Raw genomic sequence first — 288,358 nt, 5'->3', positions numbered from 1 at the left:
GTCTAGTGCTCAAGGAGATAAAAAAAAAAATTTTTTTTTTTAAGAAGAGCCTGATGCTAAATGGGATAAAGGAAATGACCTCAGGGTAAGAGCCCACCCAGCTAAGCTTCCAATTTATGAAAAGGGATTAAAGAAAAGCTTAAGAAGTGAATAAAATTATCAAAAACAGAAAGTCGGTGAAAATGTATTTGAACAAGAAAGCCAAGTCTAGTCCCAGCAAGGAGAAGAACTGGGCAGCTTCAGACATGTGGTTCTGGCTTTAGAGTGAAGGATACAGGAGAGGGTTATGGAATCTCCCTTTGTGGATAAGGAAAGCAGCTGAAGCCAAAGACTGTCAGGGCAGTCCCTGTGTGGAGGCCCACAGAGGCCATTGCAGGAGGCTGTGAAAATAAAGCCTGAATTGCCTTGAAGACCTCAAGATGTTGGAGATGACAGAGTCATGGGATACCTGCCTGGAGAGCTGCTAACAGGGAGCAATCCAAGAGAAATAAGTGTGTTGCAGTCAACAAAGCTGAAAGGAATTGGAGATATGAAAAGTGTTTTGACATCAGACATGGAGATGGAGAGTTTAGAGTTTACCCTACTTGCTTTTGGTATTGTTTTTAATCTTGTATTTCCTTACCATGCTTCCTTTCCTCCCTACTAGAATGATAATGTATATTCTGTGCCATTGTGTGTCGAAAGTACTTGGTATATGTTTTGATTTTGGTTTTACAGGAGGTTACAGTTAAGAGATTTCCTCGAGTCTCAGAAGAGACTTTGGAATTTGAAGCAGTCTTGAGAGTGAAAGACTTTGGGGACTTTTAAAGTTAGATTGAATGCACTTTTTTTTTTTCATTATGACATGGCTACAAGCCTATGGGGTCCAGGGAGTGGAATGTGGTGGTATGAATAGGAATGGCCCCAACTGGCTCATATATTCGAATGCTTGGTCATCAGGTAGTAGCACTACTTGAAAGGAATTAGGAGACATGGCCTTGACTGAGAAACTGTGTCACTAGGGTTGGGCTTTGGGGTTCCAAAAACCCAAGCCAGTCCCAGTGGCTCTCTCTTCCTAGCTGTCTATGGATCCAGATGTAGAATTCTCCGCTACTTCTTCAGCACCAGGTCTGCCTGCGTGCTGCCATGTCCCTGACATGATAAAAATGGACTAAACTTCTAAAACTGTAAACAAGCCCCAGTTAAACACTGTCTTTTATAAAAGTTGCCATGGTTATGGTGTTTCTTCATAGTAATAAAAGACTAAGAAAGCTAGGGTCACCTAGAGGTGACAGGAGCTCCACAAGATGGTGAATAGAGCCACCTAACCAGAGCCCAGAGAGACTTGCAGAGACTGAAGCACCAACCAAGGACCATGCATAGACTGGACCTTAGCCCTACACAGATGTAACTGATGGGCAGCTCAAGCTTCATGTGGGTTCCCTAGTAATAGGAGCAGGGTCTGTCTCTGACATGGACTCTGTTGCCTGGTTTTGATCACTTCTCCCCTGGCGGGCTGCCTCACCAGGCCACAAGGAAAGAGGACATGCTCAGTCCTGATTTGATGTGATGAGCTGAGGTAGATGGGGGTCTCCCTTTTTCTGAGGAATAGTGAAAGTCAGTGGGGAAAAGTGAGGGTAGGGCTGAGAGGAAAGAAAGAAGCAAGCTATGATCAAGATATAAAGTGAATAAATAAATGTTTTTTTAAAGGAAAGCTAGAATCTTAATCATGAATGGAATTTAAGCTTCTAGAATTGTGGCAAAATGAATTTCTGATGTTTAAATCACCATCTTTTCAGTACTTTGCAATGGCAACCAGGGAAAATTAATAAATAGGAAGTAACAGTTACTTACGAGAGAAAATGATAGAACATTTAAAAAAAAAAAAACTAATGCAATTTCCACTGCACTGAAAGAAGAATTAAGTATTTTCAATGAATAGTAGTAGTTGCTTTCTCTTCATTTCTTTCTTTCCTTTCTTTCTTTCTTTCTTTCTTTCTTTCTTTCTTTCTTTCTTTCTTTCCTTTCTTTCTTTCTTCTTTCTCATTTTTTAAATGTTTTTTTTTTTTTTTTTTCAAAACAGGGTTTCTCTGTATAGCCTTGGCTGTCCTGGCCTTACTTTTGTAGACCAGGCTGGCCTTGAACTCAGGCCAGAGATCTGCCTGCCTCTGCCTCACCAAGTGCTGGGATTACAGGTATGTGCCACTGCGCCTGGTTATGTTTTATTTCTTCACACATAAGACACAGTGAACACACCAACCATGTGATGAGTCTGTAAGTATTTAGAAACCTGCTTCTGGGTTGCCTAGCAACCTATGATATCATAGTGTGTCACCGGCCAGGTGGCCACACCTGGAAGGCATGGTTACCGTGCTCCTTAAAAGAGAACAATCTGCCATGTGGTCTCTTCTTGCTCTTGGTCTCTTGCCTTCTGGCCCTCTCCCCTTTCTCTGTCAGGGCGCCCCCCTCTTCCCCCCATCATATCCTGCTCTCTCTTCTCTCTCTTCATCTCCATCTGATAAACCTCTTTCATATAAAGTCTGTTGTGCACCTAATCATCATTATTTAATTTGTCCCCAACAGAGTCACCACTGCCAGAAAGTAGAGTTGCTGGCTCAGAACAACAGTGTCAAGATTTGATTACAAAATATCTCCAAAGATGGAGAGATGGCTCAGCCATTAAGACTAGGATCACTACCAAGATGTCCTCAACGGCTCATTTTTTAAAAGGTTGCATGGCAACTGCTGGGCTTTGGGAAAATGACTAAACCATGAAGGCTTATGTATCGTCAGTTAATCTTCCAACAGATTCATAATTTGACGGCACTCTTGGGAAGTGGTAAAAAACTAGGGAGTGGAGCCTGCTTGGAAGAAGCAAATCCCTGGGGGTATGCCTTTAACAGCTCTCCCTTTCTCTGCTTCCGGCCACCATGAGGAGAGCAGCTTAGGTTCAATACATGCTGCCACGTTTTAATTTGGATTTCAAAAGGCTGGCATGAGAGGAAGACAGTGCAGGCAGTCCTGATGAGACCTGATAGGCTAGGGTCAGATAGAAGGGGAGGAGGAACTCCCCTATCAGTGGACTGTGTAACGGGCATGGGAAGAGAAGAGGCAGGGAGAGTGGGATTGGGAGGGAATGGTGGAGGGGGCTACAGCTGGGATACAAACTGAATAAATCATAATAAATAAATAAATAATTTAAATACATTGAAAAAAATACTGACTGAGCCATCTCCCCAACCCCACTTCTTCTATTTACTCTACTGGGTCATGGTCATAGAAAGTTAACATAATCCAAATCAGAGAGAAAGGCAAGATAGAGAAAACCTAGGGATGAACATTAGTTATCTTTGAGTCATAAACCTGAGTCCATCAAGAAATCAGAGGCCAGTATGAGTTGATTCCAAAATTTAAAGGCCCTTTTATTTTTTACAGAATAAAGAATTTGGGCTGTAAGTTGTATACTCATGTTGGTAAACGCATAGGATTAATCGGAAGAAAAACTTCACACCAATGGGCTGGGCAGAACAATATGGAAATGTGTGTTTGCAATGATCTTCCATTAATATATTATACATGTTTTAAGTATTTGAACTTTGCATGAAAACAATTTTATTGGGAAATAAATTCTCCTAACACACATACACACACACACACACACACACACACACACACACACACACAAAGCCTGGCATGCTGAGGAGGAAGCTTAGGTTGCTCTGTGTACCTCAAAACCAGAAGACCAATAGCAAAGGAAAAGGTAAAAGTGGTGTTCCAGTTACCACAAGAGTTGCCTCACTGGCCCAGTGGGCACCCCTATTATTGAGGTAGACAAGTAGATGCTGAATAAACTTTTTTTTTTAAAAAAATATCAAACAAGTTATTTCCACAGCAGGCATAAGGTTGCACTCTAAAACTTACATTCCTTCTCTCGAATGAGAGGAATGATGATAGGAATCGGCTTACTGGTTTCAAATCCCAGCTCTGTCCTTACAAGCTGTGACTATGAGCATATTACTTGCTACCTCTTTGTCTGGCCTTCCTCATCTGTAAATGTAAGAGTATGTTCTTTACCATCTGGTAGCTGGGTTAACGGTTGTACATAAACAATCTTTGAGGCACAGGACCCTGGACTATCACAAGCCCTCAGGAAAGTATTAACTATTATTAGTAAGCAAATGTGTATCCCTTCTCATTATAACTAAATAGTATGCCAAAATATGCATGGGCCTGGTCTTCAAAACTAATAGATGAAAATGGGAACAAACAATGATAGATGTCAAATTGTGATTTCATACTAGGAGTTGAACACTTCGTTTCTTCATCTATAATCACTCTGCAAACCACCCACCATCATTCACACCTGTACTTCTTTTCTCTCTGCTGTGACCAAATGCCTCAGAAGAAGCAACTAAAATAAAGGATTTCTTTTGGCTTATGGTTTGAGGGAAAGGGATGATAAAGGCATCTTTCTCTGGTTGGAATAGAGAGCACAGAAAGAAGAATGCAGATGTTTTCTCCTTTTTCACTCAGTCCTGGACCCCAGCCAATGGGGAATATGCTGTCCATATTCCAGGTAGATCTTGCCTCCTTCATTAAACCTCTGTACAAACACTGTTATAGACACATCCACATGGGCAACTCAGTAACCCCTGGCTTATTTCTTAGTGCAATCAAATTGACCATCAAAATTCACCATCACTTATTAAAGGTTTCAAAGTTGTTCATTAGTTGTCATTATTATACCTAATCCTGATCATTAATTCCCTTCATTACCATATTTGTTAAAGTTTAATGTCATATGCTAACATACTGAAAATATGGGTTTATTTTTAAAAGTTAGCAGAAAATAAATGCTACTTAAGAATGTTATTTTGGAGCCAAAGGTGATGGTACAGGCCTTTGATACAGGCCTTCACTCACAACACACAGAAGGCAGAGGCACATGGATCTCTGTGCGCTGAGAAAATCTGCAGATTGGTTTCCAGGCTACTCAGGCCAATATAGTGAGAAACAAACAAACAAACAAACAAAAGACTGAATTGATTTACTAGGAAAAGAAAATACTGTCAGTCTTCCTGCTTCAGTGTTTTTACCGGGGCTTTGTCTTAGAATGTACTCGCTCCTCGGTCTTTGACTTACAGGCTCCTTGCTCTGCAAGTTTTTACTTATTAATACATCATTGAGTCAATCTGATAAAATTCAAAAACTTCACAACCACCCATTTTAAAAAATGATTTTTAGAGGTAAGCTAGTTATAAGGCAATGATAGAGGCTCAAGCCCACCTTTGCCAGGTTTTCTTCATCCTAGCAAGTCATTTCAAAAGCGCTCTGCTCCTTTCCAGAACCTCATTTGATCCTTGCCACGTTTTTGAGATAAACAGAGTGGATACTATCCTGAGAATTTTGGAAATATAGGCTCAAAGTTAGTCAATCTAGAGTCAGATGACAGCCTTGTCCTTTACTACTTGAATCATGTTAGATAAGTTACTTAAGCTAGGTCTCAGCTCTTTCACGTTGTAAAGTAAAGAGGGCGACAGTGGTGCCCAGGGTTTCTTGATGACTAGCGAGCAAACCCATGGAAAGTATCTGGCTCACAGCTACCCCTAATGAGGGGTTAGTTGTTATCATCCTCGCTGATGGTTGAAGAAACCAGGGCAACTTACAGAAAGAACCAAGACGACCAATCAGGCTTCATGTTTCTCAGCCATTTTTCTACTGAGTCACCTATAGTCACACATCACATAACGATGGTGATACATTCTGAGAAATATATTGGTAAGGTATTTCCTTGCTCAAACATCACAGAACACATGTATACAAGCCCAGGTGCTCAGCCTATGTCCTATTCCAACTATATAGTAGTATGTAGATATGGCTTGTAGGACCATGGTAAATAGAGTAACATGAGACTAAATTAAGTGCAAGAGAAAACAGTGCAATCTAGAGATACAGTAAACACACATATATATGGCTGTGTCTGGGGAGCATAGCTCCTGGAGTAGCTGTATAGAAAGAGGTTTTTGTTAAGTTGGAGTATACTCTAAATCAACTACAAAAACATAGTATAATAAATACATAAGCCAGCAACAGAGTCATTTATTATCAAGTATTATAGACTGTGTATAATCGAATGTGCTTTATTTTACTGAAAGCACAGTAGATTTTATGAACTAGCATTATCACACTGTACTTGGAGTTATAACAGCTAAAGCAACACCAGGACTACTAAGCTTTCTCTCCTAAAACAAGGTACTACATGGCTCTTTGAACTTGGATGTTCTCAATACTGAGCCCCTAATACGAGTGTCTTGACCCCTAGCCACTGAAACTGAGATCTGCTCTTTCATGCTTTCCTTCTTCATCTCACACATTAAGCAAACTCATAAGAAAGGCATTTTCAGATCCTTGTGGCCCAATGGCAGCCTCCATAGCCAATGACACTCCAGGGGCCAATGAGATGGCTCAGCAGATAAAAGAACTGGTCATCAGGAGTGACAGCCTATACCACAAACACACATGATAGACAGACAGACAGACAGACAGATAGATAAATAGGTAGATAAATTTTAATGATTAAAAACAATGACCTCCAGGCCCAAGCTTTTGCTTCCTGCCTGGCTATCAGTCTGGGTATGCTACTGTCATAGAAATGTCTTTTGCTTTACTTTCTTTCATTTTTCTTATTAAATTCTTTAAACAGGCATTTTATTAAAACTTCATTATAAAAAAAAACTTGCAAATAAAATAACCACATAGTGAAATTAACCAGACCCAACATCGATACATCCCAGTGAACTTCCGTATAGTTAGAATAGCCTTTTTGAAGCTGTGGAGCTTCATATGAAGTTTTGCACTTTCACTTTTAGATATATTGTTATGCACTTACATGCCATGATAGTTAAAACTAGAAAAACAATTAGTCTTTTATCTTTTCGTAGCTCCAGTGCCCACTATCTGCATTGAGTCCTCTGTCATCACCTTTGTTTTCTTCTTTCTGCATACTATGTCCACATGCACATTTGTTTACATGTATACACATATACATGAATTATATGTTTGATCCACATGAAGGAGAATACAGGGTTTTTCTTTTTAATTTTAATTTTATTTTTATTAATTACAGTTTATTCACTTTGCATCCCAGCTGTAGCCCCCTCCCCATCCCCTCCCAATCCAACCCTCCCTCCCTCTTCTCCACCCATGTCCCATCCCCAGTCCACTGATAAGGGAGGTCCTCCTCCCCTGCCATCTGACCCTAGTCTATCAGGTCTCATCAGGACTGGCTGCATTGTCTTCCTCTGGACTGGTAAGGCTGCTTCCCCATCATGGGGAGGGGATTAAACAGCCAGCCCCTGAGTTCATGTCAGAAGCAGTCCCTGTTCCCATTACTAAGGAACCCTCTTGGACACTGAGCTGCCTTGGCCTACATCTGTGCAGGGGTTCTAGGTTATCTCCATGCATGGTCCTTGTTTGGAGTATCAGTCTCACAAACAAAACAAAACAAAACAAAACAAAACAAAACAAAACAAAACCTGTGCCCAGATTTTTTTGTTTTGTTGCTCTCCTTGTGGAGCTCCTGTCCCCTCCAGGTCTTTTTATCTCCCCATTCTTTTATAAGATTCCCTGCACTCTGCCCAAAGCTTGACTATGAGTCTCAGTATCTGCTTTGATACCCTGCAGGGTAGAGCCTTTCAGAGCCCCTCTGTGGTAGGTTCCTGTCCTGTTCCCTGTTTTCTCCCTCTTCCAATGTCTATCCCATTTGCCTTTCTGAATGAGGATTGAGCAACTTACCCAGGGTCCTCCTTCTTGCTTAGCTTCTTTAGGTGTGCAGATTTTACTATGTTTATCCTATATTATATGTGTAATATCCACATATAAGTGAGTGTATACCATGTGTGTCTTTCTGCATCTGGGATACCTCACTCAGGACGGTCTTTTCTAGATCCTACCATTTGCAAATTTCATGACTTCCTTGTTTTTAATTGTGATTCCTGAGATTGTGTGACCTTGCTTAATATTATACATTCTAAGTCCACCCATTTTCTTGCAAGGTTTTTTATTTTGTTTTTTTATAGATAAATATATGAAGCTATATATGTACCAGATTTCCTTTATGTACCCATCTGTTTAAGGACAACTAGGTTGGTTCCATTTCCTTGCTGTAGTGAATAAAACAGCAATAAATATGTAGGTAAAGTGTTTCTGTGGTAGAGTATGGGATTCTCTGGGTCCAAATGATGTTTTTATTTTGTATTCCCACTAATTCTTGATGAAGTCCTGAACAAAGCCACCACAATTGAGCATTTTCTCCTGGTAAAAACCCCTACCAACCCCCTACTGATCACTGCGACCCCTGATGATGAAAAGTAATGCTTGCTCTCCTCTCCTGTGGCTCATGGACAACATAATAGTCCTTGCCTTAAAATTTTTAAAAAGAAGCAAATGAGGACTGATATAAATATTCTTTTCATTGTTTAACCAAACCAGGCCTCTAACCTATACTTTTCCATAAATGATGGGGCCTAAGGATCTGAATTTCATGACAAATCTTACTCCCCCATATGGCAGAAAGGGCTGTTGCCACACAGGACAGCTGTTAAACTGTGGCTCAAGCCGACACAGAGCACTGACTGCCCACAGGGTGTCACCTCCAAGATGTTCAGGCCTCCATCTCTCCCTTCCTGCCCGCCCATTAGGCTTGGAAGCAGGCGTGCAGCATGATCGCCCTGCCTCTCCATCCCAGAGGACAGCCCCTCCCCAGCCTGCAGCGTCTGTCATATGGCTACCGGGCATCTGGTTTTAAGCAGGTTTTTGTTGAGGAGTGAAATGGTGCCAGTATTGTGCTGTGTTCTCTCCCTGCGGACTTTTATCATAGTAAATGATGAGAGAATATTAAGCCAGCAAAAACCTGAATCATACTTGGCTAAAGTAGAAGCCAGAATTTTAAACCTCAGACACGAGAGATCTCCTTCAGTGCTGAAGTATAAGGGGAGAGACTGGGTTGTCCTTTAGAGTTTATGTCCTTATCCACTTATCTTTTGCCACACATATTCATATTTTTGCAATATTTATCTGCTTTAATTTGTTTCTCATTTACTTTCTTCGTGTCCTTGTAGTTATATGGAAACATCCCATATTTCACACTCAGGTGGATTAATGCCAAGGTTTTCAACTATCTTAGAATAGGCTCAACAATACCATGGTCAAAACAGCTACTTTCTCCCTTAGCCCCAGAAAAGACTACAGCTAGAGATGCTGGAAGACTGACAGAACAGTAGAAATCTGGATGAGAATATTATTAAATAAATAAGCCAAAAAGGAAAGAGAAAATATAGAAAGGCATCAAAATTCAGGGATATGAACATTAATTAAGCTTCTGCTGTGAACTAAGCCTTACAAAATAATTCCACATATATTTAATCCATATAAGTGCCCTATGGGGAGATAGTCCTCCATTTCAAGACAGCAACTTGCTTAGCATTATGTAGTTATTAGTAAGTATGACACAAGGCCCATGTTTACATTTATTCTGTTTAACTTCTCTCCCTCTTTTGAAAGCATTGTTCTACCTCTCTCAAATCTAAATGAGTGTGTTCAAGCCCAGTCATTAAGAAGTGCGTATAATTATGGAAGCAATATACTTCCACGTAAGAAAAAGCTGGGAAAGGGATCTGTAGAAAAACTATACCACCTCTGTAGCTCTGCAATGCTAAATCTGTTTCTGAATAAACAGTTTTTAAAAAGGAATGTAACTGCATTTCACAGGGCACACATAACCCAGATTAGGCATCATTAAAGTGGTGGACTAAGAGCCTAGGGATTCAAGGATCAATAAGATACACTTAATACGATTTACTCACTGACCTTTGACCTCAGATGCTAATAAGCTCAGATATTCCTTCTCACTAAAACAAAATACTTTAAAAACTGCTGCCAGTCTTAAGATAGTTCCCGGAAAAATCTGCTAATGAGACTAATTTAAGCATGGTATCAAAAACTACAATTATTCTTAAGGCCACACACATTTAATGATTGTCTTATCTATGGGAATTGTGCCCAGGAATTCCATTCCTATTATGAGCAACTAGATACATTAAAATATTTTAAGGTTTTTTAGACAATTCTATGGCTTGAATGTATATGTTACCCCAAGACTCGTGTATTGGAACCTAGGACTCAGTAGGACAGTATTACTGATGGTAAGGTTGAAAGAGGGATGGATAAGCAGTGAACAGAGCCAGCATTCTGAGGCTGCTGTCACTTTCCATGACACTTTGCATGAATTCTTCCAACTGGAGTCCTTGAAGCTCACAGGTTTTGTCCTTGTGAGATCTTTTCTGTTTTTGTTAGTCAGCTTCTCCTAGAGGATCAGAACATTGTACCTGGAAGGCACCTTGGAAATTATTTAATAACAGTGTACTATACCCCCAACCATTATGTTGAAGTCAAAGAAAGTTACTTTAATTTGTGTTTAGTCTTGCTAAGTGAAAAGCCAATTTTTTTTGTCCTTGAGATTAATAGCACACTACTATGAACAGTCTCTGAGGGCTTTCCTATAAATATTTCACAGTGCTGCTACTCAGGAGGAGGGGAAATTAACCTTAAAGAGTTATGCCATGAACTTGTGTTCTCCCTAAGTGGAGACCTAACCACATAGAATATTAATATTTTCCCAACATTTTCCATTACTGGAATGAGTTAAAGTGTGCAGAAAGCCTCTCTGAACTTTAACTTAAAGTAGATCATTTTAATATATTAGAAGAAACTGTTTTAAGAACTCACAAGTTTCAGTGGCTTTGCACATTAAATGTATTTCTTGTCCAGATCAAAGATCAGTGACTATTATCCAAAGGCTACTCACAAAGGTACTCAGTCCCCAGGCACCTTCAGCTGTGACCTCGTTTCAGTCTTTGACTCTTCTGTTCACAAATGTGGAAGAGTAGGGCTTGTCCGTAGGATATTTCTACAGGCCAGGCGGCGCCGGAGACATCACCCTCTCACATTCCACTCAACAGTTGAGTCACCAGGCAGCACCTAGGAAGAGGTGTGCCACGGGGACTACAGTGAGGTCCAACTGTGTGCCCATGAAGGCATGCACACAGATGCTGACTGCAGCTCTGCTGTATACAGAAAGTTCTTTGACTTAGAAAAAGGCAAAGTCTGAGATGTTTATCCAAGCTCAAGTTTTATGGTAGAATTATCACACTGGAATACAGAAACTTCCCTACTTGAATAAGCCACACACACACACACACATACATACATACACACACACATGCATTTATTTTAATGGCTTTATAATAATATAAAAAACACTAAAATTAAGCAATCAAGATACACAAAATTTGCTTATTAAATAATCAAAGTGAAAAATGTATTAGAAGATAAAGAAAATCAAATGATTAGGTTTCATACAGAGAAAAGTATCTTCAGATACCCACTTTGATCTTTCGGCCCCTCTCTTTCAATGTCAGTATAATCACTGTGAGTGAAAAGTAGGGGGCAGAGAATCAGGCCCATGGCAACTAGTGTAGTGGGCGGAAAACAGCTGTTCCAACTCTGATGTAACATGAGCTAAGGGAGCCAATGTGGTATTGGGAGCCAAGAGGGATTTTTCCGGAACTTCCTGTCTTCCGTGGGCAATGTGCTCTCCTGCCACTGACTCTGCTGTCAGCGCTGCCACCACACAAGAACCAGATCCCAGCATTCCCTGTCATTACCTGCCCTGTCATCATCCTGCTATGCCACCTTCACATTAATAAAGTCTTTGTTCTCTGTCCTGTCTCCTCCTTTGGGAACCTCCTGGAGCATTCCCACTATAAGGGGGCTTCAGGTTTACAGGAAGAGCAGCAAACAGCAATTCCCTTTCATGATACAAACATCCAGGAGCACAGAATGGTTGCCAGAAAGAACATGTTTCTTACCCAAATAAAGCCATTGGCTCTGGTGGTCACTAACATTGCAGGTCTGGGATTGTCCCTAATAAGGCCGGCTCTCTCCTGGCACACCACACTCTAGAAAATAAAGCCTCTTAGTTCCTGGTGTTTCCTAATCATTACCCAGAGCACAATGGCTAGGAAAGATGGAGAGGGGAGGCCAAGAGTGGGCGGGCCAGGAGGCCAGCTTGGAAGCAGTCAACCAGCTAGGCTGGCAGGTTCAGAGCCTGCTGTTTTGCAACAGGGGTTTTACTGACCTGATGAGAATGACACATGAGAAGGCAGCAGCTGGGGCTGCAGACAATCTTTCTAACTCCCCCTTAGCTAATGCACTGGAAAAAGCCAGAGGAGTCAGGACAGAATGAGTCCCCAGGGGCGTGTGCGAAGGCTTCTCCACCTATGGATTTTCCATTTTTAATTAGACTTGATGGTTTAGTAAAGATAATACTTTAGGTAAAATATAGTCAGTGTCTGCTTCAGCGGCTCTCCCTGGATCTCAAATGCAATGCCCCCTTGTTCATGGTGCCTGACATAGTTTGATGGAGTAGAGAGAAAAGAAACAAGATATTTTAAGTACTTCTATAATAAAAGAAATATATTATAATTTTTGAAAATCAAAACACTTAAAATAAACAGATAAGGAAAACCTGCCTTACATATACATCTCTGTTAAGAGTTGTTTTATTTAACTCATTTTTAGGTATTCAAAAACACATGGCCTATTTATACACTTACGTAGATTGTTGAGACAAAACTGCTATATTAGATACTTTTTATAATTTGTGTTCCTCTAGTTCTTATCGTTGCTTGATAAATATACTTCATTTACTCTAAAAGCTAAAATTAGCATTTTGTTCTGTGTGTTTATCTAACCTGTCTGGTCTTACTAGTATCATACATATTTCTTAAACTACATTAGTGAAATGTAACTCCTGACAGGATTACTAGATCAAGGGATTATATATTAGTATGTATTTATGTCCTCTTTTAATGGGCATTTCTAAATTATACTTTATATGTTTGTTAATTATAAATATGCTTCCAAAACAAGTCAAGTACAAGTTATTTAAAAGATATGGTCATTTTCTCACAAAATTGGGAATAGTTCTACCTCAAGACCCCATTATACCACTCCTGGCATATAACCAAAAGATGCTCCACCATACAACAAGGACACTTGCTCAACTATGTTCATAGCAGCTTTATTCATAATAGCCAGAAACTAGAAACAACTAGATGTCCCTCAACCAAAGAATGTATAAAGAAACTGTGGTACAGCTGCACAATGGAATACTATTCATGTATTGAAAACAATGACATCATGAAATTTGCAGGCAAATAGATGGATTTGAAAAAGATCATCCTGAGTGAGGTAACAGACACCCCGAAAGACAAGCATGGTATATACTCATTTGTAAGCAGATATTAGTCATATAATACAGGATAACCATACTACAATCCACAGACCTAAAGAAGCTAAGTAACAAGGAGCACCCTAGAGAGGATGCCTAATTGTCATTCAAAAGGGCAAATAGAATAGACATGGAAAGCAGTTGAAGAGAGAGAACAGGACAGGAGCCTACCACAGGTGTCCTCTGGAAGACTCCATCCAGCAAGGGATCAAAGCAAATGCTGAGACTCACAGCCAAACTCTGGGCAGAGTACAGGGAGTCTTGTAGAAAAGGGGTTGGATAAAAGGACTTGGAGGGGACAGGAGCTCCACAAGGAGACCAACAGAGTGAACAAATCTGGGCCCAGAGGCCCTGCAGAGACTGATGTACCAACCAAGGACCATGCATGGAGAGAACCTATGCCCCCTGCTTAGATGTAGCAGCTCAGTCTCCATGTGGGTCCCCTACAAAGGGGAGCAGGGGCTGTCTCTGACATGGACTCTGTTGCCTGCTCCTGATCACTTCCTGCTGGTGGGGTGGCCTTGCCAGGCCATAGAGGAAGAGAATGCAGGCAGTCCTGATGAGACTTGATAGGCTGGGGTCAGTTAGTAGGGGAGGAGGACTGAGGGTGGGACCAGGATGAAATGAGGGAGGGGGCTATGATCAGGATATAAAATGAATAAATTTTAAAAAAAATAATGATTTTTTTAAGAGAAAAAAGATATGGCCATTAAATAAAGCCATCAGAAGAATTTTTTTCCTGTACAAGTTTCAAAATTCATGTATGTGGCTAAAGAAATAGTTGGTATGACTAAATCAGAGAATCCATCCAAAATAGACAAAGTGTAAATGCCTATATGGACATACAATTTTGTAAATTGTTTTATATTTAATTTCACATTCTGAAGATTACTCGAAAATTGTACAATATTGAATTATTTAAAAGTAAAAGATATTTATGTTTTTATTAAAAAATATAAATACTAGGTAAAAACAGAAATGGGAGTCAGGGAGATAGGGGACTGGAGAGGTCACTCAGTTGGTAAAGTGCCCACTGTGTGTGCGTGAGAACCAGAGTTCAGTACCCAGCACCCACGAGGGCAGTGGGTGAAGCCAGGCATGGTAGCCCACCCCTCAACACCAGCGCTTGGTTGATAGACACAGATACATCTCTGAAGCTCACTGGCCAGCCAGCATAACCAAACCAATGACTTCGGGGTTCAGTGGAGACCCTGTCTCAAAAACAAATAAATAAACGCAGACTGTTAAAGAGGTTGAAACCTCTAATATCCACATGCACATGTACACACTGGCTCTCTCTCTCTCTCTCTCTCTCTCTCTCTCTCTCTCTCAAACACACACACACACACATACACGCACATGCACACACATGTATGCATCTACACACATTGCCCACACAAATTCATACATACACTGCACACATACACCAACAAACAAAGCAAAACTTAAGAGATGGGACTAAATACACAAGGAAAGAAGGCAATATTTACTGCTCCAGCTCTTATGCACAAGTAAGGACTGAGGACGGCCCATCGCTCAACACACTTCCTTTGTGTGGGGTGGGTAGATGTCCCTGGCCTGCACTGAATGAGGATGTTAAGAATGGTTCTGTCTTTGCCCTATTACAGATGGGAAAAAGAAATGAAGAGAGCTGGTCCAAGTTGCTGTTTCTCCATGAAACCACAGTCCTTTGGCTTATTGCCTGCCTAAGTTTCCCTAGCAATGGGGAACTCCCCAGGACCGTTAAAAGACTGTGCATGAGTGCTGCTCCCTAAAGTCAGAAAAAGAAGTTCAAGACAGTGTTTATAAATCACCAAGGAAAAAGGAAGCAAAAGAAACCACCTGATAAAAACCTGGGAATCTGCGATTCAGCCCTTTCTTTTTCTCTATTCTGATGCCAGAAATGAAATCTCACAGTACTTAATAAGTGTGCATTGCCAATTCTAATGCTAAATCTGTAATCTCGTGTGTTCACATGGTCCAGCAGAATAGTTCGGCAGGTAAAGACACCTGCTGCCATGCCTGACAACCTGAATTCAATCCCTAGAACCCACATGACTCTACATCTGAGCTGTGGGAAACATGCATGTGTACACACATTAATAACTAATAATGTAAATAATTTTAGGCACAAATATAGAGAAGAAATTCCAGAAATAGCTTAGACTCCAAGTTCATCAATTACTGGACTCTAAGCAAGATTCACCTGACTATAAAGAAAGATCAGAGACAGCAAAACTCTCAATAAATTCAGCTTATCCTTGATGGATTCAGGTTAGTTTTACATCACTGTGATAAAATGCCTGAGGCAAATCGAGTTCAGAAAAAAAAGGAAAGAATTCTCTTAGTTCAGCGTTTGGGACGTTCCAGCCCCTGGTTACTTGGCCTGGTTGCTTTTAGGCCTAAACAAAGACAATGCATCATGGTGAAAATGCACAGCAGATAAAAGTTGTTCAGACATGGCAGCCAGGAAGCAAAGAAAAAAGGAAGTGGCCAGGACCTAACGTAATCCTCAAAGGTATGTCCCCAATGACCTATTTTCTCCTATTAGACCCCACCTATACATTACAGGATTGTGAATATACAAACACATATGTGTATAAAGGAATTTGTTACAAGAATTGATCTTGGAGCCACCATAGGATGCCATGTCTACATATTTCTCTAACAAAACCCTGATTGAGAAAACAAGGATAGACTTAAAGTCTGTTTCCTTTCCTTTAATATCTCAAACACCTTCTTTAACCTGAAGAAGCATAGTGGACAAAAGTTAATTAAACAGCGGCCTGTGGGTGTGGCTCAGTTGGTAAGGTGCCTGTTGTAACACATGAGGACCTGAGTTTAAATATCCAGCACCCATAGAAATCGTCAGGCCTGGCGGGAAACTTGTGTGATCCCAGTGCTGAGGAGGCAGGAGCAGGCGGGTTCCTGACCAGCCTACCACATCTCAAAATAGAAGTTGCAGAGCAACAGAGGAAGACACTCAGTATCAGCCTCTGGCATCCAAATGCATTTACACACATGTGGACATTGACACGAACACATATACCATACATAGATTCACTCCTAAAAATAAACATTAGCACATGAGATCATAATCAGCACCCACATAGAGGATTAGTAAATAAAATACACCCGAAAGGTATTTTCTACAACATGATTCGGCTATCAGAGGCCTACTGGTCTCAGGAGAGGTTGTGCCTGACTCAGTCCTAGAAGATAGATCTCCTTTCTTGATTTCACAGTTGTAATTACACATATTTATGAGGTACCATGTGACATTCAGTACCTGCACACAAAATGATGATGAGATTAGGAAGCTGGTGTGTCAATTACCTTAACCATTCACTGTTGAAAACACTGGCAGTTTCCTCTCGTAACTATTTTGAAATATCCTGTTTTTCAACTATAGTTATCCTAAACCGTGCAAGAGAAGATTAGAAGTTATTCTATCCTGTCTCCGTTCACCCCTCCCCTCAGACTTAGAACCAATATTTTATTCTCTACTTCTCTGAGATCAACTTTTAAGCTTTCACATATAAGTGAGTACACAGAGTGTTACTTTTCCGCACCTGACCTGTTTTACTCCAGTTCCATCCTATTCTAAAACTGACATAACTCCATTCTTCTATAGACTAATAGTATCTCACTGCATATGTACACACATTCATATATGCATGTATCATATTTTCTTTAGATTCTGTTGAGACAATGAGTTTGATTCCATAGCTTAGCTGTTAATGTGCTGCAATAAACAGGTAAGTACAGTGCCTCTCCACACATTACCTTCAGTTCCCTTGACTGGCTACCCAGTAGAGAGGCTGCTGGCATAGAGTACAAAACGCAATTTCCAGTTTTTTGAGGAAGCTTCATATTTCTTCCACAGCAAATGTATTATCTCACATTCCCCTCAAGAAACAGACTATGAACAGCCCAAGCCAGTCTTAGTTACTTAGATTGATGGCTGACAGTGATTGGGTGAGGAATGGCATGTGATGTAATTCTGGAAAGCACTAAAAAAGCATAAAGAAAAAGTCCCCACTTCTTTAATGAATACCCCCCCCAATGGCTCCTATTCCTAGTCTTTATATGCTGTCAAGGGAAAAGATGATGCCTGAAGTCCTTGTGTCAGGTAGAATAACACCCCCAAAACCTCCTCCTAATCCTCAGAACCTGCAAATATATTAGGTCTGGGGGATGTAGAGATGGGCCTGTGGGTGAGAGTGCTTGCTATGCAAGTCTGAGGACCTGATTTCAAATCTCTAGCACTCATGTAGGGAGCCAGACATGGCCCTGTGCACATACATAACTCCAGCATTGAGTGGCGACAGGAGAATCACTGAGACTTGGTGGCTGCCAACCTAGCTCCAGATCCAGTGAGAGACCTGACTCAAAGGAGTGAGGTGGAGACAGCCTGCATATGCACATGACCCACACACCCACATCTACCTATCTAAACATGTGTTAGTCACAGGAAATGGAATTAAGATTGAAAACAAGGAGCAGGAAGGAGATGAGGGAGGGAATAAGGGAGCGGGATACAGCTGGGATACAGAGTTAATAAAATGTAACTAATAATAAAAATTTAAATTAAATTTAAAAAAGATGGAAAACAGAACATCTGCTGTCAACTATATGACTTTAAGACAAAAGATGATGCAGGTACACCCAACTTAATTACTAAGTTTCTTAAACGAGGAAGCAGTGAGATGGCTCAGAGGGTAAAAATCAATCAAGCTACTTGTCATTAAGCCTAACAACCTGAGATCAATCCCCAGAACCACAGAGTGGGAGAATCTACTTCAGTGAGCTATCCTCTGACCTCCACATACATGCCTTGTCACACATCACATACATGCGCGCACACACACGTGCGCGCGCACACACACACACACACACACACACACACACGAATGCATTTTTTAGACTTTGGGTCAGCAAAGGTCAAAAGAAGACATGAGATTCCCCTGGAGTCACAGATGGTTGTGTTCCACCATGTGGGTTCTGGGAACCAAACCCTGGTCTTGCGCAAAACCAGACAGTGCTCTTAACTGTTGAGTCATGTCTGCTTGCCCCTAAATGTAATTGTTTAAAAAAAAATGTCAAGAGGGAAGCAGAAGTGAGTCAAATAAGACATGACCTCAGAAGAGAGGCATAGAGAAATGCAATCCTGCTGGCCTGGAAGATGGAGTGAGGGACTACAAACCGAGGTATGTGGATGGCTGTGCAATCTGGAGCAATGTTCCTCTAGGACAAGGGGTTGCCAGCCTTCCTAACGCTGTGACCCTTACTAGAGTTCTTCATGTTGTGGTGACCCCAACCATGAAATTTTTTCATTGCTGCTTCACAACTGTCACTTGCTACTGTTATGAGTTCGTAAATATCTGATATGAAGGACATCTGACCACCCCCACCAAAGGGGTCATGACCCATAGGTTGAGAACCACTGTTCTTGGGCTTCTACATAGAAATGGAGCCTTTCCACCACCTTGGTTTTAGCCAGGTGAGACATATGTTTTAATTTGACCTCCAGAGCAAGAGGATAATGATCTGTTGTCTTGAGCCACTATATTTATTCAAAGTTTTTTCAATAACAACAGGGAACCATTGATACCTTCTTTTGACTTCAGTGCTGACATAGTCAAAATTTAGAAGAAAAAAAAAAGCTAACAGCAGTGTGTAAGAACCTAGAGTTTTTAGTTGACCCAAACCCATATGTTTGAACCAATTATTACAGCAAATTCAGATGCATCCATAGAAGTGTAACTCTGAATACAATCCTGTTTGGACACATTTGCTTTGTCCACTTCTGATATCTCAGCAACATGCTCCTGGTATCACATGAACAGGATCCCCTGTGAGGAGCCTGGAAAAGAGAACTAGCTCCTGGAAGCATTATGAGTCACTATGTGAAAGCAAAGCTGAGATGGTGCTTTTCATAGAACAAGCCAGAACCCATGGGAACAGACAGAAGAGACAAGTTCAGTCACAACATGCAAAAGGTTTTTGATCGTACAGAAATTACTGGAGGAGATTATCTCTTCTAAATGTAAAGGCCTTATTGTTTTTTAAAGAATATTTTCAGATAGTAGCTAAGGCCAAGTACAGAATACACAGTCAGTAAATATTTGCTGAATAGTGAATGAAGAGGATGCTGTGGTCTGGATGTTTATGCCTTCCTAAAATTCATAAGCTGTTATTGTGACCCCAAGGACAATAGCATTAGGAGGTAGAGCCTTGGAAAGATGATTAAGTTATGGTGGCTTCAGAAAACAGGCACATGGGAGCTTGCGTAGACCACAGTGGAAGGTACCATCTATGAATCCTAAAGCTAGATCCCCAGACATCAAAAATGCTTAATCGTGAACCTCTCAACTTCTACAACTGTGAGGAATACATTTCTTAGACTCTCAGCTTATAGTATTTTATTACAATAGCCACAAGGATAGAAAATAGGCTTGTAACAGTAGATTCCAGACTGTAGAAGTCACCTGCATTACAGCTTGCCTATACTCTGATTGGCACGATTGGCCTTTAAAAATGACTTTGATGAAACTAGCAGCCCAATTATCATCAGTGGGTGCCTAGTGTCCAGACATCACAATATCTTACTCCGGTCATTTTACAACTCACAGAGAGCTAGAAAATTCATTTTATTACTTTTCAGGTAGTTTGAGACCAGTGGGTATCTATTATATTCATCATTCTGTGCAATCCTCAAAGAAAAGCAAATTAATGACTTCTATATTTGGTGAAGTAATATTTGGTGGCAATGATATTAAACAGTATCTTTTTATTGGTCCTGATTTAGTACTTCTTTCCAAATTACCATGTGGGACTAAACAAATGAAAATGCTGACTTCTCGTCTGTTCTACTTCTCTCACCTGGTTAGGTTCTTCTGGTTTCTCTAACATCTAAGTCTGGTCAAAAGGAAACAGTGGAGCCAAAAATCAGAGGTTGCCTTCTGCAAGGTCTGGGGAACTTTGTTGTTTTCCTTTTGCTGAGAGACAATTACCCTTTTATTCCCTGGGGCTAAATATTGTATTGCCCTTTCCTATTTCTTTGGGATACTATGGACAGGTCCAGTTCTGAGTGGACGTGAGAAGATAAGATGGTCATTGCTTTCCTGGGCCTGAAGGGACTGGGCAAAAGAGCTGCATGTGCTGAAAGCAGGAAGGACTGAAGAGTAGAAAAACACAACCTGCTGTAATATCTGGAACCACGCTGAGTTCTGAACAAGCCCTATGATGTTACAATTTGCTAAAGAATGAATATGAATGCACAACTTCCAGAAAGTCCCAAGTGAACTCTCCTTAGCCATGTGCCTCCCTTATAATGGTTGGTGTTGTTCTGGGCATCTAAGAGTATGACTCTTCTCTTGATATGCTCAGGAATTAGAATGAATTATAAACTAGGCCAATCAGAATCCACTTACTAATATTGCAATAGAAATAGCGCAGAAGTGGGGCTGGGGCAATAGCTTAGCACAGTAAGCACATGTCTGCGTTTAACCCAAAATTCCATGTGAAAAGAAGGCCCAGCATGGCAGGGTGCAATCATAATCCTAGGGCTAGAAGGTGGCAGACACCATAGGGATCACTGGACAGACAGCTCTTAGTCTTCTCTGTGGGTTCCAGGTCAGTGAAAAACTGTGTGTGTGTGTGTGTGTGTGTGTGTGTGTGTGTGTGTGTGTATACAACACCCAAGGCATTATACCAAAAGTTGTCCTTTGACCTCCCTGTGTAGCTGCACATAGCTGTATACCTCTCCTTCCTCCCAACACACAGACAAGGAAACAGCAGAGAAGGGGTAAACAGACACAGATTAGCTTGGTGTCCTCATGGGTCTCATTCAGTTCCACAAGTACAGTCTCGGACAGCTTCTACTTGCCATGTAGATCACAAACATAGAAGAAAAAGGCCTGCAGAAAGCATGAAGCAGCTATGCCAAGGTACGGTAAAGAACCAACATGCCATGCCATGCCATACCTTACTCCACATTCCATGGAAGCCTGGCAGTGCTCTGGCTCAGCGTTAATGTGAGTCACCCTTGCATCATCAACGTTATTTTCTCCTTGGCTAGGATTTCCATAGTATTGAATGTTGAGCCTAGCACCCTGAGCATGCTAGGCAGGTAAGCATATCCCAACCCTTCCTTAGCTGATTTAAACTGCTATCCCTACCCGCCTGAAAAGAGTGTGCAGTCACTGCACTGTACACTGTGGTGGCTCTGAGACATGCCAACATGGCTGAACCACGCTGCTTTCCTGCAGATTTCAGCAAAGGCTGGGCACAGTATCCTCTCGACGGGAGACTTAATGGGCAGGAATGATGTGGACAGCCATTTTGTTCCTCAGGACAGACTGTAACACCTACAACTTACTCTACTTCTTCCTAAATCTGCCTTCAGCTGCTCCGTTTCTGTGTCACATGTGTGTTTAGCTGTGAGATAAAGAACCCCAGAAGCTACCTATCATTTCATCCGGTGGCTGTTAGGTTTATCTCAGCCACTTAGAACCATTTTGCTCTTCTGTTGCTGAGCACATTCACTTCAATATAGCCACAAACTGAGCCCCAGCTGCCTTCCCCAGATTCTTAATCCTTAATTCTTACTTCTTAATCTTCTAGACGTGTATTAAATGCACTGAGCAAGAATGGAATGAGACCAACGATTTCAATGTACAGCCCCTTCCTTATTTATTTGAACAGCTGTTTCTGAAGATAAGAGCAGACCAAAACAATGACTTTTACAAAAATGGAAATATCAGTTAGTTCGCCTTGGTAGTAAAAAGAGTCCCAAGTTAAATGTCGTCGTCGTTCTGACTACTCTCATGAGCTTGAACCACCATGCCAGCCTCCCGCATCATCCCTGGGATCACAGAGTGCCTGACTTCCAGCCTCACCTCCTCCCACTGCCATCTGCCTGGGACAAGCAGGCATTCACTGGACTTCTGCCTGTGCGGCATGAGCTTGCACAGGCTACTTCGCCTCAGGAAATGCTAGCCGTCCCTGAAGGTTTGCAGTGCAACCAGCACGTCCAAAGTCCACGCAGCAGACACATTCCAGCCTCTACCTGTGGCGCATGGGAGTGGGAAGCGGAGAAAAAGGAGGAAAAACGGTGATGACTTATTATCGAGCCCACAATTCCAACTCAAACTACACTTGCTGCCACAGAGGACCTTGCTTCCGTCCATGTCACCCACGTGGTGGCTCCCAGCCACCTGTAAATGAAACTCCGAGAGCTCTGAATTCTTCTGGCTTCTGTGGGCACACATGGTGCACATGCAGGCAAGCATTCATACACACAAAATAAAAACAAATAAGCCCTTTGAAAAGGCCCTACAAACAGCCGTTTAAATGTAAAGCCAGCCCCATCAGTCCTGTGATAGCAAATCACTAGGCTTCTTAAATGGAGATGGGAAAATGAGTGATCGTTTTGACGTTAAGAACGTATTCCCATGTTGAAAAAAGGAGAGGGAAATGTAAGATCATTTAGGATCTGGAAGAATGACTAAGCTCTTCCAGAAGATACAGGTTCAATTCCAGCACCCACATGGCAACTCACAACTGTAGCTCTAGTTCCAGGAGATCTTATGTCCTCCTCTGGCCCTGCTGGGGCACTAGATATGCACACGGTTCACAGACATACATGTATGCAAAACACTCATACACATAGAATAAATTTTTTTCAATTTTAAAAGATCAATTATCAATAGATCAATAAAACTCATCATTTTATAACCAAAAGTATCGCTATGAATTTGTATTTTTATTATAAATTTTTCTTTATCTGTCTACTGAAAAAAAGAACACTAGAAATAATGTCAAACAAAAAGCAATAAGCACCTGTAGTCCCCAATAATGTGGCTTCTAAAATACTTCAGGTTTTCTAGAGACATGTGAGCCTGTTACAAAGTAGAAAGTTTTCAAAAACTGTTAGTGTTGTCCCTGGAGAATTCAAAAGCCAACCTGAGTGCTCCAACTGACCAAATATGAAAAAATTTAAATAACGTTTGTATCTACAATGGTTGCAATGGATTAGAACATGTCAATGTGTTTAGATATATAAATTTATAACAGTCCTGTAAGAAGCATTGGTTGGCTGGGTATGGTAGCAATCCCAGCACCTGAGTCTGAGGCCAACCTGGGCTACAGAGTGAGTTCTAGTCCAGCCTGAGGAACAGAGATATAATAAATATAAACAAGCAAGCAAACAAAAGGAGCACCAGCCATCACAAGCACCTTGTAGATCTTACTTCTCAGCTTTACACTGGTGAGTAGAGGGAAGGAATGAAGCAGTTCACCCCCCTTTCCCCTATCAAGTGAACCTCAGAGAGAGGATGAGAGCTGAAGGGAAGCGTTCCTTTAGCTGGAAATACTGCAACTAAGAAAGGAAGAAGTGAAAACAGAACAATTCTCTCCAGAATTCCTTAGGAATGAATAGGCCTAGAAAATACTCATTAGTAGCTGTTAACATCCTTAAAGGGTGAGAGGGAGAGAGGGAGAGAAGGAGAGAGGGAGAGAGGGAGAGAGAGATAGAGAGAAAGCGCTTCATATCCCCTGCTGACACTGCACCTTGGGAAGTATCTAGTCTGACCTGCCACTACATTTACCTATCAATTAGACAGAAATCGCTAACACCATGGAAACGCAATAAGCAAAATACAGGTATGAGACATTTTACAAGGCTGGAACAACAAACCTGCAGAGGGAAGGGAGGTAGAAGTAGAGCCACAGAAATTTAAGAAATGCAATCTCAATGGTTGACCTTTCTAGATCCTGCCTATAACAAACTCTAAAATAACCAAAAAGGAAATATGTGATCGTTGGAATATTACAGTTATAGGGCCTTGGTTTGATTTGGCTTTTCTTACAGTGCTGTGAATAGCAAGCACTCTACCACTGAGTTACATCCTTAACTACTTCTGACTTTGTCTTTTGAAAGGGGACCTAAGGGGATCAAGGCCAAGGCTGGCCTAACTGAGTTCACACTGCAGCAATCCTTAAGTTTAATATCCTCATGTTTCAGTCTCCCCGGTGTCTGGGCTTACAGACCTGCACCACTGTTAGGCCTGGCTTTTATGTTTTAATTATTGTTAATAACAATACACCTTAGGTAAAATCAGATAAAATGTTATAGAACAACTTTAGGTATTTAGTTCCCTTTTAAGTATACTAATAGTTTGCAGTTATGGTTACTTAAAGTTCATTTTTCACTGTGGAAACCTCTATAGATAAAAATCAATGAGTTTATTCAAAAGAATTTTGAGAAACAGAGGAGAAAAGAAATGGGATATGACCTAGATGAAACACTTTTTTTATTAATTGAGAATTACTGAAGCTAGATTTGACACTGAAGAAGCTTACAGAGTGAAAACTTTTATTCCTGAGAACTGATGTTTCAATAAAATGGTGTCAGAATAAGCTTTAACTCCTAACCCTGACATCAAAAACAGAAGGGTGGACAGTAGGTGACTGGTCAGAATGGCAGGGAGCATTTGTGGTTTGAAACAGCTGTGACCAGCGTGGACAGAAGGGCCTGAGACTGGACACCACTCAAACCCTCGGTTTCAGCACAAAGCAGAACCCCTAAACACAGCACCACCTTGGCATGCCAAAACACTGAAAAAGGTCTGAGAAAACATAAACTTTCTGGAGAAGCCAATGAGATTTAGTAGGGAAAAAAAATGAGTTGTTTAATTCACACAAATTAGTGGGACAAAAGCAAATAATACAACATCACTAGTTTTGACATTTTGAATACAGTACTTAACAATAGAACATGAAATAGACTATTTGTTGATCCTCCCCCAAAGAAGGATAGGCTGATAAATTAGTCTTCAATAGCAACTATTTACATGTTCTTAAAGAAAAATTAGAAAACAGACTTAGCAACACCTAGAAAACATGTTGGGACCATTCTTCTAGAACAAGAGAAGAAATGTCTGATATTGTGTCTTGAAATCACTGTGACAGGATAAGGATTTCTTATACACCCCAACCGCACCTGTCCAGAGATGGTACCACACACTGTGGGCTGGGTTCTCCTATACCAATCAGCAATTTAGAAATGCCCCTACAGACACAACCACAGGACAATTAGCTGGAAGCAATTTCTCAGTTAAGTTTCTCTCTTCGCAGATGTTTCAAGCTGACAACTGAAGTCAACTGACACAAGGCCTTTTGAAGAAAGTGTAGAAATTAGTTTAAATGGGGAATCTGATGTTAGACGTGGGGATGTCTCAATTTTTAAGCTAAATGTTTATTTTTCCTCAAGTATATGCAAATCTTTTTTTCTGTAGAGAAAATTATTTTCAACAAGCTGTTAAAGCTTTCAAGTCTGCAGTCACACCTGCAAAAGGAAAAATAGTGCATGACTTAGCTTACATGAGGAATCTGAACTACTCAACTCAACTCAGGGAGCACAGGGTCTGAGGGGAGAGGAATATGGATCTTGCTGTTGAAAAGGCATAAAACTTTAGTTACACCTGACGAGCAAGTCCCTAGGACTCTGCCTCCCAGCATTGCTTACAGTTAGAGGTACTGAACGGCACTTAGAAACTTTTAAAGAGCATGAGTTATTTTGTCACGTGAGAGCACACCTTTCTGAAACAACTTAGGGAAGAGAGAATTTGGGTTCACGTCTTAAGAGAAGAGAGCCGAGCATGGTGGCAGACATGAAAGAATGCATGGTGGCGGAGCATGTGGCTGGACTCCTCACATCTTGGTGGACCAGGAAGCCAAAACCTCTGGCTGGAACCAGAGTTGGTCAATAGTCCTTAGGCTCTATGCACAACAGGCCCCGTGTCCACAAGGATCTACAAGCTCCTAAAACAGAACCATACACTGGGACCACGTGTTCACACAGATGAGCCATGGAGGACAGTAGACATTCAAATCTCTGGGAGTAGGTTTCATATTGTGTTCTTAGCACAATTTAAAAGGAGAATCACTGTGTATAAACAGAGGTGGAAACTGTTCCCCTCCAAAGTCCCGATAATCGAAGCTGGAGAGCTAGTTCAGTGCTCACAAGCTTGGATGCTCTGTCATGAAGACTAGATTTCAGTTCCCAGGACCCACTTAGTGCAGCTCACAAAACACCTGAAACTCTAGCTCCAGGAGATCCAACACCCTCTTCCAGATTCTGCAGCAACCACACACTCACACAAACACGCACATTCATAAAAATATTAAAATTTTAAAAAGTAAAGTTTCAATAATGCATACAAAAGAAGCAATTCTTTCTATGTCTGCCCTGTTTAGAGAAGTCTGAGGACTGTGATTTCCAAGCCTATAATGATTATGCTATTAAAAAAAAAAAAGAATCATATGGAAGGGGAAGAGGACCTCCCCTATCAGTGGACTGGGGGAGAGGCATGGATGGAAAAGAGGGAGGGAGGGTAAGATTGGGAGGGGATGATGGAGGGGGCTACAGCTGGAATACAAAGTGAATAAACTTTAATTAATAAAAAATAAATTCTCTGTGTTCAATGAGTTGTGTAGGTATTGTCTTCAGAAAGAGGGCATTGCTGTCCATTTGTACAGAACAACCAACAGCCTTGTTAATAGCCTGGGTTGTTTGGAGGTTTCCATAGGGCCCCTACGGCCAACATCTCAGTTAAATAATACCCATCCCTGGTACTAGGAGCTTCCTTTGGTCATGAGAGATAATCGTTTAGGTTCTGTCTCACCCATTATTTGCAATTTCATTTTGATCAATTCATAAATGTATATATTTTAGGAAGCTTCTATTGTATTAGGTTTCTAACAACCCCTCATTTGGCCCTTAGTTTTAGTTGTTTTTCCCTGTATTCCCTACCTCACCTTCTATCCCAGATTTTCTGTTATTTTTCAAATTCATTTAAGATTTTATAACTTATTTTTAAGAGAAATGCATATTGCTCTAGGAATTGCATTAGGTATGATTTTAAGTGATACCACTGAAAACATAATGGTGGAGCAGATGAAGTGGTATGTGAAATGTTTGTAAAACTAGATGGAAAACTGTCAGAGTGGGATTAATATGAAAAGACTGGTTACCTGACTTCAGTTTCCAAGATCCAAATGGTGGAGAAAACCATGGTGCATATACACACTCTCACACACCCACACAGTCACACACACCCACACAGTCACATACACACACTCTCACACACCCACATAATCACACACATACACTCTCACACACCCACACAGCCACACACATATACTCTCATGCACACAATGAATGCAATAAAAAGTTTAAGTAAAAAAAAAAAAAAAAAAAAAAAAAAACACAGAGCAATTTCTATTAGTGAAAAGTTATAATCATTACACCAGCTTCTGACTAATTCATTTCACCCCTAGGCCAATTTCAGAAGTTTGTAAATAAAAAGAGAATACATATCCTTACCATACACAGTGTTGTATAAGAGCCATTCAACAGTGAACAAATAAGGAATAAGTGGGAAAACAGGCATGCACCGAAAACACTACATCTTCCCTGAAACACCACTCAAAATGCCCAAGTCATATCAAAGAATGCTGAGTGGTAGTTTTAACTCAAGCAAAGAAAATCAATTCAATATGAAATACAACATGGATCCTCTTTTTTTGTTTTTTTGTTTTTGTTTGTTTGTTTGTTTTTTGGGTTTTTTTTATTAATTACAGTTTATTCACTTTGTATCCCCCCATAAGCCTCTCCCTCCTCCCCTCCTGGCCCCACCCTTCCTCCCCCTTCTTCGCGCATGCCCCTCCCCAAGTCCACTGATAGAGGAGGTCCTCCTCTCCTTCCTTCTGATCTTAGTCTATCAGATCACATCAGGAGTGGGTGCATTATCATCTTCTGTGGCCTGGTAAGGCTGCTCCCCCTCAGAGGGAGGTGATCAAAGAGCAGGCCAATCAGATTATGTCAGAGGCAGTCCCTCTTCCCATTACTATGGAACCCACTTGGACACTATACTGCTATGGACTACATCTGTGCAGGGGTTCTAGGTTATCTCCATGCTTGGTACTTGGTTGGAGTATGAGTCTCTGGGAAGACCCTTGTGTTCAAATTTTCTGGTTCTGTTGCTCTCCTTGTGTGGTTCCTGTCCTCTCTAGATCTTACTATTTCCCACTTCTTTCATAAGATTCCCTGCACTTTGCCCAACAGTTGGCCATAAGTCTCAGTGTCTGCTTTGATAGTCTGCAGGGCAGAGGCTTTCAGAGGCCCTCTGTGGCAGGTTCCTAGGTTGTTTCCTGTTTTCTTCTTCTTCTGATGTCCATCCTCTTTGCCTTTCCAGATGGGAATTGAGCGTTTTAGTCAGGGTCCTCATGGATCCTCTTTTTAAAGATTTATTTCTATTTTGAATTGTGTGTCAAATGTGGGTTTGTGCACTTTTGTGTGGAGCCTAGGAAGGCAGGAAGAGGCTGTCTGATCCCTTGAAGCTGTGAACTACCCAGTGTGGGAGCTGGGAACCAAACATGGGTCCTCTTGAAAAACATACATACTCTTAACCACTGAGATACCTCTCTAGGCTCTAGATCCACTTTTTAAAACATTCTCTTTTGATAGATTGTGAGTAGAAACTTTGGAATTAAATCCCTTGCTAACACTTAACAGAACAAATCCCTGTTTTCTTGCCTGAGAGTGACCAGGTTATCACTCATTTGTTTTTATTTTTCTCTGTGTTCTCTAACCTTGGCTGTAACCTGCGTAAAGGCTTCTTTTGCATGATGCTACAGCAGAATTTTTTATTTAAAAGTTATAGTGAAATTGGCTTAAAGATAATTAGAATTAGAAGCTTGCATGACTGCATATTTTCATTAATAAATATTTTTGCATTTTAGAAAGTTAATCATCATTTTCCAGACGATGATTCTTTTTATCCCAAATCTACATTCTTTGATTAGAGACAAGGTAGAAAAGGTAAGACTTTAGTTCTAAGTAAAATACAATTCAACTTTGCATCAAAGAAAGTCTGTTTGCACTAAATGAAAGAACATAAATTTACATGGCCCTGCATTGCTCATATGCCTCCCTTGCCTTTCCTCTGCCAATTAAAGGGCCAGTATAAAAGGGGGAAAGAGTTACAAGGAGATAGTCAGTGGTGCATGTTTGCTTTCCTCCATCCCAAAGACCTTGATTCCTTGAAGATACTGAGTAAATGTGATTCCCTTTTGATCCTGTGTCTGACATAAGATGTTTTCTTATTAATCATGGGAAAATAAAAATTTGTCTCTTCTGAGTATAAAATTCAAATAAGATATTAAATTATAGGTGACTTGCTATGTTACCAGGCTATGAGCTTTATGTGTCATTCAAATTTCTAGCTTGGAGAGTCTATTCCTTTACCTAGCAAATTTGAAGCACCTTCCAGAACAAGGCACTATTTGACTACTTTGAGGAGAGAGATGAAAACAAAAATTCCTGCCCCCATGATCTGCATTCTAGTAAAGAGCAATGAGTGATCAGAAATAAGTATAATAATTTATATCAAACTAAGTGCTATGCAAAAATATAATACAGCTGGCTAATGAGAATCTACCATCTACCATGGGAGAAACAATCAAATGTACAGTGGGGAATGACTTTGATTTGAAACAGAGAAGTCGGAGTAAACTTCCTTACAAGGGTAAGAGCTAAACAAAGACAGAAAAAAAAAATGTGAGAGAATGAGCCAGGTAAACACTGAAGAAAGGGTGCTGAGACAAAACAGCTATGCAAAAGTTCTTACATGGGAAAGATCTGGCTTGCTTGAAAGCTAATGGGGAGCACCCAAAACAGGTTGGGTAGAGATGGGTTGAATGTTTTATAAAGTCTGGTTTTTAAAATAGAAATAGTCTCTGATTTTATGGTGAAAAGGAAAAAAAAATCATTTTACTGCTCAGTTGGAAGAGACTGAATCAGAGATTAGTAGGAAAGATCTTGTGATATATTAATTAGAGATGGTTTTTGTGCCCAGTTCTCAGAGCTAATATAACAAATCATCACAGCCTGGGGACTTAAGCAACAGTATTCTCATATTTCTGGAGGTTAAAAGTTAAAAACAAAAATGTTAGCAAGCCATGCTCCCTCCCTTCTGTCTCATTCCTGTCTCCTAGGTTCTGGTATCATCAAGCACATAGATGATATAGGCTTATAGATGACCATCCTCTTTCTTCCTGTGTCTCTGATAGTGAAGGTGATGAGCGCTGTGCTAGAAAGGACTTGAAAGTTTGGCCACAATTATTTTGACACATTTGAAAGTGAGAAATATCTTAAAAGTTAAAATGTGATTCTGATTTTTACCCTATGCAATAGGAAATGTAGCCATTTATAAGTGATGGTCAACTGTGGGGGTACCATTTGGTCTCCCTGCTCTGGGATGTGTAGCTACCTGGTAGTAGCCAATAGATTGCAGGCTCAGGCTTAAGGCAGCATCCAGGCCAAGTCTTCCTGGATTGCTCTCAGCCAATGGCTGACTATCGCAGGAGTTCAAGGATGCTCCCAAAAGTGCTCTCTTTTCTGTCTCCTTATTTGTCAGGTAAGATTTCTTCAAAGCTACAATCAGTCTGTGTTTCTCCACACCCTCTCCACAAACTTCCTTTTCAGAGATATCAAACAGACATGTGATACATTCTATGCTTTCCCTTTCTTCCCTTTCTCCTATCTACATCTTTGAAACTTGGAACAGACGTACTTGTAGCAGGAGTAGCCTGAGAAAGCAGATAGTGAGAAGGGATTTTTAGGCTAGATCATCTAGCAAACAAGATTTTAAAATCAAGTGGTTTTTAGGTCATCAATGTTCCTGGCACAAGGTAGACCAGCTGCCCCAGTTTTTACTGGTGGTGATGTGGGAACATGTCCCATTAAAGAGAATTCTCCTCCTATTTAGACTCAAGCATTTCAAAGAGATAAAGACAGCAAGGTTGACTGATCATCACTGTTACACTACCCTATCCAAGAATAACAAGGAACCCGAGGATACTTGCAAACTGTTAAAGTACCACAACCTAGCAACCTTTTTAGTAATTTATAAAGAGGCTCTTAATGGCCCATGGTGGAAATGGAAACATTGGACTTGCCCTATATGTATTTATTACATTTATGTGTGTGTGTAAGAAAGAGAGAGAGACAGAGACAGACATAAAGACACAGAAACACAGAGAGGCAGAGAGCCACAGGCGAGCATTTGTCTCCTACACTACCAACCTTTATTTTTTGGCACAGGGGCTCTCCCTGATCCTGGAGCTCACTGATTGTTTAGGCTGGCTGGCCAGTATGCCTTTCGATCCTCCTGTCTCTGCCTTCCTGGTGCTGCGTTTACAGGTGAGCACAATCCACACTTGTCTCTTTTACATGTGTGTTGATGATCCGAACTCGGGTCCTCGTGTTTGTATAGAAACCCATCCCAGTCTATCCAGTAAGCATTTAAATGCTTAGCAAGGCAGGTATATTTTATAAAAGTCCTATTCTAGAAACCCTTGAAACCCAGGTGGGGCATCTGATCAGAACATACAAAGGTAGCCTACCACCGTTTATTAGGAGCTAGAATATCTCTCACACAGGATTGGTCAGAGTCTTCTATGCTACATGGCAAACATGCCATCTTTAGGCGTTGCCCCACACTGATCCCTGCCAAGCTGCAAACTGAAGATAAATTCCAGCAAAATCTGTGATAACATGTTAGCACTGATAGAGAAGAAAGAGATTACACCCCAAAGGAGATGCAGAAATCTACACACATGCCCCAACTGGTCCAGGGAAGGACTTCCATAGCTGGATTTTGAGGTTGCCTGATCAAGGAAAATAAAACTAAGATTCATATGAAGAGTAAAGTGACTTGAGGATGGAGAATTTAACATCCAAGCAGAGACTTCAGGATCTGGTAAGCTTGCTAAGGTTCTGCCAACCTGCTGGCTTATTGGTAAAAAAAAAAAAAAAAACCCAAAAAACAAAAAACAACCACACACACAACTGATGCTCAGCAAAGTGGATGTGCTTAAATACTGACATGTAATAGAGGAAGAGATAACAAGGCTGGGAGAAGTGGACATGGTGTACTAGATCCATTAAGTGATGCTGAACGCTTGGTAGGATTGCAATTTATAGAAGATCCAACAAGATGCTTAATTTTTTAAGACCACAAGAAGTTTTCTGGTAAAGGTGAATCACAGAAAACTTCAGTCCTTCAGAATCTATAGTAGGTGAGGCAGCCATGAAGCTTGATAACGATGGGATAAAACCTTATACCAATAAAAGCCAGGTGGCAGTACAGACTCCAAGTGGCCAAAATTATTTCAATGACTATCAAGGTTAAACATATAACTATGTAGTCTAAGACCTGAAAAGAAAATGGATTAAAAGACAAAAGATAAAAAGATCCATGTAAACAGGTAGACAGTTGAGTGTGTGAAGGTGGAAAGTTTTTCTGTGTTGCATCCAATAGGCACTGGGCAATCAAATGGGCAAAATGATATGCCCAGTAGACATAATTCAGTGTTTGTCATCAATCACTTGAAAATAACCTAGGACTTTAATATATGACTCTTACCAATCCTGTAACTATTTTATCTTCTTTAAAGTTCTTCATTCTGGACTTTGAATTAACTATAATATGTCCTGGTGAGGACGTCTGGATGTTTTACCGGTTTGTACTTTAGGCATCAATGGCCAGGCATGTGCATCCCACATCCTCATTTAGAAAGTTTTAGAGTTCGCAGGTAACAGAAGCCTAACTGAGAGCGGGTCACTGTGGGACATCCCTACTGATTATTCCTGTGCTCTTGGTTCAATAGGACAGTGTCATGAACTCATAGGAATGAGAGGGAAGAGAATAGGCAGTTTGAAAAGTAGATGGAAATGATTCTTTGATAAAAATTAGATGAATAACAGGCAATTAGCTTTCTCTGTGTGCCTCTTTCAGCAGTCTTGCACATGAGGAATTTTCTATTTTACATGAATATTCAGAATAGATTGTTCATCTGAGACCCCATCCGATAGGGTCTAGAAACAATCTGACCTAAGCAATCTCACTGCTGCTACAAAAGAGCTTACTAGAAGACAAACAAAACCGTTATCCAATTAACATAGAGCACGAGGTCCCTCTTTTCCTGCTCTTCTTGTTGCATTGTGAAGTCCTCTTGGGGCATCAAGTTAGTGATGATGGTAATTGTTGATATCTAGCATATGAAGTTCTAAAAGTAGGTGTGTGTGTGTGTGTGTGTGTGTGTGTGTGTGTGTGTGTATGTGTTTACATCGATGCTCAACTACAAGAGGGACCAGTATTTATTACTGTCTTACAGTTCACCTGGTCAACAGCATGCTGTCTGCAGGGTCTATGGAGTAATTGAAACCATAACCTCCTTCAAGGTTATGATTTAACCTTCAAGAGATAGCAAATGGTAAAAAGAAAAAATAAAATAGTCATAATTCTTAATATAAGCTTCTATACATGTGATGCCTCTTTGTGATTACAGTCTAGGCCCTAGTGTCGACTACCTAAACAGCTCCACAGAAATGGCTGCATAACCCCCGCAGGTGTTACCCATCTTGATTCTGCTCAATTTCAACCCTCCTCTCCTGTGTGTCTTTTGTTTTTGCAGTGCTGTAGAATATGAATGCCAGGCGTATGTTCTACAGCCCTCATTTATTCATTCTATGACACAACACTAACAGCTTTCCTTAGTATCATATGTACATGTTAAATATAAATGGTCTTATTCCCCTTCTTCAACTTGGGGTTTAAGATATAGACAAGATATCACCAACTATACTTCCATGGCTTCTCCTCAGACAATGTACACAAAGTAAAAGTCTCATTTTAGGGTCCCTACTGTATCTGGCCCCACTACTACTTTATAATGTTTGGTACATGAAAAGACTATCTTCCGGTTTACATATAAGTTGCCTATAAAACTGTCAACATACTCAAATTCCTGCTCCATAGCTGTTTCCTATAAAATGTCGAGTTTAGTGAGAGATCAAAAGAACCACCTGTTGCCTGAGGCCTGGGGTGAGCTGGTGATGAGTCACAGCTTGACTACTCAACTCGTCTCCTTGCCAGCTGTGAGTGATACTACCTGTTCTTCAGAAAGAGAGGAAAGAGCATTCTAATGAGCATCTGAGACCAGGTGTTTAAAATCGGCTTTCTTCCCATCTGCTGCAGAAGGGGGCTTCTCTGATGACGGCACGGAGATTGAGCCCCATGTGGTTAGTGTGCTCCAAACAGCACTGCTTGTGTACAGAGACCCACAGCCAGACATTATGCAGAGAAAAAGACCTTGGGACAGACACACAGTTCTAAATGAGGTGTCTCCATCAAATCCCTTTCCTCAGAGCTCAGGGAATCCTAGAAGAGGAGATAGACTGAGTTTACGAGCCAGAGGGGATGGAGGACACCAATAGAACAAAGCCCTCTAAATCAGCTGAGCAAAGCTCATATGAATGCACAGAAACTGAAACCACAAGCACAAGACCTGCATGGGTCTGGGCCACACCCTCTGGGTATGTATCGTAGCTTTCAGTTTAGTATTTTTATGCAACTCCTAAGTGTGTGAACGAGTGAGCCTCTGATTCTTGTACCTTCTCTTGGGGCTCTTTTCCTTTTGTCTAACTTTGATATGATAGGTTTGTGTTTTATCTTATTATATTTCATTTTTTTATTATCTATTAGAAGCCTGCCCTTAACTAATGAGAGACAGGAGTAGAGGAAGGGGAAACAATAATCAGGATATATTGTATGAGAAAAGAAAATAATTATTGTCTTAGTTTGGGTTTTATTGCTGTGAAAAGACACCATGACCACAGAAACTCTTATAAAGAAAAACACTTCATTGGGGCTGGCTTACAGCTTAGTCCATTACCATCATGGCGAGCATAGAGAAGTGCAGGCAGACATGATGCAGGAGCAGGAGATGAGCACTCTACATTTTGATGCACAGGCAGCAAGGAGGAGACTGTGTTCCACACTGGGCAAAGCTTGAACATAGGAGACTTCAAAGCCCACCCCCACAGTGACACACTTCCAACAAAACCACACCTGCTTCAACGAGGCCACACCTCCTAACAGTGCCATTCCCCCATGGGCCAAGCACTCAAACACATGAGTCTATGTGGGCCATACCTAATCAAACATCACCATTATATAAAAATAAAATAATAGGCTTTAGCTGTAATGAAACATTACAAATCAAGTCCATAAGATCCGGAAGCCTTTATTTTCTGAGAAGAATAGAAAATAAGCAGCTGCTTCTTGACTGACAGGGGGGAAAGACAGAACCTTCATCACACCTCTTCTTCTAAAACTTTTTAATACAATATTTTATTAATTCTTTGAGAATTCCATTCTGCAAATTTTTCAATATTTTTGTTTAATTTTGAGATTGTAATTTAATTAGAATATCTCCCCCTTGTCATTCCTCCCTTCAAACCCTCTCAAACGTCCCTCCTCACTCGCCTTATAATTCATGGCTTCTTTTATCATTAATGTTATTGTATGCATATATGTATTTGTATATTCACATATATTCCTAAATATAACCTGTTGAGTCCAAACAATGTTACATGTTTGTATGCTTTCAGGACTGACTGTTTGGCACTGATAGTCAATTGTTGTCCCCTGCCCTGGGCAGGAACATCTTTCCTGCTCTCCAGCTTACTTACTTCTATAGTTCTTTTTCTAGTATTGAAGCCCTCTGGGCTTTTCCCCACTCAGTTTGGCATGTTTGTTGGCATATTTGTTGTTTAGCTCATGTTTGGGTGGTTGTTGGTGATATCTTACAGGTATAGCTTCTGACATACAATATATTTTGATCAGATTCACTCTCAGCCTTCTAAAACTCTGAAGGCATTTGTGATATTTTCTTGTGAAAAGTAGACATTTAGATTTTTGAGACATTCAAAGAAGTCATGGTGTGCATAAAGCCTATCAGATGATGCCTGTCTTTATGAAGAGAGGATATCTCATAGGTTTGCACATCTGAGAAGGAAAATGGAAAACTTAAATGTCTCTCTTCTTCTAACAGTGAGACATTTAAAGTGCCTTCCTTTAAAGTAAAATTTTCACAATCAGGGTCCAGAATATAAATGTTCTATAAACCATTCCTTCTAGATAATTCATAATCAACAAAATCAGACAGCTATTATTCCTCTAAAACAGAATGTACCTTCCTTGTAGGATAAGCTTTATATCCAAATATAATTTCACTGATAAAAACATACGGCCAAAAGAGAAGGGAGAGTTTTTCAAACACAAACTAGGAAGTCTGGATGGCATCCCCCAGGCATCCTCTGCTTGACATCAGGTACATATAGGGTTGGTTTGGTTGGTTGATTTGTTTGGGTTTGTTTCCTTGCTTATTTCTTTAAAACAGTCTCACTGTGTGGCTGGTCTTGAAGTCAATCCACCCTGCCTCATCCTCTCCAGTGAGGTTTGAAAAGACAGCTGTTGGTTTTAAGGTTCTACTATGGAGTTTTAATTTCCTGGAATGCCAAGAGAGGAAGGTCCAGGACAGCTTTGCCTGTCTTTTCTGGGGGACAGCCAAACATTACTGATGATGTGATTTGGGTAGCCAAAAAGTTTTAGTGTTTGTCTTTTGTAAAGAAAAGTTGAGACTTTGCCCAAGTCAACAGAAAAAGGAAGAGATGGTGGTGGGAATAAAGCCTAGGGGATAACATCTTCCTATATTCTGGGCAGATGTGTTCATTTTGAGGCTTCCTGCTTGCCTGCTTAGGCAGTGGACAATTACTGAACTCTTCTTTTCTGTACCTTTATATAGAAAGTATATTTATTTACTGAATCATGTGATTCCAAGACATTTTAGAGAAGGGTCTTACAGACAGCCAACAATCCTGAGATAGAGAATGAGACCATGTGGCTATCCTGGTACTCTTTCCTGAGACCTCTAAATTAGCTCCTTACTTCTCTCCGTGCTGGACATGGAGGAGGGTAATGGGACTGAGCACCTGCGTGTGGGCAGTGACTCCAGCAGCCTAGGAAAGCTGCTTTCTCTGCAGCATACTGCTATCAGGCTACATGGTCTCAAACCTAAATCAGGACATCAGAAATTTATCAGTTCCAAGATCAACTCACTTGCTTTGTAAACTCCAAGTTTTTATAATATCTGTGTGTTAATACTCCAGAATATCTGACTGAAACAATTTATGGGAGTAAAGTTTGTTTTGGCTCACCATTTCAGAAGTTTTATTCTATCATCATAAGGACACACGGCAGAGTTCATAGTGGCAGAAGTGTGTAGCAGACATTTGTTCATATGGCAGTAGGTCATGAGAGTAGGACTAGACTAGAACCAGGGGTGGGTTTGATCTATAACCATCAGAGGCCTGCCACTGGACCAATATGCACTAGCCAGGCCCTAACTCCTAAAAACTCCACAGCCTTTAAAATAAAACAATGAGCTGGAGGCCACATGCTTGAAATGTGAGCCTGTGGGAGGCATATCAGATTCAGACTGTCACAACACTCTATTCACCGCTCTTTCCTTACCTGGAAATAAAAGAACAAACAAATCAACCCGAAGAATAAATTATACACATGATACATTTAACATAGAGAGAGTTGTTGACATTTATGTCAGAGACTTGAAGTCCTAGCTAGAGCAATAAGACAACTAAAGGAGATCAAAGGGGTACACATTGGAAAGGAAGTAGTCAAAGTATCACTATTTGCAGATGATATGATAGTACACATGAGTGACCCCAAAAATTCTACCAGGGAACTCCTTCCACTGATAAACACCTCAGCAAAGTGGCTGAATACAACATTAACTTAAAAAATCAGAAGCCCTCCTGTATACCAAAGACAAAAGGGCCGAGAAATTACAGAAACCACACTCTTCACAATAGCCACAAAGGACATAAAGTACCTTGGTGTAACTCTAACCAAGCAAGTAAAAGACCTGACTGAAAAAAAACTTCAAGTCTCTGAAGAAAGAAATTGAAGAAGAAATCAAAGATGGAAAGATCTCCTGTGCTCATGGATCGCTAGGATTAACATAGTGAAAATGGCCATCCTACCAAAAGTAATCTACAGATTCAATGCAATTCCCATCAAAATACCAACACAATTCTTTACAGACCTTGAAAGAAAAAAAATCTCAATTTCATATGGAAAAACAAAAAACTCAGAATTGCTAAAACAACTCTATACAATAAAAGATCTTCTTGAGTTATCGCCATCCCTGATCTTAGGCTGTACTATAGAGCGAAAGTAGTAAAAACAGCACGGTACTGGTATAGAAACAGACTAGTGGATCAATGGAATCAAATAGAAAACCCAGAAATACACCCACACACCTACAGATATTTGATTTTTGACAAAGAAGCCAAAACCAAACAATGGAAAAAATGACATCATCTTCAACAAGTAGTGCTAGTCTAACTGGTTATCTGCATGTAGAAAAATGCAAATAGATCCATACTTATCACCCTGCACAAAATTAAAGTCTAAGTGAATCAAGGACCTCAACATAAAACCAGACGCTAAATCTGTTAGAAGAAAAACTGAGGAAGAGCCTTGAACTCATTGGCACAGGAGATGACTTCCTGAACAGTGCACCAACAGCTCAGGCTCTATGATCAATAATCAATAAATGGGACCTCATGAAACTGAAAAGCTTCTGTAAAGCAAAGGACACTGTCATCAAAACAAACGACAGCCTACACCAACCCTATATCTGACAGAGGGCTAATATCCAGAATATATAAAGAACTCAAGAAGTTAAACACTGAGAAACCAAGTGATACAATTAAAAAATGGAGTACAGTGATAAACAGAGAATTCTCAACAGAAGAATATCAAATGGCAGAGAAACACTTAAAGTCATCCAGGAAATGCAAATCAAAACAACCCTGAGATTTCATCTTACACCCATCAGAATGGCTACGATCAAAAACTCAAGTGACAACACAATCTGGAGAGGATGTGGAGAAAGGGGAACCCTCCTCCACTGATAGTGGGAATGCAAACTTGTACAACCACTTTGGAAATCAGTCTGGCACATTCTCAGACAATTAGGAATAGTGCTACCTCAAGATCCAGCTATACCACTCCTAGGCACGCATATATCTGAAAGATGCTAAACCATACAACAAGGACATTTGCTCAACTATGTTCATAGCACTTTTTTCATAATAGCCAGACTCTGGAAACAACCTGTCCTTCAACCGAGGAGTGAATTTAAAAAAAAAAAAAATGTGGTATATTTACACAATGAAATACTACTCAGCAATTAAAAACAAGGAATTCATGAAATTTGGAGGCAAATGTTGGGATCCAGAAAAGATCATCCTGAGTGAGATATCCCAGAAGCAGAAAGATACAACGAGTATACTCACTTATAAGTGGATGTTAGGCATATAATATAGGATAAACATACTAAAATCTATAGTCCTAGAGAAGCTGAACAATAAGGAGGACCTTAGGGAAGAGGCTTAATCCTCATTCAGGGGGGCAAACAGGAACTAGGAGATGACAGGGAACAGGACAGGAGCCTACCACAGAGGGCCTCTCCCAGCAGGGTATCAAAGCAGATGCTGAGACTCATAGCCAAACTTTGGGCAGAGTGCAGGGAAAATTATGGAAGAAGGGGGAGAAAGAAAGACCTGGTGGGGACAGGAGCTCCACAAGGAGACAAACAGAGCCAAAGAATCTGGGCACAGAGATCTTTGCAAAGACTGATACTCCAACCAAAGACCATGTACAGAGAGGACCTAGACCCCCTGCTCAGATGTGGCCCATGGGCAGCTAGTAAGGGGATCAGGAACAGTCACTGGCATGGATTTGGTTGCCTGCTCTTTCATCACCTCACCCTGGTGAGGTGGCCTTAATAGGCCACAGAGAAAGAGGATCCAGACAGTCCTGGTGAGACATGATAGGCTAGGATCAGATAGTAGGGGAAGAGGACTTCACCCATAATTGGACTAGGAGTATAGAGGAGGGAGAAGAGGTTGGGAGGATGGGAGCAGGAGAAGATAAGGGAGAGGGCTACAGATAGGATACAAAGTGAATAAATTGTAATTAATAAATAATAATAATAATAAAAATTCAAAAAAAGTCTAAAATATTTACCAGATGATACAGATCTGCCAAGTTTTCAGCAAAGTTTTAAAAGTGTTATGAAATCACTTCTTGAACATAATTCTAATGTGACCCATGTAGAATAAAGCTGGGTGTCTTTTTCTACCATCTTCATGTGGCCTTAAGGATACAAATTCTGTATGTGTTCATAATAAACCTATAGCCTGAGGTCATGATGATTCCCAGTTGTTCAGAAGCTCTTGTTATCAATCCATAAATATACACACACATACACACAAGGCCTTCATTCCTGGGGAGCATCCATTTACAATGAAGTCACCATGTGTTCTGGCTTCAGTACTAATTTATTTTCCCAATCTCCACCTACTCAGATCACAGCTTTCTACCCTCTTTAACTAAATGTCTTCTCAAAGTAAGTGTTAATTCAGGTTTTCTCTATGAAATTTTAATTCTGACTACATGAAGCCACCTACTAAACCTGTCTCAATCAGGTAGCTCTACTTTTTCCCTTTAAATTGTCACAAGATTGCTTGAATTAAGGCTTCATAACATTTGGGGGAAATTCATAATCATATCCCTTATTAATAATAAAGTCAGTTTTATCCATTTAGTCATAGTATTTTTTCAGCTAATCATAGATATTAAAATGTTGTACTCCTGTGTGAAAATATTTCAAAAGTAATGTGTGTTTGAGAAATTTCAATATGCAGGGAAGCTGGGCCTCCACATCCTGTCCCAGTTGCCTTAAGAAATTGGCTGCCAAAAATCTAAGTTTCCCCATGGGAGTACCATCTGCATATCCATCCAGGAAGGTCACGGTCCAGCCAGAACTCCCGAGAAAGGGCGTGATCCAAAGGGCTGTGAAATCAGGCCAAGCATTTACTACAGAGCAAAATTCATCTACGACGCGGTGACCCAGTTAGTGAAGGAACACTATTCTCAGTCCACCACACTATTATTTTTGTGTCCCTATGTGGGTCACAGCACAGAAAATTCTATGGAGAATTTTCCAGGGAAAATATGGAAGTCACATCTGAGAATTGTTGACCCTACTTTTTTTTTGTTCAAGTTGTCACATGAAAGAAAAGGTGAGGCCATAGGGTTTTAAAAACTGTGCTTGCCCAAATTTGGGGATTTCATGGATGGGAATCATTTTTAAGGATTGGGAGACTGATTTATTGCTGTTAACATTTTCTTTTGCCAAGAAAATGACATTCTTAACTCTTGTCACCAAAATTCCTTCCCTGAGGGAAATGTAAATGTCTACCCCTACATACATACCCCAAGTCTCAATGACAAACCAAAGTTCTGATTTCACTAAATTTTACCTTGGGGAACCAAAAAATTTCTTGGACTGATGTATACATCATGAGTAAAGGGGCAATGACAGGCGTGTCTGTGAGCCCAAAGCAGCCACACTGGAAAGTCTTCACCCACCATGAATGACGGCTTTCTTATAGCCACACAGATGGACACCCCTTCGTAATCTTCCCAACTTATACACTCCAGCCCTTCCCAAAGACTCTGCGGCCATGTGCAATCAGAGCAGAACTGTAGCATGTGGCTGGGGGAGGTGGCCAAATACACAATGAGGGTAATGACTCCCACACCCTCCTTCTAGGAGGAGATGGCAACAGTTCACTGGCACCACCTTGACATGCTCTAGAAGTAGGTAGAGCTTGTCTCATGAAGGTGGCAGTAGTTTGGCTCAGAGGGTGGCACTCTACACCTCTGGTCTGAGTCATTTAATAAAGAGTTAATTTGACACTAAATAGGAGGAAGACTATAATCACAGAGAGAAGGGGGTATTGCTTTCCTCCATAGGTCAGTTGGCCCTCATGCTGATATAGGCACCTAACCTGGATTAAATACTTTGTTTTGTGTTTACTTTAAAGCCATACAAAGTGGTTTAGGGCAACATAGTGGATACCCAGAGTTAAGAGGCTTAAAGATGATATGAGGCAACTTCCTGAAGCAGCCTGGGCCTGAACAGGGATAGAGACCTCAACAGGTCAGAGAGGAAATCCCTGTGGGATAACCAGCTCCCAGCTTGTGAGATCCAATAGCAAACCAAACACTGACAGTCTGGGGCTTTGCTTTCCTCCGCCCAGCCTTGGGAGAGGACAGGAGGACCACAACAGCACCCAGCTCTTTCTGTGCTATTCAGCTCTCCGAGCTTGCTGATCCCTTTCCAGCAGGTGGCAGGACACACACATAGAAAATTCCAAAAGCACCCGCATTTTTTATCTGTTTACTCGTCTCTCAGTTGGCCCTGGTATTAGTTCTTTTCAAGTCAGCAGGGCTGGGATGTGCCTAGCAAGCTCAGGACTCTGAATTCGGTCCCCAACACCAGGAACACTTTTGTAAATGGCCCATGTGTTGGAAGAGGTTCTACAAGTTTTAAAATCACTCATACTCCATCCTACAATCCTGTTTGCAAGACAGTTTGACTGTCACAGAGAAGCTAACCCTGAAAAAAGAAGAAGCACAACATAACACTGGGCAATAGAAGACCAGGATCAACACATCAAAACCCAGCAGGCACTTCTGAAGTTAAGACATCACTACCCCAGGGAAAGCTTTGACTGGCCTTGCAGCACCTGTGTTTGTAAAGGAAGAAGTATAGCTTTTTGTTTAAAAAAAAAAAAAAAAGCAGTCCATTCCATGGATTTGGCATTGCTCCTTTTTAAGGAGAAAAGTTGTGCTGATGTCAAAGTTCCACAGGAGAACAACCGTGATCCAGTGAGAGTCTCTGTACTGGAACTCATATTTGAAGCTGAAAAGCCATTTCCGAGGCCACATTCTAGCTGGACATTTCAGGTACAACACAAAGTAGATGGCTGGCATTCTGGACTTAGAGTCTCAGTGTGCAGCTCTCCGCCCTGAACAAGAAAGCTAAAGGGAAGCACCCTCACAAGAAGGCCCACGCCACGAGTTCTTTCAGCAGCCACCGCAAGCTGGGAATCAGTTTAGAAGTAATTTAGAAAAGTAACTTGAACTTCAAGGGTAAAACTAATTGTGCTTTCCCTAAGCTTACAGCAGTCATGTTCCCATCACTGCTCTCACATCTAAAGCAATTTCCCATCAGAAATTGAACCTGGGAATAAAGGTTCTAGAGACATTTTTAAGCAGCTTAAATTAGATGATCAGAGTCATACTCCTTTTTCCTGTTTAGTCTAGTCTTACTCTCATCCCCAACCAACGGGTCCCCAAGATGTCCTATGCTCTGTACCTCTCAGATGGTATCTACCTCATGAGACAGAATATCTCTAGAAGTAAAAAGGAGCTGGTAGGAATTGCTGCAGCTATTTCTATGGGCAAGTCACACTTGGCCCTGAGCGGGGAGGGGGAGCCACAGTTCAACACAGTTAGGGTCAGGATTTAGCTACCCCCCGTTGTCACCACCCTGTCACCTCAAGTTTTTCTTTCACCAAGGTAACTGGCTCCATGATTACTTCTTTAGAAGACAGCTCTTTGGTGGACAAGGCATTTGGGATTCAGTTTTTCAGAAGAGACAGAGAGGGCAAACAGGACAAAGTCTTGAGAAATCATGTTCTGCCTGTACATGACTCATGCTTGAAACACACATACACCAAGGTCTAAGCTGTGGCATCCTGATCCCTGGCAACCAAACAAACTGTGAGCTTCATGACCGCTGTTTCTTCTCTCTCCTCACCACCACCCCCATCTCTATTCCCTGTCCTACTTAGGTCTAGTCTTTTTAACAAAACTCTGCTATTAGTCAGCCACCCACACTTTGATAGCCTTTAGGTTATTGCTGGGTGTCTCAAGAATTGCAGTTCAAACACCTTAGTGGGAAAAAGACTTTTGCCCCATCCTTAGCCTCCAGTCTCAGTGATCAGCTGCAAGACCTTTGTGACTAGCCCTAACCACTCTCTCTGTGCACAGCCAAGTTTTTCAGTCTTTGCAAGAATAGCAAATTGTTCCCAAGAACAGCTCCTTTCTCCAGTGACCTCCTGATTCCCGCCTGCTCTCTGACTCTTCTTGGCTATGCATTTTTCTTTTTTCTAAGGTGATCTAAAACCTATCCTCCTGCTGTCTTTCTTCTTTCCCAGCTGTCAGGAACTAGAAAACACGATGATATTGCATATTTAGATCTACCTAGTGGGCCGGGTACAGTGGTGCACGCCTATAATCCCAGTGCTCAGGAGGCAGAGACAAAATGGATCTCTGTGATTTCGAAAACAGCCTTGTCTACAAAGCAAGTCCAAGACAGCCAAGGCTACACAGAGAAACCCTGTCTCAAAAAAAAAAATCCGTCATAGATCTACCTATTACTGATAAACATGCTTGAAGCAGCAACATGAGCTAATGCAAGACAAGATAGTGCAGTACAAAGTATATAGGGCATACACTGCAGGCTTATTAGAATCACCTTTCAGCTACCATGCAAGGGGAGGGAGGAGAGCAGGAATGCAGAAAGAAGGAAGAAAGAGTAATGGAGAGAAGAAAGAGGGGGAACAAAAATGTCTGGATTATACAGTGAAAGAGGGAAGGGACGCCCCTGCTCCTGGACTGGAAAGTTCAAGGGGGAAGGCAGGGTATATGCCAGCCATGCCCTACAGCAGGTGGTGGGGGAGGCTGGAGCTGCTTGTCCCGGGTCTGAAGCACAGCACCTATGTTGTTTGATAAACATCAAGATGCCTGTTTCCCACATCCTGCTCCATCTCACCTTATTAGCTAGAATCCTTTTTCACCCTGTAACACACTAGGAGTTGCTGTTACAGTAACCAGGTCCAAGGAGCTTAGAGACACCCAAGAGAATCAGCAGAGCCTTCTGAGCTCTGGAAATCATTCTAGCTACACCTCTGTCTTCACAAGGCCTCTGCAGCATATAATCTCAGCTCAAAGCTCTCAAAAAGTGCAGCGTAAGAGGAGGGCTGAAGATCTCCAAGCTGAAGGGTTTAGTGTAAAGCCCAATGGCATAACCATTCATCTTGATAACTGCTGGATATGATCATTAATCCTTACTTGCCACCACGAAGTTCTGCTCAGACAACTCTGTGGTAAACACTGTCAGGCAGAACTACACATACCAAATGTACCCACAACAGCTGGGCAACACTTGAGTTTGTTCCTGCAATCATCTTTCTTGGTATGTGATATCTAAGACTTTGAGAATGAATTCTTTATAAACAAAGGATGATCACCAGCCTCTGTCAGTCCCAACTTAGCTACAGCAAAATACTTACAGATGGTCAGTTCCTGGCTTCAGTTGACTGTTCTTCAATGGTAGACAAATATGGCAGAGAAAGTTATACCTCATATCAAATGTCTTTTCAAGTTTCTAACCAAGTTATCATGACAAAGGAAGCATTCTGATAAATTTATGAATTGTTTAAGGCTTTAAAAAGTGTGGTGTGAGTGTATGTTTGTGTGTTTGTGTGTGTGTTTGTGTGTGTGTGTTGGGGGGGTACTCTGAGAACAATTTACAGGGACCAGTTTCTTCTATCATGTGGGTTTCAGCTATCAAGTTCAGGTGGCAGGTTTGACAGCAAATGTCTTTACCAACTGAGCCACCTTGTAGATGCAAGGTAAGTTTTCTTTTTTTCAAGTACAAAATTCTAAAAATTCATTAAAAATCCATTAATGACAAGTACTGAGTTGGCATTTCCACAAGAGCTTTACTATAGACAAGGATAAATATGCCACACTTATTAAAGCATGCAGAAAATGTTAGGCAAATGGTTCTCAGTATAATTTCTGCTTTCACATATTCCAAAGACAATAAACATCCCCAAGTAGAGAATATATCTACACCAGGAGAAGTAATTCTGGTATTAACAAGATCCCTATGACCACTGCCCCTCCAAAGCCTTGTGTATGGTACCCTGAGGTATGACCTGGGGTGCTCCTCACAAGTGCTAATGGCAACTTTCCAGCCAAGCCCCAAGCTTGAAGTATCTCAAAATGACTCAAGAAGAGCTCCTATGCAGATGCCATTCCACAGAATGCTTTCCTTTTTGCCCTGATCTCCACCCCAAGAAGAGAATTCCAGTTGTGGCTATGTCATACTTTCAGATAAAATAGACGGGCGTTTGCAAGTATTGAGTTGGCATTTCCACAAGAGCCTCACTATAGACAACGATAAATATGCCACACTTATTAAAGCATGCAGAAAATGTTAGGTAAATGGTTCTCAGTATAATTTCTGCTTTTACATATTCCAAAGATATCCTTCATCAGTTTCCAAGGCTATGACTATATGACTGAAACCCAGGACAGAAGAGGGTGATGACTGTGCTGGAGAATGTACTTTGAGAAAGCTGTTGTACTGACTAGTTTTATGTCAACTTAACACAAGCTGGAGTCATCTGAGAGGAGGAAGCCTCAACGGAGAAATTGTCTCCACTCTATCTGGCTGTAGCCAAGCTCAAAGGGTATTTTCTTAATTAGTGATTAGGGGAACGGCCCATCCCACTGTGGGTGGTGCCATCGCTGGTGGTCCTGGGTTCTATGAGAAAGCAGGCTAAGCAGCCATGAGGAACAAGCCATTAAGCACAACCCCTCAATGGCCTCTGCATCAAGCCCTGCCTCCAGATTCCTGCCCTGCTTGAGTTCCTGCCCTGACTTCCTTTAATGATGAACTGTGGTATAGAAGCATACGCTGAACAAACCTTTTCCTCTCCCAAGTGTCTTTGGTCACAGTTTCATCACAACAATAGTAACCCTAACTAAGACAGCTGTACTCTAAAGAAAGCAACCTCGACCAGGCCTCCAGGAGTATTCTGCCTACGCTATGGGAAGATCTTCACAGTTAACACAATCACACACCAGAGAGAATGCACAGATGGTACCACCAATGTATCCATGCTCTAAGGTCCTGATACAAGGCTACTGTGCATTTCCAATCCTAGAACCCTAAAGCTCTAACTCCTTTAAATAAAAATCCAGAGACAAAGCCTTGTTATAGTTATCACTGCCCAAAAACTTCCATCTGCAAAATGCTGACTGAAAAGTAACAGCAGAAAACAAATTTCAATTTAAAGTATTATAGCTACATTTTAAAACTTCTTTTACACTAGCAGGGCATAGAGGTGCTGCAACCAGAAAAGCCACAAGATTCTGACAAGATAGTGAGATCGTATAAGCAAATATGCAACAGATCTGTAATTCTGCTGTGTAAATATGTGAAATCTCCTTATCAAAGAGCCTATTTCACTGTCCAACTTAATGTTACCTTCAAACAAAAAGTAATTAAGATTCAAAGATAAGATAATAAAGTAATTAAGGTACAAAGAGAAGCTTGGACCATTAACGATGCTAAATGAAGATCTAGAGTATTGTGGAAGACAGGATCAGGCCTCCAGTTTTACTATGGGAACATAGCAAAATCATTTTGGGAAGAAGTCATTGTTGTCAAGGCCTGCCTGCCTCTCTTTGCTTTCTCTTCCCCTGTTAATTTTCCTGTAAGACTGACAGACTTAGAGAGCTCCTGACTGAGACGAGACTACCCTCTCAAATATCTCTTTCTACAAGAGTAGAAAGTACTGGTCCTCTCACTGATGACAAAGCAGAGAGGGATCACTCCACAGACCTAAAATACCACTAAGTCAGATTTCAGAGTCTGAACCCAGAAACTAGGTCTCTATAAACTTCGGTGTGTATTTAAACTCCCCTAGCTTAAGATAATAAGCCAAGTATACCCTTCAGACACACAGGTCTACCTTGGCAAAGTTCCCCTTCTCTGAGAATGAGATTCACACAGCCACTTGGCTGCAGGGGGTGTCAGATCTCATCCACACCTGATGTATCACCATGACACTAATCAGCTAACTACATAAGGACAAACATGACAAATGCCTTCCATAAGACAGACATGCTGAGGTGCGGCAGGCATGGGCCTGTGCTGGCGTTTCCCATGGGCAAAGTCTCCAGCCCTTCCAAAGGCAACATTTTAATGACTTAATTTGGTCAAGACATTGATGACACAGCTTAGCCACTGACTCAAAGCGGCTTCGGCATCTTCCCCTGCAGTTTACCCTCAGCCACTCTGACTCAACTCTTCTCTCACTCCTCTCCTGTTAGGTAAGAGCCAGGTCTTCAGTTCGTAAACATGGACTCCGTTTCTGCAATAATTCCCTAGGTAGTCACCAACAAACTCTTGAAGGTTTTAAAAGCCAACGGTTACGAAACACATGCAAGTTTTGGATCCTTATCTCAATTTCACCCTGAAAATTGATGAAAGAGTATTGTGTTATTTGTCCCCTTTTGAATCAGAAGTAGAGTGCAGTGTAGAGAAACTGAGTCATTTCTGTTCAAGGGTATATAAGATAAGCCATAGAACAGGCTTTGAACTCAGCTTTGTCTGATCCTAAGTCCATGTTCTTTAAAATAATAATAATGGGTTCTCTCCAGCATCAGTCAAAACATTCTTCAACATTATTTAATCATCATAAAATCCCTGGGAAAGAGCTTTTATTTTTACCACAGCCATTATACAGATGAACAAACCAAGGAACAGAGAGGTCCAGCAGCTCCCTAAACTTGCACAGCTCTGCACTGGCAGCATTAACATTCAAACCTAGGTAAGCTGGTTTAAGCATCCACTGAGGATTTTACTACTGCACAGAATGTCTCCTTCCTCTCTCTCTGCAATTTAGTGTTTTCTGTGTTCATTCGTGTGCACCTAAGACTTGGTCAGCTATGGTAGAAGGACGGGCAGTGCTTCCTTGGAGACCAGTAACACTGGAATAAGCCATCACCGGAATATAAGGCCACGCGATGTACATGGAGCACCAGGAGGACCTAAGCCCTGGGAAACAATGGCAGACTTCCCTCTGCACCAAAGAGGAGATCAGATAGGGGAGTGAAGGGACTGGTGGTGCAGAAGGTGACCTCCCAACACTCCAGGATGCAGTATGTCAGCTCATTAGTCTCCCTGTGAGGCATCAGCATTAACAGGGAAAGACAACATAGTATGTAAAGCCCAACAAACTGATCCAAGGTCACACAACAGCCTCGTGTCAGAGCTAGGTTTGTTGCATCTGCCTCCTCCTGACACCCTTTCTTTAAAGCTGGAAGCTTTTCACAGGGGTAAACAAACCGAGCAGGCCAGGGAACTGGGCAAGCACTGACAGAGCCGGACAGAACTTAACCATTCTCCTTCTAGGCTCCTTAGAAACCAGCAGCATTCTTTGTCTTATCCCACAGGGATAAGTTCATTTCCAACCTAGAAGATTCTTCCCTATTGGGTTTCTACAGCAAACAAGATTGTTCTCTGCAAATTGACATATTATCACTGTGTTGTTCAAGTACAGAACAGCACTCATGAGGCAATTGAGCTCATCACGGAAGGACCAGGCCAAGGACAGACTCTGTTGGCACCAGGTTGTAGGGGCACAGGGAAGGGGCCACAGAAGACCCCTTAAGGCACAACTCTTTGTTAAAGGGAGAAAATCCCAGAGGTGAGTGAGAGGTCACTCAGTACTCCAACCCCTCAGAAATTCTGAGCTCCATAAAAATGCTTTGGCAAGCAGAGATCTGAAGTTCCTACAACAGCCTGGGCAGGAGGTAACTGAGGATCTGTCTTCCCACGGAGTCTGCCTTTAGACTCCAATGTTGCTAAGACTAAAAAAGAGCAATTCTGTTTTGTTAGCAAGGTTCAGGATTGAGTCAGGTTTTGTGTTGTTAGAAAGGGGTAGGAGTGGAAGGGCATCTCAGCATGAATCATCAGCTCTTCATCAGCACACGGGAGAGTGGGATGTTTGGGGAAGGTATACCTTCTTGAGACCTCAGGCTTGCTCACTACAGAGGGGGAAAAGGCCTTGATGTTACAGCACCCATTTGCAGCCTCTTATAGCCTGCCTTTCACAGTACCCACTGCTTATAACAGACAAATATAAATGCTTTGATGCTTTTGCCACTGTGCCCTTAGGTAGCCCTCTAGGTAGAGTCAACATAATAGATCTAATTACTCAAACAAGAATCTGCTACAGTAGAACACTCAAACAGTAACTTCTTCATTGTCAGAATGTTTAAAAAGAGTATCAAGGTCATGTCTCATCAAGCCTCCCTCTGGGAACAGATTTAGTCCATTGTCCTTTGTAAGGCCAAAGGAGTCTATGTCATGTTCCGTTAATATTTCCTGCCACTCTGCAGTTCCATTGCCACCAATCATCATATTAGGCAGTAGTCAAAAGACATAACCTTTCATAAAATGTACTTACCTTAATGCTCTCAGAGTATTTATAGGTCACTTTCCCTGTTGGATTGTATTTGTGAACTTATACAATAATTTAAAAAAAAGAATTTCTTCTTTTCATTACCATTAGTAAAAATCATTGGCAATCAGAATCAAGACAAATGTAAATAAGACATATCAATGACCTTTAGGCTGTGTCACTCACATAGTACTAGTCAGACTGGTTTTCTTACCCACTAGCCCAATATCAGACACTTTGATCATGAGTAATCTAAAATGTTTGGGAACATAGAAACTAGATGCTTTTAAAAAGAAGAAGCTGTGGCATTCTCCTTTTCTTTAATATTTTCCCAAGCTCATTCCCTGTGTACAGATTAGCTCTCTGAGCACTCTTGGTGAGTGTTTCTATTGGTGTGCACGCATCCTCCCTCTCTCTCCCCTCCCCATCTATAAAGTGCCTTACAAGCTTCTCAAACTCATTATGTAAGAAACGGCACTCATCATCTCCCTCTATCACCTCCCACATCCTCTCTTTCTTTTTTTTTTTTTTTATAGCACTACCTACTATCATTGTTCAAATAAATCTGCAAGTCACACTTTACTCCTCTTCACTCAAGGTCCCTCACATCCAATGTCAAAGACTTCCCTCTTAGACACATCTATGGGTCTCCATTCTCATGGCTACTTTCCTAGCTCAAACCAAAATGATAATTCCCCCAAATTTCCCTAACATCTTTAGCGCTGGTTTGTCTGCCCCTATTTATATTCTTCTAACTGAAGAATTTCATCTGGGGATCTTTCTACAGTTTATTTAATCATGTTACACTGCTCACTAAATTCCATTCTATGGTTCCACATTAAGATGAACCCCGAATTCTGTAGCTGAAGGATACCTGCCATTTACCTTTCTCCAAACTCACCTGACGGCAGAATTTCTTCACATCCATGCTGTAGCAACACGAAATGCCTTTCAGAATCCTAAACCTGCTGTTTTAGCACCTGCTTCTTGGCTCTTCTAGCATCACAAAATTGCACAGGAGAAAAGGACTGGAACATCAAAATGGTTTTCTACCAAGATCATTCTTATCATCAGAAAACTCGATGCAAGTGATAAATGAGTGTTCACTGGTGGCAAAACACTACTTTAGTAGCCACAAAGACACTTAACTTGTGGCCACCATAATATATTCATTATATTTGAGTTCAGTTGTTTAAGTCCTGAGCAATGTGTGGCAGTACACACTTGAGAGGCTGAGACAAGAAAATTGCAAGTTTAAGGCCAGCCTGGGCTACTAAATGAAACCCTGTCTGAGGGAGAAAAAGTTTAACATTCCAGAATAGCTCAAAACACACTAAGAAACTATCCATCCCCGACACAGTTGGCTTGCTCCTCTATGTAGGTTTAACAGGATATTTCCTCTTCGTTAATCCAGATCCCACAGGCATCCTCCCAATCTCTGTAACTTTAAGTAAGAATTCTGCCACAGCCCACATGACTGCTTATACCCAACTTAGAAGGCTTCTTTTTCTCTGTTGGCTTCCTCAGCTGTTCTCTAAGGCACAGGAGCTTGATCAGAAAACAGAAACTTTGTGTTTAGTAGCTATCAATGTGTGTGGCATGGTATCAATCAGGGCTGGATAAGATTTTTTTAACAAATAATTTTAAATTTTATTTTACTATATATTACCTTTATGTTGGGGGACATACATGTGCCATGGCATGTGTGTGGAGGCCAGGTGACCACCGGCAGGAGTTAGGTCTTTTCTTACAGCATGTGGGCCCTAGGAACCTTCACCCACTGGTCCATCTAGACAGACAGGGATTTTTTATTTTAAAGTCATGAAGCTCAATAAAGGGGACAGATAGAAGAGCTATACAGCAGAATTTTGATAGCATTTCTAAATTGCTCTTGGTCATAAACAGAGCAAAGTAAAGAAGGTAATAGGCAAAGACCATGAACCTGGAATCAAAAGGCTATATCCCACATCTACACTGTTTCAGAAGTATGGCTTCATTAAGGGAGACAGATTTTCGTCAGTGCCGGGGGTTGACTCTGTGCATACACATACTAGTGAGTGCTTACGCTCCTAGTTACATCTCTAGCCCTGGATATGGGTCTTAGTATTATTAGAATTAGACACTTAGTATTATTGGAATTGCAAAACAACATCTGTATGAAGAAAATTACAAAGCCTCCTACCTTCTGACTAAGGGCAGGCATGCATATCAGTTGGAAGATGGTTTTGTAAGAGTTTCATACCCATGCACAGAAGGGTCCTAAATGATATTGCTCTACCTATCAAAATCATGACTTTTACCACATAAATGCAGGCACTATGTCAAATTTCTCATTATTCAGTGCTAAATAAAAGAAAGTTTACTTTTAGGAAAGAGAAAGTGGACATAATACATCTTTTTCTTTTTTATCTTTTCATAATAGACAATTTGTATAATATCACCCACCACCACACCACAACAGTGAAGCAGACACTTTTACTATTATCAATAGGAATAGAAATTCTCACAAACAGAGTTTGTCCAGGCATTGCAATGAAGTATAATAATCCCTGGCTAACCCAGTGACTTTTAATTGAAAGAAGCAACGTGAAAGTGTCAAAGAGACAGACAGCAGGGTTGACTATTACCTTATAAGGAATAGGACACAGAAGAAAGTCAGTGGCCATTTCTTTGTTTTATTCCTTTTGAATTTCTTTTAAGTATGACTCATTCAAGTTCACGTCAAGATGGAGCATACACTAGTCTCACTGAAGCAGTTAGGGATCCAGCTGATACTCCCCACCCCAGCCCTAGTTTAACAAAGCCTTGCTACACTTAATGGATCTTTTCTAGCCCCCACTGCAAAGAGGATCTGTATGCGTAGCTTAGATTGCAACTGCAGTAAACAAGAAAATGAGATGCTTGGCGTGACATCAATGACATATTTTACCTGCATCCCATAGAGGACTGGGGATTTTTACATTTAGAGTAGCCTGGTTTGTTTGTTTGGTTGATTGGTTTTTGTTGTGTTTGTCAGGTTGACACAAATTAGAGTTATCTGGGGAGAGGAACCCAGCTGAGAAAATGTCTCCACCACATTGGCAAGCCTGTAGGAACTTTCTTGATTAGCTACTTGATGTACTCCCACCTCTGGACAAGTGCTCCTGGCATGTGCAAGAAAGCAAACTGAGAGCACCAGGGAAGAGGCAACAAGAATTAGTCTTCCATGGCTCTGGCTTCAACTCCTGAGTTCAGGCTCCTTCCATAGGTTCCTGCCCTCACTTCCCTTAGTGATGACTGTGACCTGGAAGTACAAGACAAATAAATCTTTCCCCCCAAGGCTGCCTTTAGTCATGGTTTTACCACAGCAATAGGAATGTAACTAAGAAATAGGGTACCAAAATCCCTCCATATTACTGCAGATAGGGTGATCTTAATATTGTCTACATCCTCACGATGGCCTTACTTCTCAAAAGAAATTCAAGTAGCAATATGTGAGTGGTTTAACATATTTTATATATATATAAGAAACTTTCAGTGTGCCTTTCTGAATAGAAGATGGATCAGTTGATAGAACTACTTATTTATAAGAGTTTAGAAATACTGATATTAGAAATATCAATTATTTTTCTCTTTGGAAAGCAATAGGTTTTTATACTGGAGTGAGGAGAGGTTTGAAAGCTGATGGACACATCAACCCTCTCCCCAGGAAACCTTACAGAGGACATCAACAGACAGTAGAGCTAATAAATAATGCCTAAGAGGGAGGGACAGAATCTAAGCATCTGGCATTGTAATTGCTGAAATGGCACCAAATCTGGAACTTTCCACACTAACAATACTTCAAAAGTATTTTTCATTTTTCTAGAGTAAAACCTTATACTTGCCAAGACTGAAAACTATAATAAACAGAAATAGTTAGCTTGAGGAAGATTGTATTCCTTTGCTATTCCCTAGACAGAAATACTGAGATCTATTTTCAAATTCTGTTGGTTTTGATATCAATGATATATTAGTTAGCAAGAAACTAACCTAGCCAACAAACAAAAGGCGGAGAAGCCCACTGTGGTAAAATCATGATCCCTCTCTCCATTGGGTACCAAGGTCCTGTAGCAGGTTAGGAGAAACACAGACCTGCTGATCCAAAAGAATGCTGTTATAACCACGTGTCTGGGCTCTATCAGGACCTTAGATCCCGAAGAAGCCATGGCCGTGATCCTGGCAGGGAGGACTTGGAATAACTGCAGAGCTTCTGAGAGCACTACACTAAACACCAGGAGGTTCTGCTGAGAAGCGAGGCTTTAGAAAAAGCCATGTGGAATGCTGGGAACCCTCAGCCAAACACGCCTCAACCTGATTACAATTCTTGACTCCAGTCCTAGCTCTGAAACATACCAGATACAGAAAAAGGGGAAAAAAAAAAACAGAAAAAAAAATAAACACCTTAGTTTATGCCATATTGGATATAAAGACTAAGACATGTAACAGATGGAACAGGCAAGGGCAAAGGGCTTAATGAGATCCATTATAGAGTGATACCGGCCTGGGCAGGGCAAAACCAGAAGGAAGCCATGCTGCTCTGACGTCTCATGCTTCAGCGTGTACAGCGCTATCACGCCGGCAAAACCTGGTGGAACCCTCCATGCACATGCTACAAAAGAAGCATCAAAAGAAGCATCCTGATGGGCAAACTGAACTGTGAAGGTTGTGAAGGTATTACCAAAGCCAAAGGCTAAGAAAGAACTGACAGATGTAATACTACAAAGTTTAAAAAGATCCTGCAGGGGATGGATCCAACATATACTTTCAGTTCAGTGATTTTAACCTTTTCAATCCCTATTTCTCCCTGGCAAAGAACATTACATCATTATACTTATTAGAAAGGTACCAATATTCCCTGACTTGCAACCAACATTCATTGATTCAAGTCTGACTCCAAGACGTATTTGTTCATTTAAAAGAGACTTAAGAAAGTCATATGTTCATTTTTCATTTGTAAGAGAAAATCTTCAGAGACCCTTAAACCTGTTCTACAAATGGTGGTCACAACTTGCTAGCTTTCTGTTCTTATGAGATGAAAATCTCCTTATATGCTCAGGACCAGGAACATTAAATACAACTTTGAGATTTTTATTTGAAAGATTTCATAATAATCCCACCCTCGTTGGCCAACTCATAGGATTGCTAGCACCATGGAATAGGGTACTGCAAACTGTTCCCCCAGTGAAAAAGAAAGATGCCAAAGGAGGAAGTCAATTGTAGAAGCTTTTGTAATGATAGTAAGAGATAAATGTGAGCAGTTGAAAAAATGATAGAGATTTAAGAGACGAAATGTTTAAAAGTGAGAATCAGAAACATTGTGTATGAGATAAACACAATACAGTAATTCGTGCTCTGGATTTTCAACACTCCAAATGGAGACTATCATGAAACCCTTATTTTCTGGTGGGTCTTCTGCAGGCATTGCATACCAGATGGTGTGATACACACAGGCAGAACATTCATAAACGATGATCTGGACACAGCGGATCAGATGAACTCACAGCAGATGCAAGAGCACGCACAGAACCTGTACAAGCCCAAGCCAGAGTAAGTCCCAGCAAGAAGAGAGGAGGTCTCACACTCTCCCACCCCAAGCCAGGGAGTTTATGGACAATTAGTAGCTGCTCGGAGACAAGACAGTTTTCTGTGTGAGTACAGTCTCTAGTAAGGCAATCTCTTGTCAAAGGAAGAGCACATATCCAAAAGTATTTGGGCAGCACTTTAAGGGTTTTGGATTGTTTGTTTGTTTGTTTTTGGTTTTTTGTTACATGAAGTTTGGTGGGTAGAAAAGCAGTGACAAGTTGGGGAAGACCTGGGGAGGGGCGATTAAAACTCTCAAAGAATTAATTTGTTTGTTTGTTTCATGTAGAACAGACTAGCTTCAAATTTGTATGTAGGATGACTTTGAACTTTTTTTTTTTTTTTTTTTTTTTTTTTTTGGCCATCCTTTGTAGACCAGGCTGTCCTGAAACTCATAGAGATACACCTACTTCTGCCTCCCCAAGCCCTCGGATTAAAGGTATGTGCCACCGCACTGGCTAAGAATTATTTTTTTTTAAAAAAAATAGTTCACTTCTAGTCTACACATACTCAAAAAATGTATTGGAAAACTGTTCTAAGAACATATTCTGGGAAGAACAAAAGAATATAACAGGCAGTTCAGAGACATGAAAAATACATTGAGAAGTTTCAAAATACACCTAATCAATCCAATAAAAATAGGGCTAATGGAAAAGGAACAATATTTGAAGGAGTGTGGGTAATAATTTTAAGAACTGGAGCTACAAAGTTCAAAGATGGAAGAAACATTCTGAGGAGCAAGGTTTAGAATCAATAAAATAAATCCATAAACACAGTATGGTTAAACTACAAAGCATTGTAAAAGCTACCAGACAGAAAAGACAGTCTTGTCCGAGGAAAAGACAGCAGTAGTAACAATCGATATTAAGAGGAAGTGGAGCAACATCATCCTCACGCTGAAGGGAATTTTTGCCACAGGAATTCCATACTTACCTACCTATGCGGGTATAATGAGTAAGGGATACGCCTGCCACGGAGTCTCACCTGGGAAAAAACATGAAGAACATATTTGACAATGATGTTAGTGTGACCAAAGTCTAGGTACTTGGCTTCATCAATAAAGATTTCAGAAAAGACTAAGCACAGAAATTTAAAATACTGTGTATTTATTTCATATTCATAACAATTTTATTAGTTTCTTTAACGTTAGAATAAAGCCACACACTGCTAATAGAAGGACAGGTGGTGCATTAGTTGTGAGGGAAGAGGAATGAGGAGATTCTTTTCTTACTTGTAGAGATGTACTAATAAACAAACTTAAGGAAATCTCAGATGTTAAATGTGTTAGAACTATAAGGACAACCCCTAAACTGAGAAAGTGTGCATGCGTGTTCCAGCCCAACAAAGAGAACACAAATTGATGGGAGAGGACCAGCCTGCTGAATACAGGAGTGGAGGAGAAGGGAGGCAGAGCAGGAGGGAAGAAGGACAAGAGAGAGGAAGGCAGGACAAGGCAGAGGGATGCCGTGGTTGAGCTAGCAACATGTCTTCTCAAGATTTGTTCTACTCAATGAGGAAGCACTGCTGGGAAGTAGCTGTTTCCCAAGCTCACCCTGCATCCAGGTAGGACAGTGTGACTAGGTCTCATCAGAGAAAGGTGAGCAAAAAGTATATAAATGGCTATTGTCAGATGTGTTAAGAAGCAGGTGTGCCTTCTCCACTCTCGCTTTCAGTGCTGAAGGGAGAACTTAGAGCAGCACAGCTACTAGACAGAAATAGTCCGGACTCTGGAATGACTGCAAGAGGCCATCCCTCTGTGTTTAAGTCATTCCCAACCAAAGCAGCTACATGCCTACCAGGAACACCAAAAGCACTGCAACAAGAATGAAACATTTATTTTATAAGGATTGGCTATGAGAGTACGTGGAAAAATCTAAATTTCAAGACATGTCTAAATTAAGTTTTAACTTCATTATTACAAGTTAATAATAATGAAGCCTAACTTCAAACTTCCTATGTAGCAGAGAATGACCTTGAACTTCTGATCCTCCTGCCTCCACCTGCCCAGTACTGTGACAACAGACAGGCTGCCAGTAATCACATATAGAACATGTATTTTATCAAGTAATTGTTATCTCAAGGCCAGGAAATGCTTTCTTAAGTTACTCCCTATATACGTGTATGTGTGTGTGTGTGTGTGTGCGTGTGTAAGCATATATGTATAAAAATTTCTACCAGGAGCTGGAGAGATGACTCAGTGGTTAATAACACTTGCAGCTCTTCCACAGGACCTGAGTTCCCAGCACTCACATGAGGCAGCTCATAACTGTGTGCAACTCCAGCTTTAGGGAAATATGTCGTCTCTGAGGGAAGCTGAACTCATGCACACATCACACATGCCCACATGCACACACACACATACCTACACACAACTAAACAAAAATGAAAATAAATCTTTAAAAAACAAATATCTTTTGCTCTTGTAGAGGACCCAGGTTCAGTGCCCAGCACCCACATGGCAGCTCATAGCCATCTATGAACTCCAGTTCCAGGTAATACAGCATCCTCTTCAACCTCTGTGGGCACCAGGTACACATGTGATATATACATACATATGTGCAGGCAATCTTCATACACACAAAATAACATAAATAAATTCTAAATTTTTGTATCATCAAGAATTAGGAAAATTTTATTCATAAAGAATTGCAATTTTGAAGTTTATAAAGCAAGATGAATCTGACTTATTCTATGGGAAAGTAAGTTTAAATGCAATAAAATAAAAAGAAAATACGAAGTCTCCCTCCAATCAACCTATTAAGTCCCTTGTTCTCCTCTCTGGACCTTGCTGACAGTATTCTTTGAGAATCAAAAACAGAAAATATATTAGCTGAATATAAGTAATGGGTTCAGGCAATATTTTGGAGTTGTTATGAGCACAGTTGACAGAAAACAAAATTGCAATGGGGAAGGCAGATAAATATAGATGCTTACTTATGAAATGGAGCACAGAAAGTAACAACCATTTATTAAAACTTGTATTTGTACAAATAATAGTCGACTATGTGAAGATGAAATAGAGAAGCAAAAAAAAAAAAAAAAAAAAAAAAACAAAAACAAAACAAAAACAAAAAACCCTAGACCTTCAATTAGCCCAAATATGAGATAGAACAATAGAGGCCCATTAGAATTAAACGTAATGTGAATAAAGAGAAAAAGCCAAATGGACTTGGTGAATGCCTGGGTAATAGAGAGAATGAAAAGGTAGGAGGGGGAAGAGAACATGCCATCATAAAACTTTGATCTAGGCGTGACGACAAGGAAGATAATCCTGTATTTTTTTGTGAATGGTTGGTTAGTTTTAGGTCCCTCATATATAAAATAAAAAGTAAAGGCTAACATTCAGACTAGCAGTTAGAGATGTGAGTAATCCAAGGTCTGCAGCTGGGGTTTGAACTCTGGCCATTGGATCCTAGTAGTTTTCTAAGACACACAAAATGCATAGTTGATTAAGAACATATCACTATTCCCTCTTTAAAAATAAAGCAAGAACTGGGCTTCCTGGTACACACCTTTAATCCCAGCATCTAGGTTACAGAGAGGCAGATCTCTGTGTGTTCAAGGCCAGTGTCGTATGTAAAGTAAGTTCCAAGCAAGCCAGGGCTACATAATGAGACTCTACCTATAAAAGAAAATAGTATAAATAAATAAATATTATTTTTAGATGGAAATATAATAAGCCAGAAAGGAAAACTTAATTTATGAATAATGTAGTTGTAGTTAACATTCTCAAATACTGCAGTCAATGTTGATGATTACAATGAGGACAACAATCATCTGATAATGAGTGTTAGGTAGTTGGCTCATTTGGCTAAATGTCTGCCTGCAAGTATAAGGACCTGAGTGGGATCCCCAGCACCCATCTACAAAGCCCTATGCTGGGGAGACAGACAGATCCTCAGGCAGCCAGCCTATCCTAAGAAGCAAGCTCCAAGTCCTTGTAAGAGTCAAGGTGAAGGTTGGAGAGATACCTCATGGGTTAGAGAAGTGGCTGCTCTTTCAGAGGACCCAGATTTGATTCTCAGCACACACAGGAAGCTCAGAGGCAAGCCTCACCATCAAAATACAAGAGATGGAAAAGAGAACCAGAGGCACTGAAGACACAGTAGAAGTAATGAATACTTCAGTCAAAGGAAATATTAAATTAGAAAAAAAATACCCTAAAACATCTAGGCCAGGAAATGTGAGACACTATTAAAAGACAAAATCTAATTTTAATAAGAATAGAGGAAGGAGAAGAAACCCATGTCAAAAGCCTAGAAAATATTTGCAACAAAATCATAGAAGAAAATTTCACTAATCTAAAAGAGATGCATATCAAAGTAAAAGAAGCATACAGAACATTGAATAGACTAGCCCAGAAAAGAAATTCCTATCAGTACATAACAATCAAAACGCTAATGTACAGAATAAACAAAGAATATTAAAAGGGTGAAATCAGAGTAACACCTAACTTCTCAATGAAGACTAAAAAGGCCAGAAGAGCCTAGACTTAATTAAGTTCTACAAACTCTAGGAGATGACAGATGCCAGCCCAGACTTCTATACCCATTAAAACTCTCAGTCACAAAAGATAGATAAAATAAGACATTGCATGATAAAGCCAAATTTAAGCAATATCTATTTACAAATCCAGCCCTATAGAGGGCACACACATGCATACATACACCACAAAAACAATAGGAAGTAACAAGTAACAAATACTTTTCATTCATATCTCTCAGTATCAATGGTCTCAATTTTCCCCTTCCCCACAAAAAGACACAGACTAACAGAATGGATTCAAAAACAGCATTCATCCTTCTACTGCATCCAAAAAACAAACCTTAACATCAAGAATAGACATTACCTTAGGATAAAAGGATGAAAAAATACATTTCCAGCAAATGGACCAAAAAAGCATGCTTTTATAACCATTTTAATTTCTAACAAAATACACTTCAAACCAAAAATAATTAGAAGATATTAGGGATGGACACTACATATAGAAAGGAAAAATTCCACCAGTAGGACACTGCAATGCTTAACATCTATGCCCCAGACACAAGCATGCCTAACTTTGTAAAAGAAACGGTATTACAGTGTAAATCACATATTTATTCCTCACACACCAACACTGGGAGACTTCAATACCCCACTCTTATCAATAGTCAGGACATCCAGAGACATGATAGTGCCAACTGAGGTTATAAACCTAGTGCACCTAACAGATATTTCACCAAACACAAAAGAACATACCTTCTTCTCAGCACCTCATACAACTTTCTCCCAGAACTGACCACATGCTCAGACACAAAGCAAGTCTCAACAGATTAAACTGAAATTTTCTAATAAATGGAAAATTGAAATGACACCCTACATCCTATCTGACCTCAGATTAAAGCTGGATATCAACAAAAAGCTTACAAACTTACAGAAACTGAACAACTCGCTACTGGATGAAAAATGGGCCAAGACAGAAATGAAGAAAGAATTTAGAAACACTGGACTTTCTGGAATCGAATGAAAGTGAATGCACAGCATACTCAAGCTTAAACAAGGCCCTCTAAGTCAACATGATCAGAGCTTAGAAACTCACAGAGACTGAGGCAGCAGGCACAGGGCCTGCTCGGGCCTGTAGTAGATGGGGTCCTAGAGCCGAAAGAGGAGTGGACCCAAGCCCCAAGCTCAACCCAGACACTGAAATTTAGTTTTCTCCAAGGGAGCCTCGCTGCGGAAAGAAGCCACTCTTACGGGTAGGCTGCATGTCTGGCAGAAGATAGACAACAGAGAATGAACTTACAGAGTCTTTGGAGGCTTTCTGTTTCATAAGGTTGTGTCAAGGCTTTCTTTTATTTTAATTTCATCTTACTTTATTTTTGTTTTATTTATTTTTATTGTCTCATTTTATTCTACAGGTCCTTTGTATAAATATTATGGCTTCCAGTTTAGTGTTTTTACGGATTTCCAAGTACATGCTTCTTGTGCCTTCTCTTGGACTATTATCCTTCTATTTGTTTATCTAATCCTGATGTATTGGTTTTTGTTTTATCATATCACATTATTCTCTCTCAGAACCCTGTTTTTTTTCTAATAAGAGATCAGAATGGAGTTGATCTAGATGAGAGAGAAGGTGGGGACAAGCTGGGAGGAGTATAGGAGAGGAAACCACAGTCAGGACATATCAGATGAGGAAAAATATATTTTCAAAAAAGGGGGGATAAAGGATACTCTCAAAACCAGAACAGCTTTTGAAAATTTCCACATTCTTGTTTTCAAGGATGTGCTGGCTACTTATATGTCAACTTGTCATAAGCCACAGTCATCAGAAAGGCGGAAGCTTCCATTGAGAAAATGTTTCCATAAGGTAGGGCTCTAGGCAAGCCTGTAGGCCTTTTCTTAATTTGTGATTGATGGGGGAGGGCTCAGCCTACTGTGGGAGAGGACATTGATGGGCTAGTGATCTTGGGTTCTATAAGAAAGCAGGCTGAGCAAGCCATGGAGAGCAAGCCAGTAAGCAGCACCCCTCCACAGCCTCTGCATCAGCTTCTGCATCTAGGTTCCTGCCCTGTTTGAGTTCCTGCCCTCATTACTTTTGATTATGTTTATATGGAACTGTGAATGAAATAAACCTTTCCTCTCTACCTTGCTTTAGGTCATGATGCTTCATCACAGCAATAGTAATTCTAACCAAGACAAAGGAATTGTAGGAGTGTTTTACTTATATATCTCATAAACTGAGAAGAGATCTTAAATCTGGAGATTTAGAATCTAAATAATTAGAATTATCTTAAATCAGTGAGAATGGGGTTCCTTTGATTTAGGATATTTCAGTCTAAACTAGTACCATTACCTGGAGTTTGGAAAATATTGCACATAACTAATAGGCTAAAATACAGACACACAGAGAATCCCCAAAACTTACCAACTCTGGAATCTGGTATTAGAGCCTTTTGCTAGTGACTACAACATCCCTACATGATTGAGTCTAAAGAAGATAAAGTCATAGAAAAATAAGTTTTTCTGAAGGTTTTCACCCAACAAAGACTATATCTCTAAAAATGATTAGTAATAGAGTTTACTCAATAAATATTAATGCTAAATGCCCAACTATTGCTATCAACAGTACACACTGACTCATCAGTCACAAGACAAAGAAACTGCAAAATTAACAGAATATTCTAGGGAGAAAAAAAGTCATCTAATGAGAAAAACGTTTTTATTGTCATTTAGAAATGAAGGAAAATATATCTGAGTTTTAATTAAAACTCAAATTGTACTTTCTCTGATTAAAACTATACTCTATTCTATCAGGTGAATCCACTGGAAAATTCAGTGGAAGAACTCCAAGCTTATAAAACTATTGTTTAATTAAAAACACGCCTCTTCTGTGGATTAAAAACCCATATATCAGAGATTGAATCAATGAGGACACATGACAGGTGTCACAGCCAATTCAAAGGAGAAATTTTTAAATTATGTAGAATAGTAAAATAAAGGAATGTTAAGATGAAGGTGCAGGTGGAAACAAAACTAGCTTCTTAAGGAGAGGTCAACCGAAGGCCAAGCCAGCATCTGCAGCAATATAAACAAAGACTGCTTCTCACTGCTATCATTTACCTACAACTTACATCATTGTAAAATGGCTTCCACGAACTTAGAATTAGCTAGTAGACTTCAGACAATGAAGCTTTCCACCCACACATTTTCCATACACAAGGGTCCCTTTCCTTTGAAACAAGACAGAGTGGGGAAAGATGAGTATATTCACAGGTTAATTCATAGCAAGAAATTTAGGATGTTCCTCTTTGACAGCTTCCCCCAAACTCTGGCATGTTCAATGAAACATGTGCTAAAAATTAAGGGAACTCCTTACTGTGAGAAAACTCTATGCATAAACAAATAGCTCATACTAGTGTCAAAGCAAAACCACAGCTCTCACCTCAAGGGGATTAAGAGACATTCTAGAGCCAAATATGACTGGCCATGGCCCAGAAGCAGATTCCGGTCACCCACTTCTCATGTTCCAAAATGGCCATGGTTTTATGAAGTTTTTACACTAACAGAATAAAAGAAGGCTGTAAGTCAAAACATTTAAAAACCTCTTTATTTTTTTTCCTTGTATACGTTTACAGTTGATTGTAGCTGCCATACTGGGAGCTGACTCAGGTCCTCTGCAAGGGCAGCAAGTGCTCATAACTGCTCAGCCATCCCCCTGGACCCTAAAAGGAGCTTTATAAAAATTCAGATCATCTGGGAGATATTCTGGATCATTCTTTGAATGACGAGATCAAACCTCTAGAAGCTGTTAGAAGTTGAGTCAGGTACTCTAACACTCTCACTAGGCAAGTTTGGGAAGTGGTGCTTTGGAATGTTTTAGTTTGTGGAGTTGGATGCCAGAAATAAGATAGACTTGTACATCTTTAAGGGCCTATAGTTCTTTACAGGAGTCCTGTAGGGCCACTGGATTCATCCTGAATATAGCCATAAAGAGGTAGGGGATGGGGAGAGAGAGGGAAATGGGCTTGGTAGAGAATTCAAAATAAGCTTCACCTGCTACACCTGTATCTGATAGGGGGAAAAGAAGAGAGAAAAGAAAGATAATGACTAATGCAAAGCAAATCTTACAAAGACTGAGAGTTCAAAGGGAAAACTCCAGCTACGCCAAAAGATCTCACAGAAACCTGAACCTATTCAGGACAGCCTAACCAGAAACTCCATAGGAGGGCTCCTGCACTGGTGGTTTTGAAAGTTCTTATGATGGTGGCAACCTGGAATGCAGGCTGATCACCTCAGCCTCCTAGCTTGAGCTCATCAGTTTCACAGGTGATGGAACAGGGCATAGGTTCAGTGGTTTCAAGTGACTCAACTCTTCCTGCTAAAGAGGATGTGAGAATTTGGGTTGAGTTTCTTCTCTTTTAAATGAAAGCAAAATCACTAAACAGGAAATAATTTGTGGTAGATGTTGGATTTTTGTTATTGTTTTAAAGAGAATCAGACAGACTATTCCTTTTCTGTGAATAAAAAAGAACACCAGCAAAGTTGACTTTCTACTGATCAGTGTATACTATCCTGCCTTGGTTGAATGACATCTCAGAAGTATGGCTGAAAAATGATAAGCTTAAATTTTTCCCCTTTGTAACCTATTGAAAAAAAGTATTGACTTAGGGTTAGGTTACTCAGTGGTGCAAAGGAAATAGACATGGAGCTGGCCTCAAACACTAATAGAATCAGTGTCAATATCATTCAGGGGCACTTAGTCTCAATTTCATGTCTCTGAAAAAATATATCTCATTATATCTAAAATGCCGTTGATTATAAGATGTACCATGATATGATAAATATGTTCAGTAAATATGTTCAGGTAATAATGTATGCAGTGTAGACGGGAGTAGTTCAGGATAAGAAAACAGAAACGTGAAAAGACTAAGAAAAAAACAAGAGTCTGAAGGAGAAAAAAACCTTTGCTCCACAAGAGTAAGGAAATCCAAGATGTTAACTTTAAACAACCCTGGCAGATTCATTTAACAGATGAGTCTTTCAGTAACTGTGGTTTGAATAAAAATGCCCCCCATAGGTCCATAGGGAGTGGTGCTACTAGGAGGTATGGCTTTGTTGAAGGAAATACATCATTAGGGTTGGGCTTTAAGTTTCAGAAGCTCAAGCCAGGCCTAGTGGTGCACTGTCTCTTCCTGCTGCTTGCAGATCCAGATGTAGAACTCTCAGCTACCTCTCCAGGACCATGTCTAGTTGCATGCAATCATACTTCTGGACGTGACCATAATGGACTACACCTCTGAACTGTAAGCCAGCCCCAGTTAAATGTTTTCCTTTATAAGAGTTGCCGTGGTCATGGTATATCTTCACAGCAATAGAATCCTAACTAAAACACTGACTGACAATGTGTAGAAAATATCCAGACCAGAATCATGCCAATGGAGGAGGAGCAGGGAGAAGAAGAGAAGCTGTTTCTGCTCTCTACTGGATTCTACAAAATTCTACAGCGCTTTCAGACAGCATCTATAGAAACCAGGGCTCAGAACTAGCACTGCAGTGTCCCAGGACCATTCTGTAGTAAGGACACATTCACCATCAACCTTGCCTGAGGAAGGTAATTTGTTGGCTCAAACTTTGGAAAGCACCTGATTAAGGAATCCCAGAGACTCAGAATCAAAGCTCCTTTCTTTGCCTTTTCTTTCTCTCTCCTCGCTAGCATGAAGCACAGACGCTGGCTACCAGAGACTAGCCTTACTAACTCAAGAACCAAGGGTTAAATACAAACATACCGGGACAATGTTCATTAGTGTTGTCTACATCCATCGGGTGGGAGATTTGCAAAGCTTTGTAAAGGAGGTGTCAGGATGCTGACCGCCTCAGACTTCATTATTCACGCGTCAACACCGCAAGCTCCCGATGACATGTGCATGCCTTCCCATCACTACCCCGTCCAAATTGGCTTTTTAAAAACCTCATCAAAACCTCAGCCGCTGTGCGTAACTACACATTTTCAAAGAAGAGGGTGAACGAGCGAACGAGGCAACATTGAGGACCAACCCAGCAACACAGCGGACCGCCTCTAAGGCACAGCCAAACAAGAAATCTCATTTCCTCAATAAACCTGAAGAGAAACGAATACTGGTCGTTGGGGACTATTCAGCCTTTTGTGACAATTTTTAAGTGGCACTTTCGAGACCGCCGAGTAACTTTGGGCGCGAGCTGGGCGTCAGGCGACGTAGAGGACTTACATTACTGTTTCCACACTCACTAGAGGTCGTTAGGGGGGTGTGTGCCCGTTTTCTGGTTTCTGTTGCGGAAGTGCCTACCGCGGGAACTTTGAAGTGGCGACCGCACGCTCTGGGGCTGTGCGCGCCGGGCTGCCCTGGCCCGGCCTCAGCGCCTGGCCCGGCTCCCCCCGCGGGCAGTCCCGGCATGCCCCGCGGCCGAGAACCCGGCGCTCGCCGCCCGACCTCGGCGCCGGCGAGGCCTCCTACCCGACATGCACAGCGCGCTCATTTGCATGCACGTCCACCCAGGTAAACCACACGTGTTCACGCAGGCGGCAACACTTCCAATCAGCGCCAAGCTCGCGAGGTCTAGCCACACCACTTCTGTGAGAGAAAACCTTTTCCCTTTGTTTACGGAGCGCGCAGAGCGCGTGCTCAAAGTCACCCTAAGTGAAAGATTCTCGGCCTCTGGGACCTTATATAGCGCGCACAAGGATCAGGTGTTCGTGCTCGCTTCGGCAGCACATATACTAAAATTGGAACGATACAGAGAAGATTAGCATGGCCCCTGCGCAAGGATGACACGCAAATTCGTGAAGCGTTCCATATTTTTGCAGGACGTAGACGCGAAATGCGACGCTCGTGCGCGGCCAGGGCGACCCTGCGTGCCCCTTTTCAGCAGCTAAAAAGTGGTCCGTAGAGAGCGGCATCGGGAGCGTGCTCTCCTTCGAGCAAAAATATGGAACGCTTCACGAATTTGCGTGTCATCCTTGCGCAGGGGCCATGCTAATCTTCTCTGTATCGTTCCAATTTTAGTATATGTGCTGCCGAAGCGAGCACGCTCCACACCCCGGTTCACCGCCTATATAAGGGCCGAGGGCTCGGGAACTTCTCAGTTACGGTGAGTTTACCGGTGGGTATGGCCCCGCACGTCCCGGGAACCGCAAGACAGACTTCCTGACTGACATCCCGTGCTCACACCCGCGACCTCGCGAGGTCGCGCTCCGGGCCGTGCCGCGTGGCCTCTGCGGTATGCAGATGAGCGCCCGGTGCACGTCGGGTAAGAGGCGCCCCGTGGCCTGCGGGGTCGGGCTCTGGGTCCACTCTGCGGGCGCGCGGGGCTGCGGCGTTCCCGCGCCTGTGCGGGGCCCGGGAGGTGCGGGGCTGCTAGGCGACCCCGACCGTCCCCCAGCGCGGGCGGCCATGCCCTTCCCCGCTCCGGGGCGCCCCGCACAGGTACCGCCGCGCGGTGCACGTCTGCGCAGGCGCCGGCTCCGTCCAGGCCCGGCCGGGCCGCGCCCGTCGCAGGTGCCTGGCAGGCCCGTTGCCTGGTAACCAAACATCCGGAACGCAGACGGAGGGGCGGAAGCCCACCTCCTCGGCCTGAGAGCGCAGCTGAGGGCCGCTGCTCGCTTCGGAGTAGGACTGCAGGGTCACGCCTGTGGCTCCCTCTCCTCCTGCACGTTACACGACGCCTAGGCCCAGTGTAGGTTAGCCCCGCTCCGATACAAACATGTGGAAAACACACCGGCTTGCAGGATGTACGTGTCAAGCCGTGTGAGCCGTCAGACAGGGACAAAGGTCAGAAACTCGGCTGCTCGGCGTGGTCTCAGCTTTTCTCAGAATGAAGTCGGGGCGCCGTTGGTCAGGTGTGGGAGGTGAAGCACGACTCCTCCAGACTCTGGGGTCGAGCTTCCTCCTTCTGCGTAAACGAGGAGTCGCCCCCGGGGCCGTGGGTGCGCGCTCCAGACGTTGCACCCAGATCGCCCTTGCCCAGCGGGGATGGAGACCTCCCCGCAGCCAAACAGGTGAACCCCACGCCCTCAGCCTTCCCAGGGTGCAGATGCTAGGCCCTCCTCTTGGCAGGCCTCTGGTAGTTCTGGATACAACTGCGTACAAGGGTAGGTAGGATCTTGTGAGCTCCCCACTGCTTTAGGAGAGGTGTGAACAGTCAACAGACCCAGGCAGGCCCTGAGTGTGGTAAGATGGGTTTTCTTTGGTTCATAGGAGAGTTCTGGGCAAACCCTACACACGCTCTGTCGCGATCAATCAATCAACACTAAAGTATTAAGGAATAAGGCATAGTATTTAATGTGACTGGAGTTTCACCTTTTTCCCTCCTTGTCATCCCACCTTTCCTCCAACTTGGCACATGAAGTAATTTTGAGAATTGTTTAACTGGCACCCAGTTTTCTGATATACAAATAGGATATATTGGGAAGTCAGATAGACAGTCTGCACTGCTGAGACAAAAGCAGAGAACAGAAATCCCACGTGCATTCCTGGTGAGCATAGCTTTCTTTCTGCGTTTAGAGCTGTGAGTGTTTTCTTTCACAACTTTTGAAAAGTAATAAAAACACTGTTCTTTCACCAAGTAAAAAAGGAGTGAAAATGACATGTCTATTGAATTAAATTATCAAATTAGGAGCTGGGTTGTTGTTATTGTTGTTTTAACTCTTTGATATAATTCTGCTACTAGCCTGTCTTTCCAATAAGCTATTTCTGTTTTCAAAACTGTTATGTAGTAAACTGATGTTCAATTTTATGACTTGAATAAATGTATCAAAACCCTTTCATGTTCTCACACTCCTAAAAACTTGACAACTAAATGGTCTCTGACACAGAATTACAGAACAGTTGGAAGACTGGCCAGTTACTCTGATGCTCCTCCAAGTTGCTTGCTCCTTCAGAGTCAAGCTGCAGTCCCCAAAGATCACTTATAAGCCCTTATGTTCTGAAAAGACCAGAAATGTTTATTGGATACAGAAAGAAAAAAATTAGGTTTACATTAAATTTACTGAGTAGAAAGTCTTTTCAAACATGTGTAAAGGAATTTTAATCCAGCAACATGGCTGCTCTGGCAAGGGATCACATCCAAAAACCTAGTTCTGTGTGATCCGGCTGGAATGTAGAGACACTGGATTACAATGTGATCTGGCTGGAATATAGACACGCCCTCAGTATACACCTTTAATCCCAAACAATGAAGATAATTAGTTTCCAGAAGGAAGCAGCCATGTTTAAAAATGACCCCTAACTGAGGGGCAGACAAAGTTATGAAGCTTAGAGGAGTGCAGGAGTCCCAACATTAAATTATTGCAGTACATGATGTTTAGGAAACTCACTCTTTGAGTCTCCTAGTTAAGAGACAAAGCCTGAGGACATAGCATACAACAATGGGATTTGAAGTGTATGAAATCACTTAAGAAAATCAAACCTCTGACTTTAAGACTGGCAGTGAAGAATCCGGGCGTAAGACCAATGTGCTGCTTGAGAAATCCTTAAAGCTATACTGCTGAAGCAAAGGAGGAGTCTGTCTCAGTCCTGCCACTGTTTCAAGAGAAATACAGACTGCCTACCTGTATACTCAGAAATTCCCTCTTTCCCCCTAAAACAAGGCAGACAGTTCTGTACAGTGAAACCAGTCAAATGATGTCATCTCTCTTGTGATTTTTGTTTTTTGTTATTTTGGGCCTTTGCGGGGGAGGCAGGTTAACTTGGTTTTATTTTATTTTATTTATTTTTAATTTTTTTATGGATAGACTCAGCACTGTGTCTGCTATGGATAAAGGTTGAGAATGTAGAACTTCACAGAGGCATTTAGTAGATAGTGAAAGTTACTCTTTTACAACATTTCAAAAGTAATCATAGACTAAATTTTATGATTATTGCTTCCGTTCTGTTTCGATTTGGGTTATTCAAACTAAGGTTAAACTTTCGTTTGTGCAGCCTGTCCTGAAAGAATTTGGCTTTTGCTTGCTGCACAGGCATTATTTGCAGTATTTTAACTGCCTGTGTTTGTTTTCCATGAGCTCCCACAAAGGGGCACATCTCTCAGAGACATATCATTTTCATGATGTGGTTTATTAAAAGCATAAGAAAATAAGTGTTGGTCAATGGAAATGTTATTTATGTGTATACTATAACTAGGAAAAAGACGTTTTGCCTCTATAGACAAATAGTTCAGGGTAAGTGTAGCAGCAGACACCGGCCATGGCCCTGCCTGCATGCCAGCCAAAGAGCAGCCAGTTAAAAACACAGCCACTTGAAATAGGATTCTTCAAGTTAATATTAAAATGAAAATCTTTATGTGCTATTTTGAAGTTCTTACACCATCAATATATAAAACATTGTAGGAATAAAGCCTCCAGTCAAGATTAGTTGTTTAAATTCTAGTTCATGAGGAAAAAATTTTAATCTCACACTAGATTATTTTAGTTCTTCAAATTGCTTTTGGGCTACCTTATTTAGAGTATTTATGTTTACGAATGAAACAACGTAATATTACTATTACCATATTATTATATCATATTATATTATATATCACGATTAAGAAAAAACACAGGAAAAACTCAAAGCTATAAAAAATAATAAAATGGCCAAAATCAGGTCATTTATCCCTGTGTTATGGTACACATGATTCAGATTTACCTTGATGTTCAATTTTTGCTTAAATTAAGTAACATTTCAGTTGTCTGAATGAATGCTTAAGCCATCTTTATGTTTGGTCAGTAAACTTGCATTAATCTTTTGTGTTTTATTGCAACATCCCCATGGGGTTACATGGAGCTTTGGAACTGCTTTTAATATTTTTATTGCATTATTTATTTATTCTGTGTGCATGTGTGTGTGTGGATATGTCATGGCCTGTGTGTGGAGGTCAGAGGACAATTTGCTAGAGTTAGATTCCTCTTCCCACCAAGCAGGTTCAAGGGATCAAACTCAGACCAATACACTTGACAGCAAGCACTTTCACCCAGGGAGCCATCTCACTGGTCCTGGTTTTCAGTGCTTCTGTGAACTCCAAAATATGTGGGTAAAATATAGTTATCTTTTCTTTTAAGTAAAAAATTAACTTGAAATAGGGATTATAGAAGAACACATAGGGAAATATTTTTGCAACCTTGAGAAAGAGTTCTAAGATAGAATGCAGAAAATAGAAACTCTGAAAAACTTGCTAAACTGGTCTTTATCATACTATAAAACCCTGTTCACTACAGAGACAAACTGTAATACAAGACAAAAACTGAAAAAAAAAAAATCAGAACTTTATCAAGAACAACTCAAGGTGAAGCTGGGAAAAGGCGCAGCAGTTAGAGCCCTGGCTGCTCTCCCAAAGGACCCAGGTTCATTCCCAGCACCCCCACGGCAGCTCACAATGTCTGCAACCCTAGTTCCAGACCTCCTCTTTTGACATCTGAAGGCACCAGACACATGGTAGGCAGACATGCAGACAAAACACTCATATACATAAAAGAAGTCCAACATATGCTAAATAATAAATTGAGAGATGTTTTTACATTCTGACATTAAAAATATGCCAGAATATGGGCAAAAAGTTTAAGCAGACACTTCACAAAAATACAACAAATGAAAATTAAAATAAGACAAAAATAAAAAAATGAAGAAGGATATATAAATGGCTAATGGTTAACAAGCAAGTGAAAACAACCCCATTAATCATCAGAAAATTGCTAATGTCCATTGAATACTATTTCACAGAACTAAAATGGCAGGAACTAAGAATAAACAAAGCGGACAGGTGTCCTGGGGAGCAGCTAGAGCAGTAGGTGACTGCGTCAGGGAGGGAGAAAGGAGTAAGTGTTACATTGTGAAGAACTGTTTAGCTTTTCCTGTGTGATGATTTGTGCTCATTGTCAGTCTGGCGGAATCAGGAGTCAGTGGAAGAGGGGCCTCTGCCATTCACGTGGAGTGTCTGGATGGCACGTGTTGGTGTGCGATGCATTTTAACTGTGGGTGCAAGCATCCTCTGAGCGGGAGCTTCTGGGCTGTGTAGAATGGAGAAAGTGAAACGAGCAATTGCAAGCTAGCACCCACCCCTCTTTCCTCACTGTGGACGTGATGTGACCAGCGCCTTCAAGCTCTGCTGCCTGGACTTCCTTCCATGATGAACTGTATACCTTGAACTATGAGTTAAAATTACTCCTTAATTTGCTTTTGTCAGAGTATTTTATCACAGCAATAAGAAACTGAGAAGTCTTACGAAAGAAAAGCATATTGTGACCCACCCATTTCTAAATATTTATACAGGAGAAATTAAGTCATAAGTCCGAAGTCCGAAGCCTTGTATAACAAGGGAAAGACTGACATATTGATAAAATTACAAACAACACAATATTGATGCAGTGGAATTCTGTTCAGCAATAAGAAGAAACACATTGCTGATGTGTTGGAAGCCTTTCACAGATGTGGTGCACAAAAGAAGGCAACTGAAAGAGGTTTGCACTGTGTCTATCCACAAAAATCTGTGGCCACTCAGCAGTGAGGAGAAGGTGCATGCTCGCCACTGAGGCTGATGGCCTGCACTCTTTCTCTGGGACCTACGTGGTGGGAGGAGACACCAACTCCTGACTCTCCCACATGCACATGCACTCCCCTCTTCCCACAATCATAAACAAATAAATGCAATTAACTGTTTAAGCTAATTAGGCTAAAATCCATTAATAAGCAAAGCTGACCTAATAGTGATAGAAAAATGGCATACCAGTGGAGTGAAGGAGATACGGTGTATGGAATACAGAGTGTTACAGGGAACAGAACTTTCTGGAATGAGGTGAAGTTCTTCATCTCAGTCAGCATGAAGATACTCATCTGTCAGAGCTAGAGCTGTACACTTGAAATCTAAAATCACCATTGTCACTCACACTACAACAAAACTATGCTTAAATAAAAAGATTTTGAATTGCTGATATCTATGACCAAAGGGTTCACTGTTCCAAAGAGTGAAACCACAGTTTCTGGAACTTCATCTGTATCCTCCTACTACATATGTATTGATTCCACACAGTCGGTAGACATCATGACTGAGAAGCTTCAGTCAAGCTGAGTTGAAATATCTTTGTAACTTTGTACTTATGTGCCAGACAGCATTCTTGGTACCAGTGTGCAGCCATGATCAAGTCCCTGTACCTCTTGCTTCACCGAGTTTGTGTGTGTAGAAGAGATAAACAGTGAAAAGCCATGCAAATGAAGGGTAGAAAACTTCAGGTGTCCTTGAATATAGTAAAGATAAAATATTTATAGAAGGGAAGAACATGACCATATTTTACTTATTGCTGAGACAAATTGAGCCATACGTGTTTGCATGTCAAATTATCCTATGTTTAGTTCCCTCGTGGTCGCAGATACCAGCTTCTACCTCTTTTATTCTCATTGTGCAGTGAAAATCTTTTTAAAACATACAACATGAAGCGATGTTTCACTTGTGTGTATTTATTTCCTCAGAGCCTTTCAGAAAAGACAAATTGGCAGTCCATCAGATCATTATCTTAAACAAAAATTCAGAGCACAGGAGTGTGTTTAAAGAAAAGCACAGGACCTTATGCACACCCACACATCCATTCTCTGGAACTCCACTTCTCCTCAGGACTTCAATATCTAAGGAGTTACCCAGTCAAAACCCTGGGCATTTCTAAGTCTCTAAGTTCAAAGCACCTCGTAAAAATATGACTACATACCAACCCCTTCATCACACCAGGTATCGTACAGAGAGCTAATGCCCATGCTCTAAAACTCTGGCTAGCTCCTGCCACACCAGAATGGATTCAGTCATTCCGATGATGTACATGACCACCGATTTTTTTATTTTTTTTAATTCTTTATTTTACACTTTATTCACTTTGTATCCCCCCTATGGTTCCCTCCCTCTTCCCGTCCCAATCCCTCCCTTCGTCTCCCCTCTGCACACATGCCACTCCCCAAGACCACTGATAGGGGAGGGCTTCTTTTCCTTTCTTCTGATCCTAGTCAATTAGGTCTCATCAGGAGTGGCTGCACTGTGTTCTTCTGTGGCCTGGTAATGCTGCTTCCCCCTCAGGGGGAGGTAATTAAAGAGCAGGCCAATCAGTTTATATCAGAGACAGTCCCTGTTCTTATTACTATAGAACCCACTTGGACCCTGAACTGCCATGGGCTACAACTGTGCCGGGGTTTTAGGTTATCTCCATGCATGGTCCTTGGTTGGAGTATCAGTCTTAGGAAAGACCCCTGTGCTCAGATATTTTGGTTCTGTTGTTCTCCTTGTGGAGTTCCTGTTCTCTCCAGATCTTACTGTTTCCCAATTCTTTCATAAGGTTTCCTACACTCTGGCCATAAGTCTCAGCATCTGCTTTGATAGTCTGCAGGGCAGAGCTTTTCAGAGGTCCTCTGTGTCAGGTTCCTGACTTATTCCCTCTTTTCTCCTCCTTCTGATGTCCATCCTCTTTGCCTTTCTGGATGGTGATTGAGCATGTTAGCAAGAGTCCTCCCTCTTGATTAGTTTCTTTAGGTATACAGATTTTAGTAGGTTTATCCTATATTATATTTCTATATGAGTGAATTTATACCATGTGTGTCTTTCTGCTTCTGGGATAGCTCACTCAGGATGACCTTTTCCAGATCCCACCATTTACCTGCAAATTTCATGATTTCCCTGTTTTTTATTGCTGAGTAATATTCCATTGTGTAGATGTACCACAATTTCTGTATCCATTCCTTCACTGAGGGGCGTCTGGGTTGTTTCCAGCTTCTGGCTATTACAAATAAAGCTGCTACAAGCATGGTTGAGCAAATATCCTTATTGTGTACTTGAGCCTCTTGGGTATATGCCTAGGAGTGGTATAACTGGATCTTGAGGAAGCGCTATTCCTAGTTGTCTGAGAAAGTGCCAGATTGATTTCCAGAGTGGTTGTACATTCCCACCAGCAGGGGAGGAGGGTTCTCCTTTCTCCATAACCTCTCCAGCATGTGTTGTCACTTGAGTTTTTGATCTTAGACATTCTGATGGGTGTAAGGTGAAATGTTAGGGTCATTTTGATTTGCATTTCCCTTATGACTAAGGACGTTGAACATTTCTTTAAGTGTTTCTCTGCCATTCAATATTCCTCTATTGAGAATTCTCTGTTTAGCTCTGTACTCCATTTTTAAATTGGATTACTTGATTTGTTGCTGTTTAACGTCTTGAGTTCTTTATATATACTGGAAATTAGCCCTCTGTCAGATATAGGATTGGTGAAGACCATTTCCCAGTCTGTAGGCTGTCATTTTGTTCATTTTGACAGTGACCTTTGCTTTGAAGCTTTTCAGTTTCATGAGGTCCCATTTATTGATTGTTGCTCTTAGAGCCTGTGCTGTTGGTGTTCTGTTTAGGAAGTTGTCTCCTGTGCCAATGAGGTCAAGGCTCTTCCCCATTTTTTTTTTCTAAGCAGTTTAGTGTTTCTGGTTTTATATTGAGGTTTTTGATCCACTTGGACTTTAGTTTTGTGCATGGTGATAGCTATGGATCCGTTTGCATTTTTCTACATGTAGCTATCCAGTTAGACCAGCACCATTTGTTGAAGATGCTGTCTTTTTTCCATTGAATGGTTTTGGCATCTTTGTCAAAAATCAGATGTCCATAAGTGTGTGGATTTATTTCAGGGTCTCCTATTTGATTCGATTGATCCACCAGTCTGTTTCTATGCCAGTACCATGCAGTTTTTAGTATTGTTGCTCTATAGTACAGCTTGAGATCAGGGATGGAGATACCTGCTGAAGATCTTTTACTGTAGAGAATTGTTTTAGCAATTCTGGGTTTCTTGTTGTTCCATATGAAGGTGAGAATTTTTCTTTCAAGGTCTGTAAAGAATTGTGTTGGTAATTTGATGGGAATTGCATTGAATCTGTAGATTGCTTTTGGTAAGATGGCCATTTTTACTGTATTAATCCTGCCAAGCCATGAGCATGGGAGATCTTTCCATCTTCTGATATCTTCTAATTCTTTCTTCAGAGACTGGAAATTTTTTTTCATACAAGTCTTTGACTTGCTTGGTTAATGACCACCAATTTTTAAGCATTTATTATGTACTGTTACAATAGTATTACTGTTATTAATGTCTTTATTTATTTTGGTCTTTATCAGTAAAGGGGCAGAGAACTCAGCCCCTAAGAGTTTTAGCTATCTTTGACTTGCTTGGTTAATGACCACCAATTTTTAAGCATCTATTATGTACTGTTACAATAGTATTACTGTTATTAATGTCTTTATTTATTTTGGTCTTTATCAGTAAAGGGGCAGAGAACTCAGCCCCTAAGAGTTTTAGCTATGTTTGACAACAGTGAAAAGCCAAGAACTGCAGTACTCTCAGTTACGATCATAAATCTTATAGAAACCCAGTTTTTGTTTTTATTCAAAGCCACCTGCTCTACCAGCTTAAACAGGTGAAGCCATCCGTGCACATCCAGTTCCTACGTAGACTTAGTACTACCCTAAAACCTGCCATCTCTCTTCCTTCGAGAACTCTTCAGCCGCTCCGGAAGGACAGCTCGCACCATTAGTCACTGCCTGCTTGGAAGCAGAGACGAGCAGAGGACAAACGTGATCTGCCCGTGGCTTGCACTGTAAGAATGGAATTGAAACCAGGAAACCCAAGTTGTCCTTTCTAAGCCCATCGTCTAGTATCTCCTCTGTACCGAGCAATCCACGTGGGAGAGAAACCGACAGCTGACTCCTCCTAGACAGATGAAAGACTATGCTTGTGTTTATATTTTGCCTCAGGAAATGGTGACAACAGTGATGCTAACTCTTGAGAAACCATGAGTCAGGAATGTAAATGAAGGCAAGAAATTAACCTGAGGCATACAACTGTGCATTCTTAACACTTGAACAGAACAGAAACTGGGGGTCAAACGTTTATTTATATAAATACTAATAGTTAATAGGAAAAGAGTGGACAGGGGTTATACAGATACACAAGCAGAAGCGGAGGAGGAAGAGGAGGACTCTTGCTTTCACATTCTGATGCAAGATTAAAGAGAATCCTCTGGGCTAAAGCTTTGTGGTGGAATGTCTGCCTAAAACAAGGCATGTGGGAGGCCTTGTTTTCAGTCCTCAAAACTACAAAGGCATAAAAAGTTTTCTGTAGATGACAGGATTCTCAGTCTGTAGGGCTGTTAGAAACACAGGCTGGACATGTCAGAATTTGAGTCTTAGCTCTGCCGTTAGATGGCGCTATGCAGAGTTCTTTGTACTTGTTCACATTCCTTGAGAATAAACCAACTTTTAAGATTAAAGTAAGATGGTGCACTCAGTATGCCTGGCTCGCAAAAGACACTCAGAGCACTGTTGCTTCATTTTCTCTCTTCTTTCTATGTAGTTCTTCTCACATAATGCTTTGTATAACTAGTTACCTGGGTGTGTCTTATCTTTTCCCTTCATTAGACTTTAACCTCTGTAATGATGGAAATGGCAGCCTATCATTTTTCTTTCTCTGAACATTGTCCTTAAACAAAAAGGTTCTTGAAAAACTATGCACTGAATGCTACATTTTGTAATCCAGCAAACAGTCAAGCATTTTAATAAATAAAACCATCCCCAAATTCCAAGTGATTTTTCATCTTCACTGGGTAGGGCACTTTGCCTGTCTTTCTTTCTTTCTTTCTTTCTTTCTTTCTTTCTCTCTCTCTCTCTCTCTCTCTCTCTCTCTCTCTCCCTTTCTCTCTCTCTTCCCTTCCTTCCTTCCTTCCTTCCTTCTTTCCTTCCTTCCTTCCTTCTTTTCTGTCTCTGTCTCTGTCTCTCTGTCTCTGTCTCTCTCTCTCTCTCTCTCTCTCTCTCTCTCTCTCTCTCTCTCCTCTCTCTCTGGACTTGCTTTGTAGACCAAGCAGGCCTCAAACTCAGAGATCCGCCTGCCTCTGCCTCCCTGAGGCCTGGGATTACAGGTGTGCATCCCCATTCCCAGCTTCACTTTTTATTTCTTAAGCAGTCTTTCTGGACCGTTTGATTAAGTCTGTAGCCTTTCTACTGCAGACAAGCCGTCTTCTGAGGACCGAATGTGCTTACCATTCACCTGAGGCTTGTTCTTGCCCTAATTGGCTTGTGCTATGCATGCCTACGCTATCCCAAGCACCAGTGCTTCCTTCCCTTTGTCAGCAGAACTCTCAGGATCTGCAGCATGGCTTCCTACAAGTGCTGTTCCTTCACATGCCACATAACATTCCCAAGAGAGACCCCATACACAGCAAGGGTCTCACACAATTATAATAAATCTGGGCCAGGAACTAGATGAAGAAAAACCAAGAGAAAAGGGAATTAGCAGAAAAAATATCTTGAGAAAATTCACAGTTAATAGGGTTAGAAGAAGCTTTTGCAGACCTCAATGGGCCCTTTTAAAAGTGGAAAACGCGACTGGCAAGATTGCCCAGTGGGTACTGAAGCTTGCTGCCAATCCTGAACACCTGAGTTGAACCCCCAGGCTGGGGAAGAAAAGAACTCACTCCCACAGGTTTCTCTCTGACTGCCACATGTGAATGCATGAACAACAACAACAACACACATGCACACACACATAAATGAAAATATAATTTTGTAAAAATGTGGAAAACATTAAACCAACCCTGAAACATTTTCATTAGTAGAACACTCACACTTCAGTACCTACTGAGAAGCAAACCTGGAATGAAAAGAAATATGGTCCCATAAAAAAGACAAAAGACACGTTTCTGAAGTGTCACCTACTCACAAGAAGCCCCAGTCTCATCCTTCAGGGAATGTTACAGGAGATCTTGTTGTCCAGGAAATGATATTCGTGTTACAGCCCGAACCTTCCAATAGGATAAGATGTGAAGGTGGAAGTCAGTGGTATAAATAAGCCTGGGATAATTTGTGTGTTTGCTTCTTTAAAAAAAAAATAGTTTTTAAAATTATAATAGGAAAGCATTTATAGAGTCATGATACACTGAAACATGTGTACCCTGTACAATATGTATATGTGTGTTAGGATTTATTATTTTTAAGTGTATTTGTGTGCAGCTCTGTGTGTTAATGTGCACACAAGTGCACGCTGATGCCTGCAGAGCCAAGCCCCGACAATGCATACACTGTAAGCTGAGCATTTGCCCAAGAGTCCAAAGCTTTCTAAAAATGCAAAAGTTTATAAAGCAAAAGTAAAAATTATAAAAATTTATAAAGTAAAAATAAAAATTATAAAAGCAGGCCTAGAGAAATGGCTCAGCCATCAAGAGTAGACTGCCCTTGCAGAGGATCTGCGTTTGGTTCCCAACACCCACATCAGACAAGTTCACAATCACCTGTGCTGCTAATAAACTCAGCGGCAGGGGATCCGATGCCCTCGTCTGGCCTCCTCAGGCACCTGCACTCATGTTCCCCCCCTCCTCCCACACACACAAGTACAAATAATCATTTTTTTTAATTTTTAAAACATTTTTCAAATTTAATTAGAAAGCAAGACTTATCTTGCTATTAAGGAAAACTGTAAATAAATGTAGTGAAGCCTAAACGGTAAAGGTGACACGAGCACAGGGAGCACAGGGCTATCCTCGGCCCTCACACTCACTAGCATCTGCTCAGTGAGTCCTTCAAGCTCCATTTACGGTAAGCGGCCTCCACAAGGAAGCCATGTTTTATCTTTTACACTACGTTTTAACTGTACCTTCCCTGTGTGCACATGTACACACAGGCAGGTCTGTAGCATTGTGTTTTACTTACCTACGGTGTTTAGAAGAAGGGCACGCAGCACAGATTGTAGCACAGGCACAGTAGGCCATGCAGTATAGCCCAGATGTTAACGAGGCTCCACCGTCCGGGTTTATATCGTGAAGTACACAGTTCAATGTTTGCATAGCTATGACGTGACAGTTGCACTGTTTCTAGAAAAGAAAAATCCCAGTGTTTTGGACAGGTGACTAGGACTCTGTCTTCCATCTCATTCCGCATGAGTGTGTAGGTTTGTGCCGTGACTGTGAAGACCGTCAGAATCTGTTGCAGAGGAACAAACACACTGTTTGGTGTAGCAACACCACTCTGGTATCCTCACAGTCAGATACTGCAGTGTCAGGATCGAGGCGCAAACACTATACTCAAAGGAGGCAAAGCAGAAATGGATTGTGTTAAACAGTCTGTCCTGCCTTTGTGAAGTCTCTTTAAAGAAGAAACATGGAAAATGACAAGGCACAGCAAGACTGTGGAACCACTCAATTCTGTTGACTGATGCTGCTCACTCTGGCATGTGCATTTTCCAGTAAAGATACCACATACTTCTCGTTTGTGTACTTTCATATATGTTGTACTTCAGCAAAAAAAAAAAAAAAGAAAAACAGCTTTTTTTTTTTATTAATAACATTTCATCTTGAAGCCCTTTTAATCCACACAAACACTTTCTATTTTTCTATTTATTTCATCCACATTTTCAGGCACTTCTCCACTCGTTTTCCTGGTTGGAAGTCTGAGGTTAAAAGCTGAGTGTTATTTGTCCTTTGTTTCCTAAAAATCTTTGCATACTGTATGCACTTAATAAATACTACATTGAAATAAAAATAGGGTATTAAATAGAGTATATTGAAATGCTTTATAAGAAATTTCAAGCAGACATACTATCAAACAATTACTTCTAACTCACCTTTCCCTTTCCCTACCAACTTTACTCTCTTCATCATGTATTTGTTTTATATTCATGAGATAAACATTCAAAAACTGCAAGGAGTCCATCACTGTGGCTCTAGCAAGTATTTTTATAATATTTATTTATTTATTTTTGTATTTCAAGATATTGTTTTTAAGTGTAACCCTGGATGTCCTAGAACTTGCTCTATAGATCAGGCTGGCCTCAAACTCACCTGTCTCTGCCTCCCAAAAGAATGCCCCTCCCTGACTCCAGCCTGCCTCAGAGGCTCCTCTCTAAGCCTTCATAACCCATGGAGTTCCATAACACTGAGCTGAAACAGTCTCTTCAATGTTCTGCCTCCTAAATTCTGAGGACCTTGAGAGCCAAGTCTCTTTCTTTTTTGTTGTTTGTTTTTTTTTTAAATTCTAATGTATTACCTGCAATAAAGTTAACACTGAAATAAAGTTACATATTTGAATAAAGGAATTAATTATAGACTTTGCCCATCAAATTCCTAATTAAATGAGGCTTTGTGCCTGGAGATGCATTACGAATATACACATCTGAATTTGTGGTGAAAGTCTAACAGTGCAATTAAACTGGGCATCTCAGAAGTGTAGAGTATTAACTATGAGAGTATTAACTATGCCTCACAAGACCCAGCTCTGTTTCTGGTAATGTGAGACTAAGATGCCCCAAGGACTTCTATCAGTGCAAAGGACTGAAAAAGAAAGAGATAGAGAACTATTCTAAAATCTCTATAAATGAACAGCTTGGAGATGGCAAACAACTAAATAACTAAGCTCCCCAGAGATAATGAGCCTCACGCACGACGGCTGCCAGCGGCATCTGAGAGGGTTTGGAAACCCAGACCTGTTGCTTTTAACTGACAGCAGCATGTCAGAGTTGGGACAGAAAACCTGGGCTTGTATGAGATGAGAAAGCCGAGTGATACAGTACATTGTGCCATAGCTGGGACTCTGACAGGAGGTTGAGCCCAGCAGAAACTCCTGCACAGAGAGCACCGTGCTCAGCTCGGTCTTTCTTGGAATAAAGCTGGAAAAGATTTCTCACAAGATGGAGTGTGGAAAATGTTCACTGTAGCATTCTCCCCTTGGACATTCACAGCCTGAGGACTGCTCTCCTGCAGAGACTGCTACAGCCAAGGTTAGCTAAGCCTGCCTCCTTGATCCGCCTGTATGCCAGGACTGTGTGTTCAGCTGCATGCAATAACCCCAGCTGTTCCACTGCAAACACCGAACACAATGAGCTTCCTGGGTGCAGGCAGCAGTTTCTTCATCAGAGAGTGCAGTCCACCTGACCTCAGCTCTTCTGTTTTCTCTTCATCCCATTAGCTCCCTAGTCAGGTCCATGCAAGAACTCAACACAATTATTTAAAAATCAAGGATATACTCAAGGGATGAAGGAGTCTAAAAAAATTATGACCAGAAAACTAGAATCAAATCTAACAATAGAAACAAAAAGTACAACTAAGATTAAAAATTCAAAGATTGAAAAAAAATTCAAAGATCAAACTAAGTATCAGATTTCTCATAAAAAAAGAATTACTAAAATGGAAAATAAAATAATAGAAAACACATATAACATAATGCAAAGTTATTAGAATCTAGATGAAGAGAATAAGAGAGTTGGAAATAAGAGGTCCATAATGTACTTTTTTCCAAATATAGACATATTATTCTGCTAAGACTATCAGGACAAAACACCAAAGGCTTTGTGTCTTTTTGACAGAAGTTTATGTTCTCTTTGTTCGCGAATGAGAAGGCCAAGAATAAGGTTCTGCCTAAGACTGGCTCCAAGTGAGGCTTCCCCTTTTGACTTGCAGACAGCCGCCTTCTTGTCCACTTTCTTCTAGCCTTTCCTCTGTGCGTGTAGGTGGTGGATGCAGAGACGGAGCTCTGGTCTGTCTTGGAAGGACACCAGTTGTACTGAATGATGCCCTCCATATGTCCCCATTTGACCTCAGTAAACCACCAAATGTCCTTGTCACCAAATACAGTTACACCCGGGGTAGAACTTCACACGTGAATTTCGGTGGAACTCAATTCTGTCCGTTACAATAGGCAAGACTAATAACATAAGAGAGAATATTTCAGGACATAGTAACAGAAAACTTTAAATTTCCAAGGCAATATAGGTGAAAATAAATTCAAGCTTTGACTCAGGACACTGAAATAACAGGATATCAATGACAAAATATTAAGGTCAAATAAAGGGACAGATTATCTACAAAAGAACCATGATTAGACTGATAGCCAGCTTCTCACAGTGAACTAAGAGATAATGGAATCTTAAATCAATAAAAAGACGAAAGCACCAGGATATACAAATATTACTTAAAGCGTGTTACTGAACACCCAGGAACCACAAACGTTACATTCTTTACAAATTCCGATGGCAGTACATTCAGCCACAAACTCTCTATGAACTTAACAACAAGTTTCAGAGGAGTAAGGTCAGAAAGCATGGGATCTCTAAACTTTAACTAAATTGGTAAACATACTGAAATAAGTACTTTTATGTGCAAAAAAAAATACTAGAACATTTCTTACAAGACATAAAAAGTATGAACTATTTAAAATGATATAAAACACTATCACATTTTATGGTAATAGGTTACTCGCAGAGAGGCACATTCATAGTTTTTTGTTTTCCCCCTTTGCTTTTTGTTTTTGTTTTAGGCAGTTCCTCACTGTTGCTCAGGCTAGTCTTGAACTAGACTCAAAAACAATGCTCCTGTCTCAGTCTTCAGAGACGCTGGAACTGCCTCCTTCCCCAGCAGGAGACTCACTACTTTAAATGCATATTAAAGAAATGAGAGAGCGTTGGGTGTGGTGGCAGCAGCCTGTAATCCCAGCACCATAACACAGAAGGGTTCAGGGTTTGACTACAGAGGAAAATTTTGTCCCAACGTGGGAAAAACAAAACAGACAAACAAAAAAATCCTAACACCAACAAAATTGGTCAACATCCAGCAAAACAAAAATCAAGACAAAAAGAGACGTAATCAATAAAAGAAGGCATCACAGAGCCACAATTAAAAGGATAATAAAAATGACTGAAACACTCTCAATAAACATAAACACTTAAAAGAAACAATTTCATAGGAAAGTATCAGCAATCATAGCAGAGTCATGTGTCGCTAGGGGGGGAGACACGGAAGATGGTATCTCCTTCTGTACTTCAGGAACGGGTTTGAATTGCTTCCCGATCAGTCCCAGCTTTCGCGCTGAGCCTCGAGGGCCCGGTGGAGCGCGCCAGCGCCCGCAGTGGAGGCTGCACAGACCGTGGGATCATCTTGGAGCTTTGTGAGAGCATTTCCACTGCTCGTTTGTGCAGCCCCAGAAATTCAGAACTCAGCCTTGGCTCTGGAGTTGGACATGCTCCAGCTTGATCAAAACGGGGCACAATCAACGCTCAGGCTGCCTGCCTCTTGCCGGGTGCTGCAGGAATTCATGATACTGTGGACACCCTCTTCCAGCTCTCCACAATCGGCACGTCAGATAACAGAAGCCGAAGAGACGGTGCAGGAACACGGTGCAGAGAAACAGGGATCCCATCGTGTTTTTAAACTCAGCTCGGCGAGCGGTTGCGTCCTGTATAATAAATGCTACGCTCCTATCTCTGCTCCTTGTCCCTGGCGGTGGAGACGTGTGCTCAAGGGAATCCTACTCAGGCGTCATGAGAATGATTCTCCAGGGATCTGATTTCGGAAATTCAGAGCATCATATACTTACTCTTATTTTTTCTAAGCCAAAGTTGTTTAAGACGTTTGGTGGTGGCCATTTTGTCCGCGGAGACCTGGGAACCCTGGAAGATGGACAGGACATGGGGGGCAGTGGCCCCCTATCTATCCCAGCAGTGTCCTCTTCCTGTACGCGTGTGCCGTGCATGTCACACGCAGACACTTTTAGGAGTTGACTGGCTTTGTACCTGCTGAGTGGAAAATGTAATTTTAGTTTAGGCAACTACCTGAGTCTGTCGTGTGTGCGCGGCATCTGAGTACTGGGTCACAGCGGTAGAGTACTTCTTAGTCTGCGTCCTGATCATACAAGAACGAAGGTTGCTTGTTTAAAAAACAAAAAAAACTGTTCTGTTTTACCAATAAAGACTCAGGAGCCAGATGCTGGGGTGAAAACCTGCTAGCTCAGTGAGGCAGAGAAAGCACCCAGTTCAGGTCTGGATGGAAGAAACTCAAAAGGCTCCCTAGGACAACTGACAGCCCAGGAGGAAATGGCCAGGAAAAACAACCCCAGGCCAAAAGCTTGTAGCTCAAAGCCCCAAAAGCCAGGGAGCTGAGGAGCTGGAACCTAAGCTAAAGCCAGAGCTTGAGCTAGAACCTCTTTCTTCTCCACGCTGTCTTAAATACCCCTAAATTCAAAGTCCCCGCTACTCTTTAATCCTGGTCAGCGGTTTTCTTGCTCTGCCTCTTGAGCTAGAGCTAACTTTATTAGATTAGATACAGCGAACTCCTAGGTAAAAGGTGTGTGCTAGGGCTGGGTGAACCACACCATAATCCCCTGCTTACAATAAACAGTTCTTGGATTAAAGGTATGTGATAGGACTCAACCCCGCCAAACAAGAAGCAGGGTTTTACAGTCCACAGTTCTGGGGTTCACAATGGGATCAAATACCCTGCAAGAGCTGCCACTCATGGGACTGGTGTGAGCGACCATTCCGCCAATTGTTCTCTAACCCGGGGGCCTGCACAGCAGACATTCCTCACATACGCCACCCCACAGAGTACAGGCTCCTCAGTGGTCCGTGTGTAAGCTGCTTTCGAGGGGCTCAAAATACACTATGTAAGAAAAAAAAACTCACCAAGCAACCCACGAAAGCCTCTTTATCTTCTGATGTTCTTCGCAACAGTCTCTGGACCCCGTGTGACAGTGCTCCACGGAGGCAGTTTAGGAGGTGAGACCCTCGCTAATCTGGTGATGTCTGGCTCAAGCGGTCAACCCTCTGGAATTGGATGCCTCATTAGTGAGATCAAGAGGATTTATAAGATTTCTTCTCTCTCCATAATATGGCCCCCATATGTTTGTCTGCGCAGGCTTCCTCCACGCACGGGGACAGCAGCAGTGGGTGGAGGGACGAGCACAAATACTGCACTAGTTACAAGCAATCCAGTGCCAACAGTTCTCGTCACTCCTCGCTGTTCCAGAGAGACACATAATTCTTTTGTGACAAGGATAAAATAAATTTCTAAGTCAAAAAACTACTGCCTAATGCAGGAGATTATAAATTTATACATACCATAAAACACCATCACATAATGATAGTTATAAATATACTTGTTTGACTAAAATTATTCTAGACTGACAAAATAAAAATAAAAGATTTGAAATATCTTTTTGCCAGGGATTATGAAGGTTAGAAAATGATAAAAACAAAGATAAGAACCTGGCAAGCCTCCGGTCTGGCTCTCATTAGAAAGCATGTGGCTTAAAGAGATAGCATGCCTTATGATTTCTCACAAGATGGAGGATTCATTTTTATTTGGAACAGCCTCACTGTGATTGATAGAACGGGCTTTGAACCATCCTTATAAATTTGAGTGTTAGAATCCAGAATTTATTACCTAAGATAGGGTCTCAGCTTCCACTCACAGCTCTGGGCATACGCAGAAGGAGCCGTGTTAGTGCTTGCTATGTGGGCTAAACCTACAGCCAGCTCTGTGGCCCTAAGCTCCGCTCCTCCCTCCGGGGTGTCCAGGCACCACTTCGGAAGGAAGAAGTGGAACAGGTGGGTCTGTAGGATCGCGGTCTGACTGGGAGTGCGGGGCCAGGGAATAGAAGGCCTTCTCCGAGGATTTTAGTGTTACATCTTAGACAATATCCAAAGAAACGGCTCTCTTAGATGATATTCAGTGAAACAGCTTGTGCCCTTTATTCGGGTGGACAAATGTTATAATGAACCTTTGGGAGTGGGAAGGGGTTTTCAGGGTAGGAGTATATTGTTGGCTGGGCTGAGGTACCGGCGGCATGCACAGTCCACGTGTCTCACACAGGTCATTAGGCTTCTCCTGCATGTTCAGTGTTGCTTGCAACTGAAGGATGGGTGAATTGAAGAATGCACAGTGGTTCAAAATCAGGCAAGTTTAAGAAGCTGTCCTGCCCGAAATTTTCTACATTTTCTAAAAGACCCTGGTGTAGCTATTGTGATTAGTTCTAGGACCTAAACTGTTTTGTTTCCTTCATTGCTTGCTCAATTATTTCATTTTGGGGGCCTACCGTAGCCTCAATAATACACTGAAGGTTCTTGAGTCATCCTCATGAATTCCAGCCCCATCACTGTGTCCTTTGTTGAGGTCGGCACACAGTTCACAACACTCTCGAAGCATCGCAAATGGTTTTCATGTCTCATATGTTCACTGTGGGCATTAGTTTGCTCAACTCACCTCAGGTTCCACACCTGAGGCCTACCCTTCTCTCCTTTAGGCTGGGTATTTGACCACTAGAATAACCCACTTTTCTGACCTTCCATGGATTGAAGAGCTTCTTGGGTTGCAAACCTTTCAATGCTAAAACCAAAAGCCCTGAACAAATCAAGAAAAGCTTACTCTATTCCATTTAGGTTCTTATATGAATTTGTATTATCATTCTAGAACTACATCTTGTACCTCATTTTGATGTAAGAGTTAATAGATAAATATTAATGACCTATTTTAATTACCTAAATAGGTGTCTAGGAAATCATATTATCTGAAAAATAAAAACAAACACAAACAAACAGAAAAACAAAACAAAACAACAACAACAACAAAAACAAAACTGACTCAGGCTCAGATACACAAAATATGGTCTTAATGGAAGATTGGATATTCAGAGTAGGTAATAAGCCTGACTCCATAGACTAGCCTTTTTAAGTGAAAGTTACATTGTCAACATATATATATAGCTTCCATCTCTATTGTAGAAAATTTATTAATGTGGGAGCTTTTTTAGTCACCTGTTCTAGCTCTAAATTAAAGACACAGAAACTCACTGGATTTATTAGTAAGCTTTAGGCTCTGGGCAGATACAATCGATTTATACTAAACCTCTAAGCTAGTCTGGCCACTTTCCAGCCACAGGCCCCAAGTTCCTTGCCATGTATTCTGTCTAGGCTGTCTCTTGTCCACCAGGTGAATTCTTCATGATGATGTCCTCTCTCTATCTCTCCTTCCTTCTCCTCTACTTTGTGGTCCCTACTTGAGACCTCAAGCCTGTGAACAGAAGCTCTCTTTTGCCTAGTCCAGCTTTTTAAATTAACCAACCAGAGATAACTGGGGAGCAAAGTTTACACAACATAGATTGGTGTATGTGAGAATGCATTCATCTGGACTGCAACCCTACCTTGGGGGCCCAAATTCAACATTTGTATGCATGGAGTACCAGACAACACCCAACACACCTCTGCCTCAGTAACCGCTGTGCTCACAAGTTCATCAGCTGCTTGGATGATTGATATGTTAGACAGTGACAAGTAAATGATACATCCTGTCTATTTGCCTTGTGTTGATGCTTTCTATGGATATTACTAAATAATAATAAAAATACTTTATACACATTCCAATATGTTCATCTCCATGCTTTCAAATAGGCAGACCTCCTGATTTTCTTTTATTTTTATAAATTATTCATTTTATATCCTAATTGTAGTCCTCTCCCTCACCTCCTCCTGGTCTCATCCTTGCTCTCTCTCCCCCACCTCTCTTGGTCTACAGAAACAGGGAGCCCTCCTCCCCTACTATCTGACCCTAGCTTATCAAGTCTCATCAGACCTCCTAAATCCTCTTCCTCTGTGGCCTGGTAAGGCCACTCCGCCAGGGGGGAATTGATCAAAGAGCAGTCAACAAAGTCCTGTTGTCTGTCAGAGTTTCTGCTCCTCTCACTAGGGAACCCACATGGAGACTGAGCTGCCTATGGGCTACATCTGAGCCGGGGTTCTAGGTCCTCTCCATGCATGCAACAAACGCAACCCTTGGTTGATGCATTTGTCTCTGCAGTGACCCCCTGGGCCAGATTTGTTGGCTTTGTTGGTCTCTTTGTGGAGCTCCTGTCCCTGCTGGTCCTTCTATCCCTCCACTCTCCCGTAAGACTCTCTGCACTCTGTCCAAAGGTTGGCTGAGTCTCATTGCTTTGATCCCCTATTGGTAGAGTCTTCCAGAGGACATTTATGGTAAGCTCCCATCCTGTTCCCTCTCTTCCACCACCTCTGGTGTCTATTCTATTTACCCTTCTGAATGAGAATTAAGCATCCTACCTAGAGTCCTCATTGTTATTTAGTTTCTTTAGGTCTGTGGATTGTAGTATGGTTATCGTGTATTATACGGCTAATATCAGCTTATAAGTGAATATATGTCATGCCTGTCTTTCTGGTTCTGGGTTACCTCACTCAGACTGATCTGGTCGATCAATGGGATCTAATTAAAAGACTCATAAATAGATCCAGACACCTACAGACACTTGGTTTTTGACAAAGAAGCCAAAACCATACAATGGAAAAAATATAGCATCTTTAACAAATGGTCTAACTGGATGTCTAGATGTAGAGAAATACAAATAGACCCATATTTATCACCTTGCTCAGAATTAAAGTCCAAGTGGCTCAAAGACCTTGACATAAACCAGAAACACTAAATCTGTTAGAAGAAAAAAGTGGAGAAGAGCCTTGAACTCATTTTTTTTTTTTTAAAGTTTATTGGTTATGATTCAGAAAAGGGTGTGGAGTGGGAAGGCTGGAGCCAGGGCTACGTGGGCTGACTCTCATCTTCCTGCTGCATTTGGGCGAACAGCTGCTGGAGGTCAGCTTCCTGGCACATGCACATCATGAGAGACTCTCAAAGTTGCTTTCTGACAGCACTGAGCCCTTTGACGGTCCGGGTTGGCTGGGGTCCACCTTGCCCTGGGACTGCCCCTCCAACCAAAAAATCTTCAGAGGGTTGTCCACTAGGTTCACGTCATTTCTGACAGTCAGCTCTGCAGCCCTGACAGTTGCAAACTCCACTATGGCGTTGCCCGCTTTCTTTCTGGACAGCAGCAGGTTGAGAATCTCCCCATGCTTTTGTAAGAGCCTCAGGGAGGACATCTCTGGAGTAGCCACTTTGGGACTTATCCTCCTTCTTGCACTTTTACTTTAGCTTTAGTTGGGGGTTCCTTTGCTTTCATATTTTCTGTACTTCCTCTCAGCCTCTGTTCTTGGTCCTGGCAGATCTGCTCCTGGACTAGCCTTTGCTGCTCCTCCAACTGACAGAAACCCTCTTTTCGAAGGTGTGCAATCTGCTGCTCTAGTGTTGTGGTGTTCCAGCTCTTCCTCACTCTCCTGGGCCTGGGCCTGCCACTCTCAGGCCTCCAGGTCAAGCTTCACTTTTTTCTTTTCTTGTCTGGTCTCTTGGTCCTCTCTGCTGCCTGCTTCTTGGCTTTACTCCCCTTATCACAAAGCAGCCTTGGATGCGGCATCAGTCAGTACCTCCAATGCCTGGGAAAGCTGGTGGAAGAGTTCAGCTGCTCTGGGGTTATCTAGATTTTTGTTTGAGTGGCAGGAAAGCACTTTCTATCTGTTTGTTTTCATCACCTCTTTGCTACCTTCTCCTCAAAGCCTACAAGCACATACAGGTGCATCTGTAAGAGCTCTCTGGTCATTGCCATGGTTCTGGCCTAGGCTGAATTCAACTCCCAGGAGTCTGAGCGTACAGGCAGTTTTTTTTTTTAATTTTTTAAATGTATTCAGTTTACATCTGATCATATGCATAGACCCCTCCCTCATCTTGTCCCATTCCCACCCTCCCTCTCTCCTCCCCTCTGTACACCTAGTCTTCAGAAAAGGAGGGGCTCTCCCCTATCAACTGACCCCAGCCTACCAAGTCTCATCAGGACTGGATCAGGTTGTGGCAGATTCCTAGAGATGCAGTGTGGAGCATTCAGGGGAGGCTCGACAGGGCAGGGTCACTGGCTATAGGGCCTGAGCAGGTTGGGGAGGTGTGCATAGGGAGGTCAGACTCACAGGGCTAAACTCTGGAATAGATCTGGCTGTGTGGAGGTTGGATGCAGTACAGAAGGAATCTGTTGGGTTGTAGGGCAGATCCTGGCACAAGCCCATAGGTTGGCTTGAGATCAAACAGGAAGTGGCCAGTCTAGGCAGGGACACTGGGTGTGATACCAAAGCTAGAATCTGGCACGTTGAGAAGCAGCTTATCGCTGTTTTAAAGAACATCTGAGGGCTTTTGTTGTTTTTCTGTTCTTTATATGATCATTGCGGGGCAACTACAAGAGGAAAGGCAGAAGCTTGGGAAGACAAGAGTCCATTGTACCGACAGATCCTATGGATAGGAGACACATACCACAGGGGAAAAAGAACATTAAGATGGCCAGGAGACAAAAAACAGGAGCAAGGGGAAAATAAAGCTTTTCTCAGTGTTTAAGGAAACACAAGACACAGTTTAGGATTAGCTCTTTGTTCACTTCTGGAGGCCTCTAAGCTACTTGTCTAATAACTGGGCCCTGGCAAATGCCTATTGAATGCATGATTCAACCAGAGGCAGTATGACTCTGGATTAAGATATAGAAAACTTGCTACTAGTTTATAAATCAAACTTAAAAAAAAAAAAATCTCTGATCATACAGGGCCTTTCACAAAACCATAGATAAAAGTTGAGGGATGGAAAAGGTACAACCAGGGTAGGTGAGACCACCAACACACACCCCAACACAAGTGATATGTGTGTTGCTTAGTTCTGCTCAGGTGCAACCCCAGATGGACTATCCTCATTTCACAATGGGTTGCTGCTAGGCTTGCCTCTGTTTGCCTGAGGTCTTCAAAACTCAATTGTTTTATTGAGAGTTCAACATACATGGTTGTTAGGCATTCCTTTGCATCTAGAAACATGCCAGTAATTCTTTCAGATTATGTGGCCCAGTTCCAACATCTTATTACACGTTTCTATGGGACTTTTCATAAAGTATTACATCTTCTCTGCTACTTCTTTCTCCGATATGGTTAGCTACATGGTATAGCTCAAGAGTTTCATGTACACAAACTTGAGTTTTCAAATGTTTTCCTGGACTGCTTTGGACCAGGCAACCTCTTTACTTGGGAGTATTGGTCATAGCAGCATTCAAAAGCAGATGTGGTCTAGCTCCAAACCATGGTCATTTTTGTTCTGTAAAGAACACTAGAAAAAGTCTGGAGCCATTTTGAATCTTTCTCTTGAGTAGAGTGCTAACGGTTATCGATGCTAGCAAAGGGTAGGAATGTTGTTAAAGATCTTATAGTGCACAACAGCAACTCTCTATACAAATAACCATCTGTTCCAAATGCCAACAATGCCAAAGCATAGAGGCCCTGTGTACAATGTTTTGGCCTCAAAGGCTAAAAAAAGCCTACCAGATACTATACTGTGCTTGTCTGTAGTAGAGGACAAAGATGTAGCACACTTCAAAAGATCTGTTCATTAGGTCATAGTAATTTACAACTGCATTATGCTGCTGAACTGAACCTTGTATGACTGAACCATAGCCAGTTACACTTTTCACCTTATATTTGACTGTGTGCAAACAGCACGGCAACATCAACTGATAGTGTAATTATATAAAATAAATTACTTTTTACATCTATTGACATAATCACATAAATTTTCCTTTATTCTGCATTGTAGTTTCAAAATTGTCAGCTTAATTAGAAATTTCATTAAATACAAATATTTAAAATATTTGCATCTATATTCATAATGTTTGCCTTCTACTATATTCTTGCTGAATTTTGCCAGGAACTTTATGCTGGCCTTATCAATCTTTAAAGATTTAGTAAAATTCACCTGCAAAGCCATATGGATGCATGTAAATAATTTCAACTTAATGTGGCTCAGACTACTTGGCATTTTCTTTTCCACCAGAGTAACTTGTGAAGTTTTTTTTCTTGTATGTTCTTCAAACTCTGAAAAATATATCGATACAGAAAAACTGCTTAATCCACAAGGCCTATGAATTGCATGTATGCAGGTGTGTGCTTGATGGCACGTGCTGGAGGTCGGATGATACCTGTAGCAGGTGGTGTTTCCCTCCACCAAATGCATTCTAGGATCCAACTCGAGCTACTAGACTGGCAGCCAGCTCCTTCACTGGCAGAGGCATCTCACTGGCCTGCAAAGTGTTGTATTTGAAGTGCCATTTTTTTTTTCCTGTTGGACCTTAAATTCTAAAAAGATATCATTTTACTGTTTTGGTCCTTGGATTTTGATTGAGAAAACAAACATGTTTATCCAGTTCTAGCTTAATCTCCACAGTCAACAGGTGCTCTATGTTCACAGAAGACACTTGCAACCACACAGAACAGCCTCAGAACAAAGCAGGGAACATGGACAATGTGAATTCCAACAACTGTGATCACTGGAGCTTATTTAGAGGCTGGTTATAAGAAGTCTGATTTGTAGTTAACACCATTTTCATTCAGTATGTAACAGTTTTTCTTCACCATAAAATTATGGCATATGATTTATGGGTAAAGACTTTTTTTCATGGTTGACTCATTCATTCTGCAAAAGCAAGTTCTCTGATCTGCCATCAAGTTTATTTTATTATGACCAGTGAAGACATGGTTGGGAAGCACATGTAAGATCTGGTGACTTTTTCCTCTTTATGCAAAATAATTTCTCTACTGATTAGAGATACCAAGGCACAACTTCAGTTTCCTATGATTACTTACATTCTTCTCCATTTTGAACTCTCTAATGTTCAGTAAACACACATCTTCTGAATGTCCTGCTCAACTGTCTCCCATATGATTTCCCAGAGGAAATCACTGCCTGGTGAGTGAGGCACACCTGCTGGAGACTACTCATTAATCCCCACATACCTTTGCAATCATCAGGTATGATGTTTCTCAAAATCTCTACGACAGTGTAATATTACTGTTGTCATGATTAGCAAATACGATGTGGGTATGTAATTATCCTCCTCAAAACTTTTTTCCAACCCTCAGAATATAACTAAGAACCTTTACAGCTCTCCTAATTTATTTCCTACAACTGAAAAAATTTCCCTAAAGGAAATTGTCACCTGTAAAATTTTACTTCTATCTGTATTAATCAATTATTTCATACAGATCCAGAAACAGATTGGAGGCTTTAATTTTACTAACAATCTATGCCAGTGATCAGCCAACTAAATTCTACTGGCCTAATAATTTACTTAGAACACATATTCATTTCTGTTTTGCTAATGGCTACTTACATACTAGAGTAGTAGAGGGGAGTTGTGCTACAGTGATCATTTGGCCTGCACTTTAATATATTTAGTATCTATTTCTGAAAGGGGAAAAATTGTTAATTCCTGATCTATACCAGAAAATAGTAACTTTAAGGTAACCCAGCAGTTATTTTGTAACTCAAGTACTAGATAAAACAATTTGCATTTTAAAAGTAAACTCCTAGAAAGTCTCAGCTAAAATATTGTAATTAAAAAAATATTCCACAGGCATGCACAACTGTCAGCAAACGGCAAGTTTAGAAATGAAATTTTTAAAAAGTAAACCTAGGAAGATACAGCCAGCTTTCTCTCTCCCCACGCCCCCTCAATTATTATTTTACAAATAATTTCATCTACACACTTAATTGGAGTGCTTCACAAATGATAGTAATACATACTGTTTCTGACTTAACACCTAAATTTATCTGTACAAAATGAAATAACAAGAATCAGAAAAAAGGAAACTAAGAGTTTCAAATATTTAAAATATAAAATATTTTAGACTTAGGCAATATTCACCGAATTCACAATTCAAGTACGCAAGGATCTAGAGAGGAAATACAGATAACGAAAAAGACTCGGCAAATCTGTATCACTTATGTTGAAATAAAACAATGTAAATTAAAAAAAAAAAAGTTAAAACAGTAAATTTTAAGCCAAACACCAAACTGCTTGGAGAGGCCATTACTAAATTACTCACAGTGACTTTACTATTTCCATAAAATAAAACTGAACAGGAAAATATGTACTAAGGAGATGAAGAAGTTTGGGTTTTCAACCATAGATTCTTTAACACTTCTAACAACTGGGAAACAAGAATGGTTAACATTGTTAACTTTTACTGTCATTCACTGGCTTTCCAAAATCACTCTTGCTACCATGGAAATTCTTATAAAAACTAATTTTACACCATCCATCTAAGTTGTGAATATGAAATTATGTGGCTCTTAATATCCCCATCCTCCAGAAAAAAAATGTGTATTGTGTCTATGATATAATCATGTATAGTTTGATAAGATTCAACTTAATAGTGAAAATTTCTCCACATTCACTAAAGTTAGATTTTAACTGTTTTATAAAAACAATGGTACCTGTATCACAGCAAATCATTGGCTATAAGAATATGTGGCAAAAACATACAGATGCTATTATAAAAAATGATTTAGGTGCACTTTTATTTTTAAATCTAGGTATGGATATGTGCATGTGAGTGCAGTTGCCCGTGGAGGAGCTGGAGTTACAGTTGATTATGATAAGCCTCATCTGAGCGCTGGGAACTGAGCCCAGGTCCTCTGGAAAAGCAGCAAGAGTTCTTAATCACGGAGCCATCTCACCAGCCCCTAAGAAAATGATTCTGAAAAATGATATCTTCCCTATTATTATTAATGTTCAGGTATTTGGTAACTGGAAAAGACTAAGACTTCAAATCCAAGAAATGTACAAGGATTCAACTCAAAGAGAACTCACCAGATCCACAAACCCTGACAGCACATACTCATAAAGTTGAGCTTATTTTACAAGCCATGAAGAGAAAGCAAAAGCATATTTTCCAATATTAATAGCTCTGCTGTAACTAGGTTTAAAAATATTTCCAGTGGTTTGAAAGAAATATCTCTCTATATCTGAATTCATGTATACGTTTAATCTTAACATTAAACTGTACATTAATCAGTACAATCTTGTTTTCATTTTTTTTTTAAAACCCTTTTTAAAGGCAGGGTCTAATGTGTCCCAGGCTGAGCTCAAACTCAAATATAAATACAAATTCAAACTCAATATAAATCCAAATATTAATATGAAATTTTAAATGTTCCTGTTTACCTAAAGTTAGTTGATTTTTACCAGCAAAATGGCAAATATAGGCAACTTGCATGGCTTCTTAAAGTTTTACAAAAAATATTCAGCACACCAGGAAGGTTTACTGATACTTAAATTACTGCAGGAACGTCTGGATAAAGCATAAAATTATATTAACTATAAAAAGAAACAAACCATTTTTGACTTTTTAAAATTATACACTATATACAGAAATCCAGCTCACAAATAGCATCACAATTATTAATTTTTATTTCAAATGTTCCGTTTGTTTATATCTAAGAGATATCAGAAACTATATTTCAATACCTCAAAAAATGAAAATAAAATTAAAAAAAGACCAGAAAGTCTTTAATATGGAAAATAAAAACTGTATTTTTGGCTAGGTTAGATTGCTGTTGCCTACAGTATTTATACTGTAAATGTTAAGGGGAGGAAAATACTACAAAAAAGTATCACTTTAAGCAGATATACTGTGCCTGGAATTTTGTTAAGATACCTGTATACCCTGAAAAGCACATAGCAAATAGAATTTGACTTCTAAAAAAATCCACTCAAAGCCTGAAGCAAAGACCCTTTTATACTTTATATTGTTCATCTAAACACTGTTGAACCCGATATTGGAATAGTAAGTCCCGAACTTTAAATGAAACAATGGCAACATTTATAGATGGAATTTTTTAATATTGTGAAATGTCTTAATGTTGATCCATAATTAAAGACTATCTACTATTCTTTTAACCCATTAAGTCTCATATATACATGTTTATGTATGTGTCCCTAAATAGTGACATGTTCCGGTAACTTAGGAAAAAAAATGTTATTCTCTTCTTATAATTATTTTTTTTAATATTTAAAAACATCTATACCCTTGGCCAAAAACAAACACAAGTCAGTGTAAGAGACTGAGCTTTAAAGCACACTTTAATTCTTCAATGTCTATAAGCTAGCAGTAAAGTGAACCAGATGTAGAATACTCGTGTGATTCACCATGTAGCGTGTCAGATCAATGAGAGAATGCATAGAAAATTAAGAGACCAGTTTTGGGGAAGGTGTAAGGCGGCTAATGTGGAAGCTTATAAACACTAATTTTAATAACAAAAATAGTTTTAAACGTAGATGTTAAATTAATACATTATAAAAGAGAATAGCTGAAATAAACTGGGACTCACATATTACAATAGTGAAGTTAGGACAGAGTGAACCACAAATATGAACAGTTCTGAAAATTCTCTTTGAAGCCTACTTCCAGTAGAAGTTGTCAGGCTCTTTTCCTGTACATAGTTGATGCTTTGTCTATACCATTTATAGTAGAAAAATAAATTCTTTAGCAACCTAGAAACAGTTTATAAAACTCTTAGTTTAATTTTCTTTGCCAGACATGCCAATGTTAAACTGACAGCTATAAATTAAAGCTATATAGACAATAGGTATAAGTAATATAGAACAAGTTAAGGATACTACATTTACCGGATTTTTTTTTTAATTAATGTACTTTCTTAATTCCTGTGTGCTTTGCAATAGGAATAATAGGGACTTTGTTCTCTTAGAAAAGATAATAACAAATAAGATAATTTATAGTATACATGTACTTCAATAGTTGCCAAGTTCATGTTGACATCTTGGTTGAAATTGGAAGCACAATACCTAAGATATAACAATTGAGAAATATTTATTTTAAGACAAAATGGGGCAAATCAAACTCTTAGGAGCCTTGAATCTCAAAATCACCAATTTACTATAATACAAATAAGGAACCTTAAAATTGAAATATAAAGATTACAACATTGACCAAAGAATTTCTTTACTACACAAAATATGACCCAGCAGTAAAAAGCAAACCATTTTTTTTTCCTTTTCCAGTAAAACAAATGGTATGGTTTGATAATAAAATAAGTTTGAATATAGCCCAACTAAATTTACTTTATAACCCAGTCAGGAAGCTTTATCATAATTTAGTGTTCTGTTTGTATCTTCACTAACAAAATATTTAACCCCTAAAGCAGCAGTCATTTATAGCAACTCTGGTACCAACATCAAAGGAGGGAAACTGGTTTAAAAAATGGTGCAAAAGCCATTCTGGGTTGTAGAACAACACATCACAGAAAGAATATGAATACAAGTGTGTGACTTTATATATACATACTCCAAGGAGCCTGTCAGTACCCAAAGTATTTTTATTGCTGTATTAGCAATGGATTTTTTGGGATATATTCTCAAGGGCCACATAAAAATAGATTCAAGGAACAGATTAAATTGAAGTCCTAGATTAAATGTTTGGTTTAAAGAACTTTCTACAACAAATTTCATGTTTATGTATGAAAAGTTATATAACCTTATATGAAAATGTCATGAAGTATTTTTCTACACTATACTAAATGTATTCCCCAAGAGGGAAAAATTAAAATATCTAAAATATATTAGATTAAGATTACAAGACCATGATAGATCTCTTGAACATGCATCTGTTTACAGAATTAACCGTATACAAAATGTATTTTTCATTATAGATCATAAAGAAATGAGTTGGTGACAACTATCCTTTACACCACAGTATCAACTCACTTTAACCACAAGTGTGTCCTTGGTATGTGAGTAAAAGAAACAGGTTCATTCACTCCTCATCAAATCATCCACAGATTTACTTAGAAGATGAAGGTGCAGAATGTGAAATATGTCACACATATTATTTTTTTCCTTTCTTTCAAACAACACCCCAAGCATGGCATAGTAGCCTGAAATTAAAAAATACTTAACTGGGCTTTAGTTATCTATACAGACTTCTTAAATGTAAATTAAGTCCCCAAATTAGCACATCAAATAACAAAACCAGCCATAAAGCAGGCTGAAAGCATTAAACGTTTCATATATGAGTTTTTAAATCATTTAATTTCTATAGAAAAATTTTATTCACAATATAATGTGACAGAAATTGCCACAGGAATGATATACTGATTGCAATAAGGATGCATGCAGCAGCAGCTTTGCATTTTTATAACTATTTTTTATAAAAATTAAACCTCTCCAGTCATGCTTACGACATGTTTTTAGATTTGTAATTTAAGCGGATAGGGAATACCATATAGTTCAAAGAGTATGTCTCGTCATTTTGAATGTGGATTATCTGTATGAAACATGAAATATACTACTAAACCCTGAAACATGCATGTCTAGATTTGCTTTTGTCCAATTTCAGGCCATCTGCAATTACATTCTACTCATATAATACCAAGAGGATCTGTCTGCAGCTGCGGTTGGATTAGCTGCGGTTGCAATGGTGGTGGCAACTGAAGTGGTACCATCGATTCCACCAACTGTCCTGGATTCGAAGGCGGTGGAGGCGGCACAGTGTTCGCAGTTTCTACAATTTCTCCATTGTAAAAGAAAAACTGGCACTGCTGAATAAATGTTTCAACGACAGATTGATGGATTTTGGTGGTAGACAGAAACTCCCGATTCTCAAAATCAGGTCTCATCAAAGTTGGCCAAAAACAGATGGATAAGTTGTCTGCTGTCATTAGGTTGATTTTATTTTGCTGACTAACCCTGAAATTATGAAACAGGGGAAAAAAACAAATCAGATCTCATTGCAATTAGAGACTCTCAAAAACCAGTTTACCATTTATGCTAATTTTATCCTCATTAAATTTTTTCTTACCATTCTATATTCCTATTTCTTGTGAGAATGCCAGATAGTCTAAAAGATATTGCCTGCACCCTGAGTCTTTGAGGTTTACATATGGAATTCTTTCCAATTTGGAAAAAAATTCTTCCCTCTACGTTAAGAAGGCCAATTGACAAACATTAATGACTTTCCAAACAGCAAGTTCTAACTGTGTTATCCAAGTTTTTAGACTACTGCTAGAGATTAAGAAATAAATCAGGGTATGTCAACTCTTTAAACCAGCTTTGGAAAACTCAGCATAACCCATCCAACCATGGATATTTTTAACTTTCAAGTTTGTTCCTGGTAGACTATGAACAATCTCTTAAAACATTAAGCATTTTGTATACTATTAAATTTTTTTCTGAAAGACAACACTCAATAAATTCTACTTTTAATTCAGTATCAATTTATAAATGGTCATGGAATATTAAATGATTTTACCCCATTCTTCAGACATGTGAGCACCACTGTCACCATCCCCAGTGAGCAAAACGTGTAAAAAGCAAACCTCATTACAGTATGAATTATTACATTAAGAGAAACAGACAAAACCCACAAACAGTAGGAAAACTCCCAGACACAGAACTACTCATCTAAACTAAACTAGGTAGCCTAACACTGTTTTGTGAAGAAAAGGTCATTATGTCTGGCTAACGAGCTCAACTGGAACCGTCAGAATAAAGTCAACCACTTGTTAATAAGTAGTAGGTGGCACTACGCACCCACACCGTGGTGTTTCTATGTGGCAGCTGAGTGCTAGGCTCTGGAACCGCCTACCAAAGTAAGGAAACAGTGTGGCGTCTAACTTAAGTTACTGAATCAGAAATGAGGTTGATCAGGGACAGCTTCAGGGACAAGGTAAAGTTTAAGGTTAAGTGAAAGGTAAGGTGGGAAGAACGGTAGGAAGGAAGAGAAGGTGAGTTACAAAAGCGGCTACAGCACTTGTTAGAGCCTTCTGGAGGGCTTGTTAAAACAAAGTGCTGGTGACTGAAGTCTGTGATGCCTGGTGAGGTCTAATAATATATATTCCTTACAAAGTCTCAGATAGTTGTGGTTTTGGGTACCACACTCTCAAACTACTGGTAGCATATTAAGATGTGTCACAAACTGATACTCTTAGAAAACTGTTATTACTAACAGTTGTTAATTAACTGCTGTTTATGGAAAAGAAAGGAAGTAGAACAGTCAGTGTTAATCAGTTTAGGGTCTACCCTAAAGCGATAGAATACTATTTTAAACACTGAAACACCTTTGGTGCTGGAGAGGTTGCTCAGCAAGTAAGAAAACCTGTTGCTTTTGCAGAGAACCTGAGTTCAGATCCTAGGACCCACATTGTAGTCTACAACTGTCTGCAACTATAGTTCCATGGCAACATATTCCCACCACACAGCCATCAGGAACACATAAGAGTACGCAGATGCATAAGCAAAACATAAAAACATCTAAACCAATCTTTATGCAAAGGTGTTTTACAAAGATCATCTTGGCATTAGAATTAAGGGAGGGTAAAAATAAAAGTTGGCAAAGAACTACTGTTAACACTAGCAGTTCCAGTTCCCTGAATGAGAAATAGTAAATAAAGTCATGGTAAGGGAACAAAAATGGAAAAACAATTAAAAAAAGAAAAAAGAACTTGGTACTCACTGGATATGAAGAGTAAAAGAATATAATCAAAGAATCATTCCACAGGTAACTACAATCTGGTTAATCTGTCAAAAACAGAATTCTAGCCCCATGAAAGCTATGACTATTTTGTTCACTGCTATCTGTCCTCAGTACTGTGAGAGAAGGCAACGCGCGCGCACACACACACACACAGAGGCTTTATCAAGTTATATTCTAGTTCCTAGATAGCTTCAGCTGTCAACCTTACACATAGTCTAGAATCACTTAAAAGACTTAATTAAGATACTAGCACTGTCTCAAACAGACCTGCCTGTGGGTATGTCTGAAGGCTATTTCTTTGCCTGAAGATTCATGTAGTAGTCCAGCCCACTAAGCCTGTTACCAAAGTGTGCTAGGCAAAGAGTCCTGGGCTGTATAAAAAAAAGCTAGCTGAGCAAGAGTTAGGGGCAAACCAGAAAGCCGTGGTTTCCACTTCAGCTCCTATCCTGCCTTTACTTTTGATGACAGATGTGGGAAATGTAAGCCAAATAAATCCTTTCTTCCTCAAAGTTGCTTCTGGCCATGGTATTTAGCACAGCAATACAAAAGAAAACCAGAACCATGCAGTAGAGTGGTCCTTTAAAGACTGAAGTCTGAAGAGTTCATGTGCTATTCTCCAATATTTCTCAGGGCCACAAAGAATGCAAATCATATAATGCTCCTTCCATAACAAGTGTGGTCTCCTAGCAAGAAGAATAGCTTGAATAGTGAAAGAAGATTTATATATTCTGAAACAAATTTTACCATTATACAGACTAAAGGTAGTCAATGAGTCATAATCTAAACAGTACCGTCCAGTATAACCTGGAATTGTTCCTCCATCGCTTTACTTTTTCCACCTTTATTTTGGTCAGTCGAAATAAGCCTCCTCTTTGTGTTCTTAATCATCAAGCATGGTTTTGGCTGTGCTGTTTATTACTGTACATAGCCAAAGACAGTTTTAGAATACAGTACTTAAGATAACTTTGAAGGTGGGCCAGTACTGACTCTTTGAATATACTTTGCTCTGTCCCTTTTTCATAATCTTTTAAATCAAGTTCAAGTTTTAATTCAGCTTGGTATATTCAAAAAATATCACCACTGTCTACATTAAGGTCTAAAACTCCCATATATACTGTCAACAATATACTAACCATTAGTTATTTTTCATAAAAAAAATTCTGTGTACTATAATATTATCAAGTTGACAGTTTCTTTTTAAAAAGGGGACTTAGAATTAGGGTTATAAACCTAGTTTAAAAAGAAACTGTCAACTTGATAATATTATAGTACACTGACAGAATTTTATATATCGCATTAATAGCAATAACAAAACTTTAAACATTAGTGAATAGTCCCTTTTAAAAAGAATAGAAATGCACTTCATTTGGCTCTCACTATGATTATTGCAGTTTATTCCTTGTGGTGGGGATCAAACTCAAGGCTCCCCAGATGCTAGGCAAAGGTTCTACCACTGAGCCACACCACATTCCCACAGAACTCTTTAAATTGTCACTAAATTCTTTTTTAAAATAAACTTTTGGTAAAAGTGTATCTTTGTATTTGTGAAACTAATAATACACACAAATACAACCCGTCCCCCCAAATACCCATCCAATCTTAAGAACATTTCATGGAGTGCTCCTTTTCTCTTTTTCGTAACTGAGAACTGGTTAGTTTGCCTAACGTTACAATTACAACCGACAATGCAATCTGAATTCTGTTTGACTACACTGTGTGAGCAAATCTTAATCATCAACACTACAGTGCCTCTCACTTAACATAATAACTTTCCAACTGTACTATATTAAGAATTAAGAAAACAGAAATTAGTGTCCTATATTTTGGGTAACAGGACAGTTTGTGATAAATCTCCCCACATGGAATACACAAAACATACAACACAGTAGACAAAGTGATATGAACCGTGCAAGAGTTCTTACTCTACTTATCATTTCTCTCTTTAAACCCAATTCCTCCAATTCCAAATAGTTTGATTTGGTTAATTTGGCTGTCATTTTCCAACTAACACTTTAAGACTCGACACAAAAGAAAAAAAAAAAAAAAAAGAGACTCAGAGAGAAAAAATATATTGTTGGGATGGGTGTACAGCTCAGTGGTAGAATGCTTACATAGTCTGTGGAAAGACCTGGGTTTAATTCCTAGTACAATAATAAATAAATAAACAAACACTGACCATATGTGCAAAATGCTAACCATGAAGCTTTATGACTACTAATTAGATAATATCGATAGCCATTACAAAGAACCCAAACACAACCTTGTGTTTAGTCTGAATCCTCCTTAATAGAAGTTGTAACTATTCAGCTTATAAAGGTCACAGGTTTGAAACACAAAGTGCATTTTATTTGCAAGTACCTGTTCAGATGTGTTATCACATATCTGAATACATCATAGTTTACAGGATGAAATTTCTTAACAATTTCTTTCAAGGCATGAAGGCGTTCTGTTTTATCTGGGATTTCTGTAAAAGAAATTTTTTGGTGTAAAATTAATAAACTTTCAAATATCTGATACAAACATCCAGTTAATATCTACTATAAAAATTAACTGAAGTATATTATATTTACTTTATATACAACTAGAAATTTATTTAGAATTACCTAATTACCTATAAGATGCTAGTCTCTTTAATACTCCTTTTATACATGACAGAATTTCAGGCTTTATGGGCACAACTACTCAGTCCTTGAGCTGAACAACAAAAGCAGTCAGTAACAGACAACATGTAATAAAGAAATAATGAGGATCTTCCAAGGAAATTTTGAAATATGGTTAAATGTGTCATCAAGTTTTTCTTTTGATAAAAGTATGCCCCTCAGGTTCAAAAGACTTCCAAAACCAGTGACAGGCATGAGAGACCCCTGAAGCCATAGTTATCCACACCACATTTGTAATCACCTTTAGCAAAGTATTTCCTTCACAGGTAGCATACACATTTAATATAGTTACTTTCCAAGTTTATGCACTTATAAAACAGGACAAGTACTGAAGATGAGAGATTTATTTTCTATTTGCTCTCCTTCACATCATGGTAGAATTATCAAGTACTAAAAATTCTTATTTGTCACATTTTACTTCTAAACTAGGGCTTTAACATGCCCTAAGTAGGAAGTTGTAAGGCTAGTGTTTATGACTAAGAAGTAACATCTGGGAATATTTTTACTGTTTTGAAGGACTTTACTTTTAAGATTTGTATTTTTCTATAATTTATGTGTATGCATCTTTGCAGAGAGGTGTGCACAAGTGCAGGTGTTCCAGGAGAAAAAAGGTGTTGGACCACCTGGAACTAGAATCAGAGTTGGTTGTGTGCCACTTGCACAGGTACTGAAAACTCAACTCAGGTCCTCCACAAGTGCTCTTATCTGCTGAACCATCTCTCTAGGCTCCTTTTAAAATTTATTTTTCTTTTTATACTTCACTTATTTATACATCTAAAAGTGGGAGAAGGGACAGGCATATGCCACAGTGCATGTAACACTTGTTGAATTTGTTTCTCTCCTTTCACATGTGTGTCTGGGACTCGATCTCAGGTTGTTAAGCTTAGTGTTAAGCACCTTTTCCCACGGAGACAGCTTGCTGGCTCAGAGCAGTATTATAATTAAAAATCAAACAACTGAGAACTTTTAAAATAAATCTAAAGGAGTAATCTCATTTAAAACAACATGAAGCCATATATTAGAAGAAAAAAGTTAGAAATTACATTAATTTTAGCCATAAATGCAAAATAAGCACGACATTTCTTAGATTCCATTTCCAAATGATATGTACATACTAGAAACAGTGAGTGGCTGATGTCAAAGTAGTATACTCTCTGAGTCAAGTACTATATCTTTCTGCCATACTTCTCCACCCTTACTTAGCTAAAAAACCCTCATCTTCTAGGTGCATTTAAATTATCTAGGAGGTGCTATGCAAGCAAGCATGAAGACCTAAGTTCAGGTTCTACTGCCATGTAAAGTCAGATCATGGACAGTTTCTTATAACCCCAGGAGAGTGGGAAAAAGGAGGAGACAGGAGGATCCTAGTGCTTACTGGCTGTCAACCCTCATTATCTGTGAGAGTAGCTAAAAGCAAGTATCCCTAAGGCCATCCATGGGAGCCCTGACTTTATTTAAACTTGGTGGATACTGTTAAGAACGTTTCTGATAAAGTGAATTTTTAACTATAAATTCTAGTGCATAGATTCTAGTGTATAAATGATTCTGGCAAACAATATTCAAAATCCACCATTACCGCTCCCCCTCCCCCCAAGTTTATGCTTACTTGCTGCTTCCAAAAGCTCTGGGTGGAGTGAATACGGAATCAAAGGATCTGGCAGATCAGCAAAGAAAGCTTTGAGAGCTCCAGCTACAGCATTTACTGTCACTTCCATTGATACTAGATTGATATTATGATCTATAAAACAAAAGCAAAACTTAATCTAAATAATGAAATTTAAACTTAATGCAGAGGTAAACTGAATGGACACTCTTCTGCCAGAAGACATTTCCCATTAACTACTTTTCCTCACAAGCCAGCAAACTGTAAAGATCAGGAAAAGACACGACCCCATGCAAAAGAATACTTTTTAAATACTGTATCTTATACAGCATCATACAGTACATTAAAGAATTAAAATACTACTGCTCTTGTAATTTCCTGTTTATACACAGACCTAAAGACAAGAAACTAAGAAGATAAACAATTCAAATTATGCATATCAATTCTAATTTGGACCTTTAAATTCTATTTTGTAATGTATTAAATAAATAGATTAAATTAGTAAAGGGCAGATTTAAAGAACAAGAAAGGAACATGCTAAAGGTGTATCCTAAGATTTATTTGATATTAGCAAGTTACTGAAGTGTAAAAACACAGATCAAAAAAGGATCGTCCCCATGACTTAGAAATAATCATTACTTGTATTTTATACCATGCCTCTTAGAGCCTTTTATGATCTCTTAAAGAAAATATAGGCCATTTACATATCTTACTGGAAAAGCATTATCTCATCAGCCTCATATTTGCTCTTTTATCTCCACTGTATGATGGAAAAAAAAATAAAAATAAAAGATCTAGAAAGATTGACTTGCCCGAGGCAGACAGTAAGTGGCAACACTAAAAAGTAAAGGCACTTAATTGAATTCACGACCTCTAACTATTTATCCTCTGCACTCACTCAAAGTGGAATTGTACCAGCTGGACACATAAAATACAAACAGTTTCTCTTATAGTTCACATGACTATATCACTCAGTAAGTGGTGGTCTGACATTTTAACAAACGTGAATAATTACTCAACCTCATTACAATATTCAACATTCATAGATACATGGGTGGTTCCCCTCTCCTTTTAAAATTGTAAATACTGCAACAAATGCCTTTAACAAGCTCATGCAAAGGCTTCTGGAATAGAAATGCAAATTTCTTGAAGTAGAATTTCCAAATCAAAGGAATCTGAATTTTAACATTCACAAACTGTCTCTCAGAATGTGCCTATAACAGGTATACAAAATGTTTTTGCCTACATTACCAACAATCTTTTTCACTGATAATACAAACTTGAAACAAAAATCTGTCATTGGTAAAGGCTAAGTATATTTTCAAATATATTCTAATGATTTGATCTATATAAGTAACTCCATACTCTGCTGAAGATTTTGTTTTTATATTCTCATAAAACATTTTTACATTTTCAGGTAGCATTGATTGTTATTCATTTATGCTTTCTAGTTTCTTACCAAATTTTGGGCTTTTCCAGTCAAAGACTATAAAAATATTCACTTACTTCCTCCTCATACTTTTGGTTTTCATTTCTTAGTTTTGTCTTTGATCAGACATGGAATACCTTACTAGATAGGGACTCACTTCTGAATATGCTCCTAAAGATTACTTGTTTCTTACAATTAAGAAAGCACTTTTACATAGTAGCATTTCAGATATAATAGTTGCTAATCCATCATAAGTAAATTTACTGCTTTCTAATTCTGGCAACAGCTTTATAGATTATTATTATTTTATTTGTAGATAGCTTAATGAATTAGAAAAAATAAAATAGGGTAAAACAAATAGTCCCTCAATGTATCACAGCTTACGTCAAAATGTTTTTCTACCATAAAATTCTAATAATGAACACAGTAAGACAATAATTTTGTTTTGTAATTATATTACCTTGATCAAACTGCTTTTGAATGTTGTCTTGATCAGTTTTATTTCCACTAACACGGTACAGTCCTTCAGTACATAATCCTATAAAATTAAAACAAATGCTTTATAAACATATACATCCATAACAAAGAATATACTTAACTATAAACCAGTCAACATGTAATTATAGTTCACAGAAATATCAGAAAATTGATGTCTATTTCTCTGTTTGTCATGTTTTAAAGTATTATACTGGGGAAGAAATTTCAACTCTCAGAAATCTGTAAAAATGAACAAAAATTTACTGTCAGAAAATTTATGATGACAAAGTCATAGCCATGGACACAACCAACATGAATTAGCCTCATAAGTGCTCAGGTATGTAAAAGAAACTAGATAACGTCGAATGTGGTAGTACATGTCTATAGTCTTAGCCTTGGGAACTGAGGTAGGAAGAAGATTCTGAGGTTAAGGCCTGTAGAGGGATTTTAATCCATAAACATGGCTACTCTGGCTGGAATATAAAGATGCTCTTAGTACACACCTTTAATCCCAAACAATGAGGGTAAAGTTAGTTTGAAAGTGTTTGAAAGTGATGGTTTAATTGAGGGGCAGACAAAGTGACAAATCAGAGAAAGACTTGACAGAATGAGTCAGACAAGATTGTAGGATTGATAGACGCTTCCAGGACTAGGCTTAGCAGAAAAAGGCAGTAAGCCTGTAAGACAATTATATGTGGAGAATAAAAGTTAGACAACAATTAAATCAGGTGAATAAAAAGTGACTTTTACAAAGGCTAATCTGGGTGCAATGGCAAAAGCCTGTCTCTAAATAAATAAACAAATAAATGAGTGGGTGAGTGAGTGAAGGAAGCCAGAAACAAGCATATATTGAAGTTATACGACATCCTACAGCAAGAAATCCTTACGTAGAATACATGCAAACATTTTTCAAAAGCAATTGTTTCTGGTGGCTAGAAAATCAATTAGGAAGGGCAAAAAAGGTGAAGATGGTTTTATATCTTGACAGGTATATGTATGTGTCAAAAATGCATACAACTGTACTTGTAAAATCAGTGTACAACAGTACACTGTAACTCATGTTAACTCACTGTAACTCTATGTAACTCATGTCCTTAAAACTTAAAACAAAAACCATAAGCAAACAACACTCTACACTCAGGGACTGGGGAAACGGCTTGGTGGACATGTGCTTGCCATAAATCGGGAGGATCCGAGTCCCCATCTCCAGAACAAGGCAGGTGTTGCAACCACCCATAATCCTAGTATTCTGGAGGAGGACTGGAATTCCTAGGGCATGCCAGCTCGATAGCTAGATTAGACAGAAATGGCAAGGTCTGTTTCAGTGAAAGACCCTGATTCAGTAAGTAAAGCAGAGTGATTAAAAAGTCACTATACATTAACTTTGGGACTCTACATCCAAACACATGAGCTGTAAGCATGCATTCAAACACACACATCTACGCATGCGCGCGCGCACACACACAGAGAGAAACAGACCATTTGGGTAGAATCAGTTAAAAAATAGAAGAAAATGAAAGTTTCCCCAATAAAGAAATATCACATATGGATGTAGTGTTAGGGTTTGCCACCAGCTTCTACCCTGCAATTCTTGACTGCTTGCCTTCTGATACTGAACTTATTAACCAGTCTCACACAGCAGTTAAACTAATGACACACACATACACAGACAAACTTTATAACCTCCTACTGTTTTTTTCCTGTGATAGAAATCTGAAACAGGTAAGTTATAAAAGAAGAAAAACTAGCAGACTTAATATCTTTTATAATTATATAAGAGATAGCACAATAGTACAGCTAATAATGATGAAAGCAGATAAAGATTACCAAGGAAACACAAGACTTCGTAACATCATAAGCCAAACAAGCACAGAACATCAAAAACAGCACAACATACATTCTCTTAAAATGTATGATAAATGTATTAGGTCACATAACAAGCCGAAACTAACTTAAAAAGTCCGAATACAGAACTTGTTCACTAATCACAAAGGACTGAAAGTATAAATCAGCAACAAAGGAAAATTTTTAAATAAGTGGAAATTAAACTGCATACCAGTATGGATCAAAGAAATTACAAATGAAATTAGAAACTACTATTGCTCTGTAGTACAGCTTGAAATCAGGGATGGAGATGCCTCCAGATGATCTGTTGTTCTACAGGATCATTTTGGAAATTCTGTTTTTTTTTGTTTCTCCATAGGAAGTTGAGAATTTTTCTTTCAGGGTCTGTAAAGAACTGTATTAGTATTTTGATGGGCACTGAATTGAATCTGTAGATTGCTTTTGGTAGAATGGCCATTTTCACTGTTAAACCTACCAATCCATGAGCACGGGAGATCTTTCCATCTTCTGCTATCTCCTTCAATGTCTTTCTTCAGAGACTTGAAGTTTTTTTCAAACAGGTTTTTCACTTGCTTGGTTAAAGTCACCCCAAGGTACTTTATGTTATTGGTTTTTGGCTATTGTGAAGGGTGTCATTTCCATTATTTCTTTCTCAGCCCTTTTGTCTTGGGTATACTGGAGGGCTTCCGATTTTTTTGAATTAATTTTGTATCCAGCCACTTTGCTGAAGGTGTCTATCAGCTGAAGGAGTTCTCTGGTTGAATTTTTGGGGTCACTCATGTATACTATCATATCATCTGTGAATAGTGAAACTTTGACCTCTTCTGTTCCGATTTGTATCCCCTTGATCTCCTTTACTTGTCTCATTGCTCTAGCCAGGACTTCCAGTACTATGCTGAAGAGATATGGAGAGAGTGGGCAGCCACATGGTATTGGCATAGAAGCAGAAAAGTAGATCAATGGAACCGAATAGAAGACCCAGAAATAAACCCAAACATCTATGAATACTTGATTTTCGACAAAGAAGCCAAATCATTCAATGGAAAAAAGACAGCATCTTCAACAAATGGTGCCAGTCCAACTGGTTGGCTACATGCAGAAAAATGCAAATAGATCCATATTTATCACCCTGCACAAAACTAAAGTCCAAGTGGGTCAAAGACCTTAACATAAAACCAGATACACTAAATCGGTTAGAAGAAAAAGTGGGGAAGACCTTGGAACTCATTGGCCCAGGTGACAACTTCCTGAACAAAACACCAACATCACAGGCTCTTACAGTAACAATTGATAAATGGGACCTCGTGAAACTGAAAAGCTTCTGTAAAGCAAAAGACATTGTCATTAGAACAAAACGACAGCCTACAGACTGGGAAAGGATCTTTACCAACCCTATATCTGACAGAGGGCTGATATCCAGAATATATAAAGAACTAAAGAAATTAAAAAGCTATAAATCAAGCAATCCAACTAAAAAATGGGGTACGGAGCTAAATGGAGAATTCTCTGTAGAGGAAAATCGAATGTCAGAGAAACACTTAAAGAGATACTCAACTTCCTTAGCCATCAGAGAGATGCAAATCAAAACAACCCTGAGATTTCACCTTACACCCATCAGAATGGCAAAGGTTAAAAACTCAAGTGACAACACATGCTGGAGAGGTTGTGGAGAATTGGGAACCCTCCTCCACTGCTGGTGGGAATGTAAACTTGTACAACCACTGTGGAAATCAATCTGGTGCTTTCTCAGACAATTAGGAATAGTGCTTCTTCAAGATCCAGCACTCCTAGGCATATATCCAAAAGATGCTCAAGTCAACAACAAGGACATTTGTTCAACCATGTTTGTAGCAGCTTTATTCGTAATAGCCAGAACCTGGAAACAACCCAGATATCCCTCAATGGAGGAATGGATACAGAAATTGTGGTACTTTTACACAATGGAATACTACTCAGCAATTAAAAAAAGGAAATCCTGAAATGTGCAGGCAAATGGTGGGATCTAGAAAAGATCATCCTGAGTGAGGTATCCCCAGAGCAGAAAGACACACATGGTATACACTCACTTATATGGTCCTATAAGATAGGATAACTATTCTAAAATATGTGTACCTAAAGAAGATAAACAAGAAAGAGGACCCAGAGTAAGATGATCAATCCTCACTTAGAAATACAAATGGGATGGACATGGGAAGTAGGAGAAAACAAGAAACAGGACAGGAACCTACCACAGAGGGTCTCTGAAAGACTCTACCTAGCAGCGTATCAAAGCAGATACTGAGAGTCATAACCAAACCTTCAGTAGAGTGCAGGGAATCATATGATATAAGGGGGAGTTAATATGACCGGGAGAGGACAGGAGCACCACAAGGACAAAATATGTCAGGGCACGGGGGTCCTCTATGAGACTGTTTCTCCAACCAAGGACCATGTTTGGATATAACCTAGAACCCCTGCTCGATGTAGCTCATGGTAGCTCAGCATCCAAGTGTGTTTCCCTAGTAAGGGGAACAGGAACTATTTCTGACATGAACTCAAGGACTGGCTCCTTTACCTTCCGTGCCCAAGGGAGGAATAGCCTTGCTAAGCCACAGAGGAGGACATTGCAGCCAGTACTGAAGATACAAACCAAGTCTTACTAAATAATAATAATAAATCTAAATAGAATCTTGTATCTTATCCAAACATACAGCAAGTTAATTAGTAATCAATAGCAAGAAAAACTCTAGAAATTATACAAATACAGAGACTGAACAAAGACACCTGAAAGGCTAGTGAGTCACTGGCCAAAATAACCTAAAATGTCCTAGACAGATTAAAATGAAAGCATAACTTAACCAGAACCTTGGGGATATAACTAAGGAAGCTCTGAGTAATGAGAGAGTAATAGCTCTGAGAGTAATGTTTATAGCTATGAATGCTTCTTTTGAACACTCAGAAAGAGCTGTGGTGGTCTGAATGAAAAGTGTGCCCCTTTGTTCTTGGCTGGTGGCATCCCGTATTTAGGGTACAGCCTGGCTGAAGGGCATCACTAGAATCCAGCTTTCAGATGTACAGCCTTGCACCACTTCCAGCTCACCCTCTCCCCTCTGTGCTCGTGGCTCAAGAGGTGAGCGCTTCCTTCCTATACCCACTGCCTGCTGCCACACCTCCCCTCTAGGAAGGAACCTGTGAAACATTAAGCCAAAATAAACTCTCCCACAGTCACTTTTGGTCATGTGTTTATGTTGGATAGTTTTATTCAATTTGATAAAAGCTGGAGTTGTTTAAGAGGAAACCCCAGCTGAGAAAACGGTCCCACTAGACCGGCCTGTGGCAACAGCATCCCTGAGCAGGTGGTCCTGAGGGGTGGTGGTGCTGGAAACTGAACCAGAAAGAGACTGAACTGAAAAGAAAGCAGGCTGAGTAAGCCTTGGCAGCAAGTCAACAGGAGGCATTCCTACAGAGCCTCTTTCAGTTCCTGCTTATAGCTTCCTGCCTCGACTTCCCTCAGTGATGGAATGTGACCTGAGGGTTGTAAGACAAAATACAACTTTTCCTTCTCAAGTTGCTTTTTGGGTAGTGTTGTTTTAAGAAGCAATAGAAATTCTAAGTTTATCACAGCTGCAGCAAAGTGATACTAATTTAGATAGCCTAATAATCTCAAGATTTTAAAAAGAGAATCCAAATTCAGAGCCATAAAAATCAGTGTATCTGATTTCAAATTATGCTACAGACTCCTAGTACTAAAACAGCATAGTACTGGCATAAAAACAGACATGTTGATAAGTAGAAGAGAACAGAGGACTCAGAAATAAACTCACACAGTTACAAAGACATTAAAATACATAGGGAAGGGGAAAAAAGACGTCTTACAAAAAAAGAAAAAAATTCTGCCAACTACATGCATATAAAAGAAAGAAATCGGTACCATTTTAGGACATAAAATTATGATATCAGGCTAGAGAGATGACACAGCTCTCAAAGTGCTTGCAAGACAAACATGAGAACTGACTTGAATTTCCCAGAAGTCGCATTAATATAAACAAGCAAATGAATAAAGGAAAGAAGGAAGGAATATAAGGTAGCTCAGTGGTTAAAAGCATACACTACTCTTATAGAGAACTCAAGTTCAGTTTCCAGCACCCATATGGGGCGGCCCACAACCACCTGTAACTTAGCTTCAGGGAATCAAAGCCTTTCCTCTAGATTCCATGGGTACTTGTACTCATACATTCACAAAACCCACAAAGATATATACAAAATTTAAAAAAATAAAATAAATGTCAAAATAAAAGAAAATAAAGCCTGGAACAGCAGGACATGCCTATAATCTCAGTGTTTGAGAGTAGAGGCACGGGGATCCTTGGAGACTGATGACCAGCCAATATAGTTGAATGAGCTAGCTCCATGTTCAGTCAGAGACCATCTCAAAAGATAAGGCAGAAAACTATTATATACATGCTGGCGAACACATACACACAAAACTACAGAGGCACGCATGCACGCGCAAACACAGATAAACACGAGAACATATTAACATTTGTAAACAAAAAGGACACAAAAATTATCCAATCAATTAATGAGATAACACATTTAAGAAAATGATGTTCAAAAGTAAGTGTAGAGCATCTTTAGCTAACAAAGAAATACAAATTAAACTGCTTTGAGAATCCATCTTACCCTAGCCAGAGTGATTTTTATTAGAGAAATTATAGGCTGAATATGTTACTCGGTTGGTAGACTGTTTGTCTATCTTACAGGCATAAAACCCAGGATTTATTTCCCTGGGAGTGCATAAATGGGGTAGGTGGACACATCAGTATTCAGGGGTAGATGCAAGAGCATCAGAAAGTTGTGTCACCTTCAGCTACAGAGTGAGTTTGACGTCTTGGCCCAGAACTCTCCCCCATCCTCCAACAAGTAGGGAGAGTCTGGAGAAATGGCTTAGCTGTTAAAAAACATCTGTACTGCTCTTGCTGAAAACCCAAGTTCAGGCGTCAGCTGACATATGGGCAAAGAGAAGAGGAACTATATACTGCTGGCAAAAATGCTAACTTGTGTAGCCACTATGGAAACCAGTAAGGAGGTTTCTCAAGAAACTAAACATAGTCATCACATGTCACAGCTATACTACTCTTGCTTATATATCCAAAAGGTTATCTTGGTTTATTGCTGCTCTACTTATAAGAGCCCGGAAATGGAACCAGCTTACATGTCTATTATCAGATGAAGAAATACAGATACTGTGGTACATACATATATATATACAAGGGTATTCAGTCATAAAGAAAAATGAAACCATTAGCAGGGAGCTGGAAAGATGTTACACAAAATAATCTGACTCAGAAAACATTTTCTCTTGTATGTTGAACATTAAGATTGAAATTACATACGCACATATACATATACACACACAGTAAAAGGAAAGCTTCAAGTGGTATGAAATTTCAGTACTATGTGTATATACTTTTTTTTTTTTAAATTTTTGTTTAAAGACAAAAGTTGCTACAAACAGGCAAGGATTATCTGTTAATAACAGTATGGACACAAGGGAGAAAAAGTCAGACCAAGAGAAAGGCAAGAAAGAAAAGGGTAGTGGGGAATGAGGTAGATTTGCTCAACTATGCTGTATACCTGTATGAAAATGGCCTTATGTAACCCAGTATTTTTAAAAAGGTCAGATTAAGAAGATACTTCAACTTGGACAACTGGAAAAATGTTATTATTACAAACATTATTGTTACAATGTTATTGTTACAAACAGGCAAAACCAAATTTTGAGGGATTCAATTAGTTTTGTCAAGAACAAGCTCCCTAACCAGAAATGTTCAATAGGCAGCTCATAATATAGCAACACACTGAAGTAGAAAAATATCTGGAAGGTTATTCTTGTAAACGGAATGGCTCCAAACCAAAAGCAAGTATCAATCAGATGTGCATAAAGGGTATCATAAAGTTAATGACTTTATATTACTGAAGCTATGAGAATGTACTTTAATAGAAAAAAAAAAGAAATTGGTGTGTAGAAATGTTTACTTAAAACAGGACTTAATTTTTCTTAATACCCACTATGTGTGTGTAAAAAATATTCATGTGATACAAGACATAAAATATATTGTCCTGGATATTACATAGTATATAGTTCAAGAGCCTAGTTATTCGGAGTATCAGAACAATGACTGAAATAAATATAATCATGCTGGTTTTAATGGTATTACTGATAAAATTTCACTCAAACTGAGGTTCCTCCCACACTAACATAGTGACAAAGTTAATATTAATGGAAGAGTTCTTAGCAGTAGTATGTGACATTTCTGGCAGAAAAACTGTTACATGAATAAGACTAAAGGCAGTGCTTTTCCCAGTTTATCAAATACAAGTTTCTTTCTTATGTACATTTTTTTTACTTTTTTGAACTAAAATGTGCCTCTTTTTAAATTTTTTTGAAAGCTATTTAACTGAAGTTCATTAAAAGTAACAATAGCTTTCCTAAATCTGTTATTACCATCTAATAATTAAAATTTCACAAAGCTTATATTATATATATCATTTTCATTTTATCTTCAAAAAGAAAAAATAAAGACAAACAAAAACTATGGCCAGGAGTTCCAAAACTTTTGGAAGTTTTGAACCCAAAGAAGAGATATATGTGACTCTCAACTTTGGTCAGAGAAGCTTCTTTCTGCAGCCCATAATTATTAATACCAGCACTTGTAGCTGGTCAAATGCTGAGTATAACTGAGTGAGTGCTCATCTATACCAACCTCCCCTACCCAAGGCACAGGGAACATCACAGTAGAAGGCAGAAGGGAATTTAAGAGCCAGTAGATTATGGGAAGCTGTGAAAAGCTGACTTCTGGATATGACACGGTAGTTGAATATATCAACTTGCTACAGCTGTAGTTACCTGGACATAAGCAAGCCAATAAAAATTCCAGTATGCAGGAAGGTAGAGGGACTCCAAAGTCCCACCCCCAACTGCACAGCTACTGGCAAGCAATGGCTGCTAAGTATGAGTGGAGAGGGCAGGGGGAAAAGTCACTCTGGGAGATATGCTCTGGTTGGCTGCCCATGCCCCAGTAAATGGCTCCAAAACCCATATGGATATGGGAAACACTAATTGGACATAGGGGGTTATTAATAAAAAAAAAAAAACAGTAAAAGTTGGAAAACAGGACAGGAGTCACTACTGGGAATTTGGAGGGAGGTAGTATTGGATGGATATTATCAAAACGCACTGTATAGAAATATGTAAGTTGAATTCCAGGACATCCAGGGCTACGTAGTGAGAGCCTGTCTCAAAAAAAAAAAAAAAAAAATTAAGATTGCCTCCTTTTTTTATTTATCTATTTAGTTAATTACTTACTTTTTTTGAGACAAGTATCTCACTGCATTGTTCTGGAACTGGCCGTCATAGAACTCACTATGTTGAGCAAGATGGCCTCAAACTTATAGTGGGTCCATATGCCTCTGGCCTCCCAAGTGCTGGGATTAAAGGCATATGCCACCATGTCTGGCCCTCTTTGATTTGTAGGGGGGGAAAAACACCTATAATTCCAATTCTATTTTAGAAAATATTCTTTAAAAAAAGTTTTAAATTTTTAATTATACAGCACGTATACGTGACTGTGTAGTGGTATTTGCACATATGTGAAGATGCCTATTGAGGCAAGAAGAGGACATTGGATCTCCTGGATCTCCTGGATCTCACATGAGTGCTAGGAATTGAACTTGGATCTTCTTCAGGAGCATGCTCTTAATGATCCATTTTTCCAAATCTGTATGTAATGTCACAAGGGCAAACATTTGGCTATAAAACATTAAGAATTAATTATACTTATGTAACCCAGTATTTTTAAAAAGGTCAGATTAAGAAGATACTTCAACTTGGACAACATTCTCATAGCTTCAGTAATATAAAGGCAGTTTTAGGAACTATCAACCACTACTTACACAGGGAGTATAATCTAGTGGATTAAGCAAAAAGGTTTACCCTTTTATCCAGTTAAATGATCAGAAATTTCATTAAGACAATGTTGTTAGTAAAATAAAGATAAGATGGTCCAAAGCTGGGAAACTATAAAAGGTAAAATTAATATAGCAGGAGGCCTAAAGGAATTTGTTGCTGGACATAAGCAAATAAAAATAATCTGAAGAAACATTTCAAGGACTAATTTCCAATTCCTTTGTGCTAGTAAAGAAATACCCACATTGTTTTTAATGGCTTACTCTTTTTTAAAAAATTCAATTAATTTATTTTTATGCACATAGGTGTTTTGTTTAAAGACTAGAATTCTGAAAGTAATTCAAATAGGTTTTTTTAAAATAATGGTCACCTATTGTGTGATATGTTGAGGATATTTTAGCCCTACAAAAAAATTCCAGTCAAAAAATCTGAACTTGAATTTCATCACAAATTTAGGAACAGTCTACAACAAAACAAAACAAACAAAAAACTCCCTAAGAATTAAAAGCAAAACAAACAAAAGCACACATGACATGAAACCACAAACATGAAGCTATTTTAAAGAAGCATACCAAAAACTATAATGGAAGATCTCTGAATAAATTTTGGTAATTCTTGTAATGTTTTTCAGAGTTCAAAAATATAAGAAAAGACATGTAAAAGCTGCCACACTACCATGCCATGCCATCTCTGCCATGAGAAACTATGTAACTATGAACTAAAGTAAAGGCTCTGTTCCTTCAGTTGTTTTTTGGTTCACAGCAACAGAAAAGTAACATAGGGCTAAACCATAAACCCTCAAAAGATGACTCTGATTACTGCATATAATTAATCAAGATACAGCCATATAGACCATAGTTGGATGACTCTTTACTAACATAAGCAGAGAAAATGGACTGGTGAGGTGGTTCAGTGGCTGGTACACAGTTGATGGAGAGAACCAACTCCAAGTCATCTGACTTTCCTATGAGCATATGCTGACAGACACACACACACACACACACACACACAAAATAAGCACAATCATTTTTAAAATAAAAAAGAAAACAACCCCCCCAGTGAGAATGCCAAAGGACTGAAGTGACAAAACCTGTAAGCCAAGGGACCATAACCAAAAGCAAGAGCACAGGAGAATTCTACCTCAATTTTCAGACAGAGCATTCATCCTGTCGATACTATAATTTCAAAATTCTAGTCTTCAGATCTGACAAAATAACTTTGTAATTTTATTTTAGGCAGTTTCTAATAGTCTTATGGCAGCCTCAGGAAACTAACTAAAATGAAAGCTTTCTCAATAGGATAAGTAGTATTTATGAAGAATATGACAAAGATACTGCTTTCATACTGGAATTCACCAAATTCACTAGAAATCCAATAGAAAGAAACAAAGTCATATAAAATATAAAGAAGCAAAGTTGGAATTACTTAGAGAACATTTTATATATATGAATATATATTCACAAACAAATGCACACATGATAACTTTCAAAGAATACATACAAACAAAAAACTAACAGGTAATAAAATATTCAGTCAAATTACAGGATTCAAAAACACTGTGTATAGCAGGATTTCACTAAAAAAAAATATAAATAAATTCCAATTAAACATATTTGTAAAAAAGATTTGAGGAAAAAAAATATCCAGAAATTAAAAAAAAAATAGCAAGTATTCATGAATTGAAAACAACATTGCTTATGGCAGTACTATCGAAGTAATCTAGGTTAAATGTAATCCATACTAAAAGAAAAATAGTATCGGCAATTAAGACATATAAGCATATAGAACACAAGTGTTAGCAATGGTGTAAACAGTGTTGACCTCTCATACACTGTTGGTAAGATGTAAAACAGTATTCACTGTGGAAAATAGTATGACAGATCCTAAAAAATTAAACAATTATTAAACAGTACAGCAATTCCGTTCTTCTAGGAACCTTCTGAAATAATAGAAAACACCTGAACAAATCCTTGCAGATGAATACTATAACTATTCACAGTTGTCAGGAAGTAGGAGGTCTACCAAATAATAAAGGAGACAAATAATGGACGATACAAATGACACACAGGTGAATCTCAAAAACAAAAAAACCAAAAACAATAAGTCAAAGAAACTAGACAAAATCTTCATATTAAATGCTTACACTTAAATGATATATACAGAATAAATAAATCCACTGGGACAGAAAGCAGATTGGTAAGCTGAAGAAAATGGTGTACTCTTGGTTTTCTTTAGAGCTATAAAGGTATTTCGTAAGGTGTGAGGGCGCTTTATAATACAAAACACAATAGATACTACTAGTTGTACATTTTAATATGGTTAGTTTTAAGCTTATAAATTTTATCTTAAATTGTAAAAAAAATTTAATTTAAAATTATTTAATATTGATAGCCATGATTTTTTATCTCCTTCTCAGGTTTTAGAGCCTTCCTTTTGCACAGTCTTTTGTCAACAATTTGAACTTTTCTTCTCACTGTAACTGTTGATTCTGAATTCCATTTACATAAAGCTTACATTAATATTTATATACTGACAATTACCAAAACAGCATCTAAAAACCGAAACACTTTCCTGAGCTCTGTAGCCATATATGCAACAAAATCTTGGCCTTTTACCTGTATATTCCATAGGCACATTAGAGGTAACTTGTACAAAATATCTTAAGACTATGTTTTACTGTGATTCTATTTGTATTAAATAAGGACATTGCTTCTACCATGAAAATATGTCTTCTACTAAACAACTAAAAACATGAGGAAAAACTCAACATTTTAAAAGAAGCACAAAATCCCCAGCTCAAAACTGTTATTCATAGGGAAAAGCAAGTGAAATAAACTATCTGAATGGCCCAATTGAGAGAGAGTCTTCAGATGGCAGAGAAAGAAGGTGGAACCTAACAGCTGTGACCATCCAGCAGATACAGGTTAAGAGGTCAGAAAGACTCAAGTCTGATATATGGGGCACATCACTAGAAGTGGAGAGACAGAGTTAAGAGCCTCATACATGCTTGAAACATTCTCTACAAACTGGTTAATACTGCACATATATGACAAGAAAGTTCCTGTAGCCAGGAATTGAAAGTTATTCTGAGAATATCTTTTAATACATAGGGAGTTCAGTAAGTAATTATAACTAGCTATCAGACTAAACAGTAATCTGGATCCTTAACATTTTAGGAAATTTAATCCAGCAATGTATAAAAAGTATAAAACATTATGACCCAGTGGTATCTATCTCAGGAATTCAAGGTTATTTGAATTTTGAAGGCTTACTTGAAAAACCAACCAATATAATTCACTATATGAAACTGAGTAAAAACGTTACGATCATCTTTGAAGATGCAGAAATTACTTGGTCCTAAAAGTAACTCAGCCAGACTGAAGGCTTTTCATCAAAACTGGACTCTGCAGAGATAACAGAAGATGCATAAGGATGTAACTCCTTCATACAGAACATTGTCCCTTACATGGCCCTGATGCAAGGCCCTCCTACTCTTAAAGAAATTAGCATATGAAAACTGGGAGTCACATGTGGATGTAGGATGCAAAGGATCTAGTTGCAGTTTATCCTATCTGCTAGTGAACTGGCCTAAAGGTTCAAGACCTTGATTGGATAGTCATAAAAATCCTTCTTGTTAAGAACAAGTTGAGCTATGGTAACTGACCTTCACAGCTAAAATATTACATGGTTTGAGAAGTACAAAACAAACAAAAAGACACCAAAACACAAACCAAAAACTTTTGCGGTCATAGTGTGCCTTCTGCCCATATCCAGGCACTACCAATTTTGATGTAATTATAAGTAATGTTAGATTCCACTTAAAGTGTTTAACTACGTGCTGGAGAGAATGGCTCAGCAGTTAAAGAGCACTGATTGCTCTTCCAGAGGACACAGGTTCAGTTCTCAGCATCCACATGGTAGCCCACAACTTTCTATAACTCCGAGAGCTGACACCCTCACACAGACAAACATACAGGCTAAACACCAATGCACATAAAGTGTTAACTATAAGGGGACTATGACTAAAATGACACTGTCACAGCAGCCATTTCTATTTCCTTTTTTTTTTTTTTTTAACTTCTGTCCAGAGTGTTATCTGTGAAGAGTCCTTACAGTAAGTTATGTTTTTATGGAGGCAGGTATATAACTACAGGACATCTAAGCACAGGAAAATTAGTTTCTATTTTAATAAAAATACTGATGTATTTAAAAAAAAAAACACCCTTTGAGGAAAAATTCTAGGAACCTTAGAATATCTTTTTAACCTAACAGATCATTAGAAACATTTTTTAAAAGGTAATAGGACTTGGATGTAGCTCATTGGTAGATAGCTTGCCTAGCATGCACAGGACTCCAAGTTTGACCTCCAGCACCATGAGTAGGAATACAACAGCTAACAATATAAATAATTATATAATATTAGATGGTTTCTGAGGAAATAAAATTTTTCTATATGATATTTACTTCATGGAAACTCTGAGAACAAAGCTGATTCATTTTCAACCAATCATGTTTTTATCAACATTGTTTAACAGCATTTAATCTTCGAAACAAAAAGCTGATTATAATGAACGCTCATGCCTTATAACTGAGCTTAGAATCTGGAAATGGCTAAAATACAATTTTAAAATAATGGGTACCATTTATATATCTTCATTTCTTATGAACTACAAGCTGAACTTTATGATGGTTACGATACTATAGTTCACTCTGAGAGCTGTAAACAGAACTCTCTTTTTTGAGATAAGGTCTCACTATATAGCCCAGGGTGGCCTGCCACTCAGCCTCATGAGTTGCTTGGATAATGTGGTACCACCATCACCACCACATAAAGTAAATTCATAAGCAACTGACAATCTGTGCTAAAACTTATAATCAGTTTAAAAATCAGTAATAAGAAAAAGCAATATACAAGAAGATTCTAGTTTTAATACTCTATTCTAGGTCTTGTATTTTCATATACTTAAGTGCCTTTCCAGTAAAGCACTTAAACATGCACATTATCTATTATTTGACCTAGTTAAGAACTGAATTAAAATTGCAGACACTTTCCTCAAAACAGGCCACTCAGTTGAAAATACTTGAAAATACTCAAGAAACTGTTATTTTAAAAATAATTAATTTTCATTCTATTGGTAAATGAAATGTCCATTTTAATATTCTTTAAAGTTTTCACTAGTTTATCTTAGCAGTTTAATAAAACTATTATTTTAGTATTTTCCTCAGTCATATCCATAAGGCCCACTTTCCTAGTATGCATGAAGCTCTGGGTTTAACCCTTGACACCAGATAAAACAGGGTCTAGTTGTGCATGCCTGTTATGGAAGAACATGGGAAGCAGAAGTAAGAATAATGGCAGTTCACAGTCAGCCTAGGATATATGAGATTCCTTCCTTAAACAAAACCACAAATATGTCATATTTATATGGCCTAAATATATTACTGAAAATGAGAAATCATTAACTCCAAAGCAGAGAGCTAATATTAGAAAAACCTTTGCATTTTTTCCTGTCATAAAGTTGAACAAGAAATTTTTCTAAAACTCATTTCTTAAGTGTTAAGAGATAAAGTGCACATCAAATGTAGACTCTAAAAGATCAACACGCATTAGCTGAAAGGAGATCATATATCTATTTTGAATTATGATACTAGTGAGTAACAGTATTTTGCCATATTCTACCCCTTACTAAAGCTAGAAGTCACTGTTCCTCATCAAAGAGACAAACCAGTGCGTACAGAAGTAAGCTGACAATTGGATTAAAGGGTAAGGCACCCAAGAACAAAACTGAGCACGATTATTTAGATGACACAATTATACTAGTTTAAAAAAAAAAAACAAAGCAACACATGCACAAACACACAATCAAAAGTGTTACAAGCAAATAAGGCTAAAACTGATGTAGCTTATGTTTTTAAACTTTTTATAATTGTAGTTCATCCAAACACTCAGGCTCATTGTTAACAAGTTCACTTAAAATACGCTCAACAGCATGTTGGCAAATGCCTTTAATCTCAGCTCTCAGGAGGTAGAGGCAGAAGGATCTCTGTGAGTTTAAGGATAGATTGGATTACACAGAAAGTTCCACAGCTACAAAGTGAGACCCTGTCTCAAAAACAATAGATAAAATAAAACACACCCAAGTGTAACTTTTTTTTCAAATCTATTTCCCAGCTCTTACCAGGCCATTTTTTTTTTCAGTTTTAAAAATCTATATTGCAGTAAAACAAACATAAATGCAAACTTGTTTTTAAAACTGTGAGGTAACTCTACATTCCTTATAAACATAATTCAAGCCTTATGAAATGACATCAAGCTAGAACTGCTGAATAAATAGTACCAGTACACACAGAATGAACTGCCATTTTATTATGTGTAATTATGGTTTTAACTTTTAAAGAAAATTACCCATGTGTAAAGTAAGCAACATAAATAGTATTAGGTTTAAAATATTAAAAAAAATTTAATTTACTGAATCAAATCATAGTAGCAACCTCTTAGTATTATATAGTAATGAAATTGTTATAAATCCCAGAAATAGGTTAAGTTTAACATTTTAGCTTTCAACAGTTATTTATTATGTTCAAGAGAAGATATTCAGAATCATCACTGATCAACAATAAAACTTCAAATAGCAGACAGATGTCTACCGTAAGAGTGACTAAGACAACACTAATGGGAATGCTAAGGCTCAAAAATAGCTTTAACATATCACATTTAACAAACTATTATTGTAATAAAAATATAAATCAAATCTCATGTATTGATTCTTCTAGCCTACCTGTGTCTTCAATAAATTCCACACATTTTTCAACAAATAGTGGTATAGGCTTCTCAGCTGTAACCAGATCCTGGAGGGGCATCCCAAAGTAATTACTTTCCCAATTTCTACGTGTTGGTGGATTGAAGGTCTTAGTTTTCTTTTTCTGCTACAAAAAAACAAAACAAAACAAAAAACATATTCAAAATAAAACTATTAATGTTTATCTTCTCCAGAATATTACCAAACAATGTAATAAAAACTTTGGATCAAAAGAAGTATTTAAAAGCCACATGCAATGCAAATGCCTAGGAATATTAGCCCTGATAAATCCTGCTAGACGTAAACTGAACAATGAAGATAGAAATGTGCAGGAAAAAAAACCAAACAAACAAAAACTGACTAGAAGGAAATGGTCTCTTTGGAAAATAAGACTAGATAAATAAAAGGTTAGAAAAATTAAATAGCAAGAGATTGGAAAAAAAATAGTTTCTCAATGTTAACACAAAGGAGTAATAGGGAAAATTAATATCCTTTTTTATATGTGGTCTATCAACTTTACTTAGCCTTTGAGGTAAATTGTGGTTTTGTATAAACTTTTATTTTAAGAACAAATTATTCTTGATTGATTATAAATGAGGCTATCTGACTCCATAAACTGTTAATGTCATCACCCTTCTTTCCCATTTTCTTCCTATCTATTCTCTTTACATTTTAACATAATTTTCTGAAGAAAGATAAAACATTTTCAGAAAAGTTAAAATGATTAAACAAGAATTTTCAAAAACTAATATGAAAAAGAAAACGGATTCTTTACTAGGAAGTGAACATATCAAAAACACTGAGCTGAAATCCAATTATTCATGAGATTCTAACTCAACCTTTCTGTATTAGATGTTATCTCTGTAGATGACTCTGTTACAAATACCCAGCTGGGGATCTCCTTAGTACATAAAGATAAAGTTTTCAAAAGAAAAAAAAAGAGATGTTAGAGTACTTTTATTGACAACCCTACATTTTTTCAGTCTAGCTTCATCTTACAAATTTTTACTTTTCCTGATACAAAACAAACCAAACCAGACAAAAACAAGTAAGAACACCCTCCCCCAAGCAAGGACTTTTCCCCCAACTCTAAAAGGGATACTTTAATAGATGTCTGCTCTGATAATCATTACAGGGGAGAACGTTAACCTATTTGACCAGTAGCTGGTCTAATGATGCCACAAGAGAAGTTTAGTGAGAAGTACTTTGGGGCAGGATATATGGGTATATACACCTGTGATCTTGGCACTAGTGAGGCTGAGGCAGGCTGCTAGTTCACAGTCAGTCTGGGCCGCAAAATTAACTCAACCTCGGGTATGCAGAGAAAATGTTAAAAAAAAAAAAAAAAAGAAGGAAGGGAGGGAGGGAGAGAAAGAGAGAGAAAGAGAAGTTTTAGATTAGATACACCTTTAAAAATGAGTTAAAATGCACATTTTTTTGTTCTATAATTTATAGTTCTTAGCCAACAGAATCAATCCAGGGAGTTCTTCACAAATATAAGAATTTGTAGGGTCTAACTAACATTGTAGTCCTCAAAATAAGTTTTCCTCTACCTCTCAAGTACTAGAACCTTGTGCCTGACAAATGCAGGATTTTAAGCACTCCACATACTATTGTGATCCATCTAGGGTTACTGCCACTAATAAATATATAACCTAAAATTGATTGAAACTAGGTAATTACAACTTTTATAAAATGCTACCTGGTTCTCTAAAACAAGAAAAATGCAAGGATATATTTTGTTAATATAAAGTGTTTTTAAATAAACATTTAGTGAGAAATGGACTCTACAATTTCTCAAAAAAAAATCTGATTTACAACATACTGCTATTTTTATCCATTTATCCATTTATCCATTCATCCATCCATCCATCCATCCATCTGATTTTTCGACACAGGGTTTCTCTGTGTAGCCTTGGCTGCCCTAGAACTCACTCTGTAGGCCAAACTGGCCTCAAACAGAGATCCGCCTGCCTCTGCCTCTGGAGTGCTAGAATTAAAAATATGCTCCACTGCCACTGCCATCACTGGTTACTATTTTTAAATCAAATCTTACGTTTGAAAAAAAAAAACAACATACAATAAAACAAATTATTTTATTGGCAAATAATGTAAACTATGTTATCAATTAAGTGTGTAGCAGATAGTTTAAAGTGTCAGTATGAATAACAGGACCACGAAGAGAAATAGTTTTCTTTCCCACCCTTACTGGAGTAAATCAGCAACATACTTATATAAACATTATATTAAATAATTGTAAAACCATACAAACAAAAAACCTGAACAAAATTTAAGCCCAGCAAGGCTGTTGACTAGGCTTTCAAAGAACTTAGGAAAGGAAGAAAATTGAGAACTCTAGTCTCTTAGACATTGTTTTTTTGAGATAAAGATCAAAAAAGAAAGGAAATAATGAAGAAATGTAAAGACACGATCTTTTGGCAGCAACAACAAAAAAGACTCACTATGACAAAAAAATTAGAATAAAATATTAAGAACCATCAGGTTTTTACCTTTTTACCAAACCACTCCTATTATACATATTCAAACACATGCAGTTTTTGTTCCTAATTACTTTTAAAAATTTTCATGTATGTATACTAGATTTACATTTCGCACCTTCATCTTCTCCCTCCAATTTTCTCTCTAGAAACAAACCCCGTACTCTCAAATTCAGTCTTTTTCTTTAATTATTATTATAAACACACATACATAAATTAATATATAATTTCATACAATATAAAACTGATTAATATGTAACAACTTTCTAAATTTATTTAGTTTTGCTCATATCTGTGTGTTTTCAGTGCTGACCATTTGGTATTAGATAACCAATTAGGGGGTTTAGGACCCTGAGGAAGACTGATTTTCCGTCTCAGTAGGGTTTGCTCTCAGTTAAAAAAAAAAAAAAAAAAAGTCTATATTCTTGTTAGTTGCTCTAAGATACTGGGAAGACTTTTGGCAGACAAACTATCATTTGTAATACCTGGCTCCAACTTTCCTTCCATTCATTCTCACATGCACTCAAATTAGTCCATTTCCCTCAGCATGAATTTAAGTCTGTCTTATTAAATCCCAACGGCTAGTTCTCAGTTCTCATTTTCCTTGCCTTCTCAAGCAGTCTTTTCAGTGAGCACCAATGAGATCACTCTATTGTCCCGTGGCATTTTTTTCCAGTGTACTCTGGAATAATAGTATGAAAAACTCACACCTCGTTCTTGATTATCTTCTCCATCAAAACCTATCCACATACTGATAACTCAAATTAATAGTCAAATTCACCTTTTTCCTGAACTCTAAAGTAATATAACTTTACTCCAAAGTCTAAAAGAGACTTAACATGTCCAAAATTCCCATTGTTGTCCAGAAAATAAAGTACATCTACACATGTCACTGGTTGGCAATTCCATCATTTCTGGTTGCTCAAGCTAAGAATAAGTAAGTCATTTGTTATGGGATCCTGTTCTCTGGGCATGGTACCTCCCCATCAGTGATTACCCACAGAAGACTTTTGTAACATTGGGCCTAGTAACATTCTCTTGTAGAAGGGGGTGTGCTCATGAGATGGGCCACAAGACAACCTTACAAAGGACTTATTAATCAAAGGTAGCTTATCTCACCCTGAGGATATACATATAAATGGTTAACATTTCTGGTTTTAAGGAGATTCTGGTGGTGTAGCCACCTTGCTTCCACAAGTAACCTCCATCTATTCTCCTGTTAAGTAAGCCCAATTAAGCTCATTAGCCCACCAAGCTACAAGTGGGTGGAGCCATTCCTTTGGGCTGCTCTCTGTGCCACATCTGACTGCCTACATTTGCTTAAAGCAAATGTACATGTGATGCTTTAAACCATATTTACAAAGCTGCCATCATAGCATGTATTTGGATTAGTACAATGAATGCTTCTACTATTATTCCCTATAGGACTAAACCATTCTCAAGAGAGCAACCAGGATGATGTTAGCTCCCCAACTAATGGCCTGCAAGCCCTGCAATGCCTCTTTATATTGACCTCATTTTCTACTACCTTATTTATTCCCTCCAGCTACACAGCTTCTTTGCTTTTTTAACTTGTCAAAGTTCCTGTCCTAGTACTTCTTCATTGGCTGTTCCCTTTGTATCCTCAAGGAAGCCCACAGTAAAAGACTATTAAATACTGTAATCCTGTTGCTGTCTTCCCCAACCCGTTCCCACCACTAATCCCAACAACACCATATAACTTATCATATCTCAATACTATGTAACTTAGACTTTTTTTTTTATCTATCTATCTATCTATCTATCTATCTATCTATCTATCTATCTATAGGGGTAAGGATGTGGGAGATTTACTCTACCACAATATAAAAGCTCTACCTAAGGAAAACAAATTCACCTCACCTATTTTGTTTATCAACATATACCCCAAAGATCAGGAACACTGCTTGTGAAATAAACCGGTACAAATGATCTTAAAAAAAAATTTAAGTCTCTTATAAACTAATGGACTGAATTTGTATACAACAAATATAAGTGAATAATCTAGATAGAGTCATATATGTTGAATTCAGTAAGTAACAAAGAATATTAAAGGCATCTAGACAGAATAAATAAACCAACAGTGGAGATAGGGACGGAATATATGGCTAGCTTCAGAGTTCTCAAGAAAACTATAGGCCAGAAAATCACCGACAAGAGGGTTCATGGGAAAAGTGAGTATAAAATAATTCTTGTAAAATTCCAGAAATTGGCAGGTAGGGTGAAAAGAATGCTTTAAGTTCAAGGGTAGGATGGGCTAAAGAGTAAGAAAGTGATCCAACAAATCAATCTATTTAAAAATTATAAACATATTTGAAATAGCGATACAAGAACTTACCATAGGAGACTTTCTGTATAAAAATCTAAGAATGAACACAGTGTACAGTTAAACATTTTAAAAAAAGTGACCAAGGTTATGTTATTAAATAAAATACAGGGCTGGGGAGATGTCTCAATGAGTACCTGCATTGGCTCCCTGGAACTCAGGCAACGCTGGACGCAGGGATATGCATCTGTAATCCTAGCACTTAAACTGTGAGACGGAAGAAGGTGACAGGAAGCTTACAGGCCAGCTAGCCTGCAATATGCAGAGTATAGAGACACAGACCTTGCCTCAACAAAGTAGAAGGCAGGAACCTCCACACATATATCTATGGCACTCACACTCATATACAAAAATATTATAGAAAAATAAATTATAATTTCTAATTTTCAGGTAAAACTACTAAAAATTTTGTTCAAAAAGGACTAAACAAACAAACAAAAAGCCTCAGCCTACTCCAAAAGGAAGAATATGGTATGATACAAGAAATTATCATAGAGCCTAAGAATGGATCAGTGGGCTATGGTTCTTGCCACCAACCTAATCTGGGTTCACTCTTTGGAGCCTATATGGTGGAAGGAGAGAACTAGCTCCTACAGGTTGTCCTCTGATTTCATGCCATATACACTCCCATACATATATATACAAAATTTTTTAAATGTTATAAAAACCTGTTTTATAACATTTTAAATTTTAATTAAATCCAGCCAGGAGTGGTGGCACATGCATTTAATTCCAGCAGTCAGGGAAGCAGAGGCAGGCGGCCAGTCTGGTCTACAAAGTAAGTTTAGGACAGCCAAGGCTACACTGAGAAACCCTGTCTCGAAAAACAAGAGAGAATCCTAATATATATATGTGTATGTGTTTAAATATATACATATAAAATACCATATATATGAACACACACACATATGGTAGAATATTAGGATATACTGGATGAGTTAAAAATAAACTGAAATGGTGCATAATTTAAAGATAAAAATAAGGAGGTACGTAACTAGTTCTTTGATCATTTCTTTTTTGCTAAAGACACAGGCAAAACAGAAAACAAAAAAGCAAACTGAAACAAAAATAAATATGAAGAACATAGAATGAAGAGTAAGAACAGTTATTTTAAGTCACACAAAGCACAAAAATAACCCAACTAATGATTTAAACAGAATCCAAAGACTTAAATCAACGAAGAACTAAACAGAAGAATAAAGGGTCTCAACACAGACCATTTAGACTTGACAAACCCACAGCCAACATCACATTGAAAAGAGATTTCCTCTCAGATCAGGAACAAAATAAAGGTTTCCATTCTTACTCCCCACTTAACAGAAATAGAAGCTGAGTGAGACAAGCAGATAAGAGAAAGAGATAATAGACACACACGTGAGAATCAAGTAAAACTACCCTTATTTGCAAATGATATAACACAGAAAACCTAAAATGCCATCAAAAGACTATTTCAGCTGATGAACTGAGTAAAACTGCAGTATTAAAAGAAAAATCAATGGCTTCTCTAAAATAAAATTTCTGAAAACAAATTATGAAACAATTCTATCACAATACCTATAATAAAACAAAATACCTAAGATTAAATGTAACCAAGAAACTGAAAAACATCTAAAATGAAAACTACTAAGCACAGAAGAAAAAGAATTGAAGGTACAAAACCAAGTAAAGATTTTTCAGGTTTCTGGGTTGAAAAAAAAAAAAAAATCCACACCACAAAATGGGATCCATGTATTCAATGTAGCCTCCATCAAAATACCAATGACCTTCACAAAACTAGAAAAATATCCTAATTCATATGGAAGCACAAAAGATCACAAAGTAAAAAACAAAAATCCTGGTCCCAAAGAACAAATAATCATAATCATAACAAGAGTTAATACCTGATTTCAAGAGACACTACAGAAGCATATACACATCACAGTAATATATATACAAGGCCATGGCATAACACAAACAGCCAAATGGGACAGAACAGAAATCCCCAAAATAAATAGATATTCCTATGGCCAACTACCATTTTCAATCAAAGTGTAACAAATACACACTGGAGAAGGGACAAGTTCTTATATTTTCAGAAGACTGAACTTGACCCCTATGTCTTGGCCTGTATAAAACAAAACAAACAAACAAACAAAAAAACCAAAACAACGAAAACAAAACAAGAGAGATTAAAGACATTAATGTAATGTCTTGAAACGATAACCAGCATAAAAAAAATATATGGGAGACACTATAAGACATCAGTATAGTATAGATTTTCCTAAAAAGAACCACATAAGCACAGAAAAAAGTGAAAGCTGACAAAAAGGATTACATTAAATATTTAAGCCTTTACATAGAAACTAAAAGCACTGAATACAGAGTTGAGACATATATTCTCCCCATACAATACTAGCCTCAACCTACTCTAAAAGGAGGAATATGGTATGATTCAAAAAATGATCACAGGGCCTAAGAAATGGATCACCAACCTGAACTAAATTCACTCTTTGGAGCCCATACGGTGGAAGGAGAAAACTAGCATATACATATATTCTCCCTATATAATGGGAGAATATATTTTCCAGCTATTCGTCTTAATTATACTGGTTCATATCCAGTATGTATAAGGAACTCAAACTTTTAAAAAGCAAAAACAATCCAACTAAAATAGGCAAATGATCTGAACAGGTATTTCTCAAAAGAAGCCATACAAAGGCCAACAAATATAAGAAAAAGTGTTAGTATTAGCATCACTATCAGGGAAATGCAAATCAGAACCAGTAAGACACCATCTCTAAAACTGGGGAGGTGGCTCAGTAGGTAAAGTGCCTGCCACAGAGCTTGAGAGAGTACTGACATCTAGAACCAAAGTAAAAAGCTGAGCATGGTGGTGCCAGCCCATACTACTGGCACTAACGCCAAGTTTTATCTTCCAACCTCCACTGTTACTGTTGTTTTGGAGAGGGTGGGAGACGTTGGCAACACATTTTAAAAATGAATTTTTTTTTTATCTTAAAAAAATGGTATAATGGGGAAAACAGTCTTAAAGTTTTGTTCTATGCAAAAGAGACATCTTTAGATAAAAGTAATAAGCCTTATGCTGGATTTCCACTAGATGACAACTACTGGATGTTAAAGTGATGGTAAAGTGACAATTGCCCAGCCTTATTCTGTTCAGTCTTTGGCACAGATAAATTCTCAGGTGAAGGTTATGTGGATTGTTTTTGTTTCTTTGCCATCTGTGGTCAATAGTTTTCTGGGAAATGGTGTCAGCTACCAAGCTGTTGAGTACTAACACTGAGAATTTGCTGACCTTGGGTTTTTATCTTGATTGTTAATACCTTTTTAATGAAGTCTTTCGCAAGGACCCAACAACTGTGGCTATGACTCCAATATATTTTTCTGTTCTGTAACTACCTTTCTGTTTTGCACTGTCAGAAGCCTTTATCATTCCTACCTTAACAGAACTGAAGTTACTGTTGTAACTTCATTGTATACTCATTGTATCTCTCTGTTAAGAATCTTTCCCTGCGATAAGACTGCTGTTTGCTAGGTCTGGACTTCTAGAGTATTTGTGCCTCCATGCTCCATTCTAATAATTCTGCTGGCAACTGTATGGAGGATCCAGGTAGCATTTATAATGGTTATAATTTTAATATATATTTAAAGTCCTGGGTCAGTATTTCTCTAGGCTTTATAACACGTCCTGTCTCCACATTCCCCCTATAACATCAAACTCCAGTTTCTCCATTTCTTACACTGCAAATTTGTTTCCTGGGCTAGTCACATGTCACAGCTTTCTTGGTATCATTTTGGTATGATATCATATCAGATTCTTATACTAAACCATTCAACTGTTTTCAAACCTTCTTACTGATAACCTTCTAGTCTTTGCCACTGCAGCACTTGCTAATGTGTTATTTCTTATCCCTTCCCTCCATGTACTGATGACTTTGGTGTTTGCCTTGATGTTGGAAGCAATAGGAGGAGTTGATGGATTGCTGCCATTACTAGCCATATTTCTTCCAGAATATAACAGTAACCTGGGAAGCAAAGAGCTCTCAGGACTTAGCTATAGTTAGCTCTCTGCTCCTGATTAACTCTACAAATTCCAACTCCTCTAAAACTTAACGACTAATAGCTTGCTGTTGATAAGAAGGAAGCCTTAGTGAGGTGGGGTGGCAGACGCCAGTAATCCCAGCACTCTGGAGGGCAGAGGCAGGTGAATCTCTGTGAGTTCGAGGCCAGCCAAGGCTACACAGAGTAACCCTGTCTCAAATAACAAAAAACAAAAAAAGGAAGTCTCACAGATCACAATTAACACATGCATCTTATGTTGTATATATTACACATGGTGAAGAGCTCACCCTTGTTGTGCACCACTTTTTATTTAGATGTAAAGTGGATTAGAGACAAGTGCTTACTTGGGTGGAGAAAAGATCTTCCCCAAAGCAATAGGAAGCAGCTATGCAATTATTAGACTACTGTATAAACTATAATTTATGAAGAAATGACTGAAGTCTTTATATTTGCCTATATCTCTCTTGACTATAAATGGTACCATGATCTGTTTGTGTGCAATATTTGTATTTCATGGTATTAAATAATAAAACTATTACCTACATATACTTTATGAATTCAACATATACATATTAAACTGTGTTAATATGCAACCCCCCCAAATTGTCACAAATCTCCTAAAATACATCCTATTCTCTCAACTCACTTATATATGGTTTCTCTTCCCTACTCTATTAAAATGCTAGTACACAAAAGACAGCTGATCCTTCTTAAGCTCTCATCAACATTTTTTTTCCTTAAACTTTTGCTGTAAGTGCTTGTTCTTTGGATTCCATATAGGCTACTATTTCTTTCTTTTTCTGTTCCACTGCTCACAACTATTCTTCCACATACCCTATCTGAGCTCTCTTCTCCTCTAGCTGTTCCAAAACCTTAACTGAATAATAATCTGGGAGCTAATCCAGAAGGAAGACCCTGGTAAGATGCTCAATCTTCATTCAGAAAGGCAAATGAGAAGGTCGTTAGAAAAGAGAGAAAACAGGGAACAGACAGGAGCCTACCACAGAGGGCCTCTGAAAGACTACAGCCAGCAGGGTATCAAAACAAATACTGAGATTCATAGTCAAACTTCGGACAGAGTGCAGGGAATCTTATGAAAGAAGGGAGAGATAGAAAGACCTGGAGAGGCAAGGAGCTCCATAACGAGAGCAACAGAACCAAAAAATCTGGGCAAAGGGGTCTTTTCTGAGACTAATACTCCAAACAAGGACCATGCATGAAGATAACTTAGAACCCCTGCACAGATGTAGCCCATGGCAGCACAGTGACCAAGAGGGTTCCCCAGTAATAGGAACAAGGACTGTCTTTGACATGAACTCATGTGCTGGCTGTTTAATCCCCTCCCCTTAAGGGGAAGCAGCCTTACTAGTCCACAGAGGAAGACAAAGAAGCCAGTCCTGATGAGACCTGATAGGCTAGGGTCAGATGGAAAGGGAGGAGGACCTACCTTATCATTGGACTGGGGGAGGGGCATAGAAGAGGGAAGGAGGGAGGGATTGAGAGGGGATGGGGAGGGGGCTACAACTGGGATACAAAGTAAATAAACTGTAATTAATAATAAAATATAAAAACTAATAATCTAATCCCAGTTTTAAATCTTTCTTAGTACCATAATTCAAAAATCTAATTTTGAGATTATGCCTCCTTGAATGTTAACAAGTATTTCAAATACAACATAAAAGTAGGAATAAGTGTCTTCTGAGTAAAACTATCCAGTTGCTCAAACTACAAACCCAAGAGTCAATCTTGATTTTTCCCCTTCCCTCTTAACTCTTCCTAGTGAACAAATCAGAAACAAGTTAGTACCATTTTCAGGACACTATTTAGAATCTGGTAACATGCCTCTCTTTTGAGCAAGAGCATTGGACAATAATCTAACATATAATGGATATTAGGTAAACACTAACAGAAAAAACAATAAGCAGTGATCCATGGTCTCTTTACATAAGGTTTCTATTAAAAGATGCATAAAGTATCGTTGGTTTATTCACCAGCTATTTGAAACATTCTAAAGATTTATTTTCTGTACACAAGTGTTTCCCCTGCATGTGTGTACATGCATCATGTCCATGAGGTGCACGTGAAAACCAGAAGAGGGGATAGATACCCTGAAACTAGTTATAGTCAGTTGTTTCCTGCCAAGCTGGGACTAAACCCAGCTCCTTGCCAAAAGGACCAAGTGCTTTTAACCGCCAAGCCATCTCTCCAGCACCATCACCTACCAACAATTTTATTTACCCAATTATATGTTCTTTTCAGTGTTACTAAATGGTTGTTCCTAATTTTAAGGATCCCATCTGAATCATACCAAAGAATTATTAATTGTAAAATTGCAGGCCAACCCTATATGAACTCATTTGGAAACAACAGCATATAAAAACTGAAAAAATTTCCTGTGTGGATGGTTCCAGATTACTATGAAGGACAGAAAAATTGAGGAATTTTATGCCCTCAAAAAACATCCACTCTATCATGAAGAAAAAGGAAAAAAACCCATACTTTACTACCAGTTATTTAACAATACATACAAAGTAGTTCATTAACTGTGAAAATGCCTGATGTAAAGCTTAAACCCAGAATCTAAAAGGCAGAATATTATATATGATAGGTCAGAAACAGTTTAGAAATTTAAAGATCTAGTCTAAAGTCATATTGTCCCTAAAAACACTGCCTACTATTTCTAAGGATAAAGATGAGAAATTAGAAACTGCCACATACTACTTATTTATATTAGACATTTGTTAAGATGATGTTCACAACCTTAATCTTAACAGCAGCACTGACACAATTATTATGTTGCAAGAACTGTATAGGGTGAATTATAAGGGCAGAAAAGCAGAGTGCCACTGCAAACAGCTTTAGGTACCTAATTGTGGAGTTCAAACTCTATACAGATATCACAAAAATGTTGTAGGGATCAGGCATTTAGCACAACCCCTCAGAAAATAATAGAGCAGCCTGAACTAACGCTGAATGGAACAGAGAAACTCAATTAAAGAATAATTACACTGTAAATACTGGTGATGATGTGGAGAAACTGGATAGACCATCGTTACCAGTGGGAATTTAATATGGTACACCCACTCAGGACGACAGTAAGGCAGTTTCCTTACAAGACTAAATATGAAATTATCATATGACCTAGCAATTATAGTCCTATTCTAGAAATACAAAGATTCATTATTTAAGAAAAAAACCCACTCAACTGTTCATAGAAACTATCCCTATCTAACACATAACCCAATGTCATTTAACAATTTAAAAACTGGATATACTCATACTGTAGACTATTATTCAGCAATAAGAGAAAACAAATAATTGAAAAATGCAAAAATTTGAAGAAATCTGAAGGGAATATAATGAATAAAAAAGTCAGTCCTAGAAAGTTACCTATTTAATCTCATTCATGTAATATTCTTGAAGCGACAAAAGTACACAAACAGAAAACAGGTTAGAAGCTGTAGGCAGTTACGAATGAGGAAAAGGTGAGAAGGGAGAAGGGTATGGTTAAAAAAGAACAATAGAAGGGACTGACTGGTGGTGAAACTTTTTTTTTTCATCTTCACTGTAATGGCAACTATATAAACCTATGCAAGTAAAAAATTTCACAACTAAATATACACATAAACAATCCAGAAATTGGGAAATTAAAAAAGCAGACATCTAATTAATACCAACACAGTGACTGTGATATTGTACTATAATGTGACAAGATGTAATACTATTGTAGCAAACCTGAAATCTCTGTATCATGTCTTACAATGACATGAAACGTACAATTATCACAAATAAAATATTTAATAAAAAACAGCAATAATCCAAGTAAGAAGTAATAAAACCCCAACTAAGATTACAACAAGGGGGTAGAAGCAACACATTTTATAGCAGAATACAAGGCAGCTGAGAATGAATAGCAATGGTATGTAGCTCTGGTCCACAGCAGCCCTTTCCTAAAAACACATTCTTGCTCAATCAGGATGAGGACAGAGAAACAAAAGCTATGACCTAGGAGGAAAAACCTGCCTTTCTTACGGAACAGGTACAAACATGCCACATACACCTGCCCTCTTAGAACCTAACAGGAATTCCCTTAAAGACTGCATTCAGTTGTAGCAATGTTTCTCATTGGGCTGCATAATCCATACTTGTGAGAAATGATTTCTGAAAAAGCAGCAACCTTGTCTTATATTTATCATACGCTAGGGCAACACTCAAGGCCAGGGGTGACGGCCAGGCATTGTCACATGGTCCCTAAAGAGTAGAATTACACTGAGAACCACTGGTATAGGTTAGTGAAATAAGAACTAAGACCTCAAGTTTGGTAATGGCCACAGATAACATTCCGAGAAGTCTGAGAATTTTAACATAAAGAAGCCCGGCATCATGATAATCCCAGCACCCAGGAGGCAAAGGAAAGAAGATCACATGAACTCAGTTTGAACAACATAGGGAATCTCCATTTCAATAACAAGCAAACAAAGAGCGTGCATGAAACAAGATGAGAAATGCGAGTGTAGTGCATACAAAGATAAATGATAATCTTAACTGCCTTTAAAATGCTTACAATGAAAAGAAAAAGAAAGCATTTAGTTATAATATTAAAAACAAATACATGGCAAGAAAAATGTCTTACAATTCATCAGTGTAAGTCTCTGTGGAGTCTGGACTCTGAAAATTTATTTAATTCTATTTAAAAGTTTTTATATAAGTTCTGGGTACTGGCTGAGAGTCCAAATAGGCTTTGGAAAACAGGGATGTGTCATTTCTAAGAGAATTGGTGACTTTTAAGCTAACCATAAGTGAAATGAAGGAAGAGAAAATAACTGTAGACGGTTCTTGTAGACACAAGCTAGACAGTTTTTGGACTTAATTCAGAAAACTTCCTTCTATAAAATATTCTCTTCCTAAAAAAAAGAATTTCAACAACTATAAAACATCTGGTAGATTGTTTTATTAATAATATTGACAACCTAAATAATAAAATATAAATCGAGAGTGACATGAACGGGGTACTGCCATAAAATCCAGTTCTACAGTTCTACAAGTGTATGGGTAGATGTCTATCAGGGTTTTCCAAATAATTACATTCAAAAGAAATTAAGTTCTATATTATACATAGAATTTCATTCTTAAAACTACTGACATTCACTTTGATTCTCATCTTATCTATCAAATACCTTTTAATACTTGAATTAACTCCAATGTTTGCTAGTCAGTGTATTAGTAAATAATTTTTAAAACTTGAAAAAAGAAATTAAAAAAAAGATTTGAGTGTCTTCCTTCTCTCTCACATTTTATAACAAGAGTTCTTGAGCTGGGGTCCACAGGTCTTTAGAAAGTTAAGTAAAACTATGAAGACTCCAGTGAAAATTTATGTATGCACTGTTCCAGAAGAAACATTCAAATCTTTCTTCAGATTTTTAAAGGCTAAAAACAATTTCTAAAAGTTCAAAACAATTATTTTATACAAAGTATGAAAAGTGTTCCTTATATTTGTATAACACTAAGTAAGATCACTTTTTCATACCCATGTATTTTGTGCTAAGGACTGGAAATAGAAAAAAAATTACTTTATTAAAAAACAAAAACAAACAAACAAACAAAAAAAAAAAACCCTTTCCTTCTACTGAAGTCTGCTTTATTTTAAAATAAGGCCTTGCTATGCAGACAAAGCTGACCCAAGATCCTGCTTCAGCCTCTGGAATACAGAGATCTCATAGGTATATGCCACTACACCCAGCTTTGTTATTTTTTTAAGAGATAAATTAATTTCTGCTTACTTGAGGTACCCTCATATCAGCAGAGCCACCAAGAAATTAGAGCTATAAATCATAAAATGTATCTACTGCTTTCCCACAATTGAGCAAGATCATTTATAATAATCTAAAGTTAGTACATAAACCAGAAACACTATAAATTTACCCACCTTGCAAAAGTAATAACTGTCCATCTAATATATTAGGACACAGAAGTACCTCCTTGACACATATTCTTAATTATTAATCTGATGAGAATAAGCAATTTGTTTACCGGTCTCAGTAAAGTATAAATTAGAAATACTTTAAAATTATGTATTTCAATCTATATCTGAAAAAAATCAGTCAAATGTAGAATATAGAACAGAAAAGCTCAAGAAATGACAAATTGCAAAATATACATGTAAATAACTACATTATAATCTGAACTTATATAGTACCATAAATTAGTGTGACTACCACTGAAATGCTATTAAAGAAGCCAATCTTAAGACTGAATGTCGCTCATGTTGCCCAAGCTGTTCTCAAACTCGTAGGCTCAGGAGATCTTCCTGTCCCAGCCTCCCAAGTAGCTGGGGCTATAGGATCACACATGTCATCATATATATATATATATATATATATATATATATATATATATATATAAAAAACTTAATTTTATACAAAATTATAAACACCTAGCTAATGACACAAAAACAACAGATTACCCTATCAGTAAGAAAGTAACAGGATTATGGCCAACTGTTGAGCAGAGTGCATGGAATCTTATGTAACAAGTGGGAAATAGTAAGAGCTGGAGAGGAAGGGAACCCCACAAGGAGAGCAACAGAACCAGAAAATTTGAACACAGGGAACTTCCCAAAGACTCATACTCCAACTGAGGACTATTCATGGAGATAACCTAGAACCCCTGCACAGATGTAGCACATGACAGTTCAGTGTCCAAGTGGGTTCCATAGTAATGGGAAGAGGGACTGCCTCTGACATAATCTGATTGGCCAGTTCTTTGATCACCTCCCCCTGAGGGGGGAGCAGCCTTACCAGGCCACAGAAGATGACAGTGCAGGCGCTCCTGATGTGATCTGCTAAACTAAGATCAGAAGGAAGGAGAAAAGGACCTCCCCTATCAGTGGACTTGGGGAGGGGCATTCGTGAAGGGGGAGGGAGGCTGGGATTGGGAGGGGAGGAGGGAGGAGCTTATGGGGGGATACAAAGTGAATAAAGTGTAATTAATAAAAAAAAGAAAGAAAAAAGAAAGTAACAGGAATAATAACTAAGCCAGTGTTTTCTAGGAAAGACAAAGATACAGGAAAATTCAGACATTCTATTATACCTTGTTCAAAATATTAATTTAAAATTAACTTAGTTAATTAAAATTTTAATTTACTAGACTTAATTCCTTGAAAAACAGTAAAGGGATAAGTTAAACCTGAGTATTCAGTAAATACCTAATTTAATACAATAAATATCCTTTTTCAAAATATATTATAACTTTTGGATATATGCCTAGCAGTAGTATAGCTAGACCTTGAGGCAGTGGTATAGCTAGATCTTGAGGAATCAGTATTCCTAATTGTCTGAGAAAGTGCCAAATTGATTTCCAAAGTGGTTGTACCAGGTTACATTCCTACCAGCAATGGAGGAGGCTTCCCCTTTCTCCACATCCTCTCCAGTTTTGAGTTTTTGATCTTAGCCATTCTGATGGGTGTAAGGTGAAATCTCAGGGACTTTTTGATTTCCATTTCCCTGATGGCTAATGAGGTTGAGCATTTCTTTAAGTGTTTCTCTGCCATTCGATAATCCTCTGTTGAGGATTCTCTGTTTAGCTCTGTACCCCATTTTTTAATTGGATTACTTGATTTGTTGCTGTTTAACTTCTTGAATTCTTTATATATACTGGATATTAGTCCTCTGTCAGATATAGAGTTGGGGAAGATCCTCTCCCAATCTATTGGCAGTCATTTTGTCTCCCCCATGAACTGACTGTCTGCTCTTTGATCACCACCCCCTGAGGGGGGAGCAGCCTTACAAGGCCACAGAGGAAGACAATGCAGCCACTCCTGAAGAGACCTAATAGACTAGGATCAGAGGGAAGGGGAGGAGGATCTCCCCTATCAGTGGACTGGGGGAGGGGCACTGGTGGGAAAGAGAGGGGGAGGGGGAGATTGGGGAGGGAGAGGCAGCTACGGGGGGGATACAAAGTGAATAAACTAATTAATAAAAATGAATTTAAAAAATAAAAAAGAATCACAAAAAACAGATGGACTGGAAGGGATGAGGAAGGAGAATGCCCCAACTGGATAGTGTGGAGAAGGAACCACATATTGGAGGAAGAAGGACTCCCAATAATGGTGTGTAAAAGCCCAGATGAAGAACGTAAGCAAATACCATGGGATTGTTAATAGAAGGTAGACCAGATGAGGATGATTAAGGTGGATTGTATTGGGTGGGGGCTGGGAGATGGATGATGAGGTTATTGAGACTGTGTAAGTAAAATATCTGCCCAGCCCAAGGGAAATAAGGTAATTATAAAATCTAACAGGTGTCTATGTCTTATTATTTGTGACAGCAGGTTAGATAATACTGCTGTGATAATCTTAGGGCTAATAATAAACATTACACACACACACCCCCAAAAAAACATATTATAACTACTAAACAGATTACTATCACAAAACCAAGGCCACTCATTTACACTGAATTCAACTGATCATAGTACAATATATTGTTAGGCCAGAGACATGAATTGTAAATATGGCATCACTCTTTCTCATACATAGACATTGTAGTTGTCCTCCTTTAGAAATTACTCAGTGCTCTTGGGAGAAACACTCAGACAAAAATTCAGTAGTATATCTCTATTCCTCTGACTAGAGTGTTACTTGGATAAGAAAAAGAGACTAAAAATGATGTTAGTTGAAAGGTTGACGGAAAAAAACAAAACTGTCTTTTGTTCCAAAAAACAAGACACTTTCTCATTTTCCTAAACATACGTTCTACATAAAGGTAACTCTTACTATCCATTAAGAGTAGAAATCCAAAGTAATAACAGTTAAATAATTGATACCTTTTATCAACTGCTAATTTAAACAATAAATATTCCCCAAATAGGCTATTTTTTTTTTGGAAAAAAAAAAGAGAGAGAGAGAGAAAGAAACTTTCCAACAGCTTAAAAGTTTCATTAAGGAGACAGATATGCAGGGATGGTTCAATATACGGAAACCATCAATGTAATCCACCATATAAACAAACTGAAATAAGAAAAAAAAAACATGATAATCTCCTTAGATGATGAAAAAGCATTCAGTAAAATCCAACATTCTTTGGTGTTTAAAGTCCTCGAGAGATCATGGATAAAAGGCACTTACCTAAACATAGTAAAGGCAAGCCTATAGCCAACATCAAACTAAACTGAGAGAAACTTAAATCAATCCCAGTGCAATCAGGGACAAGGCAAGGCTGCCCACTCTCTCCCTCGCTCTTCAACATAGTTCTTGACGTCCTTGCTAGAGCAATAAGATAATTAAAGGAGACCAAGGGGATTCAATTCGGAAAGGATGAAGTCAAAGTATCACTGTTGCAGAAGGTATGATAGTATACATGAGTGACCCCAAAAATTCAACAAGAGAACTCCTTCAGCTGATAAACACTTTCAGCAAAGTGGCTGGATACAAAATTAACTCAAAAAAAAAAAATATCAGTAGCCTTCCTGTATACAAAAAACAAAAGGGCTGAGAAAGAAATTAGGGAAACAGCACCCTTTACAATAGCCACAAAGGACATAAAGTTCCTTGGTATAACTCTAACCAAGCAAGTCAAAGACTTGTATGAAAAAAATTTCCAGTCTCTGAAGAAAGAATCAGAAGATATCAGAAGATGGAAAGATCTCCCATGCACATCTTGGCAGGATTAATATAGTAAAAATGGCCATTTACCAAAAGCTACAGATTCAATGCAATTCCCATCAAATTACCAACACAATTCTTCACAGACCTTGAAAGAAACCTTCTCAACTTCATATGGAACAACAAGAAACCCAGAATTGCTAAAACAATTCTCTACAGTCAAAGATCTTCAGTCGGTATTTCCATCCCTGATCTCAAGCTGTACTACAGAGCAACAATACTAAAAACTGCATGGTACTGGCATAGAAACAGAATGGTGGATCAATGGAATCAAATAGAAGACTCAGAAACAAACCCACACACTTATGGACACCTGATTTTTTACCAAGACACACAATGGAAAAAAAAGACAGCATCTTCAACAGATGGTGCTGGTCTAACTGATTATCTACATGTAGAAAAATGCAAATAGATCCATACTTACCACCCCGCACAAAACTAAAGTCCAAGTGGATCAAAGACCTCAACATAAAACCAGACACTTAAATTGGTTAGAAGAAAAAGTGGGGAAGAGCCTAGAACTCATTGGTACAGGAGACAACTTTCTGAACAGAACACCAACAGCACAGGCTCTAAGAGCAACAATCAATAAATAAGACCTCATGAAATTGAAAAGCTTCTGTAAAGCAAAGGACACTATCCTCAGAACAAAATGACAGCCTATAAATTGGGAAAGGATCTTCACCAACCCTATATCTGACAGGGGGCTAGTATCCAGACTATATAAAGAACTCAAGAATTAAAAAGAAACAAATCAAGTAATCCAATTAAATGGATTACAGATTAAATGGGGTACAGAGCTAAACAGACAATTCTCAATAGAGGAACACTGAGGAATGGCAGAGAAACATTTAAAAGAAATGCTCAATGTCCTTAGTCAAAACAACCCAAGACTTAACCTTACACCCATCAGAATGGCTAAAGATCAAAACTCAAGTGACAACACATGCTGGAGAGGATGTGGAGAAAGGGGAACCCTCCTCCATTGCTAGTGGGAATGTAACCTCGTATAACCAACTTTGGAAATCAATCTAGCACTTTCTCAGACAATTAGGAATAGTGCTTCCTCAAGACCCAGCTATACCACTCCTAGGTGTATATCCAAAATATATTCAAGTACACAACAAAGACATTTGCTCAACCATATTCTAATTTTTTTGTAATAGCCAGAATCTGGAAACAACCAAAATGTTCCTCAATTGAGGAATAGATACAGAAATTGTTTTACATTTACAATATGGAACACTACTCAGCAATTAAAAACAAGGAAATCATGAAATCTGCAGGCAAATGGTGGGAACCAGAAAAGATCATCCCGAGTGATCATCCCAGAAGCAGAAAGACACACAGGGTATATATACTCACTTATAAGTGGATATTAGACATATAAGATAATCATACTAAAATCTATACACCTAATGAAGCTAAGCAAGGAGGACCCTGGGTAAGATGCTCAAACCTCATTCAGAAAGGCAAATGGGATAGACATCGAAAGAGGGTGAAAACAAGGAACAGGACAGGAGCCTACTACAGAGGGCTTCTGAAAGACTCTACCCAGCAGGGTATTAAACCAGATTCTGAGACCCCTAGCCAAACTTTGGGCAAAGTGCAGGGAATCTTAGGGAGAGAGAGAAAGACCTGGAAGGGACAGGAGCTCCACAAGGAGAACAACAAAACCAAGAAATCTGGGCCCAAGGGTCTTTTCTGAGACTAATACTCCAAACAAGGACCATGCATGGAGATAAGTCAGAACCCTTGCACAAATGTAGCCCATGGCAACTCAGTCTCCAAGTGGGTGTCCTAGTAAGGGGAACAGGGGCTGTCTGACACGAACTCACTTCCCCCCTGAGGGCGGGAGGCAGCCTTACCTGGCCACAGAGAAAGACAAAGAAGCCAATCCTGATGAGACCTGATAGGCTAGGATCAGATGAAGGGTAGGAAGACCTCCCCTATCAGTGGACTGGGGAAGGGGTATGGGAGGAGAAGAGGGAGAGCGGGATTGAGAGGGGATGAGGGAGGGGGCTACAGCTGGGATACAAAGTTAATAAATTGTAATAAATTAAAAAAAATAAAAATATAAGCTTTTAAAAGTTTCTTTAAATGAAGATCTGCATTAAGTCCAATCCCCAGCCCCACCAAAAACAAAACAAAACAAAAATCAAGCAATACATCCTTCAAGACCTTAATTTCTTCAGGTGTTAAGAGGTTAAAAGATAAACACTAAAAGCTGAAAGTATATTTATCCTACAATTTATATTGTATAAAATTGAAACATGTTTATTCATACAGCTCATTACCTTTATACCTAAAAAAGAAAATTTACAATTCAAGTGAAATGGAGGCTGCCATAACCAGGATGAGGTTCCAGAAATTAGCATGAATGCAGGTAGCATAGAGTGACAAGACTGGCAGCTCTTAGTCTACCTAATGTTCATCTAATCATGAGAGCACACTCTGAAAAGCTCATATTATAGGAACATGGGAGGGGTACGTACTATGTTAATGACCCATAACAGGTCACCATGGCCTTTGTTTCCTTTTTGTCCTCTGGGTGTCAAGTCATAGGTGGAATATGGCATACTTCCCTGCTCCTTGGTATCTTCCCTAAATAAACTACATGTTTTCCTTTAACTATCCATGTGTCTCCGTAAAATTCATTGTAAAGAGGCACAAGACTCTGGCACTCCAACTTCTGTCCTCTACACTGAGATTCACTCCAGTAACAGTAGTTTTTTATTAAAAAATTTAAACAATATTCTGATCATGTTTTCCTTCCTATTCCTTCTCACATTCTTACCTACCCAGTATCTTGTACCCTCTCTCAAGAACAAAACAACAAGAACAAACCCCCCCCAAAAAACAAAAAACCCTGAGAATCAAAATAAACAAAAAGCTCAAACAAGACAAAACAAGTAAAAATCATGAAGACTGTTTTGTGCTACTCCTAGCATGGGGCCTGCCCTTGAGTGTGTATGACATAGCTAGTGACACCTGTATCAATTTCAAATAGCTTCTTGATTAGAGGTGTGTCTACTTCTCTCACCTTATCTGGCTTGAACCTGTGCAGGTCAAATAGTACTTAATTTAAAAGGTATTTTATTTAATAAAGCCTGTTAAGGTTCTAACAGAATGTATTTCTACACCAATGGTTTACTATATTCTAAAGCATGTACTTTTCCAAGTTAAAGTTCTCAATCTGTTCCTAAATTCTTCCCATGAATACAATTTTATTGAGCATTCCCTCCCCATGTACTACTATAATACTTCTTCTCCTCTAACTTGTTTATGTAGTAACTACAGATATTGAATTTTTAATATTAAGCCATCTTCTGTATGTAGTATAAACCGAAACAGGCTAAGATTTTCCTTTTATATACTATTGAAGGTTTTTTTGGTCACTAACAGATCCTGAATCTCTCATCTGAAAGCCAGACAGGCAGGTGAGGCATGCCTTCAATCTTAATTACTGGGAGGTAAAGGTCGGAGGATCAGAGAGTTCAGGAATAGCCTTTGTTAACAAGACCCTGTCTGGCAAAGGCTCCTGGGAGTGTACGGTGGATAGGGGGGTGACCCTAGCCTGAGACTCCTGGCAGCAGCGGGGAATATGGAGCCTGAGGTCACCACCTCTTGTTGCCAGGTGGAACTTCTAGTGGAAGCAGCAGGGACACTAACCCACAAAACCTTCAACCCAAAATGTGTCTTGCCTTCAAAAAGTTTAGGGATAAAAATAAAGCAGAGATTGAGGAAATGGCAGCCTAATGACTTGGCCCAACTTGTAATCCAAACCCACCCCATTGGAATGATACTCTGTTATGCTTACAGACAGGAGCTTGAAACCAAGAATGTTTAATATCTCACTCTTTCCCTCATTTTGTAATATCTACATGGGTAAAAGTTATCTTGAAAATGAGACTCAAAGCTATACCAAATTCATTTATGTTTTACATACACCTTTTATGTGAAGTAGTCCAAAGGTAATTTTGTAATCTGATGGCACATAGGCTCTGCTTAGCTCCAAACTTTGTAGCTTAGCTACAAAAATCGTTATAAATGTAATGTTAATATTTCAGCACCTAATAATTAGGATAATTTCTGTATCATCTTTAACTTTATGCAGGCAGTTTGACGTTTCTGCCTAATTGAAAATTTTTCTCCACCTAATTTTCTTCCTTTCAATATACCTAAAATAAAAACTTTTTTTACAGATTTACTTTTCTTCAAGTTTTGTGAATGGCACTCTATAGTAATCCTTTTCCACTATGTTCAATTGAAAAGTGTTTATTTGTACTACAGTATCCCTCTCCAACAAATTTAATGTATTTGAGATACTGTTCTAAATAAATGTTCCTTTTTCTTCACAGCAGTGCTAAGTCTGATATCTGTTTTCCTAGATGGACATGCAGAAGTTGAATAGCAAACAGCTGAGCTTGGACTGAAACTAGATCTAGGTCTACAGAATACCACACTGAAAGTATCTGTTCTTGCCTGACATTGACTAACTGTATTTATCTTGAAAACCAGTCTAGAACCACTTCAATAAAACAATTTCTTCAATATTTTTAAGAGTCCGAATATACAAACCATAGCGTAATAAAGAAATGTTATATGAAATTCTAACACATTTCTGAAAAGAACTTTGAAGGATGGCTGAAAATGTGAGCAGACAGAAGGAGTATGACTTAAAATTAAATTCAATACTGGTGCAAGTGAAAACCTGACATTGAATAGAGATAATTAGCAAATAACTAAAATTAAAGGCAAAGTATCCTATCTGATGCATCTAGATGCTAGTGATTATAAACAACTATTGTTATATACACTTAATTAAAACAAAAGAAGGAAAATCCAATACCATCTTAATTATGACATGCTTTTAACTCTTGAACACATTCAGATTTGAGAAAAAAAAAAAAGGATTTACAATCAAAGAGATAATTGGAGAGTTAAAACACTACATAAGTGAATGAAACTTAAAAAGTAGTAACATTCAATCCAAGTAGTTGTATAATTAATTATTCAGTTAGTATGAAAAACCATGTTAAAAATTCTACAAAATATATTTGGTATATTCTTACCCTGTGCTCAGAAGTGAGGATATAACCACAAGAACGGAAGAGATAATACTAAATCACTAAAATATAGGCCTTTTGTATCTGGTGATTACAAACATATCCTTAAGAATATACCTAGAACAAACTTTCATGCAAAATGACTCGTTTACTGTGCTAACATAAAGATAGCAAAATTAAAACCTTGGAAAACTAACCAGACCATTTTAACCAATTTCCTACACGGAAAACAAAAACAAAAAACTGAAATTACTGTTATTAGAGAAAATTGTATATAGGGAATATTAGATGAAGTACTTAATAGCAAAGATTCCAGTACCTTCAACTTAACCTTCAAACACTTAAAAGCAAACAAACATACCCACACTTCATGCATACATGTAAACAACCAGGAAATCTGATGAAGGGTGTACAGGAACTTTTCACTATTTATGCAACTACTATTTAAGTTGAAATTATACTGGAGGATGGAGAGTGGGACCAGTTAGTAAAGTGCCTGTTGCATAAGCACAGAGATTTGAATTTGGATCAACACCCACATAAAAGCTGGCCACAACAGTGAGCATCTATTATTCCAGTGTTAGCAGGGCAGGCAGGCAGATCTCTGAAGCTCACTGGCAGACCAGCCTAGCCAATTGGTGAGCACAAGGTTCAGTTGAGAGATTGTGTCTCAAAAAGTAGAGAGTGAGACAAGAAACTAAACATTGACTTCTGTCTTCCACAAGCAAGTGTATTCATTCATCTCTCTCTCTCTCTCTAAAAAAATAGCAAAACCATTAAGATTGGTGAACCAAAACAAAAAATAACAGCACATAAATAAAGGCAATTCTGAAGTGGAAAGACTATAGATCAACAGTTCTCAACCTATGGGTGATCCCTTTGGGGGTCAAATGACCCTTTTACAGAGCCGCGTATCAGATATCCTACATATCAGATATTTACATTACGATTCAAAACAGTAGCAAAATTACAGTTATGAAGTAGCAACAAAATAATTTTATGGTTAGGGGTAAGCACAACATTAGGAACTATATTAAAGAGTTGCAGCATAAGGAAGGTTGAAAATCATTGTTATTGATGCCTGACATTTATGAAAGTTTGAATATTAAAACTGAATATTCCTTATTTAAAACGCTTGGAACTGAAAGAGTATTTCATATCTTCAATTTTTTTCTCATTTTGTGATGTCTGCATATATAAAATGAGTTATCTTAAGGCTGATATTCAAGGCTGATATCCACTTATGTTTGACATGTCTTATAAACAGTCTAAATGTGATTTTTTAAATTATTTCTAGTTTTCATTGTTACATATTAGGTATAGTCAGATATAAAATTTTTCCATGGGAAGGATCATGTTGAGACCCAAAGGGTTCGGGTTTTGGGGCATTTTAATTTTGATTTTCAGATTAAAGATGCTCAATTGGTCTATGCAAATTAGCAGAAAATAAGGTTTGGTAGTAATAAAAGTTATTAAGATATGGTTGGGTGTGGAGGTATACTCCAATAATTTCAAGAAGCTGAAGCAGGAGCACTGCAAGTTCAAAGCCAGCCTTGAGTACACAGTTCAAGGTTGACGTAAGGGACATAAGATCCTGTCTAAAAAAACAAAACCTAAATTTAAAAAAACCAAAACCAAACAACCAAACAAACAAAAAGACACCCCAGAATTACAGACAGGACTAATGACAAAAGGCTGTACATGTAAGACGCCAGAGGTATTTCCTGTTAGTATCATGTGTCATGAGATCATAAAAGTATTATATGTTACATGTCTAGGCTAGATGAAAAAAGTTTAAATGTTTCATCTACAAAACAAAGAAAATAAATGTTACAGTGTAAACTTTAAAAAACGTCTACCCAAATTATAATGGGCAGTTTACTATACACTGAAAAAACTAGCCAGCACAATCACTTAAAATATCCTTATCTTTAACTGGGTCTGACAAACAGCAATCAGCTGTAGAAATTTCACATTAGTAATTTATTAAGACCATGAATTTAACTGATGCAATGTTTAATACACTGGAATAAAAGTATATTGAATACTATCTTAACCACCATAAAATCCTTGTTTTGAACAAATGCTATGTGAAATCAAATCAGTAATAGAAGTTCCTGAAATACTGTAAAAAGGATATAAAGCATTAAATACAACTTCAATACAAATGTGATACAAATTAAGGGTCTAATGTTTCATACCATTAGATGAATTCAGTTACTGAAAATGTAAAAGATAAACATCCACCCATAATTTTCATGCTGATGAATATGAACTCAAAAACTTCTATTCCAAATAAAGCATAAAGAAATAAAATGTATTAAAACAAAAACAAATCTTCCCCTACAAAATTTTTAGAACTTTAAAAATCAGAGATACCAAATTTACACAGCAGTCTTAAGTTCTTATCAATTCAAACTCATCTTAAATATATTTATTTTTTCATTTTAAGGAGAAAGTGAGCATTTTATAACTATAAATTAAACTTACCTTTTTATCTTCCTTTACTTTGTGGGTTTTCTTTTTCATCTTCTTTTCATCTACCTCCTGGTCAGATGTGATTGCAGGATTATCAATACCACCTTTCCAAGTTTCAACAGGAGAAAGTAGTGGATCTTCCTCACTTCCACGATGTCTTCCTTTTCGTTTTGTTTTAGAAGTAGTGAAAGCCTCATCATCACTTGCATCTGAGTGTGTTCTTCTATAGTATGACTTGGCTTTACTAAACAAAGTTTTAGATTTATATTTATATTTTGAAGGCCTACGTTCCCCGTGACCTTTTGAGGTTCTATCAGAAAACCCATTTTCTTCATCTCCTTGAGTGTTATTTACAAACGAGTTTTGAATTTTAATAATTCGATTCTGACTATCATCTGGGACAACATAAATCTCATCAGAATAGCCCTTCTGTTTGAAAATTGTGTCAAGGGGTTCCGCATAGTTATCTGAAGAGTCCATATCTTCAGGATGTGCCAAAGGTACCCTGGAAGTCTGTTTTCTTGGATTTTTACCAATTCCAGCTTCAATTGTTTTTAAAAGGTTTGGATCCAGTTTTTTCACATTTGTTTTAGGGACAACTGGTTTAGGTTTAATAGGTGGAGGCACTTTATGGTTACGTTCATGATCATGACAATTTGGGGTGCTATGGACAGGATACTCATTTCCTTCTAAATCTAACCTGTATCTGGAACGGTCACTAGGTGTTGGAAGCAACTGTACATCATCCCCAATTGGACTATAAGGAGGTGGTGCTTCTGTGTCATCATCTGAATCAGGGTAGCTATTGTAAGGAAAACAGTCTCTTGGAGATGGCAGAAAAACATCTTCACTTTGATGGGTTGATTCCCTTGTGTTATCAGACAAATAAGAATTTTCTATCATATTTTTTTTCTCTAGAACATCACTGAAAAACAGAGTAAAGACCTCAGTTTGCCGATGATACTGAGATAAAGAGTACAATGCTGTAAATTTAGCGGTTATCTCAGTTGCGATGTGTTCTCCTTCAGTCATTAACTCCTTGATAGCCTCATTTTCAAAAAAATCTGCTTGACTGTCAGTAACTGCCACAAGCTGTACAGGAATGGTATCTTGAACTTCTGACAGAAATGCACGAAGCATTCCCATTGATGCTTTCCGTTTTGCAGAATAAACTAATATATACCCATGAACCAGTTCATCTTTTCTTACTCCAATTGAGGAGTGGTATGACAATATTGTAATCTGTATTCGCCTTCTTTTTTCACCAATAATTTTGTCAAGCATTAAGGAATTATTCTGTCCAGCCTGAGCAGCACTGCAATACTGAGAATCAAGGAAAGGTGAAAGAATGAGATCCACACTAAATGGATCACCACACATGGCACACATGACAATTCTCAAGTCAGCTTCTGACACATCCTTATTGATAGGAACTGGGCTCACCACATCTAAATTGTGTTTGACCGATTCCAATACTCCTCTCAGAGCTTGCTTTATTTGTGATTCATTAAATTTACGAGGATATGTACCAGTAGGTACATCTACAAAAGGACACTGCAATTTGTTGGCCAACTGCTGTCCTTGGTGCCTGAGAATTGGTAGATTTTTACTAATGGAATCCCTCTGATTAGCAAGAATTAATGTAAATGGAAGATTAGCCATATATTTATCTTTTCTGATCTGAGAAGCTTCAGTTCTTATTTTTCCAATAAATTCCCCAATAAAACTCAGTGATTCGATGGAATTAAATACACAGAAGCACCCATGTGGCTTGAAGGCTGCAGTCCATAACTGACTCAAAATGTAAGGCGATTTGGCATCAACAGGCCGAAGATCAAGTTCATAAATTTTTCCATCTAAGGCATACTCATCATCAGTGGATTGAGTCCTTATCTCATTTGCTAGCTCCTGGGCAAGGCCATCTTTCCCTAAAATGAAAAGATTAACTTTGTCTATATTTGTACTATCATGATACAAGCGTAAGCGTCCATGATCCAACTGTAATAGACTACTGGCAAGTAAGTGTTCCACTTTAATGTCTGTACAATACTGGCCACTGAGGCATGTTTCTTTAGTGGGATGATAAACAAATCCTATATGCTTAAGTAGAAGAGATTCCCTATCAGGTGCAAGTTTCTGTAAAGCTTTGTACCTAGGTTCTTCACTTAGAACTGTATGAATTTCACTCATTTTATCTGAACTTGGTGTTGCATTAAGATCTAAATCATAAAAAAGTTCAGAATGCTCAAAAAGCATTTCTTGAAACTCTTCTTTGGCTTTTTCAACTATCTCTCGCTGATGCCTACCATATACTTCTCTGCTATCAGCCTCAGTGATGTACTTGAATGCTTCATCCTCCATGACAAAACACATAACTTCTTCCCACGGTTGCCCAGGTGAAATGAACTGGATTTTTTCTAAAGTCTTCTTGAATTTCTCCTTCATTTCTATTCTTCTCTTCTCTGAAATCAGATGTTGTACATGGTTCTGATAGACCTTTTCTGCTTCTAAAGTGCTCAGGAGGTCGAATGGGATCCGTCTATCATTAACTTTGTCTATATGGTCAGTTTCATCCCAAGGTGTTTTTTCTAGCACCACAAAGCATAACTGGAAATCTGCTCTCTTTTCCATTAACTTCAAAGCTTCCAACCAATTCAAATCTTCAATCTCTTCTAAATCTGGCAAGAGAGTATTAAAAGCCCTTGGTAAGGTACTTATATATTCTTCTCTCCTTTTTCTTATATGTTCCTGTTTGAGTTGCTCTATGTGTTTTGAGAATGTATTTCTGGCCTTTCTTGTTCCCTCTAAGTTGATATATTCTTCATAATCAGGATGATTTTTTAATTTATTACTAACAGTTTTCCAAGTTGCATGATAATCTCTCACAGTCTGTACAAGTTTTTCAAACTTATCTGTTGCTGTGACAACAAGTTGTCTCTGTGTTTTATATGCATCCAGATAGGGAATAATTTTAGGTTTGCCACGAGTTTTATCCAACATTTGTACCAATGCAGTGAAACATGTCTCAATGTTGACATTAAATCGTGCTGATGTTTCCACTACAAGAAGGTTCTTTTTGTTTGAAGCAAATGCTTGAACTTCTCTAAGGTAGTGATCCACACATTCATCACATTTAGTTGCTGCTATTATCACAGGCTTTTTGGATTTTGATAGCTGGACAAAAAGGTTATTCACAAATTTAAGTTGATCATCAAATTTCCTATTACATCCTTGACTCACATCAATACACAATAAAAAGCCATCTACATTGAGTTTCCCTTCAGGCATTTGCTTCTGTTCAAAGTCTTGTTCCAAGCCTAGCTGATCGGTGCAAATGTACATTAGTTTTTCTGCTGACTGTAACTTAGAGGCAGCCGCACGTTTTATATATGGTTGCAAATTTGTACTTCGATGAGGCAAGAAAGTCTGGTCATCAATGAACTCCGTTTGTTCAATGACATGAATTTTGCATTCTACTCCATCTTCACCATTTTGTGTTATGTCACCCCAGTATAAAAAGTGATCATTGTTTACTACTCGGCCTCCAAAGTCAATGGTGCTAAGCACAGAAGTATGCTCTGGATAATATTCATCTGCTTTTGAGCGTACAAACCTATTGCACAAACAAGATTTTCCAACTCCACAGTTACCTTTGTCTTTTTCAGTCCCAGAGAGTCCAACTACACTGACAGTATAGGATGGGGGACGAGGCTCTTTGTTTTTTGCCATCATAACTTTTTTCTCATGTCTCTACATTCATAAAGGTAACCATATATACTTTTCATTCTGAAAATAAAACCATCTCAAAATACAGATCCTGAATTTCAGAATTATATTTGGTTCTTTGTAGTTCCCTCATCGCTGAAGAAAGATCTTCAAGATCATGTGGATCATCTTCCTAGAAAGAGGGGGGAAAAAAAGAGGAAAATCTTAGATGAGTTATGCATGTTGAAAACACACAAAGTAGAAATGTCGTAACACAGTATTACATAATCCAGTAATTCTAATAATGTTGTATACATGTAAAGAAACCACATAGACAATTTATAATTTACTTTTAAAAGTACATATATTTTATAATTTACATTTTATAAATACATATGGCCTCAAATGTTAAGGTAAATCTAATTAAACATATAGATCTAATGGCTCACAAGCTTTAAAATGAATTCCCTAAAGCCTCTAGTACTCAAACATGAGTTCTACTTCTAATTACTCCTTCCTACGGATAATCTTTCCACTCCTTTAATTTTCCTGCCTTCAGTAAGACTATGTTAAAAGTAAAATGTGTTCCTTTATTAACTGCCTTACAACTTTTACTCAATTTTGTTTTTTACTTTGTCAAAGATAGAATCAAGGGCCCTAGCATGCTCCAAGCAAGTACTCTAAAACAGCTTTACCTTCAGCCTTGTGATGTAAAAAGTATAAAATAATTGGCTTTAGGTAATAGAATTCCTCAAAATGTTATTTCCCCAGGATTTTTGAATTTTAGGTTTTTTTCTTTTCAGTAAGTTTCAACACTCCTGTGAAATCTATTAGATTTTTTACACTCCTCCTAAAATTGAAAGAGCAGAGGAGAAAGGAGAGAAAAAAGGGGGAAGGAGATAATGTAGAAAACTTTCAACTAAACCCTAATCTCTACCAAAATGTGCATACTTTTAGTACTATATCTCATATATTCTTATCCGAATACAATTTAACTAATAAATGTAACTGAGAGTTTAAGACTTGGGACTAGGGAATGAAGCTTAGCAGTAGACAGCTTATGTAATATTTATGGGCCCTTGGTTTTGATGCCCAAAGAAAGCAGACTCCTTTCTGTTCTCTTATAGCTACTCCAAAACAATGGCAATATATAAAAGTAAAGGGCGATGATATTAAGTGAAAATGAGTATATCTGAGTTTTATATATGCCATCACTCCATCATTGGTCACTGAGAAGTGAAAAGCTTTTTATGTAAAAGATAAATAAAACTCTTATATTGAAGCTGAATCAATTGGAGCTTAATTCTAAAGTTTTTACACACCCTAATTAATTTGACAGTGGCGATTTCTGAATCATGAATATTAAAATTTGTATTAAAAGTAAGAAAGTTCCCCACAACTTTTATGGTTTTTATACCAATTATCAGTAATTTGCCAATTACACACAGTGAGAAATGCTCAAGTCCATCCTTCTAGAAGAGCTGTCAGTTAAGTACTTTGAAGTTAGCTCTGGAGCTTACAGCATGAATCACCATACAGTGATTTTTAAATTATGGCGGAAATTTTCACCTAGAAATGGGAAATTAGGCAAACAGCTCTCCTTTTCTCAACTCTCATCTGGGTCTTCCTTATTTCAAGTTTAACACAGAAATCTCAGTTTGAAAAAGGCTAGTCTAGAAAATAAAATTATATTATATATGAATTCCATTCATCTCTAATAACCAGAATAAAACTATCTTCCATTAATTAAGAGTAATTTTGATATTTTTAAGGGTGAAGAACAAAAATCTCTAAATGATCAGAACACTGCTTTTCTACAATGTATGTGTTGTTTAAATTTAATTTGAAATTTTCTTTCAAATATAATCAGTAGTGGACTGTTACTGGGTCAATATCATATAGACCTTATTTCCTATGAAAATGCATTTTCATATATAATAACTTATTCTCATAACATTTAGTCAATATATTTTCACTTAGAGGGAAGGCAAGAAAAAAGTATTCATGGCCTGCATGAAATTAAATGCTTTGGATCCGTTTTTACAGACTTAATCATGGCACTGCTGTTAATAGTTCGCAGTGAGGGTTATCAAATTCTTTTAAGCTTAGAGATTTAGGGCTCATGTCAAGAAAGTTTTGTCAAGAGTGTCAATTATCTTTACAGAAATGAATTATAATACGTATAATTGTGTGAAACTCTCCTATACCTCTTTTTTAAAATGAAGCCATTTCTGAGAACTAAGTTTCAAGAAACTAGGTTTCCAAGAACTAAAAATTTACTAGCCATTCATATACTGCATTCTCTTTTAAAGTAAGGTTTAACAACATGAAGTGGCTGTCAACAAATTAAAAGCTACACAAGAAATCTAGAAAAATAAGTTCTCAGGAATACACAAATTAACTTAAAATATTTTTAGAGACTAGAATGCTATTAACTGGAGCCTGGATGAAGTATGAGGGGAGAGAACAATGAAGAAAGGATGGTTAATAAGTGTTGAGGTGCAGCTGGATAGTAGAGTAACTTCTAATATTCTACACCACAGAAGACTAATCAGAATTGAGAACAATTAAGTATTTTAAAAGAACTAGTAGAGAGGTGTGATGGCTAATATTGGTTGTCTACTTGACATAACTGGAAAAAAGGAACTTAATTTAAGAAATTGCCTCCATAAGGCTGGTTTGTCTGTGGGACACTTTGTTAAATGACATAGGAGAGCCTTACTTACTGTGGGTGGTGCAACAGTGGTATGGGCTGTATAACATGGCTCAGCAAGCCAGGGTAAAGCCACTATGGCACTTTCCTTCACGGTTCCCTCAATGGTGGCCTGTAACCTGTTCACCAAATAAGCCCTTTCTTCTTCAAGTTTGTTTTGGTCAATGCTTTATCACAGTAACAAAAAAGCAAACCTCAGCAGAATGGTACCAGGAAAGTGGGGTATTGTTGTAATGAACCTGACCTTGCTGTTTTTGGGGGGAGGATTGTGACACATCTGGGAGCTTTTTGTTAGAAAGGCCACTGAGTGCTCAGAACTTAATGAACTGTTGTTGAGGTTGGAAGATATATGGATAGAAATGCAAGTGAAAAGCCTGGCTTGTGACTTTTCAGAGGACTTAGTTTCAAGACTTAGACTTGAGTCTCTCAAAGACTCTATTCCTGTAACATTTTAATTAAGAATGTATGTAAATAAAGCCTTTGCTTTACTGAGACAATCAATGTTGGTTAACTGGTGCTGAAAAATTAGCTAAGACTAGTAAGAGACCAGCATCATTTAGGTGAAATCAGAAAGTAAGTAGTTCCTCAGGGACAACACATAGCTGTGGGTGAGGGGTGGCGGCTGAATCAAGCTAAAAGCAAAACTTGGCAATACGTAAGACTCTCATATGGTACTGGTTATGAAGGCATGAAGAGGTCACAGAAATCAGCTGCGGCTTGGCACTGTATGGCAAGGCCAAAGATCCCCTGAAGAGAGGCCAGAAGAAGGTGTTGGTAACTGAGCCCATCAAAGGTCATTGGCGAAGGTATAGCCTGTTACAGTGGAGACCCAAGCTTACTGGAAATGCCAGGACCATGGGATGACTACCAAGGACAGTGGACTTGGCCTGAGACTTGGAGATAAGCTGCATGGGCTGTGAATGGTAGAACTCAAGTTGTGGGGTTATTCAAACCCTTTGTAGCCCAGAAGATCATGAGTGAGTCCCAGATGTTAAGACACTGAGGTTTTTTGGAGTTTGGTTTTGCTTTTTTATGTGATTATAACTGTGCCCAAGTTCTTTCCTCTTTAAATAAGAAACTATATCATTTATTTTGGATTTTAGAGGAACCCACAGATAAGAGACTTTGAATTTTTAAAGAGGACCTGGACTTGCAAGTGTTAAAATTTTTTTAAAGATTTATTTATTAGTTATATACTACTCTGTACTGCATGTATGCATACACAACAGTAGAGGGTACCAGATCTCATTATAGATGGTTGTGAGCCACCATGCGGTTGCTGAGAACTGAACTCAGCACCTTTGAAAGAGCAGATAGTGCTCTTAATCACTGAGCCATCTCTCCAGCCCCAAAGTGTTGAAAATTTTAAAGACTGAGACTTTATAATATCACAATATAAAACACAGTCCAACTTTTAAAAGTCTCAGTCTTTAAAAATTTCAAAGTGTTAAAATTCTGCTGGGGAGCAAAGAAAGGAAAGGTCATGGGTTTCACAGTAATGTGTTTGTGTGTGAAGTTGACAAGGGGTAAACTTGTGATGGCCAATCATGGTTGTTTCCCTGACATGACTAAGAACCTCAACTGAGGAACTGCCTCCACTAGACTGGTCAGTGAGCATAAAGGCAGCTGAGCAAGGCAGGGGAAATAAGCCTCTAAGTTTTCCTTCACGGTTCTTGCCTCTGCTCCTCTTGAATTTCTGCCCTGACTTCCTCAATGATGGACTGCAACTGGGATCATAGTATCAAAAAGCAAACTAATACAAAAGATTCTGACAGACTTCAATACAAAAAAAAAGCATAACTGGTAGAGCTATGCCAATTACCCTGACCCAATCATTTATCGTATGTACTAAAATGTCACACTGTAATTCACATACACATAATTACTATCAATTAAGACACATTATAAAAAAATCATAAACATTAATCTTTAAGTAAAACTTTTGTCTTTTTTCATAAAAGTAGAATTTTCAAAATATTTATGCCTTTACATTGTTTTGTTTTGCCCTAATGGCACCTTGGAAATACACATATAATTTACCAATTTCTGGTACCTTTACTACTATAATCCAGATTCTATTCACCATTATGTTTGATAAATGATTCTAATACCATATCCTCACATAATTCCCGTTTTCTTTCTCTGGTCTAACGATATCAGAGCAGCCAGGTTCTTGTTAAAATACAGAGCAGAGCTTCTCATTCTTCTGTTCAAAACTTTCCAGTACTTTTAAAAGGAAAAGACAAGTCCTTAATGTCCTACTACTACACTATCTACCAATTTCAGAATTCTCACACATCTCTGAACTGCGCTAATAACACTGTCCCAAATTCTCCTTCTGTTTCAGTCACACATCATGCTTAACACTTTCCTGCCCCTGCACTTTTCCCAATATTTCCAAAACTACCATCTAACATATTATGTCATTAATTCTACCTTCTCCCATTTCATTCCAGATTGAATTTAAGAGTCAAAAGGGAACAAATCTATGTTCACTGCATTAGTCTGACCCACAAGACTAAGAGTACTTCACACAACAGATTTACACAGATGAAAACTTTTCCAAAAATGAAGGTATTTGAATCAAAGTAGATTATGATACATAATTAATGTATTTGGTCAGAATAAGCATGTATTTTATTTATAATTTTTAAAATTAATTTTTAAAAGAGATAGACATATGGACTATAAAGATGGCTCAGTAGAACCAAATGTGGTGGCACACACCTTTAGTCTCAGCACTCAGGGAGGCAGAGGTAGAGGATGTGGGTTTGAGGCCAGCTTGGTCTACAAAGTGAGTCCAGGACAGCAAAGGCTACAAACAAACTGTCCCAGCAGTTAAGAATACTTGTGCTGCTCTTGTAGAGGTCCTGCACTCCACTCCCAGTACCCATATGGCAGCTTACAACCATTTAATCACTCCTCTTCTGGCCTCTGTAGACAGTGCACATACATGATGCACATACATTAATGCAGGCAAAGCACTCAGGCACATAAAATAAAATAAAAAAATTTAAGTTAAGAAATACAGTCCTAAACATAGCTGACTTTAAGTATCATCTGTCTTTTTTTTTTGTAAGTCACAGCATTTATTATATGAAATTACATTTCTAAGACCCGATTATACAGAAATAACTCTGTAATTATTTGCTCAATCTTAAATAACCCTATGTAGTAAGTTTTGGGGCAGCCTAGACAAAAAGTAAGAGCTTGACTTATTAAGTCTAAAAAAGAAACAAGCATGATGATTTGTGCCTGTTAATGACAACATAATCACAGAAGGCAAGAGAATCAGAAATTCAAGGTCATCCTTGGATAAATACCAACTTTAAAACCATCTTGGAATACATGAGATTTGTCTTAAAAACAAACAAAAACTCCATACCATCACCAATACTCACCCCCCCACCTTTATAATACCAAAACTAAGGAGATAAACACAACATGATATATGTCTTAAGAGTTGGAAAACGCAGTATGAATTCAAATAAATGAAAGATAAGTTACAAGTTTTAATAGGTTAAGGTTTGGAAAACTTTTTTTTTCTATAATGGGTTGGGGAAATAAGGTTTTGCACACTGTCTAGTGTTTGTCATTATTACTTGACTTGAGAATAAAATGATCTTGTTATTATAATAAAACTTCATTTAGACAGATATTTGAATTTCATATTGTTTTCATGTATTTTAAAATATTATTCTGACAATGCTATTTCAGAATTAAAGAGAAATAAATAGGCCAGATTTAATCCAAAGGCCATAGTTTACAAACCTTAGATAAACTTTTAAAAATGTTTATGTGTTTAAATATTTGGCTTGCGTGTATGTTTGCGCATGTGTGCCTGGTACCTGTGGAAGCCATGCGTGGTGGGTATCAAACCCAGGTCCTCTGCAAGTAGTAGCTCTTAACCACTGTGCCATTTCTCCAGCCCTGAGATGAATTTTTTGTGAATAAAAAAATATTTGAATAAATATTTGGGATTGTTTGGGTTTCAAAGAGAAGTTATTCCAGCAGTGAGAGCAATGCGGAGTGAACTGAGCACAGCAACCACACTGGAAAGTAGAGAAATATGGCGAGGTACAAAGTATGCTGGAAACAGATCTTGTAAGAGAGCAAACAGGAGTTCAACCTTGTAAAAGGAAGCAGAAGAGTCTAAAAGTAGAATACAAGAATGAATTTGATGGGATACAAAGCCTGCAAAAATGGACAACTACTGTATGCTTATGCACCCAAACTGAAAAGAACAGTGCCAGTCAGAGAACTTAGTGACTGGCACTAGACTGATGAAATAAACGAGTTAGTGTTTCTCAATGAAAAGTTAATCAGTCTTAGCAACAGATGGTGCTATCACCTGAGTTTCAGGTGTTATCTCCAAAGACATGAAATTTGGTAATGAAATGAGGTAAGGTCAAGATGAGCAACAAGAACATAAGGTTCAGAAAAATTTCAGGATCATTGGGTATTCCTAGAAATATCTGAAGAATCCCATATATATATACCAGTTACCGAAACAGTCAAGAGTCAAAAAGAAGTGTTACTTTGGCTTTGAAAAGATAAACAGAAATAAGCACAGATTTCTTTTTTTTTTTTTTCTATCAGTAAAATGGCATACTCAACAAGAAGAAAATGAACAAAGTACACCAAAAACCAGAAACTAGGAACTGTGGTCCATCTCTCCAGGGCTGTTTGATGTCAAATACAGAGAGAACTTTTGCGTTTGTGTTTTCTCGTATTTCAACTTACTCATAAAGTACAAACTGATGTTCTTATACTTTTGACCTTGTGTTTTCTTTTCACTTGGCAATCTGGATTACACTTCCCACATACTCTTGGTCCATAGACATTCCTACTTCAATATCTTCTTTTCTTCCTTATTTTCCTAATTTACATTACTTTTAGGTAGTACCTCTTTTATACAAAATTTCTTCAATCCACATTACATGTATTTTTTGTTTGTTTTACTTATTTAATGTGTACGGGTACTCTGCCTGCATGTATGTCTATGTACTGCTTGAAAGGAATGCCCATGGAGGCCAGAAAAAGTCAGCAGGTTCCCCTGGAACTGCAGTTACAGACAGTTATTAGCTACCATATGGGTGCTTGGACTAGACAGAACCTGGATTCTCCAGAAGCGTAGTTGGTGTTCTTACTGCTGAGCCCAATACCCAGCCATTTATAGCAAATTTTACATCAGTAATGCACTTTAGCCAAATTCATCTGTTCTGTATGGGACTCAGATTTAGCTTTTTATATTGTTTCATATCTTAAACTTCCTTTTAAAACTGTAAGCTCTGGGATTGAAAACATGGCTCAGCAGATAAGGGCTCAGCAGATAAGTACTGCTCTGGCAGGCTGGGAGTTTGGGAGTGCGCAGCCACTCCAGTTCTAGGAGAGCAGATGCCCTCTTCTGGCCTCCAAGGGCACCCACATGCACATGCACATATACAAACAAATGTTTGGGGAGAGAGGGCTCAAATCAAAAACACGCGACAAACAACTATGCGCTCTGATGGGAGTTAAGGCTATGGTTCATACACACTTCCTTGTATTGCTTACAGTGCATAGATTTTCAATAAAACATTTGCTAAGGTTAATACGATTAATCTGAAGTTAGAAAAAAATTAAAACCAATGTATGACATTAGCTCTGCATGATGAAAAGCTTGCGAAAAATCTAAGTGAAAAATCTTAGTCATATTTTAACCATGAAATAAAAGTTATGCATAACTTTTCCTAGGTAATACCTCTAATCCTAGAGTAAGAAGAAAAGTCATTATTTTACTACTTAGCCTTGTGGAGATGGTCAGATTCCAGAACACGGGGTAAAAACAATGTTTTCCTTTGTGAAGGATTCCAAAAAGACGAGAGAGGAGAGGGAGAGGGAGAGGGATAGGGAGAGGGAGAGGGAGAGAGAGAGAGAGAGAGAGAGAGCGGTTCTCTTCTCTAGAGCTCACGGTACTTTATCTACTTACTCCTTTACAGTCACTGCCTCTTGTACTGACATCTGAACTACCCTTACTTCTAATTCAGCTTTTTATCCCCACAGCATGTTATTAAGTGCAAAATAAAAATAACCAAATTAACAAACATCAGAGGTCTTAACACTTCTTAATACTGACTTTTGTAGGTAAAAAGAAACAGAAACTGCCTTGCTTTGGGGAGGGTGACTTGTCAGAGGAAGTCTCAAGGCATCTAGGGGAAGACTCCAGGGATCTAAGGAATAAAGCTTGAAACTCACTTTAAAAAATGCATTTTAATTTCTTATGTTTGACTTTTTAAAAATTCTAACAGTTCATTTTAGTTTGTTTACAGTACCAGGGCCCTGTAAATGCATGCTAGATAAGTATTCTACACCAACCCAACACACTCTAACATTTCCCCTAGTTTGATAAAAATCAACAAAACCTTGCACTTAAATGGCTCATTACACAAACTGCCAAATGGATGACATAGTACTTTATTAAAGTTTCTTCACTATTCTTTTAGACACATTTCTTGTACTTAATGACTATTACAAACATGAAGTAACACTACAGAATGCTTCTTGAGTCAATTAACTAACCACAGTGCCTTCTTGATCTGCAAGAAAAAAACTTTTTCCAAATAAACAACTGGAAAACTTTAGTATAGTGTTCATGAAACTTGCTTTTCTTCACAACGTAAGGATGTTGGCAGAGTAAGAGTGGTTGCCTAGTATGTGCAAGGGCCTGAGTTCAATTCTGCAATAGCAGTGTTTGTGTGTGTATATGGGGGTGAAGAGAGGATTACATAACAAATATTCAAAGGTGAATTATAACTTCTAATACCCCCCAAAAGGCAAATACAGCATTTTATTTCATATAAAACCTTAATTTTCAAGGTGCAAATTATCTCCAAAAAGTCTGCTAAGTCTGTCTTTCTAAAAACAGAAGAGATGGTATTTCAAAATAGTCAAGGTAAATAGCATGTAAGAGAATTAAGATATTAATCAAGATAGTGGACTGATTTTGAAAGCGGTTGGAGATGCGGCTTGGTGGTAGAGTACCATGCAGCGTCCTGGTTTCAATGTCAAGTACCACAAGAGAAAAAATCTAAATGCTGATTCAGTTTAAATGGACAAAGGTACATTAAAAACAAACAAACAAACAAACAAACAACAATAAGCACAATTTGGTGACTTTCTTCTATTCACATATAACCAAGCCCACTCCCAATGCCCTTCATAATCAATGTGCAAAGAATGGGGGCAGGCATGCTGACCTGAGTTAAAGAATGTAACCTAAAGACAACCAGATCAATAATTATCTATTTGTCTATACTGTTGGATTATGCTTTAAATCAATCAGATCAATAGCTCTATTTCTTGAAGTTAAAAAGCACACACACCCCTAGCCTTTCAATCCACAATTTTCATAAACTTCTCCAACACCTTAGCAGGCTTTCGTGACCCACAGTTATAACGTTTTTCCTCTGCTCCACATTCTATAGAAAGGAGAAATATGGGTCAATTACCAAGAATTTTTAAAAAGCACAAAATGAGAAATTTAAAATTAAAGAAAAATTTCTTCAGAAGCTGAAGGTTAACATATACTATTAATCTTCATGTGTAAAAATACTGAAAAGGAGTTAATATACAAATAAACTGGAAATGACAGTAAAACATCCAAACACGTTTTTACTGAAGTCTATTTAAATCCAAGTATTTTGGGGGAATAGTTACATCTGTATATAATGGTTGCCAGAAGAACCGTTTTTAAAATGGGGATTGAGAGAACTCTTCCACGAAGTGAGCAGTCTCCTCAATGCAGGCAAACATCTCCCAATATCCCGTTCAAATTGGATACTGGCTGTGGACTGAAGCAGCAATCCCCACCTCACACACCTACACAAGGCAACACGCACAAAGAGACCAGTAAACAGGCATTTCACTGCTTCACACTTTTTAAAATGTCCTTGCTCCCTACCTTCACAAGGAGAAAGCAAACTGATAAATAACATTTAAGGCTAGATGGCTGAAAGATCCACTCACCTCACTATTTTGGTTTAGATTTAGTAATTTTTACTTGTCATTTACCAAGCACCAGCCCAAACTGGATTCCCATTATGGTGAAAGTAGGAACGTCTCTACGGCAACTTTCTGGGAATTTCACTCGGCGTCCTAACAGTTGGTCCTTACTTTCTAGCACCTTTCGGCCTCAGCTACTCACAGAGCCGGTGCCTCACTTGCATTTCCAATAACGCAGGAGAGGGAGGGTGTGCAGGAGCGTATTTATGTGTGGATAAGTGCACGCGCGCTCCCGACTGCTCCCCGCCCCCACCCCGATACTTTTCTTCGCTGGGAACCGAGGGAAATTTTAGAGGTTATTCCGGCCAAAAACACAAAAAAGCCTCGGGATCAAAGCCCCAGGCGGCAGCCGCCAAACAGCAGGAACGAGTCGGGGTTCGGGTGGCTCCGGGCAACTTCTCGCCCCCCAGCCCAGGCTTCGGCAGATGGGAATGTGGCAGGGAAGCCGAGAGGAGTCGGGGAGCAGGGAGAAAAGTGAGAGGCCGAGCCCCGGGGGAGGCGGTAAGTTTGCAGCCGCGGCGGCGTCCCCGCGGCGCCCACCGCGCCCGCCGCCCAGGTGGAACTCGTTACCGCCGCAGCCCGCCGGCGGCCGCGCCACCTCCTCCCGCGCGCCCCGGGTACAGTGTGGCTGCGGCCGGCGGGGCAGGGCGGACGGGCCGCGGCCTCGGCGCCCCGGCGCGGTCACCTGTGGAGAGCCGCCTCCGGCCTCGCCGCCCTTCAGCCGCCCCGGCCCCGCGGCCCGGCCTGCGCGGCCCCTCCGCAGGCCCCGCGCCGCCGCGCTCCAGCCCTACCTAACAACGCCGCGCTCCTCCGTCGCCTCCGCCGCGGCCCCGGCGGCGGCGGCGACATTCCCGGGAGCGCTCCGCCGCCGCCGCCTCCTCCGCTCCCGGCTCGCCTCCCGCGGCCGGCGCGCCGCCCCCGCCCTCGCCGGCAACACGCCCCGAGCCCCGCGGCCCGCGCGGCCCGCCCGCCGAGCCTGCCCGCGGCCCCCGCGCCCGCCGCCGCGCGGGGCCCAGTAATGGCGGCCGCTCGGGCTCCTCGCGCCGACGGAGCTCTCTCCCTCTCTCCCGAACTTTACCTCAGCATCTCTCCCGGCGCGCACCGCCGGAACGCACGCCCGCGCGCGCGCCGCCGCCGCCGCCGAGCCACACACCCGGCCAGGGGCGGCGCGGGGACGCGCGCGGGGGCGTGCCCGCCGCCCTCCCCCCCACTCCCCCTGCCCCCCCGCCCCCCCCCGCCCCCCCCGCCCCCCCCCCGCCCCGCGGCGCTCACCTCCGGACGCCTCCCGAGCCGCGCGCCCGGCCGCGCCCCGCCCCTGCCCCGCTCTCCCGGAGCCGGCGGGGCGCGAGCGGCCGCGGGGGGGGGGGTGAGGGCGCGCGCGCGGGCCGCGTCCCCGCCGGGCCCCGCTTCCCATTGGCTCCCGCCCCTCCCCCCGCCCCCGCCTCTCCCGCCCATTGGCTCCCGCCCCTCCCCCCGTCCCTCTCACCTTTTCCCGGTCACCCATTGGCGTGAGCGCTCCTCCGCGGCGCGCTCCTCCCCGCCCCGTCCTCCACGCTTTCCGCGCCGCACGCCGTGCGTGGTCGCCGGGCCGGGGGCCCCGCCCGCCCCCCGCCTCGGGGCCCGCGTGCGCGGGGCGGCCACTGAGGTCCCGCGCACCAACTCGTGGCAGCGCGGGCGCGGGGAGCTCCTCGGCGAGCCCTCGGGCCGCGGGGTCGGAGGTCGGCGAGCCCCGAGGAACGCCGCTCCTCGCCCGCGGCGGGGCTTGCCGGGGGGTGTGCCCCGCCAGCCGAGCCCGGGGCCCGCTTCCAAGCGCGGACTCCCCGCCGCGGGCCTGAGCCGCGGAGGACGCAGGCCCGAGCCCGGCCACTCCTCGGGAAGTTGAGCGGGACGCCGGACTCGGAGGGTGTGGGGTGGGCCCCAGGGCCCCAGCTCAACTTCAGCAGCTCCCGGCCTCCTGCCTTAAAATACGCTCAGTCGTTTTTGAGACTTGGAGAAATCCCACAAGTTTGGGAGCACGTTGAGCTTGCGGTGTATTCTTCCTCAGCACGCACTGACCTGAAAAGGCAGAGAGAATGGAGTGTAGAAACCGTGGCCTTGAAGCTCTGAAGAAGCTATTTGTGACTTTCCCAGAGTCACTCTTAAACGGAGATGTTAGAAGGAAAAACACAAATCTGCTCCAGTTCATTGGTTCACGTAATTTGGGGGAGAATTTCTCAATGGGGAGAGATTTATTTCCTGCACTGAGAATAGTTTATCATCAGTAAACACATAAAGATGCTTTAAAATTCCACTTACTCTTATGCTACATAAGGTATCAAAGTTAGCCAAGGTTGCTTTTTACTGTTAAAATGACATGGCTGCTGCCATCCAGAAATAAATTTACGCACTGTCAGGAATGAAAACAAAAACTGCCTGTTGGTACAAATTTGTTACCAAATATTTGTCAGTCAGTCTGTCACAACATTCCTGCAAAAGATCTGTTCATTTCCTTCCCCGTGTCCATCCACTGTCCTTATGCCTTAGAGGTAAACTTAAGATTATAGAAAAACAAAACAGAAACTTACTTCTCTGTGTGTTACTCGCTCCTTACCTTTAGAAAGGCATGACTGAGATCCTTGATCCCATCCCTTGTGGCATCTAATGTTAGGAGAAGAGTAGGTTGTGGTCTGCATATGCACACAAACTAAGGCAGGGAAGAAAGCTGGAGAGCATTTGCAGTGAAAGTGACACAAAAAAGTTAGACAGGAAAAGGAGAATGAACATCGGAAGCATGAACCCCTTACATTGGTTTGAACTTAGTGTGTCCTGTGTATCTTTTTATCTTTGTACTGAAAACCCTTAATGCCAATTAAAAAATGTAACCTGAATAAAATGTTAAGTACTGTAGCGTACCCATACTAAGATAATTTTGGAATTATTTTCTAAACAACCAGAAATTCTTCAACAATGGGCATTTATCAACATCTGAAGTCAAATCAGATCTCCTAAAGGAAATATTAGCATAAGAAGTATAATTTGTAGCTATAGGATATGACTGACACCAGGTACAAAAAGGAAATCTCATTGCTCTTAATAAAGGAAGTCCCCCTTCCCCAAATTTTTGATGGTTCTCAAGCAATAATTTTCGTGGCTAGTATTATTTTTAGTCCTGCATCGTCCATCTTGACTTTAGAAGATCTGGAAATTTAAAATTTGCTTATTACTAATAGTAACCTACTTACTAGTATCTATAAGTCACCACTGCTGTTGTCTTTCTAAAGCATGGTGTTCTGCAACCACAGAAATCTGAAAATTGAGAGCAGAGGCCAAAATTCTGTGATTGACAATATCTATCTATTTGCAGAGAAAAGGCACTACAGAGTGAGTGAATGGGGGTGCCATCTCTTAAACCTGATTAGGAGCAGTGCGTTCAGAGAAACACTCCCCATCCAGAAGAGAGTATCTTGAGAAAAGTCAGGACGTTGTTCTTTAAGTTCAGTCATTGTACTATGGAGGAGCTGGAATAAATATTACCGAGCCTTCTCACGTCTATTACTCCTCTTATCTGGAATAAAACATTTAAGCTCTTCTTCTGCCATACTGGATAATTAAAATCACCCAGAGCTTTGTTCTTTCTTGGGGGAGAGGGGAAAGGCAAAATAAAGTTTCAGTCAGGTATTCTAAGGTTTTAATTTAAATATTTGTCTCTACAAATTTCTAGTTTTCAAACATAGTCTAACAAAGTATTAATTTAATTTGCATGGTCTTTTTTTTGAACCAAAAGAGAAGACAGTCATAAAAATGTTCTCATAATACCACCCTCTGTTGGAAATGTGTGAACTATAATGCCCTCACAGGAACTTACCCTCTAGAAGCAGTTACGCCCCCTGCTGGAAATCTTTAATCATAACAACAGTCTCTTCGGTAGCCTTAACCAAGAACAGGCAAAAAGTCAAACAGAAGACATTTCCACTTCCCTAGCTGATACAAGAAGGGTTTTCAGAGAAGAGTCTACATTAGAATATTGTCTTAATTACAGACGCACAGAAAAGGAAGAAGAGTGATGCAAACGACTACTCAAAAGCACAAGACTGTTGCCTATTTTCTACTGTGATTCTCAGCTTGTTTCCACCCCTCCTAACCTGTTCCCATTTCCTCAATGGGAAGTTGAGGCGCTGACATGGGGAGGCACGGCAGCTAAGGCTGTTCTTCCACCGGTGGGCAAATGGTTTATAAACAGTCCCTGTAGCCATCTGCTGAGTTAAGATGCTTAGGGTTTCCTCTTATTTGTTTTATAGCACCCAGTGACAATTGCAGCATGGAGGAAGAGTGCTAATTCTATCTTGGCTATTACCATGAAGAATATTTTGACAAGAGTTAAGGTAATCAGAGTCAACTGAACCTTGTTCTGTTGACTCTCTGGAATTGTATTTTCAGACAGAAATCCCAAGGATGGTATCGGAGTCTAGCCTCAATATGTCATGGTCCTCTGGTCCTATGACGTAACTGAAGCTGTCAAAATAGCACTCTACTAAAAAACATCGCTGTTTAATAATGGTTATTTGTAATGCAGACATCTCTTTAAAGGCAATTCACTTAGGTCCCACCAGCACAAATACTTTAATTAGACAAAATATAAAGGTCTTCAGGGTTGTTGTTTTTTTTTTTTCCTCTCACAAAAGGGGGTTCTGTTAGGCCATCTGGACCCTCCATTGAGTTTTTATGAAAGATTGAATTTGAATTTAATCAACCCCAGTAAGGTGAGCCCTATAAAGATGAAAAATGACTGAAAGGGTGGCTAAATATTTCTTTCAGATTGTCACTTCTGTCATTCCCAAACCTTCCTGGGAGAAGCAGACACCTGTGTGGCTTGACTGACCGCGTGCACGTTATTTAAATTTTTGTGAATTCTCTCATTCTTAGTGTGGACAAATTTAGATCGTGAGTTCTTCTGGGTGGGATTATGAGTGTGAGTTTGGCTCTGTACAATGACAGAACACATGATTATTGGTCAAAAGCTTAGCAAATGTTTGGTAATATGAAGCACTCTAGGTTTTTATGGCTTTCTGGGGTTTATTACAGCAGAAGGTTTTGAAGCCTCAGCTGCGATAATCACTTTAAGGAACAGAGGCCTATAAAAGTTGATGTCGTTGTCCTTCTCCATGCATAGCCCATGCTTCTCCATATAACATTTCTCTAGCAGATGAGTATTAGTCACTAGCAACAAAAGACTATGGATCTGAAACATCAGGGAAATTCTAAAGATCAGATACCGTGTAAGAGTTTTCTGCAATTAACAAGAAGGTAGCTAATCACTCTGCAATTAAGGCCTGGTCACTTTTCCTTTTTATGAACTATAGTGGATGGTAAATATTTGTGTTGCAGTCCATGCTTACGCATTTTCTTGAGGGAAAAAAAAAAGAAACCAAAAATATTATGGTTCTTCTAGCTCAACTATTATATATATTTCTAAGTGATTTATTTGAGACAGAGTTTCATTGTGTATCATCCTAGGTTAGCCCTGAACACTTAAGCCTACTTGAGTACTGTTAGGCAGTAAGGAATAATACTCAAATTCTTTCTGTAATTTGGCTTTCCATCTCTCCACAGCACAACCCAGAACAGCCCTACCTGTTTACTTTCTTACTTTCATTCCTATAGGAATGGCTATTAAATAATTACTTTTTAGTTTTCCTATAAAAGTATTTACATTATTAATTTTGAGATTTTTATTAACATGACAAAAGAAAAGTGATAATTTAAAAAATTTATAAAGCATTTCATGTGCTCCTTAAGTCAAATAAGTCAAATTATTACAAGATTAAATTTAAATGGAGTCCGTTATTATTATTGTGTGTTATGTTCTGCAGTGCTGAAGACGGAACCCAAGGCCACATGCTTCTAGGCAAGCACTCCATTTCTACTCTATAGCCCTGTGAGCAAATGTCTAAAATCATGTTTCAGAAGCATATGTTCACTGAGATAAATAACTACAGCAAGTCATGCAGAGTGAAGTCTCACTAAAAAGCAATCATGCCATAATGGTTTGCAAACAAGATGGCAACATCATTGAACAGTATGTTAATATTTAATCTAGACTCTGGAACTGTAGCTGATGTTGACTTCCTTCTTTCCTCCATTTGTCCTTTCTTTTCTTTTGATCCATTTCCCTATCCTCTAGACATTCTTCCCCCTTTTCTATGTTTTAGCTTTTTGCTTTTCAGTCTTTCTGTCTCTGTTTCTTACAGACTGGCTACTTTGGTCATTGTCTGGTTCTGTTTACGGTAACTTCTGATGAAATGAAACAGCCTTGGTAAACACATTATTGCCGCATGTTGATTCTGGATAATATTGCTTTGATGGCTTTTTCAAAAGTTCTTACAGACCAAAATATGACAACCAAAGAACATCCATGTTACTCTATTTGGTGACTATTTTTAAGTCTGCCAAACAATAGTATTGCCCAAGGTGGGAAATGAGGCCCAGGCGATAGAGGACTCGCACAGTGTGCACTACGTTGCAGCCCCACGTAAGCCACGTTTGGTGGTCCACCTGTGGTCCCAGCACACGGGAGGTACAGACCAGAGGGTCAGGAGTTAAGCTTGTCCTCAGCCCCTCTGGGTTCCCTCAGACGCTGTTTCAAAAATACCATTACCCATATTGAGGAGGGTCTCATGGAGCATGGCCGAATAGAGAGTTTTCACAGGTGGTGATAGGGCAGGTGGACCTTTCCATGGGTCACCCTTTCCCTTTTACAACGACAGGGTTATGCAGAATAGATTTCATTTACATGGTCTCGCATTTGGGTTTGTTACACGTCCGTTTTTCCATCCCGCTATCCCATGTCAGTGAGGGTTCCTTTTCTAAGTTGAGGCAATTCTGCAGCTCTTATGTATCACTGTATCCTCTTGAACACAAAACCGGTTTAAGAAAAAAAGAACTACAGTGCAAAGGATTTAGTGTAAACACGTCAGTCTGTCCTGAAAGATCACAGACCTGGGAAAGCAGAAGAGCTGAATTTTCTCTCAGCTTCTGTTTACTGTTAAGATCTTCAAAGGTCTTTGGATAAATCTGTGTGAATCCAGAAAACAGTGCTTTCTCTGCTCTGGTGTTACTTGGTGAGGCTATTTTGCAGCGAACCCAAAGATCAGACTTCACTGCTTCCTGGTTTACTATTAATGTAACTCTAACCCACACCCGCCACCACACCCAGGACAAAGCTGTGCTGCTGGCTTTGGCTTCCCTTTTAGTTGTGTTCTTACTGCATCCCTCTCCACAAAGATTAAAAACTAACCAAACAAACAAATTATAACCAAAAAGAAAAAATAAAGCTGACTTTTACTCCAAGTAACTTTATATGACTCTGTAATCTTAGCCCTTTGGGTGGGTAAAGGGTGATTGCTCCAAATTCAAAGCCAGTCTGGGCTACATAGCGAGTTCCAGGCGGCTATAGACTACAGGATAAAACCCTATCTCAGAAGCAACCCCCAAAGGCAAAAAAAAAAAAAAAAAAAACCCATTTCTAAACTTTACAATATCTTTAGGTTTGGATTTCTAGACCTTCTAAACAAACTTTTCCCATTCATGTTGTAAGATCTACTGTTTGTACCTTCTTTCCCAACAATTACCATGTGTTTTCTAAGATCACAGGCTTTTAAACTTCCCAGATTCATTCATTACTCTGCCTTCCAGCATTACAGCTGAGAGGCTCATTCTGGGTCTCAGTAACCATGTTTAGTAATCTATTCAGGTGACATATTTTCCATTTTTCCCCATTTATATCAGTTTTGTTTCCATTCTTAGCTCCAGATAACCACTAATGTACTTTCCCCCAGATATTTATTAATGTAAATAGAATGATACTGCCTGTGATCTTAAGGACTTGTCTCCTACTTGCTTGATATACATGTTTTTAGCATGCTTCGATAGTTCCTTTTTTAAATATTTTTTAATTCTTTATTAATTACACTTTATTCACTTTGTATCTCGATTGTTCCTTTTTATTACTAAATAGCATTCCATTGTATGACCAAACTCCAGTTTGTCCATTCACCAGCTAACTAACATTTAATTAGTTTCCTTCATTTGCCCTTTGTTGCCATCATTTGCAATACGACTATGAATAATCATGCAAATACTTGTGTATCTTAATTTCTCTTCAATGGTCAGAATTGATAGGCTTCATAGAAAGCCTTTATATTTAGCCTTACATGAGAATCCCAAACATTCTCCAAAGGATTGTTTTTATACTTCTGCCAGCAGTGTATGAATGTTATAGCTGTCCCATACTCTGGCCAACACTTGCCATCATCTGGCTTTTATTACAAACATTCTAGTTGGTAGAAAGTGGTGTTTCATTATTGCTTGAACCTACGTGTCTCTAAATGATAAATTATGCTGGGCATCTTTTAATGCACTTAGTAGTCACTGGTATCTCTTTAATGTATTTTTTCAGTATTTTGTATTTTGTCCATGTTAAACTGGATTATTGTCTTATCACTGAGACAAACTTCTTCAGAGTTTAAATTCTTATGCTAAATTTTCATAACAAATCCTTAAAATTTTTTTAATGCAGTGATAATGTTTCTATTTTCCCTGTAATGCTTCCTACAGTTCATTCCCATGGATAGGTTTGCAGTGCTTTCATTCTTCCCAACATTCAAAACCTGTGAAAGATGTTATATCACTGGGTGGAACCTCTGCCTCTAGGGTATTCTTAGAGCCAGTCTTCTTTGGTAGTACTGGGTCAGCTAGACTTTCCTTTGTTATTCTTCCTTGCTCAAATAGGGTAGCTGCACGTTTGTCACTCTGTTGGCTTTTTATTTATATGTTTGTAGAAATAGTGTAATTATCCTATCAGAAAATCTAAGTGAAGGACTAGCATATGTAGCTATGCTTCCTCTTGTTGTCTCGGCACCATAAGCCTTGAGCAGGACTTGTGAAGCTTAGTGATCAAAAGCAAGTGAGGACAACCAGTCTTCTTGGCAGCTAACTCGTTATCAGTGCCTTTGAAGAGCACTTAACTCTTTTAAACCAAGTACAATTTTAGAGTGGTTCAAAGTGATCTTTTCAATTGCTACTGCCATACCTCTGAATATATTTTTTAAACAGGGCAAGGCAACTTCTTGGCTCCAAAGAAATCACATGCCACAGTGATTTAGAGATGAGAAAGAAAAGAGGTTACTGAAGTTTGGCTATTCACTTCTGATTTACTGTTTGTTCATCTTCAGTACAGCCTGTGGGTTCACGTTATTTTGGTACACAGCCCAAATGTCATATTGATTCTAGTAAAGAGTTCTGCTTTTGACAGTGTTCCGTGTATTTGCCTTGTAACGGGACAGGTTGCTGACAATTCCTGTGATTTACATAGCAGTTAACCTCTTAACTCTCCCAAACAGTCAGTTTATGATGCAACTCTGGATGCTGCCACAGCCACCCTTCAGATAAACATTTTAAGAAATCACCACAATAAAAGGTATTTGCAAAACTTTTCTCACCAGAAGACTGTAGTTTAGAACCCGGCTTTCTAAATTGTAGGTCCCAACTTCCAATGAAGCTATGAAATTTAATCTTAGGGTCATGAAAATTTAGCAGTAGTATAAAGTTTTCTGAATATACAATGAGCAAAAAAATTAATTGAAAATCAAACGTCTACCCTACCTAAGTTTGTGACAGCACTCTCTCAGCTTACATGTCCTGGTCTCACTGCAGCCTAGGGTCTATGCCACAACGTGCATGCTTCACACACTGCATGTCCTCACGCTGTATAATGTTACCTGAAATACCTCCGCTCAAACTCAAGACTATAGCATGTCCTGAACTGCAGTGTTTTCACTGTGTGCAATGAAGTTTTCTGCTTTCACAGAAACATAATAATTTCATTACAGAAAACAAAGACTTTTTATGTTTTCCAACTATCATTCCTCAGCAAGTGAGGATCAAATTAGTGTATCTTTGGTTTATATTCTGTTTTGTTTAATTTTAAAATTGCTGTTTGAGTTCCAGGAAAAGAACATTAAATTAATTTTTGGCTTGAGAGTAGGACAGAATCCCCAACAATTTCTCAAGTGATCCTCCCTAAACATTTTACAATATGTAATTATGTGAAGCTGGAATTCTCAGCATTGACTATTAAACGATCAAAATATTGATCAACTTTAAGAAGCTTTGTTGATGGTCTATGTCTAGAAGTATTGAATATTCAGTCAGGACTTAATTAAGCAGGCACACCAGCTTAGTACCATACATGTTTGTTTTACCCTTAATAAGTGATAAAAATTATATATAGGACAAAGAACTATAATATTTTATGATTTATTATCGATAAATGTTTGATTCACATACTGGTTTTATAAACCTATATACTCTAGCTGTGCAAAATTCTATCTGGCAAAAGGGATTGTAAATCAAAAATGTCATGAAGCCTTAGCTGAGAATATCAGACTGTCATAGGGAATACACTGCAATTTACAAAAGGGAAATGGCCTCATTTGAAAATATAAAGAAGCTGAGTGATTACAGCACACCCTGTAATCCCAGCACTGTGGGAGGCAGAGATAGGCAGGTCTCTGTGAGTTCGAGGCCAGCCTGATCTACAAAGTGAGTCCAGGACAGCCAAGGCTACACAGAGAAACTGTATCAAAAAAACAAAACCAAAACAAAACAAAACAAAAAACCAACCAACCAAACAAAACAACAAACAAACAAAGAAAGAAAATGTAAAACTATACAACACACAAACACTTCGTGCATATTGACCATCTAGACCGGTGGCTCTCAGCCTTCCTAATGCTGTGACCCTTTAATGCGGCTCTTCTTGTTTTGGTGACCCCAACCACATAGTTATTTTTGTTCATAACTTCATAACTGTAATTATGGTTCGACCTAGGTCAGACACAGGTTCTCTGTAAGAGCGGGAACTGCTTTAACCTCTGAGCCATCTCTCCAGCCTTGTGGGGGGAAACAGGGGGTAGTTTTTGTCTAATTTTATTGAGAACTCTGGGTTTTCACGTTTTAATTTTTGTTATATGTTTGTTTGCTGTGACACAGAGTATTGTTCAGTAGCTGAGGGTGTCTTGAGCCATTAGTTCCTCCTGCTTAGGCTCTTGAGTGTTGGAACTGCACACTGCATTCCATGGCCAGCATGCTGGGAGCTCTTATCATTTAAAAATGAATATTAGACATATAATATAGGATAAACATACCAAAATCTGTACACCTAAAGAAGCTAAGCAAGAAGGAGGACCCTGGGTAAGATGCTCAAACCTCATTCAGAAAGGCAAATGGGATACACATGGGAAGAGGGAGAAAACAGGGAACAGGACAGGAGCCTACCACAGCAAGCCTCTGACAGACTCTACCCAGCAGGGTATTAAAGCAGATGCTGAGGCTCACAGCCAAACTTTGGGCAGAGTACAGGGGATCTCATCGAAGAAGGGGGAGATAGAAAGAACTAGAGGGGACGGGAGCTCCACAGGGAGAGCAACAGATCCAAAAAATCTGGGCCCTGGGGTCTTTTCTGAGACTGATACTCCAACTAAGGACAATTCATGGAGATAACCTAGAACCCCTGCACAGATGTAGCACATGGCAGCTAAGTTTCCAAGTGGGTTTCCTAGTAAAGGGAACAGGGGCTGTCTCTGACATGAACTCAGTGGCTGGCTCTTGGATCACCTCTCCTGACGGGAGGGGGAGGGGGGAGCAGCCTTACCAGGACACAGAGGAAGACAATGCAGCCAGTCCTGATGAGACTTAATAGTCTAGGGTCAGATGGAAGGGGAGGAGGACCTCCCCTATAAGTGGACTGGGGGAGGGGCATGGGAGGAGATGAGGGAGGGCAGAATTGGGAGGGGATGAGAGAGGGGCTACAGCTGCAATACAAAGTGAATAATTTGTAATAAATAAATAAGTGAAAAAAAATGAATTGTATTACTTTTAAGCTGGCTACAGGGTAATAATTTCTAGTTTTCTTTAATTACTAAAATAATGCTCTAATTAGGGTTTTGTATATTCTGAAAATTCAATTATGACTTTAAATTTGTATAAAAGTAAAAATATTAATACATAAATAAATTAGAAAACAAACACACAAACAAATAAGAAACTAATGAAAAACATGAACAGTGGCCATGTCTGGGTCTCATATGATCTACTCATGTTATGTTTCTTATATAGTCACATTACGAATCTTTAAATTTCCTTAGACTTGAAAGAACAGGAGATACTGCACATGCTAATCATTTATTCCCACTTAAAGCATCCTTCAAGGTGTGTTTCCTGGGACAGTATAATCAACACGAGTTTTGGGTGCTGGGAAACTTTTTTGAAGCATTACTTGGAGTTATCCTCTCATTGAACAACTATCAGCTCATACCCAGTGTGTGCCAGCCTCTAATCCCACCAATATAAAAAAGGAAAGGCATGAATCCTGCCTGTAACGTGTTCATTTTCTTGTTTTAAGACTAGTAACACATAGGGCTATAGATTACGGCTTTTGGTGAGGAACAAATAGTTCTTTCAATTTCTGTCACACTATAATGGCCTCATCATTTATGATTTCTCATTTTAAATACAATAGGCACAGTAAGATCTTTTGGAGACTGAAAAATGTGAAGGATGATAATTTATCTTCTATCAAACTGACCACTGATTTACTCAAATACCTTCTGTGTGTGCTGAGGGTGCTCTCACAGCTCATGGCTTGAATGTTAAGGGCCCTCTGAATGAACCCTGTTGTTTTCCTCTTCTATTGTCAGATTTGTAGTCTCGTGGTTTTGAGTTTTGGCAGTCTGCAGGTTAGGGCCATGCCACCAAGTGGAATAGAGGCCACTCTGAGACTGAGTGAAATCTTGTTTTAACTGGCATATAACTGTTTTTATTTGGGTTTCTGTGGAATTTGGAAGCCTGCAACTCATCCAGAATAAGGGCATTCCACAAATTCCATTTCCTAAAAGCCATCCCTCTTTCATACACTGTTTTAATTTCCTTCAATGTAACTAAACTTTTAGCAGACATTCCAGGGAAAGTGATGAGGAGAGGAGGCTGAAGATAAGCATTACACAGAACTCGTGCCCAACAAGTCCTCCTGGGTATGGTAACAGTTTCAACCACAGAATTATAGCACTAAGGAAAACAAAAATCATAATATGCTTAAACAGTAAAAATGCCAGGTCCATCGAAGGAATTCACAGAATCCCAGAATTTTTAAGAAATGGAATTTCTACATGTACTAGATGATCTAATACAAACAAGGTTCACACTTCTTCAGCAACTTGTGCTGTCTCACATTGTTCAAATAAAAACCAGGTTTTGTGCATGGTCAACTTTTTCAGCCTGAAAAAAAATTTTTTTTTCTTTTAAAGCAAAAGTTTAGTTAGAATCCAAATACTTTGGTACTTTAGTTGTCATTGTAGCTTTTTTTTTTTTTCTTTGACTCAGGGCCTCAATGTAGCTCAGGCTGTGCTCCAGCCTGCTAGCAATTAAAGACTACCCTGAGCTCTGCCTCTCTGCCTGGACTTAGCGAATTCTGGGACTGCAAGCTTGTGCCACCAGGCCCAGTGAAACAGAAACAGCTGCACAAACAGAGGGACATATTCTCCACGTGTGGAGTCTGTCTGTCTCTTCCTCCCCCTGCCACTCTCTCATAATATGTAGTCCTGGTTGATCTCGAACTCATGGAGTTTTAGTGTAGTTTTACCTGCCTCAGCCTTTCATGTGCTGGGATTAAAGGCCTCTGCCACCACACCCAGTCCCAGAGTCAGTCCCTTTTGAGAGGAAATAAGGAACATACTCCTAGGTGAACGTCAAACCTACAGAGGAACAGGACCTTCTGGTGTCCAGTTGGTTGTTGAAGAGAAGTGAAGTCTGTGTTCTGACTCCCTTCTTCAGGCCGGAGAGGAAACCTCACCCTGCTTTCTGTCACATCCTAACCCTACAGGACTGCTGGCAGGCTGCTTTGTGCTGCTGTTTCCTCGCCGAGTGTAACTTCATAGAAACGGCTGTGAGTGCACTGATCTAGGGGAATAAACACCTTCCGAGCGGAGATAGCTTTGATGCTCTTGCTCGGAAAGGAGCCTATGAAGGACACAGAGAGGAATGAACACAAGAAATGAGCTTCGTCTGCTGCCCTAAGGTGAAAGAGAAGGAAGGGGCTCCTGATTGCTGAATCAATCTTAAGCTCCCATTGGGTCTTGAGGGCCTCTGCTGAGCTGTTTAAGCTGTTTAAGGGGGTCAGTAACACTGAGCTTCTAAACACTCGCGGACAAGGTGTACATCATGTTTTGGAAACCATCATTTAGGTCACATGCCCATTAGTCAAACAGGCTCTCATCGAGCTGTTTGAGTTTCTTACTCACTCTGGACATTGCCAGTATCTTCTCCCAACCCTTCACTCTCTTGATTGTTTCCTTTGCTACACAAAATATTTTTAGTCTGATTTCTGGTCCATTTTGAGCTTTTTTTTTTTTTTTTTTTTTTGTATAGTGAGAGATGAGTGTCTAGTTTCCTTCTGCTCAGGGACACCCACTTTTTGTCAGCACTGTTTATTGAGGAAAGTGTTCTTTCTTCAGTGCATGCTTGCAGCACCTTTGTTGCAAGCTGACTTGTTACACATTTGTAGATTTCCTTCTAGGTGCTCTATTCTTCGATCTGTGGGTACCTGTTTTTATACAGTGCCATGCTCTATCACTGTAGCTTTGCAGTGTATTTGAGGTTAGGTAATGTCATGCCTTCTGCTTTGCTCTCTGCTCAAAATAGCTTTGGTTGCTTGGGATTTGTTGTTGTTCCATGTGAACTGTGGGACGTGCAGGTGAAGGAGACACCACCACAGGCCTGTGAAAGAGACGGACTTCCCCAGAGTCTCCAGTGTTGGCAAGGATGAAGAGTGTGGGTGAGAATGTGAATTAGTGCACTCATACTCGAAACGGTATGAAGGTTCTTCAGAAAACAACCATCAGGTAATACACACCGCCACTGCTAGCCACAGACCCAAAAGAAATGAAACAAACCCACCGAGGAGACAGACCTAAATTTATGTTTACTGTAGCATTATTCACAATGGCCAAAAAATAGAAATAGCCTAAGCATCAATAGAAAGAAAAACTATGAAGCGAAGAATATGAAGAATGGGGTGTGGAATACTATTCGGCTATTAAAACAGATGGAATCCATTTCATTTTTACAACATGAATAAACTGAAGATTGTTATGTGAAGCGAAATTAGACACAGAAAGACAACTGTATGAACGCCATCATTCATAGGATTTAAAACAGAGAAATTGAGAATAGAATAGTGGTTACTACAGGCCGGGAAGAGCAGAGGAGAGAAAATGATAGGGATCTGCCAGCCAACAAATGTTGTTACATTTGTATAGGAGAAAGAGATCTGGCATTCTATTGCATAGTGACTGCAGATATGATAATGTACTATATATATATTAAAAGTTAAAAGAAATGATTTGACCACAGTTTTCACCACAAAGGAATGATAAACATTTGAGGAGATAAATTACCTTGATTAGAAGATTACAAATGTGGGCTGGAGAGATGGCTCAGAGGTTAGGAGCACTGACTGTTCTTCCAAGGTCCTGAGTTCAATTCCCAGCAACCACATGGTGGCTCACAACCATCTGTAATGACATCTGATGCAGGTGTACATGCAGACAGAAGAATGTATACATAATGAATAAATAAATATTAAAAAAAAAAGAAGATTACAAATGTACCAAAACATCATGTGGCCATCCATTGATGTGTAAATTTTTTATATTAACTAAAATAAGAAAGTCAGGTGTACTGCTGATTCAATCAGCAGTACAAGCCATTGAATCATGGTACAAGCCAAGTGTATGCTCCTATGACACCTCTGTCAAGGGAAAAATCTCTACTGAAATAAATGGGCCATGCATCTTCTGACCCAGGCTGTCTTCCCCAGTAAACCTGCATGGTAGCCAGCTCTCTGCCCCAGTCCACTGCAAACACAACATCAGAGAGACGTGGACTGTTTTCTCAAATGACTTGTCATTTGAAACAAGCCATTTTCACATCAACATGACCTGTCTCTGCTCCCACAATTAATTATAATAATAATGTGAATTCATGAGAGGTGAAATCATTATCCCTTTCCAGTATTTGTAATATTTTGAATTATTCAATGTTTTCATAAATAGTGCCACAGTTCCCTACATTTTCATATTCACTCCAGGAATATAAATATTTTTCATATAATATTGTAAAAATTTGATAAACACAAATAACAACAATAACAAAGCATGAATTCCTTATTATTTGAAAATAAATGAGTGCCAAGGAATAATGGTACATTTGATAGGTGGAGGTTCAATGCCCACCTGAACAACATGGTGACTTGTTAGTGAGACCCTTTCTCATCAAACTTCAATTAAAAAGGAGACTTTTAAAAATACATGTATGTGCATTTAAGAAACAGAATGTGTGTCACACTCTATGTTTAGTGTCCAGATAGTGACATACTTGGTAGGCATATATTCAAGGGCCTTCACCAAAACTAAGTCCTCATTGGGCTCGGTCAGACCCCTTTGACTGTGTTTGAAGAAACAAATGGGAATGATCATTTTGATTCTGCAGTAATTTCTTTCCTTTTGTAGCTAATATTATCATCTAACTGTTAAGGGGACTAGACTTGCTGCTTTTTAAAATTTCTTTGAGCTCTGAAGTGTCTTTGAAAATATTGAATCCTTTATTTAGCAACCATACAGAGCTGAATTTAAATATCAACTGTATAGAAATATTAATCTTATTTTTCTATTAGGAAAGTTGTTCTTATCAAAAATTTGCTTGGGGCCAGCTTAGTCTACACAGTGAGACTTTGCCTCAGAACAAGACAAAAACAACAAAAAAAATTACCTTTACTCCTATTTGAATAAATACAAATACTAGTATAAATATTTAGCATGATTACTCTTGTGGTGGGGGAATGTGTGTGTGTGTGTGTGTGTGTGTGTATGTGTTTATGTGTGTGTATAGGCCTGAAGTCAACATCCAGTGTGGTCCTCAACCACTCTCCACTTTATTTTTTGTGACAGTGTGTCTCACTGAACCTGGAACTCACTAATTCAGCTAGACTGGCTGTCCAGAGAGTCCCAGGAATCCTCCTGTCTCAGCTCTGAGATTGCTGTTAGGTACCACCTCATCTGGATTTTGTGAGGTGCTGGGATCGTGCCAGGCACTCTGTCATCTGAGACCTTTCTCCCGGACCGTGGAACGTCGGCTCTTAATGCTTTATGTTTAATATAGTCATTCAATGTCCTTGTGTCCTTGGACTGAAATAACAGAAAATACTCATAAGTGAAATACTTCATAAACATTGGAGTCTATTCAAGGATCACATATTAAGTCAGAAATGGAGTTGAGAATCATGCTGTCATTAGAAATGATTTCTATGGGTCATATTTATACTCCCATCATAATAATGAGCAATTTATTGAAATAACAGCTGGAGGTGATTTTCTTTTCCCAAATAATCACTCCCTTAATGACTGATGACAATTGACCCTCAGACTTTGACTATTTTATGTACTTGATTATAATGGTTAAGACGATAATGCTGCAGTATCACATTTGTCCATGTGTTTAAATGTTACCTTTAAATGTTAAGTTTACGTTACACTGTTTATATAAATAGAATTTGCAGGAAAATTTAGAGATTAAATGATCTAGTAAAATTCTCCTAAATGCTGTTTAAGCAAGTTTTCAAAAAATTATTAATTCTCAATTAAAAAATAAGTTACATTTTAAATCTTAGTATCTATAGACCTACTTGATGTGTTTGTTTCCTTCAGGAATATTATGCTAGAATTATTGATAGCATTTATTTTACCTCTCTGGCCATGTTTTATCTATAAAGTACAAAGCTACGATGACTCCCACAGAAATGCCGCCACAGACATCTCTTCCTCTTCTTGATCATTTTGAAGGTTCGGGGGGTACTCTAGGTGGCCATGAGAATCATTTTTATTCCTCACCATATCATCACAGCAAATCTTAACTATAGGAACGCAGTTTGCTTTTAAAAAGGAAAAGTAAAGATTTATTCTCTAAGAAGTCAGACAGCTGAAGCTCTGAGAGCAGCTGAGTACCTCATGTGCTAGGGAAAGTAGCTTTCAATTTGGAACCAGAGTGACTGTCCAGGACAGAACACTCTCAGCTTTAATATGAGAGTGTATGCTCTGCTTTCACCTAGATTATTTGAAACACACACACACACACACACTGAAGCTAGGCATGGTGGCATATGCCTGCGGCACTTGGAAGAATGAGACAGGAAGATCAGATAAGAGGCTAGCCTTGGCTATCTAGTGAGATGTTATCCCATATACATCCAAAAATATCACCCAGAACAAGGAGGTAAGAAGTCGTCAGAGATAAGCAGAGGGCAGTTTCAAGGGTTACAGGCAGTGGGAAAGAAAAAACAGCTTGAACACGAGGCGCCTAACCCAGAGACTCCCATGCAGACAGCAGTGTGGTGCTGAGGCCTCTGTCACCCTGCTTTCCTTCTTTTCCTCCGTGTCATCCCTGGGTGAAGGATGAGGACTGAACCACACTGTTGGCCCCTGTGCGGGGTCAGCCCCTTCCCAGTCGAGCTGCCAGGCAGAGATGGATGTGTTCACAGAAAGAGGCAGAGCAGCTCATCCACTGAGTCCTGACCAAGCCTTGCAGCTTCAAGGCTTCTGAGCAGCCTCTTCAAGATGCTTGCTTTCCCAGGCTTGCTCGGCACAGTCAGCACAGGACGCTCTTCCTAAAAATATGCCGAGTAGGAAATGGCTGAGATATAAACTGCAAAGTGCTGCATGAGGTAATTAGGGTCAGAAGTAACAAGTCAGGAACTCAGAAGAGTATAAATAGGCCCTTGATTAGAACTGCGTGATGAAGAAGACGCCAAATGGGACTCTATACACACACAAACCGGGGGCTGAAGCTAAACGAAAAAAGTTCAGCAATTAATTTCCACTTCACATAATCACATAGGAAACAATGGAAAGAAACAAGATGACCTGCTTACTCAGAAATGAATTTCTATGCTAATCTTGAACCCTAAATTGTTGCTAATCCTTTTGAGTTTAATCACTGAAAACACCCTTGTTTTCTAAATGCTGTTTTATAGTTTTTCACAGCATAGTCTTGTTACAGGCATTATTATTTTTATGCTCACCCTGACTAACAAAAGGGCACTCAAACCTAAACACAATCTCTCTCTTCCTCCTTCCCTCCCCTGACCCCCAACACACACATCTTGGGAAGCTAGAACATGCCCTGGACAACCCAAAATTGCACATATCAGTTTGTCCCTCTGGAACTGCTCCTAGAACCTCAGTGAGAATCCGGCAAATTATTAGGTGAGAGATGACAGCTGTTGTCATAACTCTGTGGTGTGACCAATAGCCACAGAATCGTGTAGTAATCATTTCCAAAAGAATAGCTTTCCTCTTCTAAGTCATCTTTTGGTTGCTGTAACATGAGATAATAAAGTTACAGTCTATGGCTGTTTGGGCTTGTCCTGGTACAATAAGGCAGCATGGCAGGGCACAGGGCAGGTGGCAGAGAACTGTCCAGCTCATGGTGGTCAGGGGTGAGGAAGGAGGAAGACTGGAAGGAGTGGCTCCTGGTGTTTTCCCCAAGGGCATGCCCCAAGAACTCTGATTTCTTCCATTAGGCCCCTAAAGGATCTAGCACCTCGAAGTAGGGCTACAAGCTGGCAACCACAAGCTGGCAGCCATGCCACACCTTCAACAATGGACGTGCATTGTTGAACAATGGATGAGACATTTCAGCAATCATCTCAGGACATGCTTTAATGTAGACTCAAAGTAGTCAGGGACTGCTAAACAAGCTTTCTTCTTCAGATAAAAATACACCCTCTGCATTTAATAAAGATGACCAATTCACTAAACGGGGTTTGAGATATGGAGATAAAGACACACCCAGCCAGCCATTGCTGAATGCGAGCAACAAACATGGCCTCGTCACTGTGCTATCATAGTAGAGACAGCCCACAGGGAGAGGTGCTGTGACAGAAAGGGAAAAAGCTGGCCTGGAAAAGAGTCGCTGGGGCTAAGAACAGACCTTGGTTCCTCAAACCCTGTGAAGATAACCAGTAGCTTCCTCTTTGAGAGGTTGGGATGTTTCCCTAGTCTCCAAATCCTCCATGACCTTTTAAATTCGGAACATGATCTGTACAGTTGTATACTAGATTTTTTATTCTCAAATTTTAAAAATGTAGAATTTTTAATGTCTCTCTTTATCAAACACAGAAGAAATAATGTTTGTGTTCTGACCCCCTCTCAAAAAAAAAAAAAGAGAGAGAAAAGAAAAAGAAACAATTAGAAACTGCATATTAAATGTAGCCTCAATCCTTTTGTGCGGGTTCGCTGGAAAGGGACTGCTACTGTCTCATCACTTCACTTTATTTTGACTTGACCCTTCATACCTATGCTATGGAACAATTTTTTAGGTAAATAATTTAACAAGTTGAACTCTCCTTGCACATAATAAGAGATGAATGCACCTAAAACCTAAATTGAACAGGACTTTAAAGAGGAACTCTTTATGAGAAAAACCCTCAAATGAGGACACACTTAAACTTTTTGATTGAATTAATAGAAGTGGCACAATTTTTCCTTTGTTCTCCTTTTATTTAAGACACTCAAGTTTCTTTATAATGGCATCTCATCATGTCTCAAAGATCAGTTAAGGCCACACACCACAACCTTGGATAAAAGAGGGAAGAATGACAAAGGGCCATTACTGAGTGTTGAGATAGACTCTTCCAGGTGACACTCAGAATGGCTCTGCACTTTAGTCTGGAGTCCCAGAAGAGCATCACCTTGTGGAGGATGAAAACACAAGCACAAGCACCACACTTTGCTGTTTGCATTAGTTGAAGGGCGAAACAAACTTATTCTTACTGGGAGGGGAATTGTTGAGTCGTTCTAGAAATACATGGACTACTACACAATTAATAAAAAGAATGAGTTTCACTTCTCTGTACTGACCTGGAAAGACTTCTAAGTTAAAGACTGAGTGCAAAAGAACAAGAAAAGCATGCTGGTTGCTAATATACACAGCGGGATCCTCTCCCATAAGCAAGCCTCTGTCCTCATATCCGAGCGCACCAGTGCAGGCTATGCATGGGCAAAGGCTTGAAAAGTGCGTCCCTACCGAGGGAAGTGGCCTGCGCTGCAGGGAAAGGTAAGGAGCTAGTAAAGAAGGACTTCTTTCTTCTTTTGCTGTCATATTAGTGAAGGCTTTTAAAAATATTTAAATACACATAACGAGTGTCTATCAGTTGTTAGAGAAGCAGATACGCACAGTAAGCGAAGGGCGGGCAGCACACATTAGAGAGAGGCTAGCAGAGGTCTCCTTGGGAAGGCTGAGACAGACTCGGCGCTAGCTTCCTTGCTCATTTCTCGATACCAAATGCAATAGTTTCAATCTCCAAATTACGGAGCCCAAGAGCACAGCTTCTCTGATTCACATGCACTGCGACTTTATACTACACCGATTGTACCGTTTCGTCCTGTGTGGCAAGCACGTCAGTAAAAAGCATCAAGCACGTGCTTGATTTTACCTGTAACACATCATCCTGACGAGGTCACAGAACAAGCAGATCGCAGACTGCAAACTTTTCTAAGTACTGAAGAGTTTTGAACACTGTGACACGCCTCACGTCAACACAGACCATCAAATTCACAGCCCTATCCTGCTTTTGTTAACATTTTGACAAGCACTTTTTGTTCAGTAATGCTTGCTCATTGGCATAAAGCTAAAAGGACATTTATGTTTTCTTCACCCAACACTGTGAAGGATTAAATATATTTTTATGATTCTATGACTTCTCAGAATTATTAGAGTTAATATAAAACTTAAGTAACTAAAACATAAATATTTGTAAAGTAGGGATTTTTGTCTTGTGTATCAGATTTGCCTAATCTCAGTTCTTTCCTTTCTTCCTCTTCTCCCGTTCTTTTTCCTTTTTTCCTCTCCCATCTTTTCTTCTTGACTGCTTTTCATAAATATGTATCATACATCATGTGTCAAGCAGTGTACCGAGTGCTTGGGCCCAAAGCTGAGTGCAACACCATCCCTGCTGTGCTTGCGCGCTGGAGAAGGACAGACACATATGCAAACAACTGAATCTGAATAAAACAGTGTCGTAAATACATTTGGGTGAGAAAGGAAATAACATTTGTTGGGCATCTACCACGCCAAACACTACACGAGATAATTTAGGAGTGTCGTTCGTACAGCTCACATTTAGCCTTCACCTTTCACAATAGGAAGTTTTACCTCTTCTGAGCTACAAACATAAGAGCAAAGTTAAGAGCTAAAATAATTGCGGAGCACCTAAAATGCAATCAGCAGAAAGATGACGATGTTACGCTACAAACCCGTCTGGATTCACTGACTTGCCAAGGAAACCGAGGAAACCCATCCCAATGAAACATGGCGCTTGGCTTTAAAATCTGAACTTCAAGTATAAGCACCCAGCGCTGTTGTTTACTTCTAGTTGACTAGGATCTTATGAGCTGGATGGGGCTGGGCAACACTGGCATTTTGCAGTTTCAAAACTGAAGATCTAAGTATTAACTAAAAAAAAAAAAAAAAAAAGTATTAACTAAAAGTTAACAAAAAGGTCAATTAAAAAAAAAAACCTTCCAAAATATTGTATAGTTTAACCATTTTTCTTTGTTAATAAAGATGAAAGCGTATGTGCTTTCTTCTTTCCTTCCACCAAATGTAAATTAATACCTATTATGTTCTGGGCTTGGGGATAGACTCCACAGACATACTCCAACTATGACAGACTGCAAAGAAGTTCTTGAAGGACAGGGGAGGTACTACTGTCCTGTAACCACAGTTACCATGCTATAGCACTGCCTCGCGTGTTATACAAAGATTATCTCAGTCAATACCTGAAACTACTGTGTTGGGTAGATATGAATATTGTCTTCATCCTCTGAACAAAAACACAAGGTTAATACGCATCACGTACTCAGTCTCACCCACTCAGAAAGCTGCATTACTGGACGTGTTTGTAGTTTAATGAGCACATATTTATGCCCTGATAGGATTACAGAGAGCTGTGGAAGCCGAAAGCTATAAAAAGGATGACCCATTTGACTCCCGGCACCGTAGAGGTGATTCTCAGAGGAGATAACGTTTGGGATTTAGCTTGAAAGAAAAAATCGGAAATATTTACTGGGTGAAGAGGGGAAGGGTATTTTGGGCTGGTGGACAGACACAGACAAACATACACAGACACACAAATAAACGCACAGAAAGGCGCATTCATATAGCCATGGAGTTAGGAAAGGACGTGACAAGGTTGAAGAGAAAAGTCGGCGATGTCAGGCCGAAGGAGCAAGGTTTGCACGCTTCAACCAGGGGTTTAGGCACTATGCCACAGGCTGCAGAAAGCTAGCAAGCGAGCAGAACAGGCGTGTGTGCTCACTGCAGGGGACAGAGCATACTGGCCTATGTAGCTGTCCTAGGCTAGGAGAGATCCAAGGAGCTTCCCCAAGACTCTACTGCTGGAGGTGACCAGGTGTTCAGGCTGTTTGTATTACCCAAGATGCTCAGAAGGTGAAGAAAAGGAGGCAATGGGGGAAATGTGCAGGTGCTCATCTTTTATAAGCCATGTTGTCCCACTGAACATTTCTCCGTGTAGTACCTTAGTGACATTCAGTACATCCCTGAGAAGTCTTCTCTCTTCTTTACAGAGGAGAATTCTGCTTGTTCAGACAATTCTCCAAGGCCCTGCAGGAGGCTGCTAGCAGAGCTGGAGTCCTAACCATCCGAGTCTGCTGACCCACACAGCCCGTGCCTTTTCAAGGAGGACATACACAAGGAAAATGCAGTTTATATTCATTCTAGTTTGCCTTTCCTAACTTAAATACGGCAATCTAAGAGCTAGAGCTAAAGTGTTAGAGCAACAAGCAGACGTGATATAGTAAAGGTCAGATAGTAAGCAGAGGAATAAAATGAAGGACTTGCAAGGGCTTCTTGGAAAATATGCCTTTATTTCACCTTTGCTGGCATGCTGCCATCCTCTTTACGCAAAGGGAAATGTCTAGAGATGCATGTCATTTGCATCTGTGGTTTTGGCAGCTTCTCAGGATACTATTGTCTGTTTAAGATGATAAAGTAAAAATTATATCTAGTAACCCAACTCCAAGAACAAGGTCATCACAAAATGATTTTGAGTAGACTTCATGCATGTGGATTATGTGTATGAAGGAGTGTGGGCAGTGTTTATTTAGAAAGCAGCCTACTGCTGCCTTTAGGACCTGTTCACAGGATCACACGCCTGTGGCCACAGTGCCATGACGCTGTTCTTATCATTCACTAACTTTCCTAAGTCGGGAAAGATCACCCATGTGTTGCAAGTACTGTATAAACAGTAGGTGCCATCTTTGCTTTAGTATTTATAATCCTTTTTTTATAATTGTTTTTCCAATCCAATCGCTTCCCAGCATTATCAAGTATAGAGATCCTGAAACCTGGTCAGGAGGATCTAGAGGCAGGAATCCTAAATGCCTTTAATTAAAAAAAAAAAAAAAAATCTTGGTGTACATGATTTCAAAATGAAAAAAAAACAAAAAACAAAAAAACTAAAATACAACTGAGCAGTAGGGGACTTGCCTAGAATCTGGGAACCCAGTTTAGTCCCCAGTTCAAGATAAAACAAGGCATCTTTCATCTGAAAAGGGCACCCTTCACAAAATCAGATTTATCTGGACAAGCGAACCACTGCCCTGTGGCTTCTCTTCACCTGACCCCTCTTTTCTTTTTCTTGTCAACAAACACCTCTTAATCCTCATCTCTGATTCACACACTTCTTCAACAAATGGTTATTAAACATGCTTCTTTGCTGCCATTCCATTCTATTGATCTCAGCAGTCATCTCAGCCCAATCTCACGTCCACGTGAGGGACAAGGTCTGAGATGTTGACAGAACCCAGGTCTGGCAAGAGATTAGTGGGAGGTGGGGGAGAAGTGAACCGTGCTGGAAGGCTACCCAACTGCCAACCTTCACCACCTGCCAGAGTTTGCTATGCACCCAAGTGGTTAAGATGGGCTTCCCTCTTGCGACACTCATCTTTGTGTGAGGCTGTGCTTTGCTACCACCTGAGACTTCCTTTTGTGCCTGCAGTTGAGGCTCTCTTTCATCCCAACCATCAGATCCCCAGCATCAAGCTTCTGGATGCAAAGCTTTTAATAAAGAAAAAACAAACAAACAAAAAAGCAAAAAAACCCAACTCTCCAGTCTGGAGGCATTCCGCATGACCATAAAGGCTGGGGTATGTGTGCAACCTCTGTGTAGACACGTTCTTGTTAGATCAGAGGCCAAATTGAGGAAGTCTGCTGTCTAGGAATCTGTCACACACAGTCCATTCCTGCTAAGCCTGAAACCCATGTCAGCTTGCTGAAGGGCATGACAAGGAAGGCTGGCTCTGACCTACTTCACACTTGGGCCCTTCTCCCCGGGATCTTAATGAGTTCCCTTAAACTGGATATTCTTGGTTTCCCTAAAATGTAGGGGAGGAAACAAGATTAACGATATCTCTTCATCATACACAATTTTATTAAAAGCTCTGTTTCACAGTGAGGGTATTTCAAATGAGCCACAGCCATGTATTTGTCATACAAGAGTTAGAACAGAAACTGTCTTTTAAAAGGTAGGTTAAACTCTCAGGAAACTCAATAAGATTTGGCCAGTGATTCAGCCTTTCTTTTAAACCAACCTTTTGCTAGAAGTAATAACATGAGGAAAATAGATGTTTTGAAAGGCATTTTATATTTTTTCCCTTCCTCCTCCCACTTGAAGAGACTAATGAACAGTGAAATGGCCAAGAGGTAAGCAGGCAGGATGCCAGAGTAGAAAGCAGGAAGACCAAAGGACAGAAATAAGTCACAATAAATAGTTAGGTCTGAAACAATATAGAACTCAGTATAGCCCCACTTTACAGGGTGAAAGGAGAGACATGGAAATAATAGTGATGTGATCCAGGGCAATGGCAGCAATTAAGAGCCTCATGTCTTTTAACATGGCAGGCCCAATGTGTGCCAGGTATTTTATATCTATTATTTCTCAGCAATTCTGAAAAAGTAGCATTATTACTATTTTTCAAAAGAAAATTTGGAGCCCCAGGGTGTTGTGTTACCTGCCTAAATCTACAAGAAAAGGGGCTGGAGCTTGTACAGGAACCAGATCCAAAGTTCTTTCCCTTTGGCATGTGACTTTCAGTACATGCCTTAGAATCTATTGCAAAGCATGACACTTTCCTCAAATGGGACTATGCCATTCTATGCCAACTTAAAATATTAAATACTATTCTAGTAAAATATATAACTGGCCTATAGATATTTAAATCTTAATGTGTATAAAAATCACCCCAGAGCCTTGAACTCATTGGCACAGGAGACAACTTCCTGAACAGATCATCAACAGCTCAGGCTCTAAGATCAACAATCAATAAATGGCAACTCATGAAACTGAAAAGCTTCTGTAATGCAAAGGACATGTAAACAGAACAAAACAACAGCCTACAGACTGGGAAAAATTCTTTACTAAACTCTGCATCTGACAGAGGGCTAATATCCAGAATATACAAAGAACTTAAGAGTTAAACACTAACAAACCAAGTAACCCAATTAAAAAATGGGATACAGAGCTAAACAGAGAATCCTCAATAGAGTAATATCGAATGGAAAAGAAACACTTAAAGAAATGCTAAACATTCTTACTCATCTGGGAAATGAAAATCAAAACAACCCTAACAAGTTCATCTTATACCCATCAAAATGGCTAAGATCAAAAACTCAAGTGACAACACATGCTGGAGAGGTTGTAGAGAAAGGGGAACCCTCCTCCTTTACTGGTGGGAATGTAACCTTGTACAACCACGTTGGAAATCAATCTGGTGCTTTCTCAGAAAATTAGGAATAGTGCTACCTATACTTATATCATCTATCTCCTAGGCATATATCCGAATGACGCTCAACCATGCAACAAGGACATTTGTTCAATTATATTCATAGCAGCTTTATTAATAAAGCCAGAATCAGGAAACAACTCAGATGTTCCTCAATTGAGGAATGGATACAGAAGTTGTGGTACATTTACACAATGGAATACTACTCAGCAATTAAAAACAAGGAAATCATGAAATTTGCAGGCAAATGGATGGAACTAGAAAAGGTCATCCTGAGTGAGGTAACCCAGAAGTAGAAAGACACACATAGTATATACTTACTTATATATGGATATGAGACATATAGGATAAACATACTAAAATCCAAAAAGGAGGACCCTAGGGAAGAGGCTTAATCCTCATTCAGAAGGACAAACAGTAAAGACATTGGAACTAGGAGATGACAGAGAACAAACAGAACAGGAGCCTTCCACAAAGAGCCTGTGAAAGATTCTACCCAACAGGGTATCGAAGCAGATGCTGAGACTCATAGCCAAACTTTGGGCAGAGTGCAGGGAATCTTACGGAAGAAGGGAGAGATTAAAAAAAAAAAAAGACCTTGAGGGAACAGGAGCTCCATAAGAAGATCAACAGAGCCAACAAATCAGGGCTCAGGGGTCCTGCAGAGCCTAATGCATCAACCAAACCATGCATAAAGAAGACCTAGACCTCTCCCCCTTGCTCGGGTGGAGCCAATAGGCAGCTCAGTCTTCATGTGGGTGCCCTAGCAAAGGGAGCAGGAGCTGTCTCTGACATGGACTCTGTTGGCTGTTCTTTGATTACATCCCCCTAGTTGGGGAGGGGCATTGCCAGGCCACAGAGGAAGAAGATGCCGGCAGTCCTGATGAGACTTGATAGGCTGGGGTCAGATGGTAGGGAGTAGGGCTCCCCCTTTCTGAGAAATGGGAGAGGGGAATAGGGAGGAAGAGGAAGGGAGAGTGGGACTGGGAGAAGGTGAAGAAGGGGGCTACAATCGGGATGTGAAGTGAATAAATTATAAAAAATAAATTTAAATTAAAAAAGACGAGGAGCTAGGTGGGTGATGAGCCTTAGCATAACCAGGGGTGATAAGGGAATTACGGGGCTTTAAAGGAAGCATAAATTTTATTCTACTGTTTTGAGTTTAATAAAACTAACATTTATAAAAAGTTTTTAAAAAAATCACCCCAAAGAGCTCTTTACTATACATATTTCTCTCTCCACCCTTAAAGATCAAGCTTTATTAAGTCTGGGGAAGGGTCTAAAAATTTTTACTTTTTTTTTTTTTTAAGGCATCACTGTGTAGCTTAGGCTAGCTTTAAATTCACAATATTCATGTTTCAGCTTCTCTAGTGTTGGGATTACAGACATGTAAAGCCAGACACAACATAAATCTATAAATCTCAGTGATTAATATAAGCCACTCTCAGTTCACAGGTTGAGGGATAGTGGCATAGACCTTATCTCCAACAGCCAGGTATCAAAGTTGCATTGCTTACATGCTCATACCCTTCGTTCTAAGATGCCCGAGTTAGGCCTTTGAGTTGCTCTGTTATACATGGCCTTTGAGTTGCTCTGTTATACATGTTATACCACCAGGTGAAATAAGCCTGGTCGGTTCCAGTGAAGCTCTGTTGCTAAGAACTTAGGAAACCCACAGAATCCCTTTGCATTTTGTAGGTCTCTGTTACTTTATGAAGGGTTTCTGAAATCCCAGACCTATGATCTTGTCAGGATAAAGCCAATTTTTAAAAAATAAGAATCCACAGAGCCTGAACACTTCGGTGTGAGCTGTAAGCAGCAGAATTTAGTTTCTTTGTCCTCATGGGCCTGAAGAGGAGAGTGGGTACTATGGGCGGCTCTAACTTCAGTTGTATGGTTGAGGCAATTCAGTTGTGTGCTTAGCAACCGGTTCCCTCAATCAGGTAATTGCTTCCGTGCCCAGGAGTACTTCTAGCGTATGGTATATTGAATCTTACAAATCAAGTTATTGCTCAATCATTCATTCTATTTTCAAAGGCATCTTAAAATTGAAAGCTATTTTGAGTTAGCTTTTAAAGGACTAAAGTTAGCCTTTGTTTTATATTAAGAATCACTGATTTACGAATTAGAGAAAAGGCAACAGTGTGGCACACTGGCTGGCTGGTGCCCATGGAGACTAACTTAATAAGGGGAGTGAGCCACACAAGTGAAATCACAGTTTGAAAAGAGAAGGAAGCGCCGGAAGAAGGGAAGACGTGGCTCCACCACATTGGGAGTAAAGGGAGTAACCACAAAGTGCACCAGGGCACCGTCAGAGAGGCACGCACACATCTCCTCCCCGTGAGCCATTCCTCCTTCTGCGGCATGGCAACACCTCCTTAGGAGTCGTGAGCATGCTTCTTTAAATACAGCAATCTGGCAAGAGAATTTGGTTGAAAAAAGAGTTGATGAAAGACGTGACTGTGTAGAAAATCTGAATCATCAGAAACGAAGGATCTGATTCACTCAGCCATGAACTGAGTTGAGATGTGTTCCTTACAGTGATGTTCAGGGAGACACTGATTTCACATTCAGATAGTAGGCAATGTTTTTCTCCAGGACTTTGTAGTATAATTTAACAGATTTTATTTAAAAAAGAACTTTTCAACTCAATTGATTCTAGTTTTATCTTCAAATCTTTCAATTATACTATATTCCCCAAAGCACCATCTAAACTAAACTCGATGTACTCATAACCTTACACAGCTTATACAGCATACAGTCACTTGGGGAAGTACGCTGAAATTATTTTTCATATTTCATAAGGATAAGTACATTTTCCTAGGCATTTGCTTGCTATTTCCTTAGCAAGATTTGGAGGGCTCCTAAATTGACTGTGACTTCTTCAGTTTATGATTTAATAGCATCCACGAGATGTAAGATGTTTTCTGCTCAACAAAAGAATGCCACTGCAGTCTATGTGCTTATAAGAGAAGCTCAAAAGTTAAAATGAAAAGATTAGTTTTTAGGTCAAGAGTACAATTTTTAAAATACTCTCTACTAATCTTTAATAGCATCTGAGAATTCTATGACCCAGAAAGCTAAAAACTGGGCTTTATTTTCTGACTTATAAAAAAGAATTCCGGCTCATAACTTGAAATCCATACACAACTCAACACATGAAGTCAGGTCTGGGGCCATAAAAGGGGCCAAGCTAGATAAGCACAACTGAGGCATCTGTGCCTTCATGTTTCCCTCTTCCTTTGAAGTGGATAAAACAGTTCTGTGAGCCTGAAGGGGGCCGGTGAAATGACACAGCTTTCTTCACCAAGACAAAGAAAAGATGAATAGATTTCAAACTTCTATAAAAATGACTTTCAGAAATCATTGAAATGCAACTTGGCCTGAAAATTTGAACTTAATTATCTAATTTCTGAGAGGCTTTGGGCCCACTTAAACAATGTAAACAATTTTGGCTATAATTACAGTTTAAGGAATCCTACCAATGCTGAGGGATCCGGACACACACACACACACACACACACACACACACACACACACAGAGAGAGAGAGAGATATTTTTGTTGGAAAATTATCTATTTTGTAACTAAAGGATAAATTTAAATTTCCTTGAATTGTTCTAAGTGTTCATGCTTTTATATTTTAAAAAATTTCTCACAGTCTCTGGAGGCAACTGTAGTTGTATATTTTGTTTTACAGAAAGGGATCTGAAGCTCTCCCAGAGTTAAGCAACTTTATCAACAGGTTCATAGCTGGTCCTGGTAGAATCAGAATTTTACCCAGGTAGCTGGGTTTTATTTCTGACATGTTTAAAGAGTATGGTATGTATACCATCTTCCAAAATGGGAGAGTTAAAATCAACTCCTTTTTTATTTTCCCAAGGTGACCCTTTGGTGGTTTTCTTATCTCCTGCCTACTTGTCATTAGCTGTAAAGAAAATGAGACAGTTGTCTCTACAGTCAGCAGTATAAAACATTTAAAAGAGATTTGCAAAAGGAACACTTTTGATTTATGGTACACTGTACTGTATTAAGGACAATTTACTCCACTTGGTACTTCAGGTGACATGCTAGTTACACTTCTCAAAAGACAATTGTTCTTTTCAATGGGGATTTCCTTAGCATTGCGGAAGCAAAGCTCAGCGTCGTCCGGCTGCGGCTCCTCTCTGAAATGTGTGCGCGTGTGCCTGTGTACAAACTCTTCTTTCCTGGTCTTCCTTTGTTTGAGGCGGGCTCCCTATTGTACACGCTAAGCTGCCTGGGCTACATATTATCTGGATTCACCTGTCTCTGCCTCCTGTCTTACCACACGCATGCTATAATTACAGAGACAATCTCCCGCCTCCCCCTTTAGATAGGTACTTTGTTAGTACTTCTCTAAAGTACTATCCACCTTTAGGTTCTATGGATTTGAACTCTGGCCCTTATGCTTGTATAACAACACTTTAGCCACAGAACCATCCCCTGGCCCACGTCATGGTTTCCATGAACAGAATCCAAGTCTTTCTGTTAGAAATTGAGGGAAATGGGGAAGCTCTGCTTAGAATTCGTGAAAAGTGGCCATAAAACAGAATTTATGTTCGTGCCACTGCCTTGATGTACCTGCAAGAAACGTTGCCATCTCTAATTAGAAAGCTTGGCCCAGAATTACCTTGTTAGCAGTGAACCCTCAATAGCTCATCTCTCATGTTTGAAGATCAAGGGGTTTAGTCCCAGTACAGATGCTAAGGACTTCCAGCAACTGGTGCAAATCCAAGCATTTTAAGGGCACAATCAGCTAGAGGAGAGTGTTCTTCTAAGCTCCTTTGGGCACTGAGGTTTTTGTATTAGCTGCTCTCACACATATCTCATGCATGGCACAGTGATAATGACCAAGTTCTCTTCTTTCAATTTATTTGAAGCTTAAGGTCAAAACAGACAAAGAAGTTGCTGGAAAGCTCTGGAAAGGCTAAACAGATTTTAATAAGCCATGTAATGTCTAAAATTCCTAACAATACAAGTGTCTTTTCAAAGTTACCCCCATTAGTAATCATATTCTTACTGTCTACAAATCCATTGTATATTTCACAAAACATTATATTATTTCCTTATTGCGCAATGGTTATTCTTGAACCTGTGGTCAGGTCAGAAGGCTAGGCAGATGGTAGGTACTTTCTATTTAAACGGATTTTTATGCCACTAAAATGAGTATTTGCTCTGCCTAAGAAAAGTATTGACTTTAAAAGTCATGGGCTCCAGACTATTTCCTGTGGGATTTTCTCCCACCATCCTTCCAATTAGTCAGCCAAAGTGATGTTTCTCTAAACACAGTCATTTTTTTCTCTCTGGAGACTTGCCTTCTATCCCAACCAAGAAAGAGAATCTTGGGAAATAAAGAAAGCTCTCCAGATGCCTGCTCCACCAGTGCAGTATTTATGATTAATTATAGTACCCCAATGAGTGACAAGAGAAAACAAACAAACAAACAAACAAACACTGTTTCCTTGCTCATCTCACATGGAAAACCATTTGTTGAAGTTTGAGTTGGAGCCAACTTCCATTGTTTAGACAATAATTAGTCAAATTATACCAATCCCTAGTAATAATAACATAAACTATATAATCGTAATTTAGACCAATGACCTTGGACTTACAAAAATAGAATGTTGGGGTATTGCATTGCATGCTATATCATTACAATTCTATACTGCTGAACTCGAGGCTTTTATATAAGTTAATGACTTTACAATACCCTTGACATAAACAACTCTAAAAGTAACTATGTTAAGTTCCACAAAATGCTCAATAAGCACTTTATTTTAAATGAGTTAGTCCATTAGTAAAATAACACAAGACCGTCATGTAAACAATGACTTCAGGTATTTCACAGATACATCGACTTTGCAGAAAGCACTTCGATTGCACTGTTTCAGAGCAAAGGCTCTCATTCAAATTATTGACTGATTAAAGCAAACCAACATTGTTTCTAATCAGAGAAACGCTGAAACTGTTCTAAACCCACTGTCAGAGGAGTTCACGGTAAGTAACAGAATGGGCTGTGCATATAAAAATAAACCTCAGGCTGGATATTTCACATCAACAGAACGATGAATAAAACTCTTCCAGCACAGTAGGCAAATCTCCCCTTTAATAAGCAGCCAGGAAAAAGCAATATTTCAGTGTTTGCCTTCCTTCCTCTGAGGGAGAAGGTTTCACTAGGACTTATTTTACTTCCTTTTCAGTCTGTCCTATTTTCTTGGCTCTCACAGCCAGCTCCAGTAGCAACACGACAATAGCACTTTGCACTTGCCCAAAGCGCCTTTTCTCTAAAACTCTCAGCTGTGGTCTATGCGAGGAGAGTGTAAAACAGGGGAAAGAACACAAACATCCAAATCCATCCTCTCATACAAATGTTTGAGAGACCTAGAATCGTATTAACTCAAGGCAGGGCAGAGGGGAGCCCCACCCCCAACCCTTTCCCGGGAAAAACCCAAACAAATGAGCAAACAGTGTCCGAAAAAAAATGTTTAGTAGCCATGAGGCCTCGGGTAAAACTGGCCATTATCTTGAGCTCTGTCCCACATATAAAACAGAGCATGCCTTCATGAAGACGTGAAGAATAAACAGCAGGAATCTCCTAAAGCAGAACTGGGGGGTGGGGGCAGAACTTTAGAATTCTAAAAATAAGTCTTAAGTGGATACCTAGAAAATATTCATGTTTCTGGAACAGGGAACACTTTTGTTTTTATCACTTTCATTTTTATTAAAAAATGAAACGGTTCACTTGTTTAGGGAAGATACATCTCAAAATTAAAATGTTTTAGAAAATAAAACTTACTGAAACATTTTTTGTTGCTCTGTCTCTATCTCCACAAATCTTTATGAAAGAAAGAACTTTCTCTACAAATGTCTAAGTTCTCTGGTGTGGGTGGGAGATTATCATGAGACAGAGCATTGGAAGCCCTCGGAAGCCCAGTACCTGGATTTTGGAGAACTACTCCTTTCTCTCTCCTCTTGGCATCAACAATGACCTTTAAACAGAGAGCACTTCCCCCTTCACATTCTGTTAAAGATGCAAATGATTTTTTCAGGATTTATCTGCTAATTAAAAGAGCTGGTTTATGTGGACTGGAAACGTCCCATCTTTAAGCCCAGATTTTTGAATCCAGTGAACTTGAAATAAAATTACACATAATAACTGTCCACTCCTATATCGTAAAAAAACACAGGGAGAAAAGTAAATCTGCTGAAGTACACAAAAATGTCTTTTTTACTTTTACTTTGTATGTTGTGTGTGCGTGTGTGCATGCCACATGTGTTTGGGTCCCTATGGGGTCAGAAGAGTTTGTCAGATACCCTAGGACTGGAGTTACAAATAGTTGTGAGCTGCCCAACACTGGTGCCTGTAAACACAGGACCTCTGAAAGAGCAGCAATGCTCTTAACCACTGAGCCATCTTTCCAGCCTCGTGAGCTTTTATTATAAGCCCCTATTTCTTCTGGGTTTAAGAAAATATAAACTTTTAAAAAGATTACCCATCAGTGTATATATAATACTACCTTTTTTTTAAAAAAACACACACAACAACTCAAATATAACACATTTAAAATTTTTTTTTAAAAATTTATTACAATTTATTCATTTTGTACCTGGCTGTAGCCCCCTTTCTTGTCCCTCCCAATCCCACTCTTCCTCTTCTCCTCCCATGCCCCTTCCCCAGTCCACTGATAGGGGAGATCCTCCTCCCCTTCCATCTGACCCTAGACTATCAGGTCTCATCAGGACTGTCTACACTGTCTTCCTCTGTGGCCTCGTAAGGCTGTTCCCCCCTTAGGGAGAAGGTGATCAAAGAACCAGCCACTGAGTTCATGTCAGAGACAGCTCCTGTTCCCCTTACAAGGGAACCCACTTGGATACTGAGCATCCATGGGCTACACCTGTGCAAAGGTTCTAGGTTATCTCCATGAATGGTCCTTGGTTGGAGTATCAGTCTCAGAAAAGACCCCTGGGCCCAGATTTTTTGGTTCTGTTACTTTCCTTGTGGAGTTCCTGTCTCTAGGTCTTTCTATCTCTCCTCCTCATAGTTTGGCTATGAGTCTCAGCATCTGCTTCAGTACCCTGCTGGGTAGTCTTTCAGAGGCCCTCTGTGGTAGGCTCTTATCCTGTTCCCTGTTTTCTCCCATGTAAGAGGATAGTAATCATGGCAAAGATTTATCCTAGGAATGCAAGGCTGGTTGAATACTGGAAAATCCATACATATAATATACATTATCATCTCAATATCTATACATGATGCTTTCAGTAAACCAAAAATAAACAAATAATAAATAAAAATGGCTCCAAGCAACAAGACCTTCATCTAACATCATGCTAAATGCTGCATGAACAATATTTTCCTTATAAGCAAGAATATAAGGATGTCTGCTCTCATGCCACTTAGCATCCTACTGAAGGTCTTAGCAAACAAACAGTAGAAAACAGAAATGCACACAAAGAGGAAATGAGTACAATCTTCTCTGTTTGAAAGCAAATGAGGGTGTCTGAGGACCAAGAACATTAGTTATTAGGGTAATGCTAACTAAAACTACAGTGACATACAGCTACATACGAATTACTGTAGCTTAAAGCACAGATCACGTATGGGGTGGTGTGCAGAATGACAGAACCCTGCTAGCAGTGGTGGAAAGAAATGTCGGTGGAGCTATTCTAGAAAATAGCTTATATCTTTATAAAGTTAACCGTTGGGGGTTTTTTTCTATCCCATTCCTAAGATATTTACCCAAGAGAAATAAAAATTCATTTCTATAAAATTATTATTTTTTTGTTTGTTTGAAGGCTTGCTCTTAGTTAAAAGGAAAAACTGGAGATGACTCAGTGTTGCTCTTTGCCTGGTGAATAGAAGCAAACTTTGGTCCATCTCTGCGACAAGATAATCACTCAGCAACACCCAGACATGGACTACTCATGCATGCTACATCAAGGACGAATTGTAAATGCCTTTTGTTAAGTGAAAGACTCAAAAGACCGCACCTCATGTGAATCACCTACACCACAGCCCAGCAGAGGAAAGACCCTACAAGAGAAAACAGGTAAGTGGTCACCAGGGGCTGGGACTAAGACCTCCAGGAGGGGCTGAAGCTAAAGCCGTAAAGGGAGGTTTTGAGAGCCGCATAACTGCAAGCATCAAAGACTGTAGAGTAACATCCCAAAAGCATGAAGGGTCTGTAGGTGAGGGCTGTTCATGTCCCGAGTGATCTGGTACACACAGGTGAAGACATGGAAGCTGGAAGGCCAAATACAATATACTAATGGCGATCATCTCCTTAATGCATATTTCAGAAGATTAAATTTGCTTCCACGTCTCTTTCTGAGATGTTAAAGTGATGCTGATCAACGCGCATTGCTTTTGTTTCTAAGAGAAAAAGAAGGTCTTTGTTTCTATCTGCTCATGTGAGGCTCCAGACCTGGTGAAGAGGGCAAGTGCCTCTCAGAGGCCTCCAGATTCCAGTCCAGTTCCCTCTGCCCACCTGCCCTTTGTCCTCTGTAACAGTTTCAGAGTGGTGGCCTTCATTTAAAGACGCTGGGCTGGTTGATGAACGCCCACTCTATTGTTTCTTGAGTCTCGTGCACACATAAGACTGGGTCAGTAAAACAGGGGAAAGTATAAAACAGGGGAAAGAACACAAACATCCAAATCCAAACTTTGTATGTTGTGTGTTGTATGTTGTGTGTGGCTGAGCTGTCATAAGCCAGGCACTGCTAGGAGCTCTACATAATTTCTTACACAATCCCACCACAGCAACTTTGAATGATGAACCTTTTCAGCCCTGAATTTAGAGGTGCTAGTAGTCATCTAATAGAGACAGAAGTTGGGTAAATCCAGAGTCCAAATTCTTAACTGTCTCAGTGAAGTGAGGTGATTAGGAAACACAGCACCTGAAAGAAAGCCCAGCTCTAAAGCCCGGCTTGCTTGGTAGGGGCATGGTATCGGAAAACTTGCTTAACCTCCCTGAGTCTATCCTTTCCTCTCTGATTATTGCAGAGACCCTCAGTTCCCACCAAGAGGACTGTCTAACTATTCAGGAATAGTACCAGGTTCTTCTCGCTTCTTGTTCACGGCTTTCCTAATTCCTCACCCAAGAGGATTTTCCCTTCTCTCTTCACCTCATTTTTCTCTACCCAACAAGACTCAGCCTAAGGCTCTGGACCTAAAACAATGATACTTTATAAACCTCTTTGTAGTTAGATGATCATTAAAAATTTTATGAACATTGTTTTATCATCAATTAAATATATGGTTATTTACATTTTAGTTATCATTTGTTTTACTGGGTTTGTTTGTTGAGACATTGTCTAACTTTGTAGGTCAGGCTAGCCTCAAACTTGTGGCAATCCTCCTGCCTCAGCATGCACCATCATGCTGGCTCTGTCATCCGATTATTTTTAAATGTAATTGAATAGGATGAAGCAAAATTTAAAATGATGTTTTTACACTATTGGTGTTAGACAGCAGCAATATAGACTGTGTCCTTTATCCTCCATGTTCCACTGATGAGTGTTCTTCTCCTGTGCAAACCCACAGAGGTTCTGGAAGCCCAACAGCACCTAACAGTGACAGCATACAAGAAACTCAGATTAGTACTGTGTTTTGCTTTGATGATTCATCATTTGATGAGAAAAATAATATGGGCTATGAAATACCAACCGATTAAATTATGTATGCAATCTTAACTTTAGTTGCAAAAGATAAAATTTCTAAAGAGACAGCCCATTTCCCCCTTTCAAAAAAGAGAAATAAAACATTCTGCCAATAATATCTTCAGTTAAGAGCTGATGTCTTCTATGACACAGAATCCTAACTGTGGAAATGCCTATGTGAAATATTCTTCTGCAAAACCTTACCTAAAATAATTCTGCTAATAAGATTTCAATGTGCCTGGCAAATATTGCCCTGGCCACCTGCAACATTTCAACAGAAGTGAAATGAATATGTTTACTTTATCGCAAAGGTGACTAGCAAAGGTCAAGTGATTTCGCCAAGGTCACCTTTCAACATTACAACTGAATCCAAGCGCCTTTGGACACCTGAGACCCTATGTTAGCCTTTCTTCATGGAATACTGGAACTCAAAATCACTCCCATACCCTTAGGACATTTTATACCCACTAATGATACCACTTATTTTGAGTGCCTACAATTTGTAAGCTCTCTGCAAGAGCAGAAGCTGAGGCCAATGAATGCCCCTCCCCACTGTCATCTAAGTAGCTCTGTGTTAGTCAGTGCGCAGAGGAAAGGACTCTCTCTCTCTCTCTCTCTCTCTCTCTCTCTCTCTCTCACACACACACACACACACACACACACCAGACCAAGCTTCTCCTATCCCACTAACTCTGCTGCAGGCAGGTATGTTGTTAAGAAATGACATAAAATTGGTAAATCTGCAATACTGCTCCACCCCCACCACATGCTAAGAGGTTTTTCCAGATGATAATACACACAAAAAAAAATCCATAGTTCAGACAGGAGGCAACTGGGAAAGTGGCTTCAGGGATATGATGATGGAGATGCTCGTACAAGATAAATTGCTTTTTGATAATTAGATTTGAGGCAATTTTTTTTGGTCTTCTGACTCCATTGTTTAGTATAATTCAGAAAAGACTTAAAATTCCAAGGAGATAAATGTCTTCTCGACACACTCAATCTCTTTACAATTATATCCAAGATAACTAAATGAGAAATTCTGTGAAATTTATATGATGGGTTTATTTGCCAAATATTTTCAATATTCAAGTGGTTCAGTTTTTCAACCAAACTATAATGAAAGCTTGAAGAAGAAAGTTAGTCCAGAGTACATCATCATTAACATTCTAAAAGAAAGAAAGGGAGCTAGATAAGCATTTCAACAAAGGAAATTAGCAAAATGAACCTGATTTCATGTTTTAAGTATTCCCAGATAGATCCTGGAATCATAGCATAAATAAAGGATTCAAATTATTAAAACTGAAAAATTTAAAAAGCACAAGATTAAGGTGCATGAACACTGTGTTAACCTCATTCTCTTTTATTAACAAATATTAAAAATGTTTTCCGCTGGTCCTGTACCTCAGGTTCAAGATGACTTCTTCTTTTTTTTTTCCAATGCAGTTTATTCAGGAACCTTGAACAATCATCTGACTCTGGGGAAAGCCAGCCCACAGCTTAAATAGCCTCTGGGTAGCCAACCCCAGGGTGCCATGTGGGCAATGCAGATAGGTCCACTTACATGGAAGCAAGCCAGATCCTTGGCCTTAGCCAAATGTGAAGTTGTTCGTGACAGAGAGCACTCACCATCGGGAAGGTGGAAGGCGGAAACCAGCTCCATCTTTAAGGCGCAGCATTACACAGCTCTCTGCAGTTCCCCCTTTTTGTTTTAGACGCATCAGGCAAGAGTAGAGGTCTGATCTCTGATATTAGAAATAAATTGGGACTTTGTACTGATGTTCATTTAGGTGTCATCCACCCAAAGAACATCAGACCCGTCCGATACCTTTTTCTCAGAGGTGGGACCTGGGGCATCAACCCGCTCAAGATGACTTCTTAACTAACAGCCTTTCCTTTTCACAGCAAATTTGCTTGACTTTGTGTCTTTATGCTGACATCCATATACATTAGTACTCCAGGTCCACCGAGACCCAGCATGAGAATAATCTACAGCCAACACTCAGTTTTTTAAAGGGAGAGGTGGAGGAGTAACACAGGGCTCCCTCCTGAGAACCAGAAAATCAACAATACCAACAAAAACTCATGGCAGCCTCTTTGCATGGTCCATGGGAAGCCCACCCCATCTACGGCCCTGGGAGGTCTGATCATTTAAAGATATTTGGATGGGAAAGGGAGGCTAGTGATTCTGAGGGACGCAGAATATGAAGAACAGATATGGGAAGAGGAAAAGGCAGAGTAAGGAGTGAGCGATGGGCAAAGAGCACAGACAGGTGGCTTGGAGAGGGGAGCAGAGAAAGAGGTTAAACACTCTAACATAGAGCTGGTGCGTGGTGGGATTTGAGGATAATAAAAGATTGGCAAATTCAAGCAAGAGCAAAATGTGGGTGATACTCAGCCGACACTGGCTCAGCAGCCCCTCTGCATTTCCCTTGGTTGTTTTGTTTTGTTTTGTTTGCTTTACTGCACTGTGAGTCCTTGCTCAGGGGCTCACTTTGGAGAAACACCAAACCTTGGAGTTCTTACTCATACCATCCTATGATGCCCCTCTCCAGAAATTAATGAATACTATCTTGTAACCTCCAAAATATTCAGATAACGAAGTTATTTTTCACCTGAAACTCATCTGTTGATACCATTACATAACACAGCTGCCCACATTACTCTAGGAGCTTGGCCTCCCATCAGTTGCTACAAGAGATCATTGCTTCTGACACTTGCATTAGTCAAGGAATCCTCTCCGCCTCCCCCCCCCATGAAGCAGGAGGTAGAGATATTGTAAGGATGATTGAATCGGGGGAACTAGAAATTAAAAGTAAGAGCCTATGCAATTGTACAGCTGATGACATTGGCTTGGTATTCCATTACAATATATAAAGTATTCCAGTCAACTTTGTTTTAAAGTGTAAACCAAAATATTGACTATGCCAGCAGCTCTCTATACATGCATCAGAATGACCTGGAAAGAAATGTGCTGAAATACACAGCACTGGAGCCTCCCCAGAGTTCCCAACTCAGTATGTTTAGGGACGCCCCATGAAAATCATCATTCAAGCAATACCAGGTATTTAAGAAGGGAAAGTTGCAGGTAGGTGTGTGTGTGTGTGTGTGTGTGTGTGTGTGTGTGTATTAAATTAGTGTATTCGATTACTCTCAGGCTGTGATGGTGACCCTAGAATCACACTGAGTTTCAGGGTGCTAATATAAGTGGGGAAGTGTTTCGACATGTATACCTTGAGGACTATCAATCTGAAAATCCTAGGGCTGGTGGAAGGGTGGTGAAATTGTTACAAGTGCAGATTGCTGCTCTACCCCTACAGAGACTCTGTCAGAAACGCTGGAGGTGAGGCACGTGGTCTTCATGTCAAACAAGAGCTTCTGAAGCTTTTTACAGATTGAGAATACTGTTCTGGCGGCTGAAGGCAACAGCACATAGGGACCAGCACTTCTAAGCACTGACTATTGATTATTATGTCTTAATTTTATTATTTGTCTTTTGTTAGCTGTTGATGACATAATCAGAAAAGGTAAAGAGGGCCTTAAAATACAAGGTTAGACTTTTAATAACCTCTGTTGCTCTGTATTAGCAAAAAAAAACTCCATAGAGAAAAAAACCTAGAAACTAGACCATCTGTTACATCTTTTCACAAATTTCAATTATTTGCTTCTTACCTATTTTGTTTTTATAGGCCATCACAAATTGTTGTCTAGACTTCTTTTGTTAAGAGTAAGGGAAAAATGTTTTGTAATGATTATTTAATATGTTGCTAAATCCAGAAGATAGAAGTGGTCTGCCAGCAAATGCCATATTGAAGTTTCCTAAATACTACAGAAAATAGAAATTATTTACAGTTAGTATTCAACATTGGCAAACACGCCATGCTATTAAAGATGGATTTGCATATGTTATATTAGGAGGCATGCAAATGTATGTGCAAAACTAGGCATAATTAATCACTTCTACCAATGATGAATACTCCACTGCCCACTTTTGCCATCCAATCTCCATTGCTTTCTTTTGGGCACAGATGTATGTTTCTAATCTCCTAGGAGTTCAGCATATGTTCAGTAGCTCTTTCTTCACCCCAAATTTCTGTGCTAACACCTACGCTCAAAGGACTGAACCACTTGGAAATGATTCCATGTTCTCATACAAAGAGCAAGAAAATAAAAGTTTCAACAGCTGCGAATGGAAACAGTCATTTCTCACCCTCGAGCTTATTGTCAGCCTCCTAGAAAGTCCACTTTCAGAAAGCCCACCGGGCTGCCTCCGTGTGCAGATTCCGTGAGTCTGGCGTGGCCAGGAAATGTGACTTTCTCACTCAGCCTATGCTCTTCACGAGCTCGTGCCGGCCCGGCTCCGCGCGCACAGGCTTGGGGCGGACTCTGGAAGTGCAGCAGCACTGCTGTTGCTGTCTAGTTGATCTTAGTATTCTTACATGGCAGACGGTTCCTGAGCACTTGCTGGGTAGTCGTCAAGTAACTACTCACTCTGCATGACGGAGTTAAGACTCCGAGAAGTAGTTCTAGCCATGAAGGCATTTGGCTTTATCATGGAATAGAAGGAGGTCAAGACACTCAAGTCATTTCTAGATGAGGGGTGCTGGACTAGGTGCTGGGTCCAACCAGCTGCCATTACACTTTACTGTTCACTAGTGGAACTGAACATCCTAAGGAAACTGAGACGAAGTTTTTAGGTCTGCAGTCAAAATGCACTGGGAGACTTCTTTCTCACCTTCCTATTTGGGATCTAAACCTACCACTTCAGCTCTGGCTCCTTATTTCTTATAAAGAACTCTACAACTAGCTCGAATCACTCTCCCATGTTTCCTGCCTAGCCTTCCAAGCAAACCAACTTACTCTGTGCTCTCACAATAGTGTTCTTCCTGTCCCAGTGTTTGGCCTTAATGGATATGCAATGGACAACCTTCTTTTTCTTGGTCAGGAATGATTTGTTCTTTTAAGAGAGTGCTTTATTCATATCAGTATGCCAAAAACTTGGGAGGTTTGACTGAGACAACATGGAAACTGTGGTTATGGCCTATTCTGAAAAGGGATACGAACTGCTTTCGTTTTGGAGAGATTCTAGAGATTATATATCTTTGCTTATTCTTACATATCTAGCCATTCAATCCTCTCTCAACTACCGACTCATTGATCTGTGTGTAAGTCAAGGTATAGATTACAAGTATAAATTGTCCATACTACACACACTTAACAGTTAATGTTTTGTTACAATGATTTTAAACTGTTTTTATAGCAAATCTACTGAGATAAGTCTTTTTCAGTTCAGTTAATTTCTACGTTTGCCTCTGAAATATTGGTTGAAAACCTTTTTCCCTAAAGAAGTAGGTAAGAAAGTAGCAAAGGAATGACAGCTGTAGAAAATGAATGGAAGGACAAGAATGTTAAATTTGATTAGGGCAGACTACTGGCATAATAAAAGAGACAAAGCTGACATTGTGCTTTAGTTCAAAGATAGTGATGAAGGCCAAGCTCTTCCACTGGACCTGTGCCCAGCACTGCCTTTGTGCCAAGTCCAGAGAAGCAGTCAAACAGCATGTAACCAATGTGACCTGTAAACAAGGGGTCACAGCAAGGCCACTGGAGTCAACCACATCTTAGTGGGGTAGCACTGAGGGAAAAAATATGGTAGACTTCTAAAAGGGGTTTCTGTGCCTTTGGAGAGCAGGAGAACAGTTTGCATAAAGGGGAGTTTTTTCCTAGGTCTGAATCCTCTTTTCATAAGGCATTTGTTGCTTGGCAACGGCGGCAGTTTCCACTGCTGTCCTAAGGTCTTCTCAAGCACCAGGCTACACTCTGAGACCTCCCTTTATTAACTACCACACTGCAGTTCACTAGAATTTTATCTGTCACACATGCCAGACTAGAAGCTCTGTGAGGGCAAGGTATCATTTGCTATGTGTTTGAAAGGTCTCCTAATGACATGGATGGAACACCGCGAGGGTTGGGGCTGATGAAGGGGAAAATTAGCCACTTATCTCTATCACAGGTAGTTTTCGTAAAAACACCCATTTTTTCTGAATGGACATCATTTGTTTTGGTTATCCTGATGATAAAACAGGCTGCCTCAGACCGAAGGTGTGTGTGTGTGTGTGTGTGTGTGTGTGTGTGTGTGTGTTTCCTTACACCACAGGAGTGGGGAGGGTGATTTTATTAGCTTAATGGTGAGGAGGCAGAAAATAGGTCTAGCCTAGGATACCCGGGTGGATCAAATCTCCTGTAAAAGAAAAAGCATCAGACCTTCTCCCATCCCAGTCATTGCTAAAGAGCAATCCTGGACCTGACTGAATTTTAACAGGACAGGTGGCTGCTTCCTCTACCATGTTTGTCTCCTTCCCTCTGACTTTTTATGCCTATACAAAGATTCTTGGGAAGCAAATAATCCTGTTCCTGAGGAGAATTACAGCTTCAAATTTTTCTTCTTTCCTCTTGACCAGGGTCCAGGAATCTTGAATGAATAATTTAAAAGACCAAATGAGATGGTCCATGCTTTACAGTGTGTTTTTCTATCTCACTGTGCATACACCCTGCCATTTTCTTTTTTGTAATCATCCATAATTTTCTTATTTAAAACAGAAGATCATCTACTTGAATATTGTATAATTACTCCACATTCGATGAAATGGGAGCTATTAAAAATGGTTGGGCACAGATTACCATATTTTCTTACAGGGAGGCAAGAAACTGATTTGAGACCTGTGTCAGAGGATTAGGGAAGAGTCACAGAAACCTTAGGATTTTTCAACATCTTCCCAGTGAATTCTCTAACACATAAGTCACCTTCCTTGTATCTCTGATATTTAAGGTACACAGTTCCTGCCTTTGCCCTGTTAAAGAAGAGGACACAGGACAAATAGCCAAGAAGGATGTGGAAAAGTGATCAGCATAGCTTATCACCAGGGAAATGTCAAACAAATAGAGTGAGGTATTACCTCACTCAGTAAGAAGAGATTGCAAATGTTGGCAAGGATACAAAACTCTTACACACTGTTGATGAGAATGTAAATTAGTGTAACCAAGTATGGAAAACAGTATGGAGGCGGCTTAAAAACCAAAAAGAGAACTGCCACATGCAAACCATCCTACTACTGTGTAAATATCTGGAGGAAACAAAACCACCACGGTATCAGAAAGATAACTTAACTCAGCACTGTATCAGAAAGATAACTTAACTCAGCACTGTTGACAATAGCCAAGATAAGGAATAAACCATGGTATTCATGGAAGAAAAACAGAAAATGTGATAGATATTTGCAGTAGATATTATTCAGTCATAAAGGTCTGAAATTCTGTCATCTGTAGCAAGAGGAGTGGAATTGATGGTTGCTGAGTGAAGTAATCCAGGCACACAATAAAGATGCTGAGTGTTTTCATCCGTGGTCTCTAAAAACAGAAGAAGCGCAGAAGAAGAGAATGGAGCCAGGACCAGAGGGACGGAGAAGAGTGGGGATGGAAGCAAAAGAAGATACCTAACCGATACCAAAGCACAGTTAGACAGCAGGAAGTAGTCCTGGCCTTCTGTGTCATAGCACTGTAGCTATAAGCAACAATAACTAATAGCATATTTAAAAATAACTAGAAAAGAGTAATCAGAAACATTCTAATAGAAATTACAAATGTATATAAGTCAATAAATGCCCCAAAGACACATCTTGTCCCACCAAATGAAATCTCCAGAGCCAGGAATGGGTTACTTCTAATTGAGCTGCTGGCTAAAGGGTTCTCACAGAAATCCCCAAACATCTCAGACTACTGCCAAGGCTATTATCTGCTTCCCACAAACCAATGGTAAGGCCCTACTATGAAGACAATACTTACATATCTCACTGAGCATGGAGAAGTCAATATGGTGCCTAACTAGAGCCTTCCCCCCTACTGACTAGTATTCATGGTACTGGAAGGTACTCTGTACACTACCAAAGGAGAAAGGTAAACACCATCAGAGCTACAAACCTGACAATCTATACTGTTGATCTGCCTGCATGGTAAGCTAGTGTAACAGCGGCACAAATGTGAGAGTAACTCATCATTATCTGATTGTAGTCAAGATCCACTCCAAGAGCTAGAACCCATGCCTGACACTGCTTGGGGGGCTAAAAATCCGAGATTACATAGCTCACTGGCCTACAGGATATCCAAATACAAAGCAGTAAGATGACTCCTAACAACATTCTATTATTCCCGTAGATCAGTGTGTGCTCAATTAGCCATTCTCAGAGAAGCTTCCTCCTGCAGTAGATGGCAACTAATACAGAGACCTATGATTGGACAATGTGCAGAGACTGAGAGATCTTGGAATATCCAGTCCTAAAAATCCTAAATGGGATATCTCCATCAAACTCATCCCCTCAGAGCTATGTGGAAAAGAGGCAAAAAGCTTATAGGATCCGGAGAGGATGGTGATACCAAGGAAACATTGTCTTCCAGACACCACAGGACTGGCACACACATGACTTCACAGAGACTATGGCAGCTTGCCCAGGGCCTGGACAGGTCCAAGCCAGATGGGGTCCCAGAGCTGAGAATGAGAAATGAATATGATCTCCCACCCATAGCCAAGAAGCGACCCTCAACTAAAAACTGTTTGCAAAGAAAAAATCATTTTCTCCATTGGGGTAAAACTGGGTAGATAAGCCACACTGAAGGACAGTCCCGTGCCCAACAGTAGGACAACACAAACAAGCTCCTGGTATTTTTGTAGATTCTTTGTCTCAAGTTGCTTTGTTTGTTTGTTTTAATTATCTTACTGGTCTTTTGTTTATATATTAGAGTTTCTAATTTTTTGTTTTGTTTTTGCTTTTTGGTGTGTGTTTCTTGTGATTTTTCTTCCCCCCCCTTTTAAAAATTCTTTTTTGGCCTGTTTGTTTTCTAAAGAGAGAAAAAAGATGAAGTCGTGGCATTGGAGAGGTGGAGAGGTTCTGGTAGGAGATGGGGGAGGGGAAACTAGGATCACAATATATTGCATGAAAAATTATTTTTAATAAAAAATTACAAGTGTTTGAGAAAAAGTGCTCATAGCCCTGATTTGGGGTGTGTGTATGTATGACAGTACCATAGATGTGTGATATATAAATGGTGTGTGTGTGTGTGTGTGTCAACAAAATATATACAATGAAGTAGAAAGATAAACACCAAGGTCATCACTGCAGTCTCAAATTTGCAGATATGTGAGATATAAGTGATGACTATTGAAAAATATTCAGAAATTTCATTAACGTGGTGAATAATCAGTAAGTTAATGGTCACCTTTGTTCTTCAAATATCATTCCTTCCTTCACCAAACTCATGCAAACTAGCTTACTGTTAATGAGTGGAGATGAAGGAAAAAATAATATGTGTGCACAGTTCTCATCTGTGGAGATTTACAGATTATGACTCTTCTACATTTACTTCTGTCAGAATGTTTTACTGTCAGATTGAATCTAGACTAGTTTACAAAGGGAGTTAGAAAAAAAATCATCTTAAGTGAGGTAACCCAGACCCAGAAAGACAAACATGGTATGTACTCACTTATAAGTGGACATTAGCTGTAAAGTACAGGAAACCAGGCTACAAACCAAGGACCCAGAAAGGCTTAAATTGGGGGGTGAGTCACACAAGGATCTCCCTGGGAAGGGGAAACTGGATAGATTTTGAAGGTGTGCTGAGGGTGGGTGGGGTTGGGAACAGGAGAGATCAGAGTAGAAGGATACTGAGAGAAATAACTGGAATTGGGGGTCCCTTTGGGGGTGAAGTGGAAACCTCGGGCAAAGGAAACTCCATGCAGTCTATGAGAGTAACCCCAGCAAGGATGCCTAGTAATGGGGGACAGAGAGCCTGAACTGGCCATCTTCTGTAGCCAGGCAAGGCCTCAAGTGGAGAGATTGGGACACCAACCTAACAAAATCTTCAACCCCCGGTTTGTCCTGCCTGCAGTGTTCTCAGACCTGGAGCCTAGCAGAATCATCATGAAAGAGCAGAGAGACTTCATCCAGCAGTGGATGGAACAGATGCCGAATTAAGTCCCACAGCCAAACATTATTAGGCAGAGCTATGGAGGAGTGGGAAGAGGAGTTAGAGAAACCAGAAGGGTCAGGGACACACCAGGAAACACGGCCCACAGAATCAACTGACCAGGGTTCCCAGGAACTTCCAGAAATCAGGGAGCCTATAGGGGTCTGACCTAGGCCCTCTACATTTATGTTATGGCTGAGTGGCTTGGTGTTCCTGTGTTAACAGTGGGAGCAGGGGCCGTGTCTGACTCTGGCCTACTTGGGGGACCCTTTTCCTCCTGCTGGGTTGCCTAGTCCAGCTGACGTAATGTTGTGGGCCTGGTCTTACTGTAGTTTGTTATGCCATGTTTGGTTGATATCCCTGGAAGGCCTGCTTTTTTTTTTTGAGGGGAGGGGCGTGGATTTGAGGAAGAAGGGAGGTGGGAAGGAGAGCCTGGGGGAGTGGAGGGAGGAAAGGGAGGGAAAACTTCAGTCAGGATGTAATATATAAGAAAAGAATAAAATTTTTAATTAAAAAAAGAAAAAATGCAAAGCATTTTAGAAATCATTATCTACATATAAACAGTGCAGACCTTCAAAGGATATTTTTACTTTCTAGCATTCACCAATCCTGACCATTTCAATACTATATATGCACAAAGTATAATCCTCCTTTCCCAGTTTCTTATTTCTGACAGTGGTATCATAGTCCACAGGATCATCAAAGTTGGCACTTGGATTTTTTTCTTCAAAGAACTTCCAGATAAAATTATGCTTTTTAAAATCAGCTTATCTCTGACAGGTCTCTCCTTCGAGAATTAAAGTTACAAGAACTTCCACAACACCATCTACACTTACAGAGGAGAAATGTAAGTATTATGGTGAAGAGGGAGCAACGGTGTCGCCTACCCAGGGCTGCTGAGAGGCAGAAGACATTATGCGGTACTTTCTGCTCTCTACTTGGTTTAAGTGAAATCTTTTGCAGCTGCCTGTCTCAGGAGAGCCAGAAAGCCTTTTCTTCAACTTTTTAGTACTCTGAGTCTCAAGCTGGTAATTTGGAGAGCATTACCCTTCAAAATTGTAGAAGGGAGAATAGAGCAGAGCAGTAGAGACCATATTGATTACAGGCACTAGCTCTTGCATGAACATGGGATAAGATAGGTAATGAGTCCTGATCCTTGCTTGATTCAGTTCTGTTCATATGATGCCAACGACGTCAACATGAGGGGTCTTAATATGTTTTCCTGGCAGTCTCCAACTTCTGAGGTCAAATAATCCATCTTGTCTCAGCCTCCTGACTGCTGGGACTATAACTGCGTGCCACTACAATCAGCTCAAAACCATTCTAAAGCAGCTTTTAATGCAGGTAGAATTCAGCTCTGCCATGTCTGCTGTGTGATTCAGTAAGTTACCTCCCCAGCCTCAGTATTTAGGAAATGGGCTTGCGACAAACAAGCCCCATCTCAGCAGCTGTGGATTTTTGTCTCTTTTTCTACTTTACTGAGGGAAAAATAGGGAACCTTTTCCTTTTTGAGGGTTTTGGGTTTTTGTTGTTGTTGTTATTTATTTATATGAGACAGGGTTTCTCTATGTAGCCTTGGCTGTCCTGGACCCACTTTGTAGTCGAGGCTGGCCTTGAACTCATAGAGATCCACCTGCCTCTGCCTCTGAGTTCCAGGATTAAAGGCGTGTGCTACCAGGCCTGGCTTTTAATCTTTTCCTTTTCATGGATGTTATTCCAGCATCGAGAACAACCTGACAATCATATCATAGTCCAGAAAATCTTTTTATGTATATAAGCGAATGAAAGAATGCCTGAGAAATTCTTAACACAGAGCCTAACCATGGTTAAAAATAATAGCTGCACAATAAATATTAGTATAAAGTGTGCTTTTGTGAAGTATTTCTCAAATGAAGGATCATATGCAGTAGGCATTATAAAGAGTGAAATATTTTTTAGGGAACAGATTTGTAACTTTTCTATCTTCATCTGCTTGTCTTATGTGACCAACACACTCTTTCTTCCCTGTCATACCTATTAACAGACTATATAACCTACTGAATATAGGTTCAGAATACACTGTCTAACCTATTGAATATACTTTGGGAGACAATGAATCAGGTCAGGGTTCTAGTTTGGAGCCTAGTAAGGAAAGTGAGGCCCAAATAATAAGTGGTTTGCCAAAACCATTTAGCTATAACCAGCATCAATTGCAGACTGAGAGACAAATGTCCCATCTCCCAGGCTTCCATCACCCTCCCACCTGAGGTCAGGTAAGTGCTGCTGTGCGGACAGTACATTGTTTTTCAGTATTAGAAAGTATAATATTTAAATACCACCTGCACCTCCTCTCCTTAGTAACAGCCAGAGAAGGAGCCTTGACCATGGGCTGCCACATACCATCTGGTTCTCCTGGAAACCCAGCCCTCCTGGAGGGTCCTGGTGGGGTCCACCCCAGTTGCTTCCACTGTAATATCATCTACAACTGGACGGAAACACAGACAAACAAACTGCAAATTACCAACCTTCCCTGCCTCAAGCCTCTCCCCAGGTGTGTTACTCTTTTGTTTACTATTGAAAACATCTGTGTCATTTCTATGCACCCATTAAACAGGTGCTGTGTTTCACACCGAAAGGCAGCTTCATTTTGGCAGGTGGAGGTGTAAAGTAGGAAATGACATCTAAATATAAGTTAGACTAGAACAGGAACCTGTGACAGATGAGAGGTGCTATGAGGCTCAGTGTTCTGCTTTCGCTCTTCCCCGCCCCTGGCAAGTTTTCAAGTATTTGGGAAAAGCATAAGAACAATGTGTTTACAAACACAGCTCTGTGTTTATGACACCTTCTGCTTTTTCTGTTATGCTGAATAAAAAGAGAAAGCTTCTTTGGATATGGAGAGGCAGTACCATCTGAGATAGCTCCCACAATCTTTTCACAACTCTCTGGGTAACAGCATCAGCAGATAAAACTGTTTGTCTGGCGCAATGCTCTATGCTTTGGTGGGAAGAAAGAGCAAGTCCAGCTGTATTAGACTGTGGAGATGGAACTGGAGCAGTAGCTGAGAGGTCATCTTGAGATACAACCACAAGTCAGAGAGAGACAGAGACACAGAGAGACTGTCAGAGAAGGACCCAAGTCTTTTGAAAACCCAAAGCTCATCCCCAATGACACACCTCACCCAACAAGGCCACACCTTCGAATCCTCCCCAAACGGCTCCAATGAAAGGCCACACCTTCAGTTCCAATGAAAGGCCACACATTCAAACATGAGCTTATGTGGCCTTTCTCATTCAATCCCAACTCCCAAACTTCACTGGCTTCTTGATTGTGTGATGGTACAGTAGAGGTAATCCACGCAGCCTCTTCCATGTCATGATTTAGAAGTGTGAGCTTTTCCCCACGTGCTCCAGTTGTTCTTGGGAGCCTTGAAGTCACTTGCATTATGATGGCTAAAGGAGAGAGCAAGGAAACAGCACTCTGCCTCAGATAAAACTCCAAATGGAAGCACAAATTCCCCTATCAAAATTTAGGTGGTTCCCCATGGAAGCAAAGATCAGGAATGCAGCAACCAGCTGGAGAGGGACTTCCCAGCTACAACTGTGGTCTATGAACGTAGAGAACAATGAGAGAGCACAGCGAGCCACTTTCCCCAGGACAGTGCAAATGTCCAGAAAGCCACCGTGGAGCCCAGTAGCCCAGATTCAGACCTGATTGTAATTCACCAGTCATATGAAATTGGACGTTATTTCACCTTTCTGAGCCTCTTCCTTACAGGTAAATTACGGGGAATGCAGCAATCCATACCATAGGGTTGGCATAAGGTACACGTAAAATTACATATAGACAAGACTTGTCACTACACCTGGTATGTAATTAGCCCTCAGTAAACAAGGCTCTTTCATTAGCTAAGGAGGCCACCATCTCATTCAGTAGTTCATTAGTGTCTCTCAGCTTATGAGACACAAGTATCTCTATTAATTAAATCATTTTAGAAAGATGAGTAAATAGGACTATTAAAAGCAATCTGAGCAGTATGTGACTCAATTTCTTTCTTTTCTGCTGCTTATCTGCTCTTCTTGGTACTGACTGCTTTCTTCTATGAGTTCTGCTTTGTGTCCTGGTGTTCTTGGACTCAAATACTTGAAGGGAGCTGACAGGTACAACTTATGCAATAAAGAACACCCATCACGGACCAGAACCTAAAGCCATATATCATATAAATATGAGCACCGGATATGAAACAAATGCACTGTACTCTACATTCAGACAGGAATGCTGGTTGGAGTCTGCATTCAGAATATGAAGTATAGGACAAAACATTAAAAATTCCACTGGCCTTCAATTCGCTTTGGATTTACATGGCTTCCTAAATTTTACAAATGAGTGTTTAAAGTGAGGTGTGAATTTCATTGTCTCTTACCTGGAGTCTTTGGCTTACGCTTGTTGGCCTGTAGCCATGTTCTGTACGGTCACTGAAGTTTTTGTTTCCATGTAAGGCCACTTGTTTTATTCCTATGTTCCAAAGCCTTCTACGTAGAAGATTCCAACTTCCCCCCGTTATCACTGGTTCATCGCCTCCCCTTTTCCACCGAGGTCCTAGCACCACACAGGGCTGTCTCCATTCTCTCACACTTCTGTAACCTGGAGATACTGTGGTCCGTTGGCGTGCTGGTCTCCATCCCTTTACCACCTGGTGGATGTTCATTTATCTTTTGAGGTCCAACTCAGTTATTCTCTCAAAAACCTTCCTGGGATCTGCCGAACTGCATCCCACACCACCTTCCCTCTGGGACAGGGTGAAATCACCCACCCCCTTCCCAGATTCCCATAGCATGTAAGTAAGCCTCCACTGTGGTGTCTATTGTATGTCCCAGACACTCTAGACTCAGTGTCCCAGGCACAGCTGTAGCCTCAAAGGCAGAGAACATGCCTTAACCATTTCTTATGTTTCCAGAGTACAAGGTCATGTCTGTCTTACTTAGTACTCACCAGGACCTATATGATAAAGCATTGGAATTCAAAAACCCAACACCACAGAGCAGTCTGGATACATTTGCTTTTTGTGTGTCCTTTTAGTATATTTTCTTTTGAAAGTTTCATGGTTGACCTCTTAACCTCTTCCATAGAAATGTGAAAGAGAAACAAGTGTACATTTTCTATAAAGCAACATGATGAAAAGTTCCAGTCTTAAGGTCTACGAAAAGAGCATAAAACATAACTCTCCATGTGATTTTTCAAGTGCTCTCTGAGGCTTTTTCTCCTTTAGACCAATGTCATCAACCCGGGGAAGAATGACATTGACAAGGTATGCTAACTGGAGATGGATGGAGTGACTGAAGCTACCTTGTTTTATAGCTCCACATATATACACAGACCCTTTGGAGGCTCGGTGGTGGTGGTGGTGGTGGTCATGCTTGGGGCTTGAACCCAGGGTCCTAGATGTGCTAAACAAGTGTTCTACCACTAAGAGATTTCTCTATTGTCATCTCCAGGCTTTTGGAGCTAAATATTGGGCACCCTCTCTCAGTGGTGGGCATACCCACTTTGCACATTTTCAGACAAACTGACACTTGGAAATGTGTGAGCCGAGTGTGACTAGGAGGTATACCTACTAAATTTAGTAGGCTAAACCCCAGGATTGATTAAGAAACATGGTAACAGATAGGCTGGAACCCTTCGGTTTTCTCTGTTTATACAAGATGAGCCAAAGCCTAGTAAGATGGCTCAGCAGGTACAAGAGCTACTGCACTGACCTAACAAGCTGAGCTCCATCCCAGGTCCCAAAAGATGGAAAGGGAGAACAGACTTTTTAGAGTCCTTCTCTACTCCCAATAAACAAATAAATAACTGTAAATTTTTAAAAAAGAAATTTTTACTCAAGAATATTAATTATTTTTTTCTTTTGTGTACAAAACACAGACGTAAAGCAAATTGCTAGGAAACAGGAGACTGTGGAAAGAGTCAATGGGCACAGGCATCATTTAGCATGCCATCTTGCTATTAAATATGACAGAATAGCAGAATAAAAAGGCCCTTCCTTTGCAATGCATTTAATTTAATAGAATACCAAATTAAAGGTAGGACAGTCTCATCTCACTGACAAAATTACCTGCAGAGTGAAAACTGAGACACGCACAATTTCATTAGCCTTCCATTCACAACGCATAATGCAGGGAGAATGCCATCTCTACGCCCATGCCTTGAGACAGCCTCACTTGTTAGCATTATTTGTCAGCGTGGAGACAGAAAACACCGAGAGGAAAAAACACAGCCATAGACGGCGTGTACCCTTCTAAGAGCCCATCCTTTGCAGGAATGTTCCTTTCCGTGGACTGCTCTGTCGGCTTTCTTGGGCATTCTTAGCAGCATAGAGCTGAACATGTCACTTTGTGACTAATTTATTATTGTTGTTGTTATTTGGTTTTTTGACATAGGGTTTCTCTGTGTATCCCATGGCTGTTCTGGAACTCACTCTGTGGACAAGGCTGGCCTTGAACTCAGAGATCCACCTACCTCTGCTTCTCATGCTGGGATCAAAGGTGTGCGCCACTGAGACCAGCTTTTCGACTGATTTTTATGATAGGAGATTTTCTTAAATCCTGACTTGGGGTGTGGACAATCACAATCTTTAGAACTTCAGAACTTCAGAGGCTCCAGGGTTCACAGGCTTCACAAATCATGAAATCTGGTTCTCTATTTTACAGACAAGAAAACTGAGGCTCTGGGAAACTGGGGGTACAGAGCAGGTTTCTCTGAGGTTATGCTGTCTCCCGGTTTCAGAATGTCTTTGCTGCGCCTTCATTTCTTTTCTGAATGGATAACAGCAATTCAAAACTCTGCTCATTTTCTAGCGTTTTTAGTCTTTTAGTGCTAATACAATAAGCTCCTAAGTGGGGGTTGGGGAACAAAACCAGCAAATTATAAAACAGCAAAAACATTATACCTACCATTTGAAAAGCACATCATATTTTATTAAACTATGGTGCTGCATTTAAATACATCGCTACGGAAGGACAGAACATCACTTAGCTTCTCTGCGTCTCAAGCACGGAACAGGCCAGGCTCGTCTTTGTACTGACCTCTTCGTCTCTGCCTCGTGTGCCTCCTGCAAATCAACTCAATGGCTAACATTTGCTTTGTGCAAGCTGATTTACAATGGAAACAACACTGTCTCTTTTAGCATATTATAGCAATAGGCTTCAAGTTTAATGAGCTTCTTCTGCAATATAGCAACCGAGGGGTCTCTTCAAGCTTGTAAAAGTGAGATTCTACCTGAACTTATACGAAGGCAGAAAAAGGCTTGGAATGTGACCATGTATCTAAGAGGCTTTTTCTGAGTGTGTGTACAGCAAACTGCCTATTTGATATTGCTTCTTCCTTCCCATAGTTCTTTTCTGTGACCACTGAAAACAGAACAAAATGTCCCCATTTGACAGGTATTGTAGCATTTCAGTAATTAGCTTAAAATAACTGATTTGTCTGCCTGCTGCTTTCCCGCAGGCGGCAAGTCTCTAACAGCTCGGTTTAAGCCATTCGGTGAGCAGGAAGCCCACACCTGTTGCGTCTGATATCCTTCCCATTAAATCAAGATGAATAATTTAATAAGAGCTGCTCCTGCTCAGACACCGGCCCACGGGCCGGAAGGTAGGCCTCTCAGGCTGCTGGCAGTCTCGCTGTCTCTGGCCATGAGCAAACACTAGGTCTCCTCGCCCAAAGGCAGCAAGCCAAGTAACCACTGACCTGGGCGCTCAGTGTGCCAAGGACTTTCCTCCGATGACAAAGGCCATTCATTGTTTTTCTTGTACCTGGGGCAGACTATTGGTTGGCCACTCAGCTGACCTTTCCAGCCTTAAGGTCAATTCCATAAAGCTGCACTTGTACTACAGCCAGGGAAGTCACGTGACCCACGTTTAAACAATGCGGCCGAAGGTAAGAATCTTCCCAGGAGCTTCTGGGAAACATCTTTCTGTATTAAGAAGTGAGGGGGCGGGGTTGCTGTTTCTGACGTGGAGTCTGTGCCTGCTATTGGATCAGTCTCCCATAGCAGGGCTGCCTTCCTCGGCCTCAGTAGAGGAGGTTGCACTCAGTCCTGGTGAGACTTGATGTGCAAGGGAGGGTTGATATGGGGAAGGGGGACTCCTTTGTTCTGAGAAGGAGCCAGGGGAAACGGGGAAGAAGGTGGGAGGAAGGACCAGGAAGAGAAGAGGAGGCTGCAGTAGGATGTAAAGTACATCAACAAATATACTTAATTAAAAAAAAAAAACAAAAAAACAAAGTGGCTTGACCCCAGGAGGGCTCTGGCACACTGCCATTCTATACCATTTCTTGTCTGTAATGCTGAGAAAGTTCTATGCCTTTGGTGCCTCGACTTTCCTTCTCTGGTACAGAATTAACTGAAATGTAACATAGAAAAAACTTGGTATAATGCCTCCTAAAGTCTGCTAATTACTGTTACAACCAATAAAGAAGGGTTAAACATTCTTGCCTCCTGCCACCTATTTGATGACCATAAGGGGAAAATCAAGAGAACCAGGGAGACAGCCTTCCCGTCTCTGCTTACGACTAGCTCTGTGGAGATGAGGAGGTTCTCCCTGCTAGCTGTCTGAGACTGACATTGTTTAATCTGCTCTGGGAACACCACGAAATAGGCTATGGGACTGCTAACAAGCTTGAGTGTGAAAGCCAGAGTACAGCAGAGGAGCTTTATCTGTTGGATCTAGCAGCCAAACAGCAGGCTTTCTTGGCTCACTTAAGACTGGCTGCAGTGCACAGATATCTCGATGGGCATGCAAGGCAGCCCAACACCCATCTGAAGCACTGTCAGTCTTTCAGAACTCCAGGAGCCACAACACCAAGGGAATGCTGGGAATCCAAACAACTGCATGTTCTGCGAGGAAACCGAACGACACCCAAAGTTCAAATGTTCTTTGTTAAGGTCACCGCAAAGCAGCCCATCTCTGCTCTCCAGGGTGGGCTTCGCTCCTCTGCGACGCGTGCTCCCCAGTTTCTTTGTTTTCTGAATCAGGCCCGAGTAGACCATTCTAATAACGATGGACTCACAGGTAATGGAGCAAGCAGAGTTACGAAAAGTAGAAACTCAGGAACCCTTTCCTCTCCAGGTGACTGGCTTTGAGCTGAGTCTTACATTTCTGTTTCTGGATTTAGCTTTGATGACAAGCTGCTCAGGGTTTTCTTCAGGCTGTTCTTTGCTCAAACTACTGAACAATCTATGGAATAAGGACTTTGTTTTTTTAAGAGGGGTTACCTTGGAGCCCCTGTGGGTTCTGGAATGAAACTCACCTCAGTTAGGAAGGCAGCCTGAGACCCAGCTGCTGTCAGCAACTCTCAGGCCACAGTGACATTATGCTCAATGTTTCCATTGCAGTTGTACACAGTTTTTTTTTCATCACAAAATGAGAAATTTTCTCTAGGGAAATTTAGGAAAGGAAAGTGTATTCACCTACTGCCTGAATCTCTTTTTATTTTTTAAGGACATCAATGTATTTATTTAGCTAAATCCCCATCGGGTTACATGTAAGGATATATATATTGCCATGGGCTACATTCTCAGAAGAGACTGGAGCCTTCCTGAAGCTGATGGTTCATTAACATTGGTTAATGAATTACCTGAGTGCTGGGCACCCTATGTCCTGCTAACCCCGGTGACATGCTTTCCAGAGGAAACTTTATTTAACTTTCATACATCTCCGTAGAGTGACCCAGGGCTGTACTGGACCTGGGTGTGTAGAACACCAGAACCAGAGCATAACGGAAGTCCTTTTCACAGCCTGCTCCCCAGAATCAGATCTGCCAAGGCCCCATAAGCCTCGGCCCATGCTTCTTCAGCTTTAATCCTTCTACTTGAGAAGCCTGAAAAAGAGGTCAGTGCAAAAGGGTGTTGAAAGAAAAACCCTGGGTCTGTGGAAACCAAGAAAAGCAGAGCATTTCTGAATTCGGGCGCTGAGACAGCAAAGCCCTGTTTCCAAGTTGGTGCTCATGGAGATAGCCTGGGTTCTTGCTGGAAAAAAAATATCTTCTGGCTGATAGAAATTGCCCTCACATTCCCAGGGAGAACTTCAGAGCCAGCATGAGGGACCCCAATAGTCCAAGCAGTCACCTACACATTTTATGTTTAAACAAGAGAATGTAAGAGACTTTCCGATCTTAGGGGTGTCACACCTCATAGTGTGCCAAGCCCCCAAGCACTTAGGGTAGAATAGTTAGTAAGCAAGCCCTTAGCCTCCCAGAACTTAGGCGATGGCCAACGGACAAAGCCATTCTATGCAAAGTAAGGAAATGCTTGTGCTGGACTGGCTGGCAGGAAGTAGTGAGGTCCCTGCTGAGCAGCAGGAGGGACTGAGTCCAGAGCTGGTGACCCTGTCAGACAGGTCAGGAATTACACAAGAGATAGCAGCATGTTTTAGCCCCAAAGGCTATCAGTAAGGGTCAGGAAAGCGGACGGCTTGTGCAGAGCTGACTCACACTGCATGCATAGTTCAACAGACAATTTATAGTTCAAAATACCTCTGCCTCTACAATGGCAATGACGTGCAAAAATGCGAGCTGACCGCACTACAGCGTGACGCTGAGGCGGAACCGGTACTTCTCAGGCCTCCGTGCTGACCCTCCCAGGAAACCAGCGTGGCCGCCTCCCGGTAAGAGAGAGGACTGGAGCAGCCATTGAACAGCTTCCATTCTGTGTGTCCTTTTGTCTTGGGACTCAAACAATCAATGACTTATTAAATAGAAGTTGTAGAACGGATCTCTCCTTTATTCTGACACATCAACTAAATTAAGAGTAAAATCAAGCCATGGCGTGCTGGAAGAGAAGAGTGCCAACGCTTTCAACTTCTTTTGATACGAATTTTTTTTAAAGGTGAATTTTGGGCATATAACTGGCAAGGCAAATATAGTAAACCATTCATGAAAATAACCTACATAAAAGGTACAGTAGTGTTTTTGTTGTTGTTTTGTTTTGAGACAGGGTTTCTCTGTGTAGCCTCGCCTGTCCTGGACTCACTTCGTAGACCACGCTGGCCTGGAGCTCACAGAAATCTGTCTGCCTCTGCAGGTGTGCACCACCACAGCCGGCTCACTGAAAATTTAAAATGACTGTTGGGCTATAAAATGTTTATTATTATCAAGGCAGTATTATCTAGCCCGCTATCACAAATAATAAGACACAGACATCTGTTAGATTTTATGATAGCCTTATTTACCTTGGGTTGGGTGGGTATTCCTACCTACGCTGTCTGAATCACCACCCATCTCCCAGCCCCATCCAATCCATCCTCCTTAACCATCCTATCTGCCATCCATAATCTTATAAATACTTGCTTTTATTCGTCATCTGGGCCTTTCCACACCATTGTTGGAGTCCTTCCTCCCAGCCCACGTGGTTTTCTTCTTCAGACTAACCCATCATCATCCTCCTTCTTCCTCTCTTCCTGTCTGTCCAGTGAGTCTCGCGATTCTTGCATTCTCAAGAACACAGCCACGGCAACATATCCACGCCTACCCCATTCTGCCCTGCCCAGGTAGAGGCCATTTAATGAACAATCAGGTATAATGTTTTAGGCAGGTTTACACAAACAAGGATGGGTGTATCCAGTGGGCAGTAACCCGGTCTTGAGTGCCAGTAATTAGCACTAGACCAACCTCCAACAGCTCACAATAGTTTTTGTTTAAACTATTTTTTTTGTTATTATGATAGTATAAGTGTCTTTATTTTTTAATTTTTATTTTTTCTTCACAATTTAGTCCCAATTGGGACTCCCCAGTCCCTCCCTCCTTTCCTCTTCCCCTCATCCCCTTTACCTAGTCCAAATTTAACCCATTAAAATTTTATAACGGTATGGTGAGTTTGGGAGAATTAAAACAGTGATTAATACAAATCTGAAAATTTTTTTCTAGTTCCTTTTTCTAATAGAAATTATTAGTGAAAGGATATAGAAATAAACTATTTGAGCCAAGACCTAAATGTAAACGAAAAATAGTAACTGTGTATGTTTTTTGTTTGTTTGTTTGCTTGTTTTTAAGAGGGAACCTCAAATCTGTATCTACTAGCCAACTGTTGATGCCAGAAAATGCACTAACGGAAATTTGATCTTTTGAATTAGGAGGTTATTTTATATATTTAAAAAATCCACTTGGGATTCTTGGAGAAGTACCAGATTAAACTCCATTAGTCATTAATGCTCAAGTGAAAATCAGTTTAAATGACCATTCTCAATACTGAGTAGTTAAAAGGGCAGGAATAGAAGTGAGGAAGCAAGAATGCAAGCGCTTAACAGGACTGCAGAGATGATGGGGCTTCTGCAGGGTATTAGAGAGCGTCTTTACACGGCTCTCCAGAGCTACCCCAAATCCTGACGCTAACCTTTGCTCCTCTCGGATTCTAGATGGAGGATTTCTGAAGTTCCAGTGGGAGTATCCCATGACAACTGACAGCAGGTTTTTATTATTGTTATTAATTGACTTTTGAGAGCATCTTAGTTATTAGAACAGGCTCATGTTGAATCCTTCTGCCTCAGCTTCCACAGTGAAGGATTGCAGGCATGTGCTATCTATCACATCTGGTTTTAAAAACGTTTTAACTTGCCTTATTGTGTATCTCCTACATGATGCCAAGGACGTCATGGAACACCAGAACTGTTCAGCTGTGGCTAGGCTTATTTTGCCAATGGGTCTGGCTGGCCTTGAACTCCTATGTAGTACAGGATTGTTTTCAACTCATGATCCCTTTGATTCTACCCTCTGGGATTACAGAGATGTGTCCCCAAGCCTGGCTTTGTCTTAACTTTTGACTTATGTTCTCTTTAGAGAGGAGGATATTTTCGTTTATATACACTTCACTATTTTCCCTCTGAGACACTACTTCTGTTTTTAGTCTTGCTCATTCAGTAAGCACAGATGGTACATGAAAGCAACACAAAATGGACGCAGTGGATTGTACGTGTGTGTGTAACAATAATAAAGAGAAAGTGATGAATACAAGTGTGAATAGGGGGCATGAGAAGAGTTGCAGGGGGAAAGAAAGGAGTGGAAGTGACACACAGTATACATGGGTAAAATTCTAAAAAGAAATAAGAGAATAATTTTTAAAAAGGAAAAAGAAAACAGAGCTAGAGGTGAAATTTGTGTCTCTTTCAGGACATGTGTAGTAAGGCCTAAGAGAACAGGACAGGGAAGTGAGACACGAGAGAGAAACAAAATCATTGCAAGGAGAGTACTGAACTAGCCACCAGGAAGCAGGACTGATGGATAACACAGGACCATCTTTTATGAACCGTGTGAACAAAGTCTCAGGACCGTGCTCTTAGGAGGGAAAAGGGGAAGCATGTATCTCCTGGTCCCACAGCCCATCGACTGGAGTTTTGCTCACTGGGCTACTTCTGTAGCCAGGCTGTCTCTGTGTGAGGCTGCTGTAGGCTCCGTGTCTCAGATATCAGAGAAGCCCCAGCCTGTGGGAGAGCTGCAGAGCATGGACACGTGTGAGACACGGCCTTGGGGGGCTCTATGCTGCACTAACAGCTCAAATGAGCCAGGAGAAACTGATGTGCTAACGTAGTGGACAGATACATTGAGAAGGGTCCATCCCTTGATCACTTAGCTGGCAATGGTCCCCGTAACCTGCCTCAGTTGGCCACTTTAAAGGCTAATGTTTTTCAGACTCAGATGCATTTTTTTCTTTCTTTTTTTTTTCTTTTTTATTTATTTATTTTTTTGCCCTAAAGGGGAGTTTCAAGAGTTATGAGCCTCAATGGTTAGATTCTCTCTGAACCTAACTGGTTAAATAGTGGCAGCTGAACAACAACAACAACAACAACAACAAATCCAAGATAGGAGATTAATAGACTGCAGTCAGACATTTGGAACCGGTCTCAAGGCTGTAAGCAACATAGACACTTCCTGCCTCTACTTCTCATTTTAGATTTCTGTCACCCTTGGCTAGCGCTTTGCCAATGCCCTGTGCGGCTTGCCTGGTGGTCAAGACCTACATTACCAAGGTCAGCTCGGCTGGGATTGCACAATAAGCCATCCACGTGGATGCATCAAAACACATCGCTTTCAGACATGCTTTTCCCTGCTCAGCTTCTGTACCAAATTATAGCTCTTCATGCTATTCAGCAATGCTTTTTCTGTTTGCTCGTTCTCCGACAGCAGCAGCTCAAACTGACTGGATGGGAACTGCAGCTTCAAGGTCACTGGAAAGTATATTGACTTCTGGGAATTAAGGCCTCAAAGCCTGGAAAATTCCAAGTGTGTGTGCATGGAAAACAAAAATTCCCTAAGTAGGTCACTGACAAATATGAGGCAACACTTATTTCTCAGGACTATGTAAATGTTTAAAAATATTTTTTACATTTAATCACGAGTGTGTGTGTGTGGGGGTGTGTGTACATGTGCCTATGTGATGCAGGTGTGAGCATGTGGAAGGGTCAGAGGACAACTTCTAGGAATTCTTTTTTTCCACCATACGGCTCCTGAGGCTTAAGCTCAGGTCATCGGGCTCAGCAACAAGCACCTTTACCTCTGAGCCATCCTGCCAATCCTGGACTCATGTCGCAATGACTGCAGACATAACATCATCACTGGCTGTGGGCTCTCCACAGAGAGCAAAGGCCCAAAGCAGGCTCTTTCCTCAAGCTGGTGACAGAGATGAGCCTTTAATTGTCTGACGTGCCATCCTGGAAGACTGTTTGCTTCTGAGTGATGGTACACAGAGTAGATTCCTTGGCTGTTACCATGCCTCTTTTTGATTGATAAAATGGTCTCCTGGCGTTAGGTAATCTTATAAAAGCTCCCACATCAATATAGCAGACGTCGTAAAAGTCCTGCATGGTTATGCTGTTGAAACTACAAAAGGGAAAACAAATAACCTGTATGCAGATGAGGTCACCATGCTGCCAAGATAAATTGTTGCTCCATCCAGAGAGAAGAAGCCAACTATAACTGCACTGGCATGAAGTGCCTGGCTGGACTTAATGTTTCACTTCCGACTAGTTTCCTACTGCTCAGTGATTAAAGCGGTGAGATGTTCGCCTCTCTAGAATTTCTAACTTGTTGCCCACACATGGGTGCCTAACAGGGCCTTGTGTCAGCAGGAAAAGCAGGAAAGCCTCATAAGAAGGTAAGAGTTGGTGAGGTAACTACGAGGTTACATAGAGCCAGGTGGTGCCTGTGTGACATCAAGTGGAGCCCATGGAGAGCTGGCCAAGGCTGTAAGAGCCAGAAAGAGACAAGTATGGCTGAGCGTACCAGAAAAGAAACAAGGATGAGATCCCCACTCCTGAATTCATTCTCGAAGAGGAGCGTCCCAACTGTCCCCAGGCTCTAGAAATCAATGCAGCAATTCTGTCTTCAGTATGGCATTTTGTTGGCTCACAGGACTCTGTCTTTACCACTCCCTTTCCACGGCCCCACGCTGTTGGCATTCCGGAGGGTTTCAGAAGTCTTTGAGATTCCTTCGGGGACTGCACACACTATGACAATGCTTCCTGGTGCACCCTGTTCCCAAGGTGCCAGCGCCCCTCCAGGCTGCCGGCGCTGCGCCGCAGTGCCCTGCTGGAGGCAGTGCCTGAGTCACACAGCAAAGCCCTGTACTGCAGGAAGTGTTGCCTTCCTGGAGTGGTGCTCCGCAGGGAAGGAGTCTCGTTCCGCAAGGGAGTTGCTCGGGCTCTGCAGCATTTCACTGTGGTGGTTCTGCTTTTCCAGGCTTATTTATTCTTCTCTCTAGGGCTAGCATACGACACCAAGATAATTGGGCCAGGATGGGTTCAAATAACAGCCTCTGTGCTGAACCAAGCCTCATTACTCCTTTTGATCCTTCAGGCCTGTTGCTAAGCCCAGCTTGCTATGCCAGAATTATTCTTCCCCTAAGGATAAATTTTCTTCCAGGGACCACGTAGTTCTTGCAGTTCTGTATTGGAGAGATCTTTCTCCCTCAGATCTCCTTCTTGCAGTTTCCTGGAAGCCTTGGTATGAATTTCTTGTGCAGAGGTTTCTGAGATGCCTGTAAACCAGAGCCGCTGAGGGTCACGGTTGCTGCCGCCACCCCACCCCACTGACACCAGCGCTACAGCCGCTCCCGATTCTCTGTCCTCATCCAGCCTAGAAAAGCAGGGCTGAGAATCCCTACTGTCCCACGACCACCATTCACACATGCGCACAGTCAGGTTAGTGCCATAAGGGCCAGTGTTGAGGGCATTAAAGGAAAGAGGAAAAGTAGCCCTCCTGGGAAACGTTTCCAGTGTTTACATACACACCTTTTCCCCACCGCAGATCTGGTGATCACGCGTTACTGGCTTCTCAGGCACCCTCAAGGTAAAATCCCTGGGCATTTGCCATACACATGGACCGGATGTTGATAACCAGTACCCTTGGGGAATCAGACAGGTGCAAACATGAACATCTACTCTGACACCTTCGAGACTTAGGGATCCAGTCATCAGCTCCAGTCACTGCCTCTCAGAATGTGAAACCCAGTGGGTGGGTTTACCACAAAGGGGGTGCTTATCATCCTTGACAAAGCTCTTAGGAGTCACAGGCCACGTCTTTTCAGACTTTTGGTAGAAAGCCCCACTTTGCAGTGTCACTTTCCCCTAGACAAAGAAGGTGGGATATTATTTTAGTCGTGATTCAAGTTAGCCGTTGCAGACTTGGCTGACGTAAGGAAGCTTCACTACTTCTGGTGGCCCAGCCTGGACTAGCAGCCTTCTGCTGAGGAAAGCGTATAAATGCTCACTCTGAGATGCATGCGCAGGTCAGCTCCCGGGTCAGGTTCCAAGACGTCACTGCTGATGCTGATTTGCTGGGCTATCACCTCGTGCGGGGTTTCTGAAGTGCAGCGGCCCTGTCGTTACCTTCTTTAGACAACACAGAGAGAACAGATGGCACTGAACATGCTTATTACATCACTGTATGACCAAATTATGTCTGAGTCCAATGCCTCAGCTAGGATGGATGCAGCATCCTAAAGCAGTAGAACAGCATTCGCAGTAGGAAACTTCTTTTGAAAGAACTGACCTGTAACTCACTTGGTCAGCTCTCTAGACATTGAAGTACGACCGACACAGGTCACAAGGCTAACGTTCAAAGATGGGTGAAGGGCACAGTATGTCCTCTTTGAAATTTCTCCTGTATATGTTCTATGCTTTAATAAGTTATATTATTAGAGCTGGTAGGGATACTCCAGATTTTAAAAATTCAGTCGAAAGAAATGCATTGACTCACCCAAGGTCACGCATTAGTCACTAGCAGATCCTGGACAAGAGCCCAGATGTCTAAACTCCTGGTGGGCATTTCTGCTTCTCTCTCTTGTTTTCTAACCAGGCTTTCTCCTTAGCTGAGTCAGCAGCCACCCCTCCAGTGCCTAGCTATGCCAATTTAAAAAAGGACAGTGAAATCGAGTGTGGTGGCCATACCTGTAATCCCAGGCCGGATCTCTATGATTTCAAGACCAGCCTGGTCTACAAAACACGAGGCTACACAGAGAAACCCTATCTCGAAAAACAAACAAATAAAAAAGGGGGTAGAGTTATGAGGAAAAATCATGTTTTCCTCTTCCTCCTCCAGTCCCTCCCTCCCTCTCTCCCCAAGACAATGCCTATACAGCTCTGGATGGTCTTGACCTAATGGCAGCTCTCATGCTTCATCCCCTGAGTGCTAGGATTACAGGTGTGAGCCCACCATGCTTGGCTACACTTCTCTCCCTGTCCCCTTCCTCCTTTCTTCTCTCCCACCCCCGGATTTTTTATTGCATTCAGAGGGCTGCAAAGGAGAAGAAGTAACTAGTTTCTTCTCCTCACACATGGCCACAGCCTTACTGCTAGCAAATTTGTTTTTTTGCACAGAGGAATCCTCTCTCAGGAGTGCCCTTTAGAGGGCTCCACAAACAGACAGCACACATAAGCACAGTGTGGGCACATAGGGCCCCATGAGAGCCCCCTGCACTGGAGCCCATGCAAGGCCTTGCAGATGGAGGAGGTGTCACGCTGACCAACAGCCACACTCTTACACCCAGTGTTAACTGCTTAAGTGCTGTGCGTTCTATCTAGGAGCTTGTCCTGGAAGGCTCTTCCCCACAGAGCCACACTTACAAAGGAACACACAGCTTAACCACATCTTCTTCTCAAGAAACGCCTCCTGTCCTAACCCCCATAGAAAAGACTATTCCCATCACTCCTCACTGATTACAGACTAGGTTGACTCTGTTTATGTCACTCTTGGAGCTCAGCTTTCTCTAGGCTCATCATTACCCCAGGAGGATCAACTAGGCCCTCAGCAGCCGCTACCACTACGCAGTCATCCAGCAGACTCGAACTGAGAGCATCCTACGCGCTGAGCTCCAGAAGATGAAGACATAAACTCTGTACTTGGGAAACTACGGCCAGTAGGGGACAGAATTGTTATTGATGACGATGACAAGCACTAGTTGCCAGGCCCTTTACTAAACATCACACAGCAATCTTAGTGAATACCATTATTCACAAAGAGGCTAAACTCTGAGAGGCGGACTTGCTCAAGCTCACAAAGCTAACTAGTGGCAGAACACACACACCCTTTCTCCAAAGACCACATGCCAACTGCTCTTTGACAAGTTATCTGGAGGAGATTCTGTATGCGCACCTGCTCACGCCAGGAAGGCCGCTCGTGACAACCAAAGTATGGATTCCACCAAAGTCCAACTTGAACCAGTGAGTGTTCTAGTCAGCTCACAGGAGTCTGGGTGAGGGGTTACCTGCTGGAAAAGAAAGGACTCAAAGACAGCTGCGTCACCAAGGCCAACCCCAGCATGGGAACCTGAAGCACACTTCACAGCCTGCACCAGTCAACAGGTTGGAGAGTGTCCTTTCCAGGTGCCTCAGTTTGTCTAAACTTCTTCCACGTAGCTTGGTTGGTCTCTTCATTAGTGATGGATGTGGGTGGGCCCAGCGCAGCCCACTGTAGGTGGAACCACCTCTGGGCAGGAGGTCACGGGTGTGTAGGAAAGTGGGATGAGTTATCCAGTAAGCAGCGTCTCCACTGTGGCCCCTGCGTCAGTTCCTATCTCTAGGCTCCTGCCTTGAGTTCTTGCCAGGCCTTCCCTGCATGATGGCGCATGACCTGACAGTTGTAAGGTGAGCTGAAGCTTTCCTCCCTAAGCGGCTTTTGGTCATGGTGTTGGTCATGGCAGCAGAAGCCCTAAGACATTAAGCCACCTTAGTGTGGAAAGTCAGAATTCTCAGAAGAGAACAATCTCTAGTCAAAGGACAGAGTCACCAGCACAGACCAACAAAAGCTAGCCACCTCTCCATCTCCACAGACCTCCTGCCGTGTCTCTGCCCACTTCCTCCTCCTCCACATCTTGACTGGACCAAGTGTGGTTGGCTGGTCCTGTTAGCACGATTCAGCACAGCAGAGGTTCATCTCTCGGTCCTGCTCCTCTGCCCCTTCAGGTAGCAAGTAACAGCCTTGGCTGCTTGGGGGACTGCCTTCCTGTCAGCTGGGAGTGAGGCCCCGTGCTTGTGAGGAAAATCAATGCCTTGAACCCGGATGTATCTGCATGGTGGGACTCCCTTACGAGCTCATCATGCCATCCTTGAACAATCTGAAGATTCCTTTCTTCCGCAGAGAGCCACAGCTGTAATACGCCCTTGCTGCTTTACAGACTCTTACCACAGTTTTAATGAAGTGTAGTGGGTTTGAAGTAGAGTCTGTTAGTTCTCAGGAAAAGAATTAAAATTTGGTCATGTGCTGCATTTGAGCTCTAAAGCAGACTCGAGGCTCATTATTCAGAAAATAGTAATTTATTTTCATCCCCCAATATTAATTGTGCTGCTGTATTTTCACCTGATGAGATGATGAGCTCATTATTAAGAAGGGTTTGCCCATAGGAAATGATTGATTACAATTACTTAGAAGCCAGTGCTAGGGGAGGACTTGAAAGGGACAGACACTGCAATGCTAAAGGGGTCCCTGGCTAGAAAGAGGAAACTAATTACCATCTACAGCCACTAGTGACATCCCAAGGCAAACCAGTGTGGTGGTTAGAATGTCTGCCGCACTTGTGGAGGGCCTGGCTGTGTTTTCTCTCCCCTCCCTCTTTCCCTCTGCCGCACTTGTGGAGGGCCTGGCTGTGTTTTCTCTCCCCATCCCTCTTTCCCACCTTTCAATTTCTAGGAAAAAAAAATCACTGCTGGTGAGTGTAAGGCAGAGAATCAAGCAAGGTCTTACAGTTCATCCCCCAGCCCTTGTCATGCAAAGATTATCACTCTAACTCTGTTTGCAGATTGCCCATAATGTTAATCTCAGGGGCCTGGCATAGAAGTGTCTGGCCTGTAAATACCTGCTGGATGGATAAACTATGCCAAGGGCCTGTTCCGGTTTTCCTGCACCCGCCCCCCAAAGTGCTCACAGTCAGAAACTTTTTTGGCAATCGCAAAAAGCAAGCTAATTTCTCGAACCATGGTTCTGAAAGATGCTGAGAGAACAGCTTACAAGGGGAGTGGGAGAGAGATGGGGGGAGGGGTGCACTACCAGAACATTGGGGGAAGGTAAAGGAGGATGTGGAAGGACAGGAGCAGAAGAAGGAAGGTGATGTCGGGCAGGCATGGAGCCAGCAGCTTCATCACAACTTTAAATAGCTCTGGGTTAATCTAAAACAAGAAATATGACCTGGTAGTCTCAATAAGTGCAAAGCACAGGGCGCCCCATGGGGACACTCCTATTGCTGGCAGTTCAACAAACTAAGAAGAAGGTTTTGAGAGAGAGAAGGGAACGTAAACGAAAAAAAAAATCCTCACTGGTTGGAGAGATGGCTCAGCAGTTAAAAGCACTGGCTGCTCTTTCAGAGGACCAGGGTTCGATTCCCAGCATCCACATGGTGGCTGATAACTAGCCGTAATTCCAGTTGCAGGGGATCTGAGACCCTCTTCTGGCTTCCTCGGGCACTATGCACATGTGGTACACAGACACACACACACACACACACAATCATTATAAAAAAAGAAGAAAAAAAAATCTCTCAACTTAGAAAACTCTGGTCTTCTGAGAACCGGCAGTGACTCTCCCTTCAGAGTGATGAGAAACACCATCATTTCCAGAGGGAAGTTCTAAAAGGAGATCCTATTCACAGCCGTACCCACAGATCAGAGGCAGGGAAGCGAAGCTTGCATCAGACTCACCCAGATATCACCGACTTTGCTTGTGTAAAATGTGGCTCAAATCATTGCCGTCTCTATCGGCCGAGGCCAAGAGAAGGAGTCTCCCTCAGCTTGTTCAGGAACTTGGAAATCACCACTAAGTTCTTGGCTATGTCTTACCTAAATCTCTTCTGTAATACAGGTTCCCAGGTTCCCCTCTTTCATGGCTCGGCAGGGGAGACATTATCGTCTGTCTTATGTACAGCACACTCATACTCTATGTTTTGGTCATGTCCTCCACAATCAAAGCTTTGAAAAGTAACTAGCTAATGAGACCTATTTCAAGTGCCGTTGCTAACACATCCTAGAACACAACATTATGAGGCAGCCTTGGGAAAGGGGGTCACAACTAATACCGCCACATTAGAGATTAGCCACACAGTTCTCTAAAGCATTTAACTCTCTCCCCAACATTAGATGTGTGATCTTCCAAGCATCTTCGTAAGACCCTACAGGTGAGAATGGTTGCCTTCACAAGAGGAAAGAAAGGATGGATAATCATCTCCCCCAACAGTGCTGGTGCCACCAGAGAAAGTCTCCAGTGGCTGGCCTACAACTTTCTTGCCCAGATATCCTTTAGAAAGAAGAGTTCTCTTCCAGCAGAAGAGAAGCCCCTCAGGGAAATTCTGAGAGCTGTGGCTAGAGAGCGGAGCCTGCTGGGGTCTCCTGGCCACACAGGTGAGCAGGGCAGGCTCCTCAGCCACCCGGTGCATTCTTCCACACCAGGCTTTGCACCCTCAAGTTCTTTTTTCGGAAACAACAACAACAAAACACTTTTCAGGAAATCCTCGTGACCTTGTGTTGGTATATAATAACTTTATAAGATTCTCCATGCAGCGTTAGGCCTCTTTAAATGAAATTGAAGAGCAAGGTCATCTCTCCTGGTACTTAAATGAGAGCGAGACTGAGAACAAACAGAGAAGAGAAGGCAGCAACTCCCACATTATTGTTTAATACCTCACATGGTACTGCGGGTCTCAGACAAAAGATCTAAGATTCAAGCAAGCCTGTCTTTCCTTACATGACTGTTTACTTTACACAGACTGTAATCTCCAGGACATGAAGGTGCCTATAGAAAAGGCACCAGTGTCCCTTCCTCCCATCCCATGCAAGAACCCACATAACAAGACTGGCTTCCCTGCCTCATCACGGTCCATGTCAGAACAGCAAGTATGATGCTGCCAATGTGAGCAGACCTCCAGGCTAGAGAAGGTGGTGGGATCTGGGGGGTGGGTAAAACAGCCCCATCACCAGCAACACCCCCTCGCTTGCCTCCTTCTTGAGAAGACAACCCTCAGAGATCGTCATTAGCAGGCCAGTGCAAAAGTGCTCAGGAAAGCACTACTTTGGAAGCCAGGCAGTGTTGGAGCCTGCAGGAATCCACAGAGTTGGGGCCAGACATGAAAGAGAGCAGGACACGGCAGCCACAGACAGACTCCCGTTAGGAGGAGCTAAGGGGGAGGCACAGGAAGAGGAGTGGCCCGGCCCTTTCCTTGGTCCATCAGGTTGGAGGCTTTGAAGACACTGAGCTTTCTGCTCTCTGGGCTGCTGTGCTGTTACTATTTACATGCACGATCAGAACTGCAGACCTAGGCTTTCAGTGCGGAGTTTTCCTGACTGGCATTCAGTTACATGAATAGAACTGCAGTTCTGTTACTTGGCAATTCTTTTTTGGGTTAAAATCCCACACCCTACTTTTCCCCAAAGTAAAAAGGAGAAACAGAAGTAGCTATCTGCCCAGTTACCTTTAGGAAATGACTGTTTACCGTGGAGAGTGCCAGGCAGGCGCAGTCCACTCTTTCTGCCAGGCTGCGCTGCCCTCTTCACGCCTCAGGGTCCTGACGATACAGCATTCCCTCGGCAACTCCAAACATGAGGTCACAGGGTGTGCTAAGACGTCCAGGCTGGCCTGAGCTCACTGCGTGTCTAGGCTGGACTTACTGCCAGGAGTTCTCCTGTCTCAGGCCTCCCAAATGCTGGGATCACAGAGATACACCACCACCTCTTACTGCTTGGGCGTTTGGGGTTTGGGAATTTTTTTCTTTTCTTCTCTCTCTCTCTCTCTCTTTCTCCCTTCCTTCCTTCTTTTCTTTTCTTTTCTTTTCTTTTCTTTTCTTTTCTTTTCTTTTCTTTTCTTTTCTTTTCTTTTCTTTCTTTTAAAACATGGGTTCACTGTGTAGCTCTGGCTGGCCTGTGATTTGCTACGTAGACCGGTCTACCTTGGGCTTTCTGTGGCCCTCCTGCCTTTGCCTTTCTAGGTCATTCAAGCAAAGATCTCACCCTGTCTGAGTCGTCTAGATCAAGAAAAAAATAGGCTGGGTTTCACCTGGGTCCTTGTCTCCATCATCTGCTCTGCCTTGAAGACACAGCTTTTAGATGTAACAAGCAGGTCACAGAAACCTCTCATGTGGCTTTTCCAACTCAATGGAGAAATATTATGAAACTGAGAAAGGATTCCAGTTTTGGTTCTTTCTTCTCCATTTCTACACTTATTTTAGGAAAGGGAGGAATCACACATTTTTATAATACTCATTATTCTCACTCTGAAGTGAAAACGGAAGAGCCTGGTGACCTCTTTGCTCATCTGCATGTCAGGACATGTGCTGTGGGTCCATCTGGTGCAGGAGGAGACAGGGCTGCTTATGCCCATGAAAGACAAGCAGGCTTCAACAATGTGGAGTTTTTCAATTCGTTAGGGAGGTGGCTGTGGGGATGTTTATTGTGCCCAAATGACTGAGAATTGGCAGGAACTGACATTCAAATGACTCCAGAGGATGCAAAGGAGGGGCAGTGGAGGTGGCAGCACAAAATGACTCAAGCAGTTGAACCCCTACACCAGCACCGGCGAGACAGGCGCTCTGCTGGCATTGAGGCATGTTGGCTTTGGGTTCTATTTTACAAACTCCTCACACACACTGCCCCTCTGGGAGTATGTAGCCATGTGTCAGTTATAGCAGCCAAGGGATAAACAAGGCCGTTTTCTTGGAACATGATTTCTTTTTCCTCAAAGATTTACAATTGGAACATACAGAACATTAACTGAAACACTTCTCTATTTTAAAACAACACACAGAGGTTATAATTAGGAGAGTGAAACCTAATTGCAGCCCAGGTGAGCACTCTGCCAAGTGTGAGGCTCTCAGAGAGCCTTGCTTGCTCCCGCTTGCTTGCTCCCGCTTGCTTGCTCCCACTTGCTTGCTCCTGCTCCCGTGTGGGGGACACTTGCACTCCCGTGAGGTCCACTCGGGAAACACTCCTATCCTGCCACACAAAGACGCCAGCCATCTTGGTGTTCTGAGGAGCTGCGGTTCTATTGGAGGTCTGACTGAGGCTGGCTGCACGTTGTCTGTGCCGGAACAAGCTATTCCACTTTCCCTGCTCCAAATAAATCCCCACTGTCTGCCTGTTGCTGCTGCATCTCACTTGACACTAGTTAGGACGCCATTAGTAGAAAACAAGAATCTGCTCTCTTCCCATCTGCATATTGGACAAGTCCTGCACTATTTAGCGTGCAAGGCCTGATAAGAAGCCAGCACAATCTGCCCATTGACTGCTGGCCTTCTTTTCCAGTCCCAAGTACCAGAGTCTCCTGGCCAAGACTCTTATTTTGCATGTTTCTGGATGTCCCCAATTGAATGCCCTTCAGCTGCACCTGCGTGGCACGTGGAAGGGGAGTGAAGGGAGCCTTTTGAGCTAATTCAAATTCCTGGCCCTCACAATTGTTCCACTCTTGTGTGTCTTGGGGATTTCTAAGTTAAGGCATAAACATGTTTAAAGAATGCTGTTTTCATGCCTCCACAATGCACTGTTGATTTTGACCCAATACTCCCAGAAGTATGGCGGCTACTTCCCTTGTGCCCCCACCCCAGAGAGAAGCTGGGCTGTGATGACAGGACCCTTTCTCCTCCTCCTCCTCCTTCTACTCCTCCTCCTCCTCCTCCTCTATGAGTGCTCTGAGGTCAGCAAAGCTATTCAGAGAGAACTCAGAATCATCTCCTCTGGACGAAGTGTCTTCACTGTGTATTGTCGATCTGACTCTCTCTTTGTTGATTTTGCAGCACCAAAACTGGCCTTGAACACGGCTAGCCAATTTTCCTGGTTCCACAAAAGGAATATGTTTCAAAACCACGCTGATGAGAGAATATTGGGTGCCATGCCAAATTAAGAATCTCAGATGCCAACGACTAATGTAGTAAGGTTTAGAAAGAATTACTCTGACTGCTGTTACTAGAATTCCCTTCGGGAATTGGCAGATAGCTTCCATGAATATAAAGACTTTATCTCTTTTACTCTCCTTTGACTTCCAGTGTCCAGCTCAGGGGTGAGCACACAGTAGGTGCCTAGCAACTATTTTGTTGGCAAAAATGAAAGAGGTAGCATATACTGGTGGGTCGTTCAGAAAGGCTACAGACACAGGGCAGAGCACAGAGCAAACTGAACAGCTCTGCATAGAGAAGGAGAGAAAAGGACGAGTAACGGTCCCATCAACATCTCAGGAGGCAGGAGAAGAAATATTTAAACTCAGGGGTATATTGAATTCCACTTTAAGTTGTTTAGGTTTTAGGGGTGTGAAATCCTTGTCTCCTCATATTTGACAAACCCCACTGTCCATGCAAAGGTCTCATGTGAGGGCTTTTGCTGTTTTTCTTACTCCGTGGGAGCAGAGAAAGGTGATGAGTTGCGTGGCCGGGAAGTACAGAATTAGTAAGGCCTGCACTCATGGGGGTTGGGGGACCCACAAACTGTTTCTCTGGAAGCAAGAACCAAGTGATAGATATATCACCTCCTCCCTCCACCCCAATCCTGGGAACGTTCAGCTAGCGAGATGTGAGGGCTGGCTTCCTCTGGTCTCTAACCTCCCGTCATGCTTAGAAACATCGTTTCATAATGCCCCAGACTTGGCTTTGCTTCAACCCATCTCACTATCCTCTCTTGTTCTATTTAATGCTTTGTGTAACTTTGACTCTTGTGAAAGATGAAAGAAAGGGTTTGCTGAGAAAAGCCCCCAAATGAAAAAGATATTTAGTGATTCTTCTAATTTCTCAGACACTTAAGGCAAGCTTCATCAACAGTGAGATCTGCTATTGTTTTCTGTATCTCAGGTGCTGTAGGTACAATAAATATTTGTTATCTTGACTCTACATCAGTAATTAATTGGCACAAATAAATATGATAAGAAATTGTGATAGAATCCAAATTAGTTTTGTCAGAGAAAGAAATCTCTCAGGTCACTCTGCGGATGTGTTTTTCCATCTTCAACAATCTCAAGCCACAGGGTGAGGAAGCATGAGTAGAACAATAGCCTTTCTCTACAAATGACCATGATGACAGTGTCCTTTATCATGTCTTTTACTTAAACTTCAAAAAAAAAAAAAAAAAAAAGGAATTCAACTAAATTTGAACTTGTAGGAAACTTGATCACTGAGGGAAAGCTTGAGGTCGATATGCTTTGAAATTATTTCTGGTTTTTCTCTAAAGTCTCCACAGGTTTTTACTTAGACAGTATCTAGGTAGGAAATGGGAGAAATGGCCTACATTTCCAGATTTACCTCCACTGGATTTAAACCCTGTGATTTCTGCTATTTTGGGGGAACCCGTAGAGTCCTGGAAGGTGTGAGACTGTAGCTTTGACCCTGGCCTCAGCTTATCTTCCTACCTCTGTGATGCTCAGTGTCTTCCCTACCTCTGTGGTACCCAGCATCGTCCCTACACTGTGGTACTCATTGTCTTCCCCACCACAGTGATACTCAGCACCTTTCCTACTGCTGTGCTACTCAGTATATTCTCAGACGTGGTCAACTCTCCTCTTTGAAGAATGACAAATGGAGTCATAATGGGAAAAGATGGTGAATTCATGATGTAAAGAAAGTTCAGGAAACCGACTTTTCTTCTATTTTCAAACGGCTGGGGATTGAACCGAGGGCTTATACAAGTAAGGAAAGCATTCTACCACAGAGCTATGCCCTCAGCCAAGATACAGACTTCTGTCAGAAATGCGGTCTCAGAAAAATACGTATTCCTCAAAGTAAGGCAAAGCCAAAGTTTCAAATCTAAAAGGAAATTGTTTTCTGATGCCAAGTGAAAGAAATTAAAATTCCAAAGGGATCATCTTCATGGCCAGACCTTATCTCACCTGTAATACAAACTCCACTTTCCACTGGTGAACTGGGGACCGTTACTTTGCCTCCCTGGCCACTTTCATCATTATCAGTATTATCATGGCCAACATTTATTATACTTTCAGTTTGCTTTCGGCACTGGGCTGTTTCATTAACACTTATTTCCTGGATTATGTCATTTAATGTTTCCAACCACTGAATGTGTACTATAATTGTCTACAGAAACAAATTTTGCTAGAGAACAATATTTATTGAATGCTTATTGCTGAGTGAGGATATTGTTTATTCATGTCAAGATTCACTGAAATTGATGCCAATGTAGTGGTCTTTGGAGATGGTACCTTTAAGGTCTTTCTAGTGGGAGGGAGTTCTTACTCTCCTAGTCCTGGATTGGTGACCCCTGGAATGGGTTGCTAGAAAGTGAATGTAGAACCTTCCCTTCTGCATAAACACATTTCTCTCTCTGTCCATTTGCTTGTCCTTCCACTTTTCTCCTGCTGTGTCATGATATTGCACAAGACCCTCCCTACATGAAGCACTGAATTTCCCAAACCTTCAGAACTTTTCTCTATACAATAAACTCTTCTCTATAATTTACCCAGTCTCCTGTATCTTGCCATAGCAATAAAAAATGGACTAATGCACCACAAATGGGTCTTATGTCAAATTCTTTACAAGTTTCATCCACCTAACAAGCTAGGTGCTATTACGCCTCCATTTAAAGGGAGTTTTGGAAAGATGGCTCAGCAGTTAAGAGCATTTGCTTTTCCTCTAGAGGACCAGAGTTTGGTTTCCAGACCCACATCAGGTGGCTTACTTCTACTCACATGCACACACCTATACATAGACATGCACAATTGAAAAGAGTAAAAATAAATTCTAAAAAACCAAAGCCTTCCATTTAACAGAGGTAGGAGTGGGGGCTGAGAAATAGCCTTTAGAGAGCAACAGATACAAAAGATCTGGACACAGAGTCTTTTCTGAGACTGTTACTCCAACCAAAGACCATACATGGAGATAACCTAGAACCCCTGCTCAGATGGCAGCTCAGTGTCCAACTGGGTTCCCTAGAAATGGGAACAGGGACTGTCTCTGACATAAACTCAGTGGCCTGCTCTTTAACCACCTCCCCATCAGTGGCGTGCAGTCTTACCAGGCCACAGACGAGGACATGGCAGCCAGTCCTGATGAAACCTGATAGACTAGGGTCAGATGGAAGGGGAGGAGGAGCTCCCCTATCAGTGGACTGGGGGAGGGGCATGGGTGGAGAAGAGTGAGGAAGGGTGGGACTGGGAGGGGATGAGGGAGGGGGCTACAGGTGGGATACAAAGTAAATAAACTGTAATTAATAAAAAATAATAAAAATGTAAAAAGAAATAGCCTTTATTTACATATGCATAAAATATTGGCATTTTTCTTGTTACTTAGTCACTATAGCATGTGGACAGTATTTCTCATCGGTGGGGCCAGTCCTTCGAGCCATCCTGCATAATAATTTTCTGGAGTCAAAGCCATCCCATGTGTCCTGCAGCAGACACTGAGTGATAAGCTGGCCAGGCTCAGTGTGAGGCATGGTCTGATGCTGGTGTCAGCACTGTTTGACTTCAGGAGCCCCCGCAGGAATGGCCTGTGCCCTCCTCAGTTAGTCTCCACCCTACCCACAGACATCAGTAGTCTTCATCACATCCTACCTGCAACAACTTTTCTTTAAAACTCTGGCAAAAGACAGCAAGAGTAGGGGCCTCTGACAACTGAGATACTTTTTTTTTTTTTTAACCTTTCCTGATTTGTGAGAACAAAAAAAAATAGACAAATGGAAGTGCATTAGGGTGAGTAGAAGACAGAGTTTTAGCTTAGATTCTCCAAATCTGTCTTTCTGTATGTCTTTGCACCTCTCTTTCTCTCTCACACACATAAACATACAAATACACGTTTACATATGCACACAAGAGCACGCACACACACACACACACACACGCACACACACACACACGCACACACACACACGCACACGCACATACACGCACACGCACACACACACACACACACACACACACACACACACACACACTCACACACACACACATGCCTGTGCAACTCACAGAGTGACCAGTAGCAGATTAGCAGCGACTGTGATCGAGAGCTGCCTATCACAGGGACACAGTGGGTGCTTTGGTAATACTTCACTTTCATGCATTTTCTGTAAAGGGTCACAGGTCAGTGCTGAGACTTCACAGAAGACACAGAAACAAACACAATCTGTTAGATTGATTGTAAATCTGAAGAGCAATTGAATCTAAATTACAGTTATTAGTGTTATTTCTGTCTCTTGGGAAATGATGAATTGAGCTTGGGTCCATTACTTAGCAGAGTTATTATGCATTGAGGAACTTAATTTGGGGACAGTTTTGATTTCTTTGGAAGAGAACAGATAGAGACATCCTTTGGCTGAAGCCTGACTATTTTGGGCCCAGGGCAGACATTATCTTCTTGCGTGAGGCTGGCCAAGTGTCACTTGTTTCCTCCACGGGTGGTGTGGATGAAAAGAAGAGACACGTGCAGGGGGTCGCGCTCAGCTTCGTAACGGTTCTCTCCCCTTTTCTGACATCTACTAAAAATAACATTTGAATGAAGGAATTGGGTCACCTGTGACATTTTTGGTAGCATTAAATTGGGGGTGGTAGAGGGGAAGCCCTTGTATGTCAAGCAGAACTGCCTAAGTTCAATGTGTTGGAATTGAGCAAGACATTGCCAAACACAGCTACGGAAATTCCTCATTTGGACCTCTTCCAGGCACAAAGAAAGGGTCACACTTCCAGACAGACAACTTGTGGACTCCCTCCCAGAGGCAGAAGCAGATAAAGACCTCTTGAAAGCCTCATTTCAGTCCTATCATTCCGTATCTTCCCATGTGATACCCTGGCCCCAGGAAGTACGTGCCTTACTTAATCTCGCCACAGCATTTGTTTCTCTTCCCTAGTACAGGGAGCACGCACGGCAGACTATTTCAGCGTCAGAAGCTTGGAGTGAAATTTAGAGCCTTTGAAGACAGAAGACAGATATCCTGATTCTTTATTCCAGGATCTTTCAGGATACTTGGCACACAGTAGGGGTCAGAAAAGGTTGTTGAATGAGTAAAAGCCTCCGATGTGTGGCCTACTCCTTTACCTCGGCTCCTCAGTCCAGCCACAGGATCTCCTGACTGGCTCAGACACATACAGCATGGTCTGATGGGAGCATTGAACTTATGCTATCCTACCTGAGAATAGAAAACATGCTTCCCCCCTCCAGGGTTCTGCTACTTCTTTGCATTCTGCTTTTTATGTTTCTCCCATGTATTGTATATACAAGATTGGCTCATTTACCTCTGAAAACTCTGCGTGAGTCTTTACAGTGAGAACTTCTATCCATTCTTCATCCTTCCCCAAATCCTCAAGTTCTTCACCTGTACTTATCAGCACCCAGTAACTTCCATATTCACCTCTATAGCATCTCTGGTGCCCCTCCAAATGAAAGCTGTGGAGCAGCAATGCCCTGGTCTCAGCACTTAGAATCTCTAGAGTAAATGAGCAGGAGACTGAATATTTGTGTTTGTTGTGGTTCCCTGGTTGACAGGAGTACTAGCGCAAGCAAGCTCAAATAAAAGGATCTCCCAGAAAGGATCCCACAAAGATCTGAGCCCTGGGATGTTCGCTGTAGAACCTCCTGGAACTGGAACTGGATGGGGCTACCAGAACTTTGGTGGCACCTCAGGGGAGACCTTGACCTTGGCCCCAGTAGTCCAGATTTCATGTCTTCTCTTTCGACCCCATTTCCTCTCACCCCACTGTGTACCAAGCCATCTAACAGTGGCAGCTCCCTGGAGTTCACTGTTCCATTGCCCCATCAGCTGCCTAAAATCCCTCTTTCCAGGGAAGTCCTCAGATCGTGAGCTCCTAAGTCTTCAGCTAACCAACCTAGGACAGGGAGCAAATGTCACTCTGAGTGCACTCCAGCAGCCAGTTCACTGTGGGTCAGCAGGATCGGGCACCTGGCTCCCAAACATCATCTTCTTCATCTCCAACGATGTTCACTTATCTTCCGTGACCCTGTACCACAAGAGGAGGTTCATTATACTATTTCATCTGATGATTTTAATCAGTTAATTTGACAAAACCAAACAACTCCAGCTTAATTTATGACACACGAGGAAAGACAAGGGGAGGAAACTAGGATATCCACATTGGTTTTAGGATTTACAATTAGTGTGCAATCAGAAGTGCCACAACACTCTGTCTTCCCCATCCTGGGTGTGTCCTAATCCAGCTGGTGTTGCCTGTTATGAGCAGCTATCCATTGAGGAGCCCTCAAGACAAACTGACTAGAGATGCTATGTTGACAGGTCGTGCTAGTTCTGTCCGTGAGGAGGACTGTGTGAGCTTGCCAAAGGGAAAAGTACTGAGATGGCTACATCAGAGCAGTGATTAGCAGACAATAGCTCTGTTCAGGCGGAAGCTATGGCTACTAAGAGACTGGCAACAGCCAAGCCAATGTCCTCTTCTGCTTCCTCTGAGCCCCGGCTACTTTGTTCTCCTTCTTGGTGTGCAGATTTTTAAAGCTAAGGTGCCTGAGCTGAGCACACTGAAGGTCAGAATAGACCCTGGCAAGGTCCTGGGTTGCAGTTACTCTGTCTGCAGCGCTCCACAGACAGCAGACAGTGGTGTGGGGGAAGGAAGGAGCCAAAAGGAAGCCTACTATGGCAGCTCAGTGGTCAATGAGGTGCTTGACTTCTGTGGGCCTTGATTTCCTCTTCTCCAAATCCCACAGTTATGAGAACTAGACTCTGTTTCAGAAAATTCTTATATCATGTTAAGAACAGGAATCCATAGCTATGGTACCTGGGCCAAATATAGATCCCTGGCTGCTTTTTAAATAATGTCTGAGTTAAGAATAGTGATTATACTTTTAAATTGTTGGAGAAAAATGAAAAGAATAATAATATTTCATGACATGAAATTTTCATGAAATTCAGATTTCAATATCCACAAAGAAAGTCTTATTGGAACAATGCTGTGCTCGTCTGTTCATGTTTGCAATGACTGTTTCACTATTGCAATCACAGAGTGAGTAATCATGACAAAGACTACAAGATTCTCGGAAACTTAAACAGTTATTTCCTGGACTTTTACAGAACAATCTTAGAGAGCAGAAGGGTCCCAACAATGGTGTTCATGTCTCATCTCTGACTAGCATACAATCTCCGGGAGCTCCATAAGTCCTGGTTTCCTCATTTGTATAATAGAACCAAAATCACTTTGCTCTGGGAATCTATTATTGGCAGGAATGGGCTAAGCCCATCACGAGGTACCAGACACAAACTTTTGTCTTCTTTGGTAAGTGGTATAACCCCAGCGTCTGAAACACCCTCTGGTAGATAATGAAGACTTCTGAATGAATCAATGATCTGCTGTTTTAGAATCCAATAATCTTCCCTCAGTCCCAGAATCTGCCTCTCACTGAGTCTTTTGGAATCCTATTACCTCCTTGAAGCCCTTGTGCCTTTATCTTGACTCCAAAATAAAGTCCAGGGTAGTGGAAAGAACTGCACTTCCCCAGAAAAATCTGAGAAAGTCTAAATCACCCTTACTTCATCTGTCGCTTGGGTTTGAAATGAAGGAAGGCAAACTTGTACTCTTCCTCATCCTTCTCCTCCCTCTCCCCCTCTTCTCTCCCTCCCTCTTCTCCATCTCTCTCTTCTCTTCTTCTCCCTCTCCCTCTTCTTCTCTTCTTCTTCTTCTGTACCAACATTAATGACTCCATCTAGTTTTGGTTGTAAGCCTAGTCTTTAACGGCTGAGCCATCTCCCCAGCCCTAATGACACCATCTATATAACTAGAACAAAGGAATGGAGGGAAGACAGCTTTGATTGCTACCTCTCATAAAATATCTGGCTGGAAAGAGTTAAAAATGTTGGCATAAATGAGGGCTAGTGTCTGTGTGTTGAGTTCCTTCAGTTACCTGGGATGCTGGGCAGGCTGTTGAATCATTGTCACCTGTACGAGCAATGAGCACATCCCCTCGGGTTCTGTATCCTGTCAGGAAACCACAATCATGTCACTCAGACTGTCTCTTACCCTCAAACCTCTGCTTCCCTGGTTGTCAAGTAGTCACAGAAAGCACGTCGTGGTTCTGTTTTCTGGTCTATGTTCCACGAGAGCCAGCTATGCTCGGAGTCATTACAAAGTGTGACTATGCGAATCGTCGGTAATGATGAATAGCCACATGCCACGTTTCATAACACTTGTCTTACTGAGATGAGCTTTACATGTAAAGATAATGGCAGCAAAGCCTGCCTCTACCCTCTAAAGGTCCCAGAATTCTCAGCAGTGATCAGGAAAACACCTAAGGATTTAGTGAGGAAAGACCTTCCCCAGGCACAGTCCAGAACATTCTTGGTAATGAGGTTCCCAAGCACAGTCTTTCTACATTTTCCACAAGCACCCTTCTTCTCAGGTTGCTTTCTAAGTGGGCTGGGTCTCATGGGAGAGTGAAGACTGACTGTATTTCCAAGTCTCTTCTTTCAAAACTGCAGGACTGATTTTCTGTGTGGAGCAATCGGCTACAGTATTTAAAGCGAGTACAGTTTTATGGGGAGATTCCCTTTTAATTTTTAAAAAGGAAGCCAAGCTCTTGTTTTTTCCTGTCTGGTCAGAATGATGTAGAAATGAAATAAATGAAACCTCCACGGTTTACAGTGACCCCGCGGGCAGTGCTGCCTTCACCCTGGGCCGGTTAGTCTATTTGCAGAGCTGATTTGAGATGAAAAGCAAAGTGGTGTGAACAAGCTCTACCCTCTGCCCCAACGAATATTTTCTGAGCTGAGTTTGACTGGCCTCGAAATTCTTCACAAACTCAAGAGGGAAGGCACTGGGTTTCTGAGCGGCCTGGATCAGGTTTCCATAGTAGCTTGGTCAGACAACAGACCTTTTCCCCAGAGTTAGGCAGAGCTTGTCAATAATGCTGCTGTGAAAACAAAGCCCACAATGGGGTCTTGTTTGGTTTAAGCTGAGTCATGAAAATCATGTGCTAAAACCATCTTTGGAGAAAGACCTGATTGGTAAAACAACAGCCACTCAAGTTGGAAGGAGTTTTTTGAAAGGAAATGTTAGGCTCTGAATTCTGAAAAGCATTCAAGGCCGTGAGAGATTTAGGGAAAAAATAATGTGACACCCCACTTCTCAACCTCATAAACCAGCTTTAAAATGAACTCATTATCATGATTTATAGCAGGAACTAGTCTTTCAAGTCCCAATGGACAATCTGTCTGGCCTCACGGTCCCTTTTGTATGATTCATTTTTTTAAAGGCAATCTTGCCAGACCACTAAAAAGTAGAACAATTAATTACTTTTATGATAGTTGGTTGCCTCCTGGCATCCAGCTTTTCCTTTCATGGTGAATATTAGCACTCGTGTAGTAAAGCCTGATATTTCTGCCACAGCATGTCAGAATGTTTTCCGTGCATAGGCACAGACCATCCAGAACTGGCAAAAATGCAGCCCTCATTCCACTGGAAATTGGCAATTTAATACTATTGTGGTCTGGTGTTGACAACAGCCTCGTCTTCTACTGTAGGATCCAGGCACAGCAGGTGCTTGTTCAGACTGATCTGTGGTGCCATTACACCAAATGTCACCATTAACACCCCCCCACACACACACACATACAGCGAGCAAGCTGAGGACAAAGCTGTTTTCAGTGGTGCTTTCTCAGGGTTTCAGTGAGGGGTGTGCAGCTACAGAGTAGATGAGGAGCTTCCGAGAGACCCCTGAGTCCACCTACCTTTAAAGGAAAGCCAGCCTGGCTTTCATTTCCTCACCATCTTCTTGCCTCACAGTTCACAATTACAGAGAAAGTGGGAAATTGTTTCTCTCTTTAGAGATCCTATTGTTTACTATAATTATTATGGCAACAATCGCTGGGCGGATTTTCATTCTTTGATGTTTTGCCACAATGAAGAATCAAATCCTCTTATGAATATGATCTCATTAGTTTCCATAATGATATTTTGAGATGAAGTCAGGACTAAGACCTTCAGTACTGTCTCTACAGACTGGCAAACTGAACCAAGATGCTGTGGGGCTACAAAGGAGTTAGCTGGGCTGGAATTAAGAGCCGGTGTTGTGATCCTCATCAGAACTAAAACGGTCTACTTCTGAGAGGCATAAAAGGAGTACAGAGGGATCAGCCAGGGAGATGTGAAAATACAACTAGTTCCATGGACTTTTAATAGCATGCTTTTGAAAGTTTTAACTGCAGTTCTTTGCCTAACCTAACATAAAAACCTGTGTCAGTCAGCCTCCTATTTCTGTGACAAAATGCTCAAGAAAGGTAACTTGAATAAAGAAAGCTTTATTGTCCTTATTTTTTTCAGAGGTCTTAGCGTGGTCGCTTGGACACCCTGGGTTGGGCCTGTAGGAAGGTGTGACTTCGTGGAAGAAGGATTCAGTCAAAGCTGCTCAGTACGTGGCAGGCAGAAAGCACATACACAGAGCCACGGGGGAGAGGGCCTGGAGACACAGCATGCCCTTCTAAGGGGGACTCTCAGCAGAGACATGCTTCTTCTGGTTAGCCCCAGCACTTCGAGATCCCCCAGATCTCACTCTCCCACTCAGCTATAAAACCATCCGTGGGTTAGGACTAGTGTGGTTAGAGCCTGGACGATCCAAGTACATCCCAGAAGCCCCACCTCTGCAAAGAGATCAAGTCTTCCGTACGGGAATATTAGGAGAACCATTTCATGCCCAAACCACAACTAAAAACAAAAAAACAAAACACAGCACACTAAATGGTATAAGCTGCAAAGGACAAGATAGTTCAGCAGCCTCACAGGAGGTAAATAGAGAAACAAAAATGGTGGAGGAAACAGAACGCATGTTAAAGTAGGGGCTACTTTTTTGTTTGTTTGGTCAGTTAGTTGATTTTTTAAAGATTGTACATGGACTCGCAAGAGCACTCCAGGGCACCTAAAGGCTATACAGACACTACTGAGCTCCTTTATTATTGAAAGATACAGCAGACACTTCTCGGGATTAAAATGTAATGGGACAATATGTAGGATTCTGCATTTCCCTGCTTCTAGAGTGTTTCTATTGCTCTCTGTATCTACTTGAACTCTCCAGATTGCTTATAAATGATTATATCTTTCCTATAGCCACAGCCATTTATAAATTTGGCTCTAAAGTCCATCCCATTGCAAACTCTACATGATTTTGTAGCTAAACATCAATTACCATCTGAACACAATTATGGAGCCTCTTAATTCAGGTTATTGGAAGGAAATTACATTGCCTAAGCCCTAGGTAGGGATGGGTTCTTTGTGAGTCAGCTGTCTAATCCTGGTCCAGCTCCTGTGACTCCATGGTGGAGAGATTATGTGTGATGCAGAGGTGACCCAGCAGCTATAGATAAGTGAAGTATGATATTATAGATTTTAAAGCCATCACTAAAGGTCACAGAGAATTATATTTTCTTCATAGAAGTTTAGTCTTACTGCAAGTATCACATATACGCATTTGTTTTTTCAAAATAATTTTCAGATATATTTAGAGACTTCAGTTTTCCACAATGCTCCGATAACTGATCCCTGACTTACACTGGCACTGAAACAAACTATGACATTAAGCAAAACATATGAAGCAAATGTTTTAAAGAAAAAAAAAAAGGGTACCACAAGACCATAACTACCAAGAGCAGAGAACTTTCCCCAGCTTTCTTCCCAGGACCCAATCCTGCCATGGCATTGGGAGATGAAGCCAGGCAGAGATTCTAATTCTGACTTATAAAATGGTTGGAACTTCTGATTCCAGGGACCAAAAAAGTGCCTGCGCAGAGCGACAGACCAAGGTTAGGGTGGGCAAGGGCTGAGAGGCATCTGTTCGCAGCAAGTCTTCTTCAGACCTAGCAGAAATCGGTGGCTGCAGGGATGTAAGGTGAGTGGTAACACCAGAGCTTACGTGGTCCCAGGAGACGGTATAGTTGTGGCCTATGACTCAGCTAACACCACAGTAAAACCATTCTTGGGGAGAGTATCTGCTGTAGAAATAAGAACCTTAGGAATAAAGATCCCATCCTACAATTCAAGCAGTCCTAAAGTCACAGCCAAACTAGATCTGCCCTAACAGAGCACAGAACTGGGCCTGAAAGACAGACAAGCCACAGCTGATGTCCCGGCACAGCTGGCACTCTTTGCATGCTGCAGGTAGGGTAGCCCTGAGGTCCTGCCATACATAATGTCTAGGCTACTGTGAAGCAGTAGTACGAAGCATGCAAAGAGATGGAAAATCAAGACCGAACTAAAACAGTAGAAGGGTGGGGAGAAAGACAACTTGGATGTTGAAATGATTAGATAAAGGACTGTCAAGTAGGGACTACAAATACATTTGATGACCTAAGTGAAAGATGTCAAGATGAAGAAACAGATGTGGGGTCTCGTCCCAGAAATGGAACATGTGAAAAAGAACTAAATGGAAATCCCTAAAGTGCAAGTGTAATTATAAGGTGAAATATTTACTAGCTTGGTTTAGCAGCAGATTAGTGACTTGAGATGATATGGTTTGGAAGAAGGTAGAAATCATCCAACCTGAAGGTAAGTTTTAAACAAGATGAAAGAAAATGAAACAAAACCTCAGTGAGTGGGGCAATTCTGTGGTCTAACACATACGGTGTTCCATAGGGAAAAGGGCACTGACCAGGAACAGGTGTTTGAACAAACACCAGCCCAGAGTCTCCAAATGTGGCAAGCTACAAACTCAAGAGGCTCAGCAAGCTCCAAGATGCAAGAACAAGGAGACAACTACATTTAGGAACATCATGGCCAAGCCTGAGAACCAAAGGCAAGGAAACAGCGGCAAAATCAAAGCAAGAGTAGGCTGGAGAAGTGGCTCTGTGGGGAAGAGCTCTGTTCAGGGAAGCCAGGCTGGATTCCAGTTCCAGAGAATCTCCTCCGGCCTCTTCTGGCACTGCACACGTATGGTGCACAGACATATGTGCAGTCCAAACACCCACTCATCCGAAATTAAATATTTTTTAAAACAGGAGAACCCCAAAATCGATATTTTTAGAAAACAACAACAACAACAACAACAACAAAAGATAAAAAAAAAAAAAAAAAAAAACAAAATCCCCAGAAACACTCCCACTGTAGTCTGAATGCTTGTGCCCCTTCAAAATTCCAGGTGAATCATCCTCAGCTTCGGGATGGTCTTTGCGGTGGGGTCCCTAGGAAGAAATTGGGTTTCAAAGGTGGAATTCTTAGTGGGAACAAGATTGGCACTCTAAGAAGCAGGCAGAGCGGGAGCTTGCTATCTTTCTATCCCACGAGGATGCAACCGGGAAACCAGTCTCGACAGCAGACAGACAGACAGACAGCAGAATCTTGTGAGCGTGGACATCTCAGTTACCACAGCTGTGAGAAATAAAGGTTGTAAGCCACAAGCCTGTGATAATTTGATACAACAGCCAAACTGATACAAACAGTTACGTTTAAGGAAAATCTATAGAACTCCTCAAGCATCTTAGAGCCCACCCCAGGGCCCCGGAAGCCGAGAGGGAGGGATAAGAACCAGAGAACACTGGATAACTGTAAGAGTACCCTCAACATGAAATATGACTTATATACTGAATCTATTACTCAACTTTCACTCATAAGCATGAGGTGATTTAATTACTAGTATGAAAAATACGTGACAGTGACAAATGATTAACTGCTCTGATTTCCATCCTCAATGTATAGAATAATGTAACAACAATGAGCACAATAACAATAAAGTGTCCATCAAAATACGGAAGTGTGTAATATGTATTTCATGATTCATGCACATAAAATTGTCCTTGACAGAAGAAACTTGGTTCTGTTATGTTTTTCTTCCACCGTGCAGATTCTTCATTTCTGTCACATGTCTTAAAATTAATAACTTGAAGAAATTTGAAGAAACTAAGGGAGGTGGTTGTGGTGGGAATTCTTTCAACAATTAAAGATTTTATCATTCTTCTGATTAAGTAATAATGTTATTGTTTAAGCCCTAAGTTAACAATCACTGGAAAGTACAACTTAGTTAGAAGATGTAGCAGAATACAAATTACAAATTCAGATTACAAATTGATATAATGAATTCTATTTTAGTAAAATTTATTAATCTGATTATATATTTATATAAAATTCATATAATAAATACAAATACTAATAAAGAATGTGCTTTCTTTTTTTTGTTTTTTTTTTTTCAATGCAGTTTATTCAGGAACCTTGAACAATCCTCGGACCCTGGGGAAAGCCAGCCCACAGCTTAAATAGCCTCTGGGTAGCCAACCCAGGCATGCCACGTGGGCAATGCAGATAGGTCCACATACATGGAAGCAAGCCAGATCCTCAGCCTTAGCCAAATGTGGAATTGTTCGTGACAGAGAGCACTCACCATCGGGAAGGTGGAAGGCGGAAACCAGCTCCATCTTTAAGGCATAGCATTCCGCAGCTCTCTACAGTTCCCCCTTTTTGTTTTAGTGCTCCAAGCTTACACCAGAGATTTGAACACATCTCTGAATTTAAACTCCTTCACAATTTCCAGTTTGTTTATTCATTCCTTCACTAGCATTTTATTTTTCATTTCTTCTTCAGCTTATTTGCATTTTGACTAAGTTTGAGCAGTTTGAACTGCGGTAGTGAGCAATCTCTAGAATGTCAGTATGTTTCCGTAACAAAGGATTCTGTCCGTTTCAGCTCTGTTGCCAGGAACAGGTGATTGCTACAGTTTTCAGAGGCAGAGGGAGGTATACCACTGATGGAGACACCAATTCTGGACTCTTTTAGCCCCAAAGTGACATTTGTGCTGGCTAATACCAATTTATTAAGACAATTTGAATGCAAGGATGAATGGAAAAACAGAAACAACATGGAAATATCTGGTGATCTTGGTAATTTTTCCCACCATATATGAAAAATTAAGGTGTCCATGTATAAATTCTGAAGTTGGCTTTTATTCTGATTTGTAAATTAATTGGTTGCCTCTTTGAACTATTTTATCTTTGTTCTATTGATGTGTAATGTAGAAAAATGTAAATTATTAAAGTGTAAGTTATAATGATATTATTTAGTTCCAATTTTATAGTAATATGTTTCTATTCTTATAATGAACATGACATCAATATAATGCTATTATAAGCCAATAAAGTTGTGATTGATTAATTCCATGAAAAAAAAAAGAGTACCCTCAAAGTGCTGAAGGAGTTACACACTTTCAACTCAGAACTCAAGGTAAATATCCTTCATAATTAAGGGTAAGGCCTGAGAGAAGCACACTTCATGAAAACTCAAACATGTGGGATGCTATTAATTAGACATATGGGGCAAAGAAATGTTAACTTCGTCTTCTAATTTTTTTTTAAAGCCTAAAGAAGGTTAAGCTGCTACAAACATGGTTGAGCAAATGTCCTTATTGTGCACTTGAGCCTCTTTTGGCTATATGCCAAGGAGTGGTATGGCAGGATCTTGAGGAAGTGCTATTCCTAGTTCTCTAAGAAAGTGCCAGATTGATTTCCAGAGTGGTTGTACAAGTTTACATTCCCACCAGCAGTGGAGGAGGGTTCCCCTTTCTCGACAACCTCTCCAGCATGTGTTGTCACTTGAGTTTTTGATCTTAGCCATTCTGATGGGTGTAAGGTGAAATCTCAGGGTCATTTTGATTTGTATTTCCCTGATGGCTAATGAGGCTGAGCATTTCTTTAAGTGTTTCTCTGCCATTCGATATTCCTCTATGAGAATTCTCTGTTTAGCTCTGTTCCCCATTTTTTAATTGGCTTACTTGGTTTGTTGCTTTTAAGCTTCTTTAGTTCTTTATATATACTGGATATTAGCCCTCTGTCAGATAGAGGGTTGATGAAGATTCCTGCAGACTGTCAAAGCAGATGCTGAGACTTATGGCCAACTGTTGGGCAGAGTGAATGGAATCTTATGAAAGAAGTGGGAAATAGTAAGATCTGGAGAGGACAGGAGCTCCACAAGGAGAGCAACAGAACCAAAAAATTTGAACACAGGGGTCTTTCCATAGACTCATACCCCAACCAAGTATCATGCATGGAGATAACCTAGAACCCCTGCACAGATGTAGCCCATGTCAGTTCAGTGTCCAAGTGGGTTCCATAGTAATGGGAACAGGGACTGCCTCTGACATAAACTGATTGGCCTGCTCTTTGATCACCTCCTCCTGAGGGGGGAGCAGCCCTACCAGGCCACAGAAGAAGACAATGCAGCCACTCCTGATGTGATCTGACAGACTAGGATCAGAAGGAAGGAGAGGAAGACCTCCCCTATCAGTAGACTTGGGGAGGGGCATTCGTAAAGAAAGGGGAGGGAAAGTGGGACTAGGAGGGGAGGAGGGAGGTGCTTATGGGGGGATACAAAGTGAATAAAGTGTAATTAATAAAAGTTAAAAAAAAAGAAGGTTAAGGCAGGACCAGAATGTTGGCTCAGAGGGTAAGGGTTCTTGCCACTAAGTCTGATGACCTGAGTTTGATCTCATGTAGTAGAAGAGGAAAACTGAGTCCTGCAAGTTGTTCTCTGACCCCTATAGAGGTGCTGTGGTATGTGTACACACACACACACACATACACACACACACACACACAGAATAAACAAACAAACAAACAATGTTTTAAAAAGTATCTGAAAGTAAAATAATAATTTTATGATAGGGCTTATCTCATGGGTAGGTATGAAAATATATTATAGGAAGGTCCAGAAATGGCATGAAAATAGAGTTTTTTCCTGGCTGAGGTTCTCATATTTTGCGTGCAGTTGTACCACATTACTCCATACACATTGAAATAATTTATGAATTCACAGCCAGCCATGGTGGCACAAACCTTTAATGCCAGCACTGAGGAGATCTGGCAGGCAGATCTCTGTGAGTTCAAGGCCAGCCTGGTATACATGGTGATTTCCAGGCCATCCAGAGCTACACAGTGAGACTCTATCTCAAGAAAAAAAAAATGACAAAAAAAAATAACATAGCAATTTTGTAATTTCTAGAGTCAAGCCAAATACAAACACCAACACCGCACATGCACACAAAGCTAAAAGGTCAGTAGAAGAACTAAAATGGAATACTACAGAGTACTTTTAAGTACTATAGAGTGATTATGTTAGATGTGAATGAGACTGTCCTAATTCAAGGGGAGACACTCAAGAGTGAGAACCAAACACTGCTTAGAAGAGATCAGCTAACCTAGAAAGGCAGAGAGAAGTAGAAAGTGAAACAACAGAGAAGCACCCATTGTAACCATGAGAAGGGGGTCCACTGTGGCACACCAATAGCAGACAAGATAAGGAGATTTAAAAGGATATTTTTTGGTAAAAAAATAAATTGTCACCCACCATAAAAACAGATATTCTCAACTTTAGCCATCTAATTACAGAAATTCAAACATGCATGAAGCTGCCCCAGCAGAAGTAGAGGGAGTGGCTGACCATGAGAGCTGGGAATGCCCTGCTTCCTCAGTAACTGTAGAACAAAGGGCAAACTAGGAAGGTGAGGGATCTAACACAACTCACACGAGTCAAGGGATGCTGGCTAGGCATGTAGTTTACTGGGAGAACGCCTGCCCAGCAGGTGCAAGGCCTGCCAGGTTCAATCCCAGCACCACAAAACTATACACAATTTCTGGGTGAGCTCCGAGCTCACCCAGAAAAGATGACACATGGACCCATAAAATGGGTCTAAATAAACTCCAAAGGCTGAGATCTAACAGAGCATGCCCAGTAACACAATGGAATTACACTGGAAACATAAAAGAACAATACGTGTGTCATATTCAAATATTTTGAAACAAAACAGCAGACTTTAAATAACAGCTAGGTTGAAGAAGCCACTAGGAAAATTAGAAAGTATTCCCAAGCGAATAACAGTGATGTGCAACACAGAGAAATGTATGAGACACAGCTCTACCAGTACTTGGAAGAAAAACAGAGACCCTGAAATTTAGCTTATATTGAAAAGGAGGAACAAATATCCTTGAAATTTTCCTAAATTTCAAGATCTCAGTTTTCACCTCGTAAATCTAGAAAAAATGGAATAAGTTAAACCCTGGGTAAGACAAAACAAACGAAAGAACATAACAAAAATCAATAAAATAGAACAAAGCAACTACTGAGAAAAATGATCAAGGGGAAAAAGAGAAAATGAAAACAATTAACATTGAGGAAAAGAGGTGGCATCATAGGTCCTACATGCGTTAAGACAGAAGTGAATGGTATTCTGGAATGTTCACACTAATAAACTTAACAATTTAGAAGTCCTGGAGAATTCCTTGAAAAACTCAAACCATCAAAACAAAAGCAAGAAGAAAAAAAATCAGTCAGTTCCATGACCAGTAAAGAAATGTACTTTGTAACTGAAAATTTTCTCACAAAGGAAGTGTCAGAGCCAGAGAGCTTCCAGTAAATTCTCTTAGAGACATATGAAGAAATGTTGCCACCACCAGGAGCTTTAAGGATGAGGGCCTTTGATTCTTGCTGTACCCCCCACTTAACTTGCCTACTGGCCTGTATAGAAATCAGATGAACACTTGATTACAAACTTAACCAAATGAGCTGCTATCTGCAGCAGCTGTTCCAGATGTATGTCCCTTGCTTGAGCAAATTAAGACAGGCGCTGGTGCCTGGCGTGCTGGTGCCTGGCACGCTGTGACTGAGCAGACGGAAGTTCTGTCATCCATCCCTGCAAATAAGGCCCCTCAGAAGCACGTTTCTTCCAGCCGATAAGCCTAGCATTGTACCTTCATTGTCTCGCTGTGGGGCTACATCAATTCTCTAATCCTGTCAAAATCAGTCCATGGAAAACTTGGTGCCTCCCACTTCCAGAAGACACCCCACAGGACTATCACATTGATGACACTATGCTGACTGGACTCAGCTACAAGTAACAAATTGTCTAAAATGGGAAATAAAGTTGACAAAAATTCAGACATCTCAGTGAAATCTTTAACCGTCCAGTGCTGTGGAGCATATTGAAAAACCCCTCCAGGGGAGCTGATGTGTCTGGCCATGTCTACAATCACAATAGAAGCATACACCTACTAGGCTTCTTTGGATTATATAGGCAACACATTCCTATATGTGGTGAACTCTTCGGCCTAATTACGGTGCACATTAAAACCTTATTTTGAATGGGGCTAAAATAGAAAAGTCTATGTAGCAGGTGCAGGTTACCACAGAAGTTGTGTTGTCACTGAGGCCATCTGCTAAGTAGATGCAGTGGTGTTTGAGGTATTAGCGGCTTGCAGAGATGCTGTCTGAGGCTTTGGCAGGCCCTCACAGGTGAATCACAGTGAAGATCCTGAGGACTGGTGTCTTGGCATTCTCTGTGGATTACTACCCTCTTTGAGAAATGGCGTTAGCTTGATCAAGGGCCTTAGTTACTAGTTCCTAAGATTTCTCATGGGCTATCCATTAGTCCCACCTACCAGTGGCACCCAGTGAAGAGCTGGGCCCTTCTATATCAGTTAGTGACCAAAAGATTCCCCCACAGAAGTGGTCACAGGCCAGTCTTGTGCATTTGATTCTTAAATGAGGTTCTCACTTCTCAGGTGTGTCAAGCCGACAGCCAGGATTAGCCCCCACAATCATTGAATGGGGTGTACCTACAGGATCGATTGAGTGGCGCCTGAAGGTACAACCCCTATGAGCCTAAACTCAAACTTCTCTTAAAAGCAAAAAGAACACTGAGAGGTTCCCTTTTGTGCTGTGACTGTCTTGGAAGTAACATGAACGGGGAGTTGGCAACAAGGGAGTTGAGGGATGAGCTGGGTGGGTGGTCTTCTCTGAATGTGCTCCTTGTGAATGCTCCAAAAGGATGATCTCAGAAGAGGAGTGTTTAAATAGTGGCTACAACGACACTTCCCGTGTAGTACAAGTTTGGCTTTCCCCCTAAAGAGCTCTTGGACAAAGGGAAGAAGACTGCGTGGACCAGCAACATGGACTTACAGTCTCCCAGGTTAATCTGGACATAGCTAATGTTGAGCGTCTGACCGACCTCAGCAAAGATGAAAACTGCGTCTTTAACACGCACTGTTCCCTGAGGGGACCAGCCAGCTACTCTGTTTAGTGGACCTCTTCCACCATGGGACGATCAGTGCTTCTTACTGAAATCAGTACCTACTGTGGTTGTGGATATGTGAGTGCATACAATGTCTGTAATAAACCCATCACCCATTAGCTCAGCGAAGGCCTCATTCACTACTGTGAATTCTACATGGTAATGATTCTCATCAAGGAACTCTCTTCATAGCAGCTGATGTATGGCCACAGTATCATGGCCATGCAACACCCGACCATCCTCCAGGATAATAGAACGGTAAAAATGGCCTTCTAAGTTCTTCCACAGCACAAGCTAGCCTATACCTCATAGGACTGTAGTAATGTCCTTCAAGGGGCTACCAAACGTACTGAGTTGGCATGGAATGGATAGTGATCCTTCTAACGCAGCACACACAACACCCAGGATCAGGAAGAGGAAATGGAGAGACTGTCACTCAAGCTTGCCTCCTAACAGCCACTAGGAAAACATCTGTTTCTCATCCTCATGACTGTAGGCGCTGCTGGCCTACAGCCTTGGGTTCTAATGGGAATACTCCTGCCGAACAATACATCATTCCAGTGCCACAGAAATTATGACTGGCCTCCGGCCGGTTCACATCCCTCATTGCTCTCAGTAAACAGGCAAAGAAGAGGGATTACTGCCCTGGCTGCGGGTGCTGCTCCTACTTTTCAAGCAGTATCCCCCAACGCGGAAGCATTTTGGAGTGGTGCCTTTGAAAGAAAGGTAATTTGTTAGAGCTGAATTCTTGTGGCATCAGTGCCCTCACGTGGGAGATGACCTCACTTTATGCTTTGTGAGCAGAGAAGAAGGCATCCATTTACAAACCAGGAAGAAGACCTCGGTTGGAACCAAACTGGGCAGCCTCTAGAACTGTGAAAAATCTTATGTTGTCCAGGCCACCCGATTTATATTTGCTTTAGGAGCCGGAGTGAATAACAACTCCTCTTCTCTGAGCCCGGCCAGTGGATGGAAAGCTAGTGCACCCCGCACAAGCAGTGCTGCTAAGTAATAGAACGACAGCGCTGGCCCTCCCTAGACAAGCTCCACATTCAGCTGCCATGCTGCCTGAGGCAAAGGGGCATGGAAATGGTGGAAGAAAGCAGTCATGAATATCAACCTTGTGTGACAATTTGTAGAAACAAGAACTGTAATTAGTATGAGCAGTTCGTTCTTATTTTGTTTTAAATGTTTTACATAAAATCTTTTTGTTTTCTCCCCTTTCCTGTCCTCATATCACCTAACAGAGTTTTATTAATCATAGTTAACTTTACATCACAGTATTTAAGTCATAGAAAATCAAAGAGAACAGTGACGATCATTCAAGGCCCTCACACCCTCTCTGGGATGAAAGTTTGTGGTCTGGATACACACAGGATCACTGTAACATGTTATACAGTGCACGGCTTTGTTCTTGCCTGTGGGTATTTAGGTGCGACTTAAGGAAATGGGCCCAGGTGTAAAGTTCAAGGGTAGCCCAAGCTGGCCAGTTTCATGCATCAGCTCCATTCATTCACCTACTTGTTACTTTGAAGGTATTTTGTAGATATTAGTAACAACTACTGAAAGGGTTAGACTAACTTTGTAACCTATATGTCTTCTAAAGCCTATAGTTTTGAGTTTTAGGTTCAGGTTAAGCTAAAGCCTCTTAGTACCTTTCCAGAGAATGGAAAAATGTGACCCTATCTATGAGGACAGATAGAAAAAAGGCAAGCAAGCAATGACCTTCACTCAGCAAAAAGAAGGACCAGACCCTTGTCTTTGAGATAGTGTTTCTTAGCAACGAACCCAGACTTCTTCTGAGTAGCTTTTGACCTCCAGCCAAAAGTCCGCAGCCCCTAATCTTCAAGGATGAGCTAACCACCCCCACCTTCAATTGCAGCTGCATCCACACTTGGCAGGACTGGCCAAGCTTGAGCACCTAAGACTAACCAATTATCTTACTTTATAGCTTCCTCATCCAATCCTAAATTCCCAAGACTGCAACTTCAAATCTCCCGTAATTTTTCTTTTAAAAACCTAAAGGCCTTTGTCTCTGGGTGCCACTCTTTGCTGACCGGCAGGGGTGACCCTATTGCGCAATGGTTAATAAACCTCTTGCTTTTGCAACGAGTCTTAGTCTGGGGGAGTTTCTGGGAAGGGCGTGATCTTAAACTCCTGAGCTGTGAGACCCCAGGTCTTACACTACAACAAGTTGGTGATAAGTAAAGGAGATCATCATCAATATTCGGAGTGGATCTGACCTGGTCATGTGAAAAAGTAGCATAGTGGTTCCTCTGAGAAAGTGAGAGTCTGGTGTGTGGCCTCCAGCTACGGCACAGGGTTGCCAGCCTGCCTTTCCTGGTGGCATGCACACACACCAGGGCTCTCTTTGCCCTGTAACTTCGGCTGATATCTTCCCAACCCCTTTCATAAAAGCAAAGAATGTAAAAGGCCAGTATTTCCCATAAACATAAAAATTTAACAACGATAATATATTCGTGACTGGAATAAAAGTTAATTACTTGGAAATCAGTCACTGAAATTCATTGCTTTAGTACAATATAAGAGAAAAGCCATACCATTGCCTCAGGGGAACGAGACTGACAAACTCTACATTTGTATGTGGTAGAACCTCTCTCTCCTGCCTGTGGTAAAGGCTATCTGTAAAAGCCAAAGCAAGCCTTATGCTTAGTGCCAAAATGCTGGCTGTCCCCAGCTGCGGACAAGACTTGGGCAAGAATGTGCATCTTATTGTTTGTGGCCATCAGTGAGCACAGAGGCCGTGACCAGTGCAATAAAGCAAGAAAAGAAATAAGCATCCTAAATATATGTTTATAAAAGGTAAAACTGTCTTGTATGCTTGCTTATGTTGAGTCAAGGCTCTGCCATTTTATAGCCTTGTGATTTGAGGCAAGCCTGCACTACAAGAGGATGTCATCAAGGCAGGAGAGTGGGATGAAATAATACACACGCGGGTTCAGCCTTGTGAGGCATCAAGATGTGTCAGTAGCCACAGCAGTGCTAACCTGAATGACTCCATTTTAACAGTTTCTATACCTATTGATTTGAAAAAAAAAATTCTTATTACACATTTTATTATCAATCTTTATATTTACACTCTGAAGAATATTGGTTTGCAATTTTTTCCCATTTATAAATTGTAAAAAATTTCCCATTTTTTCCCTTTTGTAAAGTTTTAGTTTCAGGGTTTTCTGTTCTTACAATAGTAAGAGTTGGAAATATATCAGCCAAAGATGCATCACAGAAAGAATTCTAGGGCACATGTCACAAATGTGTATGATTGCAGGTAGATTTTTATGGGCGCAATATATATTTTAATCTCCTTTAAGCCCTCAGCCAATTTTGGGTCAATTCCACCCTTGGGCTCATTTTATGAGTAACTGAGACAGAAAGGTTTAGCAATCTGTCTCAGGTTTCATTGCTCGCAATTGGCTGGGTTCAAATATCATTTATAGGCCTCTATGGCCAAGCATTTCCACTGCTTCCTAACTATGTACAAAAAATAGCTTTCAGCTAACCTCAGCAGATTGCGTTTATTCTTTGTGTACAGATCAAATTAGTTAGTCACAAGCACTTACTCTAACTGTCCACATTAGCACTGCACATGTGTGTCAAATAGATCCAAACTGTTGCTGAAGGCTGGGGAGAAAAGGAGAGATCTCGCTTCCTTCCAAGTGATTTGGATCAACACCAGCTTCCAAGATTCTGCTATGAAGATAAATCAGGGCCTATGGTAAATGGAGTCTCACCAGATTCAATGTCGAATATTTCCTGGGAATAAAGGAAGCAGCAGCTAAAACATGACCTGTATTGGAGCCTGAAAGTCACTCCACATTACTTAACTGCTGCATATTGGCCCAGAAGTATTTCATTAACTACACACTCGCTGTAGATTCTATCTAGTTACCATAGAAACTTTGGAGGAAAAGCTTGTTTTTAACCCTTGGACTAGGTTTGCTATCCAGCTCTATAGCTCTATTTAAAGATACCCTTGTTATTTTAAACTCTCCCCTTTCTGCTTGTTTTCTTCTACTGCTAGACAGCTCAAACTCATTCATGACCTTCAAAATGCCACTTATGTGATTTTTCAAGGCACAATTCTTGAGGGTGGATGGGTATAGCCAATGGTGCTTTTGTATGTTTATCTGTGAAATAGACTTTGGCTACTATAGATTTTTTTTAAGCTGAAGTTTCACTTCATCAAAAATAAAAATCAACTGTCTTGTTTCTATTCTCTCTGTCAAATGAACTTCCCATCCAGCCTAGGTATTCCCAGAAGGCCTCAGGAGGCCAACTCCTCAGACAGCTTTTAAGTGGGAAGTGTCTGCATTCTAGAAGCTCTAGTCTTCCTGTCTTCCCAGCAGCCCCTTCCTCCCGGAGTTGCCAAATAAAGCGCTGAGCTGTGCTGGCCTCTACAGCTTTCCCTCGCCGGGGTACACATATCTCAGCACTCTACAGCCACTGGGCCCCCTCCCTACTAGGTGACATCTCCCAACACTGTCCCCCTGCTTTCCTGCCCGGTGTCCATTTGACCCATACGGAAATTCTCATCTGGTTGCAACTGATTTTGTTCGGCAGGAGAGAGGTGGGTGTTGGACAACTGGGTTGCATTTACCAGGGTCATTCAGGGTCTGGCCTTGTACTGGTTTGGAGTGAAGGCTGAAGACCAGATGTTGATCGTGTCTGGGAGCTAAGACGTATACCCGGTAGAGTATAGAAGGAGGGTTCTGAGTGCTTTTGGTTTCAGTCATAGGAGGAGTGGAGGTCAGGTACCACAGCTGAAGGCAATTTCACATGAACAACATGCTTCCCCTCCAAAACAGATCCAGTCTTCCAGAGAGAAAGCAGAGGCTCCTCAGTGTCCAGGGCCTACCTGCCAGCCCAGCCGGCTTCACCCCTCAAAGTGAGGATACAAATTTGGGATAATAAGCTACGCGGAACCTGAAGCTGGCAGGCAGGCGCACACTATAGGAATGCTGGCCATCCGTGGGAGCACTTCAGAGCCTACATGCCCAACTTCTGCCCTATACAGCTCTCTAGAAAAACCCAGTGGCTTCCCTCGGCGTGGAAGGAAAGGGACCCACTGTTCTGTGGTCGCCATCAAACCACTGAGATACACCAGCTCATCATTAAGACAGCTCCTAGAGATGAAAGGAGTTGCCTGCAAGGAAGCCCAGCACTGTGGTGTGTACAGCTCCGGGCTCTCGGTAAGTCCTGACAGTGCATGCTCCAGACCCTGTCCTCTCACTTGGGGGAGCCTCTAGTGTTCTCACCTGTTTCTGACCACACAGAGAACATCAGCACAGAGTAGAGAGTAGATACCCTGTTAATGGGAACTAACTTTTCAGATTTATTTTTGCTAAATAAAATAGTAATGGATTAAAAAAAAATCTTTATTGAGATACACTTTCTATCCAGTAGAAGACTCTCCTTTCTAAACGTTATCATTTAGGGTAAGGGGTAGGTAGGCAGTTAGAGCCCTGGCCTAGCTTGCACAAAGTCCTGGGTTTGCTAAATTATACCATTCAGAAAAGTTGGGTAATTGTAGAATTGGACATCTACATCTCTAATTACATCTCTACTTTTAGAATATTTGTATCACCCTACTCTAAAACATTCTGTAGCCATTAATGTGAACCTCCCACTCTCTTCTTCAGGTCCTCAGACACCAACTACCTGGGTTCTGTTTCTGACCCTAGATTTCTGACCACCACCCAATGGCTTTGGGTATTTCTGTAAAAACCACACAGCCAAACTTCCACCGCAACCACAGTCCTCAGAAAGCATTCCTCTCTTTTCCAGATTCTAGAAAACCCAGTCTCATCCTTCCCGTTATTTAAAGGAACAGATGGCTGAAACCTTCTCCAGGCCAAGGCTATGTCTCTGTATTGCCAAACATGCTGATGAGCGCTGTAACTCAGCCCAGAATCACTATGAAAACAAATGTGAAATACCTGGACGACCAGGCATTTCCCAGCGCTCATACTATGTCACAGCTGCACGGGTGACTCCTGACACAGTGACTCTGTGGAAATGTGTCTGAGCATGCCAGGTCACTCGGAGGCCAGGACTAGGCTGAGCGGGCAGTGCTGAGGTCAGGCAGCAGCGCTGGTTTCGGATGAGGTTCCCAACATGAAGCGGTGCGCTGGAGCCCGAGCTCTCTGGGCCGGCGAACAGGCTGTTGAGGAGCGAGGTAGACAGCTACGCCCTTAGCACGCGCACCGGGAAGCTGCAGAGTGGACCAGGTGAGTCTGAGAGCGGCTGCCACCTTGCTTGGGAACAGCAGCCAGTTCAGGACCTATCAGTGGCATTTTAAAGGCACAGGGGCTCTGCAGCATGCTGACTGAGAATCGCTGAGGAGACGCGACTGTGGGGACATAGAGCTTCCTGTAGCCGCTCAGCCTCTGTGGAAAATGAAAACAAGGGAAGAAAACATTTCCATCTCCAAGGACACCATAGCAGCTTGCCTTGGAGGGAACGCTTCACGATTCAGCTACAGGACTTGTTAGCATGTGACTTTTCCAGCCTAGAATACGAGCTTTTGCAAGGAGAGTCTGTGTCATTTCATTTTTATATGCTTGGCATATAGTAATTACCAGTAAAGCCTTAGTTATTGAGTAAAAATGTTCAAGTACCTATTTCTAATATTTTTCCACAGAACTCTGTGGCATTAAAAAAAAAAAAGCATCCTTCTTCTAAAATTCTCTGTATTAAGAAGGGCAGTTAAAGGGGCTTATGGGGGATACAAAGTGAATAAAGTGAAATTAATAAAAACAAAACCAAAAAAAAAAAAGAAGAAGAAGGGCAGTTAAAATAAAGTGTAAATAAGTACTTTTAAGTATGCTATTCTTATCAGAAGAAATGGTGCTTTGCACTGCTTCCAAGAGAAAAATCTGTGAACTGAATAAAGATATTTTTAAAGCTATAAAACACTCAATCATAGAGCCAGTAAAACCATAGAACCAGGCTCTTAACATAGTTACAGAGACAACAAATACCTGTAATGCATGTCAGCCCTCCCTTCCACACCTGCCAATCATGCCAGGCCGTTTACACCAAATCCAGGCTTCACTTTAGACTCATCACCGGCACTGTTTCACGGGGCTGTCCCCGGGTGGGTGGTGACAAAACACAGTCATTTATCAGCCCCAAGGAAAGACAGGGCTGTGAAAACCCACGAGGTCATGTTGAGGGAAAAGGGTACTTGAGAAGAGCCGACTAGACTGGCTGAGATTCATAGGCTGTTGTCTACATGTAGAATGACTTCATTCTAACTCAAGGACCATTGTTTGGGCTGGATCTGAGGTCCAGGGAGGCAAAGGTCCCATTTACCAAGAGACTCAATGACCTTAGACAGCCAGAGCCTAAAAGTCAGGTGACCCAACAAAGCCAGTTCTTTCCAAACCTGAGTGTGGAGGAGCAGGCAGTTAGCTAGAGAGGACATAAATAGTATTCATTTCTTACCAGCTGAGTGAATAATTGCATCTTCCCAGGAAACCTGCCTTGAAGACGAGCTGCCTGTTCCTGAGATGCGCTGCCTGTGAAGACACACAGGTGGATACAATTTGATAGAACTAGCCGCATCAGCCCCCGTGACAGTGGGGGGGGCTAGGCCTCCAAATGAAGGGTTCCTGTATGAGCTCTGGGAAAGCAGATTTAAGGAGAGATCTTTCTTCTCCTGGCTTCCAAGGAGGGGGGCTGCATAACATTTCGGGAAGCAGCAGACAGCACACAAGACGGCAGGCCGGGAGACTCCATCGCCCAGGGGCCGCTGCTGTGTTAGTTTGCCTGAGTATGGCTGTGATGTTCGCGGATTGTTACAATCTAGCAGTGTACTTCTCTGAACACATGACTCAACCTGAAGGACTGCCCTTTCTTTGGCCTTTTGTGTGAACCTGAAATGTTTACATCTGTCTTCAGCATGGCTCCAGAGGACATGGGTTTCCATTTCTTTAGGGTAGACAGACTGAAAGCCAGACCGACTCCATGACTGTTCCTCTGATGTACATGGAGCCAGCTGGGATCAGAACACGGGCTCTCTTTGTTCAAGACGCTAAGCACGCTGAACAGCACTGACTTGCCTAGGCTGACGGTAGAAAGGCTGCTACATCCTTGAATGTCTGAATGCCTAACAGTGACATCATTGTAACCAGAACAGCCCTGAAGAAAAGTGGGTAGGAACTGCCATGTGCCTAATTTTTATGGCATTTTGCCTCTAAGCGCTAGAAGCATCTTCTTGCCTTGCAATGAAGGGGCTTGATAAATGAAAACGTTTAGTGTTCATAACATTCCTCCAATACTATTTGGTTAATACTCTTTGGTTACTCATTAGAAGACCCAGGATATGGAGCACAGTGTGCACACTACTTTCTGTGGCTAGGGGCAAGGGGATGAAGGAAATGTTCAGAAAGTGGGATAGGCCACTGACACCGCCAGGGCCCTGACTTGTAAACACACTCAGGGGTGCCTTGAGGCTTATTTCAGATGATGTATATCTTGAAGAGAGCTACGACATTTTGCTGGGAGATCACAATAACACCAGAGTCTGTTGGGAATTAGGGCAAGACTAAGAGGAAGCCAAGCCTTGGAGACAGCCATCACTGCCATTGCGGAATGTTCCAAAATGCCAGCGAAGCTGGTGGCTTTATGAATTCCCTTTCTGGCTCTACCCAAGGTCGCCTCCGAGCCCACTCCCAACCTCCTTTCCTTTTTCATGAGGTTGGAACCCACCCCCCAGCTGGGCTCAGCCTCTAGCAGCTTCCTTAGTCAAATCCTAAAGCTTGTCAGGTCAGATCCAAAACGCTATTGCAACAGCAAAAACAAAGCCTGAGCAAAGCGTCCCCAAATGATGACGAACTATGGAAGCAGGCAGCCTGTCTGAGAATGCCACTAGAATCACGTCATGATGGAGGCATCATTCATGACAACAAGGCTCCAGACCAGGAGCTGAGTTGGCAGTGCTGGTGCAAAGGTCACCAGTACAGCAGCCCTCCCAGCACAGATTTTTAAAGTGATGACCTCTATATTAAGGTGTGAAAAACCATGAAAAAAAGCTACTGGGAACTAGAGAGATGGCTCAATGGTTAAAAGGACTTTCTGCTCAGTTAAGAGAACCTGAGTTCAGATCCTAGCATCTACAATGGGGGGTTCACAAATGCCAGTACCCCCAGCTCCGAGGAATCCAATTTCCTCTTCTGGCCTCTGTGGGCACCTGCACATACTTACACATACATGCACAGACACAAACACACACTCACTCACACATGCACACACCGGCACATGTACACAGGCACACAGGGTGAAAAGCACGCCAGACAAGAGTAAATGAAAAATAAAAGCTATTGGGGAAAAACTAAAGGCAGGACTAAGGCTTTAGAGATGTTGGCCAAAAGCTAGTACATTAAAAAAAATAATAATAATAGCTGGATCTTGAGGAAGCGCTATTCCTAGTTGTCTGAGGAAGTGCCAGATTGCTTTCCAGAGTGGTTGTACAAGTTTATATTCCCACCAGCAGTGGAAGAGGGTTACCCTTTCTCCACATCCTCTCCAGCATGTGCTGTCACTTGAGTTTTTGATCTTAGCCATTCTGATGGGTGTAAGGTAAAATCTTAGGGTCATTTTGATTTGCATTTCCCTTATGACTAAGGACGTTGAACATTTCTTTAAGTGTTTCTCTGCCATTCGATATTCTTCTATTGAGAATTCTCTGTATACAGAACCAAAAAATCTGAGCAGAGGGGTCTTTCCTGAAACTGATACTCCAACCAAGGACCATGCATGGAGATAACCTAGAAACCCTGCACAGATATAGCCCATGGCAGTTCAGTATCCAAGTGGGTTCCATTGTAATAGGAACAGGGACTGTTTCTGACATGAACTGATTGGCCTGCTCTTTAATTACCTCCCCCCAAGGGGGAAGCAGCCTTACCAGGCCAAAGAAGAAGACAATGCAGCCACTCCTGATGAGACCTAATTGACTAGGATCAGAAGGAAGGAAAAGAAGTCCTCCCCTATCAGTGGACTTGGGGAGGGGCATGCAGGCAGAGGGTGGAGGAAGGGAGGGATTGGGATGGGAGGAGGGAGAGAACCACAGGGGGGATACAAAATGAATAAAGTGTAATTAATAAAGAAAAAAGAAAACAAAAACCAATAATAATAATAGTAATAATAATAAAGCTAGCCGGTGCGGTGGCGCACGCCTGTAATCCCAGCACTCAGGGAGGCAAAGGCAGAGGCAGAGGCAGACGCAGGCGGACCTTTGTGAAGTTCAAGGTCAACCTGGTCTACAAACCTAGTCCAGAACCACCAAGGGTATACAAAGAAAAATCCTGCCTCAAAACAACAACAATAAATAAAGTTGGTGTGGTGGCACATGCCTTTAATCCCAGCTCTCAGAGGGTAGAGGCAGGCAGATGGATCTCTGTGAGTTTGAAGCCAGCCTGATCTACAAAGTGAGTCCAGGATGGCCAGGACTGTTACACAGAGAAACCCTGTTTGAAAAAAAAAGTAATAATACCAACAAAAAATATTTTTCAATATACCCTCCAATGAGATTCTCCCTCCTTTTCAAAGACCCCAGTCTTGTATTCAGGCCAAAAGGGGCTCACAGTTCTGTAAGGCAGTAAGAGTTCAGTGCCCCTAACCCATTATATCAGTTACTATTTCATCCCTGACAAAACACACCTGAGGGAGACAACTGAAGAAAGATTCCTTTGGCTCATGTTTCAGAACGTTTGGTCCATGGCTCCATTGCTTTTGGGAGTGTTCTCTGAGTCAGTACTTCTTAACAGAAGACCCTGAGTGCCCTGGCTCTGGGCACCAGGAAAAGGAAAGGAGAAGGTCATATAGCAAGGCAGAAAGCATCATGCCCAAGGATGTATAAGGCAAGGCAGAGAGTAACAAGGGAAGCCCCAGGGGCAAGAAAGGACCTTCAAAGGCTCACCTGCTTGCAGTGACTGGCTCCCTTCAGCTAGGCCGAATTCTTAATAGCCCATTCAGCTATGAACTCATCAATGGCTCAATCCACCAACTAGGGAGCAGGACTGGGACACACAAGCTTGAAGGATGTTTCAATTCAAACTGTAACTGCTGCCAACCTGGAACATACCCCTGGCACCAGAGGAAGTGTGTGGCCCTGTGCTGGAGAAGCAGCTGCTTGGGGAGTGAGAAGAAAGTCCAGAGGAACACAGCGGGAAAGACACAAATGTCAGACAGCAGAAAGACCTGTGTCATCAGGCCTCCGCCTCCCCTGCCATCTCTGCTGTAGCCACACGCTCCCTGGAAGTGGCAGGGGTAAGCTTGCAGCTCAGGCTTCTAAGGTGCATCTGTGGCAGAGACATTTACCTTCTCTCTTCATTCATTCATCCATCCATCCATCCATCCATCCATCCATCCATCCATCCCTCAGCCTAGGTCATGCCATCTCATTCTGGGATGTTTACAATGGCTACAATGCGCCATCCTCAGGTCAGCCTTCCCACTCTTCCCTGCCATGACTTTAATAACCCTCTCCTAAACTGCCTTCAAAAAAGTATTAAACCCTCTCCTAAAAAGTTGTATAGCGATGTTCTGCTAGGCAGTATCTGAAGCTCAGACCTCTGTCTGGTGCTCATGGGGCCTCTGGATTCTCCACCTATGGTTCCTCCTTGCTCCTCCTCCTCATACCAGACTTATCCCTGCCTTCGTTTCTTATTCCTTCTTCCTGAAAAGCCCCTCTCACTCTGCCTCAGCTTCTTCTTTTTCTTCAGGACCACCCATGGCCTCTTAGGCCTCCAGGATCCCTCCTCTGGCTGAATGTAGCTCTTAATGAGTTTCTGGTTGTCTCCTTTGCCTAATTAGCACCCTTTTCAAAGCTCCACAGAATCAGGACAGAGCATAGCTCACAGACAGAAAAGGGTCATAATTCGCACTTGTTGATTTTCCAAGTCCAGGGTGATCCTGAATCGCTGTTCACTTACACAAGGGCCTATTGACTGTTAGTGTGGCGTGGTGTGTACCAGCGATCAGAACCTGGAAAAGACCGGCAGAGGAAGCCCTTTCATTGGTGGAAACGAGACAGACAGTTTAACAAGCAGTTCCAGCGGAGGATGGCCTGAGGGCACCTTGCTAGGGGACAGATAGCATGCTACGAGAGACCATAATGAAGGCACCTAACATTGTTAGGGGCATAATGGTAGGTTTTCCTGAGCTAGTACTTCTTAAAATAAGAAAAGAGTGTCTTAAAATAGCTAGAAGAGCTTTAGCATGGCTTGATCATTTGGTAAGAATATTACCTTAATTGTTCACCATCTACTTAAGTCTAACTTTTATGCTGTAAAGAGTTATTAAATGGTAATATCTGTGGACACCTATTACCTAGCTATAGCTATTTATCCATATATATCATACATACTCACAAACATTATATATTCTCCACCTTGATCCAAAATAGATATAGAATGATTTAAGGTCATATCTTGCTTTTAGACAAGTCATCAGGGAAACAGAGTCAGTGGGACCAACAAGCCTGAGAATGGAATGGAGTCAAGTGAGGTGAGTTAGCCAAGGACATACCAGGACACCTGTTCACCAGGAAGACCTTCTGCTAGATGGGACCATAGTGAGAGATGGCTAAGCTTTTCTGTAAGCTCACTGAGATTTCATGCTGAAAGCCTGACATGGTTGGGGTGGTGCTTACCAGTGGAGGGTGGGGAGGAGGAGGGGGAGAGAGGAAGGGACTAGATGCTCTCTTACAGCACACTCCTCCTGGCCACTGGTTCCCTGTGCACTATTGCTATTCATAGCACTTCCTTTTCAACCAAAATGTGGGAACAATCTGACTGCCAAGCTATTATGAATAAAATGAAGAGGCTGTTTCTATACAAATCTGTGCTCACTCCCTTCCTATTACTGAGAGCCAAAGGGCCGAGGCCCATCTCAGCTGGGTCTTCACACGTGCAAAAATCTGGGCAGTACATCCCCTAAATAGAAAGAAGGCAGAATTTACAGACCACTCATTTTCCTGAACTCAGAGTCATAGCTTGGATGTGCCTGTGTTTTATTATGCTGCTTCTGAGTTATTTATTTAATACCATTTCATTAAAATTTAAAGAACACAACTGGTTTTACAAATAAAATATGAAATGTCAGAGTGCAAAAATGGATGGTTAAATTCAACAAAGAACGTCTAAGTTTCTGAAGGAATTGGAGTGTGGTGTCTGCTCATACAGGGAGACGGATAACATTTCCTAACTAAAGCTTCCTCTAGTCACATGGCGGTCAGTGAGCACGGAGGTGAAGTGAGCGCTGCCGTGACCAGCACTCAGAGGCCCCCATCCCTGAGCAGTGAACGGCCAGACGTCAGCATCCCACACTAAAGCATTTCAAGTGCAGATCTCAGACTCTTCTTTGTTTTCCACAGGGATGGCGAAAGGCTGTGAAGCACACTCAGGGCCTCACTGCTCTATTGACGGGCTTGGAAACAGGAAGGCCCTGGCTGCGATATTCAACCACATTAAATGACCAGCATTATCCGAAGCCCTGAAACATGAGTTAATTGTGCTTGCTGGGCTTTGACGCTGGGAGCACTGGGGAAAGGCTGTGCGCAATTAGGAGCCGGCCTGATGAAAAGGACTTCGCTCACACCGCATGCCCAGTTTTTGTCCTCAAAGCAGGGTGCTGGTCTGAGAAAGGGCGAGTCTCAAGGGAGATGCATTTAGAAAGAATTCTGAGGCTGTGTGGTGATCTTGTTACGGCGACTTTGGGGGTAGAGGGGAGATTCCCAGGCAGAATTTAGGTCAGGGCGCTTGTGAGCGGCAGACTCCAACAGAACTCTGTTGTCACAGCCGTGCACAGCGAGCTGCAAGCTCAGCGGTGGAGGAATAAGATGTGTCTGTCTAATAAACTCTTTCTGGTCCAGTGTGAATGGCTTTCAGGTGCTTAACTGACTCAGTGGCTGAATATTTCATCTTAATCCGTGCTCTAAACAGAAAACATGATAGCCAGTATTAGGCATCCCAGACGTAAGATGCACCTCATCCAGGTTGGTTTCAAAGCCCGAGGCTCTGCAGAAATCTTTTTCATAAACATTAATAAATGCCTCCCATTGTTCTTTAGGAAAGCAGACTTAGTCTTTTCAATGTCTTGGGAAAGCCTTGCGATGAGAAGAAATGAAACAAAGCCCTCTGAACAGAGGGCCTCTGCCTGCTCTCCTTGCTAAACCACAAGGCTTCCTTACTTTCTCAATCTTTTATCTTACTTTTGTTGTTGTCTTCAGGCACGGTCTCTATGTTGTCTGGACTAACCTTGAAATTACAACCTCTTGCCTCAGCCTCCAATCTGTTGGAGTTACTGACTTGTGCTACCATGCCCAGTGTGTGTGTAATTTCTTGACTGATGGAATATGTCATTCCCTTTTACAAAGATCCCCGGAACCTGACTGCATTGGAATGTCCCTGCTCTCCTCCCTCAGTCCTGGTTATGGTTTCCAATATAGTCTCCTCTGTTGCCCACCTCCGTTACTCAGCGCTACGCCAGTCTGGCTGTTGAGTTGTCTCCTTAGAGCTCCAAGCACATGTGGCTGTGAGGACGCCAACCAGCCACTGAACCCTAACTAGACACAGAACCTCAGGATTTGCGGGCAATGCGGCCCATCACCTGCAGGGGGCGTTCTCAGGGGTACCTTACCGCTATTTGAAATCCGCCCCCTACTTGGTAAGAGTCTATAACAGCTGGTCGTGGCTAGTTGCCATGAAGGCCTCCTGCCTTTCACCTCAGTGGCTCTCCTTCTGTCATCCCCTATTCTTCAAAGAATACATCTATTTTACTCTATGTGCATGAGTGCTTTGTCTGCGTACATGGAAGTGCACGACATGTGTGCGCATGGAAGCCAGAGATGGGTGTTGGCTGCCCTGGAGCTGGGGCCAGAGGAGGCTGTGAGCCTCCCGCTCGAGATGCTGGGAACTTGGACTTTCTGCGAGAACAGCGCAGGCTCTAACTCTTGAGCCACCCTCCAGCCCTCGTCCCACGTTCGTACCCCCCGTGTAGGCCTCTCTATTAAAATCACAGCGAGCTGCTCCTAAATCCCTTTTGCTAAGTGTTGGGAGCAGGAGCCCTCTCCTACTCATCCCTGTATGTCTATCGTCCCCAACCGAGTACTGAAAAGCAGTGGGCAATGCTTCCAACTTTCCACTTCGGCACGTGTTTATCTCTCTCGCTCTCTATCAGTCAAGCAAACAAATCTATTGCATTATCCCGTAATTCAAAACACATTTCCTCAGCTGGCCGGTGAAAACAGCATGAAAGCGTCTGCCAGGCCGAGCACCTTCTAAACCCTCGAGTATCCTCCTGAGTTTTGGGCTTAATATTTCTATAAAAAATGAAAACCAAACTAATTTGCAATGATCTCTTTTTAGCGAGCCCACGTTAGGACCCCATTTGCTTGATGGCCCATTCTACAAGTTTGCTGGGGCAACATGAGTAGCTCCAGCCTGCACTTTCCAGAATTTATTTCCAAAATTCAAGGATTTTTTTAAAATATGCTTTTTTATTTATTTCTTTTCCTACACATTTGATGCTTTTATTTTTTTATTCTTTTTTTAATGGTTCAATAAATTTTATTACAATTTATTCACTTTGTATCCCAGCTGTAACCCCCTCCCTCGTCCCCTCCCAAACCAATCCTCCCTCCCTCTCCTCCTCCCATGACCCTCCCCCAGTCCACTGATAAGGAAGGTCCTCCCCCCATCAAAGATTATTTTAAGTAGTTCCTGGGCAGTAGAATGAGATCATCTTTGTTGTCTGAGAGGAATTTATCTGATCTTGGAGACTTTAGTGCATTTAAAATAATGATCCACCCACCTCTTCAGGGCATGCTGCCACGAATGACCGTCAGCGCTGTGGTGACAGGCTGGACACAAGCACAGGGCCCTCCTGCCAGGCACTAGCAGAAGCAGATCTACCATGAAGCTAATGAAGCTTCAGACGCCTTCATTTCGTATTCTTTTTCTTTTCTTAAAACTGGTCTTCTAACCTGTAGCGCATGGATCTGCCTCTGGGCTTTACGGACTCAAATGTTATGCTTCTGCTGGAAATGTTCTTGTGGGTGATGCAATGACCAGCCTTCCAAAGCAGCAAATGCAAAACAAGAGCCTGATCGCAACACCTACCAAGACGCTGACACCAAGCTTCATCAAGTCACTTATGGAGACATTAATCCTTACTTCAGTGTTAGCTGGACATTATTCAATTTGACTGACTGCAAGTTTACCCTACCTAAAGGTAATTTGGTAAAGAAAAATGAATATTTACTCACATATGTATATATGTGTGCAGAGAATCACACAGGCAGAATGAGTATTTACTCCATGAAGGAAGTCATCTAATTAACAAGTCCAGAAGAGAGAAAATGAGAATTGCAGCCAGGAGAAATGGCTTCCGAACACTTGCCAGGAAGCAGCAGGAAGCTGAGCACATGCTTAAATCCCTGTGTGTCTTAGTCTCCTCAGCTGGAAAATAGAGATGACAACACCTCCTCACAAAGATGCTGTGATCAGTGAGATCCTGGATACTAAAACTCTCTGTGAACTCTGGAAGTAATTTATAGATGTAGGGTGTTCCCATCGCCCCCAAATTATAAAATTACACTCAACGAACACAACATTTTGTAAATCACAGTCTGCACACTACTGGGAAGCGTGAGGGGCAGGAGCCAAAAATTGTCAACAGCAATGCACATATCAAGTGCTATAGCAGGAACACTGTCAATTTTTAAAAATAAATACAATATCCAGCTTTAACTCTAGGCCTCCTCTTCTCCGCACACAGCAGAGCAAGAGGTGACACTGGAACCCAGGTCCTTAGACTCATCAGAAGATGCAGGTTCCTACACTGCCTTCTTTAGGAGGCTATTTTGTCGATACCCACCCAGGAAAATATATCCAGATTTCCAAAGTACTTACACATCAAGTTCTGATGCTGCCTCAAGCTTGCTTCCGGTTGGGTGGCAGTCCTCCACTCAGAGAAATGACCTCGGTGAACAGCCTCAGGCTTCCAAGACTTGAGTCTTCACGCCCCTCGTTTCTGGCACTCAGCTTGCAGGACTGATCTGCTGAGTGGGGAGGCTGTTGCTTGACTTTTCTTAGCTCAGTTAAACAGCAATTTAAACATAGATTCTTCTCCTTGCGATCTGTTGTTTTACAAGGAAGGCCTCATTTCACCAAGCCCCGCACAGCAGAGCTTCTAGGCGGAACAGACACAACGGCATTCATTACGCCCATCCCCGACGTTCGGCCCAGAAAGGACTCCTGTTTCAGCTCATTATCTCCGGAGTCCCAGCTTCATCAGTCTCCATTAGGAGCTACTCTGCCTTTCTGCCAAGAGGCACAGAGTGAGCACCTCAGTTACCTGTCACAGGTTCATAGCCACCTCCTTGCCATGCGCCACCATGGAGCTCATGGGATGGAAACCACCTTCCTCATCTGAAGGATGTCTGCTATCCTGAAGAAGCGCCCTGACATCCTGAGGCAGCAGTCCCCTCTCCTCTAGCTTGTGTTAGTGTACACAACTTTTCATTCCTGCCATGGAGAAGTGGAGGTCTTTCCTCACCTCAGATAAATCACTGGTTCCCTGTGTGATTGAGCGGAGTGTTCAGCTCACCAGTCTTGAAGCACCTACCCTCTACTATTAGCCCATGGCTTTGAAAGAAAAAAGGAAGTGAAGAAATCCAGGCTGACCTTAAGCAGAAGAAAGAATAAGAAAGAAAATAAAAAAGAAATCCTTAGTGTGGTCATAGAAATCAAAAAGATAAAATTAAGTACATCTATGTTTTTGGCTCTGTGGCGCCTCATCCCATCTTCACTCTTATCATTTTTCCCTTCTCTAAATTTTCTAAAACAAGTTTTTTAAAAAAAAAAGCAGATACAGTTTAGCATGAAACATAGCAAAGCTCTGAGTGTGGGCGGGTGAGCAGCAAAAAGGCATGTGTGCTTAGAAGCCGGCCCACTAACAGGTCAAAGACAACCCTGGCCTGCAGAACTTGATGCCACGTTAAAGGACAGAGTTGAGAACCAGAACTCCAGGACTCACACGAACCCGATGCAGCAGGCACCTTTCTCTCTGCACAGCACACTAGGCCTCTACCCCCACCAGACAGCCCCTTTTGTGGGCGGTCTGCTTGTAGACCACTGGGGTACCCAGGAGCTTCAATGCTGGGAGGGAGGGAGAGGCAGGAGAGGAAGCCCCTAGCAAAGGTGACAGGCGGCTGCTTGTGAGGACTCTCGGGTGTGCTCCAGTACTTGGTGAGGAGGACTCTTGGGTGTGCTCCAGTGCTTGGTGAGGCGGACTCTCGGGTGTGGCTGCTCTTCGGGGTGCACGATGAGGCAGGATCCCCTCACCCCCCAGCACACTGAGGTAGGGTCCCCTCACCCCCCAGCATGCTGAGGTAGAGCCCCCCCACCCCTCCCCTCTGCCTTAGAGCCCTGACACTGCTCCTGAAAACTGCCTTCTACTCAACCACGCTCACCTGGCTCTTCCTCTCACCAGTAGCCCCTGGGGAACCTGAGACATTCTGGAGATGTGTGAGAGCCCGAGGAGGGGCATTTCCATCAACCGGCAGGGAAGAAGGTGGAGGAGAGAGCAGGGCTGATATGGGGACTGGAAAGGAGGCTTTGTCCTGGTTTCATGACTTACAATTATGAAGGGTGTGTGTGCATGTGAGCATGTGTGTAGGTGCACATGTGTGTGTGTGCATGAATGTGCTCACATGTAGGTGTATGTTTTCCCCTTCTTCTGGTAAGGGCTGCACTGCGTGTCTAAGAAACCGCATGTTATTTTATCCTAAAGCGTATTGTCTTTGTATTATTCTAACTTTAATAAATGACAAAATAGCTTTGACTGGCAAGAAAGTAAACAAAAACACAGTTTAAAGAAAACGGCACCACATGAGCCTCCAGCGAAGTGACGGGGAAGGGGAGCGAACCGGGAGGGAAGCCTCCCCTCCGGCCGGAGTCTGTCCTGCCCTGAGCCATGCTGGCCAGCCATGCTAGCTGCCGTCCAAGTACTTAACCCATGCAGCAAGCTCTAAGGCGATATCATCCCCACCTTCATTTCACGCACGAGGACACCGAGACACAATCTGAGACACAACAACAACAAAAATCTTTGTTGACAGAGCACCAATAAACTGTGTAAACATTCTGACTATCCCCAACTAACGTTATCATGACACTGCAGTTTATCAATGGGCCTGGATAGCAGTTGCTGTGAGGGTAGGGACTCCAGGGTCTCAAAGCCAGGACGAATGCCTGAGGTGCCCATATAACGGACTGCAGCGGAGCTGGCCACGAGGTTCTCCCAGCATCCCTCAGCCCCTACCTGCCCCACCCCCTACCCTAAACTTCTCCAGCCCAGGAGCTGTGCTGCCTTCCCTATGTAATCCAGCCGTTTTTGTTGTTGTTGTTTGTTTTTGTTTTGTAATTCCTTTTTTCTCTAGGTTCTCCCCTCCCCCCTCCCTCACACGGCCGGCTCAGGGTCATGTTCACGCTGACTCTCCCAGCTGTCCCTGGCCTGGCCATGCTCTCTTTCATATCTACAGTAAACCTTCTCCTCTACCACACCGAGGAGCAGTCATGTCCTTTTTTTGTTTGTTTGTTTTCATTTTTCAGGGGCCAATTTTGTTGTAGTCTTTCCTTGGAACTCTTAGAAAACAGCACATTTATAAGGTTCTATAAATGGCCTGGGAACCAGTGAGGCATATTTGCCTGGAGTTTGCTACCTTCCTCTGCTTTCAGTCAAGCCTCAGTCTGAATTCAGTATCATTCTTCTGCTTCCTGGCCACAACTTCGGGACTGACAGGGAGGTGCCCTGGGCACCAAGTTGACTTGTGTCTCCTAAAAGGCATGGCAAAACCCTGGCCCCACTACCAGAAAATGGGATCTTATTTGAAAATGAGGTCCTTGGAGATGACCCACCCCAGCCCTTGATGAGAGGACAGGATGCCCCCGGCCTGTGTCCCTTGTCAGAGCTGGCATCTGGGAGAGCTCCCAAAAGAAAGAGAAAGCTGAGCAAGAGAAAGGAAGTAGAATGAAGAGAAGAAAGCTGGCATTTGGCAGGGGAAGGGGGAGGTGTGAGAGATGAAAGAGTTGGGCCCATAGCTGTCCTTCCCTGAGTCATGCCTATCTTTAAAGCAGCTCCTCCTCCTCCCCTTTCCCCGCAACTCATTCTTTTTCTTGTGTCTTTCTTCTGGGTGTGATGGCCTGAAAAGGAAACTTCAATCCAAAGACAAGGTGCAGTAGAGCAACAGCTTAGACATTTTATTCGCCCACTTTTTCAAGTTCTCTTGTTTTAATCTGAGAAATAGTGCAGTAGGTTAGTTAAAAATCTTAAATCTGATTAATCCGAAAGCCCCAAGATATTAGGCATAAGATGAAACTGCTGTGGAACCCTGGGACAATACAGAAGCCCCACAGAGGGAGAAAGGTAGGAGCAGAGCAGGAGATGGCCTTACTGGAGGGCTAAAGCTTGTCAGGACATGACAGCTAATGCCCACAGCCTAAACAGTTTGACCCTTTTCAGGGAAGGAGACTGATCTAAACCAACACACATTTTACAAAGATCACACTATCAGCAGGGTGTGTGTGATGCCGTTTAGGAGAGAGAGACAGTGAGGTGGTTCAGAAACCAGCCATGAGGTGGTGGTGGCCTTAGACGAAGAACAGACCAAGGAGGGGAGACTGGGATGGATGCAGAGACATCTTCCCTAACAGTGGTATCTAAGGGAACGTGACAGATGTGGGAGGAGAGTGGAGGACACACTCCAATGCAGGGACAGGGGAGCAAGGCGAACTGCTTGCTTTGCTGGCCTTCATCACTCCAAGAACCACTTGCAGAGATTTGAGACAAGGCCCCCCAGGATGGGCCTATCCTTGTGCACCCCTACCCCCAACGGCAGGAAATTTCTTTAGGCCACTGCTGGCCTGGAGCCTCCCACCAGGGCTCTGTGTTTACACATTCAAGAGAACTGAGTCTCACATAATCATATATGTGACAAAGGCCTCAGCTATAAGCAACATTAATGAAGACAAATGAATCAGCGGAAAGCTGCAGCCTGTGCAGCCGCTCCCAGGGCCCTGCTGCATGCTGGGAGGCTGCTCTGAGGGGGATGGGCTGGCTCAGACTGCAGCTTTGACTCCGTCTGATGGAGATAGGAGACGCCTCAGGGCCAGGGCCAGCCCAGCCTGACGGAGAAAAGCAGACTTAGACGCGTGGAGGGCATTTTGAGATTCTAAGTGTATATTTGGACACTTTCGTGCAAGCCATTGTAAAAGAGGAATGCACGCATAGAGGAGTTGGTTGTAAGGGTCTAACGGTGTTAAATAAATGAGTTCTCTATATCCTGGAGGTTGCTGGTGGGGAAAGCAGCTACTGGAATTTTCATTCCAGCCAGGCAGCAAGTAACCGCGCCCATGAGGCATTTTTACCAAGTGCCATGAACGGGCTGTGCTCACCGCTCTTAGCTAAGGCCCTTCTCCCACTTCTCTTTGTGACACAGTAGAAGACATTCAGCTTTGAGGCTTTTACTCCAGTCTCTCCTGAGAGAATCACAGGTGATCAGAAGAGGTAGGCATTTATAAATCAAGTTGCCTGATCTCAGAGCTGTGGGACATGAGGACCCAGTGGCAAGAGGGGCAGCCAGCAGCCTCCACCTCCACAGGCCACATCTGATGCCCAGAACCATCCCAACAGCCTCCAGAAGGGGAAACACAGCAGTCCCGAGGGGTTCCAGAAAGAGGACATGAAACGCCCACCCGGTTACCAGGCAGCATGTACTGAGGAACACCACAGGCATCACGCTGGCATTTACTCCATGCAATGCAAGAGACTGCAGGAAGGGTCACCTCCGGCTCCCCAGGGCCATCTCTGACACAGCAGGAGAAAAGGGCATCTTGTCAGAGTCTACACAAAAGATCCTTAGAAGTTTCCTGACATGACAAAACAAGCCAATATTATTAGGTCAATATGGAGGATTTGGAAACTAACAGTGTAGAGACGGGATGCACAGATGGCTGTGTAACAATGGAATGAAAACTTGGTAAGGGAAGAATCTGGAAACAACCTAGATGTCCCTTAACTGAGGAATGAGTACAGAAATTGTGGTACATTTACACAATGGAATACTGCTCAGCTATTAAAAACAAGGAAATCATGAAATTTGCAGACAAATGGTGGGAACTGGAAAAGATCATGCTGAGTAAAGTAACCCAGAAGCAGAAAGAAACACATGGATATAAGTGGATATTGGCCATACATATTGTACAGGATAACCATACTACAATCCATAGACCTAAATAAAGAAGCTAAACAACAAGGAGGGCACTAGGGAGGATGCTTAATTCTCATTCAGAAGGGCAAACAGGATAGACACCTGAAGCAGTGAAAAAGAGGGAACAGGACAGGAGCCTACCATAGAAGGTCCTCTGAAAGGCTCCACCTAACAGGAGATTGAAGCAGATGCAGAGACCCACAGCCAAACTTTGGACAGAGCACAGGGAATCTTATGGAAGAAGGGGGAGATAGAAGAACCAGGAGGGGACAGGAGCTCTACAAGGAGAGCAACAAAGCCAAAAATTCTGGGCCCAGGGGACCTGCAGAGACTGAAGCACCAACCAAGGACCATGCATGGAGAGGATCTAGAAACCCTGCTCAGATGTAGCCCATAGACTCAGTTTCATGTGGGTTCCCAAGTAAGAGGAGCAGGAGCTGTCTCTGACTTGAACTCAGTTGCCTGCTTTTTGATCACTTCCTGCTGGCAATGCAGCCTTGCCAGACCACAGAAGAAGAGGATCCAGGCAGTCCTGATGAGACTTGATAGGCTACCGAGGAATGGCAAGGGAGGAGGACCTCCCTTATCAGTGGGCTGGGGGAGGGTGTTGGGGGAGAGAGAGTGAGAGGAGATGAGGGAGGGAGCTACAATTGGGATATAAAGTGAATAAATTGAAAAATGAAAATAAAATTTAAAAAAAAGAAAGAAAACTTGGCAAGTAAGTGAAAGGCTTGCATCTGACAGTGGAGTAAGAGCAGTCTCATGCCCTGAGGAAGAAATCCAGGTGATTCAGTCAAAGAAAGAAAGTTAGGTGACGGATCCACTGTCATCAGCAACCCTCTGCAGAAAATTTTCTCTTAATGACACTCAGATTGATTTTCACGTCCCCTGGAAGGAGGTGGAAGGGAACAGAAAGCACAAATATCTTTTAATAATGCTTGGCAGGCCAATGTTAGGATACATGTGTACAGGAGAAATGAGCAAGACAAACAAGACACTTGGGAAAATAGGTTTCCAACAGCAACAGCAACACCATGAGTCAATAAAGCCGGGGTGAAAACAGTGTAGGGCATTGTCCAATAGGACCTAGGCAGCAGCCACACCCGCTCAGTGGAGGCAAAGAGAGGCTTGTCGCCTGGGGCTCATCTCACTCCAATTTCCTCTTCTCCTAAGACAAAGGGTTGGACTAGATGAACTTAGTGGTCCCTTCTGGCCTGCAGATGCTACTGTTTGCTATGATTTCCCAAGAGGTACCAGGGCATCATTAGCCCAAAGCTGTGGAACATTGTGCTCTGTAGGAGGGTCCAGCACAGGGTCTCCTAAGCCAGGGCTAGGCTTTACTTCCCTCGTGTGTGTTGCATGATTTATCAGATCCTTAGAACCAAATAAAAAGGTATTACTTTATTTTGAACCTAACTTAACACTTTAAAGCACGCTGCTGTTGGCTCAAAATGCATGGATCCGTCTCTCTCCAGGTGGGTCAAAAATCCCTTGGCCCCAAAGCTGGAAATACTGGGTTAGTTGAATGATTGTAGACTGGCCATTTTCATGCCCTGGAACATTAAGCAGCTGTTGAGAAGGATGAGGAGGCTGTATACAGACTCACATGGAAAGGCCACAGTCTGCTACTTAAAAGGATACAGTAAATGGCAGGGCTGGGAAGATGGCCCTTCCTGCGAAAGCAAGAGGATCAGAGTTCAAATCTCTGGTTAAACTCCACAACTCATAGAAAGAAGCTGGGAGTAGTGGCTCGCACTCACAGCCTGGCTCTGGGGAGACAAGGATAGGTGGATTCCTAGGGCAAAGCGCCAGCCAGCCTAATTAGTGAGGGCCAGGCCAAGGGAGAGGCTCTGTGTCAGAGAACAAGGTGTAGACTCCACAAGAGTGTCATCTGGGCTCACCTCTGGCCTCCCTCTCTCTCTTGCAGACACACACACACACACACACACACACACACACGCAGACAGACACACACACATTTTAACAAAGTAAACAGCAGACAAGAGCCAAAAGGCAGAAACTACCCAAATATTTATTGATACACAAGTAGAAGTGTAGCGTACACAACCATTTCTGAAAGAAAGAAATCCACCATGATGCTATCATGACAGACACAAACACTGTGTTCCACACATATGGAGCACCAGACTACTCAGATTCATTGAAATAGAGTGCAGCACACTGCTGGCCGAGGGCTGGGGCAGCAGAGGGCCTGTGCACTGTGGACAGCTTCAGCTGGGGCGATGAGAGCCACTGTGGAGATGGACAGTGGTGACGGCTGCGGAGCAGCATGGACGTAGTTAATGCCACTACACCACGTACTTAGGATGATTAAAATGGCAAGATTTATGTTGTATATACCAAAATACATTAATACATATTTGCTACGTGTAAAAAAGTAGGTGGCAGAACAGAATGGCTGCCCTCAAACTGTGGTCTAGAATGCCAGCATCTCATCAGACTGTCAGGATCCAGAACCCCTGGGTCTGATGCTGTGTGGAGGGAGCAAGCAGCTGGTGTTTTAACCCATCTCCTGCATGCTGACAGATTTGAATATTTTGAGGATCACTGTCTCAAGGCATGATTTCTTAACCTTTATTGCACATTAAAATCACCTAGAAAGATGTTAAAAGTCCCATTTCCCAGATCATACTCCAGTGAAATACATCAGCATCTCCGGGACTCTGGGGACCGAGCACTGGGAGAACCCCTCATGTATAACAATGAGCAGCCAGAGATTACATCCTTGCAGAGGTAGGTGTCTGCCTGCTGCCAGCCAGCCACACCTCCCAGAGCTACAGGCCGTGCTTCCTGCAGACACTGGGAGGATGACCGACAGGGAAGCAGGCGCGTCTACTCCCTCTCAACTGTCAGGCTTTCAGACATGCTAACACACTCCAGACATTCACATTTCATAAGCCAACAGTTTTAAAAAGCGCACACCAGGCAATGTAACTAGCCATTCCTGTCACAAGATGGAAGCAGGTTTAGTTGTTTAAAATAACAAACTGTTTTAAAGTCTTATTTAGCCCAGACTTGAATTTCTCATCTTCCTGTGTCCACCTCCTAGTGCTGGGATTACACCACCTGTTTCCATGTGAGGCTGGGGACGGAACTGGCTTCAGGCATGCTAAGGACAGCACCGGGCTATATGGCCAGCCATGGCAGACTTCATTTTTAAAATCCATAGTATCACAGTTGCACATAACTTGAAAGCTGCTGGTCATGTTCTTCCTGCAGTCCTAGTAGCACACCTGTGGAGGTAAGCTGACATGTTTGGAGCCTTTTGTGGGTATATTTCTGGGACAGTCCGTGAGAGCCTCTGGAAAGCATTTCCCATGACGGTCCCAGACAGGCTCCCACGGCGCGCCCTCTTCTGGTACACTGCAGCAGCCTACCTGAGCAGGTTCCTGGCATGTGGCAGGAAAACCTCAGGACCATTGACGCTCTGGGGCTCCAGGACGCGCCACACACACTCAGTCCGTGCCACAGCTGCCACCCTCCTGGCTTCTAGACCTGCTTTGTCCTCCACGCACGCTCGACTACTAGCAACAAAAAGTAAAATGGTCACAGTCTCTCTCACCATCCTGAGGTCTGATTTAAAACATGGATATGTTGGGGAGCAGGAAGAACGGGGGTAACTTCTTTTTTGTAGCGTCTCGTGAATGCAGGCGGATAAAAGCTCCTGCTCTCTGAGAGGCTCCACCCAGCAGTGTATAGAAACAGATGCAGAGACTCACAGCCAAAGATTAGGGGAAGCTCAGGGAGCCGTGTGGAAGAGTTGGGGGAAAGGACAGAGACACCCGGAGGGAACAAGAACTCTACAAGAATACCAACAAAGTCAGCTGACAGAGGACAGTGGGGGCTCAGAGAAACTGAACCACCAACAAAAGAGCATGCATGGACTGGACCTAGGCCCCTACACAAATGTTCTGATGTGGACCCCCTAGCTTTTAGAGCAGGGGCTGTCTTTTGGACCACTTTTCCCCTAGCGGGGCTGCCTTGTTGGTGAGAAGGGGCAGGTTGGTGGGAGGGCACTCGCCTCTTCTGAGCAGAAGGGGAGGGGGCTAGGGTGGGAGGTTGGGACCAGCAGGAGAGGAGAATAGGGGCTTTGTTAGGAATGTAAAACAAATAAATAAAAAAATTAAATAACAACAACAAAAGCCTCAAAGGTCCTGCTCCAGAGACCAGATGCGATATTAGACTTCTGAAAGGAAAGTCACCACAGGCTGAACAGCAGTCACTGCCCGAGTGGCGGGTTCCCCAGAAAGGAGCTGCAGTTGGTCCCGAAAAAGTGAGTCTTCTGGAGGTGGACCCTGGCCCATCCCTGGTAAGGCCCACAGCACAGTCTGTGGTATCCAAGTCCTGCTGGTTGCCTGGGTTCACCGACCGAGGGGTCGAGAAGAAACAGCCACCGCATGTAGGCTACTGTCCTTGTTTATATTGGCTCTGAGTCACTGTCTACTGAAGGCCTTTCAGTTTCCTGGAAATGCTGCCCTAAACCTTGTTGTCTCTCCCTCCCTCCCAGAGAAAAGGAGACTTCAGGGTTATAATACAGGCCACACCCGGGTGGAACTGGGAGAGCCCAGAGCTCAAAGTCCAAGGCCAGCCCTTCCACTTCACAGGCAGAGAGATCCTCCACTGGAGGCCTTGGTGTCTGGATCCCGGAACTTGCTGCATCTCACTGCCTAGGGAAATCATGAGAAGCAGGGAGAAGTCCTGGGACAGAAAGAATGGGGGGGGGGAGTACATGGGCTGACCAGTCCACAGCCTTGGCATCCACTTGGAAGGATGCCAGACATCTGGGGCCTCGATTCTTCCCCATCCACCTCCCCCAAGCCAATATTCAGACTTGTGTACTCTGGACTCCTCCTATCCCATCTCTCCAACGCTTTAAGTCACCCAGACCTGGACCCGGGTTATTTTGTTCAGAAATCAAGGTTGGTTGCAACGCATAATCCGATTTCTAAGGACTGAATGCGGACAGCCTTGCACTCAGCCTGGCTGTGTGTCACTTCCGCCAGCCCATGTGACGACGAATCCGCAGCCACGTGCTTATCCCTTCACAGTGCCCCCTCTGCAGCCAGCCAGTAGTGCCAATTTAGGGAAAATAAAGTCTGGGGAACGCTGTAGAAAAGTCCTGTAAGGGTGAGAGCAACGGCATGTGCCAGAGCCCCGGGATGAGCCCGTGATAACAGGAGGAGCGATGACTATAATGCTTATCACTGTTCCTATGAGCTGTGCATGATTCACGGGCAACCCACGGCTACACAGGGGAACTCGATCTCTGGGGCAGCTCCCTGGAGGACACTTTCTTCTCCCTGCCTTCTCCTCCCTCCCTGTTCCTTCTCCTCTGACAGGCACATTTTAACCCTTCAGCTTTAACATTCTAGGTCCAGCCTTGGGCAGTTGTAGGCCTGGGTCTTCTTCTGGCCATCAGTGAAAGAAGCTGTCTTCTTTAAAGAGTAGCCAGCCCCTGACAGCTGCCAGTAAACCAGCTGAGCTTCTGGAGAAACCTGGCAAGGAGTGGCTCTGTAAGACCCAGGAGGCTGGTTAGCTCCTGGCTAGACTCCTACCGGTTGGGTGAGAAGGGTATCTCAGTTTGTGAAAATGCAAAATGTTAAAAGTCCTAAATGAAAGCAATGATGTTGCTGCTTTTATAGAGCAACGCGACCTGGATATTGTCAGACAGCGCACACATCCCCCCTGAATAAGTGATGTCCAACTGTTAGTGCACATGAGTATTTTTCCAGGTAGTCTGTCCTGGGGGAGTGGGGAATGGAGTGAAAATAGCATTGCATAGCTGTTGGCTGCACCAGGAGTGCATTAAACATGGGGTGTCCAGAGAGTTGCTGCGGATTCGTCACATGCTGTCTCCACAGCAGACTCTTCAGGGACACATATCACTACAAACAGAGAAACGAAGGCTGGGGACAGTCAAGTGAGTTGTTCGGCAGTGGACCCTAGTTAGAGACAAGTTTGCCTGACTACAAAGACTGAAATGACAAAGAATGCACAAAACCTTCTTTATAAAGTTGTGATAATCTTCAAGGAGATACCGCATGGCTTCTTTCAGCTGGGATTTGGGACAGCTGACATTTTCTTTCTTTTTCTGCCCCCCAGAACCCCAGGTAAATCAGAATGAGTTGTGGATGTGTCCCAAGTGGAGTTGGTCTTCAACTGTGTCTTGGTTACTTTTCTATTGCTGTGAAGAGACATCACGACCAAGGCAACTAATAAAATAAAGCATTTAAAGGTGGCTTACAGTTTCAGAGGGTTAGAACATGACCATCATGGCAGAGAACATGGCAGCAGGGAGGCGGGCAGGGCAGGGGAGCAGTCGCTGAGAGAGAGACACACAACCACCAGGCAAAGCAAGACCTACTGGGGATGGAGTGTGCTTTGGAACCTCAAAGCCTACCACTAGTGCCATAACCCTTCCAAAAAGGCCACACCTCCTAATACTTCCCAAACAATTCCATCAACTGGGGACCAAGAATTCAAATATATGAGCCCATGGGGGTCATTCCATTCAAACCACCACAAGTTGCAAAGAGCCTATCCGATGCTTGGAGACAACCTGGCTGCTAGTCTGTAGATGAGCACCACTTCTGGACCTATCCTTCAGCCGGAACAAGTTAGCTCTACAGATTCAAACACTGTATTGATCCAAACTGGCCATCACCCAATGCAACCAAGCCTACCCCACAGGGGTCTCGTCCAGGAGTGCACAGGAGATCTTCTGGAAGCTTCCTGAAGCTCCTGAGCTTATCTGTGCCTAGATCCATCATTCCAGCTGGCCGGTGCCCATTCCAGACCTGGCAGGTCTAAGGAAAGTAGTGCTTCAGCCTGCTCAAACGGTTTCCCTTATGTTAGGAAGGACCTGAAGCTGCCAGCAATTAGCACTGATTCTGTGAAACCAGGGAAAGATGATCCAGAGTACAGGCACTTAAAATGACTGTTTTTGTCCATATGGAAAGATGGTGTGTTGTGTGCATCAAGTCCTGTCTCAAAACAGAAATAGGCACAGTGGCATAAGCTTTTGAGCCAGGGGGTGGGTTGCTGTGAGTTCAAGAGCAGCCTTGTCTACATAGTGGGTTCCAAGCTAGCCAGGGCTACACAGTAAGACCCTGTTTCAAAAGAGAAACCTTTGATCCTAGCCCTCAGGAGGCAGATATCTGTGAAAGTGTGGCCTGAGCTATAGGTTCAGGAAGAGCTGCACACTGTCTTCTCGGGCACCAGACTCAGACTAATGGAAGGTTCATGTATGTGGAAACGTAATGTCGGGGAATCTTGCTTACTCTTTCACCTTATTCTTTTTTTATTTCTTATTTAATCTTTTGTCAAAAATATTTTCCTCATATAGTTTACTATGGTCACAGTTTCCCCTTCTTTAACCCCTTCCAGATCTTTCCCACCTTCTCACCCACCAAATCCACACCCTCTCTTTTTCTCTCTCATTTAGAAAACAGACATCTTAAAAATAAAAAATAAAGACAAACAAGCAAAGAGCCAAAGAAAAAGCACAGGAAACACATCTGATACAGAAATACACACACATTCCCGTACACAGAAATCACATAAAAACACAAAATTTTGGAAACCATAATATAGGAACAAAAACTTGTAGAGTAGAAACAAAACTATATGCCCGGACAAAGCATTATGAAAAAAAAAAAAAGCCTTCAAAAATTCCACTGAGTTTGTTTTATGTTCACCATCTAGCGCCGGGCACAGAGCCTGCTCTTAAGTGTGGTTTGTATACCCAGTGTGGCTGTGCTGGAGAAAACTAGTTGCTCTTTTGCGAAAGGTTGTCAATTAGAGATAGCTTCTGGATTAGGGATGTGGACTTGAGTTCAAGCCCCGTCTCAGTTCTGGGACTCATGCAGGCCCTGTGCACACTGCTACAGTCTCTGTGAGGTCATATGCACCTCGGTCCTGCTGGGTTTAGACTTTTCTTGATGTCTTCTATCCCCACTGGCTCTTATACTCCTTTTGCCTCCTCTTCTGCAGAGTTCCCTAAACCCTGAGAAGAGGGGCTTGATGAAGCATTCCCACTGAGGACTGAATATTCCAAAGTATCTCAC

The 288,358-nt window shown here is 41.0% G+C and overlaps 1 protein-coding gene, 3 long non-coding RNA genes, 2 other non-coding genes and 1 pseudogene across 9 annotated transcripts; 3 read left to right on the top strand and 4 right to left on the bottom strand.

The window, feature by feature from the left end:
• Window positions 1-55,604: 55,604 nt before the first annotated feature.
• On the bottom strand, window positions 55,605-66,989 carry LOC132655226 (uncharacterized). Its single transcript, XR_009592957.1, has 4 exons — window positions 66,842-66,989; window positions 59,630-59,739; window positions 57,051-57,101; window positions 55,605-56,064 (listed from the first exon to the last, which is right to left on the bottom strand). It is a non-coding gene; the product is annotated as an uncharacterized LOC132655226 (long non-coding RNA).
• Window positions 66,990-67,326: 337 nt separating this feature from the next.
• On the top strand, window positions 67,327-67,433 carry LOC132655710 (U6 spliceosomal RNA). Its single transcript, XR_009593494.1, has one exon. It is a non-coding gene; the product is annotated as a U6 spliceosomal RNA (small nuclear RNA).
• Window positions 67,434-67,553: 120 nt separating this feature from the next.
• LOC132655711 (U6 spliceosomal RNA) lies at window positions 67,554-67,660 on the bottom strand. Its single transcript, XR_009593495.1, has one exon. It is a non-coding gene; the product is annotated as a U6 spliceosomal RNA (small nuclear RNA).
• A 22,250-nt stretch (window positions 67,661-89,910) lies between these two features.
• Window positions 89,911-96,070, bottom strand: LOC132655224 (dnaJ homolog subfamily C member 17-like; annotated as a pseudogene).
• Window positions 96,071-97,597: 1,527 nt separating this feature from the next.
• On the bottom strand, window positions 97,598-166,110 carry Arhgap5 (Rho GTPase activating protein 5). 3 transcript variants are annotated; one of them, XM_060387488.1, is made up of 7 exons: window positions 166,003-166,110; window positions 150,476-154,361; window positions 124,331-124,478; window positions 107,742-107,819; window positions 105,856-105,987; window positions 103,948-104,053; window positions 97,598-99,803 (listed from the first exon to the last, which is right to left on the bottom strand). In XM_060387488.1, exons 2-7 carry the CDS (start codon window positions 154,193-154,195, stop codon window positions 99,476-99,478), a joined length of 4,512 nt encoding a protein of 1,503 aa, XP_060243471.1. In that variant the 5' UTR covers window positions 154,196-154,361; window positions 166,003-166,110; the 3' UTR covers window positions 97,598-99,475. The 3 variants fall into 3 exon arrangements, with proteins under 3 accessions (XP_060243471.1, XP_060243472.1, XP_060243469.1); XM_060387489.1 differs by lacking the exon at window positions 166,003-166,110 and adding an exon at window positions 165,716-165,978 and having other exon boundaries at window positions 124,331-124,475; XM_060387486.1 differs by lacking the exon at window positions 166,003-166,110 and adding an exon at window positions 165,716-165,977.
• LOC132655225 (uncharacterized) lies at window positions 165,183-213,458 on the top strand. The gene is made up of 3 exons (XR_009592956.1): window positions 165,183-165,425; window positions 200,686-200,939; window positions 213,346-213,458. It is a non-coding gene; the product is annotated as an uncharacterized LOC132655225 (long non-coding RNA).
• Window positions 213,459-263,836: 50,378 nt separating this feature from the next.
• On the top strand, window positions 263,837-271,873 carry LOC132655223 (uncharacterized). Of its 2 annotated transcripts, XR_009592955.1 has the most exons (3): window positions 263,837-264,219; window positions 265,468-265,528; window positions 271,374-271,873. It is a non-coding gene; the product is annotated as an uncharacterized LOC132655223 (long non-coding RNA). The 2 variants fall into 2 exon arrangements; XR_009592954.1 differs by lacking the exon at window positions 265,468-265,528.
• Window positions 271,874-288,358: the final 16,485 nt, after the last annotated feature.

This window comes from Meriones unguiculatus, chromosome 7, assembly GCF_030254825.1.
Source record: "Meriones unguiculatus strain TT.TT164.6M chromosome 7, Bangor_MerUng_6.1, whole genome shotgun sequence".
Lineage (NCBI taxonomy): Eukaryota > Metazoa > Chordata > Mammalia > Rodentia > Muridae > Meriones > Meriones unguiculatus.
The sequence above is the reverse complement of the archived record's forward strand: the minus strand, read 5'-3'. Positions and strand labels throughout refer to the sequence as shown.

Coding starts and splice junctions, on each gene's coding strand:
- Arhgap5 (XM_060387488.1), bottom strand. CDS start 154,195: ATGATGGCAAAAAACAAAGAGCCTCGTCCCCCATCCTATACTGTCAGT. Junction 124,479..150,475: donor AAGTAAAGGAAGATAAAAAG/GTAAGTTTAATT, acceptor GTTTTTTTGTAG/CAGAAAAAGAAAACTAAGAC. Junction 104,054..105,855: donor AGAGCTTTTGGAAGCAGCAA/GTAAGCATAAAC, acceptor TTTCTTTTACAG/AAATCCCAGATAAAACAGAA.